This window comes from Colias philodice, chromosome 8 (assembly GCF_061535455.1).
Source record: "Colias philodice isolate Cphi_HAF_F1 chromosome 8, ilColPhil1 Martin Lab GWU primary, whole genome shotgun sequence".
Lineage (NCBI taxonomy): Eukaryota > Metazoa > Arthropoda > Insecta > Lepidoptera > Pieridae > Colias > Colias philodice.
This window is the reverse complement of record NC_143093.1, coordinates 2707431-2995788: the sequence shown is the minus strand read 5'-3', so window position 1 is coordinate 2995788 and position 288358 is coordinate 2707431. Positions and strand designations below refer to the sequence as shown.

Genomic DNA, 288358 nt, shown 5'->3' with positions numbered 1-288358 from the left:
ATAATTTATGAGAGACAGTAAGTTTAATGTTTAACATTAAATATAAAATAAAAATGCCTTTCATTTAAACTTTATTAGATAATGTAGGTATATTCAATTCTTAATGTAACTACAAAACTCTTGGTATCTAAAAATAAATGGAATTCATTATTCAAAGGTACCTAGGATTATTTCGTGTCTAGTGCGATATGTGTTAAATAAAATTGAGTTGTACACCAGTAGTCTGCGCCATCGTTAGATTTAAAGTGCAAAGCTGTTATCTCGGGCACATCGCACTGCTTCCTGTCTTTGTGTGATGGCAACAGTCCAAATCGAGCTCATTTCCGGCTACCACCTTCGCAGACATGCCGACAATATATTTACCTGTCGTATTTATTGTCTATTTTGAAATGTTTTTTGGCCACGACTATATTTAAAGAACTTACTAATACATACCTTAATATATAACTACTAATATAACTGTGACGCCGCTATTAAAAATAATTATTGGCGATCTAAATATAATTATCTCAGGGGTTTACAGTTTATAGATACTTAAAAGATAGTGTTTTGATTAGGATTTTTTTTTACTGAATTCATAAAATTTTAAAGTAGAAGGTATTGATACCTGGATAAGGTATAAATTTAAACGTCAATTCAATTTGTACAAAATACATAAGAAGTAGGTGCTGAATAATAATAAATAAATGCAATAAAAAAATTCAAAATTTTATTTCAAAAAATTCATTAAGTACAATTAACATAATATTTTGCACAAGATTCGGATATCTTTAAACACTTTTTAGGGCGCGTAACGATAGCTATAGGTTCCAAAGGGCTTCCCGCAGGGCCCGATGCATACAGCGTCGCAGGGCCCGCAGAAAGGTCCGGAGTACGACAGACCTGCGACTTGACCGCAACAGGGTACACCACACGTCGGCTGCATATTGTTGAAAAAGTAATCAACGTTCAGTTTTAATTTGAATGTATATAGTATACACGTATAAAAGTTTAATTTTGATGTAATATTTTCTTTCTTATACTGATTTTACATGAATTTTACATAGACTTTTTAATTTCATTAAATTGACAATCTTATATTATGTCATTTGTCGATGCCAGTGTCGATGCTCCGCAATGTTTTTTTCGGATTTGCATGAAAAAGTATCTTACGGTGCATTTACATTAAACGAACATAGAGGTAGAGCTAGAGCAAGAGCATTCTTTCAGTGTAAACGAAAACTCGTATTCAGTGTTATTCAGTATTAGAACATTGCATAGAATCTTTTCGAACGCACTAAGAACAAAGAAAGAATGCTCTAACCCTTTGGCTCTACCCCTGTTCATACTAACAGAGTTTTACACAGTGGGGTGTGCCTAGAATGAGCATTCGTTCGATTGATTTAAAAAGTGATTGAAATGTACCGTTCGGCCAGTTACATTATTTCCTTCTTTTAAGAAATAAATTGCTAATGACACACGTCTAGTTCTATCATTCTATCAAAAAATAATATAAGAAAAAAATAGCAATCTAAAAAAACTTTCCTTAAAATTCTTGTAAAGTTATTGGTACGTATAAATTACTTTAATTGTAGTTTTTCGCTAGGTTAGACTGCCATTATTTTTATTAATAGTATAACTGGATACGCGATCTTTTTATAATTTCCAGCATAATGCCGGTACTTCCCTGTTGTCTCGGCTGTCAGGGCCCCATGGCGGGCCCCTGTGGCCCCGTGGCCTATCGCAAGGAGTGCCGCAACGTAGGGCCATGCTGTCCTCACGCTTTCGGAGCGAATTGCCAAGCGCCTTGTGGTGAAATCGGGTGTATACATGGGTAATGTTTCGAATGTAATTGCTTTGAATGTAGATAATAGATTTGTTTACATTTAATTTCCTAAAAAGCTTAGTGATTGTAGAGTCAAATGTACATTTATTTCTCGTCTTCTGATATTAATCGAATGTGGCTAGATAGTTAAAAATCGTGAAACTCGGAGCAAAATAAGACATTTTCTACTGCAAAGGCTTTCAGCAAGTATGATATTTATGAAAAAATAAGTAAAAATAAGTATACTTGGGTAAATTATATGACTGGTATCGAATGGCCAATGCAGCTTGGTTTGAACCGATAACTTAATACAAATACATTTTATATTCATCAGTTCAATTTTATAGGAACCCGTTTATAGATTATAAAAATTCAACATAACGTTAACTATGTGTTACAGAGCTCGTGGGGGAGTAGCTGGCTCGTACTACAGTTGCGGCCATGGCTGCATCGGAGGCTGCACGAGCGGCCTCTGCGCCAGCTGCTGCGGCCCCTCTTGTGGATAGAACTAGCAAACTTGCGTGAAAAAGTAGTTTTGATCAGTTTTGAAATAAACCATTTGCTTATTTATTTTGTATTTTATTTAATACTAGCTGCACTGGCTTTGTCTGTGGTACACTGAAGATTGGTCATACCAATTTATAAACCTTGGAGGGCTAATGCTTTGAGGCTGTTTTCACAGCAGTTCGGAAGACCCGTACGGGCTGATATACGGCCGTATACGGACCGCTTCAAGCAGTTGACCGACGGCTTGAAGCCGCGACCGCGCGGTGAACATTCAATTCAATGTCGTAAATAGTTGGATCGTGAAAATGTGCTGCACTGCGCTCCGCCATATCTGTGCCGGCCCTATAACTATACCTCTCGTGACCATCCTCATCACATCCACAGCACGCATCCTTCTCACATCTGTGGTGGAAAAGCATCCTAGGCTGCCGTTTCCGAGATGTTCGAGGATGTGTAGCGATGTGATGTCATTATGTAGCGCCTAATTTCTATCAAAACGGTTGAGGTACAGGCCCTTTATAAAATCCTAGGGGTACATCAAAGGTGCCAAAGCATTGCTACCTACTATTTTATGTCTAGCTCTTACCTACTTGAACAGAACACATAGGTTCGAATATGGCTAATTTGATTATGCATAGTTTCGATATAATATGATGTTTCAAGCCTATACCTACAAGAGAGAATTGCATCCTCTGGTAACCATTTGATTTTGATGATTGGAAATTGCAGTTTGCATAGCTAGTAAATTGTTCCTGTATCTTAATACATACGGCATAGCTATATAATTTAACTAATTTAGGGCCGATTTTTCAATGCTTGGATAAAACTTATCCGTCCAATAAAATATTACACGATAATATTAAAATGTCACGTAAACTGTCAAATACGGGCAATTAGAATTCGTTTTTAAAATGGTAGTTTTATACATTATTCGACGAATAAGTTTTAACCAAGGATTTAAAAATCAGCCGTTAAATAAATTAAAAAACAAAAGGACACTTAAAATGACGTTTATTTTCAAAATATGACAAAGGCATGGTAAACTGAACAGTACACTTCGCTGACCATACTATGAGGCCTCGCACTCCCATACCACTCATCAGCAGACAAGCGAGCAACAATCCCTCCGAGCTCTAGAGGGTCCCAGCTTTGCGGCGGAACCACTCACGCCACGTCGCTGCTACGTTCCTACTCTTCTGAGGAGCTGGGCTCTGAACGGAGCGACCAAAGCTTGCGCTGCTCACGTCTGCTTCATATCCTTACAACATTCCCTTAAGTGACCGACGATAACAGTTATAGCTGCTCTTCTCTAGCAGCAGTAGTAGCCACAGCAACCGCCATAGCAAGGAGAACAGCAAGGGGAACAATACGAGTAGCACGGCCCACAGCAAGGAGTGCAGCACGGGTAGCAAGGCATGGTTATTTTAGGTTCAGCGAGCGTAATTCACAGAAGAATGTAATATTTAGTTGAGAGGTTGAGCTTTTTTTTTACTTTTTTTGTTCCAATTATTTTGCGGATTGTTGGAGGTTTGAGTTATGTTTGTTGACTGAAGAAACAGCAGATTGAAGCATTTACATTACGTCGTAGAACAAATTTTTAAATTTAAATTCTCATTTCTTTCCGAATATTTTTCTGTCACTTCATAAAGAGGTAACATATAGGTAATAATTAGTTTGAATAAGGTTTGTAGGCTGAAAAACAGCGGTGAAAGCAGGTGAAAGCATAGAAGTGATAGATGGCCTCTTGGTCGTTGTTTTTGTCAAATTTTTAGTGCATACGCCTCTTCCACGGTAAAAAGATACGAAAATATCTGTATTTTCTGGTGAAAAACTGATATCCGCAAAAAACTTAATAGTGAGTATCTAGCAACAGGTAGCAACGAAGTCAAAGTTGTACTTGAAACTAAAATATTTTAACTTCAATATTGTTTACCTTGAATAAATATTTTCTTTCTTTATTTATTTTTACTTACGTACTAAAATTGCTCTCGGCTATATTTTTCTATTTTTTTTGTCTTATAACTAAGTAATGAGAATGCGATAGCTTGGCGATGGTAAATAAACTGATTTTTCTCATAAAAAATGGGATTATAGTAATACATTATAGATAAAAAAACTTATTAATCTTGTTCAAGTTGAAAATTTACCCTTGATCGAACGACCTATGTCATTACCGTGTAATATCTGCTGATTGAGTGAAACAGTTTCTTAGAAGCATTCCCGCTGAAACCTTCCAGCTCTATTTTCCTAGTATAGAAATAATGGATTCTCAGAAAATCATATTATTAAAAATATAATACGGAGGCTCGGAGCGTTGCGTGAAGCACAATCTTACACATGAAAATCTTTATAAAATAATAGGTATGATGTATTAAAATATTTTAAAAACGTATGTAACGTTTCTAAGAATGAATCTGATCACATTTCCCCAGTTGAAATTTTGAGCAGCACTATAGGAGATATCAATTTCAAATGTGATATTATCTAGGTATCATATTAATTAAGGCGATACTTGCGGATAGACAAAAAAGCGCATATCGCATATCTCCTCATGTAAAACAATAATTTGAACGGTAAAACTGTTTTTATGAAACCAAAATGAATGTATCATGATCATAACGGTTCTAGTCAGAAGAGGTCAAGAAGGTTCGAGGCACCCATCATTTTTTTTCCTCTTAGTTTTTCCTTTTCTATCTATTTTGGTATAATTCAATAATTTACAAATTAATAATACTCTTCATAAATAAATGAGAAATAAAAAAAATATAAATAATCGTTATGCATAGCTGTAAATAACAAACATTACAAGGCGCAAAAAATATTACAAAATGAAATAGCTCCTGCAAAGAGCTATGCGTATAAAAACTAATTAATTACCAAGATAAAATTCGTATGCAAATATAGTGTACAAAAACTAGACAAACTAATTACGTTGTCGGGTGCAACATTCGATTTCATGGAAACTACCTACAATTTAGCATACCTCTGTGCGCGCGTGTTGGGTTCAGGCAAAAAATATACGTTGGCAAAAAATATTTTATATATTATTGCTAGTGTTGTCTTGCAGCTTTACGTACAATTTACTTGTGCTGTACTCAGATTGGAATTGAAAAAGCCCATCACTCTTGTATATAAAATTGTTCAGAGCGTTCGTTGCAATACTTCTCGGAAACGGCTTGACCGATTTTTATGATTTTTTTTATGGAATGATGAGATAGAAAACCATTTTTACCCCATATTTTATTTACATATCATATAGGTAAGTAACCTATATTTTTTACCTATATTATTCAAATGTAAAGCTACTGTGCTACCTAAGATGTGCTACATAGAAGTCGCGTGCGCTTTTCACTCGGAGTCGGCCTGCAAAAAATCCCGTACGCCTCAATGTAACTACATATAATGTTTTATTAGCCACCTTAAATGTCACATTTTAGCAACAAGTTTCGTAACTGCACATTATATGGGGATACTTTTTAACATGGACATGTGCTGACATATCCTGGATTACGACATTGGTACAGTTTGCATACATGCCCTCATTTTATCGGCAAAAAGCAATCTTTAAATATTGAAATAAAAAAGTTCTAATTAAATGACTCTTCTGATCACTATAAGACGTAATAACGGAAAAATAAAACCTGCACGTTTTCATAAAAAGCTGATGCTCAAATTGAATTTATCATATAATTGGATTTATTGACATAGCAGATTGTTATTGTGAATTATTTGAATATATTTTGAACTTATTGCCCTGTGAATATAGATAATATTATTATGTACATTGATGTACATATTACATTATGTATATTGATGTCTTTTTAGCTTAAATTTCAATCAATATTTTCAATAGTTTTATTTCATCCTCTCACTCAGTTCTGCTAATAGCTATCATCATAATCGGTTCAACCGTTTTTGATATACAAATTGAAGATATAAAAATGTGGAATATTAGTTAGATAATCGTGTCGAACAATATAATGAAAATATTTTCTATATTTTCAAAAAAGCATACTGGCGCGAACTTCTCTATGATGCTCAAAAGTACAAAACTATTTAGTTTTTATTTTATTAGCTGTGTAACTTTTCAATGTTTTGTGTTTTCTCGTTTCTTCATCGAAATATAATCCACAAATAATTATTAAATATTCTTATATTTTTATAACATTTACCTGGATATATATTCTTACTTTAATAATTCAACTTCTCATAACAGCCCACTTATACGCCCACCCACTGCTAAAGACTAATCACAGTTCTCTAAGGTACCTACATAAGGCTGCTTAATTACTTCTTCCCCGTATCAGCTACTTTCCATTGAATATTTCGTAGAAATTCAAACGGCAAATCAGTTTCAGTTAATTATAAAATTAACCGTTATAGAGAACGTTGCTTTATTAATAAATAGCGAGAAGCGATTTCGATTTCGAATTCTGCGAATGTGCATCACGCGCGAGCTCCCCTGCTTCCTCGAATTCTAGAACGTACACGTTCCAAATATGAATTGTAATATTAATGGCGGGAATACGACCCATCTGTCAAACGTACCGCACTTACATGTTTTGTCTGTGCGTCTATTTTCCCTATTAAAATAGGGTTTCAAACAGAAATAAAAAAACAATTTAATAAAAATATTTACTATCAATATAAAATATTATATTCAAGAGACTCTTCTTCGCTTATTTCTAGTATTATCTTCATTTTCATCACTTTGTTGTTCATTTTCGCTCGCTGACAATATTTCTGTTGCCGCATCATTTATATCTTCACCTGCAAATTGCAATAACATAAATGACCATTTTAAGGAACTCTCGCAAAGATTTAACGTGAAGCTGTATTTAAAAATTCAGCTAATTTGGATGAATGAAGTCAAGATAGCAAGATTGCTTCATTCCTGGATTTACATTCAGCCATTGAAGTGAAACTTCTTTATCGGGGTTGGAAAAAAATTAAGTGTAACATTTTTTCGTTACGCGTGACATTTTCCCCTTACGCGCCATCTTTTTCTTATCCCTACCACGCGTGATTCGACGTATTTCTGTAAAGTTGCATATAGTAAATTATTTTTAAGTTTCACTTCTTACGTGTGTACACTAGTACAAGCACACATTTTTTTTCTGTTAGTTACATTAATTTAAAATTCGAGCTTTCGGTTCCCTACGCAAAGTATGTACATAGTTATACAGAATCATAATAAAAAAAGTTCCCGATCCACCAAACTACTATAAAAATAAGAATCAGGCTGAATCCACAATTATTATACTTCATAATAATATTTACATATTATAAACATACCATCAGGCCTGTCTTGCTCCGCGTTGAGAACTTCCATGAGGAGCGGCGCCTTGATGCGGAAGTCGCGAGCCGTGCCCAACGAGAGGTATTGTTGGAAATTCAGCTGTGGAATAAATTTGTTTTAAATATAAATCCTACCTTCTAATATTATAAATGCGAAAGTTTGTAAGGATGTGTGTGTGTTTGTTACTCTTTCACGCAAATACTACTGAACCAATTACAATAAAATTTAGCACTCAGATAGAGGGTAACTTGGATTAACACATAGGATAGGTTTTATCCCGGAAATCCACGGGATCGGGAACTATGCCGGTTTTCCTTTGAAAACGCGGGCGAAGCTGCGGGCGGAAATCTAGTTTATTTATTGACAACAAATAAATAAATATAATCTTCTAATGTGTGTTGTAATGGTTCACAGAAAAACTTGAATAAGTTTGACTTGATTGCATCATTAATGTAAATTATATATTATGTAAGAAATATGTTAAATAAATAAATAAATGTTTGATTTAGGATAGATTGTATTATTTCGTGGACAAGGGGGTTAAAGGACAATTTAGTGTATATTTATTTTTTTGGATTTGCCCATCAATTGATTATTTATTTTATATTACATATAACATTCATTAATTCTACATTCAGCAAATAAAGGCAATTTGAATTTGAATTTCATTTGTATAAACATCAATAACTAATTTGATTTGAAAAAAAAAATAAGTTAAGTGTCTGTCTTTTGTAATATTATATATGTATATCTACTAATAAAAAATGGTGTTTGCGAAATATTATCAAGTAAATATGCACAATACAAAAAACTTACCTTAGCCTTATCCCCCAGTAATATAGCGTGTTTGCTAAACTGTTCCGCTTCCAGCACGAGCCGCGGTATGAGCTTAGTGTCTCGCAGCACTTTGCTAGCTTTTTGGTGTTCTTGTGATGCTTCGAGATATGTGATAAGGTTGTCCGTTACTGCTGATAGCTTTTTACCGCTTAGTTTGAAGAGACGATCTAACCTATAATACATAATAGGAATACTTAAAATAAAGTTAAAAGACTCAAGGTATTGATTTTATGAGTATTAGGTTTACATTTGTGAGTGGTGATCGATAAGATCTGTAACTGCATGTGATATACAGCAGAACATTATAACTACAAAAGCAATAGGGATATCAACTGCGAGTACGGCTCTATAAAATTTGCATAGCTGTGTGTAAATATTTTGGAGCGGCCGCGGCATTTAGAGTCTGACGGTGACAAATACAGTTTCATTCCAGCTTGTAGAACCCGATGCGCACAGCTCTCTTTAATGTTGAAAAGTGACGACTCTACATTATGATACAAACCTGTCTCTATGATATGAAGCAGCGGACAATCTAAATAGGCCAGCGAACGCAGCTCTAGAATCTGTTGTAAATCAATGTAGAGTTGAATAGTGATGATGTACGCGGCTCTATATTGTAGAGCCACGTATGCAGCGCTTAAATGGAAAAATCGGCTCTTTATATATGTAGATCCAGACGACGCGACGTTGTGTTTTTGACTCTCCATGGTCCTGTAGAGCAGCATGTACGGCTCTACGTATGTGCGTGTAGAGCACCTTAGTATTTCGACTCTAGATGATGTTGTTGAGCTTGTCTACAATATGTTGCACAGCAGCGTGGCTGGCTCTACATATTTCGACTCTACGATGTTGTTGTAGCGCGTAGAGCACACAGGACTGTATATGATGTAGAGCGGCAGGGCGCACCTGAGCTGCGGCAGGTCGGGCGCGCGCGCGGGCAGCTGGCGGCAGAGCGCGGCGAGCAGCGCGTACAGGCGCGCGGCGGCGGCCAGCACGCGCTCGCTGGCGCCGCCCACGCAGCAGCGCAGCGCGCACAGCCGCGCCGCCCACCCGCTCGCCTGGCACAGCTGCACGCACCTGAGCTGCGGCAGGTCGGGCGCGCGCGCGGGCAGCTGGCGGCAGAGCGCGGCGAGCAGCGCGTACAGGCGCGCGGCGGCGGCCAGCACGCGCTCGCTGGCGCCGCCCACGCAGCAGCGCAGCGCGCACAGCCGCGCCGCCCACCCGCTCGCCTGGCACAGCTGCACGCACCTGAGCTGCGGCAGGTCGGGCGCGCGCGCGGGCAGCTGGCGGCAGAGCGCGGCGAGCAGCGCGTACAGGCGCGCGGCGGCGGCCAGCACGCGCTCGCTGGCGCCGCCCACGCAGCAGCGCAGCGCGCACAGCCGCGCCGCCCACCCGCTCGCCTGGCACAGCTGCACGCACCTGAGCTGCGGCAGGTCGGGCGCGCGCGCGGGCAGCTGGCGGCAGAGCGCGGCGAGCAGCGCGTACAGGCGCGCGGCGGCGGCTAGCACGCGCTCGCTGGCGCCGCCCACGCAGCAGCGCAGCGCGCACAGCCGCGCCGCCCACCCGCTCGCCTGGCACAGCTGCACGCTCACCCAGCGCCACGCCGACCACACCTCTGCACATACATTCGGGACATTACTAGGTACCCAGCGCCACGCCGACCACACCTCTGCACATACATTCGGGACATTACTAGGTACCCAGCGCCACGCCGACCACACCTCTGCACATACATTCGGGACATTACTAGGTACCCAGCGCCACGCCGACCACACCTCTGCACATACATTCGGGACATTACTAGGTACCCAGCGCCACGCCGACCACACCTCTGCACATACATTCGGGACATTACTAGGTACCCAGCGCCACGCCGACCACACCTCTGCACATACATTCGGGACATTACTAGGTACCCAGCGCCACGCCGACCACACCTCTGCACATACATTCGGGACATTACTAGGTACCCAGCGCCACGCCGACCACACCTCTGCACATACATTCGGGACATTACTAGGTACCCAGCGCCACGCCGACCACACCTCTGCACATACATTTGGGACATTACTAGGTACCCAGCGCCACGCCGACCACACCTCTGCACATACATTTGGGACATTACTAGCTTTCCAAGGCTTTGCTCGCGTTTTCAAAGAAAAACCTGCGTATCTCCCTTTCCCGTAGGATTTCCGGGATAAAACCTATCCTATGTGTTAATCCAAATTGCCCTCTATATGTGTGCTAAATTTCATTGAAATCGGTCTAGTAGTTTATGCGTGAAAACCATACATACATAATACCTTTCCTCTTTATAATATTAGTATAGATAACATTTTCGTAACGAATATCCTACAATATTATCTAGGTAATTCAATAAATAAAACGAACAAAGCTTCATATAACCGAACTAGCTGAGCCGCACGGTTTTACCCGCAGTGCTCCGCTCTTGTGGATCTTAACGTAATGATATAGCCTATAGCCTTCCACAAAAAATGAGCTATCTAGCACTGAAAGAATTTTTCAAACCGGACCAGTAGTTCCTGAGATTAGCGTGTTCAAACAAAGAAACTCTTCAGCTTTATAATATTAAGTATAGAAGTATAGATTTATCGCATTTAACTACATCAAGCGTGAATCAAGCGCAACAGCGCATGCGTGCGTGTCCACCTATGTCGCTGTGTAGCGTACGCGCCTCTACCGGTTAAAACATTGAGGTATTACTATAGAAAGTATACCACGAACAAAATATTATGTGTAACAAGCGCGGCGGCGCCGGCCGGCTAGTGAGTAGACACTTTGTAGATATTCTGCCTTTTATTACTTATAAATTAAAACCAATCAATGTAACAAATAAATATTGTTTATCTTATTAAAAAAATATGAATAAAATTATCAATTAAAACCAATCAATGTAACAAAAAAAAATGGCTTGAGACGATTGACTCTAACTCGTATTAGAAATAGTTTAGTAGAGATGCCCTCTCTAGTACGTAGTACATGGTAACTCAATGGGTTAAAAGTTTTTAACTTAAAACCGGTTTACGGTCGCTCAGCCTGTTGACACAGGGCTCGCACAACAAACATTTACGAAATTGTTTGAAGAAAAATAAACTATGTATAATAATTATTCATAGAAGTGTAAACATAACATAATAGATATATAGATTTAAATTTTTTAAAACGAGTAAAAATTTGTAAATTTACTATGCCACTGAAATAACTTTTTGTCAAATTTAGAATTCATTACTGTATCAAAAACTAGATGGATCAGACGTTTTACCTTTCTCAATCCTCTGCTGATTTGAATGTGTAGCATTATTCAGTGCGTTAGAGAGATCTTTACTCCTATTCAGTAAATGCTCTATACATTTATACCGATTGTTCAAATGTACACAAATCGTTGTGAGCACAGTATGGCCGGAGCGGGAATCGATTGACGGAAAATCTTCGGTTTCTTGCGTTGCTGCTGACGATTCTTCTTCCTTTTATATGAAAGAAACAAGTTATAAAAAATGTGCCTATGTGAAAGACTGATTGTTTTACTGTGGAATTGATTAATACGATATATTTCTTAGTTTAATGGAAATTAGCTCGGAAAGCATAATTGACAACATTTCAAAATTTTAAGTGACTTCTTTTTTTTTTAATCTCAACTATATCAAAATTCACAGTACCCATGTTTTCGCTTTCAAAAAAAAATTACTAGGTGTCTACTTACATCAATCTTGCCAAGCACTATAGATAACTTGTCAAAGAGCTGATCCAACAACACAGCTTCCCTTTGCTCACGGTAACATGCACTTAGAAGTGGCCCTATTAGTGGAAGACATTCCTGCTTGCTGGTACGAACGTAGTCTTCTAGTTTTGATGTTACCTGATATGGAAAGAGTTGTTTATTTTATCTAATAACTTAAATACATAACATTTTTAATTATTATCTTGTTAAACAATTTTTAAAATAAACAAATTTTTCCGGAAAGTTCATCAATACACAGTAATGTCCAAAGTCAACACTTTTTTTTTCTTCTGAAATCAGCGCCAAATATAACATATTCCCATATTTTTTAATAATAAACACGACTTTTAAGTCGTAATTATATCAAATATGTTTCGCAAGAATATAAATTAGACAGAAATAAATGACACCATAAAAAAACATCATTTTTTAGAACATTAACCCATTGAGCCCCGAACGGCCCGATCGGTCCACACCACAATAGATTTTCTATTATGTCTGTGATTCCGGGACCTGAGTTATTAAAATGTAAAAACTCACAGTATTCAATCCCGCGCACGCACTGACATGCGTCTCTAGGAACACACTTGCAATTTGCACCAACAGAGCCGTGTGTTTCTTCAACATAAGGTCTCTCTCCACTGCGCCGTCCGCGTCGAGTTCGGACAGCGCAGTGTGCACGTGCCCTAATATCTTGGACATGTTCGCTGACGGTGTAGCTTCGGTTTCACCTGCTGTATTTATGATATTAAAAGATTAGAAGAAAAAATTCAATATTGAAACAGGAAAAAAATAGTATCACTACATAGTATAAAACAAAGTCGCTTTCCCTGTCCCTATGTCCCTATGTCCCTTTGTACGCTTAAATCTTTGAAACTACGCAACGGATTTAGATGCGGTTTTTTTTAATAGATAGAGTGATTCAAGAGGAAGGTTTATATGTATAATAACATCCATTAAATAGTGGAGAAATACTGTTATTTTTGAGGTTTCTAATGTGATGTCGTAAAAAATTACATTTTTTCCGCTTAAATTGCAAACGCAGGCTGAACCCTACGAGTTTTATCAAAATAATGTACTAAGTATTATACACATTGAAAAGGTCTACAGAAAAGTCCGCGATGGTATATGTCTATCTCTTATGGATAACCCACAATAACTTTTTTTTGTCATTTACTTTTTACGACAAATAATGGCTAATTTTCGATGCGATTTTAACCAATACAGCATTAATCCTTAACCAATTAAATACCTTGAATACATTGTTCATTTAATATAGATCTATATGGCCCTTTACACCGTATGATTTAAGTGAATATCTTCGAAGATATTACAGATTTAAAAATTGCGGGACGTAGCGTTTGTAGCGCTACAGGCCGGCCGCCCGGCTATCTATTTTATACCCGTGCGAAGCCGGAGCGGGCGACGCTGTTTTTATATACAACGTTCACAGTTTTTCTGTAGTGTATTTAGTATCAGCATTGCACCCGTGCGAAGCCGGGGCGGGTCGCTAGTATCTTTATGTATGTGTTTGATTTATTGATGTAAATTCATAAGGATGTGATTAAAAAAATATAAGCGATATAAAAGAAACACGACTAATCATAATTTTACTTTACACATGTTAAATGATTATTTTGAATAAGGTTCTTGTTAAATTTGATATTTGAAGTTTAAAATCTGTTCCACTTATCTCTAATTCTAATCTCTACTCTAAATTTGAAAGTAACTTACTTATTCCAGATAAAACACTCTCCACTTTGAATGAGTAATGTGACGTCAAAAGCAAGTTGAGACACGTTTTGAATACTTCGAGACAACCGAGCGCCGTGGCGTCATCAAAATCACATAAATCTTGAAACCTGTAAATATGTATTTGAATATAAGAAATATTATAGAACAAAACACGGTCTGAATTTGGATTGACAACATTTTAGATTGGTCCTTCGAGAATTTTAAAAACTTATTTTGAGTTCTAACCAAAAAAAAATACTGTAACGAAAACTCAATTAAGTAATCGTTTGATAAGATAATCTTGATTAAGGAACACTTTTAATCAATATATATTATGAATTTTTATAAGAAACTAGCTGTGCCGCGCGGTTTCACCCGCATTGCTCCGCTCCTGTTGGCCTTAGCGTGATGATATAATATAGCCTATATCCTTCCTTCCTAACTCTTCAGCTTTATAATATTAGTATAGATTTCATATTGTGTTTAATCAGCATTAATATATTTTATGCACAATTTTAATTTGGGAATTACTACGAATTTGAACTATTCTACCACAATATATTATCTCAGGCACAAATATGTTCTCACCTACAAACAGCCCGCTCATACACCAAAGCAGCTATCTTCAAACCGTGTGAACCAATGCTATTCTTATCTTTAGTTTCTTGTAATGCGGTTATAACGCTTCTTAGTACAAACTGATGGAAATCGCGCTTGCCACGGATTTGGTTGCGTTGTTCTAACGATGACCAGGTTACTTCCTCGCTGAGGGTTTAAAGTATTGCATTAAAAAGGATTACTTTGTCAAAATAAAATACTTAGCGGTTAGTGGTGAGGACCACCTTAAATAAAATTTTAGATGTAAGCATTAATTTTCACATGATAATTTTAACAGTAAAACAATATTTTTGTACTATAATAATCATTTATAAGTAAAAAAATAGATACTTTAACTTTTTTAGACCATATATATAATTTACATTTTTTGTAATTTTTCCTCACAAACTTATCTACTTCAAAGTGAATTTAAACAAATATTTATTTGAACGTGTTACTACTGTATTTGACAAAAAATGTGGACTATTACCGAATAAAATAAATACGAAATAAGATTTTACTGTCGATGGTTTAAATATCTTTTAACGAACCTGTAAAGTAGTTCCAACACGCGATAACAAAGTCCCAAGTCCCACACACAGGGCAAAGGCTTAAAAGGTCCAGCCCTATCCTTCACCATGTTAGAAAATTTAGTTTTGCCTTTCTCTTTCTGAGATTTCTGACTCTTCTGTGACTTTATAGTGTCACGTGTCTCGTTCAATTTACCCTTTTTACCGCCTTTTGGAGTCGCCTACAAAAATAATTAATGGAGCATAATAGAAAAAGAAAACATTCTTCTTGATTCTTTGGTATTTAAATAAAAACTGGCGTTTTGTGTGTGGTCAGGGAGTGAACCTTCTGTACTTGGTACTATTATAATATAATAGTACTGCGTACAGAATATATGTATTATATTCTTAAAGACTTGGGTAAAAATTTTTTGTCGTATTTTTTTAAGTTTCATAAAAAAATCATAACATATCATGAGTAGAAAAAAACAGAACAAACGAATAATAGGCAAGAAAATCACAAAAATTTACCTTAGTATTATCCAACAACTGGCTGTAAGTTTTATACAAGTTATAAACTGAAGCCGCCTGTGACGTATGCGGAGTCCACTGCATTATCTTATGCGCCATTAAGGTTTCATAGCACTGTAGTTTTTGTTGTACTTTTAGCTTTTTAGCTTTTGATTCGGGAGTGAGATCAGATATTCCTAGATCTTGCTGGAAATTTAAAATTTTAGTCCAATATAAAAAAATAATAATTATTTTTCTTTTTTCAAAAACAGATCCATTGGCGAAACTTGACAAATTTCGTGACTAAAGTTGGAGAGTCCGAAAGAGACATAATAGAAAAAGTCCATTCACAACAACTCTGTGAACATACACTTTACTATTCTTAATAAAATATTTCTTAATAATATGTAATTAAATAAATAAAAATTCTTAATAACAAGCAGATAATACAGGAGGTAGCATAATATGTTTGAAGAAAAATATGGTTTTATAAATGGATCTCAAGAATTACATTTTAAATGAAACATAAGATCATATAATATTACAACAGTTAGGAAAATTAAGAAGCATAGAATATATCAAGCTTTGGTATATATGCTACATGGGCAAGTAATTCGCTATTGTTTTACTTGCCCATTACAGAAAGATTTAAGTGTTAAATCTATTCAAACCTATATTGACTGAATGTCTGCTCTTTAAATCAGTTAATAAGGTTATTAACTAAGGGTGCCGGTCAATATCCTTACTAAATTATATTATCAGATAAAATCAGTCAATAAGGATATTAACCGACGCCCTTAGTCAATAACCTTAATAACCGTCAATAAGGATATTGACTGGTTCAGGGTTTTGACTGTACATATTCAAATAAACTAACCATATCAATCTGCAGCAAGTTCTCACAAACACAAAGCCTGTCCAAAACGGCCATTAGTTTATTTCTCAAGTGAGCACTGTTGCTATCGCTCTGACTGGACAGAATATCATCCGACTCCTCTTCTATTGGCTGCACGAATTGTGCGATCACGTATAGCAGGCTTCCTATTGGTTCCTGGGAAAAACGTAAATCTAAAATAAAATCATTTTTTTAAGACAACAAAAAAAAGTCTTTACAGTATACGCAAATTGAAGAGTTTGTTTGTTTCGAAATGCTAATTTCAGGAACCATCAGTTCCAATTGCAAAAAAGTGTAGAATCCGTATATTATCGAGAATATCTGTTTAAGGATAAAATGCTACGCTACAGAAGAGCTTATTATGTGCTATCTTAGAGTATATATTACAGTAGGTAGTATATATACTCTAATGTGTGCTATATAGTTTTATTCTTTCATTACACAAGTTTTAGAGTAATTACGCGAATCTTTTTGATTTCTTAATTCTAAAATCATTCATCAGATTAGTAAATAAATACATATTACATATTTTGTACTCGTAATAGAGTTTGTATTAACTTACAGTCAATAAAGCAGTAATAGGTGTAACTTGGACACACTTATCCCACATTAGAGGCGTGGTCTCTCCGTCATCAGCTAGAAACTTGCTGACGTGTTCGTAGAGTAGCTCTAGAATTGATTCGTGTAACGCCTGCTTTTCCTTCGCACATTCGTACATTTCTAAAATAATGTTTATTTGTATCAATACTTCAAATTAATAAATTTTTAAATATCAGAAGACAATTTTCCAATCAAATAAAACGAATTCCGACCACACAACACTTCTAGAAAAAATGAACACGGAAAATCCTGGGGAAATACTTTTCTAAGGACATTTTAGTTCTATTTTGTAAATAAACTCTGATCTTTGTAAATATATATTTGCAGCAAGGTATAAACTACTCACGAGAATATAATAACTGCTTCACTAAGGCGTCTTGTACGAGGCATCTTCGTAAAATTGAGATCACTTCCAAACATATGGCTTCGTTGCGTACTCGTGACGTTACCCTGAATAAACAAAGAATTTTAAAAATCTATAAATATAAAAAACGCAAATGAGAAATAAATTTTGCTAATAGAAAAGTAGGATGTATTTTTATTTTTATACCAAAAAAAAATACGCTGAAAGAAGTTTGTTACTGTGTGTGTAAATAATTATTAAATGAAAGAGTTAAATATTTCAGGTTAAGAATTAAAGTACACTAGGTTTCGACCCGCGGCTCGCCCGCTCACAACTCAATAAGGTGCCGTTGTTATTGCAACAGACAATTCTGGGGAGGATTTTATGCTTAAGGAGATTTTAAAGTGTCTCTCTCCATAATACACGGGTACCACCAAAAGGAAGATACCCGGTCCTTTGGAAGGTTTACGTGGGAACACAGGTCCAACACGCAGAGGCCCTTTAGAGAATTTAATGTGTTGTGGGACACCAGCCGCAGCCTGTCCATGACTGCACTATAGAGATACAGCCTTGGGCAGTCCGCGGCCAATGTAGGACTATTGCAGAAAAAATAATAAATCTGGGTTATGGAAGGGGGTGTTAGATGGACTGGTATATTGGGTCTATGGGGACTATGGACGTCTGCCTTTTCAATATTAAAAATTGAAAATTATGGCACACGGTGACTCGCCAGTTCGGTCGATGGGCTCCCAAAAAGGTTACCGATAATTGCAACAAGGGGGCAACATCAGCTGAACGGCTAGGGGTGTAGAGAGGTGCGGCACCGGTTTCACCATCGCGGGCCCGCGGGCCCGGAGCGGGTTTCCCCGCTATTACGCCATTAGACATTATTATTATTTTAGATTTTGTGTAATGTTGTGATACCTAGCGCCCTGCTGCGTGGCGTGCAGGTCCACGGCGACCTGCGTGAGGTACGAGTGCGCGCTGTACTGCGAGCCGCACCCGCTCTCACTGGAACCCTTGGCCAGCGACAGCTTCATGTGCTTCAGTAGTGTGAGGAACCCGTGCAGCGAGAGACAGCGGTGCTGCGAGTCTCTATATACCAATATAGATTAGTCAGATAGAGCAAGAAGAAATTTCACAGAAATCTCTACGTAAAATATACGGGCACACGTATGGCCATATTCTTGTGTGTGCGAGGTTGTTTCCTTGCATGTGTGCGAACGGGCGTGTACGCACGCGTCGTTCACGTTTGCGGACGAGCGCAATGTGTGCAATAGGCATGACGACAGTATCCATAAATGATCGTATTAGTGTTTTTAAGGGAAAATGTATAATAGATAAATTACATATAGTGACTTAGAAATCTTAAAAACATTAAGATTAATGAGATTATCAATAAAATAAAACATTGAAATACTGCAGTTGGCCATTTTGACTAAAACACGCGTGACGTCACGCTTAAGTAAACAACTCACGTCAGATGTTTTTTGTTGTTATGAATATGTTGAGAATACGCATTTTTTATTTATTTTCTATTGTTTCACGTATGCTTTATCGACTCAGAACAGAAATATAATTGCGAATTCACGAATACATGGTTCGGGGTTCTCCGCGCCAACTTTATACAATCATTTCTTATTATTTTCTCGCTTAAAATAATTACTAACACATTTTTGAGCATTATTTTTATGTGGATTCACACTGCAATACTGCACCACACCCCGGACACTCCATACAAAATAATCGTTTTGACAGTCACACTGTAGAGACTGCAAATGTGTGTGTTAACGCTTTATGGTTGGCACATTTGTGACTAGCGTAAAAAAAATTCGCGTTTTTCTGATGAAATACATCCGTAAACAGCACAAATACTGCAGAATATCTTACCATTTTCTACGAAAAAAGATAATCACAAATCCAAAATAATAAAATTATTTTAAGTCAATTTGATTAATGTTGTCAATCTTCGTTGTATATCGTCCTTGCAGAAAAATATGGCCCATTTTATGTCTGATCGCGCGGGGGTGAGGTAAGTTTAATTTTGGCGGGAGGCGGAGAGTGTCCGTTCTGTAGCGTTTAGCTACTATTGTGTATTCTGTGACTGCACACCACTTATAAACTTTGAAATTCGTTTCTATAACACATATTAAATAAATATTTTTTTAATTTTCTTCGCAATTACGTATTTACAAAAGTGTGACGTCACGCCTACGCCATGACACCTGCGAGCTGTTTTGGCACAGTTAATAAATATTTTTGGATAATGGCTTTTATCTTCGTTAAATTTAAGTATATTACCGAAATATAGGGTTTTTCTTGTATAGTAAACGTATACACACATTATGGAAGAGGATTTCAAAATCTTTCGTTATGCCTATTACGTGAATATCTCACCTCGTAACCTTACGACACAGGGCGTACTAGCATGCATTAATGAGAGTGTATATAAAAAAATAAAACTTTATTGATATAATAAATAGGTACAACTTGTATATGAATCCATAGGTTCCCGAATTAGCGCATCATGGCCGCGTGCGTGTATGTAATTTACGATTGGTTGGCAGCTCTCAAGTGTTGTGCGTGCTTAGTTATGTGTATACTTGTGTGTATATGTATATGTATGTATATACTACCTCGAATATAACCCCTTGCGGCAGACCATAACCAGCGTGTCTCTAACCCTCGCACTGAACGATATGAGCGGTCGCACGGCCGCGTATATCGCGCCCGCGTGCGTGTAGTCTGCACTTGGTTGGCAACTCTCTAGTATTGTGCTCAATTGTGTACAACTCTCTATCGACACGGGCGTTAGCTTGCACAGGATGTATAGACAATCTGGAATAAATATGGATTAATTATATATTATTCATTATGTGAATGAAAGGCATGCAGTAAGACATGTCTACATAGTTCTTTTAGTAGTACACTGTACAGTAACAAGTTATTTTATGATAATCGACTTTACAGATTACATTCTTCTCAGAGATCACTCTGAAGTGATAAGGCCGCCCCGTTACACATATTAAAGCTGTAACTTTGTGATTTATTATTTACTTTTATATTTTATAAAATAATGTGTGTAATGAAGTGTCAAATAAATAAATAAATAAATTCTTTTCTAATAAGTAATAAGTAATATCAAAATGAAATTACAATTCCCTTTTTTTTTACATTAGTCTTACCTGAATACTGTCTCTGGCTAGCATCTCCACACAGTCTATCAGCCAGCTGTCCCAATATATGCTGTGCAGTATTAGGTTGAGATTTGCACAGTCTCACCAGAATTAACTTCCCGTGGGACCAGCAAGCAGGTGCTACTGCCTTTATACGAGATACCGATAGTAACGAGAAAGCGAGGTTGATTAGACCTCGAACTGTTAGTTCTCTATGGTTAGCACTGCAAAAAAGTATATGGTTTTAGCTAAATGTTACAATAATCCCTTACCAGTTATTGCAATAGTAATGAAATAATTAAATATGCAAAAACATTTCTAACAACTTTAATTAATGCTTAATGACGACAATGAACGCATGCCTTTTCGTTTCGCGAAATCTGCCTATGTTTTATTGTATGGTATGGAGTTTCAGGAGCTTTTCATTTTACAAAGTGTCAATTTGCACACAATATTTTTTTTCTCTTTTTGGAAAATACTGTAATTAACCTTTGATTTAAAATGCACTTAAATGTATATGGTTAATTAATATTTTAGTTTTTTGTTACCTTTCAGTTGTTAGTACTTTTAGCACATTAGCAACGTTAACATCAGGCGGGAGAACAGACCGAACCCACGCCGATTCCTTACTTCTCAATTCATCCAATGTTCTTTGTTCTATGGCTGATTTGATAACCTGTGACAAATTGTAATAATAAAAAACAATATTTTTGAATTAAATGTTGAAGAGAAATCATTTATTGCTATAATCATAGAGCACTTTTTGAACCATCTTTATATTGAATGAATTAAAAATCATAAACATAAAAAATATCAATTTATAACATTCTACTAGACCTTTTGATATGCTATGCTTAATGTACTAAAAAAATTTGTAGAAAATAAATACATTTTTTTCGAACTTACATCCAAGCAAACAGATCTAAACTCTGTCCCCTTATCAGACACAGCAAGTGCGAGATCAAGAAGGAACGGTGCTCTTAACAGCTGAGTTTTTGGCCACTGCTTTATATGTCTACGTATGAGCTCTGGATCTGCTGCACCTTGAGAGATGTGATACAAGCAGGTTGATAGACATCTGCTAAGTTCTGCGTGACTGTGTTGTACTGAAAAAATAATAAAGTGATGATTGAAGGTGCAAGGCATCCTAAACATGCAGTCCTTCGCCACACGCGGAACGAACGATCTTTCGCGTAGTGTGACCGCTATTTGTAATTTGTATGAAATAACATGTATTAGCGTTCCGTCGCGGAAGATCAATAACGGAATTTCCATCTCATGTTGCGAAGGCCTTAATATTAAAATATCAGAAAACTTTCTGGATACTTAAGACATGGTACAAAATATACCCAAAATTAATCTTCACTATTACATATAATAATTTCGAATTTTGCAATCATATGACACCCAGAAAGAAAGTTTGGAAAAAGGTGGATACAGGAGAAGAAACTGACACTTTTGACACTGTTATGGCACAAGGAATAGAAATAAAATTGAAATGCCATTTTATAGGTTAGCTAAAGTTAAAAATTCATTTATGGGCCAAGGTATACGTTTTTACAATAGAATTCCTCATAGTATTAAAGAGTTTAGTAGTGTTAAATTTAAAACTTATTTAAAAAATGTATTAGTTCAGAGAGCCTACTACAGCATTAAGGAATATATGGAAGATGAAAATCCATGGAGGGTTGTCGCGTAAGAATAACAGGACAGTTCTTTGGCATATTATGATAATATATAATATTATGTAGTTAGATGTAAGTAACATGTAATGTAAAATTATATTGTATATGGACATGACTTTAAAAGAGCAACTATGGAGTTTCTTGCCGGTTCTTCTCCATAGATACTGCTTTCCGAATCGGTGGTAAATTTAAAGAATGTAATGACGATTCAAAAGTGCTTCTGGAAGAAGTCTAATTGAATAAATAAATGTTTGAGTTTGAGTTTTGAGTTTGAAAGAAAGAAAGAAGAAAGAAAAAACGTTTATTTAATGGCACATAGCCTCACACGTACATAATTCAAAGCAATTTATACAATACTTATATGCTACAATACTACTACAATACTTACTTACTACAATACTTAAAAATACACATTGAAGTGTGTAGTCTGTGAAGCATGATGCCATTAAAAGGGGAAATCACTCGGTGAACATCTGTGACGTAAACAAAAAAAAACGTCACAGCACCGATTTTCAGTGAGCCCCGAGAGCAATAATTCGTCATAATATATTTTAATTAAAGAAAAGAAAATAAATACAATATTAATAGTATAATGTAAAATATAGACATAATAATATACTATAATATATATACACACATACACGTATTATAATATATTACATATAAAAGAATTTAATGCATAATACATTAAGTAGAACCACTAAATTGGTAAATAAATATATAAATAAAACAAAGCAATGAAAGTTAAAAAGGATTCTGCTACAATAGGTATATAAACTGACAACCATGGACGTGAACCCAAGGAAAGCATGTTTCGACGAGTGAAGGGCACCATCCTAGCTTAAAAGTGATTAGTTGGTAGAAGAGGTTACAATGCAACTAATGCTGATCTAACTGCGTCTGAATAAGATAGTTTTTGTACTTTAATCTAAACGTTGATAACGATTGAATATTGCGAAACGGAGGCGGCAAGTTAAGGAGGAACATAATAACATTACATTTATTGAATATTATTTTCTTTCTGGATAGTTCATGGATTATAAGAATTGGTAATATCTGCAATTTAATATATTGATATTTTTTAAGTTTTAGGACATTACCAATATCATCAAAATCCATAGTTGTTGATTCAGAATCCTGTGGTGGGGGTTCCAATTTGCTGTACAGGTGTAAATTAAAGTAGTTACTCAAATGGGCAAGAACTACCTCCAAATTGTACAATTTACATAATCTGAAACAGACAAAAATCCAATATTTAAGAGAAAAATAGTCCGTCTGTTTCATTTTTTGGAAGTAACAACAATAAGTTGACAATTAATGGCTATTTTCAGCATAAAATCTATACTTTCTTCTTCTTTAAGAATGGACAACTATGGAGTTTCTTGTCGGTTCTTCTCCATAGATACTGCTTTCTTACTTTGGTAATTGTTAAAAATATGTAATGACGATTCGAAAGGGCAATTTTCAGAAGATTCAATTGCAGAAATCTAATTGAATAAATAAATGTTCGAGTTTGAGTTTCATTATAATTGAAGAAAAATGCTATGTTTTCTGTACTTTTAGAAAGAAACTCTAAAAACTATTTACTAAGTAAATGTTATTTATCTGGGAGAGCACTAACAGAGAAGACATGAAAAAAATACATTTTCAGTTGATATACTTACTTTAACAGTTGATGTACAAGTGGTGGCAGTGCCTCTGGAGGTATGTCAGCGATGTGAGTACACATCTTGTTCACAACTTGCCTGTGATCTGTGCGTGATAGATGCATGTCTCTGTAAAGGAGAACCATTAATTATGATTAGGATATTTCAAAGTTTATTGACAATGTTTATTGCATATTATTATGTAAAAAACAGGAACATGAGGAAGTGAATTTGCAAATATTACAGCATACAGCAACTAAATCTATTTTGGAAAATCTACCTTAACTTTCAGTAATAAAACAGATGTATAATGCATCTGCGGCAGATGCATTATACCATTATTCCCCATACTAAAGGGGCAGATGATCTGCCCCTTTAGTATGGGGACATGGGACTTCACTTTTTTTTTTTCAGTTATAAAAAAAATGCATTTAAGAAACAAAGATCTTCTATAATAAAATAAGACAGAGACAAATTAGGTAGCCATTTATAATAAATAACTCACTTGAACATAGTAGCCAGTTGTACCAACTGCCTCTCACGCCATCTACTCATGCACAGTAAGTGAATGCACTGCGCCTTATACTCACTGCCTGACATATCAGTACCGCAGTGTTTTACATTGCTTTGAGCTGATATCACATTAAGGCATTCTGGTAATACATCCCGCCAGCTGTGAAAAAGTCGTTGTTTTGCTATATTCAGTCCGAATAATTTTCCACTTAGAATATACTAACTAAAGGCTAAGTGACTAAAATAATATTTAACAAGACATTTATGAATGATACAATAATGTAATAATGAGTGAATGTAAACATAGTAACATATTATATATTAATAACACAAGAAAAGCAGGGTTAAAACATACATCATATTAACGTCACTATCATCTACAATAGACTCAACACTGTCATTGTTCCAACGAAGCAGATCTTCAACAGGCATCCGAGGCAACTCCAAACAAAGGCGGCTAATAACATCTCCACAGTGAGTGAGTGATGTTGCCTCTTTTCTCATTGTTTGTAATACTATATCAATGATCTGCAAATCAGTATGATGTATTTTTATTATCAACAAATACAATTTAAAAAACATGTGTATAAAATACTTGATAGTTAGTTAGTTTTTGTTACCTTTACTTTACTTTTAGTGGAAGTATTATCCGCTAAACCATTAAAAATACAGTCTATAAGATCTCCTGCATCATTTTTCAGTATTTGTTGATTCAAGTTCTTCGTCAACTACAAATAAAAGTAATTTTTATTTATTTATGTAATAAATTTAATTGATTTATTATCAATAGCCTGGGCCCTAGGGCCTAGGGCTTTTTTATTTTAAATATTTTTTTTAATGTTAGGGTCGGATTCGGTACCTCATTAAATTTAAGTTTGCAGTATTGGCGTAGTTCATCACGTTTGCTATTTAAATGACCCAACTCCTTTATTCTTAAAAACACATTTTTCTCCTCCATTTCCAAGGATAACAAATTTTTTTTTCTTTTTTTTGTTAATTCAACAAAAAAGCCGCCAAACAGCTGTAATTTTTCAAAATTTATACTTCAAAACGTCATGTCAACGTGATGTCCACAGTCATGTTTCTTTTTTTTTAATAATTTATTCATAACCATGGATACAAGTCCTTCAGTCGCAATCTTAAAGTTACAGTCATATGTTTCTCCTGAACAGTGTGGCCACCTCGATTTTCTAAAAAGGGCAAGTTGGCACTCCGAAAATGGCTAGAAAGAGCTGAAAAATAATCAAAGTGAAAAAATCACGACAGAACGCTTAAAAGTGTCATCCGAACATTTTGATTGGTTGACTAACCTTTATTAGCCAATCATCCAATCAGAACGCTCAGCGAGTAAACAAAACCCTCGACAAAACCTTTTGAGATAATTTGGCATAGTGAGGGCATAGTATTGTGCGTTTCACGAGAGAGTTCCCCTGCCGTTATGTTGGCATACCTGACTGTCAAAAACGTCAAAGAGCTAAGAAGCGTTACAGAGTTGTCGAGGTTTTCCGAAATTTATAAATGTTTTAGAGATTGGCATCATGCCGCATACGCTTAGAAGTGGTGAAAGAGAAATGGATCTGTAACGCTTCTAAGCTCTTTGACGTTTTTGACAGTCAGGGCATACCTGCCAACATAACGGCAGGGGAACTCTCTCGTGAAACGCACTATAGAGTTGAGTTAATTTTAAGCCATTCGAAATAGGGCTAGATGATTCTTTTGGGGTTAAAAAGTAAAAAAAAACGACTTTAATTCCTGAATTCCTGACATTGAAGAAGGCGGCCTGCCTGTGGTCAGGCCAAAGTCGTGTTTCTGAAAAATAAGAAGAAAAGCTTTGGGTACCTATAGTTCGAGATTATATAATATTTTATTTCATTAATTATTCAATATGAGAATCGAAGCAATGTTTGAATTTGGTTTGAATAATACAAAATATTTTTTGTGTTTATTATTTTAACATTTTATTCATTAATATTATTAAAAAATGTGTGCGTGTACTAGTGTACACACGTAAGAAGTGAAACTTCTTTATGACTTTATTTTTCAAAAAAAATAATTTACTATATGCAACTTCACGCGTGGTAGGGATAAGAAATAGATGGCGAGTAACGGAAAAATGTCACGCGTAACGAAAAAATGTAAATTTTTTTCCAATCCCGATAAAGAAGTTTCACTTCAATAAAAATGATCTAAGAATAAAACAGATCTGAGAATTTAAACATTAGTAGAAAACTTAATGATCTTTATGTAGAAATAGATTTTATAATGCTGTTTTATATTGGCAACACAAATGGTAACGTCTTTTTATCTTAGTGACGTCATCACCATCACTCAGCGCAGTTTACGTTAGTGAATGAGAAGTTACGAAATTCACAAATTCCGTCTTACCACGCCAGTTTTAATGTACAAAATTTGTACAAGAGACGTATATTTTATTTTATCATAATAACGATCTACAGTTTCAACATAAACAGTGGTTTAACTAATTATTTTTAATGTATTAGAGACAAGCGTTGTATTACGTTTTGGCGGCATTACTTAAAGCTACAGAAATAGATCTCCTTGTGCAATATTTATAATAGGGCAAGTGCATAAATAATAGATTGCTCCAGTAAAACTTTTCAAGGTCTACAATTGGGAATCATGATGATGTAGTACATTTCTTTTAACCGTGGTGCTCGTAGCGGTTGCAATTTGTGTTGTAAATCATGGAGAATCTAACAGTCGCTGGATTGCGATCAAGGTCCCGATCAAAAACACCCTTTTTAAGATCAAGCTGTGATCGTGAAAATTGCCCAGAAGGTGAAGAACATGTTCACCAAAAATCAGGACGAAAAACACCAATAAAACGAAGCACACCTATCAAGTGAGTACTATAATTTATTATAAGTAAATTATAACATTGATTCTTGGGCATGTCTAAATAATCTTGATAATTATTGTTATCAGGCTTAGTGCAATCTTTAAAAAACAAATGCATTGAACATTATCATAAGTAAAAAACATACACCTTTTTTATTACATTATATTTATTATTTATCATATTGTATTGTTCTTGTTTATGAGATAAATAAAGTTCTTTAAACCGGGTTTAAAGTAACCCCTACTTAACAATTTTTCATGGTATGTTTAATCCATCAGTCCTCGGAATCACAGACACAATAGAAAATCTATTGTGTCGCGCCCCGATCGGGGCTTACGGTGGTCAATGGGTTAAAAAATACATGATTTCATTTATCTATAGATCTCAAAATACAGCATGTGTCAAGAATTTTAAGGTTGTTTACACACAATGAGGTCATAAACATGAAGGCCAGTGTAAGGCCAGTCATGGTGTAACAGATTTACCCATAAAGAAGACATAGTGGGCTTTATTATTGCGAAATGTATAGTGTAAACATGTTTCAATGAGAATCCTAGTGTACTCCAATATAAGTACCTATAGGAAATGAAGTTATAATATTTACTTTCTATATGTTAACCCAAATATACAGTTGTTAATAAATAACAAATAGTTTTTGATTTAAATAATTACTTTTAAAGTAAAACTTTTATTACAGCGTCTCAAACTTTTTGGTCTGTGTAACGCATGTCGCGTGTATCGCGGCTGCCGAGTAGGTAGGTATACCTACTCGGCAGCCGACCGACACGCGACATGCGCTACACAAAGCAGTGTTCGGAACCGTTCGAACAGTTTCACTTTTACCGTGGTTTCATAAAACCACACAACACTTTTATTTTTATAATTAAACTGAATTCTATGATGTATTCAATTAACAATTGATAACATTATATCTATTATCTGGATAAATATGTTTTCCTTTTTTGAATGATAAGAGTCGTTTAATATAAATTGCAGCAATAATAAAATACGAGTAATCGCAAAAAATTTATGAGAGATTTTAAACATTTTTTATGTATTGATTTGTATTCAAAAACCATTTTGTGTATTGTGGAGGTTTAAAGCTAATTAATGAAAAGAAAATAAAAAAACATATTGCTTCTAACAAAAATTTCTCAATATTATCATATAATTAATTTGCCTTGATTGATTTTGTTTAAATGAATAAGCAAGTTTGGTTTTACCTTAAAAATAAGGTACATTTCACAAGGGTGTTTGTGAATCAGCAGGTTCATTTATTGCAAGCTGATAACATGTTATCAGAGCTAATTATACTTTCATTGCCATTTGCACTAACTATATATTTACTTATTCAACATCAAGTTAAACAGTATTTAATCGTCAAAAGATATTTAAATTAAATTTTATATGAACTTTGGATGAATATTTAGAATAAATGAATTCTTGAAAATTAGAATTAATCGAGACTTGTTTTTGAAATTTGTTGAATTAATCATAAGTTTATTCAAGAGTATTATATAATTGTATAGAATACAGCTTTTTCATAAAATTGTTAATTATGCTTCGAGCAATTGCACATGGAATGTCATAAACATTAATCTTTTTTTCTTTTCTTAAATTCAAATAATACTTGATAATATGATTTTTAACTCTTATTATATGCAACTGATCAAATAAATATTAATTTTGTTATTAATGCCATTTGTTCAATGGACTCTTTTTCAGCCTTTTTAATATTCCAGCATATAAAATGTATGTAAAAGACCTACAAAATTATGTCATTGTAGGTATTTAAATTTTTTATCTATGCAAGTCATTAAGCATTTTCTTTTTTCTTATATTTTAAATAAGGAAATATTTTTTATAAAATACTAGCTGTGCCCCATGCATTTACCCGCATTGCTTCGCTCCTGTTGGTCTTAGCATGATAATATATAGCCTATAGCCCTCCTCGATTAATGGGCTTTCTAACATCAAAAGAATTTTTAAAATCAGACCAGTAGTTCCTGAGATTAGCGTGTTCAAACAAGCAATTTCTGTAGCTTTATAATATTAGTATATAGATCATTTATTGTTCTTAAAAGAGGTAAATCTAAGTTAACATAGAAGAAGACATAATTAAAATACCTATATTCTTTGTTTTTTTAATGTATTTGTAAAAGCAATGACTTCTCTTACAGGCAGCTCCAACCCCCTTCAAAGAAAGGCAGCATAGACACAGTACCTGAAAATGATGAATCCTCACCAGCATACAGAACGAGGCAGTCCACAAAAACGGACAAACTTATTAAAACCTCAGACTATTCATCTGAAGAGAGTTTAGATAGATTGAAAGAGCATAGGAAAGAAATTTATCAGGTTAATATGTTTTTCAATTTTCTTTATAGTATTTAATGCAATTGTGAAATGCACCTTTAAATTGAATTTTAAGAATATCATTTGATTAAGTTTGATAAAAGATAACTATGAAATCTATTCATTACCTGTCTTAGCGCCGATTTTTCAATCCGTCCAATAAAGTATTACACGAACATTTTAAAATGTCATCTGTACACTGACAAATACGGACAATTAGTATATATTTTTGAAATGGTAGTCTTATGGCTGGCGTCCACTAGGCGGATCGGGCTGGGCCGCATCGCAACGCAAAAATACGCCGGCCTATGTTTTGTATGAAACATCGTCCATTAGCGACGGATCGGGCCGGGGCGGGCCGCAACGCATTGGCGGATATCGCTTCGCAGGCGGATTTCTGCCGGTGGTGCGCTGCGGCCCGGCCCGGCCCGATCCGCCTGGTGGACGCAGGCAGGCGGATGTGAGCGGCGAGCGTCTGTTAGATAAAATCCGCCTAGGCGGTCCGCCGCGCCCCGTACAGGTGGACGCAGGAGCAAACAGTGCGTCCATTAGAGACGGCCCGTTGCGATGCGGCCCGGCCCGATCCGCCTCTAATGGACGCCTAGCATAATACGTTATTCGATGAATAAGTTTTAACTTTTAACCAAGGATTGAAAAATCAGCCCTAATAGACATACTTACATATTAACATTTTCAACCAAGCATCCTTACTTTACTGTTTGTTCCTTTTAGCTGAATGAATGACCTTCATTTTACTGATAATTAAAACTAAGATGTAGTATACACATACATATTTACATTAATTTTAGAAGTAATATTTATATACAAGAATTAAAAAATAATATGAAAATAACACTATTATTTTTATAAACATGGTTCTTACATTGTGCATCTATAGTAGGGGAGCCCAAGAGGGGATTTTGGGATTTACTCGAGCGCGTCAGATTACTATAAGGGACGGTACCTTAGCTATTCATTAGTACCTCTAGTCAATATGAGCAGTTATGGTTGGTGGGTGCGCTCAGGGGCCCCGCTGGAAAATTTGAATAATCCATAATTTCCTAAGGTTGAGCTCGAATCGTCAGATTAGCGAAATGGGGACTTCTTATATTGTAATTAACCCCCCCATATATTAATCTGACGCGCTCGAATAATATTACTTAAATTTTTTACCCTTTCTTCATAGCGATTAAATCGCCACTTAAATCGTCAGATTAACGTATACTTTTTTTCAGTGACGTCCTGGAGCATGCAAAATATCAATATCTAACGCGCTTGAGTATTTCCAAGCCAATTTTTTTCTTTTTTAAATTAAAAAAAATCAAAAAACCCTTCCCCACCGCTAAAAGTGAAAACATTATAGGACCTTTTTTTCTCGCTATGGTCTAATCTACCAATTCTAATAGGTTCCCGTGACGCTCGAGTAAATCCACATTTAGCATCCTGGGCTCCCCTACTACTACTTTTATCATCAATGTTCTTTCGTAATCTTATTATAGCTTGGTACAGAATTATTACATAATATAAAACATATTATCATACAAGCTCTTTAGCCGCAGCATTTTATGTTATCGCATGATAATTTGCCACCACCACCACCCACCAACCTCCTTTCCACCCTCTTTTAGGCCAAGTATATCAGCTATCCCCTTGCTAAAATTCATCAAATACATCCAGCCGCTCTAGCGATTAATTTATTATTTACAGGGTAACTTCGTTGATATTTTTTTTCAATTCACTCATCAAGTGGAAATCGAAGTTTCTATTAGAAACACTTGACATTTAAACTTACTGTTAATTTACGTTTATAATCGATTTATCACAATAGTTTAGAACTTTCTATTAAATTTAAACGAATTGAAACACGTAAATTTTATGAAAGACATTCGCGAATTTTAAATTTCCTGCTCGGTTTATCAATTCGTCATTATCTCTATGTAAATTTAAATACATGCCTTCATTATTACCTCCGAGTACAGACTTGACATCGCATTCAAAATTCAAGGTTAAATAATAAATAGCACACATTGCATCTGCGGCATAACCATAGAAGGCATATTTATTGTGACCGTTAAATATTTCAAACTAGTTTTTTTCTCTTAGCACCTACTATAAAGGTACAAAAAATATTTACATATTCATCTTCATAGTTGATTGTCCACTTCCACACATTTGATAAGTCAATATTGACCAACTTCTAATTGTATTCGTAGTAATAACCTGTTGAATTTGTGTAGGCTCTACGTACAAAGGTTTTGAATATCATCTCATCATTGAAGCATTAAGTTAGTACGAAATACTATTACGTATTCTTTGCTTTTAGTGAAAATTACACTTATGAATAAGTGTCCTTGGGTCACGGGATAGGATTGGGGACCGAATCGGTCGTAAATAATTATTTCGTTATTATTCCTATGAAATACTTTTATGCTTGAACTCTATGGTTAGTTAAGCCAAGTCGTTCAACTCGTATCACCTATCTTCAGCTTGGTAATCCAACGCACGTTAATAGAATATCAATTATAATGCACCATAAATATCAATCCAGATACTTATTGAATCTAACAGACGCCCACTATATATTAACTGTTTTACTTCCTATGGCCACTTAAGTTACCGAAGGAAAACCAAAAATAATCTTTGTGTATATGTTGTTTAAGGGCGCAAATGTTATTGTTTATTGTTGTACGCCGGGTGTGTTACGTCCTAATAGGATTAAATATACCACATGTGCTTGATAATAATTTGGATAGTATGCATAATTTCAAAGAGTGATCTCAGAATGCTTCATTCTTGAAAATGGCACGGCGAACGTGTTATATATTTGTAATAATGTACATAGACATTATTTAAAAAAAAAAAAAATTATCTGTGCTACATTGCGAGTGATGCAGAAACTGTGTGCAGAATGTGGTGCAGAAACATGTTTTTCATAATGTAAACTTCACCTTCTTTTGTACACATTCTTGGAATATGCTTATTATTAAATTTTTAATAACAGTCCGGGGATCGTGCATCTCTATTCAAAAAAAAAATTCTTTTTACCTAGCAAAACTTTGGTGTTGATATTTTACTTTTTCATAGAGTGTATACCCCTTAATTTTTAATACAATCTTTTATAAACACTACGATGACTCCGGAGAGAGTTTTAAATCCTATTACTGACTTTACCTATTTGACGCACACCGTGTCTCCCTCGTGTTGCTGGTGTGGTCCCTTTAAAGAAAATGTTGTTTATTTAAAAGCTTTATTATCATTGTATTTTTGGATATTATATATACTTAGTTTTAACGGATTAGAACAAATAACTACCCAATACTTAACAAAATTAAGTGATACAACGTACCTAATAATAATTATCATATGTAAATTCAGTTTTTAGGTTTAATTTTAATTAAAGCGGGCGGATATTTGAACTGAGTTCATCGTTCACACTTTCAATATTACGTATTACTTTGAAACTTTTAAATAATTTAAAATGTTTAGTTCAATAGAATATGAGAATTAAAATTCATGTGCGTAGTTCATACTTCATACCTACCTACCTACGCTGCATTTATGCTGCTGCATCCACCGCAGCAATTAAAAAGCAATATGTACCTATATTTAAAAAATATTCATACATAATTATTACCTATAACATTATTAATAATAATTTTACAATAATCACAAAGCTTGACAGGAAATATTGCAGGAAAATAACCAAATATAACTGGGATCGATCTCCCGCGTCGGTTTATTTTTAAATCACTCGACCACATATGGACATTATTTCTACACTACACGCCGGTGAAGTCGTTGTTTCATAGTGATTTTTCAATTATTTACGAATCTTTACGTTCTTGACCCAGTTTATTAAGTTTATTCTTATTCGAAGGAATCAAAGGTACGTTGCTATTTAGTCACTATGGTGATGAGTGGAAGAAGCGCTTGTATTCGTAATGAGACGATTGAAGGTCGGTCTTGTGTTAACATTTAATTAGTGTGTGTTATTGAAGACTTTGTGTGTAACTTTCTTGATAATTTCAAGTTCCTTATCATGCTCATTTTAAAGTATTTTGCGACTAACATTGTTTTATTTTATCGGTTTTAAATTGAGGATTTCATTGCATCTAGTGCTATCTTTTATTTGTCTCCGTTCGCGAGAGAAATTTGTTTATACTAAAACTTACTTTGTTGTCTTACTATTTTCTGCCTTCTAATAGAACATTTTATTTAAAAAAAATCACTTTTAAAATTCCAATATTTTTATAACGGCTGTAGATAGACTCGGAGCAGACGGACAAACGGCATGCACGACGAGGACAGCTAATTCTAACTAACAGCATTCCTAATGAAACATTTATAAATCATGATTACAATGAGTCACTGATAAAGTTGACTTGGATACTATAACAATACTAAAGAGTATGGACGATAGTGCATTCTTGCTGCTCAAGTATATTTTGCTTGCGTTAGTAGATGAAATAGTACCAATATTGTTGCACGATCCGCCTCGTTTAGAAAGGTACCCGGATAGTTTACCACGGTTCTTGTAAGAATAGATCACGCTGTATGACTACATAAATGTCGCCCGCTATGGCTTGCGGTCAAGATATCAAATGGATACAGGATAACGTATTGTAAATGCGAATGGCTGTATTTAATACAAGTATTGTTTATAATCTATGCAAGTAAAGATAATAAAGTATCGCAAATTGTGTCATAAGAATTAATGATGAAGCACATAGGTACTCAGATTTCTCTAGATTTGATTTGATTTGATTAAATTTGTGTTGATCCTAGTGGGACAGTGGTATAGGTTTTTAAAATAAAACAACTAAATAATACCGTAAGCGATACTGCAAATTGTTATGTTTAGAAACTTATAGCAAGCTGATTTCCTCAATATAATCATTAATCAATTCTATGTTTATGTAAATATTCACTGCAGCTATCGCACTGTGTACGTTACTACGATAGGTGAATTTTCTCACGTTCCAATTAGTTTTATACATAATCAGTTTAAATTAAATTCAATATATTGAATGAATTCTATAGTTGAAGGTTAATTTTAAAGACAAGTTCTATTTTTGTTTTAATTTTTGGTATGGAAACATTGCAATTGCACTAATCAACTAAGATGCAGTATAACCAATTAAACTTCCACTTCCAGTCTATTATTATAGGTCTTTAATCAGTAACTAGGGTTACCAATTAAGTTTGATAAATCATTACATGCGTCTCCCCTCTTATAACATTGGAAAAGAAAACTGTTACGTGCGTCAAAACGTTGAGGGAATATCAATAGAAAAATGTTATGTGAATAAATTTTCAAACCAGTTGACTAATAATTAAATATAAGATTCCATAGTTACTTGGGTTTCTGCTATTAGCAGTTCTTAAATATTATTTGCTTAAATATACATATTTGAACGTTTCACTGCGTTCGTAAAACAGCGAGTTCAATTAACGTTATAAGAAATTCTTACTCAGTAGTCACTAGTCAGTGCCCAGTGGCCGTTATAAATGACATCATCGAAGCTGCGCTGACGTTTTTGTCGGTACGTTTGAATTGTTACGGTTTTTTTACGCGGGAATTTGCAATACGCTGACTAATATAACAAGTAATAATCAATTTGTAAAGATGTTTCAAAGAAATGTTTGATCGGCAAGTAGTAATCATAAAAATATAGTTATTAGCGTGTACTTATCTACTAGCTAATTTAATGAAATTCTAAGAATTTTCATACATGTGCAAATTACGAAAAATATACAGTCCAATCCGGAACCAGAACAAAGAAATATTTTTTAATTTCTGATTTATAACAATCCTTCTTAACCCAAATCCATATCTTCATAAACGTACAAACATATTTTTACTATCGGTCTAATACTCTTATCGTTTGGCAGAACGAGATCAACAGCCAGTATGAGAGCGTGTCGAGTTCACGGCACTACAGCACGCTCGCTGACGTCACGCTCAGCCCCATACACACGCATAATGTGACGCGAGACAGGTGAGTCGCTTTTGCACCAACAGGTGCCAAAATGTCTAGGGATACGTCCGCATATGCCTCTGAAAAACATAAACTATGTAGCCATTCCAATACCCAGCGACCTTCAAAAACGGGTGCTTAAAAACATAAGAATGTCCCAATACGAAATGAAGACTAAACTGCTTCAATTAACACCCAGCATCTGCTGTCTTGATCTCCAGCTGCCACAAATTTAAGGGTGTCCAGAAACTGGTTCCAAAACAATGAGACAGCTCACAAAGAAGTTGTAACCTATGAAGGGAGCTAGTCATGGTTGTAATTTTAAAAGTAAAACGTCTGAAAGTTTGCCAAAAGCTGATAGTAATTAAATATTAAATCATTTGGCAACATTTCAAAATTGTATCGTACAATGTGAGTATCGTTTAGTTTTGTGTAGTAAACACAAAATCTCATCTTAATTTATTATTACCTTATCTTTTTTAACAGGCAGGTTGTTCCTGAAACGATATTATTGTAAAGGAAACGTTTATCAAAAAGCGATGGTATAAATTATAATGTAGTTTTCTTGTACAATTATAATTTAAAAAATTAAGGAAAAAGTTAAACTTCTCCGAAACAGCTGGACCGATTCTCATGAAATTTTATGCGCATATCGGGTAGGTCTAAGAATCGGACAACATCTATCTTTCGTACCCCTAAGAGTAAGGCAGAACAACATTTGCCAGAACAGCTAGTATAAATATATTATTGTGGTCAGGTCGACCCGCTACAGCAGCCCCGCGTACAGCGCGTGCTCCACAGACAGCTCGTTCGCGGAGCAGGCGCTGGCGGACGCGAGCGCGCTGCTCGACCGCAACCCCGACTGTGAGCACCTGCCATACAAACTGTATAAGATGGCGGGAGAGTATTGGAAGTGAGTATTTTTACACGCTTTATATTAGCTTCACCTGTATGTTTGTTTGTTTGTAACCGACTTCTTTGGGCGCGATTTTGACCCACTTTAAACGGCCAGATTTCGTTCAAACTTTGTAGATTTATTGAGGACCGATGACAATACACTAATTTGATAAAATTATTCCATTTTTTAGTTCGGTTTCTATAAAAAGCGTGTTTTTTTAGTTTTTTTTTAACTATTATTATTGAGGTGAAAACTTCTTTATCGGCGTTGAGCACTTTTTCTGTAATGGGTATAAAATCTTTAACTCGCGTCAGGACACGTGACCTGATCGAAAAAGCGTAAGACGGATAGCATTCCAAAATATCAAACATGCTCAACGTTAATAAACAAGTTTTCACTTCTGCCGGCACTCCCGGAGTGCAACCCGTCTTTTGTTTTTGTTAGTGTAATTATGAGCAGTAGTATTGCAACAAGACATATGATATTTTTTGGCAATTTTTTTTTTGGAAATATAAGTACAATAGAAATTACTCCTACAGGCATGACAAAATTTGAACCCTGGTTGAAAATATATTGCATTAATTTGTAGGAATTGGCCGGTGGTCTGAACCAGAAATCATTTTGTGGCATTATCTTTTTAGCAAATAGTAATAAGGCCTAATATTTCAAGATGTCTAATTGAATACAAAAATATACATGTTATCTAGGCGGGGTAAAAATGGATTGAATCTGACGTAAATTATAATTTGGTAACTACTACCACGTTTTTTCATATTATTATCGCATTTATCCCGAAAACAAGATCCAACCATCAAATAAATGTCCTTGATTTCCTTCTGAGACATTATTCTAAAAATTGAGACAAAAAAGTAATCTTCACAAATTATAGAACGTCATCTCCTCATTCATATTTTCATATATCAGTATTTCCTCTACGTATCCCAAGAATGCATAAATCGTATGTATCCATAATTTAATGTTGGGGTGTAATGGCCGTATACCATCCAACGGCCAAAGCCAACCTCACCTGCTCGTGGTGCACCCTGCCGATCAACGGACGAGGCTCTGGCGACATTTTAGAGTGGTAGGACTACAGCTGCGTAAGATATTCTCTCGAAAATCGTATGCAGCATGAACTGGGCTGTAGTCCAACCGGGGCGGTACCACTAACCCACGGGAAACCGGCGTAAAGCTATCTTAGCGTTTCGCATAGGTGAGTGGGTCACACCGGATGCCCAATCCCCCCCCCTTCCCCTTTAAAACTATGGCAGCGGAATTTAAAGAACTATTACCCCAGGAGGGTACCAACACTGTCGGTGCTGGAGAATCCCTCCCTGAGCATCTTTGTTCAGGCTGCCCTGCGTATTCTGGGGTGGGCAAAATCCCGCTCGTTTCTCAAATCCGAGGCAACAAGAGCAAAAAGCTCAGCACATCCCCTTCCACGCACTGCGTGAATTTCTGCAACATTAGGGGCTTACACTCGAACATCAATGCCGTCCATTACCACCTTGAGACGGCGAAGCCGGCCTTGCTCTTCTTAACCGAAACGCAGATATCTTCCCCCTCCGACACATCCTATCTGAATTACCCAGGATTTACCCTGGAGCACAATTTTATTCCTCGCGCTGGTGTCTGCGCCTTCATTCGGAATGATATCTGCTTTCGACGCCTCGCTTGTCTTGAAGGTAGGGATCTATCCATCCTTTGGTTACGTGTGGACTGCGACGACCACCCTCGCGTCTATGCGTGCCTATACAGATCCCATAGCGGTAACGACGAAACCGACCGACTCATCGATCACATACAATTGACGGCTGACAATATGCTCAATCAGATTCCTTCAGCGGAAATCGTGGTCCTTGGTGACTTCAATGCGCACCATGTAGAATGGCTCAAGTCTCGCACAACAGACCACGCAGGGAAATCTGTTTACGACCTTGCTCTTGCCTATGGTCTTACCCAACTGGTAGCATCGCCCACGCGAATTCCCGATGTTGGGGACCATATGCCTTCCCTGTTGGAATTTCTGCTGACTTCCCATCCGGATGGCTATCAGGTCAATGTTGATGCCCCTTTAGGCTCCTCTGACCACTGCCTCGTACGGAGTGAAGTGCCAATCTTGCGCCTTTCACGGCTACTGAATAGTGGCCGCCGTCGCGTTTGGCACTACAAGTCAGCAGACTGGGACGAGATGCGCACCTTCTTTTCATCTTATCCCTGGGGCCGTGTTTGTTTCTCGGCAGAAGATCCTAGCATCTGTGCTGACTCTGTTGCTGATGTGATACTTCAGGGAATGGAATTGTTTATTCCAAACTCCGTTGTTCCCATCGGTGGCAAGTCCCAGCCCTGGTTTGGTCACTCTTGTAAAACGGCATCACGCCGAAAACAGGATTGTTACCAAGCCTGGGCCAATGCGCTTGTGTCTAGTGATCCAGACGCCCGTACTCTTAAGAGAGAACAAAACTCGGCCTCTAGGTCCTTCAAAAGAGCTATTGCAAGAGCTAAGTCTGAGCATATTGCAAAGCTTGGCGAGAAACTCGCCCGACTTCCTTCGGGAACACGAGCCTTTTGGGCACTCGCCAAAGCTGTGCAAGGAAACTTTTGTCGGCCGTCATTGCCATCTCTACGCATGGAGAATGACTTGTTGGCCCACACGGCGAAAGAGAAAGCTGATCTTCTTAGCTCCCTTTTCGCCGCTAACTCGACTTTGGATGACATGGGAAAATCACCACCTACCATCCCACGGTTTGAGGGCTCTATGCCGGACATCCGTTTCACCCAGAGCGCTGTGCGTAAAGCACTTTTCGCTCTAGACATCCACAAGTCGAGTGGACCCGACGGTATTCCTCCTGTTGTGTTGAAGATGTGTGCACCTGAGTTGGCGCCGGTTCTCACGCGACTTTTCCAGCACTCCTATTCCACAGGCGTCGTCCCGAACACATGGAAGACAGCTTTAGTACATCCCATCCCGAAAAAAGGCGATCGCTCGGATCCGTCCAACTATCGACCCATAGCCATCACTTCCTTGCTCTCCAAGATAATGGAAACCATTATCAATCGCCAGGTGCTCAAATATCTGGAAGAGCGCCAGCTGATTAGTGACCGACAGTACGGTTTCCGTCGTGGCCGGTCAGCTGGCGATCTTCTTGTATATTTGACTCACCGCTGGGCGTCAGCGATTGAGAGCAAGGGGGAAGGCTTAGCCGTCAGCTTGGACATAGCGAAAGCTTTCGATCGGGTATGGCACAAAGCGCTTCTTGCGAAGCTTCCTTCCTATGGGCTTCCTGAGAAATTTTGCCAGTGGGTTGCCAGTTTTCTCACAGAGCGTAGCATGAGTGTCGTAGTCGACGGTTCATGCTCCGATCCTAAGCCTGTGAATGCTGGTGTCCCACAAGGCTGCGTTCTGTCTCCCACACTGTTTCTTCTGCATATCAATGATATGCTGCTAGACGGCAGCATTCATTGCTATGCAGACGACAGTACTGGTGATACAATATACACCGGCCACAGCAATATTTCTCAGGACCGCGTCATTGAGTGCCGGAACAACCTCGTGTCTTCAATAGAAACCTCCTTAGAAGAGGTATCTAACTGGGGCCGACGTAACTTAGTCCAATTCAACCCCAAGAAGACACAGGTCTGCGCGTTCACCGCAAAAAAGCTTCCCTTTGTCGTAACTCCTCGTTTTCAGGGTATTCCTCTCTCTGCCACAGCCAGCATCGGTATTCTTGGTCTCGAAATCTCGAGTAGCGTACAGTTCTCCTGTCATTTGGAAGGAAAGGCCAAATTGGCTTCACAGAAACTTGGTGTGCTCTGTCGAGCGGGGCAGTATTTCACGTCGCACCACCGCCTTATTAGTCCATTGAATGAGTCCCTCCAAGGGGGGTCTAGAGTGCGTGAGTTAGTAACGTAAGATGTTTCTTCGGAAACATGTCAAGAGTCCCTAGGTAATAAACATACTAAAACCCCGGGCCACTAGGAGGAGCCCCGGAGTGGGGGGAGGGGGGAAATGGGTCCATTTTTTCATTTTTCGCTTAAATCTCAAAAACGGTACATGTTATAGAAAAACTTTCAAGGAAAAGTTGAAAGGCCATAAAATTATCTACAAGTTGTACCTGAATCATTTTTTCCTATATCCTACCGTTTCTGAGTTATACGCAGTAAAACATGATTTTGGCTCAAACAATTTCCACATCAATCGATCAAAAAATATTTCTTTCTTCCAAAAAACTCAAATGTGCAACTTGTGACCAGTACTGATAGATTGCTCTTAATTAGGTCTATAATTGGTAAAATAAACACATTCCTCCATGGAAGCCTTTAGGAGGAATCGATTGTCAAAATATTATATTAGGGCAGTTTGAGTTACTGAACTTGATCTTTTTATTTTTTTCTTCCAAAAAACTCAAAAGTGCAACTTGTGACCGGTATAGATAGAATGCTCATAATTAGGTCTATCATTGCTAAAAATACCACATTCCACCACGGAGGCGTTTACGGGGAATTGAATTTTATCAGGGTAGTTACGATACATGAACTTTTTATTTTTTTTCTTCCAAAAAGCTCAAAAGTGCAACTTGTGACCGGTACAGATAGATTGCTCATAATTAGGTCTATCATTTATAAAAATACCAGATTCCACCATGGAGGCGTTTACGGGGAATTGAATTTTATTAGGGTAGTTAGTTAAAAAGTTCATGTATCGTAACTACCCTAATAAAATTCAATACCTCCTAAACGCCTCCATGGTGGAATCTGGTTTTTTTATCAATGATAGACCTAATTATGAGCAATCTATCGGTACCGGTCACAAGTTGCACTTTTGAGTTTTTTTGGAAGAAAAAAATAAAAAGTTCAAGTATCGTATCTACCCTAATAAAATTCAATTCCCCGTAAACGCCTCCGTGGTGGAATCTAGTATTTTTATCAATGATAGACCTTATTATGAGCAATCTATCTGTACCGGTCACAAGTTGCACTTTTGAGTTTTTTGGAAGAAAAAAATAAAAAGATCAAGTTCAGTAACTCAAACTACCCTAATATATTATTTTGACAATCGATTCCTCCTAAAGGCTTCCATGGAGGAATGTGTTTATTTTACCAATAATAGACCTAATTAAGAGCAATCTAACAGTACCGGTTACAAGTTGCACTTTTGAGTTTTTTGGAAGAAAAAAATAAAAAGATCAAGTTCAGTAACTCAAACTACCCTAATATAGTATTTTGACAATCGATTCCTCCTAAAGGCTTCCATGGAGGAATGTGTTTATTTTACCAATTATAGACCTAATTAAGAGCAATCTATCAGTATCGGTCACAAGTTGCACTTTTGAGTTTTTTTGGAGAAAAAAAATAAAAAGTTCAAGTATCGTAACTACCCTAATAAAATTCAATTCCCCGTAAACGCCTCCGTGGTGGAATCTGGTATTTTTATCAATGATAGACCCAATTATGAGCAATCTATCTGTACCGGTCACAAGTTGCACTTTTGAGTTTTTTGGAAGAAAAAAATAAAAAGATCAAGTTCAGTAACTAAAACTACCATAATATAATATTTTGACAATCGATTCCTCCTAAAGGCTTCCATGGAGGAATTTGTTTATTTTACCAATTATAGACCTAATTAAGAGCAATCTATCAGTACCGGTCACAAGTTGCACATTTGAGTTTTTTGGAAGAAAGAAATATTTTTTGATCGATTGATGTGGAAATTGTTTGAGCCAAAATCATGTTTTACCGCGTATAACTCAGAAACGGTAGGGTATAGGAAAAAATGATTCAGGTACAACTTGTAGATAATTTTATGGCCTTTCAACTTTTCCTTGAAAGTTTTTCTCTAACAAGTACCGTTTTTGAGATTTAAGCGAAAAATGAAAAAATGGACCCATTTCCCCCCTCCCCCCACTCCGGGGCTCCACCTAGTGGCCCGGGGTTTTAGTATGTTTATTACCTAGGGACTCTTGACATGTTTCCGAAGAAACATCTTACGTTACTAACTCACGCACTCTAGAACTTTTTATTCAATGGACTATATGCTTTATAAGGCGCAAGTTAGGCCGCACATGGAATACTGCTCCCACATCTGGGCCGGGGCACCTCAACAACACCTCCTTCCATTTGACCGTATTCAAAGGAGAGCAGTACGACTCGTTAACGAGCCAAGTCTTACTGATCGGCTTGATACTTTAGCGCTGCGAAGAGACGTCGCTTCACTGTGTGTTTTCTATCGCATCTACAATGGGGAGTGCTCTGAGGAGCTGTTTGGAACAATACCTGCCGCTGAGTTCCATCACCGTACTGCACGCCACAAACTCAGATACCACCCACACCACCTTGACTCCTGGCGATCGACAACTGCGCGCTTCAAAAGAAGCTTCTTTCCGCGCACAACGAGTTTATGGAACGAACTTCCTCATGCGGTGTTTCCAAACGGTTACGACTTAGGGACCTTCAAGAAAAGAGCGTACTCCTACCTTAAAGGTCGGCAACGCACTAACAATGTCCCCGGCATTGCTGGTGCCTATGGGCGACGCGGTGCACTTAACATCAGGTGACGCGTCTGCTCTGTTGCCTCCTCTTATATAAAAAAAAAAAAAAAAAATTTAATGTAGAATTGCTGAATGCTCGGAACCGTTAAATTTCTAATTTCGAGCACCTGGCGATGCTAGTATGAAGTTAAAACTTAAAATACATTACGAGTCGCATTTCTGGTAGGGTGTGGTGCTGTAACCGTGACCTAATTCGTGCGGAAGCGTGCTCGATTTTCAATAATAACTTTTTACGAAATGCGCACAATAATGAAGTTTTTCTACATGAGAATTGAGACCACTAAATACATTGGAATGTTTGTACGAATAACGTTTAGTGGATCTGTGGATAAATAGAAATAACTCAATAATATTATAGCATTGTCCTTTTTAGGGATGCTTTTGTCTCTAATTTATCAAACTTTGACTCTAATGAGTCATATCTTTTACTATTAAATTGAAGACGCTTAAGTTCTCAGAAAAGTAACGCAACAATTTAATTCAATGTAACTAACCCAGAAACTATTTAAAGTAATTCTTGTTAAACCCTTTTCGCACTTCTCGGTAAAATAAATATTTACCATTATTATTTATTTATTGATACCATGAAATAATAAAACAAATAAAAAACTTAGGATCAATATTATTTCTACAAAAATTTATTGTAATCAAAAACAGACACCACCACCAGCACCTTACAAGTTCTTTCTCTTAATTAATTATTTTTTAATCTGTATCTTTAATCCGTAACATTTTCTCATCAAATATGAGGGTAGAATGAAAAAAAAAATTAGACCGTTATTGACAATCAATGACCAGTGAATAAATATGTAAGAAGTGTTCGAAATTTAAATTAATTTGATAAATATTTTAATGTTTTAACAATGGAAGGCGTAATACGAATGGTTGACGTTGAGACTGTAGAAGAAGTTGTAACAGTAAGGTTTGTTTATATTTTCATTTTAGTAATTCTAACCGACATTCTATTGAATTGTTATTCGTGAATCTAAGGATTTGTTATCAACCTCTATACTCTTTATATCTTTGAGGATATGTGTTTATTCCTTACATTTTAATATCAAATACAAGGTCTCATGACATCGTAAAATATGATTTTACGTACTTGTAAAATATATAGCTGCTCACCTTGGTGTACACATCATCTATACCAAATTCGATGTTTTTCTTGGGAGTTTAATTTATTATACCTTCAAATACAAATCTTTGATAGAAGAAAATTTATCAAAAATTTCAACGATCAACACGGAAAGTCTGCATGTACAATGTACACCCTAGTTTACCATTAAAGTGTAATTAACTAATGAAAGTGAGAGGATTCTATTGTTTACAAGTGAGCTGATAATAAACACGGTGCTATATTTGTTAGCTTTGCAAATGTCAAACGGTGTGAGTGTACCGAAATATTTTTACAACTAAATAGTGTTCGTCTAACTTCAGCTCAAATGCAGTATCTAGAATACTTGATTTTAGTTGCACTCTTAGCGCTTTGCGTAATATCTAAACTGGTTATTTTATAAGCACTATCTAAGAATGAAAGCTTCGTAATAAGTTCTTAAAGTTCACCATAAAGTGATTGAATGTTACATTTTCTTTTGGACAGTTGTGTTTGTTTATGTCCTGTAAGTAATCAAGTGAAAACGTGAAGTTAATTTATAAAATGAACTTGAATCTTTCTTAGGCTGTTTAATGTTTTATGTGGTTAAACTGTACTTTATAGTGTGTGTGACTCTCAACTCCACGCCCAATGTATAATGTACAGTTTAGCCCTTTATGTTAATGATGGTATAACTAATCTATGTTATGTTCATATTCTGAGGTATGATAGTATTGATTACTCTTTTACATATAATTTCTAAGCTGTTTACCTGTAATATTTTTGTACCATAAGAAACCGATATAAATGTTCCGTAGAAAAAATGTTACGATCGAAACCAAGTATGAGTTGTAAATCATGTTGCACCTACTTAAACACTGAGTTATTACTGTCGTAATTTTATAGCGGAAGGAACGCTTCCATAGAAAATGACACGCTTCTTTCGTAACCAAAACTTTCTCATGTATCGTGAGTGAGTCGTGACATAACGAGTCATCAGGGAAAAAAACCAATGAATCCGACTACCTATTTCGATCTGACAGAATATAGAAGGCTGATCATCTACATGTCCGTAATGAAAATCGATCAATGAAACTGATGCATTTTGCTTTGTCCTATACCCAAAGGCAAACAGACTTCACTTTTGAGAAACGGAACGAATCCCCACACTCCTATCATTTCAGATGGGTTATAAGAAAACAAAATATATTCCCATCTATGTATTATTTAAAATATCAATTCTTTGCACAAAACACAATATCATTATCATTACATAGTATAAAACAATATCGCTTTCTCTCTATATAATATGCTTTAATCTTTAAAACTACGCAAAGATATTGATGTGGTTTTTTTAATAGATAGAGTGATTCAAGCGTAAGGATTTAGTATATAACTAGCGGTCCGCCCCGGCTTCGCCCATGGTACCCACAATCTACATGTTTAAACTATCCTATCTCTCAAGTTGGATCGAACTGCACATGGTGTGCGAATTTTATTATAATCGGTTAAGTGGTTTAGAAGTCCATTGAGGACAAACATTGTGACACGAGATTTATATATATTAAGATTTATTTTATACTAAAACCTTCCTAATAATTTTTAATTTCCTTACCTAATTTAGTATATTATAATAATAACAAAACACGCAAACTTCCAGCAAATATCCGAAAACCGACTACACATACTCGCCGCTGTCCCGCGACCGCGTGGAGCTCGCGCCCGGGCAGGTGGCGGTGCCGAACATGTCGCGCCGCTCGCTGTCGCAGTTCCGCGCGCACGGGCCCAGCGCGCGCGACGAGCCCGACCAGTACAGCGCCGCACACTGGACCAGCACCACCACTAGGAAGCGGTTCACGGTTAGTGGAGGGAAATTTTAAATTATGAACTTCTTGGTCTACCGTTTCTATTAAGTAATGACTTGAAATGAGTTCTCAGCAATAATTTAACAAGTCCCTGTATCATTTAGTAATAATAAAGTCAAGTCTGACGGTCACCATTATTAGGAAACAGTTTGGAAGGCATAACGGTGGATTAGACCCAAATGTAGCTGTGACATGCGATTAATGCAAATATACTTATACCTCACATACATAAAACAAAAATTATGGTGGCAGCCAAAATTTTATTATACTTAGTCATGAAATTTTTAATAAAATTTGTGACCGTATCAGCAATATTGTTTGAAACCGATATTGAAATAGTTTTAAGCTATTGCATAGCTTCTATCGCGGGCCTTGAGCGCGGGGACCGAATCCAGAAATTCCGTAACGAAAAAACCTCACGCTCCCCACTCCGACGGGCACGGAGGTGTGGCTTGAAGGCATAGCATACAAATAGCTTTACCGCGGCAGTCCCCGAGTGCCACACGTCTTTTTTTTTATAAAATATCCTGACTACTTTGGGATTAGCATTTCACCAACAGAATTTCTAATTTTTGTGTTATTATTTCCAGTCAATAGAAAGTTCAGACGACGAGGGCACATACGCACGCAACGGTGCATACAAACAGACGGACGAGCGGTGGTGGATCACACAGCTGCTGGCCAGCTTCATAACCGCTGTGACCACCAGCACTCGGAATGCGTACAGGAAGGTGGTGGGGCCATCGCACAGATACCCGTACACTGAGAGACGGCCCGCTAAAGGTGAGATTTTGTGTAAATAAGTATTATGGTAATATACCCGAGACTTTAGAAATTGTTAGGGCAAACAATAGTTAGTTAATTGTTAATTGATTTTAGGTACATTTGTATACAATGGGTATAAAGTGTATCATTTTATCCCTTGGCCAATTAGGTTTTTTATACTTATTTATGCTGACTAATATTTAATTCTTTTGGATTCCATATCCAAAAAAAAACGTGTTGAAACTTGAAATTATATAATAAACAATGAAAAAAAAGGTTTAAAAGCTTTCCCCACTTACAAAGTTAAAAACAATTGTGATTTTTGCACCACATATATTTTTCCCTTATTTTTAATATGTCACTATATTTCCAGCGAGTATCCTGTCTCGTTCAGCGAGCGCGATGGCTGCTCCGTTCTACTGGATTTACTCTATCATACAAACTGTCATCACCACTACTGTGACCACCGTTACTGAAACTGTAAGTGGACATTATTTATTGCTAAGAAAAACGAATTGAATTATCGTTTGTATCATGTATGTGACAATATTTTCATAGAACATTCATATATCATTTTTATACGTAACGCAACATAGTATCTACAATTTTCGTTTGCACTTAAAGGGTTAAGAGAGATTAGTCTCTTTCATCATAACTGCACAGTGAACGTGTTAATTTTGCTTGGTTATGGTTTGCTTTCACACAGTTTAATTCCTTATAAAAATAGTGGATAAAGTTCAAGAAAATAGTTTGTTATTATCATATACATAAAAAACGTTTTTATACATCAAAATAAAATTTGCTATTAATATTTATATTATTAGGATTTGTAACATTTTTTTTTCCTATAGAAGATAGCTTTTTTATACATATGAGTAAGTATGTATTGAAAGTCTTATTTGTATTTGAACAGATATCACCCAGTAAAGAAATCGTATCTGAGAAGTACTCTGTAGGGAGTTATCAAAAGGCAGCAGTGGGTGCTAAACGAAACTGGTGGCCGCTCGCATTATTGCTGCTTCTACCCGCCTTCGGATATGGATGTAAGTTTATTATTATCACGTTTTTATTAATTAAAGTTTATTTTCTGTAGCCTAAGTATGTAAAATTATATAGACTCATTTTTTTAAATACATAAGATATGATGCACCATACCTATGTGCAAAATTTCTTTTCAATTCATTTAATCAAAATGGAATTTTGAGAAAGTTACATTTGATGATTAAATTATAACTTATTGAACCTTAATAAATTTAGCCCTGTAATTATAGAAAGTGTAATGTTTTTTTCTATGTTTAAATATTGATACGAACTCACAATTTATTTTTTATTTATAAAGCTATTGTATTTGTCCAATATGTATATATCAAAGCATTACCATTCATACCAATTCCTTTCAGTGCACTACACATACGAAAACTTGGATCATCTGGCTATGCCAAACTTTACAAATTTCTATCTAGATTTGTCCGAGTTTACCGCGACCAAACTGCAGAACATCAGCCTTCCTTCGCTTCCGAATATCACATTGCCAACCATCAATCTGACGATGCCAGACATCAATATAACGATGCCAGTAGCTAATTTGGCCGAAGTATCGAAGCGGTATACAGTGTACAAGGAAGTGGTACAGAATAGAATGGCAGATGCGTCTGATTATATAGAAATTGTCGCTCAGAGCTGTTGGGAGGAGATACGACGGTTTTGGAGCGGTGTTTTTTGATGATTGCGTATATTGCCAGTAATGCCAGTGTCGTGATGTGATTGTTGTAGTGAATTGAGTTGTGATAAGCAAATAGACGTGTTCATTAATTAGGGGTTGTGTATCATGTAGAATTTAGTTTCGTATATGAAACAGATTGATTTTAAATAATCATAGATTATATGTACTGTATTTTTCTTTTGATTAGAAAAGTACACATTAGATATATTTTAAATAATAATGTTATTATTTATTCGTTGGAAAAACACTTCAAAAGCGATAATAATTGTATTACACTTAACTAACGTGAAAATATTAACTATCAACTTCACAATCGGTTTGTAAATATTCGTCTTCTTTTATGAGGGAAGTATTTGCGACATTATACTCAGTTTACTACAACAATAAGTTTAAGTATAGTTTTCGCTTAAAAATAGTATTTAAAGTGATTAATATTATTGTATTTTTTTAACAAATAATTTGTTTATTATGTTCGATATTTACATTGTGGTAAATAATTTTAACAAGTACCTATATAAAACTATTTTTTAAACGATAATTTTAATCTCTTGTGTACTTAGTAAGTTAATAGTTATTCCCGTTAATAATTCTCCATATCAAAATAATATGTAAAGTAAATTTTACATCTTGTATTTATAGATATGGGATGAGATGTTGGATGCTATCATTTGAGATTATATTTTCAGACATACATACATGCATCTATTTACACTACTTAATGCTTGCTATTGCTTACTTTTTTAATTAACATGCAATAGACAGTTTTAATAAATATGTAAACAATAATCATGTACCAGTGGTTGCTTTTGCCCTAAGAGGATCGAGTTTATTTTATTTTAACATAAAATACAAGAATAATCTTGGTGAAATTTCACCTTTTGGTCTTTTATATAGTTTTTTAGTGCTTTATATAGTTAACAAAACTATATGTTACATATTATAATATTTTAATAGTGGTTCAGATGTTACAAAGTTCATTATTTACAATGTATTACCCTCCGAAGAAACATAATTACTATTTTTAATTAATATTGAATTATTTATTTTACGTTATGCCTTTAATGCTTTAAATAACTTTTATATTTTTATCTACGCTGTTTTGAATTTGGTTGAGGCTTTTAATTAAGATTTGATTAAGGGAATGGGTATTATTAGAAGAACGTAAATAAAAATATGAAAGTGAACTCTATGTACCTAATCTAAAACATGACGTGGCCATATTTTGAATTGTTTTTAATCGGTTTACTAATCGGAAACTAATTTACTAGTCGTATTATTGAAACTGTTTATTTAAGGTTAACTTTTCATCGGAAAAATTTTAATTAAAAAATGGAAAAATAATTATAAATTTATATAATTATACAGTTTTCTTGGCAATTCTAAGATGTATATTGTAAAACGGTTCGTGTTGTAACGTGTACGGAATGGTTATTACAACATCTTGCTTTTTTTCATCAGTACCTGTTATTGATAAGTGAAATTATTTATGAAAATGTCACAAAGTATCTTTATTTTTATTTCTATTTAATTATTTATTATTTGTTGTCGTTGATTTAATTTCAATTATTTTACTTGGGATTTATCGCAATGATCATAACTTCGATGTTTAATTCAGTTTCGCTTTAGTGATTAAGTAATAATTTATTTAAAATATATTTGATTATAATTTAATTGTACTAATGCTGGGTTAAAATTGATTGAATTATATATTTTCTTTCATGTAACATGTGTTTTCATCCCTCCCCCTTCCCACATAATTCTTCCCTGAACACACCTTACCGCCAGGGAAGGATAGAGGTATAAACGTCACCTATACAAAGTGCTCGTTCGACGCTCTTTTAGGTGAGTTTTAAACATTTTATTTATATAAAATCTCAATCTCTGTCCTTCCCTGAACGAAACTCGCTATAACTTCTTGTATCACATGTGGGGAAGGACAGAGCGCGTACAGATTATTAAACGTTTGCTTTATTTTACAGATTACAACTACGCGGACCAAAAAGAGTCATTACCGAAAAGAGAAATAATCGATACATACAAGCCACCGGTGATCCTTCAAGATTCGGATTTGACTAAACGAGTGGAAGCCTTAGAAAACTGGGCCATAAAAGTCGACAACCGATTGACACTGTTCGATAACAAATTATCGAAATTGGACAACTTAGAGGCGCAAATCGAGCAGTACTCGTTCAAGCATCTGCAACAAAACTTGATTCAGATTTTAAGCGTTAACGATAATAGTGAAGCTATTGCCAGCAAACTGAAGGAACATTTCGACAGGAATTACATTTCGAAGGACGAGATGCAACTGCTGAGTCAGGAGATACACGAAAGATTGATAAATTCGTGGAAACCGGAGTTGAGCGAGGACGATATACGGCGGATGATCCAGGAATACTTATTATCTGTAGAGAAGAAACAGATGGAATTAATAGTAGAGAAGGTGAAGGAATATGTGGCCAGGGTAGAGGTATCTGCTCCGGGGGGCGCGGGAGACCCGGGGTCAGTGGACATGGAAGAGATACGCCGGCTCGTGTCCAGCATGCTGCAGATATATGACGCTGATAAGACGGGATTGGTGGATTACGCTTTGGAATCTGCGGGTAAGTGGACATTTGATAGAATAAATAAATATGAATTATTGTGCTTTTAAATAACCAATAGTATCGCTTTAAACTAAATTAAGCGATATGATTGGTTATTTACAAATACATTCCTCACACATTATTATTTATATTATTAGTGGAAAAGCACCCTTATTCTGATTCGTACAATACGTTCGTCAATTGTATTGACATGTTAATCAAAAAAAAAAAAGGGGGGGCACTCGGGGACTGCCGCAGTAAAGCTATTGCACGCTATGCCTTCAAGCCACACCTCCGTGCCCGTCGGAGTGGGGAGCGTGAGGTTTTTCGTTACTAAATTTATGGATTCGGTCCCCGCGCTCAAGGCCCGCGATAGAAGCTATGCAATAGCTTAAAACACAGATATTGTTGTATCGCTGACCAATTTGGTTTTTTTCTTATAGAAAGTATCTATTATCATAATATAATGTAATATTTTTATCTAATTGACGTTAACTTGTAACCAAGTCTTATTAAAAAATAATTAATTCGATGTTTATATGCAGGTGGTCAAGTGATATCGACACGCTGCACGGAGCTGTACCAGATCAAGACGAAGCAGTACTCAGTGCTGGGGCTGCCGGTGTGGTGGGTGTACACGTCGCCGCGGTACGCGCTCACGCCGGGCGCCATGCCCGCCGAGTGCTGGGCCTTCCAGGGCTTCCCGGGGTATCTGGGTGAGTGCTAACAGATCACATTAGAAAATAATGGAAAAAAAGTTTGGTTTGTGTTGTTTCCAAACGGTAAATACTTAGACCTTCAAGAAAAGAGCGTACTCCTACCTTAAGGGCTTGTACACAAAACTGCGATGCGAATTCGCAACGCAGAAAATTACGACACGAATTACTGCGATGCGATTTGGTGCGGCAAGGCGTCTCCCAGGGTGACCATTCCTTCGACGACCGATAACCGTTATCAGTTTAGTTTTTTCATTGTTTTCTTTTTCCTCGAAATTTGGAAATAAACTTTTACACACGTCCTTCCAAGCATCTTGTTTGATGAATTTGTTTTTATAGTCTTCATTACTAGTGTCCCAAAGAACAGGGCGCTCCTCAATCTGTGATATTAAAAATCAACGTCGTATTCTGTCATTTTTAAAGTACACGTCTTGCCCACACGCTGTCCCTGAGCGAACTAAAATTGCGTCAACAAGTGTGACGCAACATCGCAGGAATGCGCAATGTGAATCAATTCGCAAGTTCTTGCGATGCGTAGAGGGAGCTCGCAGATTTTTGCGATGCGACGTCGCATCGCAGTTTTGTGTACAAGCCCTTAACTAAGGCCGACAACGCATTGACAATGTCCCCGGCATTGCTGATGCGTATGGGCGACGCAGTACACTTAAAATCAGGTGACGTGACTAAAACAATCATCGTAGTGATAGTATTTTAAAATATTTGTCTTAGTAAATTTTTAAACTGTTCGATTTTAATCTATCCTGCGAAATTGTAATTTAAATGTAAATTGTACTCGCGAGTTTACAAAATGTTGAAAAATGTTTATATTTGTAACATACTGAAACAAAACGAGGTGAAGGAAGCAAAATATGTGACGCATCACAATTTTTCGACATTTTTTTAATCTCGCGAGTTAGATTATAATGTAACGGTTTTCAAAAGCTTACGGCGACATATCTGTACGTTAAAACTTCCCTTCTTTTCTTACAACAGCACTGAAGTTGTTTTCTTCAATTTGTATGCATATAAAATTTTGAATAATGTAACAACTTGTTTATATTTTACAGTAATACGCACGTACGCTATAATAGAAGTGACTGGATTCTCACTGGAGCACATGTCACGTTTGCTCGCGGCGGAAGGAAAGATAGAATCTGCGCCTAAAAACTTCTCTGTATATGTAAGTATTTAATATCATTTTCTAGATTCGATTTACCTACATTAAGTATTATTATTAATTGAAATCTCTATTTAATTTAAGAAACTCATGTTATCGATCGCAATTAAAAAGTGAATCAGATATTGGTTTTTGCTGCAGTACTTTGCTGAAGATATTTTTTTGTACTTTTTAAGTTTGTTAAGAATCACGATAATCGTTAACCTTGATGGCAGACAAAAATTTTATGCAACAAATTAAAATAATTACAAAAACTTTTGCACTTACATATGTTTCTTATACATTATAATATAAGAAAACTTTTTTCGTCATGATACCTTCTACGCACTAAACGATCATCAAGTATACCAATTGTTTATATATTTTTTTCTATCATGCATGAATTCCATATTTTACCAAACGTAGTTTAGAAATATGTTACATTTTGCCTGTAGTAGACAGTCCATATAAGTAGAACCTCGATAACTTAAACCTCGGTAACATAAAAACCTCTGTAACTTCAAAAAATATTATGTTCCCTTCCCATCAGAGCCCAAAACCTCTTTAACTTAAAATACGCAACCTCTATAACTTAAATAAATAATCTCTGTATTGGCCCTCAGTAACTCAAAGAAATGTTTCCACAACCTCTATAACATAAAATTGTTTTTCAATGAGTCATTTTGAAAGAGTGTCAAAACAAAAGGTTACGGTATTTATTGCTTGCATGTGTTTACTATGTATTGTTAAACCTATTGTTTGCTTTATCGAAATTCTTCAAAGCTTTGCGGCGGTTAGCATCATAAGTTTTTGATTGTTGTCCTGGAAACATCGCTTTACTTACTGTGTGATAAAACTGGCTTAAAATGAGTCCAAAAAGAAAACTAACAACCCTCACCTACGCTGATAAATTAAAAGCTATAGAAGCAGTGGAACATGGATAGACCCTTGATAACTTAAAACCTCTATAACTTAAAATATTTTGTGTTTGCCTTGGACTTTAACTTATCGAGGTTCTACTTTGAGAATTAGAAAGTCTTGTAACACAGCTAAATCAAACCATACTAGTAGTTGAAAAGATTTAAAAATACATATACAGCTAATTCCCGAGTGAAAATTTCAGGGGCTTCACAATGAATTGGACACAGCGCCGCATCTATTTGGGAACTACATATACGACGCCAACAGCACATCCATACAATACTTCCCGGTGCAATATCCGAAAACGACCAACATTGACGGAGTCGAGTACCCCGTCGCTTTCGACATTGTGGAGCTGCGAGTGGAGAGTAACCATGGCAACCCCACATACACTTGTGTGTACAGATTCAGAGTGCACGGAAACCCGCTGAACGACATACGGCAAGCCACCGAAGATAGCATACGAGACAGTGAAACGTAACAACAACTTTTGCCTAGCCCACAATGTGCGATAGGGCGAGCAACCATTGCATGTGGCATTCAAGTGTTCTATTGAGATAATGAAATATAACAAAGCAAAAGTACCATACTGAACTTAGCACTATTATGTGATTTAAAAATGACTCGTCCACGGTGCGAAATGGTCTATGAATTCTTAACAATCCACAGTGATTCAAAGTGAATAGTGGTAATGTGGCCTTCTAGAACTGTGTAGGTTTAAAGTACAAACTGTGACCATAAACTGAGCCTAATTTACTATATATTGAATAAGAAAGGACCTTTACAAACACTAACAACTAGTTTATATTTAGATGTAGAAACTCCGGATAGATGTAGGTTTTTCTTTGCAGCGTAGTGACGCGATTTATTATTTTAACAGTGATTGTTTAAATCTCAATAAAATACCGCACAAGGCAGATACGCTTAGCTCTGATAAAATTTTATACCAATATTTATATGTTTTTTATTTTAAGATTTGATTATGTTATAAGGTTTTCTAGATTATAGTTATTACTTATTATACTTTATATTTTTAGGGATCTTACGGTTTTGTGTGATTTCAAATTGCTGTGCGTTTTAGGTTTTATAGAAAAAGTTAAAAGTACAAATTCTTTGTTAAAATAAAAAAATACTAGGTATTTGTAATTATCATAAAATGGTATTATCACAAGTAGTTACTTTTAAAAACAATGATTTTTTTGGGTAAATCCTGTAATATACTTGTAAATTAGTAATTACTATAATTCTAATTCTTGTGTAAAGACAGTCAAGTAATGATGAAAAAAAGAAAACAAAATCTATTAACACATGTTTACATAACATTTACCATTTGTCACACTTAACTAGGTCAAGGTCCAAAAATAATTTTTAATTTAGGTTTAGTGAAGGAGCTAGTCCCGCTTAGTTAGTAAATTTTATGCCAATTGTAATTAAGTTGTTTTAATCTCTCTTGTTCTAAATATTTATAATCACGATTGCTATACATGCAAGCAATTTTAATCGTGTACTTTTTATATACATATTAAGTGTGACTTCTTCCTGGAGTTGACCTTATTCCGCAACATATTCTTTAAATGCAACAAGCAAAACCAACAAAATAAATGAAACCCTTTTTTCCTTCCAACAACATTAAAATTAAAATAAAATCATCAAATATATAGATACGAAATTGCACAAGTAAAGCAACTTGAAAATTATTTTTAGCACTTTATTTATGTAAATAGTTGTTTTGATGCTGAAACTAATATATGATGCACAAAGAAAAATTATTTTTCATACAATAAATCTCTATGTTCACAGACATTCAAAGAGTCTCTAAAAGATTTTAATATCTCCAATGATATATAAAGATCAAATAAATATAATAAACACATTAAGTAACTTTGATACGTCCATTCTATAAAGTAATTACTAATTACCTCTGAATATCGCAGGTTGATGTTTACACGTGTAACATTTATTTAAGCTGAACTAACAAAGAGGATTATAATAAATTGTATGTTACGAAATTATCATAGAGTATGTTATCAAATTGTTAAAGGAAATGTAATTCTGATATATTGTACATGTTTTAATACTAAAATGATATATCCCTCAATAATAATTGTTATTGTTAGTTAACATTCTTCTGTTTAAACAGTTCCTCTAATGACTCCGTATATTTTAACATAAACATTATATATCAAGGCTCATAATAGGATAAATGTTATATTTTGAATGTAAATGAGATCACAAGACCCATATAGATTTGTTTGTATGTTGAATTTACAGAATTTTCCTGCTTGAAATCCTAATAAGGAAATTACGAATAATAATATGACATGAACTTTAAAATAGCACTAAAGGTAAAATATGTAAACGACTTGTAAGTTTAACGTTTCGAATTCTTTATCCAGATTACTCACATGAGTCTAAACTACTAGTAAAATATCATAATATTGTAAACAATCACCTTAAATTTACACCATAACTTTTGCATTGTATAATTATTTTATGTTTATTTTATACATTATCAATTTGTTTTTAATAAAATGAGGTTTCTCTTTTCATTGCCAAACAATCATGTTTTAACGTGTGTATTTTAACTTATTTATTTAGTTTTTCGATATTATGTCAGACATTCGTATTTCTTGTACCTAGTATTAAGATTTTAATCATAATGTGAAATTTTCGAAATATTTGTGTTGTTCGAAATAAAAGATTTTAAAATTTACATCGCGTGTTTTTACTTTACTTACGTACCGGCCAATTGCAAGCGTGTTTCTCGATGTTCGTACATACACATATTATCCATACTCCGTGGTCCATACTCGCTTGTCGGCGATCTGAATTCTGAAATTACTAAACAGAGCCACTGAACATGAATTGGACATTACTTGGCCTTAATTATGCCGCGGCCACACATTGGAGATATTTGCACCAACGTAACGTTTTGCGCCCAATGCACCAATGTATGTATCAGTACTTTGGCACAATGTAGACATTGCGTCCAATCACTGTCCAATGCCCAATACTAACGCGTTCAGTGTCGGTTTTCGATACACGTTCAAAGGAGAGGGGAATGAAAGGGGAGTGCGCGGGGGCATCTTGGACACAACGCCGCGCTCGCGCCACACATATCGTCTCTATCAGTCGTCTGAAGTGTGCATTTTTATCATCCACCATCGCCTTTTCTTTCGTTGATTACTTGTCTGATGCAAGTAATAAGCATATGTATATGTAACTAGTCCGTACGCGTAAGCCGCTAGTGCAAATAAATTATCGTCCATCGTCTTCGCTTCTCTGCTACTACCACAGTTGGGACTGGCCCAATGAGCTAGTGTGTTTCCATTGATTGGTTACAAAGTTGACATTGAAGCCAATGTATAGTGCAGTAAGTAGTTTGATCATTTCAAATTATAGCCAATACTGGACGCAAAGTTGAATCCAATGTGAGGCCGTGGCTTTAACGCATGCACGATTAGAATTGAGACGTTAAAGTAAGATGGCATGATTCAACTTGAGTCAGCAAAAAAGAGACAACTGAAATAAAAAATAAACTAAAATATGAGATATTCCCTCCCTGAGCGCTAATAATCCGTCTACACATTTTTGCTTATAATATATATTGGTCTAAGATCCGAATATAGGTCAACCTGTAGCGGCGTGATAATAGAATGAGACCAATTTTATAATAAACTAGCGGTCCGCCCCGGCTTCGCCCGTGGTACATATTTACGTTTTCTCTACATAAGAACCATCCTCGTACTTCAAGGAATATAATAAAAAAAGAATTATCGAAATCGGTTCAGCCGTTCTCGAGTTATGCGCTTTACATTTTGCGATTCATTTTTGTATATAAGATGTAGTCTATTAAAAAATCTATTAAAGATGGGTTGACTGAAAAAATCCTGGACAGGACATTTTAATTACCTGGACAAACTGCTAGGTTGGCAGGTATAAACAGGCATATCCGTACCAGTTACTTTCACTTGATGGGATGATAGAAAAAAAATATATATCAGCATGAGCGCTGTTTTATAACAAAATTGTTTATTGTCTCAACACTGCATAATTAAAAAAAAATTAAAGATTTTTTTAATAATTAACTAAAAATATCCTGTCCAGGATTTTTCAGTCAACCCATCTTTAATCGATTTTTTAATAGACTACAATATTTATTATAAAATTAAGGTCTCATTCTATTATCACGCCGCTACAGGTCGATCTATATTCGGATCTTAGACCATATCATAATAATATATTGGATGGCTCTCGTCTCCAGTAGGCCAGTAAACCTTTATTAACCAAATTAATAAGAGAGGATTTGTTACTACTGTAAGTAACAAATCAGGATCCTAGGCTGTGGCCTGTGACTAGGTACCTATTATGTTGTACATATTATTAAATGTCTTTCAAAAATCCGCAAAACAAACCCAGCAAGTGCCCCGAAAATTGAGATGTCATGTTTTACATAAATTTATAAAATATACACTTGTCTGTGTTTTATGTTTACGTAACTATATTTTTTAGTAATCTGTAATTTAGTAATCATACCTTTTGAGTACCTACAAATTCATTTATTACTACTGAAACGAACTGATAATACGACATGAGTAATTTTAAAGATACGAAAAGCGAAATACAAATTGAGAATATTCACTTGAGAGTAGTTATAATAATTAGCTTGCTGATACATACCTAATCTAAGTTTATTCAGCTGTTTATACTAGAATTTCTAGCTTTTTAACCGACTTCAAAAAAAAGGAGGAGGTTATCAATTCGGCGGGTAAGATTTTTTTTATGTATGTACACCGATTACTCCGAGGTTTCTGAATCGATTTACGTGATTCTTTTTTTGTTTCATGCGGAATGGTGTCGAATTGGTCCCATAAAAATTTTATTCAGATGGGCCCAGTAGTTTTTATTTTATGAGCATTTTTGTCTGATCTCGATGACTTAATTGAAATGTAGCAAGTAACTTTGATTCACTTCCCGGTAACCAATTGGGCTGAAATTTTGTATTACGTATACAAAATTTCAGGTACCTATACAGGGTGTCCCACTTTCGGTATACTAAGCGCAAAGCGCACGCTTTTATTAGTGATAGCCATGGTAGTAAGAGATGGCTAGACCATTGCTTGGTGACACAAGCAACTAAGCTTACAATAAGACATTGTTATATACAGTATGATAGTTTCTGGTCTGATCACTTTCCTTTGATTCTTGAATGTGACTTGGGGTCTGTAAATGTGAAGATATCAAGGACATTTCTTCCTTTTAATAAAATTGTATGGGGGGAACGGAATACTGAACAAATAAAAATGTATAACAAAAATTGTAATGATAAATTGAAATTGTTATCTTTTCCTGATGTATTAAATTTGTGTTGTAATAAGCATTGTAATGACATGGAACATAGAAAATTATTAGATAATATGTATAACAAAATTATATCAATATTATGTGACTCCGCTATTAGTAGTAGTGATGACCATAGGCATACCTGTAGGAGAAAAAGAGTTGTGGGGTGGAACCGACATGTGGCTCCAGCATATAGGAAGGCTAGGTCTGCCTTGCAAATCTGGTTAGACATGGGTCAACCACAATTTGGTAGAATATATGATGAAATGCGTGAAACCAAACGCATATTTAAATCACGTTTAAGATGGTGTCAAAATAATGAAGAAAAAATCAAAATGGATATTTTAGCAACACATAATACTAACAAAGATTTTCATAGTTTTTGGAAGGCAACAAATAAGTTAAGTGCAAAGCCAAGCCTTCCTGCTTCTATTGAAGGTTGTAGTGATCCACATGAAATTGCCCATATCTTTAAATGTCATTTTTCTGTAAAACCTTTGCAAGTGGCTTCATGTGAAGAGGTGCCGGATGCTGAGACCTCCGATGATATTACTATTCGGTTCACTGATAAAGATATTCAAAATAGAATAAACTGCGTAACTCGAGGGAAATCACCTGGTCATGATGGTCTCAGCATCGAGCATCTGCGCTATGCTGGACCCCACATGTCGCGTGTACTTGCTTTACTGTTCAATTTATGTATCAGTCATTCTTACCTGCCTTATGACATGATGAAGACAGTAGTTGTACCAATTGTAAAAAATAAAACCGGCGATCTCACAGACAAGGGCAATTACCGACCCATTTCACTGGCTACGGTGATTGCCAAGGTCTTTGATGGGATGCTTGAACCGCTTTTAAAAACCTCTATAAATCTACATGATAACCAGTTCGGTTTTCGAGCCGGACTAGGCACTGAAAATGCTGTCCTGTGCCATGGACTAATAGAATACACGTAATTTTGTTATTTGAGTATTTTTTACGTGATCAGTGTATGCAAAACTACAAGTCCCTTCGCGCTTAGTATACCGAAAGTGTGACACCCTGTATAAATTGGATAGCGATGAAATATTATCATGACATGGAGCTGATTATTGATGATGGAATCGGAAGGTGGCCATAGGAACTCAGTAATATATTTACTCATGGGCGTAGCTAGCCATAGGCTTAGGGTGGGGCAAAAATATATAAATTCAAAAATATGTAAAAAAAATATAATATAATAATATGTAACAAGCAACTATACCATGACTATACCCGAGGTTTTTTCCGGTTAATTTTGAGGATTTTGAACCTCAAAAGGAAAAAACCGGTCAAGTGCGAGTCGGACTCGCGCACCGAGCCGTAAATTGTGAAAATTTTTGGCAAATTTCGACATTCGCAAGTTAATCCTAATTCAAAAGTTAATCCTAATTCAAAACCTACAGGGTACTTCCCGTGAACTCATAATCATGAAAATATGGTACGAACTCAACGAAGCAACATATAGCACAGATACCTAGAGGAATAATTGCAAAAAAAAATAATTACATAATTTAAAATTATCCTACTAGGTATATAGTAATATTATGGCTGGCGTCCACTAGGCGGATCGGGCCGGGCCGCATCGCAACGCAAAAATACGCCGGCCTATGTTTTGTATGAAACATCGTCCATTAGCGACGGATCGGGCCGGGGCGGGCCGCAACGCATTGGCGGATATCGCTTCGCAGGCGGATTTCTGCCGGCGGTGCGCTGCGGCCCGGCCCGCCCCGACCCGTCTAGTGGACGCAGGCAGGCGGATGTGAGCGGCGAGCGTCTGTTAAGGTGCGTATAAATTAAGCGCGGCAGCCGCGCGAGCCAATGTTCGACCAGAGTTGACGTTCATTTGCTGCGCGAGCCAATATGTAGATATATTTTAAGTTGAAAATAGTTGCCGCGCGCGGCAGGCGATCCATCACGAACATATCTTCTATAGGTCGCCAAAAGTGTAGTCATTTTCTTTTTCAAGTCAGGAATAGGTATATCCATTTTCTTACTGATTTCTACCCACGCATCATACCTCAGCGATTTATTGTGGCATTGGGAGGATTTGCTGTTCCACAAAAATTCATTAGCGCCATACAATTGTATTATTAAACGGCACTTTTCGTTGTCCATTTTTACATATACGCCGCGCGAGCCAAATCACCAAAACTACAAACCGTCCACACGGCGCGCGAGCGAACGACTGAAGCTCCTTTGATGCGGTCTCAAAAACCGACAGCGAGCGGATCGCCCCGCGGCACGTTCGAGCGCGGCAATGTTCGCGTCGCCGCGCGCGGCGATCCCGTCTACATAGTGCGCGGCCGCAACGCGCGCCAATGTTCGATGGTTTGCCGCGCTTAATTTATACGCGGCTTTAGATAAAATCCGCCTAGGCGGTCCGCCGCGCCCCGTACAGGTGGACGCAGGAGCAAACAGCGCGTCCATTAGAGACGGCCCGTTGCGATGCGGCCCGGCCCGATCCGCCTCTAATGGACGCCTAGCATTATAAATGCGAAAGTTTTTGAGGATGTGTGTGTGTGTTTACTCTTTCAGTCAATCGCATAAACACGGACGTGTCGAATTTATGCCCTCCATATTCATACCAAAACAGCTGCCCTGATGTCATACTCTTATGAATCATTCTATTTCTTTGGAATCTTTACAAAAATGGAAATCAGCGCTGGTACTTTGTTTGATCGCGCTGATATTAGGTACCTACCTACCTATAAAAATTCTTTGACCGTTTGGTACCTATAATATTATGTAAGATATTAATTAGAATTGCAATTTCCTAGGTATCTAACATTGCAATTCTAAATATCTGATGAACTAGTCATAGAATACCTACTTAATTATGAAATTGATTCATATTTTGATATTTTGTAAAATGTGAAAACTAAATTGTATGCAGACATGAATGGATATGCAAGAGCACGCAAGTTTATTTATATCAGCGTTGCTCCCGCATCGGTTCTATTTCTGTCCCTGGGTCAATGTCGAGCATCGATCTTGCATAGAAGTGCAACTATGTACCGTTTTGATTATTTTAGTGTCAAGGGTAGGTGAAAAGAAAGACAGGTTAAATTTTACGAATTTTTTTTCATGTATTTTCTTTCTTTTATAATTTATAAATGACCTAGTAAGAAAGTAGTCTTATCCGTTTCAGCACATACAATCATCATTCATGAGATTACAAAAAGATCCTTTGGCGAGTGCAGTACCGAGGCCGGCGGTCGAGGCGCGCCCGCGGCGCCGCGCTCCGTCCTGCCGTCACTATTACGATTTAATTACATATAATATCTTACGTACAATTAAATTAACGGAGATTACAAGCCTGAGTTGAGCAGCCGGCCGCGGGACCGGCCGAGCCGCGGGCTGCTGCTGGGGGCAGCTCTGCGCGAACACTGCGCGCTTAGAAGCACTTCCTGTGTACGATCGAGGGGCCGGACTCGTCGTACTCCTGTTTCGAGATCCACATCTGTTGGAAGGTCGACAGGGAAGCCAGGATGGATCCTCCGATCCATACGGAGTACTTCCTCTCTGGGGGAGCGATGATCTTGATCTTCATCGTCGATGGTGCCAGTGCTGTGATTTCCTTTTGCATACGGTCGGCGATTCCTGGGTACATCGTGGTACCTCCGGATAATACTGTGTTGGCGTACAAGTCCTTACGGATGTCGACGTCGCACTTCATGATCGAGTTGTAAGTGGTTTCGTGGATGCCGCAAGCTTCCATACCCAAGAATGAAGGTTGGAAGAGAGCCTCTGGGCAACGGAACCTTTCGTTTCCGATGGTGATGACTTGACCGTCGGGAAGCTCGTAGGACTTCTCGAGCGAGCTGCTGGAGGCGGCGGTGGCCATCTCTTGCTCGAAGTCGAGCGCGACGTAGCAAAGCTTCTCCTTGATGTCACGCACGATTTCTCTCTCGGCGGTGGTGGTGAAGGAGTAACCGCGCTCGGTGAGGATCTTCATGAGGTAGTCTGTGAGGTCGCGACCGGCCAAGTCCAGACGCAGGATGGCGTGCGGGAGCGCATACCCTTCGTAGATGGGCACGGTGTGGGAGACACCGTCACCGGAGTCGAGCACGATACCGGTGGTACGACCGGACGCGTACAGCGAGAGCACGGCCTGGATGGCCACGTACATGGCGGGTGTGTTGAAGGTCTCGAACATGATTTGGGTCATCTTCTCCCTGAAACAGAAGCGCGCGGTTAGTAGTGCGGGCGGGCCCTGGACGCGGCCAGGCATCTGACATGGCATGCGGAGCAAAGGCGACACCTACCTGTTGGCCTTAGGGTTGAGGGGAGCCTCTGTGAGCAGCACGGGGTGCTCTTCGGGGGCAACTCGCAGCTCGTTGTAGAAGGTGTGGTGCCAGATTTTCTCCATGTCGTCCCAGTTGGTGACGATGCCGTGCTCGATGGGGTACTTGAGCGTGAGGATGCCTCTCTTGCTCTGGGCCTCGTCTCCTACGTACGAGTCCTTCTGCCCCATGCCCACCATGACGCCCTGGTGGCGAGGTCTGCCCACAATCGATGGGAACACGGCACGGGGAGCGTCGTCTCCCGCGAAGCCGGCCTTGCACATACCGGATCCATTGTCCACTACCAGCGCGGCAACTTCTTCGTCGCACATTGTGAATTAGTCTGAAAAATAAGTAAATAAATTTAATTTGTGACTTAACAACGGTACAAATTTAAATCAGTTACAGCATAATTTAAACATTTTTATACTTTAATCGATAATCATTAAAGATAATCAGTACTAAAACATTTTACAAATCTGGATTACAACCTCATTTAGCCCTATCATTGTAAAACCTACATATCGCCAACGCTTTCGAGTAAAGTGGGCGATGGAAACGCGATGACCAAATAAGGTTCTATCTAATAAGACGCGTCTCAAAGTAGACGTGGCGTCACGCGGTGACACGGAGAAGGGGATCGATAGTCGAGCACAAGCTATACTTTGAACTTTCCAATTTGTTTTAATCCAATCACAATTAAAAAGGACCAAGTGTTTCGACCACGCCCTACCGCAACCGGCATTCCCGGAGTCCCGGCAACATGAGGCCGGCTTTACTCCGTGTCACTGACCGCACGCACTAATTACACTTAAAAACTACCACAACACTCAAATGCACGAATTCTACACTTTTGGATCAACTTACTTTTATTAAATAGTCCTATTAAAATAAATAAATTACTATTGCTATTGCACAGCCTCGGATATGCTGCACAACACCTCTACTCGAGTACACTTCGTGGAATGTTGGCGACCGAGGTACGCGGACTATATAAATGAGGCTGGTTATCGGGGCGCCCCTACCCGCGAGCCCGCGACCGCGGACACCTCTCCACCAATCACAACAATTCTGAGTTTTCGTTACCATATATGGTATTGCGCTGCAGGGAGCCTGCGCACCCCCCTGCCCCGCTGCCGCAGCATCGCCGTTGATAGCGTGCTCTTGATAACGAGGTCTCTCAGCCTCACTACTTACAATAATAATTCATACAAATCGCATTGTGATTTTAGTTTAAATTTCTAGCAGGATACATGTATGACGAGGAATGTTATCATGAATATTTACAGGAATGATGTAGCAGGCCATAATAATTAGTGCCTACGCACTACCTATAGTATGGTAAAATTAATAACAATACCTATTTAATTATTTATTAATATTATTTAAAAAAAATTCGACCCTTAGATGGCCTATGATCTAATAAACAATTGCGACACAACACATTAGTATTTATAGACTTAATCGATAACGGCTTTTTCGCATATTTTGTGTTGTCGTTAATTCATTTCTTACTGATTCAGGTAGGTATGGGCTATGGCACGTAAACTCACCACAGTACTGAGTACAATTGAATTAAAACAATAGCAGTTTGCAAGCCGTGAAAATCGCCGGCCGGTCTCAGGCACGCTCACGGGTTTGCTACAGCTGATTTGTTTCCCACAGTCTGCTCCGTCCAGCTACAACTCGCGAAACGGCAAATTATGTGTCACCTTTTCCTCAAAATAATAAATTAAAAGGATATTTTTTAATTTTTCAATTCATTTGGAACTAAATTTCCTACAAAATAATCCAGTTGCCAAATGTGACATGCCGTGGCATGCATTTCAACAAATTAAAAATCGAATATAAATTATAAATTGTTTCTACCAAGTATTTATTGATTTCTGACTAGCAATCATTTCCCATCAGTCCCGCACCGCTATACAACCAACGGTTTTACCATATATGGAAAAAGGATTGTGATTGGTGCACGCCATCAACGGTCACTGTACGTATACGACTCACACCAACAAAATTTGAGTGAATTTAAATGTGTAGTTGTGTCTAGTCAAACAATTCATTCAAAAGACTGAACCTTTAGCATTGAATTAATTTGCAGTGTCGTCTTGACGATTAATGGCATCATTATAATCTATGCCAGTTTATTTTTCTTATTTATTGGATACCTAATAAATAATAATATCTGCTCATTGTATCATGACGTATGCTGCTTTGCCTCGTACCCCCCATATCAAAGTTTAATGAACCTAATTACCTAATAGCTTAATTTTGAAGAAAATGAGACTTACTAGTTACTACTTAGACTTAGGTAAGTATATGCTTATGAGATACTAGCGGTCCGTCCGTACATATTTCGAAATAAAAGGTAGACTATGTTCTTTCTCAGGGTCTAAAGATTATCTGTGCCAAATTTCATCAAAATCGGTCCAGTAGTTTATGCGTGAAAACCTTACATACATACATACATACATAATTTGAATAATATTTTATAAATATACATAAAGAACCAATGAAAGTACCTCCATGATTCACATTTAATAAATTTATGAAATTCATCTTGCCTAAATCTAAGATTAATTTGCATAACTTTCACGATATAAATAAATTTAAGAAATTAAAAATATATTATGTAGGTATAAGGTACCACACTAAATTTATACCACTTTATACCGAAAGCGTCACAGTATAATATCACAGTATTACAATATTATTGTAATACTGTGATAATATTCTATACCTAGTTAAAGTTAAAGAAAAAGAAAAAACTTCTTTATAGTCATTTTATAGTGACCCAGATGAACGGACTTTATAGTGATCACACTTACTCATTACTTATTTATTTATAACATTTATTTTTATTATTCATACATTTGTACAACCTTACTTTCCTATTGAAGAAATTATAAGTAGGTATTTACTATTTAGTAGACGTAGTAACTATTTAGTAATCGTGTATGAGTCAGATAACGCGTGCGTATACTATGCATTGCTGACTCAACTCTCGGAAACATTGGAGTCTCAGTCAGAAGACCTCCACCTCCACTTCCGTCACTACGGGTCATTACAAAAGGGTCAAGGCCGTGATTAGACCAATCTATATTTTTATATTTGTTTTTAACTTTTTATCTACCTATAACTAATCCAAACATTACACATATACCCACTTACTAGATATTATGTATTAATTTTTAACGCCGTATCTACTGGAGAGATCGGATCATTATGTAAATTTGCATAGCTGACTTTAACAAATTAACCGTCACGTTAGTTATTCAAGAATTGATTTTATTTAATGCGCAGCGTTTGATGAATTTTGAATAATTTGTAAAACTCGCATTCTACATCATATTTTATTTATAACTTTCTTTAAGAAAGCGATATGAATATGAGCCACGATCAAGGCCATATTATGTACCTATATGAATTAAATTCCTATTAAATATTATTAAGAATTTTATTAAGCTAACTATGCCTACTATAACCATTTTGTTACTTTTATGCATATATAGTACCTACCTACACAAGATTTATTTACATTATACATATAGGTACCTAATATTCATTCATATCATATACATATTACATACTTCATTGATTTGAGATGTATCATGCAGTATAAAAGAGTCTACTCAGTACGTAGGCTAAACTACCTCCGTTATATTCACAGGTTATATTGTATACTATAGTATAAATAATTATAGTTAGTGTTTTACTACTTTAGTGTAATTCCTATGACTCATTCGATCACAGTGTGTATATGTTTTTACACAGTATCACATATTTTGAATGATGAGTCATCGCTGATCACGAGTCAATACGTCAAATTGAACATAGGTAATACTCGTATAGGGTGATAGCACAGGTGATAGGGTGCTAAGGAAAGCAGGGTGCAAAATTAGCACGCGCAGAAGTTCTATAGGTAGGTCTCAATTAAAAATATTCTTCAATAAATATACATATTATAGTTCCTTACTATACACCTACAGTATCAAACTACCTAGGTCCTAGACCCTAGTTGACAGTTGTAAATTATTCAGTTAGTAAACATTCCTAATTAATTCATCTATACTAATATTATAAAGCTGAAAAGTTTATTTGTTTGAACGCGCTAATCTCAGGAACTAATGGTCCGATTTGAAAAATTCTTTCGGTGTTAGATAGCCCATTTATCGAGGAAGGCTATAGGCTATATATCATCACGAATACCAACAGGAGTGGAGCACGGGCACAGCTAATTAGTCATATTATGAAAATGAATCGTTTCCATTGATCACGTTTATAAGTCGACAATGTCGTTTTCCATAATATAAAGTATATAAACAGTAAAAATATAGGTATAACAATGCAAGCTAGATCCCATAAATCTAACAGAATCCAATAAATTACGTCCCTCCGTTTCCGTTTTCAAGAGGATCGATAAAACAATGAGTCAACGAAGGAAACTCATAGACCACGTAGAATTATAAACGCTATTGTCTTGTGAATATTATTCGGACACAGAATATAAATATTGTGTCGTTCTTATGAGTCACGCTTTGCCTTGAGTGGGGACAATGTAAATTATCACCAACTGCCAATATGTGAACTTCTATTTGAAACTAAAAACATAGTTAAAACCGCTCATTTATAGACTGACGAATAGAGCAAGATTGAAGTGAAACTTCTATAGGCGCGTTGAGTCGCGACATGGCAATACCGTCACGTCATAGAGTACCCAACAAACAATTATGCGTTGGTTGCAGGCTATTTTAATGTTTAAGGTACTACTATTGATTTATAATGGATTCAGTTATCACTAAAGGTGGTTCAGTACACTTATTAAATAAGTTCAGCTCTTCAAGTTGCATTACAACTGTAAATAACGAATCACAATTTCCTTAGTAGTTAGTGTAGTATCAGTGGCTGCGTATATACTTAAGACGTTAAAGCTTGTTTCTGCTTACAACGTTAAAACCTGTTGAAAGATCTTCATTAACTCTCTTTAACTCTTATTGCTACAAATCTGCTATAACGGAGTTGCTTTTAGATCATAAGACTTTATTTCAACTTCAGTAACGTTAGCGGTTCTGCAAGGGAGTTTATTAAGAGTGTAGTAACACCAAACTCTACATACGTTGTATAACCCTTATATACAGTTTACGCCTGTTATACTAAAGGCAATCATAGGTTAAATAGTTACAGTGGTTTTGTACGATCCTTATATAAAAGGTTTTGGTGTAAGATGAATTACTTGTAACTCTGTAAAAACACCATTAAATGTTTCGAACGCTTAAAGAGTTTATGCATAACCTAACCTCAAATTCTGAAAACATTTATCGAACTGAGCTCGTGACAATATTTTTGTGTATCTTTTGTGTTTGTGAATGTATGAACTGTAAGCTGTGCATTTTCTTTAAAATGAAACCTGCGCCTGGGGTGACTTGAAGATTAGGGGTTTCATTACTTTGTAAGGAACCCTAATCCAAACATGTATAAATAAAGCTAAAATCAGTATTTTAGTCTCCACAGCAAGTAAATGTCTTCGATAAGTGTATAATTCCTCTCTTATATCAACCCAAGACCGTATAATACTCTTTACCACCGGCGTTGTAGTTCATCAAGTGTCATAATTGATTTAAGGGAAGACTGTAACTTTAAGAAAAAATCGCCATTTTGATTACTTTCTGTAAACATAACCTAAAAATTTATTGGTACAAAATCACTTTCTAATAACGATATATTTACATTTTTCTAATTATTTTACTTAGTTTTATGTATATAATCACTAATAAAACCTAGCAACACTTGAAAATGACGTTTAAAACTATTTTAGGTTATTTGCATTTTCAAATGTTATCCTTTTATTCCTCTAATTCATAATTTTTTGAGGGCGCGTTAAAATTGAGATGAGAAACACGATACACTATCACAGTAAACTGGCAAGCGCACTAATAATTAACTCAAAAATACTTTAAATCCACAATACATTCTGTGATGGGAATATTGCAATGTCGGTATACTGTCGGCAGATAAACGAAGCACTCATTTGGACAAATAATAACTTAATAAATTAATAGAATTCTTTTTACTTTAAAGCTTTTACAATCTGATTTTGACACAGAAAACTTTTCAAATGACTTATAAGGTATCAACGTACCGGTCTTAGTTCTAACTAACACCACTATAGATATGTTATATAACTCTAGGTTTCAACTTAACTCCATTCTAAAGGCGCTATAAAGTTTCAAACTAAAATTGACGTTCTTGTAACACCTCTTACACACTTCAACTAAAGGCTTTGTAGAACCACTATATAGGGCTTCATACAGGCTTAGCCTGCAAAATTTTGTGCCAAAATCGAGGGTATAAAGGTGTTATTACACTCTATAACTCTCTTATAAGAAATACGCTACCTCTTAAATATCTAAGTAGAACCGAAATACATGTCTAATAAAGCTTGTCTTAACGCATAATTGTTTGTTGGGTAAGGGGACGATTTTGGTATCTTTGAATCTTGCAAAAGAATGTACACTTCTGTCACGTGTGCTCGGCACACATGCTCTTTTTTATATCATATTATGGACTACAAATTATACATCGATAGATTTCATAAAGTCTTGTAGAAATTTGTGCAACTTTATCAATAATTATTGATAAAGTTGCACAAATTTCTACTATATTATAATGACACGATTAGATGTATTATGGTTACCTAGCAAAGAACATCACACTCCATCACCTAGCACACGTGAATGCATCACTTCACTTTGATGTGGAACAAGTTGGCCTACTTAATATATACACACTATACACATACATCAACTGCAAAACCATAAAGTGCGTTTTATTCCTGTAATGTTTGCTGGCTAAAGGCTGGCTAGTATTGAAAGAAACAAAATTCCTATGTTGTTTTAATAATAAAAGAACCAGCCTGCCGAAGGGTCCGTTTTTTGTCAACCTGCAGCCGGTTTCCACAGAAATAAACACGAATAACATACAAAAGCTCGTCTTTCTGCAAATGTTAAAAGATTTTACAATTTTAATATTTCAAATGATTTTTAATCGTATGTAATATCATCCTATGAATTATGATCTTATGTCAGAGTTAAAAATCTTATGATAAAATTATGTACCTATAGTAGGTATAGCCGTATAGTACGTATATTGAAGCGCGAAGCAGACGGGCGACGGGCGAACTCATCGATCGGGCTCCGCCCTTGACATTCGCCGGGGTGGTCCGCCCGCACAAGGGTACTCGCATGCAAGGGCTAAAATGCAGATGTGACTATTGAGTCAGATACTAAAATTGTATGTTTTATGTCATGTACAATCAAAACAAAAAGAAAAGCAAGCATTGTTATTAACAGTCCTGTCCTATATTATAAAAGGTGTACTAGATAGAAAAAAAAAAAGAATTGGTCTGCGATGGAGGACAGGTCGCTGATAAAACATTTGGTGATCGTGACGATAGGAGCAATTCCATAATACTTAGACAGACCTAGCTGCCACCTTAGGCGCGGCGTCGAGACATCGAGACGGTGCCGTCTCTGTACTTGTCTCATGTCTGGCTTCTTCCCCCGTGTCCGAAAAATTTGCATTTATTGAAGTGAAATTCAGCATGATAATACTTTCATTAAATAATATAACACGGTACTCATTTTAAATGTCTTTAAATTTTAATACCTACTCATCATAGATATTTTTTTGTCCCCACTAATTATTGCAAGAAATCTTCCAAAGATATGTATTTGGTACTTGATCCTTTTTTCCAATACAATATCCATTTGAGTTTATTGATTGCGTACCTAAGTATTACCATAGAATATATATACTCTAAACACGACTGGTAATTGTAACTAGGTACACGCAAACAACATTTCTTAGAACTCTCCGAGTTAAGAATCTTTGTAAGAGCGCACATTGTCTAGCATCGATCGCTGACAAAGGTACCTATTTCCAGTCGGTTTGTATGTACAAAATGTTGCACCAGAAATAGCAGCATACTGACGTCATCCAGTAGACGAAGCACAGACGAAACGCACGGGTGTGTTGAGTATACACTAATTATAAACTATCTGTTTACTACGTGTGTAGGTCAGGTAAAAATAACTTGCCCGAATTTATTTTTAAATTCAGGAATATGGAGCATAGTAACGAATGTATCGGTCATTGACTTCAATCAATTGAGCTGTTAAATCAATATTACATATAATATTACATATATTACATATACACAGGGATATTAATAGTGGGGCCTTATGAATTAGCTTTCACATGTTATCAATATCAGTTAGAACTAAAGTTATATTCCAATGTGAATTTATATTTACTTTTTACAATTCGACATAATATATACATATATATTATTTAATCCAACGCAAATACATATAACAGATATAAGTATATATTATGTACAAAAAATCTGAATTGGAATGTAGGTATTTATTTGCATGAAAAACAATTATGTACGTAACTCGTAAATAGTAATGAGGTATCTTACATAGGTCGACCTTATAGGATTTTATGTATAATTATATTCCTTTACCTAGGCTTATAAAGCAGCCTACCCTGCCTCATACTGAGTATGTATTACCAAGAATAAAATTCCATTATCACGATTGACTAGTTACTAGACTACAGGACACGGCGCACCCATCTATTACTAAAATTGAATATGAAATCTATAACTAAAAAAATGTTGGATTCTTGTTACTGTTAAACATAGCCTTTTAAATATGTATATTCCTATAATATATTTTAAAATATCTAAGTACATACCTACTGTTACACATAACCGTAAACAGGCCTAGAAAATGAAAGAAATTATGAAAAAAAAAAACAACAGTTTTATACCGGTATATAAATTAATTTTTTATTAAAAATGTTCAGGTTAGTGACTTTCAATAAATAAATTAAAAATCTTTGTCAAAAAACGTTTTACGTAATATGCATATTACGATACCTTACAGCCTAGTTAAATACTGTACTTAAATAATAAATCACAAGCGTAATTTGAGCCGCCCATTCGGGGTCTCGGTGTAGGGCATCATATGTTACAATAATTATTAGTCTCATTAGGCATTTAGAAGCACTTCCTGTGTACGATCGAGGGGCCGGACTCGTCGTACTCCTGTTTCGAGATCCACATCTGTTGGAAGGTCGACAGGGAAGCCAGGATGGATCCTCCGATCCATACGGAGTACTTCCTCTCTGGGGGAGCGATGATCTTGATCTTCATCGTCGATGGTGCCAGTGCTGTGATTTCCTTTTGCATACGGTCGGCGATTCCTGGGTACATCGTGGTACCTCCGGATAATACTGTGTTGGCGTACAAGTCCTTACGGATGTCGACATCGCACTTCATGATGGAATTGTAAGTGGTTTCATGGATACCGTTTGCTTCCATTCCCAAGAATGAAGGTTGGAAGAGAGCCTCTGGGCAACGGAACCTTTCGTTTCCGATGGTGATGACTTGACCGTCGGGAAGCTCGTAGGACTTCTCGAGCGAGCTGCTGGAGGCGGCGGTGGCCATCTCTTGCTCGAAGTCGAGCGCGACGTAGCAAAGCTTCTCCTTGATGTCACGCACGATTTCTCTCTCGGCGGTGGTGGTGAAGGAGTAACCGCGCTCGGTGAGGATCTTCATGAGGTAGTCTGTGAGGTCGCGACCGGCCAAGTCCAGACGCAGGATGGCGTGCGGGAGCGCATACCCTTCGTAGATGGGCACGGTGTGGGAGACACCGTCACCGGAGTCGAGCACGATACCGGTGGTACGACCGGACGCGTACAGCGAGAGCACGGCCTGGATGGCCACGTACATGGCGGGTGTGTTGAAGGTCTCGAACATGATTTGGGTCATCTTCTCCCTGAAACAGAAGCGCGCGGTTAGTACTGCGGGCGGGCCCTGGACGCGGCCAGGCATCTGACATGTCATGTGGAGCAAAGGCGACACCTACCTGTTGGCCTTAGGGTTGAGGGGAGCCTCTGTGAGCAGCACGGGGTGCTCTTCGGGGGCAACTCGCAGCTCGTTGTAGAAGGTGTGGTGCCAGATTTTCTCCATGTCGTCCCAGTTGGTGACGATGCCGTGCTCGATGGGGTACTTGAGCGTGAGGATGCCTCTCTTGCTCTGGGCCTCGTCTCCTACGTACGAGTCCTTCTGCCCCATGCCCACCATGACGCCCTGGTGGCGAGGTCTGCCCACAATCGATGGGAACACGGCACGGGGAGCGTCGTCTCCCGCGAAGCCGGCCTTGCACATACCGGATCCATTGTCCACTACCAGCGCGGCAACTTCTTCGTCGCACATTGTGAATTAGTCTGAAAAAATTATTCATCAAATTTAAAATTTATCTCATTTTTTATTTATAACAACGCTTTAAAAATCATAGTAATAGTAGGTATTCGATAATTCAATGCAATCGCTTCTTATCGCTTGATCATAATCTAGACGTGCCTACGTGTTGATAAGATGAATCAAGAGCCTATGTTTCACAAGTAATGATATGAGATATGAACAGAAAATATATTTGCTTCATATATCATTTATAAAATAAATATTATTTATGAATTGCTTTTAAAGAGTGAAGAGTGTGTTGTGAGATACCAACTGTTGCACTACAGAATCCAACAAGTGAACCAACATGAAATTTCAGTAAAATAGATTATTATGTATCTAATTTAAAAACCCATATCGCGGTAAATTTTTTAATAATTTAAACCACAGTTTAATTTTTTTTTTCTGTAAATTTCTTCACTTCACTTTGGTTGATAAAAAAATTACATAACTTTCACGGATTGCATAAGTTTTCAATAAACACGATGTTTCGCACCGATTATTAAATATAGTAATAACACATAGAACTTAACAAGTAAACGGAAGTAAAAATCTAAAATTGCAATATTAATATTTAAAATAAACTTACATTTAAAATATAAAAAGTTAAATGTATAAATAGGTACGACTGCCGCACTGTCCAGCACTACACAAAATGAGAGTGGAGTGCAGAGGATAATGTATATAAAACGCACCTTATCACAGCCTGTGCTATCGGCCTCTTGTCCCACCAATCACAATTTTCGTTACCATATTTGGTAAAGCAGTCGTGTAACCATATGTGATAATGCGATGCCTTGATAAGCGGTGGTAATAACACTTTATCAATGATAAATTCAAGCGCGTTACCTTCCAACGTATGTAACGTTCAATTGGTAACAGACATTGAAACTGTTCGAGCGATTTACTGACGTAACACATAACGTGTACCAATACAATTATTTACGAGCTATTTGTACATATTTGTGGGATTTAGTATATGTGAATAATAAATTCTAAGAATATACCAATTTTCCTCCTTAGTTTATTTAATTGGTGTCAGTTTCTATAATAATTGTTACAGTTTACAAATTAAGACAAATTATGGTGCGAATTCCCAAAACAATTGATTAATTATTGCAAAGAAAATTATTATTACTTGCTTTTATCATGGGTTTATTATGGTTCATATGGGTTCTTTGAACAATGAACTTAATTTATCAATTTAGTTTGATATTTTATAACTTCAAATGAAAAATAATTCAATATTTGTGGGATAGGATTATAGGTTCTTACTTATTTCCTAAATTGCATTTTGTTGTATGATTAATATTTAGGGAAAATATGTATTTTTAGCTGGATGATAATTTTTATGGAATTTGTATAATCTACTTCAAAGAATTTTCATGCTTCTGTTATCTATAAATTATCGTATTAATCATAAATATTATTGATAAGAGAGTTAAGGGCATTTATTAAGTCAATCAAAAGAATATTAAAATTTTGTTCTTTACTTGAAATCGTAGTTAGCATGATAAATTGATAACGAAATATAAAAAATAAATCATATTTAATATTCCTGGTATACGGAGTCATGTTTAGACTATTTATGTCGATGATTAAAAAAATACCAAAAGCATTGAGAAAGATCACTTTCTCTTCAGGAAATGGATTAGATGGTTAGGAATATAATGAAGATTTAAGATATTATTATATTGAACAAACTCCTTACAAAAAACAAGTGATAACCTAAATTATTATGATTGCAACTTGTCTGAAAACTTATAATGTACAATAAGTGTTATTGTTATAATACGTAATCAATTAGCGAGCTTCCACGCCTAAGCAATGAGCAAACCAAAGATCGCGTGTGCATTGAACATTTGCAAATCGCGGGTCAGAAGTGAATGACCGCACCGAATTTATCTGTGGGTTCTTGATCTTAAAGATGATCTCAATTTTACAACTTGCACATAAAGCTAGTTCAATTTGCTTTTACTGCCCAAATAACTTTCTATGTTAATAAGAGTTTTGAAAGTACCACTCGACTTGCTTCTTTTTAATGAACGAACATTTAGCACTAGAGATATTCAGAAAATAGAATTAAAAATTTCCAGATGCATTTAATTACGTTTAAATTAAGACAAAAGATTTGGCGTGAAGTAATTATGGCTTAAGCTACCGTTACGATTTTTTTACATCCGCTTACATGACTTAATTTATGAATAATAAACCCATTTTATATTTTTTATTAAAAAAATTAAAATAAAGATGAATTTAATAAAAGTTATAAACTATCTAATAGATAAGTACAACATAGGTACATAATATAATAAAGGGTCGATATATAGTACGTTGAGCAGCCACAGCTAAGTGAGTAGTAAATAGTAATGCATGTAAGATGAAACGAATTAACTATGTTTATCAATTTTAAATATGACTAGAGATTTCTCGTTCCACGTGTCTTCACACCTAACTCTAATTGGTGTTACATTTCACCGCATCTCATACGGTGCCCACTTTCTCCCTGATTCAGCACTTCGTGTCTTACTGTATTTTATTGCAAATTTGGAACATACATACCTACATGTAGCGACTGCAGTATGCACCGAAAAACCTTTTATATATTTAGGTAATAAATCCATACTAATATTATAAATGCGAAAGTAACTCTGTCTGTCTGTCTGTTACTCAATCACGCCTTAACTACTGAATCAATTTGCATGAAATTTGGTATAGAGATATTTTGATACCCGAGAAAGGACATAGGATAGGTTTTATCCCGGAAATCCTACGGGAACAGGTTTTTCTTTGTAAACGCGGGCGAAGCCGCGGGCGGAAAGCTAGTAAATAATAATTTTAAAATATAGGTACGTTGTACTGACTGACTTTTCCGTTACCTATTTCTATTAATTTTTTCTTCCTTGCGTTAAGTAAAAATGTACCCAAGTAAGTATGTACAATTTTTTAAATATACTTAAGTATATTTCATTTAAAGAAAACTTTATATTATAATTTTATCACATAAGCTTTAAGGTCGCCACCGAACCTGCCGAAGCGGTAATTAATTTGTATTTTGTCAGTAATTTGATGATTCTTTTGATTTCAAGAAAATCGTATTTCGCTGTCTATAACAACTGTTTACTTAATACCCTCACAGTGCAAAACGGGGAGAAGAGGAACCCCAAAATAAATCAATAACGCACCCTCGAGCTTACGCTATGACTAATGTTTTAAAGTTTGCTCTCCAGTATTTTCGGTCGCGATAAAAACGGTAATTTATTGCCATTGTGTGGACTGTTTTGCAAATTCAAAGTGTTCACAAAATCATAACAACATACAATAATATAAAGAACTTTAACTTCTAGAATCTAGATGCCTTCAAGTTTGAGACTTTACAGATGATACGGTAAGTGAATGTATGAAATAGGAATTTTCTTTTTAATAAATAATAAATTTGGGATATTTAACAATTTGACATTATTGGGTAGAAAAACTTAAAACATTAGTTACTTAAGCCTATCATACATGCACAATATGCACGATTGTAGGGATGACAATCGATATTCCTGTCCTTGTTTAAAATTAATAGCTCATTCTCCTCTCCAACATGGTTTCAAACATTATGGAGTGGAGCCCTAACTGCGCTCCAACTATGGGGATATATAAATGTGAATGAAGCACTTGTCTGCGCGTATCGATCGCGCCCGGGACCCTGCAGCTGGCGGTCACCGCCTCAGCTGAGCTACATGAATCATCTTTTCGCTTTTTAAACTCCATATTTAACTTCTACAACCAATGTCTGAACTTCTACACTAAAAATAGAATTGTGTGTTTTATACAACAGCGTCCATGGTATGTTTTGAATTGGTCGTAAACTGTGTGATTTGTTATTAATTACCAGTGTTAATTAATCGCACTATACCATTATTATAAATTAATATATCGAATTTCTATTCAATTCAATTTTTTCACCTGACTAATGCTTAATTTTTCGACAAATTAGATAAGCTTAATTAAAAAAAAAGAAAAAGAACCCTCAGTCCGAGTCTATATGTAAAAAATAGAAATGCTTTAAAAACAACAATAATTTGCAAACAAGATTAATAAATTAAAAATAATACATAAATAACATCATCACAATAGTTAGATGGAAAAATGAATATTATTATCCTCATAATATTTCAGAAATTCAATTAAAGGAAATGTCATAATTAATAATTTCGAAGAATTCTTGGTGTAAATATAAAACATGATGCAAACTATACAGTAAGCATTGTTGTCCAGTGTTTCATTATTTCTGGAATCGGCTGATAGCAGAGCAAATTGAGTTGTTTATAATGAGTTTATATTTATGATAATATTGGAATCTAAGAATTACCTAAATAATTTTTTTGATTGAAACAGATGCAAAACCTGTAAAATAAACTACTTTTTTACACAAGGAAACTGAGTATCAATATAATTATCATTATCGGTTATTAAAATTTGGTATCGAAGGAATAAATTACAATTAGATAAAGTATCTATTATTAGCAAAGTCGGGCCGGCCGCTAGTATAGTTAGCGAAATATGAACGTTTTATGTATTTTTTGAATAAAATAGTTTTACGAATCACGGTAAAATGTCCTTACAAACAAACAAACCATAAATATTACAAATACGATGGGTTATGTAATCTTTGATTTTACGGATATTATGAGTCATGTGCTGCTAAATGATTTTACGTATTAGTCATCCTATGACGATGATAAGTATTTGTCAAACTTATTAATCAATTTAAGTAGAAATCGATGGTAATTGGTAATAGCATTAAATCCTAAGAGGGATCCAATTTATTTTTCTTAGGTACCTAGTATAATACGTCATCTAATATCGTACAAGATTGCTGTGAAGCAAAATGGTATGAACTTGGTAGTAGCACAGACTAATAATAATATACTACGTATGTAGTACCTAGTAACTTTCGTGCAGTGAATATCCTCAGAATTATTAACATAGCCCGATGGCGTTACATAATTCGATGTTTTCATTACAAAGAGAATTATTGTTACATTTCTAAAGGAAGAACCTAGAAGAATCATAATTGGTATATTTAAATACTCTGATGATGACACAAGTAAATTTAATTATGTATTATCTTATTTTGAATCCCCAAATTATAAGCGTCTGTTTAGTTTTGTTACGATCATGTATCATTTTCGAAATACTTATAAATTTATATTTCTTAACAATAGTTAAGAAAGACTATACCTTATAGAAGAAGCACTTGGACTAATATACCTGGACTTGGTCACTTGGATAAATATAGAAATTACAAACAGTTTTTGCTAATATGACATGTTTCATAATTGAATATTAAACAATTCTTATAAATAATTACATTAATCATCATGACTTTAGATCTGTCGTGTTATCCAAATTATAACAATATTTTATCAGCGCCTGATATGAGATATCTGAGTACAATGAAACAATGTGTATGAATCTAATCGTTATATGTAAGTACTTATTTACAGCGAAAAACTATTCACTTGCCTGCAAACTAAGGTTAGGCACAATTTCTGTGAATTTATAAGGGTAATTATGTACTCAATTATTATAAAGATAAATTTTTTATCTAAATTGCGTAAAAATAATCTCAATTTTTATATAATTATCGTTATATGTTATACTACAGTATCATACGACAGGTAAGTGGGGCTGTTTATTGTGGTGGACAATAGTGGGTACACTCAGTGTATAAGACTAAGAACAATGACAAAATTCAAATACAGACAGTCCATTGTAACAAATGGCCAAAACAGATTTTTACCACAAGTGACTACAATGAGAGCTTTTAAAATATTGAAAACTGAAAAGGGATACAAACATGGACACAGCTTTTACATCCTATGACAATAATACAAATACCAAATATTAAAATTTAAAAGTTATGCGCAGACAGTGCAGCTCATTTTGTTATGGTAGTAACATCCATGCAAAAACCAAGTAGTTACCTATAGGTAATAAATTAATACGGAGTACATAATGAATATTGAATACTAATAAGTTGATAACCATCTCTAATTGACGCCTAATATTCAGTTAATTCCTTCGAGCAATGCCCTTAGTTTTACCAATATAAAGGCGTGTCTCACATAATTTTGACATTCAGTTGAAGTAAAAGTTTATAATTACTATATAAAACTTTATTTTCACTTAAGTGAATGGTTAAAAATGTAGTAAGTATTTCTTTTTAAAATGCATGATGCATCATCATTACAGTATTGATTTTTTCCCGGTATTGCGCCGTCACAGCTGTGCGTCACAACTCACAACTCACAACCGACAGGTCTTATTGGAAATCAGCGCCTAGAATATCTTGATTTTTATGCCAAATCAATATAAAGTGGTGTAGTTATAAAAAAGTTCTGATATTATTAAAATAATTATGTTGCAATTTTCTTTTAATTAAATAAAATCATCGACATATTTCTTAGGTAGGTATATCTTCGATAATAATTCGTATCAGATCATAAATAAATAAATAACTTCACAAGTGACATTAAATTCCGGTTGGGATGTCAATACAATAAATAAAATAAACAGATATTGTTCATTAAAATTTATAACTGTAATTAATGTTTGTACGTTAAATGTTTACAGGAAAACAGAGATATGGACATATAAATACAGGAGTGAATCACTGATACTTCGACTTTGTTGACGAAGCCACATGTCAACTCGGTCAAAAAATTTAGTATTTATTTAATAGGAATAAGCTTAATTAAGTCTTTTAAATATTCAATACTTATAAAAAAAAGACGGGTTGCACTCCGGGAGTGCCGGCAGAAGTGAAAACTTGATTATTAACGTTCAGCATGTTTGATATTTTGGAATGGTATCCGTCTTACGCATGGAATATAAGGGCTAAAAAAAAAAAACATCCGTCTTACGCTTTTTCGATCAGGCCACGTGTACTGACGCGAGTTTAAGATTTTATACCCAACGCCGCTAAAGAAGTTTTCACTTCAATAATATTTAATCAATATATATGTATATATCTATCATGTAGAATTAAGTTACATAAGCAAGCAAGATGCAATTTCATAGACAGATTGACTTAGAGTTTAGACTGGTCTGAAGTTCTATATTACCTACTGTATAATGTTTAGTGACTATGTTTTAATTTAGATTTCAGCTACAAACTGAATGTTTATAATGGTAAGCCTAGAACAATTTAAATTTTAAACCCCGCACCATTCAGGACAATAACGACTTGGATAAATATAATATAGCGTAACGTCAATAGTCATACTTAAATAAATGCTCGAATTAATTTTTATTTCGTTAGTCGCAAAATATGATTGTTGATGGAGCGTAGTATAGAATATGTAGGTATATTATTAATTATTATACAATAAATTTGAGGGGTGTAAGCAGGGGTGACCCGCATGTCGTCATTCGCCATATCGTCCAAATAATATTATTATTATTAACTCATCACCCCGAACGCGCAAGTGAAACGTACTTTGTGAACTGGGACGATACAACAAATAACAATCCGAAGTGAATTCACACAACTCGTTCAATGCATCAAGAAGGCACGGCGCTTTCATCTCCAGTTTTGTTTCAGTGCAACAAACGCTGACATCCGTATCGGCCCGCTGACTTGTAGGAAACTGGCATAAGAATTCCATATTTTTAAAGGGCCACAGGCCACAGCCCACAAGGTTTTATTGGGCTTACGTAAGGATATGCGATGTATGCGATAGTCCAGGTTTATACATAGACTAAGAGGGAACTGTGTCTGAGAAAATAGATACAGGGGAGTTAGTTATTCATTACATTTATTTTTAATAGGTTTAGGAAGCACTTTTTTCAAAATAACAAATATCAAATATATTATTTCCCAGTAGGTTAGGTACATAGATTTATCAATATCCATAATTTATTCAGGAATAAGTACCAATTATGTAGTTTTCTACAATATATGTAACATAATAAACAATATAAAATGGGTGTCCAGTCTAGACTATACAATGTACATACTTACATTTCTGCACATTATTCATATTATTATCTACAACGCGTTCATGATGTACATATTGTACAGCTAGGTCAATGACACTGAATGTATATGTAGTAGCTTCAAGTGACACTCATATCTATCAGCAAAATATGTCACTTATTCAATATTATAATGCATAAATAATATCTAAGTGTGTCTTCACTTGCAGGTTATTTATTTTATAGTTTTCATTATAAAAAAAATGAAACGATTACTGGAATCCAAGGTATTTTTAATTTAACCGTTGGAAAAACATCTTATTCATACTTCGGTTATCGGTACCGAGTCATATATTATTTTAATGATTGGGATGCAATGTAAATTATACGTAGGTACATAGACGCCACAAATCAGCCATCAATCATGTTATACTTCGAATTAAGCTTCGAATTTCGAAAATTCGAAATACCCAGTTCCATCGAAACTATAAAATTCTAAGTGAGTACCTACCTACTATCTTTAAATGTAAAATATATGTAATATGTATATATATTATATTTAACCATATTCACTTGAACTCTTTAATAAATTATTTCAATTAGCTTCTGTATACCCATTAGTGAATTAACAGGATTTGGGTGTAACGAGTTCTTTCGCCTTTATCACCACGTGGCTCTGAAACCCTAGTCAGTCCATTGCAAAGCGATGCCGTGTCAATAACCCCGAGCTGAAACGTGTTTTTTGCAGTCTAGGATTTTTCATTACTTCTGAAATTGCAGAATTTTTTGATAGAGGCATAAAGCGAGATATTGCAATGGAACGAAATTCCAACAAATCAATTAATTATTTTCTTTCCATAAAACTAACTAATATCATTTACTTCATCAGTGAAAGTACAGAACGTTAATTCTCTCATATTTTTTTTTTTAATATTTGGTATAATCAAAATTGATTATTTAAAGCATAAATCCTGTAAATGTAATACTTTTACTTTCGTCCCACATGTATCTATCTAGTACTATCTACCTACTTACAAAGCGGGCAAAAAATGACCTACAATGTTGTTGTTTTTCATACGATCGAATATACCAACGCAATAGCAAATTTACCAAATATAAGTGAATACAATTATTATTAAATAAAAATTATTTAAATTGAAATAAATAGAACGTAACGAATCGCTACTCTTAATTTAGCATTCCATTAAGCAATTGTATTTACTTATTACATATATGTATATGTATTATGTATTTTATGTAAGGTGTAATATTATGAAGTAAGGCTACATCGAAATAAGACAACGCAACGGAAAATACCCAAAAGCCAAAACGTACTTCGGCAAGTTGACTTCAATGGCAACATTGTCTCATTACTGCAGTTAATATTACCCTATATATCGAGTGAGCCTTCGCTATTGGCCCGAAGTAGTTAGCCCTCTAAAAGGCACGAGAAGCCGTAAAAGGCCTATCCGCCGCGCGTGCGTCGTATCGCCTCACTGCCATTTTTGGACGCTGCGCTGCTATAACCTCGACATGGCGACTGACTTATCATCTAGGTCTCCTTAACAATAACATCTTTATGCCTATGCTTCTCATATTAGGAGTGCGAGTGTGCTTCATCAATCATCATTTTTTGAATCGAATACCTATCTTTCATCAGGCGTGTAAACAGTTCTTTAACTAACAATTGAAAAACATGTTTAAATAAGTACCTACTTTATATTATGATCATCATGGAATCATGTAAGAAGCAAATTAATTTATAATTGTATTGTATTTATTGCATATTAATACGTATACCTATGTGAAAAATACGAAACTATTAAACTATAATTATTTTATAACTACAAGTTAGCCACGGTTCCGCCGCGCCGCGGCCGCCCCGCCGCGCCGAGAAGTTTAGCTATAAGATCTAGATCCCAATGCAAATTTTAAGTACCTATGCTAGTTTCGATATAAGTTAAATTACCAAAACCTTTTTAGTTTTTTTTTTTACATTAAATTTATCAATAATTATAAACAAATAATATAAATGAACGCTACATTTTCTAGGTACGAAGTTGTATAATATTTAACTTTCGTAAATTGGTAACCCTCAAATATATTCCTAATCCATGTTGCCGGAAAAACTTAACTTCGTAAGTTGGTAAATACTAAACATACAATCAGTAGTCTGGCGGAAGGAAGGAAATAGGTGTATCGCCAGTTGGCACATTTATGTCAAGGCAATATTATAATTTATTAGGCGTATTGGCAACATTTTAAATATTCCTTATATGTTCATGGTTTAATGTACACCTTGAAATAAAGGCTATATTCATACAATAACCAGAATAATTAAAATAAACACAACGAAAATAGTAGGTACTTAAATAAATAAATATAATAGTTAATAAATCAGAAATATTATTATCTACCTATCATTATAAACTATTTTTTTTTCTAATTTAACATGATGAAGGTAAATTTTATATACCTGATATAAAAGATAACTTAGCTATTCAAAATTAAATATGAATAGAGTAAAGAGTCTCATCCATAATTGTCATTCCACACAGGTAATTTATAATTGACCAATTAGACTACAGGCCCATGTTGAAAAAATTATGGGTCATTTGAACCACCAGGTGACCTATCTAGAACGATATAAGGCATAAAATAATAAGATTCAGCGCTATGCCGTCACTTGTAAGCTGTCCACCTGAGTGCAGATGAGGATTCGAAAGTACAGTACACAGTACGGTACAACTACGTACTCTCTTATATTATTCACGTCCAGAAATTCAAGAAGATGGCTTGTAACCGTGTTCTATTATCTGATCTACCTCGGTGCCTTCAATGCGCTATGCATATATTCAGGAAATTGAATCTATTAGGTAAACATCGTGATTTCCTCATGGACGGCTTGGATGAAACCCCTGGCACACCTAATGGCGCATCACATGTCTGTGTGGCGCATCCTCATATGCCCATGCAAGTGCCAGGCAAATTCCATGATATTATTACGACTGAAAAAGAGGTATTTTTTGTTGGAGTTGTTTTTTCTAATCATAAAAGATTTGGTTGTATGTTTTGTTGATTATTTTAAATAGAAAATATATAGTAATGAAGATTTATAAATAAATAAAAAGACTTTTTAATTTATTAGTGTACTTTAAAAAAAAAATGGTATACTCGTGTAGACCACGCGACCTCACACGTCACCTTTAGATACGCGACTACTATAGGGTTAAAAATATTGTGTTGAACACAAACCCATCGAGATCACATTGTAATTTGTATCAAGTAACAAGTTATATGCGTTACAAATAATTAATTAAAAACTATACCCCTACTTTCCTACGCAAATTACCATAGATAATTAATCTTTAAGTTTATTTCGTAATTAAAAATGTAGACGGTTTAAATTAAAACATTTAGATAGACTTCCGATTAAATGTGGCGCGGAGTCTTTGGCCTCTACGCAGTTCGTTCCATCCGTTACAATTTAAATTCATAGCACATTCGAATTTTATTTGGCTAACGGAAATTGTTATGCACTCGCGCCATAAATTCTTATATTTGCGGAAATTTTCACATTTTAGATTTAGATATTTGATCAGTAGCAGTGCGCTAAGCTAAGCAGTACGAGGACCTATTGGTAAAACTTAAGTTAAGTTTATGTCATATTTTGCAACTACCTAATTTATTATTAAAATATGATTTTTCAAAAGTAATCATTGATTAAGAAGAACAACCTTAATTATTTATAAGTGTAAATGAAAATAATTATCATTAATTATAAAAACATAAAATTCCGAACGCATTGGATCGCGTTGTTATTATAGATGGAACGTGTTTTCAAACTGGCAGTTAGTAGTTACTGGTTATCACCTGGTTATAGATCAAGCCGATGACGTGATGCTGGATGGCGCGGCTCAATATCACGTCTCAGAATTTAGTCACGACCTTGGGCTGAAGACGCGGTGTTTGAATTTTAACGTTACATTATCAGTTTGCACGTCACTGTTACATCACCACCTTCCCATCATAAACACGTGCAAACTCCAGTGAACTGACGAGTGACGACAGAAGCCTACTAGCTACGTTTTATATACTTTGTTTAAGTTAACACTCTAAGCTAACAGCAAAATTAAACCAATTCGTTCACAAAATTACTTGGTTTTAAATACCAATTAGGTACATACTTAGTAGGTACTTACGTATATTTTGTTGATACAATACCATTAGCAAAATAATTAAATAAAATACTTTATTTGTAACAGGTTTACTATTTTTAAATGCATTATGATATGCCACCTGGAGGGTGAAACATTATGATTACTTATATCTTGATTATGATCTATTAAGCTATTGCATAACTTCTATCGCGGGCCTTGAGCGCGGGGACCGAATCCAGAAATTTAGTAACGAAAAACCTCACGCTCCCCACTCCGACGGGCGCGGAGGTGTGGCTTTTATATTTTGTGCACTTCTGAAATCTGATAAATTAATTTAGAAGCACCCAGAAAATGTAACCTCGAGTACCTAGTTATTTAAACTTTTTAAACTCGTTTAAACTCTTTTTAAACCACCACTAAAACTCTACTTCAGTAGGTATATGAATTTATTTCCATTTCCGGTCGCGTTAAGCTTCACACCCTCACGTTATAAAACTTCAAAGGCAAACCTTACAATAATATTAATATCTAGGTTCTGACGTTTGACTGCCTCTAATTTGACGGAGAGAAAAAGGGTTAGGCATGGGTTAGGGCTTTTACCCTTTTAAATTTTAAAGACTGCTTAAGCAATTATAAAATTGCACTTTATAATATGTACATAATGTACCTACAGTTAAAATTGTGGTTAAAATGCTATTTTAATTGAAATTCAAATAAATCTAGATGCTGAAATAAATATTATTAATTTACAGGAATTTAAGTGCAGTTAATTCTACAGTTACCAACTAAAATTTATTACTTAATATAGCTGTGCATTAATTTTCACGTCGGCGAAACATCCCCATAGGCCCATACTAGGTATTGTCATGTTTTCATTCGAACCATTCTAATGCATGTCAACACTTTTTGCCCACATCGTCTTTCAATGAAACAGTCAAGATCATCCGTATTGCCAACCATCTCGATTCTCATTACGAGAAAGTAACAAGAATATGTATGAATAGAGAAAGTATAGTTCGTTGGGAAACATTCGAAGACGTATCCATTATTCTGGGGAAGCTGTTTGTAACCTCCGATCGAGTAGTGTGGAAATTTTCGACTATAGTGTGGAAATTTTCGTTAGGCCCTGGAAGGAAAGTACTTGAAATACTGAAGATAGCAAATTTTGGTGAAAGGAAAATTCTTTTATTTTTAAAAAGAATAGAAATGAATTCAAATAATTTCGAAAATTCACTTGCGAGAATAGAACTAACAAAAAATTTAAAAAAGAAATTGTTATTTCATGCTTCAAATCAACAAAAATAATATTAAAGATAATTAATTATTAATTTCTCGTAAAAATATTTGCGAATAGAAATAGAAATATCATATAATCAAAATTTTTTATTGTATCTTTAATCCTAATCGTGGCCGTGACGCGACGTATCGATAATAATAAGTAGTAAACGTTACTTTTGAAATGAAAATAGTTGAAGTAGAATAGACGTAGGTAGTTGAGTAAAAGTAGTAACCTGGAAAAACTAAAGTTCACACTATCATTGTGATTCTCATTCTCAATTACGCCACTTGATTCATTTAAACGGAATTGTTTTCACGATTTTTAAATTTAAGTTATCAGTATCAGCGAATAATTCTCAGGCATATTATGACTCAGCTGAAAGATATGTGAATACATATCTACCTATATCATTATACATATCGACGATGAAGTATCAATACCTCCTAACTAACATTTTAGCGATTTTCGTTTTATTGCATTTTCGTACTTAAAATAGAGTAATACATAGGCCCATAAAGGTCATTTCTCTGTAAACAGTCAATTTGAGCAAATATTAAAGTGTAGCAATACCTTATAACAAAAGTTGCGTCATTTTTGCTGGCAATATATTCTAAGTACACCCTGACGCGTCCGCTCTATGTTTTCAAGCACGCTTTCCTTGGGCTCATTTACAGTTTATTCCTGGGTTAAAAGTGGTGAGTTTGGCATGCTTTCAAACCAAGAAGAAAGTATCCTAACACGTGCTTCTCCATCAAACTCAACAAACCATCGAAAAGTTGCCATTCTTGATGAGTTTTTTGATGCTTTTCCAAAACTACCATCGCATTATGCGCGTAAAGATACCAACAAATTGTTCGTAGAGTCAATTAAATTACTAAGCATTGTACATGTTACTGGTTTGACGAAACAGCTGCTGACCTGACGTCTAGCACTTTTGTTTCGTTTGTAATTAATTACCTGGTAAAGCATTGTGTTAGCCAACAGCTGCCTATTATTATATTTTCTGACGGATGCACTTACCAAAATCGCAACGCAGTTATGTCGAACGCACTATTATATTATTTTAGTTAAAAGTATAATATTACCATAACTCAAAAGTTTTTAGAACCCGGTCACACACAAATGGAATGCGATTCAGCTCATAGCACCATTGAACGCCAACTTATAATAATATACGGGCATTTCTCCGCAACTCGAGCCTCGAGGTCAAGCGCCTATTTTGCGTGAGAGAGGGAGGTGGGGGAAACCAGCTAAAACTGAAACCACCCGAGCACATGAAGCCAAGCAGCTTGGAAGGGCTGCCGAAGGCTTCAGGGAGGGACCCGGGAGACCCCAGGTGTCTTGCCCTGTACTCCGCAACCCCCGTACATTCCATGATGACGTGGGCTGCCTTTTCCTCGGACGCCATGCATGCTCTGCATAGCGGACTGTCTGTGATCCCTAAATTAAAGAGATGTTTGTCGAAGGGGCCGTGCCCTGTGAGGGTCCCTGTTATTACACGTAGTTGCACTCTGCGTAGGTTGAGAATCTGACGTGCAAGTCTAGAGTCAATGTTTGTTAGGGCTTCTCTGGCATGCTTGCAATCAGATCTGCTTGAACATTCTGCTTTTTGTGCAGTGCTAGTGAGCTGGGTAATCATCCGCCGGATCCAGCTTGCAGGTAGCGGTATAATGGGAAAAGGTCCCATGACCGGTGTTTCAGATGCCCTTCTGGCTAATATGTCAGCACTCAGCAGCATCGTTTCCTCGTGAGTTACTGTGTCCTTTTATTTATTGTAGTACTAGGGAATTTCCCAGATCACATACCCTAGTTAGGGCTAGGTGACACTCTAGAATTAACCCTGCAGTGATTTCATGGGTTTTGATTGTCATGAGTGCTGCTTTGCTATCCGATAGGATCCGAATCGAAAAATTGTTACATTCCTTTTGATTATGGCTGAAGCTGCAAGTAGAAGTCCTAGGCATTCAGCCTGAAAGACTGTATTATGGGGTCAGACACCGTATTACTCAGAGAAGACCCCAGCACCCGTGCCATTTTCAGTCTTGGACCCGTCCGTGAAGATGAGTAAATTTTCGACGCTGTTGTGCTCTGACGTGTGTTCATCTAGCTGTATCTTATATTTCTTGACTTGAACGCCAACTTAAGAACAAAGAAATTTACGTTCCAAGTGATTATGCTACTATAACCAAAGCAGCAAGAACATCTCGTCCATAATATGAAGTTGAACAAATTGAAATAATGTTTTATATTAAAACCACTATCTTCGAGCATAATCACGTGTAGTGACAGGATTTTAAATCAACATTTTACTATAGTATTGATACAAAAACTTAATATTGAAATAAAAAAATGTTGTAATCTTTAGAACAATTTCTTCTAAGTATATTGGCAATAAATTGTATCTAAAAAATACGGCTTCAAGCGCGGATCCAGGGGGGGGGTCACGGGGTCATGACCCCCCCCTGGGCTAGGTCCACGACCTAAGTGGACCACTAATTTAATATTAACTTTTTTAAATTAACAAATAAATACTGTTCAATATGGTGTTTTTATTGAATTTTGAGACATAATAGTACCTAATATAGAACAATGAAATCAATTACAAACGGTAACGGTCAACGGAAGAGTAATATAACAAAAATTATAGAAAAAGTTTATTAGGGTCGACCTGTGGTCGTAATTTAAGGATAAATAACAGGTTTTTTGATTTAAAAAAAAAAAACTATAACTGCGGAATAAAGTGTAATGGTAAAGTTGTATGTAATTAATTTTTTTTCTACAACTTTTACTATTACACTTTTCACACAAAACCTCAAATATCGAAATATCCCAGTTCGTGGATAAGACATAAAATAGCAAAATTTTTTTTCAAATGAACACTATAAAATACAGTCAAAATACAACAAAAAATCGGCCAAGTGCGCGTCGGACTCGCGCACCGAGGACTCCGATATTTTTTTCATTATGTTGTATCTTACAATTTTGTTTAAAGGATTTTTTTCTTTATCTGTGCTTGTAAGTACTTAAGTCGTTGCTTTTAACCAAATTTCAAGACTGTGTTCACGGGAAGTACCTTGTAAGTTTTGATTGATGATTCCCTTGCAAGTAGTTGCGAATTACAGAATATGCGGCTCTAATTGCTTTTTCTTCAGATTGCGTTGACATAGAATTTGAATTAAATAACAGATTTAAGTTATTATAGACCTGAGTTCTGATGTGAATATCAATTAAATACATGTAGACGTTCATGAGTAAAGGGATTGTAAGTTTAAAATTATTTAAAAATATATTTTTATTTAATTTAATTAAATAATTAGGGGTTTTCGCAGTTATTACTACATCTGTGCTATAACACGATACTTTTTACTCAATTTCAAGACTGTGTTTACGGGACAGGGCAGTATTGCAGGTATTGATTCCCTTGCTAATGTGGAAATCCTACGGACTACGGTCCCTTGATGCTGTGAAAAATTCCAAACGTTTTAGCCAACGCAATCAAAAGATGCAGCTGTAATTGCTGAAATTTTTCGACACTCCCTAAGAAATCAAAACCTACAGGGTAGTTCCCGAGTACACAGAGTCATGAAATTTAGTACAATCAAACGTCTTATAACGCAGACTAGCTTACCGCCTTCGGCTTCGCCCGCTTTCTCTAAAACCTTATAAATTATATACTATTCCTCTTGAATCACATCTTTAAAAAAACTGCATCGAAATTCGTTGCGTAGTTTTAAAGATTTAATCATACATAGGGACATAGGCACAGAGACAACGACTTTGTTTACTAATTGCGAAAAGCATGAATTTTTCCTTAGATTATAATATAAAAAATATTAAAAAAAAAATTTTAACTTACAACCCTGTTACTCATGAACGCTGACATGTATTAACTTGATATTCATACCAAAAACTCAAGTCTAAAATACCTTTACGCTATAATAAAATCAAACTTCTATGTCAACGAATCAGAAGATACAGCCGTAAATGCCGAAAAATTTCGCAAATTTCGACATTCACAAGGGAATCAAAACTCAAAACCTACAGGGTACTTTCCGTAAACTCAGAATCTTGAAATTCGGTACAAAGCAACATCTTATAGTACAGATACAGAAATAATTGCAAAAAATATATATTTTTAAAGTTTGTCTGCCTGTGAAGACCCTTTTTCTCAGAAACGCGTGGAGGTATCAATCTGAAATTCATACCGAATACTCAAATCTACAGTTCCTTATAGCTGTGAAAAAATCAAACTTATAAGCCAACGCAAACAAAAGATACAGCCATTTATGCCGTAAATTATCGCAAATTTCGACATTATCGCAAGGGAATCAAAATCTATAGGTATTGTACTACTTCCTGTGAACACAGAGTTCTGAAATTTGGTTAAAAGCAATGTCAGCACAGATGGAGGAAAAATTGCTAAAACATACATTTCATGCTTATCAATATTCGCAAGTGTTACCAGGAATCAAAACCTACAGGGTACTTCCCGTGAACACAGAATCTTGATACATATTTAATCTTTATTTAATAGAAACTTCATGTAGGAAAAATCGCAAAAAGCATAAATTTAATATTATAACCCAAACATATAAAAATGTTTGTACGGAACTCTTGGTTCGCCAATCCGACTCGCACTTGACCATTTTTTTTTAATCTACGTATCAATTAAATTATCAAAATATAGCTTTTGAAAATTTACCACGTCTATGTGACCCCCCCCTGGCACTAAAGCTGGATCCGCCCTTGTACGGCTTCCTGTTTAAATACAATTACAAGCAATATCTAATATCTCCATGTTTTTTTAAAAAGCTGTGAAGTTACATTTAATAAATGATTCCATGATATCTAATATCCTTTTATAATGAACGTTTTACGTTAGCTAAAATAAGAATTAAAAACAGTAACGAAAAAGAAATAAAACGTTTTTTTCGTCTACTGAAAAATGTAGTTTTTGTAGTTAGCATAATATATTGACACTTCATCGTCGATATATAGAACTTGTGTTGTCCGTTTTACACCGATTGTGAGTCAGCTGACTGTAGTTCGAGTCGACGTAAATATTTTTATAGGTGCGTCAGTAAACGCATTATAACTTATGTCCCCAAATCCACTTTTTAAGAGAACATAATATAAATGGGTCACGCCTGAACGATTCCCACGCCCTTTTCGTTTACAATGGAGAACAGCCTTGATATGGATGTAGCAGAATCTTACTATATATGGTGATCATCGCAAATTCCTCTACAGCTGGCTAATCGGATAAACTTCATTCACGCATCGATACGCTCCAAAACGCAACATTTTATTACAGGGCTGTTCTTATTTAAAAAGTTTAATTACCTCCTTAAGTATTTATTTTTCAAATTATCCTACTAGGTACTATTATAAAGGCGAAAGTTTGTAAGTATGAATGTATGGATGTTTGTTACTCTTTCACGTAAAAACTACTGAACCGATTACAATGAAATTTAGCACAAATATAGAGGGTAACTTGGATTAACACGTAGGATAGGTTTTATCCAGAAAGTCCCACGGGAACGGGAACTACGCGGGCGAAGCCGCGGGTGGAAAGCTAGTAGATAATATAATTAATTTGTCCTTTAATTTCTTTAGTTTACGTAAATCGTTGGTAAACGTACGCAAACTTAGCTACTATTAACTATTCTGTGGTATTGCGGTAATCTATACTAAGTAGGTAAAAATAATAGTACTTAAATGATATTGGTGGTAATGGATACTCTATAATATACCGATCGATAATCTATACTCGATAATCGTTAATTGCATATTTATAAGCACATAATATAAGTAAGAATAACTGTTCTTAATGTCTGTTTCACATAAAATTATTTTTTTGAGAATTTAGCGACAGTTAAAATATGCGGCTTATGCTGGCCATACACCATACTTCCTATCGTCCATTCGGCATGACGCTACCGATTGGATCAGTTAGAACTGACCATGTGTGGGAGTGGATTGGCATTATTTGGCATGATAGTTATACTTGACGGAACAATCTAATTTCGATTCTTTTGGCTTGATCATGGCGATTGGATCATGTCTATTGGACCGTGTATGGCCGTATGCGATCGTCACTTCAGTCTGGTCAATTTTCTGGTCATTTTTCGTCCAAGCTGAAGCATAGGCGCTTCGCTCGCTTGGTCGATAAATATGAAAGTATATGGATGTTTAGATGTCAACGGTTACGGATTTGAATAAGATTTGTTTGGGAGATAGATGAAGTACCAGATTACTTAACACATTGGGTACTTCTCATTAAATAGGTACATATATATAACAATAATCTTCCCGGCATATAATCCTTTTTTTGTTTCATTTTTACGAATAAAACGCCCAAAACGGCTAAAACATCGTCGTCTGTCACCGGTGATGCCATGGCTTCAACTGAACGTTGCTGCCGATTGGACAATTCAAACGTTGTGTGTGTGGTCTCTATGGACAAACTGCAGATTGGATCAAGCTGCAGCGTCATGCCGATTGGACGATAGAAAGTATGGTGTATGGCCAGCATTATGCTGGCCATACACCATACTTCCTATCGTCCATTCGGCATGACGCTACCGATTGGATCAGTTAGAAATGACCATGTGTGGGAGTGGATTGGCATTATTTGGCATGATAGTTATACTTGACGGAACAATCGAATTTCGATTCTTTTGGCTTGATCATGGCGATTGGATCATGTCGATTGGACCGTGTATGGCGGTATGCGATCGTCACTTCAGTCTGGTCAATTTTCTGGTCATTTTTCGTCCAAGCTGAATCATAGGCGCTTCGCTCGCTTGGTCGATAAATATGAAAGTATATGGATGTTTAGATATCAACGGTTACGGATTTGAATAAGATTTGTTTGGGAGATAGATGAAGTACCAGATTACTTAACACATTGGGTACTTCTCATTAAATAGGTACATATATATAACAACAATCTTCCCGGCATATAATCCTTTTTTTGTTTCATTTTTACGAATAAAACGCCCAAAACGGCAAAACATCGTCGTCTGTCACCGGTGACGCCATGGCTTCAACTGAACGTTGCTGCCGATTGGACAATTCAAACGTTGTGTGTGTGGTCTCTATGGACAAACTGCAGATTGGATCAAGCTGCAGCGTCATGCCGATTGGACGATAGAAAGTATGGTGTATGGCCAGCATTAATAAAATGTGGCTTTCAAAGTTTAAATGTTATTTCAACAGCCCTGCAATTCCACTCATCAGTCTAACTAGAAGCGAGGTAGTCTAACGGAATAATGTTAATTTGATATAATTTTTAATAGCCACTCTCTCTCGCGTCCATTTGAAAAAGATATTCGAGTCTCCGGACTCTGTGCATTTAATTACGACGAAAATCATAGTCGGTAACACAGTTTCTCACAAACCACTTAGGTACACTTTACTACTTTAGTAGATATCTTCGAATACCTACTGTATAACTAAGTATCTACTTATATACTTATCAAGTTATCACTAGGTATGTTATCACTACATAATACATACATATTTAATATTATCTACTTATTTAAAATAAAGTCCCTAGATAGTAGATACTCCATTGCCATTAATCTAAAATCATAAATGTGATTGAAAACTTCAAGAAAATAGAAAAAATCCTATGCAGCAATATAAAGTCAACCAGACCATGTGGCCATTGAGCAGCCAACCTTATGGCTGTTCTCGTTACCCATAACAGCCTAGTTAGCGGACTGCCTCCTTGCGAGCCTTGTTTGGTTAGTCTTCACTTATTATTGCACATTTTACCATACGTGTTCTCACAAACGAACGCGCCATAATATCTAGCAGTTGACATTGTACCTAGCTATTTTTATATCTAAGAATGTTTGTATCCTATTATCTAAATCAATAAAGGTACAGATTAGGGACTTAGGTGTTTGAAAATAAGGAATGTCTGAATAAATATACTTAACATACCTCGACAAGAAGGAACTACTTCATATTTTAATTTTTGAATTCCCACATATTTAATATTTATTAAAATAATCATTATGTTCACTGTACCGACGCGGACGTAATAACAACATTATTTTTGTAGTGTAGTTCCAATTTCCAAATATAAATTATATTTTAGTCGTTAGGATTTGAAACTCAGATCCTCTACACTGCAACAGATTCACAAGACACACTAGCGAACTCTAGTGGAAATTTTGGAATATAGAGTAACGTAATATTTAGAATACTTAACTTAATGATCTAAGATATTTAAGCACCTACCTATGAGAGATGTGAAGCATTCCGAAATGTTTACGTAAATTTAATAGAATTAAAAAGGAAGAAATTGTATCTACCTGAAAGTTTTTGATCCGTTTGCATTTGACGTTAGTCACCCCAGTTTGATAATACCTAACTCTAACATATTATTAGTATAACAAATTACAGTGCGACACAAAAGAGATGAAAATAAATGAGGGCGCCACCGTCGCTCATATAGCAACACTGATACTGCGACGCAAGCGATCTTGATACTATAGAATAAAAATCCAAAAATCTATATATATAATCTAAAATAAATACCGCGATTTAAACCGTTATAATTGTTTCATTGTAGCAATAGTGTAAATTTAAGACAAAAATACATTAGTATTTTAATTGACCTACCTAGGTCAAATTTTACTTAAATGTATTTGGAATTAGTTATTTTATAAAAATCGGTCAAGTGCTTAGACTGCAGAGAATCAAACATACAAACAAACAAGCATACATGCAGCTCAAACACATTACCCTCTTTCTGGGTCCGTCGGGTAGAAAAAACAAGGCGATTTGAAAACCACATATTTTTATTTTTTTTGTAGATAAATTTTGTACATTAATATAATTCATCAAAATCTAAATATTCTACTCCTTCAAAGGACTGATCATCACTCTGTTTCGAAGTACTGGCAATAGGGTACGGGGCATCTTCAGTATCTGTAAATATGATACAGTAAATATGATTTTTTTTCTTATGGTTTGATTGATTAATAGATAGATAGCTGTATGAAAACAGTTATCACTATACTATGTAGTAAAATCTAAACTAGGTACTTTATTTGAGGCTGGTTGGATTGGATATAACTTCTTGACTCAAATTGTGCTGGTCGCACTATAAAAACTAGTTTTTGTTTACATACAAATAACCTCAAATTAAATTGCGAAAACGTAATAATCGCCATACATACATACATTAAACACTCGTCACTAATGGAATATTCTATTTTACGTAGTACTGAGCAAAAATAAATGGAATCTCACCGGTATATTCTGCTGTACGTTTGTAAACGTTTTCCAAATCAGTCAATAAATTTCCAGCTTGAAATTCGGACAAACACCGAATAAAAACTTTATACACCACATCACGGACACCGCTACGTTTAACCTTTTTCATGATGTCTCCTTTTTTATTTAAATTTCTTGTTCTAAATAACAATTTTATCTCAATAATTCTCCACTTCACGAAAAAAACAACAAATTTTTATTCAACTTGACAGCTACATTGCCAATTCAGGGTTGCCAGGTAATGAAAAACGAATTAGTTCCAAAATAATTAATTTCATCTCTTTTATGTCGTACTATATGTTTAGTAAATTTATAAATTTAATTTACAACAGCAACCATCATCACTGTTGAACATCACAGAAGCATATACAATTTGAACTTTGGAGATTTTGCTATAGATGAATATTATTTATTTTAAGCAGCGACATCTTGCGAAATTTTCAAAGGCGCAACTTAAAGTTAGTCAAAAAATTGTTTATTGTAATTATTATTACGTTATCGACTTAACAACTTATAAAAAACAAAATATAAATGATTAAATAAGAAGAGGTTGAATGTGTTTTATTTCGTTTAAAATATCGTGCCATTAGCAAAAACTAAAAATAAAAACAGCTGTCTCCTATTCATAAAATATACATGTCATGTGTTTCATCTGTCAACTGTCATGTTGTGATCTGTCAAATATTAATATACAAAGCAGTGCACGCTACAAATTTCATTTCTATTCTATTTATATCAAAACAGATTTCTTTACTCTTCAGCTTACAGCTATCTATAGAGAAATATTGTATAAGGAACAGATGACCTTTGAAAAGGAATCCACATTATATTGGAATACGTATTTAACAAGTAATGGAAACTTTATGACCAGAAGTATGACAGAAAATAGGTACAAAATGTTTTTAAAATATATAAACAAACTGTATAAATCTTTAGAAATGGCTTAAATTTAAAATTAATGTTCAATTCTTACAGGAAAAGATCGCGTGAGGATGAAGCCTGCGAATTTATGCCTTTGTCTAAAAGAATTAATAATTTGCATATAAACAACAATCTGGCAAATTCAAACCTTCTATCTCAAACCTCCCTTGAATCTAGTCATACAATTCATGGTGATAATTGCATTCCTTCTCCAGGCTCATCAACTGATTCAGACAGACGGCCAAGTTATGATCCTGGACTCAATTCTTCTGAAAGCAATTATTATCATGAGAACAAATTATTGTTTGAATTGCATTTAGAAAGAATACAAAGAACAGGGCAACAATTTCCATTTTAATACTAAATTATTATACTAATTATTTGTAAGTTTGGTACCTGTATTTGTTATTTCTAGTATGTATTATTAATTGTAACATTAAATTATGTTAGAACTATGTTGTTGAGTGTTTTATTTGACATATGTACCTATTTACATAACTTTAACTATAGTCAACTAGCTACTAGTTATTATTCAGTGCTCTATTTCATAAAATGAACTTGTTAATTTTTATAACATAGGTCATATCAAAGAGTATAATGTTATTATGCTTGGAAGGAAGAGAATAAACTGATTTTTGTTACTAGGTATTTATCTGGGTCTATAGGTCTATATCACGCAATATCTACTAACACAAATATTGAAAAATAATAAGACTACTGATACATAGCTACAAGAATAACCTATTCATTAATCTAAGGTGAAAATCTAAGCATAAATACAGTTATAATTAAGATAATAGTATGTACGAGTATATATAAACTTAAATGTTATTAATAATTATGTAGATCTTTTGGTAATAATCGTTAATTTTGGTTCATTCAACAATGACATTTCGCGTACAAAATGCTGCAAACGCCATCTGGTGATAAGTTTGTGTAAATAAAACAGTATGGCGAGTCTAGGGTTGCCAACACTTTATCATCAAAGTATAGTATTTTCCAAAATAAGGTGTAAAAAATATAGTACATTTAAAAAAAATATAGTATTTTATGGGAAAAACAAAAAAAAAAAAACAAATACCTATATATTTATTTTTATAAAAACTATATTTTTTGCACTTCTTGCACTGTGTAACAGCTTTTTGTTTAAAATAAAAGTGTCAAGCTTTGTCACATTCAATTTTTTAAAATAATATAAATCAAAAGCTCATTTTTTATTAATGATTAGCGACCCGCCCCGGCTTCGCACGGGTGCAATGGCGGCCGGCCGGTACCGCCGCAAACGCTACGTCCCGCAATTTTTAAATCTGTAATATCTTCGAAAATATTCACATAAATCATACGGTGTAAAGGGCCATATAGATCTATATTAAAAGAACAATGTATTCAAGGTATTTAATTGGTTAAGGATTAATGCTGTATTGGTTAAAATCGCTTCGAAAATTAGCCATTATTTGTCGAAAAAAGTAAATGTAAAAATAATTTGGAAAATCCAAAAGTGCACGCCTCATAATTTTTTTTTAATAAATATTTATTAATTATTATTTTTGTTTATTTAATAACAATTAAACCACATCGAATCAGACCCTGAAAAATGAAAGGGTTCTATTCCTGAGCCTTTCCTGAGCATACTCAAGCGAGCATACTCTCTTAAGAAAAGAAAAGACTCGATTAGTAAAGTATTTCGGTCGCTATCGTGTTAACAAGAAAAAGGATCCGCACATACAGACACACGGACGTCCAAGACAGAACTTTTTTAAACTGTTTTTTAACTAGTTTAAATAACAAAAATGACATCAAAAATATCATGAACGTTAAAAAAGTGTTTTTTCTTAATATGTGTGTGTATGTATTATCTTACAAGTGCAATGTATGATACATAAAGACATTTTAAGTTTGAAAAATCTGATGTTTTTGCGCGAAGTGACAGTAGTACCCACCTCAACGCTTCGCTTATGAGGCGTGCAAAAAGTTACTGTGGGTTATCCATAAGAGATAGACATATACCATCACGGACTTTTCTGTAGACCTTTTCAATGTGTACAATACTTTAGTACATTATTTTGATAAAACTCGTAGGGTTCAGCCTGCGTTTGCAATGTTAGCGGAAAAAATGTAATTATTTACGACATCACATTAGAAACCTCAAAAATAACAGTACTTCTCCACTATTTAATGGATGTTATTAAACATATAAACCTTCCTCTTGAATTACTCTATCTATTAAAAAAAACCGCATTAAATTCCGTTGCGTAGTTTCAAAGATTTAAGCATACAAAGGGACATAGGGACAGATAAAGCGACTTTGTTTTATACTATGTAGTGATGATACACTATGTACTTCTGTTTCTTTCTTCTCGCCACTGGTATATGCGCAATAGGTTATATGACTTAGCCATCTTAACAATTAAAAGGCGCGTTCTTATTTTTTTTTAATGAAGGATTTGTTTGTAACATTGTCGGTGTTGAAAATATAGTATTTTTGCGTACTATATATGTTTTCAACAGTATATAGTACGCAGACCCGAAATATAGTACAATACTATATATTATAGTACGGTTGGCAACCCTAATGGCGACGTACATTTGTTGTAAAGAGAGGGAATGATGTTTACGTGAATTTTAGTGATACTTTGATGCACAGTGGTATTAAAATTTATGGATATTAAACGATTTTGAGATCTCGATTTTTGTAGTACAAGGTATGTAGTTTGATAATGTTATATGTTTATCGTGTGAATATCCGTGACCTTATTTCGAAAGCGGTACATTGTTATACCGTTAGACGGGGCGCGTGGCCGTCCCTGAATGTTACCGCGAGAGTGCCGCGCGAGACCGAGAGGGCCGCACAACCCCTCCTCTCGCGATTTCCCTGGCGGTGGTGGAAGGAGTCGGGAGCGGGAGTGCGATTTGGTTTATCGTAGGCATATGGAGGGGATCCCGCATCTTGGTGGGGATGCGTGTCGTGATGGATACTCAATCGGGCCAAAGGAATTGGTAGGTTGGTAGGGGTGAATGACCTTGTATCAAAATGATCCGCCCACCACCATGTGAACCAAAACAAAACTTCTGAATTAAAAATTTATATTGAGAGTTTTAACATGTCAATGTAATTGCGTAACTTATTGCCCATTCACACTTTTTCTTTGTCTATATCGGTAAAACTGTACATTATAGGGCGTGGAATTTGGGGGTAGTGGGGGGTGGAGAGAGGGGGGGTGGGTACTAGGAACTTCCCCTGTAAAGGGGGGGGCGCGAAAATTAATAGTTTTCGAGATATTTACAAATTAAGTTTTGGTCCGCCTAAAGCAAAGGGGGCGCAAAGTAAGGACTTAGAAAATTTTTGATCTAAAGTGAAAATTGTATAGGAATCATAAAATACATAATTTTTATTCAAAACGCTAAAATAAGCATGTTTTATAAAAAAAACTTTTTCTCTAAAATAAAAAATGGCCGAGATATTCACCCTCAAAGATTGATGATAAAACCTAACCTAACCCTTTCCCTATCTCCTCATGTCTTTTTTATATTGTCTCAGACACTGCCTTAGCTCCGGCGCTACGGGAAGTGCAGCCCTTCCGCCCTTGCGTGACAAAGCACGGTCGCCCGTACTCCACTTCGCAGCTTCAGCTTATTGGTCGCCTTCGGCGACCAGCCTCAGCCGCTCCGCTCCGCACGGCTCCCGAGCTTTGTCACGGCGGGCGAAGGCTGCTCTCCCTCCGCGCCTCCGGCTTTTTACATACACTCTAGGGGTAGGGCAGACAAGACCACGTGGAATTCGGGGTTGACAGCTTCGGTTCTGTGGCAAGTCTTATGATAATGCAATGCTTATTTTAGCGTAACGTTTTTTAGCTAGATTCGGACTTTCGCAGCTTAATATTGAATACATAATATTCCATCATTGAAAAAATTTACATTTTACAATCCGTCATGTATCTTGGTAATTATCAAGTTTAGAGAAAAGTTGCCCCAACAAAACATGCTTTTATTAGCGTAATCTTTACGATAAAACAATAATAAATAGGTGTTATAATGATACCAACTCCATAAAAAATTTTCTAAGTCCTGCGCCCCCTTTGCTTTAGGTATTTTTTTCCAGTTCCACATTGATCTGAAGCAATTAATATTAATTATTACTTTACAATAATAGTTTTCAATACTAGTAATATTGCATTAGCTCTTTGATTTGAAATATGACAGATTTAATGTAATAGACATGTAATAGACATGGGAGGAGGGCACACGTAGGTATTTGATTTTTTTTTGCGCGTCGACGGAGCCCCGCTTTGCGGGGCTCCTATTTCTGTGTAGTTTTTTTTTTAAAGAAACCTAACCTAACCTAACCTAACGGCTAACCTAACCTAAACTAGATTTTTTTTTGCGCGTCGACGGAGCCCCGCGAAGCGGGGCTCCTATTTCTGTGTAGTTTTTTTTTTTAAGAAACCTAACCTAACCTAACCTAACTTGATTTTTTTTTGCGTGTCGACGGAGCCCCGCTTCGCGGGGCTCCTATTTCTGTGTAGTTTTTTTTTTAAAGAAACCTAACCTAACCTAACCTAACGGCTAACCTAACCTAAACTAGATTTTTTTTTGCGCGTCGACGGAGCCCCGCTTCGCGGGTGTTCCTATAAAACATGCTTATATTAGCGTTATCTTTACGATAAAACAATAATAAATAAGTAGGTGTTAAAATGACACCAACTCCATCAAAAGTCCTGCGCCCCCTTTGCTTTAGTCCAACCCAACTAGCTTTAGTGTTAAAAGGTTATCTAGTAATCCGAATAATCGGACGATTAAATTATTTTATTCATCCGGTAATCGGACGACTAATTTATTTTATTCATCCGTTTAGCGGACGACTAGACACTTCGATTAATATTTTTGTTAAATTATAAATTGCGAATATTAATAATTTTATTTTATTTAATCTATTTTACAAAAACTATACTTAATAATAATTATTTTTAATGTTGTTGTTAAAAAATATACAAATTTCATAAATAAAATTTAAATTATAATATTTTTTTTGTTAGATAGAAATGTTTTACCTGAAATGAAACGCGTTTGACAATCGCTGTAGGTCAATTTGACACTGTCATAACAGTAAGTTCGCGTTTCAAAGATAAAATGGAGTAAAATTTTCCGATTTTCAAAAATTCGTGACTCAAAAACAAAAAGTTTTCGCGCTGTGAAATTTCAGATTTAGGTTCCATAGGACAATAGCTAACCACAAAAAAAATTACGACTCTCAACTCCACGCCCTATAATGTACAGTTTAGCCTCTATATCCACTTTAGTATTGTGTTTTGCACATATTTCCTGTGCTTTCCTTATATTTAAAACCCTGTACCTATATAAAAATTTGTAGTGAAACCTTGAATTTAAACATTGATATTATGTTTGATAATACATACCTATTAATATTTTATAAAGTTCTCAATATTTTAATACAAGGTCAAAACACATTCTAGTCAAACCTAAGTTTACAATGTAACAATATTGGTTGATCCTTTCACTTTGCAGAATAAAATATGAATACATATTTAATATCATTCTACTATTTATAGATAAATAATATTTTGACAAATTCATCTACATGAACATATTTTTTATACTGATATGAAAACAATACAAATTGAATGTATGCGAAAAATTAGCTTAATAAACACGTATACATGTAACAAGATTACTCAACTCCACGCTTCCTACATTTATTGAACCACAACCACACCTCACTACGTCTTGTGAAAGTACAGCAAAGAGAAAGTGAGGATCATGTTAGCTTGAACATATACAGTCCAACTGTGTGCGTATAACTAACTAGCCAACCGGTTGAGTATTGAGCTCGTACAAAAACTTTCTTTAACCCACTTTCGTATTCTCGCGATGATCTTTCGCCATTCACCGTCGTTTCGGCTCCAGTGTGTATAGTTTGGTAGTCAGCAGTGGTGTGTGCCCTACCATGGATCCCAGTGTGATCCCTGTGTGCTAGTGGTGGGATATTCTCGTGGGGGTACACTTTGTGAAGCAGACAAGTGGGACACAGCTTATTATTTTTCTCCTCCCGCTACGGCGGCTCATAATTGGATGCATTATGTGTGATATGCAGAAAATGCCTACACAAGATGATGCCTCTTGGTATGCAAATATTCTTTGTAGCATTTATACAACTTTTTGAATATGATGTTAATTATTTTGTTATTAGGGTCGATGGAAATTGTTTGTAGAAATAAGTGAATTTACTTTGTTAGTATTATGTATTATAATAGAAAACTAGTGTATTTTTTTATATCAATGCATCATCTATTTCAAAGTTAATACTTGAATATATATTATATGTTTAGATATGACTATTATTAATCTGGTTACTACAATAATGCAATATGTAACTTGTATTCAATAGGTCTTATCCATTTCTTGAATACTGTAAATTTTTATTTCTCAATCCACCAGTGAGGAAGACTCGGAGATGAATTTTGCAGCATTCTCAGCCATGGGGGCTGGTACACACTTTGTGACCACAAACGGACAGTTGCCCGTCACAAAGTTACAACAAAATACTAATAATGGATCACAGCTATCTCAGGTATTAGCCAATTACCTTGTTACTAAAATGGTTGATATTACAGAGTAGTTTATCAGGTATATTTTGAATTGCAGAATCTATAAAATGAGAGTATTAAAAAAAAATCTGCATACCAATAAGTTAGTGTGTATACATCACAAATAGATTATATTAAAACGCCAATTTTTTTTTGTGCTTTGTCTATGCATGAAAAAATTACTTATGCAGAACTTATATTTAACAATTACTTATTAATATAATTATACATTTGTATTTTGTATATTGAGCCAGACATATAAATATATCTAGTGGAAAATCACCTAAACATGAATGTAATGAACTTTCACTAGACAAACAATGGCAAGAGTTATCCAACCTCTAGGAATATACACACTACTTGTACATAAATACATAAATACTTTTCGTGTACAAAGCATGCATTTTATTATATGACTAGCTTCCGCCCACGACTTTGTACGTGCATCCCAGTTTTTCCCCGTTCCCGCAAGAATTTCGGGAAATCCTTTCTTAGCGGATGCCTACATCCTAACTTTGGCATGCAATGCAATTTGCAATTTGGCATGCAGGTAGGTACCTGCATGCCAAATTTCAACCCGATTCGTCCATCGGTTTGGGCTGTGCGTTGATAGATCACTATATCAGTCACCTTTGAGTTTTATATATATAGATATTTTCAATATTTCCAGGTAGTTGGTATGGTAGGTGGAGGGAACATGGGCGAGGGTGTGCAGTACCTCCGCACACTGGACGGCTCGGCGCTGCAGGCCACACCACAGATCATATCCGTGCCCATAGCCCTGCCTGGTGCTAAACCAGGTATATCTTTTTGTCATTAAAAACCTATAATGCAACAATTCAGATTCAAATTCATGTATTTGCTAAGTGAACTAACTATTTAATAATTTGAGACTCAGATTTCAGAATCAATAATATTTACTACTTCACTACTTAATATGTATTACTACTTTTAGAAGTATTTCCACCATCTTTGAACATCTTCACAGATGTCAAAGGTCAATGACCTTTGTGCTTCCTCCAGTTATTTAACTGTGTTTGAAAGAACCTTATTAGTTAAGCTCTTCAGATCTGTTTGCAATTTTAAAAAAATGTTCATGTAGTTACATGCTCCTAACCTTTATATATTGGTTTTTATGTATAAAGTGTATATTATATGTATAAATTTTAATTTTTGTTTTTAGGTGACCCTCAACCAACAGTGCAGATACAGGTGTTAAGTCCAAACTTAATACAGCAACAACAACCTAAATATCAGATGCAAATCCCTATACAAGGTTTTCAGCAAGGTGAGCCATTAGAGCTGATTTAATTATTTAAAATCATACCAATTCCTTGGTGAATAGATTCATTTTCTTGTGAAAATTTTAATTTAAATATAAATTTCAATTTAATGTAAATTGAAGAATCTTAGTAAGATTGCTTAGTGAACTTTTTTGTGTATAAAGTGGTGCTCGTAAATATTCCTTATTGATTAAAGACATAGGTAAGATAAATATAAGGAAAAAATCTAAACATGATGTAGGTATTGAATCAAAATGAACAAGACTTAAATTCTTAATTTGAAAGTATGTATTTATTATTTTATATTAACTAAATATATTTATGTAATTGTCTCCAGGTGGCACAGTACTTACAGTAGCATATTCGCCTGAAGCAAATGATGGCATCCAACTACTGGGAAATTCACTACCTGAAGGTTTGTTGTTATGTTTTATCATTAACAACTAATCTTTTATGTCAAATAATTAGGTCTTTCATTACATTTTATTATTGCAAAATATATTTATATTACTGTAATTACTGTATATTTTATATGAATTGTAAAATTTATGTATATTATATAATGATAAATGCTTCACTTTGCGGTGCTAATATTGAAATGGCTGGAATGTATATAAATAACAAAGTACTTTAAGCTTTATAATATTATGTATAAATAATATTGTGTTATGTAGACTGAGATGTATATCATGCTTGACTAAACTGTTATTTAATCTATACCTTAACTATATTAATTGTTTATACTTTTTAAAAGTAACAAGTAGTAGTTAATACATAAAATGGTACTAGGTATTAAAAATAAAAATGTAACCCCTTTATTCCATTGTTCAGGTACATTCAGGATAAGACCAGGTGAATAAATTAACTTCATGTTAATTATTGTGTATGTGTTGTTTATAACTGTGTATGTTATTTGTTTGTAGTGAAATGCTAACTGCATGTATTTCACTGTCATACATGTTAAATATGCATTTTGCTTGATTATGTTTTATATATATCACTACTACATTATCAATTATTTAAATTTAAAAGTATATGAGTAAATATTATCAACTAAACCCACTGACAAATATGCAAATATTTCCTCGTCTTCAAAAATGCTATTTTAATTCTTGCTACCAGTACTTGTTCCATGTAGTGGAAACAAATATGATGATGAATGTAGTCACAATTATTAATAGCACTTAACGAAACCATACCATTTAGCAATGTTGTGTTGTGTTTTGTATTGATGTGTTTTAACTAAAACATTGTCTAGATTCTCCAATAGTGTATCCTCCTATTGTACTTTTTAATTTACCATGCTCATATTTCACTTGAATTCATTCAATGTTTATCCGTACTGTTTTGTATCCTAGCATTAACCTAATAAAATTAAAAGTAGAAAATAGGTACTCCTATATAACCTGATAAAAAAAATTGGTTGTTTGTAAAGTAGGTTTACGATCGAGATGTTTACGTGATAACGTCTTATAACGTCGGCAGCGCTCGAGATGAGACGGGAGATCGGTCCGTCTCTCTCTCGTTATACCTGCGATCGCGCTCGTGAGGTTTTGGTGTGACACAAGTTTCTGAACATGTCACCCGACTAAAACGATTTTAAAAACGTTATCACGTTAAAAGATCGATTGTGTTGCTAATAATCTGGTGTTCCGCCAGGCTTGCAGATGGTAACCGCCATTCCGCAAGACATGCAGCAGCTGATGCAGAGCCAGGACAATAAGGAACAGGCGCAGCAGCCTATGCAGCATCAGGTATAGCTTTTATACATTTATTTCACTGAACGATTAAATTACCTTCACTGTTTGAGCATTTTTTTTATATTCAGTTTTGTAGTCTGTAGATTTTTGCTAAATATTGTGACTTATAATCTTAACTTAACAGGTTTGCAAGCTGATAATATTTTATACCTACTAATAGAATGTTGAAATCGCTACGATTAAATTACCTTCACTGTTTGAGCATTTTTTTATATTCAGTTTTGTAGTCTTTAGATTTTTGTAAAACATTGTGACTTATAATCTTAAATAAACAGGTTTGCAAGCAGATAATATTTTATACTAATAGAATGTTAAAAGCACAGCTATCGCTAATAAACTTTGCAAGAGGTCAAACATTTTTTGCACTTGTAAAAATAAGACATACTAAATAAAATCTTATTCTCATCAAATAGTTTTTTATAAACTTTAATTATGTTTTTATTACAGGTGTTCATAACTCAAAACCAACAAATAGTGATAAGCAACGGTGAGGACGTGAAGCAGGTGATGAACAACAACACGACGAATAATAACAACAATAATGATGTAGCCGATATCATCATCAAGGAGGAGGAGTGTGAGGACAATGATGATGTGAGTTTGTGTCCCGATGATTGATTTATCAAATTTTTGTTCTTTGTTTTGCTAATTTATTACAGTTTATACACACCCAGGGGACATAAAAATTACATTTAAATTTGAATAGAGAAGTAATAGTTTATGCAAAGAAATGTAGTGCAATTTAAATTATTGTGCAAAATTGTAAACTTGTGTGAAAAAGAATATTTATAATGTTCTAATTATCCCATTCGTTCATGTATGTGAAGTCCCATGTCCCCTAGTGGGGTAAGGGGCAGATGCATTATACATCTGTTTCACTGATCGATTTTCTTTAGGGACAAGTAGGTGATCAGCCTTCTGTGTCCCGCCAGACCGAGAAGTTTTTTTTCTTCGTCTCCACCGGGAATCGAACCCAGGACCTCTCGGTGTTACGCTCACGCGTCAACCATTGTACCAAGGAGGCGGTCAATCCCATTCGTTCATGACTAATTAAAACTATTATGTTTGTGAGCAGGAGGACTCGCAAGGCACAGAGAACAGCGACGGCATGCCGTGGCAGCTGTCCAGCTCGCAGCAGGACCTCGTCAAGTATCTCAACACGCTGCCTCCACAGGTAACCATATATCTTAATACTATTATAAAGGCGAAAGTTTGTAAGTATGGATGTATGGATGTTTGTTACTCTTTCACGTAAAAACTACTGAACCGATTACAATGAAATTTAGCACACATATAGAGGGTAACTTGGATTAACACATAAGGTTTTATCCCGGAAATCCCACGGGAACGCGAACTATGCGGGTTTTCCTTTGAAAACGCGGGCGAAGCCGCGGGCGGAAATCTAGTAACACTATAAAATAATATGAACTTATTTTTATTTTATCACTACTTCATGCCGGTTTAATGACACTATTTATTTATTTATTTATTTATAGCCTTTATTGCCAATACAGGTTACATTTTTACTTATTAACTAAAATTAAATTGCTTTGTGTGTGTTGGCGTGTCCTTGTGACACAAAGGCCTCTTCCAACTTCTTCCACTCGCCACGTTCTTTCGCCTTCCGTAGCCAGAGCGGCCCTGCCACTCTCCTTATCTCATCCGACCACCTTTTTCTTTGTCTTCCTCTTTTTCTTTTAGCATCCACCCTGGGAGTCCATTCGGTTATCACCCTTGTCCATCGGTTTCCCTTTTCTCTGAGCATATGCCCTACCCACCTCCATTTAAGAATCCTTGTCTTTTTCACAACATCTTCTAGTTTTGTTATATTTCTTATATCTAAAGCTCTTTTTCTATGTTTTTTTGTATAACCTAGTATACTCCTCTCCATAGCTCGTTGGCATGTTACCAATTTTGTGTCATGCTTTTTTGTTTTAGCCCAAGTTTGACAACCATAAGTTAGTATTGGCAAAATGCAGGTGTTAAATAGTTTTCTTTTAATTGTGATGTTGTACTGTGTATTTTTAAATATTTCTTTCAGCGACCAGAATCTTTTCCAAGAATGGGCAACGCGTCTCTCAACTTCATGTTCCATCTGGTCGCTGAAAGCTATTAGTTGGCCTAAATAGATATAGGAATTGACATATTCAATTAACTTATCTTCTATTGTAATTGGGGTTCGCACTCTATTTGCTATAATTTTGGTTTTTCCATAGTTGATCGATAGTCCCACTTTTTTGCTTTCTTGTGCCAGTTGAAGAAGCATGGTTTGAAGGTTTTCAGGGTTATCAGATATGAGTATGATATCATCAGCAAATCTGAGATGATTTAAATTTGTTCCGTTAATGTTTATGCCGAAGTTATCCCAGTCTAATTTTCTAAAGATTCCCTCTAATACTGAGGAGAAAAGTTTTGGTGAGAGTGGGTCTCCCTGTCTCACGCCTCGCTTTATAGGGAATACTTCACCTTCGGTTTCCAGTTTTACTCTGCCTGTGCTGTTTTTGTATATATTCTGTATGATCCTTATATATTTATTGTTTATTCCTTGATTCTTCAAAGCTTCCCATATAGATTGGTGTTCCAGTGAATCAAATGCCTTGTTGTAGTCCACAAATGCCATGTATAGTCGATAGTTGTATTCATGACTTTTCTCGATCAACTGTTTCACCACATGAATATGATCCGCTGTAGAGTATCCTGCTCTAAACCCTGCTTGTTCCCTCGGTTGTTCTTCGTCGAGCTTTTTGGTAATACGGCTAAGCAGTATCTTCGAGAACACTTTATATACGTTCGACATCAGGCTAATTGGGCGATAGTTACCTATTTCAGATCTGTCTCCTTTTTTGTGAATGAGAGTAATGGTAGTTGATGTCCACTGTATGGGGATGTATTCAGTGTTCAGGATGTTATTGAAAAGCTTAGTTAGTCTTTTTGATGTTTCCGGTAGTGTAGCTTTCATCATTTCGTTAGTGATGTTGTCTAATCCTGGTGCTTTATCATTCTTCTGGGATTTTACTGCATGTTGAACTTCGCTTTCAAGAATTTGTGGGATGTCTTCTGTACAGTCTTCGAGGCTTAAGTTGCTATTTAGTTGAATGTCTTCGGTAGAGTATAGAGTCCGATAATAGTCTGTAGCAATCTTGAGGACTGGTTGTCTCCTTGTGATTTGTTTGTTAAATTTGTTTTTCATTTTTGGGATCCAAATCTTTTCCTCTTTTAGTTCTCGTAATGCCTTGTTTATGCCTCCTGTTTTCGATATGTGGTGTTTTATACGTTCAAATCTTCTATCAGCTTTGTCTTGTTTAATTTTACGGAATTATCTTGGTTAATGACACTAACAGTATGTTAAATTTGAGTTAACTGTTGAAATTAGGTAACATACAAATTTAATTAAATGAGATATTCAATAATAAGGTGTGATGATTTCTATCCGATATTATCATCTTAATCTTATAGCCGCAATAATAAAAAAATACGTATTTAAAATGCACTTAAACATGGCTTAATATCCGAAAATATAACATAATGTAAACTTACAATAGAAACCACATTTTATGTTTATTACAAGTAATAAATGATATTGCAGCAAACCCAAGCGCTGCCCGTATCACTACAACAGTTCTTACGGCTTAATCCTGCGGACGCTAAAAAGATGGAGAGCATCGAGGTGGAACTCACTCCCATCAACATTCAGGCGGAAGATAAGAAGGATAATACTGATGTTTCCATGGAAGAAGGTATTTTTTTTGTTATAAAAGCGATGGTTCAATTGTTAGTTGAGGAAAAGGAATTAATTAATACAGTAAATAACAGATGGTATTTTGTATATGAAACATTTGTTAAGTGGCTAAAATTAGTGTTGACTATGTTGACATTAGTGTGGCATTTGCAATACTTACTTTTACGTGTGCCAACCTATACAAATCTGCCACTGCTTAACATATTATAAACAAGACAAGCTAGTTATATCAATCTCTCTATCTCTATTTTTCATTCTAGTTACATCTCTATATATAAAAATGAATCCCTATTTCCCTTGGTCACGGCATTACGCATGAACTGGTGGACCGATTTCGATAATTCTTTTTTTATTATATCCCTTGAAGTACGAGAATGGTTCTTATGGAGAGAAAAAGTAAATATGTACCACGGGTGAAGCCGGGTCGGACCGCTAGTAAAGTATAAATATCAGTAAAATATTTGCCATGCCTAATATGAATATATGTGTTCAGTCGGCGGCGCGGGGTCGGGCGGCGCGAAGAAGAAGAAGAAGTACAAGAAGAAGTCGAGTGGCGCGGCGCGGCCCAAGCCCGGGCAGGTGATCATCGCCACGGCCGCCGACGGCTCGCCCATCTTCTGCTGCCCCGAGTGCCAGCTGGCCTACCCCGACAAGGAGCAGCTCGAGAGCCACCTCGCCGTGCACAAGATCGAGCGCCGCTTCATCTGCGGCATCTGCGGCGCCGGCCTCAAGCGCAAGGAGCACCTCGAGCGGCACAAGCTGGGCCACAACCCCGAGCGGCCCTACGTGTGCGGCGTGTGCGGCAAGGGCTTCAAGCGGCGCGAGCACCTCAACCTGCACGTGGTCATCCACTCGGGCGTCAAGAGCGAGCTGTGCGGCGAGTGCGGCAAGGGCTTCTACCGCAAGGACCACTTGCGCAAGCACACGCGCTCGCACGAGACCAAGCGCGCCCGGGACGAGGCTAGCGGCGAGCCCTTCGACATCAAGCCCGCAACCCAGCCGCCCGCCAACCACACGCTCTTGCCGGAGATCACTATACACGTTAGTACATATAACATTATTATGAAATTGTCAGTTATTTAAGTTTTTCAATAGATTATCATCTTCTTTAACGAGAGTAATTTGAAATATGCATAAATAATCACCACCTTCACAATCTATATTGTTGAAAAAGAGTGACCAGTGAAGATGATGATTTTGTAGATATACTAATAATTATTATCTTACTTTTTTCACAAATTAGTAAAATAATACTAATACTTTATTATAACATAACTAATGAAATGACGTTCTCCAGGTGCCCACCAGCTCGAACATGCAAGTGCCAGTACAAATAAACATCCCGCAGCACGTGATGTCGTCGCTGGCGGCGGCGCAGGCCCGCGGGGCCCCGAGCCCCAGCGCCGGGGGCTCCGGGGGCGCCGGGGGCTCCGGGGCCTCCAGCAGCGAGTCGCAGCTCGACGCGCTGCTCGCGCAACACACGTGACACTTGGATGCCACTGGTTAGTAAATACTAAAAATAGTAGTGATTCGTTGTTATGGAAATGTGCTGCAATAATATTAGGCACTATAGAGAGATTGACATAAACGATCAAAACGCGAAAAAAACTGGTTGACGTTTTTTTGTGGCGCGTTATGAATTCATGTACAGATCTTTTTGACGCTATGAAAGCGTTGCAAAGCAAATAATTTATTAATTATTGTAAACAGTACCAATTATTAGCTAAATGTTCTAAACTATATTTTCCTTTGCAGATATAATAGACAGCGAAGATGACAACGTCGGCGCGAGCGGCACCCGCAACACCGCTTGCACCTAACGGGATACACACGCACTACTCGTCGGAATACCCACTACCTATCATTCAAATTACTTGCTTTCCTAGAAAAGAGTCTGCACAAATCCTCCGAAATTCCCAAACGGGGAAACAAATCTAAATCAACAACCACCGATGAAATGTCACGGTAATACAAGTTGAAATGAAATCGCTTTAAGGACAAAATAAATACTCCAATTAGTATAGGTCTCTTTATAAAATTAATTAATTGTTAAGCCTTCGTAACCATGAACACTTGTGTAAAATTGATAAGTTATTTGTACATACTTAGAGATAAGTTATCGGATTTGAATCACTTAGATTGAGAGCACATGTCGGAACTTGTAAAAGTGTTTGTCATGTGCCCTCTACACAATGGGCAGCGTTGGGCGAGTAGAGTCAATCACGATAGTGTAGAGGACCTATGTCTATGATCGGCCGTCATTGTAGATGCTTCACCATCGCCGTAATGGCGGCAATTATCGACAATCATTTGTTGGGCCAACGCTGTCCATTGTGAAGAGGGACCATCATGTTCGTTTCTATGGCTCTACTTGACCGTGTAGTCGTAAGAATGTAGATTGTTTGCCATCGCACAAGTTCATATTAGACATATCACACAGATTTTTATTGTAATCGATTCCAATTTTATCGTACGAATACATTTCAATTTGGTCAAGAATTGCTTAGGGTAAAAGCTTATCTAATCGATTATAAGTCATTAAATTAATTGTTAATGGATAGTCTTTTCGGATCGTCAATTCTGACAGTAAAAAAAACAATCGAATTAATTAGATAAATCAATCGATAATATTATATAATACCAGTGATTTTTATAGTCTGAATGCTATTTTACTTTAGTCCTTATAACGGAGCAAGTATTTCTGTATTCGCGTAAGTCGTATCGAAAGCAATAAATATAGTTAATAGTATAATAATCATAGTGTTTATATAATTGTGTAATTGCTAGAACATGCACAATTATCCAATAATTACCTGAACCTTATTGCTTAATAAATTAACCATAATAGTACTAATAGTTATCCGTCCACTTAGATCCAAACAGTTTTTTGTTGTAGAATTTGCTTTTCTTCGGCAAATTATTATTTTAAACGATTCAGCCCATCTAATATGCATCATAATGCATAGCCCATAGGCTACAAAGAAAAGAAATCAAATGAAAACAGCAATAAAATAAATAAAATTACCCGAATAATTACATTATTATACTTTCAATTTAAGCAAATCATTGTTGAAGTGCTAATTTTTTTTAATTTCTTAAAAACGTAGTTCTGTGGCGAAATTCTAAAAGGGTAAAATACCTGAAATTTGCTCTTACCATTGAAGTACAGCAGGATAACATAACACATGCGTCGTTCATTTATTCCATTTTAGTGTTTTGCCACAAGATTGCTTTTGGATATGGATTTTTATTTTATTTTATACCTATTCGGTGCCCTTCGTCACTGTTTAAGTAATAACTGAAAGAATTTTTAAATATAATAAGATATTAAATCAAGTTCGGTTATTAAGCGTCTGGCTGAATGTATTGATTATAAAATATTTTGCAAATTATGTTACAAGTTTTTTTACAAAGTACATGTTTGTTGTATATTGTACATGTCTTGCATGTACTCTTTAGTTAAAAATATCGTTTGATCCACAAACACCTCATATGTATTCTCCATTTTATGTAAAGTGTACATATTAGGATATTACTGTGATATCACTTCAAGTTGCTAATGTTGACGATTGCGTTTGTATATAATAATAATTATCATAAATATAACAATTTTACAACACCTAATTTTTAAATGTTATCATCACAATAAATTGTTTTATAAATAGTGGTAGGAAGTTCAGCGCACACAAACGGTTTATTTCTACAAGGAACATTATTTGAGAGAACGTCATACAAAATCATGAATCTAATGCTTCTTGCCTACATGCTAAATGCAACTTTCTTTTAATAAGCCAATATTGAGTTGCTTGGCTTCCCAAATGTTGCGAACTAGCGCCGGGAGTGCCGCGGGTCACTCGTGCGCCGATGCAACACAAATCATCACAAACAGCTTTAACACGGTGTATATTCATTTTGAATTATATTTTTGTACTTAGCATAAGTTAGGATGACAATTCGTTGTAAGGTAACCGCTTCTTACTAACGACCGGAGGTGCTCTAACGTACTGAAATATCTCGTTACTCTAATATAAGTTGTACATTTTAGTATTATTCTGTAGTTACTAGTTGTACTTGAATAGATCAGAATTTGTTAATTATTTTAGCGAAATTCCATTAGAACTAATTTTAAAGTGTCGAATTGATTTTACAAAATTTGCCGAAATCGAATATTTTAGTACCTTTATATGTTTACCAGTTAAGATTATTTTTTTACTTCATTTTAAAATTACGTAGTTTCAAGTATTATAATATTAAGGCGCGTCGAACTTGACTTAACTGAGTTCACTTTGTACTTTTTGTATGAAAACTTATTTATTAATGATGAGATTAAAGAATAAAGTTACTGATTTTTTAACATGTCTTTCATATTTTCTATACCCCGTAAGCTTAGCCCGTAATATGATATTTTTTTAAGTCTCATATTTGAAGTACATATTATATTAATTATTACTTGCGAAAAAGTATTCGTATCCTAACCGCTATTAAAATTTATGCTTTAATGAAAATTAAAAACAAAACTTTACGTTTTTTGTAATTGTAGATATAAACTTTCAGTATGCCAAAATTCACCCAAAATAGTAAATTTGTTTTTTATTTATAATTTTTTTTATTGTAGAATTGAAAAAAAAACTACAAAATATAACTAGGTAGATTTTTTGAATCATAAAAAATTTTACATCTACAGGAAGACCGTTACCGCGTTATATGCCGTATCAACCCGCGGGGCTCCGAAGTAAGAGGACCCCTTACGTAGTTTATCATGAAAAGTAGGTTTAAAAATGTAAACTGATGTCTAAAAAATATTTCTTTATAACTTAACCCATTGAGCCCCGAACGGCCCGATCGGTCCACGACACAATAGATTTTCTATTGTGTCTGTGATTCCGGGGCCTGAGTTATTAATAACTAGAGGTCCACCCCGGCTTCGCCCGTGGTACATATTTCGCAATAAAATATGTCTATGCCTATGTCCTTTCTCGGGTATCAAAATATCTCCATACCAAATTTCATGCAAATTGGTTCAGTAGTTTAGGCGTGATTGAGTAACAGACAGACAGACAGAGTTACTTTCGCATTTATAATATTAGTATGGATATGTCAGGCCCCGAACAAATTATTATGCATAAGGCACATGAATGAATAAAGCGGCATTATTAGGTATAAATCGCTGACTAGTAATTTCTATTAAAAGCACAAAAACGTTCATTAAAACAGAGAACGTTAAAGTATATCCCAAAACAAGTGTAAATGCACTGTAAATTTATTAGAGTTAGCGCAAAATAAAAGTCATTTGCTGCGAACGTTAGTGCTAGCTTACATAAAGTAACTTTATAAGTACAAATTCGCACTTCGCAGCTTTTAGATAGATATAAGTTTCGATTTGGTTCACGCATTGTTTACGAAAGCTAAGTTACAAGTATAGGTCAGGCACGGGGTTGCAGCCACCTCATGCATGACAGCAAGGGGTGGACATTATTTCCCATCCCCTCACCGTCCATTGAGTTCTCGTCTCGAGCCGCAGACCCCTCGCACACGTTGGTGTCGGGAGGCAGTCCCTCGCCTAGTGAGGGCGGCCGAGCCCTTCGCGCGCCTGCGCCCTGCTCTGCGCATCGCGGCCGCGCACCCCGCCATCCCTGTTCTACGATATTACAACTATGAACAAGTATTAAAACGATGTTTAAATTCACCACCGGGGACCCAGTAAGGTAAGCATGCCACCTTATTTCGCAACCGACCCGCCACGAGCTCGCGAACGCCTGGGGCGTCGTGGGGACGAACGATGGTGTGGGAGCGCGTAAAAATAAAGCGTTTAGAAATGCGATTGGGGTGAGGCAGAATGGCGGGGGTTGATCGCCCTATGGGGCAACACCCTTCTTGTGTTATTTCGCGAGTGCACGCTGCGTTCACGATGCTCGCGTTTTCAGAGTGCCACAATGAATTTCGCTCCATTCACGGGACACATCCCGTCGGGAGCCGCGCTGCCCACCATCCAGCAGTTCGCGGCCAAGTTCGGCTACGAGAGCAGCGGGTCGGCAGGCGGCGTGGCGCAGGAGCCTCGCTACCAGGCACAGGCCGGCGGAGTGCAGTTCGCCGTGGCGCCGGCCGCCGGCCTGCCCGTCGACGCCATGAAGTTCCGCCAGGGCGACAGCGTCGTGGTCATGAGCGCGCCGCAGCAGGGCGCCGTCACCCTCACCGGCATCGGCACCATGCCCGCTGGTGAGCTCTATCTCTCTCTCTCTCTCATATATTATTATTTTATATTTTACAAGTATTCACTTTAAAGTACCTAGTCTATGTTATAAGTACCTATAAAATAATACCTATAAGTACCTACGTGTGTCACATATATATGCTTTCAATGGAATTTATCGAAGTATACATGAATGAATTTGATCAATATCGGTTTCGTGGTTTAGACATTAAAGCGGCATAGATAATCAAACCGTAACTTTTGCCGTTATCAGATCTCGTCATTAACAAAAAAAAAAAACAATCAAATTAGATTCATCCTCACGTTCACAGACACAAAACATAATATAACCCTATTGTTTTTGCGGGGTGCCATAGGAGTGAAGTACCAGACGATCACGTCGTCGTCCACAGTGAACGTGGGCAACATCGCGTACGGCGCGCAGTACGTGCCGGCCGAAGAGCCGCTAAAGGGCGAGCGCGACAAGCGGGACTACCGCGACGACCTGCAGCACGACATCATGGCCACCATGATGCAGCAACAGGGTAACATATTATTTTCATTACATTTATGCCGCTAACAGTCATAATTATGGCGATGTGTAGTTTATTTTACAAGATACTGTTAATTTTCTCTACTCATAAACGTATTCATTGCGTACCTAAATTACATTAATTTAGTGCACAAAACTATAATTTCTTATATATTTTCCTTTTCAAATAATTTTATTCAAATTAAATTTATTATGTGTTCACTAGTAGTCATAATAATAGAGTGGTGTTTAATAGTTGACTGTAGTGCGATGTCGGCAGTGACGCAGGCGCCGCTGCAGCAGGGCACGCAGCAGCTGCTGGTTGTGCTGCACGAGCCCAAGGAGGCCGCGGCGCTCGCCCGCGCGCTCAAGCAGGATGGCCGGCAGGATCGCACTGTTACTGCGCCCGCTGAGTTCATAAGTACGTTGCTTTCTTCGTTATATGCTTTTAAAGACAAAAAGTTCAGCTCAAATGTAGCGAAGTTTCGCGTTCTTGTGAGCAAAAGCAAGAAAACACTTCAGAGAAATTTAACTAATAATTATCACCTATCATAAGTTCTTCCAATTGATTTATCAGTATCACGGATAGTTGTCATCATTTTCGTTTAATAATAGAATTTACTTAAATCTACAGCCGAAAGAAATAAGTAAAAATCACAATTCAGATTCCAATTTCTAATTTTTAAACTGTCTAAGCTTGGATAATTTCCATAAGTGCAACGCTATAGACATGAATACTGTCTGTATTTTTGCAATATTTCATGTTTTTATATCGTCCAGGTATAGGAGACGTGGGCGACGGCACCACGTGGCAGACGATCGGCAGCGGCGTGGCGGACTACCTCGCCGCGCTGCCGCTGCCGCTGCACCACCTGCTCAAGTACTCCACCGGCGACAAGCGGGACGACCAGCCGACTATCGTTGCGACTACCGCACCAGCTATCGCTACTTTGGCACAAGTAGTTTGTGTTGTAGCGATAATCGACGGAAAAAAGAAAATTATTACGTTTTCTATAGTTAAAATTTAGATTTCTTATTAAAAACTTAAACTGTTTGTATTTGTAATTTCGGAGAAGACGGATTGTTACTAAAGCCAAGTCATACGAAGCTATTTTTGATACAAAATAGTGTAATAAGTATATATTTTTTTTAGCATTCTATAGGTAATGATATTTTTATCAAGTTTCAAGCTTATACAATATACATACACCAAGTTAATGTTTAATCAAATCAAAATAAGTTATGTCTATATAACTGTGTTACAGATTTCGCCGAATAACGAAAATAGCGTCGTTGTACAGAACACGACGATAGCTATAAACGCATCCGTAAGCACGCACACGCAAGGCACGAACACCAACGAGGCACCAATCATAACAAATACATTGTACTACAGTAATGGCAGAAAGAAGAAAAAAAAGAAAGAAGTAACAACGAAAAAACCACGACCCAAGCCAGGGGAAATACGGATTACAACTGCTTTAGGTACTATTAAAAATAGTATTTAACTATTTAAATATGTATGTAATAATTCTATTATTAAATTTTAAAGTGTGAGTGAGAGGAACTCTATGAGCGAGATAAATATGTACTAGTCAGTACAGTTCTTAATGTGCGAGTGAGACAACCTGCGAGAGCGAGACGCCTATATTTCAATAAGTACATTTTCTAAAGTGTGAGTGAGAGGCACTGTGTGAGAGAGACATGTGTATGTTTATTAGTACAGTTTCTGATGTGTGAGCGAGAAGTATCGTGAGAGCGAGACGTGTATATGTCACTCAGTACATTTTCTAAAGTGCGAGTGAGAGGTACTGTGTGAGAGAGATATGCATATGTTTCTTAGTACATTTTCTAACGTGCGAGCGAGAAGTATGGTGTGAGCGAGATGCATATATTTCACTTACTACAGTTGTTAATGTGCGAGTGAGAGGTACTGTGTGAGAGAGATATGCATATGTTTCTTAGTACAGTTTCTAACGTGCGAGCGAGAAGTATGGTGTGAGCGAGATGCATATATTTCACTTACTACAGTTTTAATGTGCGAGTGAGAGGTTCTGGGTGAGGGAGATATATATATATTGCAATGTACAGCTTCTAGTGTGCGAGCGAGAAGTATTCTGTGAAGGAGACGCATATATTTTCGTTAATGCAGTTGTTAATGTGCGAGCGTGAGGACCCGCAAAGTGAAACGTATATAATATTTTATTTCGTGTCTTTTCAAAATTTGAACGATTTGAATTGTTAAAAGCGGCCTGCAGTTCGTAAAATTATTTTGAAACACAGCAATTAAATTTAATATGTGCGGATTGTAACAATTCTCTTCATAAAAAAATACTTAAATTTAAACATAAATTATTATATTTCGTAGCTATTAAATTATTTACCTACTTGAAATGTTGTTGTTTTGAAATATTATTTATTATGTATTGTTTGGTCGTTCATGATTTGAATTTGTGTTTAGTTATGTCTTATATCAATGTAATTCACGATTTTTTCAGATGGTAGTACGCTATACTGCTGTCCTGAATGTCACATGGCCTATCCAGAGAGAGATCTGGTTGACCAGCATCTTGTGGGACATACTATGGAAAGAAAGTATGTTATTCATATCTCATTACATAATTTATTTATATAGCTTTGAATTAAAAATGAGCCAAAACATTGAAATAGTATATTACCTATATATTCATGTGTTCTGAATATTAATTAATCTCGGATTAAATGTTTACACTGAGGTAAAACACTCGAAAGAAATTCTATAAAAAATATTACAGCAAGTTTCTGGAACTTAGGTATTCACTTTATTCATTCGCCTTAACCTATATAATATGTGCATGGTGTTATAATCAATATATGCCTTGCAGGTCTATGATTATAGGCAGACTTTTTAAGTATATTGTGTTCCTCCAGGTTTATCTGCGACATCTGTAACGCCGCGCTGAAGCGCAAGGACCACCTGACGCGACACAAGCAGTCGCACAACGCGGAGCGGCCGCACGTGTGCTCCGTGTGCCTCAAGGCGTTCAAGCGCAAGGAGCAACTCACGCTGCACTTCATCATCCACTCGGGCGAGAAGCGGCACGTGTGCAACGAGTGCGGCAAGGGCTTCTACCGCAAGGACCACTTGCGCAAGCACACGCGCTCGCACATCGCGCGCCGCGTCAAGGCCGAGCTCTCGCAGGAGACCACCACACCGCCGCTCTCGCAGGTCCATATTTTATAACTCGTCCAAAACACGAGTTATATTGTCACACCATTTTATTTTTAATTCAAATAGAATATTTTCATAAAAATACTTTTAATTATAAACAAGCTTCGGACAATTTGGATTAATTTCTATCAAACCAAAAGCACTTTTTATGACGCAAAAGCTTACTGAATCTATTAAATATTCGTATGGAAGCTACTTTCCACTTGTAATATTTTTATTTTTATTAAATACTAGCGGTCCGCCCTGGCTTCGCCCGTGGTACATATTTCGCAATAAAAGGTAGCCCATGTTCTTTCTCAGGGTGTAAAGATTGTCTGTGCCAAATTTCATGAAAATCAGTCCAGTAGTTTATGCGTGAAAACCATACATACATACATACATACAAACCTTTCCTCTTTATATTATTTTTCTATACAAATATTATAAAGAGGAAAGGTTTGATTTTTTGTTTGTTTGTTTGTTTGTATGAATTGAATAGGCTCCGAAACTACTTGGCAGATTTGAAAAATTCTTTCACTGTTGGAAAGCTACATCATTCTGAGTGACATAGGCTAGGTTTTATCCCGGAAATCCCACGGGAACGGGAACTATGCGGGTTTTTTTTGAAAACGCGGGCGAAGCCGCAGGCGGAAAGCTAGTATTAAATAAAAAGGTAAAAAGCTAACTAATTATAAATTAAACTAACTACAGGTAGCCCCCGCCCCACCGTTGGAGCCCTCCTGACAAGTTGCCATTGAAGACTTCTGAACGGAGTAAATGATAATGCCAAGAGGATATTATGTTATTTAATTTTATTTGTTTGCACGGATGGCGGGAATAATGTTTTTATCTCGTTAGTTGTGTAACAGTTGATTTAATTTGAATTTATTGTCTGTCGGACAAATTAAAAATGTTTTAAAAGGTGTACAAAATTTTATTAAGAGGAAATTGTTTTTGGAAATTTGATAGTTAAAATTGTTGAAAATCTTCAAAATTATAATGTTATATCTAAAATGTTTTTATTTTTTGTTATTGTTTTAAATAAATTGGTGTCATTATAAAAATTGGAATATCAGATTGTTGGAAAATTGATTTCTGTGATATCACTAATTTTGTTTAGGTACAATTTTAACTAAGTATAACTAAATTTAGACAGTTTTGTAGAGAGTTTATTAATATAATCTGTATATTAGGTCATTTATTTGAAAGTTAAGGGTGCTATAACAGATTTTTAACAAAAACCGCTATTTTACGGTACAATTTTAACTCAAAGCACTTACACGTGAGAACAAAGTAATATCTTAATTTAAAGATAATATATTCAGTTCTACGATCATCTTATAAAAATTGTACGACGTCATACAAAATTGTCACTGAAATACGATTTTCCCAGCACAATGATCGCATAAAATGCAAAAAAATGGGGTCTAAAACGGTACACTTTTAAGAAAATTAAAAGCCTAATCTATCTTCTTACCTATAAATTATTGAGGGATATATAGTCCTTTATAGATTGTGATAATTTTTTTGTATCTAAATCAAAATTTTATTTCAATTATAAGCTAAATTAAAAATACTTGTCGATTTCTTCATACATTTTGCTCTCGCGGGTCGTCAGACCGCGCTCAGAAGCGCTCTTGGAAGGACGGGTGTATCGCTCCTCGTCCCAAAAATAAAAACGAATTAGAAAAAGATTATTGTGCGTATACTGTCGTTTTCGTGATTTGAAATATTTGATACTTTATAAGAGTAAACTGTATAAGTTTCATATTCCAGTTATTTGTAATTTAAAATTATGTTTTAAAAATTATGTTGACTGAGATTCTCTTTTTTTATGTGTTGTTGAACGGATTGGTGGGGTAAAGCAATTTGACAAAACTTAAATCCAAAATGGCGCCAACGAAAATTTGCCATCTTTTCGTCATGGGTGTCATTTTCATGGTTTTTGGGGTAGCTATTAACCAATATGAGGTCAAAAATAAAATCCAAGATGGCGCCGACGAAAATTTTACATCTTTTCATCATGGGTGTCATTTTCATGGTTTTTGGGGTAGCTATTAACGAATATGAGGTCAAAACTAAAATCCAATATGGCGCCAACGAAAATTTTACATCTTTTCGTCATGGGTGTCATTTTCATGGTTTTTGGGGTAGCTATTAACGAATATGAGGTCAAAATTATAATCCAAGATGGCGCTGACGAAAATTTTACATCTTTTCGTCATGGGTGTCATTTTCATGGTTTTTGGGGTAGCTATTAACGAATATGAGGTCAAAACTAAAATCCAATATGGCGCCAACGAAAATTTTACATCTTTTCGTCATGGGTGTTATTTTCATGGTTTTTGGGGTAGCTATTAACGAATATGAGGTCAAAACTATAATCCAAGATGGCGCCGACAAAAATTTTACAACTTTTCGTCATGGGTGTCATTTTCATAGTTTTTGGGGTAGCTATTAACGAATATGAGGTCAAAATTATAATCCAAGATGGCGCCGACGAAAATTTTACATCTTTTCGTCATGGGTGTCATTTTCATGGTTTTTGGGGTAGCTGTTAACGAATATGAGGTCAAAACTATAATCCAAGATGGCGCTGACGAAAATTTTACTTTTTTCGTTATGGGTGTCATTTTCATGGTTTTTGGGGTAGCTATTAACGAATATGAGGTCAAAACTAAAATCCAATATGGCGCCAACGAAAATTTTACATCTTTTCGTCATGGGTGTTATTTTCATGGTTTTTGGGGTAGCTATTAACGAATATGAGGTCAAAACTATAATCCAAGATGGCGCCGACAAAAATTTTACAACCTTTCGTCATGGGTGTCATTTTCATAGTTTTTGGGGTAGCTATTAACGAATATGAGGTCAAAATTATAATCCAAGATGGCGCCGACGAAAATTTTACATCTTTTCGTCATGGGTGTCATTTTCATGGTTTTTGGGGTAGCTCTTAACGAATATGAGGTCAAAATTATAATCCAAGATGGCGCCGACGAAAATTTTACATCTTTTCGTTATGGGTGTCATTTTCATGGTTTATTAACCAATTTGAGGTCAAAAATAAAATTCAAGATGGCGCCGACGAAAAATTTGAAATCTTTTCATCATGGGTGTCATTTTCATGGTTTTTGGGGTAGCTGTTAACGAATATGAGGTCAAAACTATAATCCAAGATGGCGCTGACGAAAATTTTACTTTTTTCGTTATGGGTGTCATTTTCATGGTTTTTGGGGTAGATATTAACGAATATGAGGTTAAAAATAAAATCCAAGATGGCGCCGACGAAAATCTTTGTTATTTTATTTTAGTTTACTTCTTTATTATTAAGAAAATTACACCTATGACGAAAAGATGTCAAATTTTCGTCGGCGCCATCTTGGATTTTGGTTTTAACCTCATATTCGTTAATAGCTACCCCAAAAACCATGAAAATGACACCCATCACGAAAAAAGTCAAATTTTCGTCGGCGCCATCTTGGATTTTAGTTTTAACCTCATATTCGTTAATAGCTACCCCAAAAACCATGAAAATGACACCCATCACGAAAAAAGTCAAATTTTCATCGGCGCCATCTTGGATTTTAGTTTTGACCTCATATTTGTTAAGAGCTACTCCAAAACCTTGAAAATGACACCCATGACGAAAAGATGTAAAATTTTCGTCGGCGCCATCTTGGATTTTAGTTTTGACCTCATATTGGTTAATAGCTACCCCAAAAACTACCCACACTTGCAAATGTGTTTGCTACGTAGGAAAAGTTCAGATTTAAGAGTATCCTAGGTAATGTGTTATGTGACGAATACCTATAATTTATTTCATTCCGACTATTTTTCGGAATAACATACATTTACTAAGAATTGTATACAATGCCGGATTTAATACAGTGCCGGTAACATCATATGTATGATAATAATTCTACATTTCTTAAAAAGCTTTGATATTGTATACAATTCATAGATTATTATTCAATGAAATAATGATGTAAAATAGTCACACTTTTTTAAGTTGTTTGAATATAGATATACTAACATACTTATTAGGATCGTACCTACTAATAAAAGTAACAAAATGAATTTTTAAAGTTCCTAGTAATCTTCTGGAATCAATTTCAATAAAAATACATAATATCAAAAATTAAAAATAATATCAAGTATGAAGATGGTCTATAAAATGGAATGCGCTATGTTTACGTGAGCGTGATATTGCCGCGAACAAAGTTACGTCGTTAGATACCTAAATTTGAGTAACGCAGATTTGTGACAGCGTCCTTAATAGCCAAGCAATAATGGATTTAATTGATGGGTGATAATGTATCTGTAAGAGACGAAAGAGAAAATAGTACAAAGCCTTATAAACATACTCGCATAGGTGTGTACGCAGTAAGTCAAGTACAATATTCAAATAAGCTTGTGAAATACATTTTCAATGCCAAAAGTTTATTAGAAACTGAATTTAGAAGCTAGATTTTTCTTCAACTCCTTTTACTAGGTACCTGTAAATTGTATTGTATAGACGTTTAGGAAAAATAAGAGGTCATTGAACTTAGAAACAGGACTACTTCAGCTTTCGGAAAACATTTGAAACTATATTGTAGTCGGAAAACAGTTGAAACTATATTAGGTGTTGTTATAAAAAATCGATGATCACTATCACATTTTTCACAGTTCCATTGTTTACTTATGTAGTCCTGAAGTAATAAGGATTCAGAAATATGACTTCGTTAGATAAAAAAATCTATTATGCTAATAAATTATTAAAAAATGTATTGTTTTTTATTTAATCCAAATTCCTAATAAATTAATGTTCATTCTTTATGTTATTGTTAAATAATTTATCAATTTATCTAAGTTTAAACTGAAATCTTAATATTTGATCAATTATTGCTGTTCATTTGTCTTGCTAAAAACTCGAGAACGGCTAGGTTAAGTTCGTTGATTTTGATCTTGCAAGATTTTTCTTAGTCCAGGTAAGGTTTCAATGAGAAACATGAAATACAAAACGGGTGATACGAAGTTCACCATCTTATCTATACTAATAATATTATAAAGTTTTGAAAAGAAGAGTTTGTTTGTTTGAACGCGCTAATATCAGGAACAGTAGTCCGATTTGAAAAATTATTTCAGTGTTAGATAGCCCATTTATCGAGGTAGGCCATAGGCTATTAGACCGGGATCCCTCGCCCTTTTTCGTAAGTGATTACTAACAAGCTAAATTTTCGTCAGTAGCTTCATTTTGACGAGACGCCCAACATTATCTAGTACAAAAATTTCGTAAGTGGTAGCTAACAGGGGTAATGAGAACATAATTTGTTGATTTAGTGGTTATCAAAAATTCATTACTAACTGGTTTTTTTATTTATAATTCTTATAATAATAATCTAAATTAGCCGAAAAAATATTTGTCCTACAAAATGCTAGGTTTGATCAACGAGGTCCCATTTTTGCAACATGTACTATTTACGAGGTCATGAAAAATTATTACTAACCAGCTGATTTTTTTTTGTTGGTTAGTTAATAATTATATAATTTAACGCCCACATTGTCCTACACATTACGTGGAACGTTTTTCTAGTCCTAGACTCCTAAGTTGTCCATACCACAGGACCATTTTTTTTATTAGTAACTGTAGGACAAAAGTATCACGTGATACATTAGTGTGTTTTTTATCCGAATAAAACAATGTCCTACAAAAAAACTGGTATGCATCCGTAGTCCTACAATAATCGTAATTTTCCTTTTTCCTATGTGCAACATGAGGTAAAGTGAAAATATATTTATTGAAATAAATCAACTTTATTATGTAACATACATGAAAAAGTAGATATTTTTATATAAAAAGTAATTAATTTTCATCTGACTCATCAGAAAAACATTCATCCTCACTACTGGCATCACTCTCCTCATCTTCATCAGTATCTTCTTCATTCTGATCTTCCGTGGTATCTAAATCTGTAATAATATGAAAAAATTAATTAATGTCGCCGAAAAATTAAAAACCAAATTTCAATAATATTAATAGGGTACCTTGCAATTGAGAAGATAATTCTTCAAAGGATGGGCTTTGAGGACCATCAAACCAATAATACTCGTATTTACCATCAATTATTGTCCATCCATAATTTTCAGGTACTTTATCTGTGGGGCACCGCATGTGTGCATTACACCATACATTGCTGATGAATACCGTTCTTTTAATTTGTTGCAACAATTCTTGTTTTGTTGGTGGCAAACTGGAAGGATCATAGGTATCCTATAATATTTTTTTTTAATACTTTTTCACTTCCACCTTTTGATCTATAGCCTTTTTCAAATAGTTCATACCGTCCTCTGTTGATATCATTTTTGGTTTTTAATGAGTACACTCTACATACATACTCTTCAATAATTCGAACTATTTCATTTGACAATGATAAAGTATGTGTATACAAAATACCTATATCGATAAAGTATGTGAATACAAAATATATCGATAAAGATATCGATATACAAATTTACTATGTCTCATCTCTAGGACATTTGGTGACCTTGAATTAGCCAATGAGAATGCAGCGCCCCGCTTCACCATACCTCAAGTTGTTGACAGATTGAACTTAGTACATACAAGCTAACATTAGGCGTCTAGTGGTTGTGTGGTCGATGTTTCAGAGCGTCCAACACGTGGTCAACAGAAAAAAACAGCACGGTTATAGTCGGCTTCAGCATGGAGTAACTAAACACAGTACGCAGCATCGCGCGCATGCGTACTAATATAACTAAACTCCAATAGAAAAATGTACAGAATGAATAGATTTTTATTGTTATGAATTTCAAATTCCATTGGAGGATCAGCAAAATATACCATGCAATTTGTAGGACAATGTGGGCGTTAAATTATATAATTATTAACTAACCAACAAAAAAAAAAATCAGCTGGTTAGTAATAATTTTTCATGACCTCGTAAATAGTACATGTTGCAAAAATGGGACCTCGTTGATCAAACCTAGCATTTTGTAGGACAAATATTTTTTCGGCTACTTTAGATTATTATTATAAGAATTATAAATTAAAAAACCAGTTAGTAATAAATTTTTGATAACCACTAAATCAACAAATTATGTCCTCATTACCCCTGTTAGCTACCACAATCGAGCATTTTCGTAAAGGAAATTCTTGGGCGTCTCATTGAAACGAAGCTACTCACGAAGTTTCAACTTGATACTAATTATTTTTACATCTAGTATTTGTACTACAACCTAAGAGTGTCGGACTAGAAAAACGTTCCACGTAATGTGTAGGACAATGTGGGCGTTAAATTATATAATTATTAACTAACCAACAAAAAAAAAATCAGCTGGTTAGTAATAATTTTTCATGACCTCGTAAATAGTACATGTTGCAAAAATGGGACCTCGTTGATCAAACCTAGCATTTTGTAGGACAAATATTTTTTCGGCTAATTTAGATTATTATTATAAGAATTATAAATAAAAAAACCAGTTAGTAATGAATTTTTGATAACCACTAAATCAACAAATTATGTTCTCATTACCCCTGTTAGCTACCACTTACGAAATTTTTGTACTAGCTAATGTTGGGCGTCTCGTCAAAATGAAGCTACTGACGAAAATTTAGCTTGTTAGTAATCACTTACGAAAAAGGGCGAGGGATCCCGGTCTATATATATTATTACCTCGCTAAGACTAACAGGAGCGGAGCAATGCGGGTGAAACCGCGCGGCACAGCATGAGGGTCAATAATAACAAAACTATTCAATACAAAATATTTTATTTGTACTTCGCGTTACATTATTTGAACTTACACAATAGGATCACAACAATTTGTGTCGCCTCAGGAACTTAGTACATGAAACAATTTTTGGTACATGTCATGGCACCATACATGATTATTATTATATATTAAACCTAGAAATAAGAATTTACTACTATATATATAAATTTTTTGAAGTGAAACTTCTTTTGGCGCGTTGAAGGTAAAATTTCAAGGTCGCGTGATGGCAATACTGTCACGTCATGGAGTAAGGCGACGATTTGGTATCTTTGAATTTTCACTTCTGACATCCAAAGAAGTTTCACTTCTGACACGTGTGCTGGGCAGGCACGCTCTCTTTTGTGATATATACCTATTGAAGAAAATGATTCAAGTTTTTAAAAGTATGAACATTAGCATAAAGTTTGAAGAGAAGTAGATTCAAGGCGGTGGTCAATAAAATACTTTTGCTGACATTTAACTATAGAAAAATAAATAAATACCAGTTGTAACATCATAATTTTTTTGTTTGGGTACTTTAATAAAACACCCTCCCCATCTATACTATCTATACTAATATTATAAAGAGGAAAGGTTTGTGTGTATGTATGTATGTATGGTTTTCACGCATAAACTACTGGACCGATTGTGATGAAATTTGGCACAGATAATCTTTAGACCCTGAGAAAGAACATAGGCTACCTTTTATTGCGAAATATGTACCACGGGCGAAGCCGGGGCGGACCAACGCTAGTCTATACTAATATTATAAAGAGGAAAGGTTTGTTTGTATGTATGTATGGTTTTCACGCATAAACTACTGGAGCGATTTTGATGAAATTTGGCACAGATAACCTTTAGACCCTGAGGGCTGAGAAAGAACATAGGCTACCTTTTATTGCGAAACATGTACCACGGGCGAAGCCGGGGCGGAATGCTAGTAATAAATATAGCTAGAGAGCTAATTCATTTTTGCATACTGTATCATTTTTCAGAAATTACATGGATCATCTAAATATTCATCTATATGTATAATAATATATCAGTTTGGACCCATATCACGGATTTTCTCATGTCGTGCAAGACGGACTTCATAAATACTTAGTAAAATCGTGTGTGTATCCATAACTGCACTTATAACATCACTTTATTGACAAACTATTAACTATTTGTAAAATATTAAAATTTATTTAAATCGCGGTTTTTATCAAATAAAATTTATAATCTGTTTGGTATTTTTTGTGTCACTATTTGTAACAATCACATGAATAGGAGAAAAAAAAAACTGCGATTTAAATGTCTTTAAAAAATTTATTTCATATAATACAAGGGAGTGCGCTTAAAAACTACGTATAACATTAAAATTACTTTATTTTTACATATTAACACTGCTGAGTAAAATCTTCTAACATAATTTAAAGATTTAAATTTAAAACATGATGTGCTAAAAGAGCATATGTTCACTTACCCTATAACATGTTTCATAAATTATTTAATCTATTATTTACTTTACACACAAGCACAATCGATGTGAAGTCTGACTGATAATATCAACGCGAGTATTAACATTTTAAAATCTTGATTCAATTCATCCAATAAAAAATTCAAGTCCATCACTTGCATTCCAACATGCATTCCAACCATGACCAAATACTTTACATTTTATTTCAATCTATGCTATAAATTACAAACTTGTGCGATATACACAACTTTTCATTCGCACACAATATGTACTCAAAACCCCTCTTTGGTACGGTGGCTTAGCCGTGCTCTATGGTCACTGTCACTTTTTAAAACAATCCTCTTTATCACTGCTCTATGGTCACTGGTACAAACTTTTTCACTTTTTGAAGCGAAAACTTCTTTAGCGGCGTTGAGCACTTTTTCTGTAATGGGTATAAAATCTTAAACTCGCGTCAGGACACGTGACCTGATCGAAAAAGCGTAAGACGGATACCATTCCAAAACATCAAACATGCTCAACGTTAATAATCAAGTTTTCACTTCTGCCGGCACTCCCGGAGTGCAACCCGTCTTTTTTTTAATAAAACCTCGTTGTTTATGGTTGTATAATGTATAGTCTATGGCAAGCCGAGCACTTGCGCGGACGGGTCGACAGTGACGGCGCGGGTCTCACCGTTGTCCATCGACATCACCATTTGGTAGGGCACCTTCATTTGTAGCGGGACTCGGATTTTAGAGTTGCTTGGCGCCTGGAATAGATTATAATAATCAATACATATAATAAAATTCTAGAAAAGTGGTGTCTGTACAATGAAAATATGTAAAAAAAAATTAGCAGGGGTTATTACTAAATCGATCCCAAACCCAAAACTGTTGTTAAAAAAATTTTTGTCTGTTTGTCTGTTTGTCGGTTTGTCTGTTTGTCTGTATGTTTGAACACGCTAATCTCAGAAACGGCTTATCCGATTTAGATGCGGTTTTCACTAATATATTGTGGTAAGCTTCATTTAACATTTAGTGTTTATTTCATGTCAATCGGTTCATAAATAAAAAAGTTATGACCATTTAAGTAATCACAGCGAACATTTGCTAAGGCAATCTATACATGAATTACTTTATTACGTAAATTATACGCTAAAGTTATTCCTTGACATGTCCAGATGATCATATCGAAAGTCCCCAAGCGTGGGGGGGGGGTGGTTATGCTAAGGGGGGGGTCAAAGGACCTTTATTTATATTTTTGCTCATAAGTCTAAAACCTGCACAAATAGCATTATGGTTACTTCTAGGTAAATTTTCTATATAAAAGGTCTTTGAAATAATGTCGTAGGTATTATATTCTTAACCCCCGACGCAAAAAGAGGGGTGTTATGTCCGCTATGTGTGTTTACATGTCTGTCTGTGCCACCGTAGCTCGCTAACGAGTAATACGAATTAGATGCGTTTTTTTGTTACATTAGTTGTTTATTATATTATATAGGGGTAAGTGGGAATGAAAAAAACGAATGTTAGTTGTTAATGTAGGTTGTTAATGTAGGTTATACCCAAGTGATATATCAAATGAAAATAGACGACATGTCAGAAACAATTAGTCAAATTTTATCAAAATCGGTTCATCCATTTATTTGATATAGGGGTAAAAGTGGGAATAAATAAATGAATTTTATCAAATATACTCAAGTGACGTATCTAATGAAAGACATGACGTGTAAAGTACAATAAGACATTATATTTTATCAAAATTCGTTCATCCATTTATTGGATATAATATGTAGCTATAAAAGTGGGAATAAAAGTTGTCGAATATACCCAAGTGGCATATCAAATGAAAGGGCATGACCTGACGTGAGAAGTATAATGAGGCATATTTAATCAAAATCGGTTCATCCAATAATTATATGTAGGGCAAAAGTGGGAATGAGAAAAACGAATGCTGTCTGTTATACCCAAGTGATATATCAAATGAAAAAAGACGACCTGTCAGAAACAATTAAGTAGTCCAATGTTATCAAAATCGGTTCATCCATTTATTTGATATAGGGGTAAAAGTGGGAATAAATAAATAAATCTTATCAAATTTACTCAAGTGACTTATCTAATGAAAGACATGACGTGTAAAGTACAATAAGACATATTTTATCAAAATTGGTTCATCCATTTATTGGATATAGGTATAAAAGTGGGAATAAAAGTTGTCAAATAATATACCCAAGTGGCATATCAAATGAAAGGGCATGACCTGACGTGAGAAGTATGATGAGGCATATTTAATAAAAATCGGTTCATCCATTTATTGATTTATAGCGGTAAAAGTATATACCTATAGTAAAAGTACAATTAGTCATGTTTTATCAAAATTGGTTAATCTGTTTATTACATATAGGGCACCTTAGGGGTGATAGTGGAGATAAATAATCCAAATAGAGTACCAAACGAAAGGATATGACATGTACATAATATATAGGTATGATTAGACATGGTTTAGATCAAAATCGGTTCTGCCATTTATTAGGGGTGAAAGGGAAAAGTTGAAAGTCTGTGAAAGTAGAAGGAATATCGAATATGGGAGCCGGAGAATAACCACATCCTGGAAATTTTGAACTCTTCTGTACCTAAGTTTTATAGCTCAGTTTAGTAATAAATTTTACTAACAGTTCTTTTGTGTTATTATTTATTTTATTTCTTAACTTTATAATAATGTGTAAGTACTTATAATTTAGTTGTATATGATAGTACGTGTTTCAAGACGTGTTTACTCAATAATTGTGTGTTAAGTAGTAACTACTATGCAGTCACTATTCCACGCGGACGAAGTCGCGGGCACAGCTAGTCATTAATAATTGGCATAATGGCAGTTATGGATTTTGGTATTTACATACAAATAAGAAAAGTTTGTAGTCTGTAATTATCATACACGCACGCATGCGTACACGCTTTGCGAACATAACATTATGAGATATATTATAAAGCTGAAGTGTGTTTGATTGAATGCGCTTATGTCGGGAACTACTGGTCCGATTTGAAAAATTCTTACGGTATTAGCTAGCCCATTCATCGAGGAAGGCTATAGGCTATATATCATCTCGCTAAGATCAACAGGAGCGGATCACTGCGGGTAAAACCGCGGAGCACAGCTAGTATGAGATATGAGAACAATAACACTCACATGTATGGTGATTTCTGGCTTCACCTCCTTCCTGCTGATTGGCGCAGCGGCCAGCGGCAGCAGCGCGGGGAGCTGGCGGCGCGGGGCGGGGGAGGGGAATGGGGCAAGGGAGGCGGAGGGGGGCACCAGAGGGGTGGGGGGAGTGCGGGGCGCAGGGGGAGGGAGGGATTCGGGCGCGGTGCGGCCCTTAGACTTCTTTATGTGGCTGCGCGCGTGCACTATCATGTGCTTCTGCAGGTGGTCCTTGCGGTAGAAACCTGCAACACGAAATTGCTTTATGTGACAACGGTTTTGGTAATAGCGATGTTACGCAAAAGGTAATAAATTCCTTTTTTTCCATCCAGTTTACTAAGGCATTTATTATCATCCAAAGTTCTGCTATGAAGTAAACCTAACCACTGATCAGGTAAACAGAAAAAAAATATACAGCCAACACATCTATAATATCTAGCCCACTTTTTATAATATTCGAAATTCGTTATGCAGTTTTTGAGTTCACCAAGCAATCAAAAGTACAAAAAATATTTTTATTTTAACCGTAAGAATTAAGTGCACACATAAATAATAAAAATAATATTGTCAATTAATTCGATAATTGAATTGATTTTGTAATTAAAGGTTATTAATTGTATAATTATAATACTAACATAGCTTTAAGGTTATACCTAATAAAAGTCTATTTGGATGAAAATCTGAATTAAAATAAATAAAAAAATGTGTGCGTGTACTAGTGTACACACGTAAGAAGTGAAACTTCTTTATGACCTTATTTAAAAAATAATAATTTACTATATGCAACTTTACAGAAATACGTCAATCACGCGTGGTAGGGATAAAAACAAGATGGCGCGTAACGAAAAAATGTTACACTAAATTTTTTTCCAACCCCGATAAAGAAGTTTCACTTCAAAAATGTACAGCACTTTTTATAATATTTGAAATTCGTAGCAGTTTTTGAGTTCATCCAAACAAACAAAAATACAAAAAAAAGACGGGTTGCACTCCGGGAGTGCCGACAGAAGTGAAAACTTGATTATTAACGTTGAGCATGTTTGATATTACGTCTTACGCTTTTTCGATCAGGTCACGTGTCCTGACGCGAGTTTAAGATTTTATACCCATTACAGAAAAAGTGCTCAACGCCGCTAAAGAAGTTTTCACTTCAAAAATATTTAAACTGAAAGACAAACGCGTTACCTTTCCCGCAGGTGGGGCAGAAGAAGGACTTGAGGCCGGTGTGTATGTGCAGGTGTATCTTGTAGTGGTCCTTGCGGCGGAACGGCTTGCCGCAGAACTTGCACACGAACACGCGCTGCGGCGTCGGCAGCGAGGCCTCCTCTACCACTATCTGCACACAACATTACGGTTTACGGTTTAAGACATTTATTTCTCAAAAAGATTACATTTGAATCACTTACAGAGAAATAATTATATAAATTATAAACATTTTTGCTCGCTTAACGTTGTACGTATAGTAAGTAGTTTGTTAACACAAATAGAATACATCCAACAAGAATAACAAAAAATGGGCGGTAATTTTTATAAACATAATTTCAGACTACCCCAAAAACATTACATTGTATACCGAACTATATACCATTTACAGTTATTAACTTATTATGATGCCGTCTAGAAATATGTACATGTATTTCGTTAGGAAATTACGTAATTTTTTAAAGAAAATCCTTTTCTAAAGGAAAAATAAAATTAATAAACACAATAGAAACAATATGCCCATTGTCCATACATTTCCTGTCTACACAATCAATATTATGTTGGCTCAAAACAATTCAACATTTAACATTTGTTAAATGGTTAAGGAAAATAAATTTTTTAATTGTATTTTACTTCGAAAACAACTTGGATGATAAAAACCTATATACTAAATAACGTTTAAAAAATATGTACCGTTCCCATGCAAAACAATATTATTATTAAAAATTACCAAAATGAAAACGAATAATCAATACGCATACGCACCTCCAACAAATCCTGCGGGTAGTTCTCCTTCCTTGCGTCCCCGTTGGGCGAGGTCCCGTGGTCTGGCTCATAGTCCCCGTCGTTCTGGTACTCGTCGTTCTGCTCGACCTCACCGTTCTGTTCGTACTCGCCGTTCTGTTCGTACTCGCCGTTCTGCTCATAATCGCCGTTCTGCTCGTACTGGTTGTCTTCTTTGTCATGCTCGGGGTTGATGAATAAGTCGTTCGGCCGACACTTGTGATTCTCGAACTGGCTGTTGTCGTTGAAGCCTGTGGAGTGGTCCATTTTTTTGTTAAATAACCAACAGATGGCACAACTACAACACAACATATAAATGTCGTATAATATTATTTTATTATAAATATAACATAATTGTACAAAATTACGATGGGCATATTCATTTAACTATCATATTTTTTTATGTACAATTACAAAAATGGTCTGCGCACTTTAAAAAATGTTTGATATGATACCAATCCTATCCAATCACATAAAAACGTACATATAAGAACTAAGAAGTACCCTATTTTGTGTGCAAAAACCTTCAAGTTTTAACTCAAAAATCACCAAGAAACAAAAGACTAATTCCATACCCTCGTGGCAGATGCCGCAGTAGAAGGTGCGCTTCTTGTTGAGGTGCACCTTGGCGTGCACCTTGAGGTGCTGCTTGCGCTTGAACCTGCGGCGGCAGATCGGGCACTCGTGCTTGCGCCCGTCGGGAGCGCGCTTCGACGTCGCTGTGCGGGGCGTGCTCTGCGAATCATTGCATTTTTCAATATAATAGTATCACTTTTTGCAATAAGTATATCGAAAAAATTTGTGATTTTCTTGTACAGTACTCCATAATTAATAATGCGTATGCAGATCTTCGCTAATTATCGTATTTCCAGAAACACCCGAATCACCCCGAATCATTGAATCGTAAGTGCCCTAAACAATGCACTTGCATCTTGCAACTTGTTCAAAAGAAATAGAAGTCAATTCAGAGTCATACACAATCGAAAACAATTCGGGCGGTAGGTGACGGTAGCCTGTCAGTCAAAAAATTCAAAAATCCGTCAGTTGTCTTTATATATTGGTGGTGACCGCACGTATTCTGTCTGTGTGGAATTATATAGAGCTGCTGTTACGTAACCTTCTTAGTTTTGTTTCAAAGTTGAATTTTACGATAAAATGATTATTTACACAGGTAGCAGATAGCAGTGGGGAAAGTGAAAATTAATAAGAGCATAATGAAAGTTCTGATCATTCTACGATATCAGAAATAGAGATAATCCCTGATTCTGTAAATACTTTTGGACTGAGATTTTAATGAGTAGATTTCTACAATTTAAATGTAAACCAGTGTTTGAAAACCATTTTTTTAAATATAAACTTTGTCTTATAACCTTCCATACATCCATCATTACGCCAGCTTCAGTAAGACACTTTAATAGTTCTAAGTATAGAATTTTCTAAGTAAATCAATACTACAAATATATATTCGCAATCGTGTGGCTTATCCTCGCTATTGAGTGCTATTAACTTACATTGAATTATCAAAAAAAACAAACACCTATTGTTACTTATTTCTTTTACCATAAAACCACAATAAAACTCGTAATTCTAATAAACTATGCATTTAGAAAATATATTTAACCACTCTATATACATATCGTCTTCGGAGGCTCAGGGAATATGACAGTTGCCGAACAGTGACGAATTTTTCTATGCGCATTATCAGTTTGGGAGTACTGTAAATTTGGAACAACTTTTCAATTTGATTATACCTGACTAACCGAGGCTATATTTTTTTGTAGTAAAGCCTGTAAAAAGTAAATAGCATAAACTAATACCTATAGATAGAGAAGAGTCAAACGAACTCTTAATTACTAAACTACTATTAGGTATACAAAATAAACATCGACATTCAATTGTTCATTATTGCCGCGCACAGCATCACAATATTAAATCGAATTTCATTAAATTTCCTTCCTTATTTTAGACCCTTATATTGAATACATTAGAAGCATATAAAGCAAAACACGAAAGTTTTTAAACACGAAACTTACCAAAACTTCCACCTCGATGTCTTCTCCTAACAGCGACTTGAGCTGCGATAACCCGTTGTTAACTATCGCGCCATTTTCGTGTATCTTGAGATGCACCAGATTGACGTGGACCAACATCTGGTCCTCCGTGTGGAACTCTGCAATTAGATTTAAATATGAATAAATATATAACATAAGGTTATAATATATTGATCAACCATCATGAACTGAATCGGCAAGCAAATTATAAGAAATCTCAGTAGTTAATAAAATTTTAAAATAATTTGACAAATCCAAAAAATGCGCGCCTCACACGTTCTATACTACAAACAGGAAACCTGGCAGGAAACCATAAGTAAATAACCATAAAAACGTAGAAGAAATTTAATTCAATTATTAAGCGATGAGTATGAAATATACAGAATGAACTAATATTGTGAGCATTTCTTTTGAAGAGCCGGTAATGGAAGCAATATTAAAACGTTTACGTAGCAATAAAAATCAGTAAAGTAATCGTATGAGGTAATTTTACTATTGATTGGCTTAGACAGATGTTGCCAACCAGTTTTGTGGTCCCCCTCCCCCCACCCCGGTAATTAAATATGGTATACAAAGAAAAAAATAAAAATTTTCAAAACACACCGTATGGGGTATCAAATGAAAGAGCTTATTGAGTAGATCACGAATATATAGCATACTATATATAACATTTCTTACACTTTCTCTAAGATTTTTTAGAAAATTTACGAAAATGCTCCATTTTTGAGTTAACTTTAAACCACTATAGATTGAAAACTCATGAATATATTTTTTAAATTATTATTTTAAATAATTAACAATAGTCCATTGTTTTTTGTTTTTTCTGGCATAAACTTGAAAATATACTCGCCATCTTTGGATGCTCCCCCCACTCCCTCATGCAACTATTTCACTGTACGAACTATTGAATCGTAAACAATGGACTATTGTTAATTATTTAAAATAATAATTAAAAAATATATTCATGAGTATTCAATCTATAGTGGTTTAAAGTTAACTCAAAAATGGAGCATTTTGGTAAATTTTCTAAAAAATCTTAGAGAAAGGGTCAGAAATGTTATAGTATGCTATATATTCGTGATCTACTCAATAAGCTCTTTCATTTGATACCCCACACGGCATGTTTTGGAAATTTTTATTTTTTTCTTTGTATGCCATATTTAATAACCGGGGTGGGGGGAGGGGGACCACAAAACTGGTTGGCAACATCTGTCTATAGGATGTCAGGGATCTATACAATATATGTATATCAGAAGTCAGATTTAGGTCCGCTATTTTTGCAAACGAACATTTCCTTGGAGCCTGCTCTCCTATGTAAATTGATGTATGAATTGAATAAGAAACTGAAGTATTCTTTATTCAATACATATATTTAATTTACAAAAAAATTTTTGACAACGCAAAATATTTTTGTAAATAACGAAAATGTCAGTAAAACATTTCAATTTGTGGAACACGATAACGTTTCGATCCACTCAGGGTTAACACAATAAGTTTTTTAAGTTTAATATAATATTATTATTTCCGAACAAGCTAGCTAATGAAGATTTCGTTATTAACATTTATAACACTATTGAATCGACTAATACCTATCAATCATGTTAAGAAAACGTTATTTCGTTGTCAGTATCGTGATCTTCGTTAATTAATCAGTAGATATTAGAATGTGTAAGTTTCTATAAAAGTAAAAACAAAACAGACAAAAATATTTGGCTGCCCAATATTAAATTGTACAACATTGGCGACCCTAGCCCCTCCTCTACTTTAGGGCCGATCCCTGCGGGCCAGGGACGAAGGGGGAATGTGGTGGGTAATGGAGGGTTGAACGTCGCTAGGGGGAGCTAGATTATAGAGGGTTTTGAGATTAAATTATTTTTAGGTTGAGACGTGTGGGAGGGTCTCGGATCTGGCGTCACTTGTTACGAGCCCAGCCTTGTACCGAGCTCGTTATGCTCTCCAAACACGACACGTCGGATGTAATGTAACCTCCGTGTAAGCAGCGAAATAATCCCTTCACTTTCTGAACACGGTTTAAAGAAAGCGAAGGAACACTTTCTGGTTGCAAAAATGCTAATGAAAACCTTGCTATAGGTGTGATTAAATATAAGAACAGTTATGGTTAATTATTTGCCTTTCTACTAATTTATACAACCTCTCTTATAAAACTATTGCAGTAATTGATTCATTATGATAATAATCTGATAATGCGATACGGGAAAACTTTTATTCGTCCTATCTCTTGTACACGTTATACATTAGTAGGTATTAGTCATTTTTTACAGCAAGAAAAAACTATTATACTTATTTTGCAGAGACATTACAAGGATTTCCACTTGATAGACTGAAAGCTTATCTTAGTTTGTTCTCACAAGACTTCTCATGTAAAGTCGCAGTTAACGGCAAGATTATATCATAAGTAAGTTGTAAAACGGCCTTATAGTTATGCATGGGTATTGGGTACATTAGAGACAAGGGTATCGTTCCTTTGACCGCTATTTCATATCTTGTCGGGCTCGGCCAAGTGGCAGGCAGCAAGTTCAGCTGCAAACAGGTATCCCATCCCCTTGACCCCCCTCTTCACTCCCCCCCACTTAGTCTGACCTAGATATCGACCTACGCTAAATACGCATATGCCGCCAGTGTATAATATAGCTGTAGGTTTATTAATGTGCGTATAAATTACTTGCCTATTGAACAATTAACATAATTTATATTTGTGTTAAAAGTTAGATGTGAACTTGACATGAATAATAAATCAAATAAGCTCTAGTATCATGTAGGTACTATCAAAAGAACTTGCGAAGTTTGAAGAAAGTTAACTCTTTGAAAATTCATAACCTATTCAATAAAGTTGAGAAGAATAAGGATTGAAAATAAAAGATGATATTTATTGATTACATACAAGCAGGCATAGGCTAATATCAAAATCATGCCAAATATGTGCTACCCAATATGAACGATGCAACGAATGAAATATACGTTGCGCATATTGCGAATTGCGATCGAGGACTATACGGTCTCATTTACACTAGGCGCCGGGCTCGGCTTCGTCCGACAACGTCATTCAGAAAAGGTCAAAAGAATATGCCGTGCGTGAATCCAGTATCTATTCGCGCGGTAAATTTAATCCGAATCTCTCCAACACTTTTTGGAATGCTTGAGTAGCGAAAATTTATTACAAACATACAATTTACAAACTACATATTATATATTTAACAATCACAAGATACCTTAATGTTCAATATAAATTTTGTATTCTTGTCCTAAAGTAATAAGGTTGACACAAAATAAGTTTATATGTCTTCCTATGTCCAATTACTATAACTGAGAATTTCTTAAAACTTAAACTGTGTAAAAATTTAACGTAAAAAACTGGTTACTTTCCCTCCATAAAAGGTCTTTTACCTGCATCAGAGGTTGTCTTTTCAAGGGAATCGTACAAAAGGGGGTGACCGCGAGGTAACAGCTTTGGTAAACTAATTGATCACAATTCACATTTATGTATATCGCAACGCGTAAAAAATACAATAGTATTATAAGCATGTATTACCATAATGAAAGATACCAGGAATTGTCAAGCTCATCGAAAATAATAACAATCACCTGTTGCTCCCGTAAGAAAATAAGGCAAAGTGCACCTTAGTGCGTTCGTATACAGGACATTGAACAATCGCTCGTTCTTTGCGTTTGTATGGGAATTGTATAGAGTTGCTACTAATTACGTAAATAATATTAAATTATTATTACCTATTACTGATTAAAACAAAGGTATGGAAATAAATTATTTATGTAGGTACTAGCCTTTACATGTTCACAAATTGACCATATTAATTATTTTATTTTTTTACTTTACTTGTATTCATATGAAGAACAAAAATACCGTATCATTTGTTTCTTCTCAATGACATCTCCGTTAAAATAATTTCTCAACATAAATCATGCATGTAAGAAACCAATGAATGAGTTTTAGATCGTAGCACAAAAAAAATAAAAATAATATTAAAAGGCATGTGGCCGCTGCGCCGTGTTTGGGAACGGTTCCGGCCTAAATTGAGCCGAGCCCGCCACGGTGGAGGGATCAAGGGGCCCGCTCCCCCTCGGAATTCTTGGAATAGACGCGGCCGAGCCCGCCCCTCTTATCCTCTAGAAACTTGCCATTTCGACCCATACTACAGCTACCCAACATTTATAAGTCTATGCGAGCCGCCGCTGAATAACGCAACTAACCCCTTTATATTATTTATAGTTTGGCTAAACTAGAGAAACGATGGTACTTATAGACTTTTTCAAAGTATACTATACTACACTTCATAAAAATCTCGTAAGCCATTCATTAAATCCGCTGTAATAAATTGTAATACGGTAATAAATTATTTTGGATACCTAGTCTATTCCTACATATTCAATTGTGCACAATGTCGGAATAAATATTCATAAAGGTGTACAATTTAGTATAATTCAATAATTCACTGAATCGATCGTCCCCCACCTTGTCACGTGACGCGTAACGTGTTCTCTTCCCCCATTTTATTGATCGTAATGAAAGTCCCTTGACTCATATTATCATGTGTAGGTATGGAAAAAATATAACATTGTAATTTATAACAGACTACAGAACTATATTATTATTATTAACATAGAAGCACTATATCAGCACATAAAAGCAGCTACTGACTTAACAATATGAAGTAAAATTTGATCTCTATATTTTAAGATAACATTATTACCTACACTATGGTATTATTTAACAGGATTTACCCAATCTTACAACTCTGAAATCTACAATAAACCATTAACACTCTCATCTCACATAAAAGCATTAAATGTGAGCAATATACGAAAATAATGAATTGCTATTTAAAGTGTTATAAGTTGCTTATTATAAATTGTTACCCTAAAAGAATCAAAATAAGTACACTGGCCAATGACGTAATCGCAACGTGTACAAACAAATAAAACGTGTCACAGCGTCGCACAATGAATATGATAAGTCTTTATATTATAAAATCCGCACCAATTTAATCTATAATAAACACTACTCATTACTAAGTACAGTTGTTCTAGGATTCTAATTAGGCTTTGCCGCGTAAAGCCATCATCGGTTAGAGACAATATTTTCGAATTTTGCGAATCAGAACAAAATTAGCCAAGGTGAGTCAAAATCATTAAAAAAAATGTGTTCCACCACTGGGCCAACGCCAACACTCGTTGGCAAACCGTCAAGCTACTTTCCAAATTCGACGTTAAGTAACGCCAGTGGGGGGCGACCTTGTACCCAAGTTCGGATACCGGTTTGTACATTGGCCAACGTGACAGATGTTTATAATGAAGCAATTCTATAGAGAAAGCTTCACAAGGGTGGGAAAAGGGGACACAGCGCCGCGTTTTTATCGAAAGGGAAGTTTGAAGGGTTTCGTCGAAGCCCAAGTGACTCGGAGCCATCGCGCATCTGTATTTACCGGCTTATTTTTACGACATAACGGTTTTCTCGCACCAAGCTTTTTTCAGAACACTTACTTATAGATAGTTTTTAGACTTTTTGATACGTAGATGTACTATAAGTTTTACACGAATATGTAAAAGTACAAACTTTGATGAAAGTTTTTGTAAAGTAATCCATACTAATATTATAAATGCGAAAGTAACTCTGTCTGTCTGTCTGTTACTCAATCACGCCTAAACTACTGAACCAATTTGCATGAAATTTGGTATGAAGATATTTTGATACCCGAGAAAGGACATAGGCTACCTTTTATTGCGAAATAATATGTACCACGGGCGAAGCCGGGGCGGACCTCTAGTAAGAAATATAATTAAAATCATTTTAGAAATTTTTAAAATTTCCTTTTCTTCAAAATAAATGCATAATTTGTGATGATATGAAAATGATTCAATTTTCGTCACTAGAACGCGCTATCTACTGAATCGATATTTTTAAATTCTGAGTGGGAGTTGCCGTAAGGAAGGAGAGCTAAGCTAAACGGATCTCTTCGCGGAACATAATAAAACATTATATTTTCAAACATATCCGCAAAAACTTACCTGCAGTAGTTTATTTTTATTTGTATGTACATAAATTAATTTTATTTTAAGATTTTTTTATTGATATCATATATAAAAGATAATTTTATATATTATTCAACAATTCAGTAAACTTTAACATTAATAATTTAAGAAATTAAAGTAAATGCCTAATGGTTTTAAATTCTCATAAAAATATTTGCATATTGTAGAATTGAAATTCCGTGGCATTTCTCGTTTGTTTCCCGAAATAAGCTGAAAACTCAATCATTTTTAGCATTTCCCTGGAGGTGGAATTTAAAATAAGGGAGGGCTTTAAATAACCAAACACGTACCTATACATAGAGAAATGTGAACATATATTTCGAAACGTATTTGTATCAAAATTTCCTTGTTTTGAACCTACAGCCTACTTATATGTTGAAAAAATGACTATCACTAAACATAATATAAATATCCATAGCTCACCCTTCCCGCACTGCGCGCATTGCACCTCCTTCTTCATGTGCGTCCAGCTGTGTATCTTGAGATGGTCCTTCCGCTTGTAGCTCTTGCCGCAGATCACGCACACGAAGGGGCGAGCGCTCTTCGCGTGGTCCAGCGTCGGCTGGTGGTCCAGCGGCAGGCCCAGGATCTCCGTGCTCGAGTAGCCTTCGGACTGTAGGTGTAACGTACATGATTGATGTTCTAGCTATATTATAATACTGAGGTAGATTTTCATTTATTGTATAGATATTTATGTCTGTATGAGGAAAACACGTCGGTTGTTCACGCGTATCTATTTGTTTAAGAGTATTTTCTGGAGACGTATCACGATACTAAACATACCATTGTTTTCTTGATTGTCATATCACAGTTTTTAGAAGAAAAAATAAACTAAAATAATTGAATAAATACATCACCACGTTAAGATACATAAAATAACATAAGACATGTATAAAAATTTGGGAGTTGTATTTGACCTTCTAGATTACAAAAATGCTAAAACCGTAGTTGTTGTTGTTTTGCCTTTACCGTTTTATTCGGATGGGTGTGCGATGTCATGTCTATATATTTTCTAGGTAGTAGTTAGAATGAGAAGTTTGTATTTCGACCAATTATTGATATATCAACAGGCTACAGCGCAACTACAGCGCCTACAAATATAAAAGTTGTACTGTCATTGAAGCGATCGTTGAATGGATTTGGCACACAAACTTATAAAGTATTTAAAACCAACCTATAATAATAACTAATATTAGATTCGGTATCTACGGAAAACATTGAATTCATAGCATAGAAATTTGAACTTTTAAAATTTCTACGTCCTATTATATTATTATCTTTGGATTGAAACAGGTATCGAACAGGACAATCTAAACATTTCGGTAGACACACCCCTTTTTTTTTTTTTTGTGTGGTGTCTCTCAATGTTAGCCAGAAGGGCTTCTACATTTTAACGCGGACGCGGGGGTGAACTGAAGGTTCACCCTGGTAGCGACATGCACAAGGGCGTCCCCCCTTGACGGGGACCACGAACCTCGGCTTGAGCTGTCGCTTGAGTGGAGGAGGCCAGAAGGGCCCTAATCGGACGGGGACACACCCCTGCAGCGCCTGTATTATATACATTAATAACAATAAGCTGCTGTTTTGAGGTATAGTAAGGTTAAAAGGTTAAATTATAAGAACAAAATGGAAATGGTAAATACGGGAGTAATTAATGTTCAAGAATGTACAGCTGTGTGACAAAAATATACCTAACCTTTTAACTGATAAGATAAGATTCTTGTATTGAAATAAATTATGTATTAGAAAAAACACGATGTTATAAAGAAGTTTTTACTTCAGCGGAGCGCTGCCGGGAAGTCATGCGCTTAAAGGGGGGTACCAAATGGAGGGAGGGCGCCACCCTCCCCCATTTTAGTCTCTAACGGTATATAACGGGAGGGGCTGCTTCACATGACGTTCACTACGCCACTATACTTTATCAGGGAATTTCAAAATACAAAACTGCAGATTTCGCAGTACGATATATTGGGTATAAAAATTAAAAATTTATGACTTCTATCGATTTGAGAAAGAAATAAAGGGCTAGGAGTTTTAATTCACATTTCTTGTTTAAATTAATTTTTAAATGTTAATAATTTTCTTATTTGACTGAATTAACATAATTTTCCAATTACATATAAGTTTTTTGTTCAATGTGTATCAAGTGGTTTATTCAGCATTACGCCTACACAAACCTATATTGCCTAGTTGACCACAAGTGATTATGGAGACCACTTGTAATCAGCCGGTTGACCGCCTCGTTTTATAGAGGGGTAGGAAGGGGAGTCGCCCCCCATAAACCCTTTGGGTTCGACCCTTGTAACACTGCTCAGCGTGCTCAGTACATAGAGTTTATGTTCTAAGTATATAATATACGAAGGGAGGTATAAAAAGCCGTACAAAGGAGGTATATGTTATAGTGGTTAGCTTCAGTTCATTTAGCCTTGTTACGAGTTGGATCGTGAATACAGTCGTATTTGTATTTTGTAGGAGTTGTACAATGACCTACGAAGGAACGGAAGAAAAGATTTTGATTTCTCGACCACAAGGCATCGGTCGTGGTCATTAAACATTGACAACAAGTCCTGCGGAAAAGAAAATTATGGCAAAGTTGTGGTAATTTTTAAATCACCATCACTTTGCCATAAGCTGCTGTTTTGAGGTATAGTAAGTACCTTTAGGTCTCTAACCTCATTTATCGAATAGACACTGTAATTTTCAATCGATAAATTTTCTCGAATACTCGCATAGAAATGTACATTTTCTTCCTTCTGTTATTGTTTTCGTTATTTCAAAAATTAATTATGTTTCAAAACCTAAATACACTAAGTAACTATGTGAATATGAAATTAATGTAATTATTATCGATTGGAAAGTAAGAAACGTTTTTTTCTTCTCTTCGTTTTCTTGCACTCTTCGTATTTATGTATCGTGACTCAAAATCGCTCAATGTGTAATCACTTCGCTCCATTAATGCCTTGGCCCGGTTACAGGCAGAAGGTCGTATCCTTACGACAGATACCTTTAAATGCCGTGCCTCATACACTTATCTGACATCACTGTAACCTAACTTGCCACGGTACATTCCCGATCAGCATTTGTTAAAACATTTTTTTGACATATTTAGCAAGATTGAAATGAACTCGTATCTCTAAAGTATGTCTCGCATCAAAGGGGTTATAAAAGTGTGATTACGATACGCGATCTACCAAAGCTACGAAATGGCGACTACCACGGGAATTATAGGACATAAATAGTAAGGATATGTGCCTTTTCGGTAGCCCCTCGCCCTGCAGGCGAAACGCGATAGCATGCTATTAATATGCTACCACTTAACACCGATCTTCAGCGAGGGTGTGGTAGCTTCCCTGGTGCGAGCTTGACCCAATTCACTATGAAGCATTGCATGACTTCCACTTTATCAAATTAACATCTAATCTTCAATAAGTAATGCGAACCTTTTTAAACTTGTTTTTATAAAACTTTAGGCCAAAGGTTTACTACGGTATGGCAATGACGAGTACCTATATGAAACAGTATTCTATAGCTGAAACGCTTCATCGTAAACTAAAAGCACAACTGCCTAATTAGTGTATCAAACACTGTAACGCCTAGGGTCGTGAATACAGTGCTTGGGTCGAACACCTCGTTTTGGAATACAAACCAGAATATAGGTTTAAACGACCGGAGTTTGAAATTATACCCAAATTCTTATAGCATTAGATACACACCCCCATTATAGTTCGAGTTGACGCTATGAAACATGAAATCTATTTGCAATAGAATAAAGCCTATATTTGAAGTTTCAACAAGATCCAATGTGAGCAGGAGACAGTAATTTACTTTCTATTAATTAGGCTTTATCAGATAATGCCCATTGCCTGTTTATACAAATATTGCGTAAGATACTTTTTGCAAATATTATCTACTTCTTAGAACTTAAATCCCAATACTATTATCTTTCGTTATATGTTAATTTTTAAACATGATTACCTTATTTATAATAAATTAATACAGATAAAAGATTATAAATATCAGTTATAGTGAACCATTCGTGCCTTCCATTTTAGGTCAAAATATACGCCTCGCATCGATCCATAGAAGGGACATGAAGATAATGTTAAAGCAAAAAATTTCTACCTGCCCCAGGCCCACGCAGGGTGGGGTTTTTCCACCCTCCAGAAGCGTTAATAAAAATACCACATGTTTTTTCTTTTGCCTTTTTTATAAGATCCTTTAAATGTGCCGTGATTTTTTTATGTTCAGTTCCACATAATATGGTACCTAGGTATGAATGTTTTTTTGTTTAATTACTTACCATCTTACATATTTAAATTTTACGTAATTTTAAAAATTACATCGATACTTGAGAGTGTACAAAGTTGGAATTTGGGACATTTTATGGTTCTATCTTTAGTTCAGGCAGTGACGTTAAATAAGTAAATCTTCTGTTTGATTTTTTACACTTTTTTGAAAAACCCAAATATTTTCGAAATCCCATTTTTCCAAAATAAAATATAGCTTATGTTACTCGTGGACAATGAAGCTCTAGAATAGTGCAATAATTTATAAAATCGATACGGAAGTTTTTGAGCCTATTCATTACAAATAAAAAAATAAACAAACATACAAACAAAGATTTCCTCACAAGACCACTCAAAACCTCCTCGAAGGCATTTCTGTAAATCCTAATACAAAATAACTACGATTTTCATAGTAAGCGATCACATTTGCTGTTGACTTCGTTTGCGCGATACCCTCACACTGAATTTATCTCTAACAAAATCAGTTACCTCTTTGCATGACAAATAAAAGCACTTTCGCATAAATAATATTACTTAGTATGGATAGCGCGCTTCATTTTACAGAGATTGCACCATCTAGTTCAACATGTCGTTTGTACAACAATATGTTCGCAAACCGGCGAAAATAGTGATAATATAAAAACTTTTTATTGTTGCGTTTCTGTTGAGTGTGTACGAAATTCTATATTATTTTATAATTTCTCAGTTGTTTTAATTTGGACATGGACTTTTTTCGTGAAGAGCGTAATTTTTTACGAAATGCGGCGCGAATTTTTGTAAAAATAAACGTGTTTCTAGACAATATTTATAAACATTTATAGAAAATAAAAATAATGTAATTTTAATTTTACTCACCTCCATAGAGACATCATTGTCTGTGACATTCCCACTGACATTGGTGATGATGGGCATACTGTCCTCATCTACTTCTTGCTTGATGCTGAGCTCCTGGTCACTCATTGGTATAATGTTTTGTTCCACAAAATATTTGTTGTGTGTCTGTATGTGTTTTTGTAGGTGATCCTTGCGATAGAAACCTAAACAGTATTTTTTTATAATTTAAAAACAAAAGCAACAGCACAATTTTTTTAGAATTTGTTATAAAAATTATATTAAAATCAATATGCAAACATTAATTTAACAATATTTTTATTTTATTTATCTGCAAGGATTTAGTTACTTAGAGAAAATTAATTAATGAAAATAGAGATAAAAATTAGATAAATGTTCTCAAATTCCACAAATCCTAATAATAATTGTTTAAAAATATAATTTGGAAAATCCAAAAGTGCACGCCTCATAATTTTTTTTTAATAAATATTTATTAATTATTATTTTTGTTTATTTAATAACAATTAAACCACATCGAATCAGACCCTGAAAAATGAAAGGGTTCTATTCCTGAGCATACTCAAGCGTAAGAGAAAAAAAAAGACTCGATTAGTAAAGTATTTCGGTCGCTATCGTGTTAACAAGAAAAAGGATCCGCACATACAGACACACGGACGTCCAAGACAGAACTTTTTTAAACTGTTTTTTAACTAGTTTAAATAACAAAAATGACATCAAAAATATCATGAACGTTAAAAATAGTGTTTTTTCTTAATATGTGTGTGTATGTATTATCTTACAAGTGCAATGTATGATACATAAAGACATTTTAAGTTTGAAAAATCAGATGTTTTGCGCGAAGTGACAGTAGTACCCACCTCAACGCTTCGCTTATGAGGCGTGCAAAAGTAATAATAAAAAGTTAAGAATAATATGAGGAAAGAAAGTGAAACTTACGTTTACTACATATAGAACACTGAAGTGATTTTTCACCTTTGTGAATTGATTTGTGAATATTGAGGTGCTCTTTCCTCTTGAAACCCTTTCCGCAATCATCACAGACATGCGGCCTGAGCTCCATGTGACCTTGCATGTGCCTATCTAGATGTTCTTTACGCTTCAGTCTAAAAATGTTTCCAAAATTAAAATGTTCATTCCAATTCTAAATTTAAATTGAGGGCTTTACCACATAATATTATATAAAAGTGATTCTACATAGAACAATAATTTTTTACTTTATACTTCTTTTTAAACCAGATATAAAAATATATTTGTTGTTACATATGTAACATAATTTTTTAAATATTTATTTTTATTATTATATTGTTTGTGCTCACCCAGTTCCACAGATGCCACACAAAAATCTGTATTCCTTGAAATGTGTACAGAGATGCACTTCTAGTTCTTCCTTATCTTCATACTGAGCATGACACTCTATGCAAATATAGTGGGTTACTCCATCTAAGTCTTTGCTGATTGTTGCTAATTTACTTCTTGATAATAGACTTCTCTTTAGCATAATTTCCATGTTTTGAATTTCTTCTTCTTAAAATAATATTTAATCTATTAATCTTCCTTATAAATAAATATATTTTTTTAGTAGTACATATTACTATTTTTATAAACATTTACCTTCTCCACTCATTTTTAATTTGTTAGAAGTTTTATAAGCACTTGCAAACTTCAGTATTTTGTGTATATCACGAGCTAAAGTTATATCACACACGAGTCACGACGCGACGCTAAAAAGTTGCGGCGAAAACACTGAACTCGAAATAGTAATCCCTTCCCCTACCAACGACCGTCGCCCAAGGCCCGAGCTCCCCTCCGGATAAGGGAGACCACCCTTTGTCTGCCACACTTGCCCGTACCGAAGGCGGGGGACCCCACTTAGTCGAATAAGGAGGGTTGACTATATTTTACCCCAACATTATTTGTTTATTTCAGTTTTATTTTTTAATTTATTTCAAAACACAAAAAAGTATCGAAGGACACTTTCATAGTTTATAAAACTTGTTAAAAGTGAAAAAAAAATTTTTTATATAAACGTTTTAAAAAAATTGATTAAAACAACACTAAAACTTGTGACATAAACGTATTTGTTACGGGGTAGTAAAAATAAACACAAAACGAAAGTCAACCACCACAAACACGTCTGAAGTCTGACGACACGACACCGGACACAAGCACTTCTTTAATGACACTGTCAAGCACAGATAACTATATAATAGTCAGAGACAGATTGAGGATAGGACAGTACTACGGGTGACGTTTAGTTCTAAAAATATGCGCCAAGCGCTAGTGTCGTAACGTCACCTACTAGTGATGACAGCGAGCTATAAAAGCCACGATGACGCATAGAATATCGATAGCATAGTGATGTACCACGGAAATTTTTTGTAGGGATAATTCTATAAATTGCAAGGTTCAAAGTATCTTTCGTACGTTCAATGGATACGAATATAACGAAAGAAATATGAAAATAAAACAAAATTTAAGATTTTAGTTTTTTATTTAGTTTTCCTCAGCCCATGGGCTTTATATTTGTCAAAGGCAATTTGTTGAGGTGCACACATCTGTTTAACAAGTTTTTCTTGTACACCTCCTTTTAAAATTTTATTTATTATGTTGCACCAATTATGCACATGCATCATTAAATTGAGCAACCACTCCTTTACTTCTGTTTTGTGATGTGTACACCCCAACCAATTTATATCAAATTGTTTTAATATTTGTATTTTTAAATGTTTTTTTAAACATCTTTTGTATTCAAATAATCATGTATAAGGCCCGAGATATCCCTATATAGCATTAAAAATTTCTTTGATGGATAGGTTAAATTGTGATTCAAAAGGGTGTATTCTCTTTGTTCGATCCATTTGTGAAATAAATCTCTGTTTTTTTGGGTATAAGTCTCAGAGCATCTCCTACACTAAAATTTTTGTGTCACTCTCCTGCACATATACCCCGCTGTATATGCAGAAGAATGCACGCGCAATCTTTCATTGACTGGGTTTAGAGATTGGTTGCAATTGTTGCTGCTAATGTTATTTGTTATTGATATTATGGGTCTAGTACACATGGCATTTTCTTTATCCTCATCAAATGTTGATGAGGAACTCTCATCAACATTGGATGAGGGTATGAGTTTTAAAAAATCAACTACTGTGTCTCCTACATCATCCTCACAGTTTGCGTATTGTAACGGACAGTAATATGTATTATGTGTTCTGTGGTAACGGACGTGACGTCGCCTGTCACCCCCGTCAAGCCAAGCCGCCATGTTGACATCCCCTCCTGCCAGCCGCCATGCCACCGCCATGCCTACCAGCCAGCCACGCGGAGGGGATAAGCCTATATATTAGCTGGCCATTGTTAAACGTGGATTATTCTTGTTAAAACTTTCAAAATAAATAAGTGTGTCGTTACGCTGCAATTTTATTTTCTCCATTGCTTCACAAATCAGAAGCGGGATGAAACGACATCGGCCACAAGTTTATCGACTTCCTGACGAATCAATGTCGGAGGAAGATGAGGGTACTTCTTCACCGCCTGCACGGAAGCTGCTCAAGAATCTGCTGAAAAAAGAAGTAGTAAAGGCTTTACGCAACCTGGAAGATGACCCCCAAGCTCCAAATAAGTCAAAAGTCCATCGTGCTGCATCTTTAATCCCAGAATTTGACCCTGATAGTGAGGAATGCACGGTACAAGCATGGATTCGCAAAATTGACCAAATTGGGGAAATAAATGGATGGGACGATACAACTAAATCATTTTACCTACAAGATAAGCTGCGAGGTCAAGCAAAGAAGTGGTATAATCGTCTAGAGAACTACGATTACACATGGGAACAATGGAAGGATATGCTATTGCGAGCATTTCCTCGATATCGCGATTATGGAAATATGCTTGAAGAATTACTACAAAGGAAGAAGCAACCTACAGAGACGATGACAAAATACTATCAAGATAAAATCGCCATGTGCTTCCGATGCAAGTTATCCGATAGCGCCAGCGTTTCCTGTATCATTCGTGGTCTGCCACTATCGCTACAACCTAACGCTCGAGCCTTCCAATGCCACACGCCATTGATACCGGCAGTCAAGTCAACGTTTTAAACGATCAAGTATCAAACGCATTGTCATTGGATGTCAAACCGACGAGTGTCATTTTAAAAGGATTCTCCGGTGGACTCTCAACGAGTCGTGGAGAAGTCGAATTTCAATTACAAATTGACGGTATAACCATGAAATGCCACGCCTACTTGTCTAACATCAAAATGGCCGATGTTAATCTTATAATCGGCCAGCCTGTCATCAACAGCGAAGGTATGACATTGACAGTTAACAAAGGCCTTGTCGAATTTAATCGTACTCAAGATCCCATTTGCGATATTGAGGCTATCGAAGACCATGATCGCTTTAAAGTCGTCACAGTCAACGAAGAGAGACTTCCACCTGGCTCTTCCATCATTCAAGTGCGGGTTCTCGGAATAAGGTCGGCAACGGTGTGGTTACACCGCCTCGGCATCATGAGCTGCAGGGAGTGGCCTACTCTCTTCCATCCACCCTGCTCACTGGTGAAGACGGGTACATCAAAGTCATCAACATGGGCTGCGAGGTTATCGTGTGGCCGCCGGGAGAGGTCCTAACCAGGGCTGAAAGCTGCCAGGAGCCTCCACTACAGCCAAATAGCCAGGTACTTACCCTTGCTTGCCATAGATTTGCCGATTATAATGCTAATAATATAGGTCAACCCTCAACTACTGACTTATGTATAGGAGGTGTAAAATTAAACGACAAAAATAGGTCCGTTAAATAATAAGCAACATTCAGATCTTATCAATTTATTAAGTACAATATAAACATTGTTTTGCTAATGGTACAAAAGATCTAGGGTGCACAGGTTTAGTGCAAATGAAAGTAAAGCTTACTAGTAATCAGCCTATTTACCGCCAGCCTTATCGATTATCGCATAGCGAACAAGCAGTAGTTCAGTCTAAAGTGATTTATTAGATGCCGAGATTATCAAAGAGTCTGAATCTAGTTATGCATCTCCGGTCATTTTAGTCAAAAAGAAAAACGGTGACAGTAGGATGTGTGTTGATAACCGTGCCTTAAATGCTATTACCGTAAAAGATAGATTTCCATTGCCAAACATAGACGATCAGGTTTCGAAATCAGCGGGCCACAAATATTCTACGAGTTTAGATATGGTTCAAGGCCATCATCAATAATTACGTGTTAGTAATGAAGATACACGCAAAACTGCATTCATAACACCTCAGGGTCATTTCGAGTACACTCGTATTCCATTCGGTTTAGCGAACGCGCCATCCGTTTTTATGCGGTTGATAAATAAAATAGTTGAATCTGTAGGTAGAACTAAAAATAATAATGTTAAAAACAAACATGGTAAACGTGAGATTTTGGCATTTCTGGACGATTTACTCTTACCCTCGAATGACGTTATGTCAGGCTTAGATATTTTGCAAGCGGTACTTGTCAAACTTGAAGTAGAAAATTGAAAATTAAACATGAGTAAGTGTTCGTTCTTGCAAAATGAAATAACGTATTTAGGTCATAAAATATCGGCTAAGGGTATTCAACCGGGCGATTCAAAGTTATTAGCGGTGTCTCGTTTTCCAACACCGACCAATGTTCATAGTGTGCGTCAATTTATCGAGTTGTGTAGTTACTTTCGTAAGTTTATTTACAATTTTGCTATCATTGCCCGCCCTTTAACCGATTTAACTAAAAAGAAAGCTTCGTGGATATGGAGTAGTGATCAAAACAATAGTTTCGAACAATTAAAAAAGTGTTTGTGTTCCGAGCCTGTGTTAGCTTTGTACGATCCTGTGCTTTGTGTGTAAATTAGGAATAGCAGATTGATGGTACGTTGCGACCCGTTTTATATTTTAGTAGGGTGACAAGTAAAGAGGAAAGCATGTATCATGGTTATAAACTGGAAACTCTTGCCGTTGTAGAATCCTTGCGTCGTTTTCGCGTATATGTGTAGTAGAAAAAAAGGTTAAGATTGTTACTGATTGTACAGCAGTCCGCGCTACGCTTACAAAACGTGACATTATACCACGTATCGCAAGGTGGTGGCTTTCTATACAAGATAATGATATAAGCGTAGAGTATAGGCCGGGGGAACGAATGAAACATGTAGATGCGTTAAGTAGACATCCAGTAGACACTATGAACGTGAATCGTCTCGAAGTAGCGGGTTGGTTTTATATGGTGCAATGTCAGGATACTAAAAGCGAGCGCTAGAATGAAACGTAACTTCGATAGGAAACGAAAATCCGCTCACATATATAAGAAGGGTGATTTATTGCTAACGCGTCAAGCACCTACTTGTTCAGCATCCAAAGTTAATACTAAACTTGACGACTTGCATTCCGGTCCTTATGTCGTAACGAAAGTATTGGGCAATGATAGGTACCAAATTAGAAGTATATAGGGTTTACGTGGGTATAAGAGTTTTAGTAGGTTAGTAGCTGCAGATTCGTTGAGGCCCTATAAAAGTATTGTTACAGTTTCTGATAGTGCTAGCAGTTCGGATGAGCAAATGGAAACCGAAGATCTTATTGATTTATTAGAGAGCTAATTATTTTTGTTGTTCCTGTGGGAACAACTGTTTCAGGATGGCCGAGTGTAACGGACAGTAATATGTATTATGTGTTCTGTGGTAACGGACGTGACGTCGCCTGTCACCCCCGTCAAGCCAAGCCGCCATGTTGACATCCCCTCCTGCCAGCCGCCATGCCACCGCCATGCCTACCAGCCAGCCACGCGGAGGGGATAAGCCTATATATTAGCTGGCCATTGTTAAACGTGGATTATTCTTGTTAAAACTTTCAAAATAAATAAGTGTGTCGTTACGCTGCAATTTTATTTTCTCCATTGCTTCACAGTATATCGAATGTGGACCCATAACATTGGACATCAGTAAGGATTTAAACGCATTCATAAATGTATTTGCAGCAGGATTGACATTCCTATAATTGATGGCTCTGATCCTACTGTCCAAAAACTGAAAATTTGATATGTTTTCGGCTTTATAGGTCCACGCAGTTTGCCCCGGACAGTGCTTCCTCGAGAACCGTTCACGCTATCAAATAGCTTGTCAATGAACTCCACAGCTTCGCCTGTTGTGGCCATTGTCTCACTGACATTTTGACCTGAGGCTGTAGTTTCTGAAATATTACATAATTAAATACTTATCACATGATAAGTATCACTACATAGGTAGTAAACAAAGTTGCTTCCCGTTGTCTGTCCCTGTGTGCTTAGAACCTTAGACCATTAAAATTATGCAACAGATTTTGATGCGGTTTTTGTTAATAGATAGGTACAAGTGATTCAAGAGGCAGGTATATATGTAGAATAAACGCAGGCAAAAACTAGTAACACATAAAAAATATAAACAAAAATAACAACTACTGTTTCTATTCTATAAGACTCTTAAGAAAGCATACATTAGTTTGAATTGAATGTCTTATTGACTCAAAAAGACTAAATTGTAAAATATGATTAAGAACCTAATTCTTTAATAAGTATTTACATAGTGTGAATTCATGGTGTTTATTAAGTTGGAGACCGTAAATAAATAAATAAAAGTAAAGCGAGTGAGTGATTAAGAGGATAATTTTAGTATTTTTAGATACTTAATGCATATTGATAACCGAGTAAATACTTACTGAACAATGCAGTGTATTTAAGCATTCCACTGGTTGTTGCACTCAGAGTTTGGGCAGCTACACTAACTTTCATCTTCTTCATTTTTGCTGCATAAACATGGTGCTCTGTCAGCTTTTTATGCATTCTAGTGTGACCTAGTTGGCAATCAGCATCAAATACTGTTTGTATATCCTTCCATGTGGCAACTTGGCCTTTGAAGAGCATGTCTTTCGTGAGCAGGTTGTTCCTTAGGCCCTTAAGTAGGTGTGGGGGATCAAACAATACACTTAACTATTGTCCTGACACCTCAATAGTTCCATCTGCAAACAAAAAAAGTATATTGAGTTCAACAAGTTAATTTGATGCAAGTATTACAGGTCAGATTACAGATGAAAATAAGCACACAGGTGACATATGACATGTACTAACATACAGATGGATATTAAGATATAATGTTGATGGGTACTTTTTATCCCAGGTGTTTTCCAACTTCTAAGCAGACAATGTGCATGCAAGGGCTATTCATTCATAAAGAGATTTTATCTACTCACCATTGCATTCATCATTTAATCCGTCAGTCCTCGGATCACAGACACAATAGAAAATCTATTGTGTCTCGGCCCGATCGGGCCGCTCGGTGGTCAATGGGTTAAAATCCTTTTGCGTGCAGTCTCCAATTTCAACATATTTATGGCTGTTCTAAAAGTCGAGCCCTGGTCACATACAAGAGCTAAAGGTATCAGTCCTGACTCTGACACTTTAGTGACCACTTCCTTTAAAATTCTAACTACTGTAGCACCTGCAGTTGTTCCCTCACAAAAGAAGAATAATGTAGGTTGTCTCCAGTTTGAACACACTCCTTTTAGCATGAATACCAAGGCATGATCGCAAAATCTTAGTACTCTTCCATACCCAAAGTCTTTAAATCCTCTTATCTCATCTTGGGACTCAACATAAGTGAGATGAGGTGTAAAAGCAACCTCATCAAACAAAATAGAACACAGTTTCTTCTTTGTGTCCCATTTCTGTGTTTTGTGCTTTATTACTCGAAAAATATTGTCATTTAGCCCCACATTGAAAATGATATTTTCAGCCAAACGATTTAAAGTTCGTTTACTGGGCAAATTAAATATTTTTTGGAGCAACCGATATCCTTTCGGGCTTTCCTTCATTAAGGTCAACGCCAAATTCTTTTCAGTTTTCACTGGTTGTGTATAATATTATATCTCATTGCCTTCTTCTTTCTGTTAGGTACTGTGGATAAGTAACACAATAAGTATTTATAAATAAATAAATAAATAAATAAATAAATAGGTAACTGTTTGCCATTTTGAAATTTGACACATTTGAGTTTGACAAATAGCGATACAAAATGGCTGCCAACAAGGCTCGCGAAACTAGCGCTTGGCGAATTTTTTTGGAACTAAGCTGTCGCAGGCCTGCTGTCAAGTGTCAGTCAAAGAGGATATAATCACTACGTTTGTGTCAGTCGGATAAAATTGTCTATGGTGGTCGTGCTGTTAAAATGTTTTAGGCCCTGCGCAGACGACAGACTATCCGTGACGCACTTTTTAGTCTGTGAAAATAGAACCTATGAAATTATATGCAGTAACGCACACGACGCGCAAAAAGTCCGGCGCACAAAAAATCCGTGTAATTCGGGCAGATCGCACCGCGCCGCGGCGCGCCGCTCCGCATAAAAAGTGTGTGAAAAGAATTGAACGTTTGCTTCAACGCGCGCTAACGCAGACGGCGCACACTTTAGTCGGCAATCTGCATTTGCTAGGGGTGGACGTAACGCACGCGATCTATTATCATGGCTTTCCGAAAGTATAGGATGTACCCAAAATTCTCTATTTCTTTTTCTTTTTCTGTACTTCATGTACAAAATAATACTTCGCGATCTCTGCACGATTTCCATAGCGTCTACGTCCCTACAGCTCTGCCGACAAAATGATCGAAGATGTGCGTCGTGTGCGTTGAGTCTGTGAAAAATCCGCGACCGACTTTTTGCGCGCCATGCAGACTTTTTGTGCGCCGCAGACTCGATCGCACAAAAAGTGTGCCGTCTGCGCAGGGCCTTAAGACTAGTGTCCACCCCTCGTACAGCATTCAGGTATCAAGTAATATAAAGTAGTTCATCGTAGATTATCGCTATCAAAAAAACTCTTCAGCTTTATTAATAAGAATAGAAATGTCACACTTGGAGCTTAGTTAAAAATAATTGATAGATAGGAATAGACTGGAATACAATTTTTCGTATAATATTCTTGGAATTATATAAATTACTAGCTTACCACCCGTGGCTTCGCCTGCTTTGTCTAAAACCTAATAATAAAATTATATACTTACTCCTTCCTCTTGAATCACTCTGTCTATTAAAAAAACCGCATCAAAATTCGTTGCATAGTTTTAAAGATTTAAGCATACAAATGGATATAAGTATTGAAATTTAAATTGTTAAATTCATTCCATCAATATTAACATGCAAGTCCATGATAAGAAATGAAGGATGTCTTATTAAATGTTTTACTTGTCTTGAGCACCGATGTCGACTTAACTTATTTGCATATAGTTTTATTGTATGTCCCTTTGATACTAAGCAACACAAAGCTACTTTTTTCACATTTGTAATTTGACTTATTTGAGGATATTCAGTAATGCGAATATCTTTCGGCACTTAGATGAGACTGTCAGGGGAGCGTGAATGTAAAATAAAGTGGAAATACTGATTGCAAAAATCTCAGGAAATGTCCAAAGAAGCTGTTAATATGATGATCTTCAATATATTAACTTTACTTTATTTTATTCAAATATGTGCAAACGCGATAAAGTTATGATTGCAATAAGTAAAATTGTTGCAAATATAGAAAAATTCAGGGAACAAATATTTAAACCGTATTAAACAACACACTCAGCGTTAAGCCATCCAAAATTATGGAATTAGTTCCGTATTTTGCCAAGTGCCGAATGTTCCTTATAATAGTGTAATCTATTATCTATTTTTTTAATGTGAATTGTCAGTTGTCAGTTGTCAGAAATGTCAATTGTCAGAATGGTCTTTTTGAACATATGACCCGTACCTACATGCTTTAAAGTTTCATTATTTTTGTATAAAAACTTGATTTTTTTTAAGTGTAGTATATACACGCGTGTAGTAAATCATGGAATACGAAAGGAAATTAACTAATTTGGCCCTGAGCCTCTTTAAAATCGATGCAGTAAAGTTTGGCGAATTTATGACGAAAAGTGGTATTAAAACACCGGTATACTTTGATTTGCGAGTTATTGTAAGCTACCCTGAGGTTATGGTAAGCAGTACCTTTAGTTAGTTTCGTGTTTATGGAAAAAAAATTGTGAACAGGGTTGATTATAAACAAGATTTTTTTTTGAAATTCCTTTAATCAGTCAGATGAATTTCCAAACGTTAAAAAAACCGGAATTGGATCTAAAATGAAATATTATTTACAGTTGTAAAAGAGATTTTTAGAATAGGTAAGTATTCAAAGTGTAAGTGAAGCTGTTTCCAAACACCCCTGTTCACAATTACCCGGATTGACCCTATATCATTAAATCAAAGAAAATAAATTGTCATCTCTTTTTTTTAGGAATTAATAACTGGCCTTCTGAATGATTATGCGATTGTTGATAGCAAGTATGATCATGTATGTGGGGTGCCTTATACAGCTTTACCAATTGCAACTTTACTAAGTGTAAAAGTTAAAAAATCTATGTTAATGAGAAGAAAAGAAGCTAAAGCCTATGGTACAAAGAAAGTTATTGAAGGACATTACAAAGTAGGAGATAAATGTTTAATAATTGAAGACGTTGTAACATCTGGCTCGAGTGTTATGGAAACTGTAAATGATTTACGAAAAGAAGGCCTCAAGGCAGAGGAAGCTGTTATAATATTAGACAGAGAACAAGGTGGAAGACAAAACTTGGAGAATAATAATGTTCAAATGAAAGCACTGCTAACTATGTCCAAGTTGATAAGCATCCTTGTTGATAATAAAAAGATAACTGAACAGGTGGCTTCTGATGTGAAAAACTATCTACAAAATGTTAAAGCTCCTGCAGTAGGTTTGTACTGAACTGCCTTAGTCACCAGAATTTATACATATTTGTCTTGTATTTATATTTTTCTTAACACAATTTATAATTTATTTTTCAGCACCACCTCTTGATAGAATCCTGATACCTTTTGAGAAACGAGCAGAGTTGGCATCAAATGCTATAGCCAAACAGCTTTTCAATATTATGGCTATAAAAAAGACAAATCTTTGTCTATCTGTTGACCTCACTTCAAGTACTCAAATATTAGACTTGTTGGAAAAAGTTGGGGAACATATTTGTCTTGTTAAAACCCACATAGACATCATACAAGATTTCTCACAAAATTTTGTGTCCTCATTGAAGCAATTAGCAATGAGATTTAACTTTTTAATATTAGAAGACAGAAAGTATGCAGATATTGGACATACTGTTTCTTTGCAATACACCCAAGGAATATATAATGTAAAAGATTGGGCTGACTGTGTAACTTCTCATTCATTGCCTGGGGAAGGAATATTGAAAGCACTCAATAATTCATCTAATGGTGAGAAAGGAGTTTTCTTGTTAGCAGAAATGAGTTGTGAGGTATAATATACTTATTCATTGATTAATTTTTTTTCTTAACTTCAAAATTCACTTATTGAGCTTTAAGCTGGAATTAATATTAGTTTCATGTAGGTTTACCTTTTATTGCATTTCAAGATCTACTGAAGTCAAATTGTATATATATTTTTTTTACATCTAAGTTGTGTGTATATAATATGTATTTCATTCTATTTATTAATACTTAGTTATATTGAAAGTAGAGTTTACGTTATATTTTCATCCTTTTCCAGGGAAATCTTATCACACCAGAATATACAAAAGCTACAGTTGAGATGGCCGAAAAGTATCCTGAATTGATCACAGGATTTGTTTGTCAAAACAAAAACACATTTAAGAATCCTGGTCTCATCCAATTGACTCCTGGAGTTAAACTGGAGAGTTCAAAGGATGATTTAGGACAAGTCTACAATACCCCAGAGAAGGTCATTTTGGAAAATGGTGCAGATATCATTGTTGTGGGAAGGGGCATTGTAGCTGCAAAGAATGCGGAGGCGCAGGCTGTTATTTACAAAGATACTCTGTGGAGGTGCTATACAAAGAGAATTTCTGGAAAATTAGAGTGAGAATCGTTAATTATTTTTGCAGTGTTAGTTGTAGAGGATTGATCCTCTACAACCTATTACCTCGCCTTATGGTTTTGAATTTAGATTAAGATAACAAAGCATAAAGAGTTCATAGTTATTTCAACATAGTTACATAGTTTAAATATTACATGTTATCATACCTATTACATAATATTACTTTGTTAATTGTTGTTGTAAAATGGAAGTGATTGTTGTTTAGAAGAATGATTGAGTGCAAAATATTATCAAATTGTATTCACTATTTTATGTGTGTATTAAGATTTCAATTGAATGCATTGTTTATGTATTTTTTATAGGATATATTAAATAAACATACAAAACTAGTTTTTCCAAAAAAACTAAGATATTTGTTGGTTTAGCAAATACATTCCTCAAGTGATTCCACATATTTACACTACACTTTCTATATTTTTATATGAATATATTTTTATATATGTATTGCAAATTGTAATTTGCAAGTAGAACCCAAAAGTAAATACTGCTGGAAATATTTGATATTTTGGTAATAAATTAGTACAAATGTGTTTTGTCTTTTCTTTAACTCCACTCATATGTACCTCCTACAGTTACATACTACAGTTGGTATGGTCCGGGAGCCAGCAGCAGATTTTATGACCAAGTTCCTCTCAAGCGGTAATTAGTAAAATGCATCAAAGTATAGTATTATGAAGCCTCGTGAACGTCAGCTGGAGCTCGGTTGGGGGGAAGAGCGGTTGTAGCCTCCCGTATCAGCTGACGGTTTTTCCACCAAGATACAGCCAGCTGACATATATATTTATCCACAGTTACATAATATAAGCTATCATCAGGTAAATTTTTGTTTGAGAGGAAATAACGGAAAATAAATTTTTCTTTAAATTTAACTTTCATGTTCGAGACACCAGCTGACGTATAATACACCATGTTGTAACCAGCTGACTATTTTTTTTCGTTGAGATATTGGGTTAGCTACAATTTGACAAATTTTTAGCTGAGAGGAAATGAATGAATGAATGTATTTTTTTTCCTATGTGCGTGGGAGGCTACAACCGCTCACCACCCCAACCGAGCGCCAGCTGACGTTCACGAGGCTTTATAATACTATACTCTCATGCGTCTGACGAATTATCTCTTGAGAGGAAATAGTTAACCAAATTTGCACCTGGCTCCCTAACCAGTATGTATTGGACAAAATATAAGCTTAATTTTATATCAATTTACAAAATGTTTGGAACAAACGTGATAAATCCTTGCTAGTATGATAGTATAAAATGCATAAGTTTGTTGGTTTTAACGTTGAAACAGAGCGATTTCATAGCATGATTTATGTGGTTAGAGATGGCGAACTTTTTACCGCAGTGAAATATTTCATTCCAATGGAAATTTGATTTCACGAGATTTATATCGTCATAGATAATAAAAGGGATTACTATTGTGCACTCTGACCCCGTTTTCCAATTACAGCACTAGAGCGCATTATGCGGCATAATGCTTAACGTTGAATGTTCCAACTACAGCAACGCTTCGCACAATCGAGCACTAGAAAAAGTAATGCGCGTGAATTGATGCGTGCAATCGATTTATCGTTATTAATTATTAATTGTTGGAAAAAATTTTAAAGCTTTCGTTTCATTGTAGTTTTTTCGAAATAATCAAAGTTAATTCAAATTGTGTTAAAAAAATAAATATAAGTATGGATGAAGGTACAAACATTGAAAAAAATGTTAATGAAAAAATCAAAATCCAAATTACTTAAAATAACCGTAAATATTTTTCAACCAATTATTATGTATACCACTTTATTTACACATAACACATTAATGAGGTTATTGCTAACTCTATGAATTTTTTTTTTCAATACTGAACTTGGCGCAACCTGCTGGTGCGTTTCACGTTTCAATTAGGCATCAGCATAATTCGGCATTGTGCGGCACTGAGTCGCATTATGCTCTGTAATTGGAAAACGGGGTGAGATTGTGCATATAAACTTTTATCGATCTGTCAGTTGTCAATTTCAAATTTCAATTGTCAAATAAATTGTCAGAATTCAGATTCACTATCAATCTGTAACCTAGCTGAACGAAAACAAAACAAAGAATATTTATTAAAAACTATGTAGAAATGGAATGTATAATTAAAGAATTAAAATTAAACCGTAAAAACATCCAACATACTTCTTCACAAACGCTGTTTGCAGTTGTTGTCCATAATACATGGTTGAAAAAGTGGCTCAAGAATTTAGATGTGGATAATTGTGTAAATAATATAGATTTTACTCTTCAACCAGGTGAAAGTGTTCCTTATCCGTGGAAAAAAGTTTTTATAAAGGTAGGATTAAGGATTTAATCAATACAGTTTCTGATTTCAATATCGTTTTATTCTTATAAATATTATAAAATTTTCATTTCTTGTAGGTATTAAGCAAAAATACATCAAAAGTTTTGCCTTTGCCACGGTATAAACTAACAGAAAGTAATGTTGATTCTCCTCTAACATTTTCCCAATTACTTCAATATGTGTCACAAAACAATCAAAGAAATCTTTGGAAGGAATCCTATAAGAAATACTCACAAAATGTTGAAGAAAATAAAGAAAGTGCAATTGTTAATTTATTGGAACACGATCAATTGCTCTCTGAAATAATTATAAGATTGTATGGGTGTAATATAATTAAAATTAGATCAGATGGCGGTGGAAAGTTTGAGTACAAAGAATTGAATAAACACACTTCCAAGTCTTATGACACTCATAATAATTTATTGGCTGCTATGTTTGCTTTAGAAACTGACAATAACTTTTTTATTGTATATAGAACATATTATGAAAATAATTTATTAGACTGCCTAAACTTCAGTCCAAACCTAATAGATAAGACATATGCAAGGAGCTTGTTTGTTATTTATCAATTGTTGAGTGCATCCAAGGCTATGAGTGACAGGGGCCTATGTTTAGGTGCTTTGGATTTACGAGATATATATTTAGCAGAAGATTTATGGATACAAGTAGTGCCACCTATCACAAACAATATACATTGTCTAAATCCGTCATTGATCTGCGAACAGAACAGAAGTAAGCAAGGTACAGCACAGAGCCAAGTGGTGAAAAGTCAGAGCTCTCAGAAAAGTAGTGAGGAATGGTGCTGGCGTAATGACGCCATGCAGTTGGAGAAGCTTTGCATGTTGTGGGTGAGAGGACGGATATCCAATTTAGATTATTTGTTACATTTGAATGTTTTGGCTGGTAGATCGGCAAATGACCCACAAGCCCATTTCATGGTTCCATGGGTTACAGATTTTTCTTCAAGATGTGGTGAGTATCAAAACCCCTTGTTTAAAATACATTAGCATGCGTTTTGTGATACATATTATGCTTTGTGTAGTAAACCAAGGAACTAAACAAGATTTTAAAATTCAGGTCGCAATTGGAGGGATTTAAGTAAATCTAAATACAGATTGAACAAAGGAGACCGACAGTTGGATATGACATATGATGTGACAAGTGCCAATGGTCAGATACCACACCATGTCACTGATGCCTTGTCAGATATCACCTGTTATGTATACCTTGCTAGAAGGTCAGTATACACAGCTTCTTATAATTAAAATTATAGAAAAATTTCATTGTAGAATATAAATTTAATTCAATTATAATTCTTCACTATATCTTGTCTTAGTTAATATCAATACTTTCACATTTTAGAACACCAAAGGAAACCCTCTGTAAATATGTCCGCAACAAATGGGTTCCGGCAGAATATCCTGCTTCCATTCAGAGAATGCAGGAATGGACCCCTGATGAGTGCATACCAGAATTTTATACTGATCCCACTGTGTTTAAGAGTACACATGAAGATTTACCAGTAAGATATTATATACTAATTTAACTAGCTTTCCGCCTGCGGCTTCGCCCGCGTTTTCAAAGAAAAACCCGCATAGTTCCCGTTCCCGTGGGATTTCCGGGATAAAACCTAGCCTATGTTACTCGTGGATAATGTAGCTTTCGAATGGTGAAAGAATTTTTAAAATCGGTCCAGTAGTTTATGAGCCTATTCATTACAATCAAACAAACAAACAAACAAACAAACAAAGTTTTCCTCTTTATAATATTAGTGTAGATGACTAACAATCAAAACTTTCCTCTTTATAATATTACTGTAGATATTTAAAAATATGAATTAATAATAATGTACAACATAATTATTATCATAATTTAAAGTGATTCATTAAAGTGAAGGAAGGCTATACTTTTTATAATCAAATTTTTTGTTCAAATCAGCAAAAAGCATACTGCTTTGAGATGTCAATGAACCTAGTTTTTGTCAGTAACAGTGTTTGTAAAGGTTAACAAATGCTATGTTACTGTAAATGTCTTAAAAAAAGTAGAAAAAAAAAACATTGTAGCATTTTGGAGTGGAATAAAAGTACTTGGTATATAATCATGCTAATATGAACTTAAAAAAATATCATTTAAATGCCAAAGCTAAACCTAACTAACTAAACTTATTTGTTGCATAAAAAAGTGAGTTAAAATGTAACGCTATTATCAATTTAATTAAGGTCAAGTTTTATGTAGAAGTTACAGTATAAAGTATTCATAAAAATTAATTAATACAGGTCATTGAAGATAATATTGTTGATCAATATATTGTATAAGTAACTGGGTTAATTTAACTAGTAGTGCTTAAAGATATTTAGGTGGGAAATTGATACAGAGATCTGACTTCAAATTTTTCTTTAACAGTACATTTTTTATGGTTCTGGGTCAGTTTATCAAATAGGAGTCAGAATTGAAAACAGAAAATTTTAAGAGTTATCTTCTGTCGTTTATTTTTTATGTAATTTGAATATTCTGTAGGATCTAGGAATACCATCGTGGGCGACATGTGTGGAAGATTTTATTACGAAGCACCGTGAGGCTTTGGAAAGCACTCATGTATCAGAAAATCTACATCATTGGATTGACATCACTTTCGGTTACAAGTAAGGCAATTTAAATCGTAAATTTATATAAATTCGTAATTACGAATTTAAAGACCGTAAATGAAAATGAATTGGACATTTTTATTAAATATGAATATAAAAAATATAATTGTACTAAAACTTTAATAATTTACAGGCTTTCCGGACAGGCGGCGGTTAAATCAAAGAACGTATGTCTGTCCCTAGTGGACGGGCACATGCGTACTCGGCGCGGCACCACGGTGCAGCTGCTGACGGCGCCGCATCCGCCGAGAAAGCTTAGGGCTCCGCCCCCCGCCCCGCCCAGGTTGAGGTGGACTGCTCCCAGAGATACCAGTGAGTTTACTGAAATCAAAATCATCAAAAAATCTTTATATTAAAATTTGATGTTATTATTTGATTGATATAATGATATTCATTGCAGAGAAATCCGTCCGAGATAGTTCAGATGACGTATCAGACGAAGACGACGAATCTAGCAGTTTACCACAGCATATATCCCGGCTGTCGGTGCCAACGCATCGAATGCGGCGCCAGAAAAGTAGTTCTAGAGCTCGATCGCTTACCAAAGGCCAAGAAGACGATGCCCCTTTTAACGAAACTCGAGCGTCTTCTCACTCGCGACACTATAAAGTGCAGCGTTCTGAATACGGTCAAGGGGTCATATATCTTCCTAAGGAATTTAATCCAGCAGCATCAATACAGGCCCTCGAGTCACTGGACAATTTTCGAACAAAATGTTTCTTCAGTAAATCTGAAAACAAACAAAAAAATAAAGATAATGTTGCTGCATTAAACCTGTGTCAAGTTAATAAAGAAAATGCGCATTTCCAATCCAACGATGGTACAGATGATACGGCTTTTACTAATCACATGTTTTTAGCATCTTATGACCAAGGATTCCTAAAAAGGGTCACTCAGGACACTCAAATAGATAGTGTACTCAAGGAAAGAAAGAACAGAATGTTCAACACAAGATACACTACCGATGCGATGGTGTATAAGCAATTTGTTACAGAGAGTCGAAAGCAAGATATGCTCGTCATAGGGTGCCTTATAGTTGAAATATTTCTTCACAACCACATTCGTCCATTGAGATTAAATAATGACAATTTTATTGAAAGATATAATAGTTGTAGGACAGTTTTAAAATACAATTTTAATTCCATACCTAAATGTGTCAGTTATATAGCTTCTCTATTGTTAAATGTTCAATCACCGCACCTTTCCTTTAAACAAGAATTGTTACCAAGACCGGACGAGTCTTTTAAAAAAGCTGTTGTGACCGATAAAGGTCTACCTCCGCCAACGGCGTCCCAGTTACTGCAACCCTTACTTATGCAACACCTTATACCTTTCCCCCAGAGTTTTATCACCTTATACAGCCTTTTGAACACCTTACATGAATATGAACTAACGAGTAATGAATTAAATATATTATACACATATGAATGTGATGGTATTCACTGTGAAAGCTATCAGAACATTGATAAAACGAAACTATATTTTGCTCAGAAAGTAGCAGAAGGAAAAATTCAAGCTTGTATTACACATCTAGGTACACTTCTGAATCAATTCACTGGTTATAATCAGTTTGACGCTTTAGATATATTTTTACAATATTATATACAGTTATTGGAAAATAAAGACACGTCTGTTTTAGCTGCTTGGCATTTATTCGATACGGTTAGCAAAGCTCTAGGTCCCGCTGAAACTAGAAATAAACTTCTAAAATACATATTGAATTTATATGAAGACGACGATTTCGTATTTGATAAACCAGAAAAGTACTCTGAAAACGATTCTACATCTTCAGCTATTTTGGCAAGCAAGCAGAAATTTATTAAACTTTATCACAACATATTCCTTCTTCAACTAATGGTCAGATTGGGCCTTCAGTGCTTCTTGGATAATTTCACTCAGCATTTGGTCGAAGCTGTTGGCGGTTATAAAGACATATCATACCAAAGTGGATCTGGTGGCCACTCATGTCACAGTCGCTCAATGGCAAACAAAAAACCGAGATATTCTGATGATAACGTTAAAAATTTTCTCACCACTAATGCTGATATATTTTCTCCTGATACATCTTGCGGTTCAGAACAAATTGTTACACCAAATATTGAAAAAGCTATGTCTGAAGTAAGCGAGGCTTTGAAAGAAAAAGAAGTCGATAATAGAAGTGAAAACGAGTTATTCCATTTTGAGAATGATAAAGAGAGGAATCACAGTTGTAGCAGTAGAAGTAAATCTCCTACTGGTTCAGTTGACTCTAATGCTGCAGTGAAAGAAAATGTTTTAGAAACACCTTCACCATCTTCGGACTACATGCTGACAGGAAATTCTCGGTTTATTTCTTCTAATATTACTATCACAAAGAACGGCAATCACTATGTAGATGAAGCGAGGGATAATTCTTCTGAAATGCATAAGGTATTATCTCCAAATATAACTAAACCAAAATCGATGTTTACTAGTTATTTGAATTTAGGACAAAATGAAATTAGTTCCGAGAAGCCTGATAATGGCCTGATAACGCCTACATCGGAATATCAAGAAGAGCAAGAAGATCATTTTATTCCAGTTGTGAGAACTGTTAGCGATGATGAAAAGGATTACAAGGATTCGTATAAAATATCCGATATGAGTTCAGATAGTCTCATTTGGTTAGCACATAGACTTGGGCCGGTACTTACTTGTAGATATATAACTAGGAATCTTTTAAAAATGCTAACTTTGTGCTATATTGGAAAAGAAAATTTGGTGTCATGTGACATAGATGAAAAAGATGAATTTGATGAAATATCAATAGTTAATAGTAGAGTTGTTGGTGACAAAAATGCTATGAAAGTGATAAAGTGCCTCACTTCGATAGTCGGTAAGTAAAATAAAATTGGCGACTATTCTGTACATTTTAGCCCTTATATACAGATATGTCTTATAAGCACTAAAATGAATATAAACGTGTATTTCCAGCAATGTACGGTGAACAGCTGATCATATTTCAATACTTGCCGCATATGGGCGAACTGATCGCGTCATGTAGGCGTCGTTTATCAACGCCACTCGAGGGTGGTGTGGTCGCCTGTCTGCAGCTTATAAAGTATCTGCTGCCTTTTATGTCTGATGTCAAAGTTATGGAGCAATTACAGGTCTGGTACTTATTTAAGAAAAAATGGATTTTGAGGCAATGAATTGTTCCGGTTATAAATAATTACAGATTTTATTTTTAACCTTTGAAACCTTTAAACTGACAGGATGAATATGTTTTAGGACACATTCCTTAAATCAATTTTACAACCGGCGTTAAGGCTTGCGTCTACGAGTCGCTGCTCGTACCCTAGTGGTGCGGCCGCTAGGGGTGCCCTCACAAGGAAGTTACTAGATGCTCTTTACGCTTTGGCTATTAGGATCGGCCCGGAGATGACTAGAAAGCATCTGTGCGTACCAGCTTTGCAAAGGTAAATATAATATAATGATAACAAGTACTTAATACAATTATTATTGTTTTAAATTTAAATTTCAAATTCACCTTCGGTAAACTATAATAATATTTTTTCCAGATTTTTCCTCGCATTTGATAAAGCATCCGGTAAAACGGATAACTGGCCCAAACAAGATGACGCTAGCCTAGAAAAGGTAGATATCATAAAGAAAATACTACTTCTCGATATGTAATTAACCTATACCTATTCAGTTAAAATGACAATTAATGTATGAAAATATAATTAAAATAAATAAGTACCCTGGTCAGCACTGATTTATCAGCCGCCGCCGTGAGGTGCCGCGTAGCCTTAGGTGCTGCCTTTAGTGAGCGTTCGAGTGTCGAGTCGAGCGGACTTCTACATAAGTTGTCAAATGTAGACAAGTCGAGTGTGATATTGACCTGTGAGCTCTATTGGTCTACTTGGCCTTGGCCTAGTTTTCAAACTGGCTCTTAATTTGAATACAATCAGTAACATTTTTTAAGTGAAAACTTCTTTAGCGGCGTTGAGCACTTTTTCTGTAATGGGTATAAAATCTTAAACTCGCGTCAGGACACGTGACCTGATCGAAAAAGCGTAAGACGGATGGATATCAAACATGCTCAACGTTAATAATCAAGTTTTCACTTCTGCCGGCACTCCCGGAGTGCAACCCGTCTTTTTTTTATCAACAATCTTTATCTAAATACAATCTAATTTCCAATATTGTAGTCGTCCGAACAAGAGTCGTTGGACCCGAAGCTGGAGGGTTTCCTGGAGATCTGCCGCGACGGCAGCACGGCGGAGTGGGCGGTGCGCGACGGGCGGGTGGTGCGCGCCGACCTGCCCGAGCTCGCCTGCACGCCGCCCGAGCCCCACGCGCACGACGCTCACACGGTCACTGTGAGTCATCAATTATATACAATGAACTCACAAACTAACAAACAACTATACAACACATTTTATAAAGCGGTGTGTCCCTTAGACACATAAAACTGAAAGAATAAAATAAATTCGATCTTCGGGTCACGAGTGGCTGAGTTGGTCAGGCATCCGCCTCGGAATGGCGCGAAAGGATGCGGGTTCGAGTCCCGCCTCGTGATCGAATTTTTTCTATTCTTTATAAATTTATACAACACAATTTAAAAAATAATTTATTCGCACAAAACAACTACACTTACAATCAAGCCCAAAAATTGTACGAACCAAAACTCTGTTTTGTTGCAAAACTCTGCCTGAAGTTGCTCTGCCTAAGGCATTAATTGACCTCGCCTAATAGTCCGGGATACATCGCCCATTTTTGCAAGTGATTACTATCAAGCTAATTTTTCGTGAGTAGCTTTATTTTGATGAGATGCCCAATAATTTCATGTACGAAACTCTCGATTGTGGTAGCTTACAGAGGTAACAAGGATATAAATTTTTGATTTGACGGTTCACAAATATTTATTACGCAATTTGTAGGACAATATGTCTGTTGAATTATATAAGTATTAAATAAGTGAAAATAAAAAAATCAGCTGGTTAGTAATCATTTATGATGACTTCGTTATCGATACACATTGGAAAGGGGGACTCTTTGATCAAACCATAGATTTTGTAGGACAAATATTTTTTCGAATAATTTAGATAATTATCTTGAGATTGAACAAAAAAAAAACATTCAGTTAGTAATTAATATTTGAGAACCATCAAATCAAAATATTTTATCCTTGTTTCCTTTGGTAGCTACCACAATCGAGAGTTTTGTACATGAAATTATTGGGCATCTCATCAAAATAAAGCTACTCAAGAAAAATTACCTTGATAGTAATCACTTGCAAAAATGGGCGATGTATCCCGGACTATAATGTATAAACATGGAAGATAAAATTTAATACTTGCTAGATGCATATACAAACTTTAAATGTTTCAGGCTCAGGAGGAACTGTTAATAGTATTCGAAGCAGAACTCGCATATTATGCCTATACCAGGTTTACAAAACTTGTCGGCACGGACGCTATCGAACGTAGTCTGAAGAATAGTGATACAATACGTGTCCTTTGCCAGGAATATCGACAAAAACATTGCATCAGGTTAGTTTGTAATGCAATTCTTAATTAGTAAGTTTGTTTTAATTGTTACTTGGCAAAATTATGCAACATAACAATGTATCTTCAAGGTTGTTTTTTAATAAGATTTTTTTTCTTAATAGCTCCCCTTTACATATATCTCGGCAAGACAAGCGCGTGCAGCCTTCCCTCAGCGACGAGCCGCTCAACAAGCGAAACATCGATATAATTCAGAAGCCAGAACTTTCGGACCACATCTCCAGCTCGAATAGCTTCGGGTCCAATGTCACTTTAGTGGGAAATAGGATAGATGTTAGTGACACTTGTGAGAGTACTGCGCAAGTGGATGGGTTCGATGTCGTGGCGTGTAAGATGGATAGTGGCGTGCGGAGTGATCGGTATGTACTGTGTAAAAAAAGACGGGTTGCACTCCGGGAGTGCCGGCAGAAGTGAAAACTTGATTATTAACGTTCAGCATGTTTGATATTTTGGAAATGTATCCGTCTTACGCATGGAATATAAGGGCTAAAAAAAATCCGTCTTACGCTTTTTCGATCAGGCCACGTGTCCTGACGCGAGTTTAAGATTTTATACCCAACGCCGCTAAAGAAGTTTTCACTTCAATAATATTTTGTGTGTTTTAATTAGAGCAACAATAATGGAAATTTTCATTTGTATCTTTTGTTACTTTGGTACTTTTTACCTGTAGGAATTGTTGCTTCTGGAGTATGTGCTTAGCCAATTTGCGCTTTAAATTTCTACTGTTTCGGTTGTTTCTAATATAAAGCTAGTTATTTTAAAGTTAATGGCTATGATTTGCAATTTATTATTTATTGGTAGGCATCTTCGTGGCGATTGGTTAATCTACTGGGAGCATGAAATCGGTCGCGCGGATAAGGAAGCTCGGTTCAATCTTAAACAGATCAAGTTGCAGACGTTCGTGGGACACTCGCATTCAGTTAAATCCATACACTGTCTTGATAACGAGAACAGTTTTATGAGTGGTTCCAAGGATAAGACTGTGCGGTTGTGGTCGTTGAGAAATCAGGTGTGTATTTGTAACTATGGACCTTATGTATATTGTGATTAATGCGGTTATTGCATAAAATATGAAGTGTTTATTTAACTCAATTATTCTTCTTTCAACAGGGTGATGGCAATGCAACAACGCAATGCAACTGGACGTACACAGGCCATAAAAAGGGCGTGCTATCGTTAGCTTTCTTGGAGTCTCTGCGCTTAGCTGTATCTACAGACTCAGTCGTGCATATATGGGATCCTTTCATGGAAAGTGTGGTTTGTCAGGTAAATCATAGAAAAAAAAGTGATTATTGTCATATTTAGTAACTCAAGCCCCGGAACCACAGACACAATAGAAAATCTATTGGAGAGACCGATCGGGCCGCTTGGGGCTCAATGGGTTAGAAGATATATTTTATTTCACTCAACTTAATTGGTAGAGAGTAGGAAAAATTATTATCATGATTTTTTATATATTTTTAATTTAGGTAAATTTTAATTTTATTTCCTAGCAAAAAAGTATTGACACTGAGCTTTTTTTTTAGCTGGACAACTTAAAGTCCCCAGTGAGCATAGTGCGCACTCTATCAGAGGCGAGCAGCGTGGTGGTAGCGGCCACTACGGACGCTACTCTGCGGCTTATAGATGCACGAGCGCCTGTGCATAATCATGAGCTTAAGGTAAACTTTGTATATATAGATACACATTTATGTATAAAGAATGACTTGGAACTGATATGTTTGAAAAAAAAAACTTCTATTCCAAACGACTCGCAATCTACGCCCTTTATTTTTTAATTTGGACAACCTATTGTCTGGTGTCTATAAATATCGCGTAATTATCAGGAAAGAATAAAAAAAATTCATTTTATAGATATGTACTGCATACACCAGATAAAGTTTTTTTTGCAGTTCCAAGAGATCCAAACATACGTAAACAATGGTGTAAGGTTATGCAAGGTTATACAAAACTGTTGTCTTAGTATATACTTAGTATTTATTGACATTGAAATATTAGGAAACTAAACTAGAATAACAATGCAACCAATTTTTCTTACTAACACAACCCGAATGAATGAAAATAAATCACAGTCGACTGACAGGACATGCCCTATGACGTCACGTTGCATTTCGACCATTTTACAAGTTTGAATTTCGCTCGTAAATTTTTTAGTTTTTGATTTATGTTTTAAATAATTAAATACATATTAAATGAGAAAATAACGAATTGTCAATTGAGTGTAATACTAGGACTAGAAAAGAAAGTCTGGCCATTTTATTTTTTATGCATATTCACTATTCTATGTGTACGTATGCGGGTCATTTACAAGTCAGTCGTAATGAATGCACAATAAATATTAGCTGGTAATAAATTATTTTTATTATTTAAATAAAAATAATTCCGTCCTGATTAGATTGGCACCATATAATATATTATGTAGTCTATCGTTACACTTAAGCATGTGTGCTCGTACAATCGCTTGCGGTTATGTGTGCGTGTCTGGAGAGCCGCGGGGGCCGCACGCGGGGCGGGGAGTGCGCGAGCGTACACACGCCGTGTCCTTTGACGCTTAATGATCGAGGAAATTATCAATGTCCTGACTGGATTGGCACTCTTTGTAACTGTATCGAACCCTTTGCAGCTGGCAGCGACGGCGACGACGTTCATCCGCTGCATGTGCGTGGGCGGCGGCGGCGCGTGGGTCGCGGCGGGGCTGGCGGGCGGACACGTGGCCGTGCTCGAGCCGCGCACCGGCCGCACGCGCGCCACCTGGCGGGCGCACGACGGGGAGGTAACCGGGGAGGGGGGAGTTAACACATGCGCAAACACAAACATTTATTGACGTGATAACGTTTTTAAATCGTTTTAGTCGGGTGACATGTTCAGAAACTTGTGTCACACCAAAACCTCACGAGCGCGATCGCAAGTATAACGAGAGAGAGACGGACCGATCTCCCGTCTCATCTCGAGCACTGCCACTGCATTATGTTATCACGTAAACATCTCGATCGTAAACCTACTTTACAAACAACCAATTTTTTTATTCAATTAGACTTCTTATAGAAGCACTTTTGAAACGTCATTAACTACATATTTTAACATTTAATACCGATTCGGAAAGCAGTATCTACGGAGAGGAACCGGAAAGAAACTCCATAGTTGCTCTTTTAAATCATGTCAGTTTTACAATTGAATTATACAATATACATAATATGTAACATCATAATATATTATAATAATAATATGCCAAAAACTGTCCTGTGGTTTTTACGCGACCAACCCTCCATGGGACAACCCACAATCTGGGACTGGGATACAAATGGGGACAGTTCGCACCTGGCGGACATCGGCGTAATACAGTAGTCTGAAAATGCTACTGTGTAAGCGATAAGTTACAGAGCCGGTTTTTATTAATTTATTCGCCCTTTCCAATCTTTTCCTTGATTCCCTTATCCCACTGAAAGCAGAAAATGGCAAAATGCATTTGCAACCTCTGAAAATTTATCCTCACATACACCTCTCTGACATAAATAAAGCAGATGTGTGCATTATCTCAGTAACTACTAAATGAATAGTAATATCAATGATGGATTTTTAATATTTCTAATCTTATATATAAAAACTAGCTGGTGCGTTGTGCGCGGGCTGCAAGCAGCCCGCGAGCCTCTTTTGCCCCTGGGTTGAAGCAATAGGGCAGTCATTTGAAAATGCATCAAAATCCCCCGTCAATTTGTTATTATTTGCCAACAGCGATTCCACAGTCAATCGGAAGAGCTTATAAATTCCCAATTCAAATATTTTCTATTCTAAAATGCTGTCGACCTTCGAGGGTGCGTGGTGCGCGGGCTGCAAGCAGTCCGCGAGCCTCTTTTGCCCCTGGGTTGAAGCAATAGGGCAGTCATTTGAAAATGCATTCGAATTTCCTATCCATTTGTTACATCTGCTAACAGCGATTCTACAGTCAGTCGGTAATGCTTATAATTTCCCCATTCAAGTATTTTCCACTTCGGGAGGCTGCCCACCTTCAAGGGTGCGTGGTGCGCGGGCTGCAAGCAGTCCGCGAAGCATCCCAGGGCAGAAATCTTCAGTCAGTTGAAAATGCATAAAAATTCCCCATCAATTTGTTAATATCTGCTAACAGCGATTCCACAGTCAATCGGAAGTGCTTATAAATTCCATGCCATTCAAATATTTTCTATTCCGGGGGGCTGTCTACCTTCGAGGGTGCGTGGTGCGCGAGCTGCAAGCAGCTCGCGGCTCATCCCAGGGCAGAAATCTTCAGTCATTTGAAAATGCATTTGAATTTGTTACATCTGCTAACAGCGATTCTACAGTCAGTCGAAACTGTTTATAAATTACTTATTCAAATATTGGTTAAATTCTTGAAACGTGATCCCCGAATTTGAGGTGTCTAATCGATAGCGGGCAGTGACTTTTAAACATATAGATAAACTGTTCAAGTGTTTACTTAACACGCTCGTCGCTTCGCTCCTCGCTACCTATTTGAATATTTACGCCGGCCGCTGACGTGACTTGCTCGCTTCGCTCGCTTGGCTAGTGCGGTAGTTCAAAAGTTAACCTAACTCGCTCGTCGCTTCGCTCCTCGCTACTTCTTTGAATATTTACGCCGGCCGTTGACGTGACTTGCTCGCTTCGCTCGCTTGGCTAGTGCGGTAGTTCAAAAGTTAACCGAACTCGCTCGTCGCTTCGCTCCTCGCTACTTCTTTAAATATTTACGCCGGCCGCTGCCGCGACTCGCTCGCTTCGCTCGCTTGGCTCGTGCGGTAGTTCAAAAGTTAACCTTACACGCTCGTCGCTTCGCTCCTCGCTACCTATTTGAATATTTAAGCCGGCCGCTGCCGTGACTCGCTCGCTTCGCTCGCTTGGCTCGTGCGGTAGTTCAAAAGTTAACCTTACACGCTCGTCGCTTCGCTCCTCGCTACCTATTTGAATATTTAAGCCGGCCGCTGCCGTGACTCGCTCGCTTCGCTCGCTTGGCTCGTGCGGTAGTTCAAAAGTTTATAAATATTTTCTACTCTCGGAGGCTGTCGACCTTCGAGGTTGCGCGGTGCGCGGGCAGCAAGCATCCCGCGGTGCCGTCTTTTGCCGTTGCTATTCCTATTACCCTTCCTACTATGGAAATTTCCATACAAAATTTTCGAAAAAAAAAATTCCGCTTTTTAACAAAAAAATTTATATGCCTGGAAGCGGACCAGGTTTTGAAGCATTTTTTACTTTGGCGACCCCGACCTAACTGCCACCGGTTCAGAGAGCCGTTGAATTACGTGATGTATGGAAAATGGAAACCGGGGGGCGGGGAGAGAAATTCTGAGTATGCAGTTTTGTAAATCTGGCCGATCAGAGCACAAAAGTCAATTTTCAGTCCGATCGTAAAGTAACCGGCGCCACCATCTTGCTTTGAAAAATTGGCCATTTTTGAAAAAAAAATGGCGTCCAATTTGAAATTTCTCCATTGCCCTGGTAGCGCCCCATGTTTCTGATCATTTTTTAGTTCTACACCCCCCACCTATCTAGCGCCGTTTCGGAGAGCCGTCAAATTTCGCGTTGTATGAAAGTCGGAAACCAGCGGTGGAAACTCGATTATGAGTATGCCACCTTAATGTGCGACTTAATTAAAGCCCCTGTGCCAAGTTTCAGCGCGATCGGACCAGCGATGGCCGTTTTAGCATTTGTATGGCGGCGGCCATTTTTTCCGCCATTTTGAATTTTTTTCACTATCTGTGGTAATTGCTCGAGGTCTACTACACATTTAGTTTGAGCACCCCAGATGTAGCTGCTACCGTTTGTGCGGGCCGTTGACCGTCTCCGCGGGCTGTGAGAAAGTTCAAAATTTCGGATTTTTCTGGATATCCTGGGAGCTGGGCGAGTATGAATGCATCATTGGTGTGTTTCTCCGTTGCGCCACCTCGTCTAAATTTACGTTTTTAAGTTTGCGCCAAAAATGGAAAAATTCCAAAATCGAGCGACCCACTATGGCTCCCTGGTAGCGTCCCAGGGTGGTGATCATTTTTAGTTCCGGGACCCCCCACCCAACTCGCACCGTTTCCCCGGGCCGTTGGATTTTCCAATGTATGAAAGTCGGAAACCAGGGCCCGGAGCCACTCGTACGGGGCACCGATCGATTCGCCGGCTCGAACAGAGCACGTGTGCCAAATTTGAGACGTAAGGATTCATAAACGCCGATTTTGGCAAAGTACGGCGGCCATCTTGTTTTCGCGAAAATCGCCATTTTTCCACCACCCCTGGTAATCGCCACCAGTTCCGAGCATTTTTTGTTCAGACACCCCCCCTCCAGGTATCACCGTTTTTGCGCACCTCCAGGGTTCCACTTGGTTTTCCTCTGGTCACTCGGCGCACCTCTACACGATCACGTCGTTATCCCCTCCACTTTCCACGTAGTTTCCGAGAAAAGCGATGTCAGTCAGTCAGTGGTAGTGTAGCTTTATATCTTCTTACTAGCTGGTGCGTTGTGCGCGGGCTGCAAGCAGCCCGCGAGCCCTTTTGCCCCTGGGTTGAAGCAATAGGGCAGTCATTTGAAAATGCATTCGAATTTTCTGTCCATTTGTTACATCTGCTAACAGCGAATCTACAGTCAGTCGGTAATGCTTATAAATTCCCCATTCAAGTATTTTCCACTCCGGGAGGCTGTCCACCTTCGAGGGAGCGTGGTGCGGAAGCATCCCAGGGCAGAAATCTTCAGTCATTTGAAAATGCATTAAAATTCCCCGTTAATTTGTTATTATCTGCTAACAGCGATTCCACAGTCAATAGGAAGTGCTTATAAATTTCCTATTCAAATATTTTCTATTCCGGGGGGCTGTCCACCTTCAAGGGTGCGTGGTGCGCGAGCTGCAAGCAGCTCGCGGCTCATCCAAGGGCAGAAATCTTCAGTCATTTGAAAATGCATTCGAATTTCCTGTCCATTTGTTACATCTGCTAACAGCGATTCTACAGTCAGTCGAAACTGCTTATAAATTACTTATTCAAATATTGGTTAAATTTTTGAAAAGTGATCCCGAATTTCATTTATTTGAGGTGTCTTATCAATAGCGGTGACTTTACATAATAAACTGTTCAAGACAATAAATGTGTGAAGATGTATAAAACATATTGAAAACTTCAAGTCTTTTTAGTAGCGTCGTTTAAAATCAAATTCATTATGCTTTCAGCACTAAAAATATCTAAGTGGAAGCCATAGGACTACAGTCAAAGGGTGTATCGAATAAAATATCGTTACACTATAAAAATAACTACTTTAAAAAAACCGACTTCAAAAACGGAAAAGTAAAAAATAATTAATTACTACATATTATTTAGTTGTGTTATTCACTATATAGGTTTGAAGTCGGTGCCAAGCACTAAGCACTTATACTACGCTATTTTTTGATACAAGAACTACCTACTTGAAATTCAATTTCATTATTCGCAATACAAAACATTGGCTATTTTCGATATAAAAACTAAACTACTCTTGGTGTAAGTCCTACGCTTATAAATCATCTCATTCACTCAATAAATGTGTGAAGATGTGTATATTATTACGTATTGAAAACTTCATTAGTAGCTTCGTTTAAAATCAAATTCAGTATGCTTTCGGCACTAAAAATAAGATCCTACTTTTCCGTTTTTTGAAGTCGGTTTTTTTAATGTAGTTTTAATAGTTTTTAACCTACGTAGTTTTTTTGTTTGATTGGGAATCGCTCTTTATAGTCGCTTCTGTTCAAGAGTTTACTTAACACGCTCGTCGCTTCGCTCCTCGCTATTTGAATATTTACGCCGGCCGCTGACGTGAATTGCTCGCTTCGCTCGCTTGGCTAGTGCGGTAGTTCAAAAGTTAACCTAACTCGCTCGTCGCTTCGCTCCTCGCTACTTCTTTGAATATTTACGCCGGCCGCTGACGTGACTGGCTCGCTTCGCTCGCTTGGCTAGTGCGGTAGTTCAAAAGTTAACCTAACTCGCTCGTCGCTTCGCTCCTCGCTACTTCTTTGAATATTTACGCCGGCCGCTGACGTGACTTGCTCGCTTCGCTCGCTTGGCTAGTGCGGTAGTTCAAAAGTTAACCTAACTCGCTCGTCGCTTCGCTCCTCGCTACTTGTTTGAATATTTACGCCGGCCGCTGACGTGACTTGCTCGCTTCGCTCGCTTGGCTAGTGCGGTAGTTCAAAAGTTAACCTAACTCGCTCGTCGCTTCGCTCCTCGCTACTTCTTTAATATTTACGCCAGCCGCTGCCGTGATTCGCTCGCTTCGCTCGCTTGGCTCGTGCGGTAGTTCAAAAGTTAATAAATATTTTCTACTCCGGGAGGCTGTTGACCTTCGAGGTTGCGCGGTGCGCGGGCAGCAAGCAGCCCGCGGCGCCGTCTTTTGCCGTTGCTATTTAATTACCCTTCCTACTATGGAAATTTCCATACAAAATTTTCGAAAAAAAAAAATTCGCTTTTTACCAAAAATTTTTATATGCCTGGAAGCGGACCAAGTTTTGAAGCATTTTTTACTTCGGCGACCCCGACCTACCTGCCACCGGTTCAGAGAGCCGTTGAATTTCGTGATGTATGGAAAATGGAAACCGAGGGTCGGAGAGAAATTCTGAGTATGCAGTTTTGTAAATCTGACCGATTAGAGCACAGAAATCAATTTTCAGACCGATCGTAAAGTAACCGGCGCCACCATCTTGCTTTGAAAAATTGGCCATTTTTGAAAAAAAAATTGCGTCCAATTTGAAATTTCTCGATTGCCCTGGTAGCGCCCCATGTTTCTGATCATTTTTTAGTTCTACACCCCCCACCTATCTAGCGCCGTTTCGGAGAGCCGTCGAATTTCGCGTTGTATGAAACTCGGAAACCAGCGATGGAAACTCGATGATGAGTATGCCAACGTAATGTGAGGCTCGATTAAAGCCCCTGTGCCAAGTTTCAGCGCGATCGGACCAGCGATGGCCGTTTTAGCATTTGTATGGCGGCGGCCATTTTTTCGGCCATTTTGAATTTTTTTCACTATTTGTGGTAATTGCTCGAGGTCTACTACAAGTTTAGTTTGAGCACCCCAGATGTAGCTGATACCGTTTGCGCGGGCCGTTGAACGTCTTCGCGAGATGAGGGAAAGTTTAAGATTTCGTATTTTTCTGGATATCCTGGGAGCTGGGCGAGTACGAATGCATCATTGGTGTATTTCTCCGTTGCGCCACCTCGTCTAAATTTACGTTTTTATGTTTGCGCCAAAAATGGGAAAATTCCAAAATCGAGCGACCCACTATGGCTCCCTGGTAGCGTCCCAGGGTGGTGATCATTTTTAGTTCCGGGACCCCCCACCCAACTCGTACCGTTTCCGCGGGCCGTTGGATTTTCTAATGTATGAAAGTCTGAAACTGGGGCCCGGAGCCACTCGAACGGGGCACCGATCGATTTGCCGGCTCGCACAGAGCACGTGTGCCAAATTTGAGACGTAAGGATTCATAAACGGCGATTTTGGCAAAGTACGGCGGCCATCTTGTTTTCGCGAAAATCCCCATTTTTCCACCACCCCTGGTAATCGCCACCAGTTCCGAGCATTTTTTGTTCAGACACCCCCCCTCCAGGTATCACCGTTTTTGCGCACCTCCAGGGGTCCACTCGGTTTTCGAAGATGATCGAGATCGCTATATTTTTCCTCTGGTCGCTTGGCGCACCTCTACACGATCACGTCGTTATCCCCCCCACTTTCCGCATAGTTTCCGAGAAAAGCGATGTCAGTGAGTCAGTGAGTGGTAGTGTAGCTTTATATATATATGATATATAAAAATGAATCGCAAAATGTGTTGGTAAGCGCATAACTCGAGAACGGCTGAACCGATTTCGATAATTCTTTTTTTATTATATTCCTTGAAGTACGAGGATGGTTCTTATGTAGAGAAAACGTAAACATGTACCACGGGCGAAGCCGGGGCGGACCGCTAGTCTTATATATAAAAATGAATCGCAAAATGTGTTGGTAAGCGCATAACTCGAGAACGGCTGAACCGATTTCGATAATTCTTTTTTTATTATATTCCTTGAAGTACGAGGATGGTTCTTATGTAGAGAAAACGTAAACATGTACCACGAGCGAAGCCGGGGCGGACCGCTAGTTTTAAATATTTGTAAGTGCTTTAAAAGTTCATCAAATAATGACAGTAATATTGATGATAGGTCCTCCGGCTAGCGGCTGTGGATGAGCACAGGTTGCTAACATCGGGACTGGACCAGGTCACCGCGCTGTGGAGAATCGACGATGGGGAACTTATTGCGCATCTCAAGTGAGTTTTGTGTGTTATATTAGTCTAAAATCTTTAAAAAAGGTGTTAATTTTTTACACTATCATTTTCTGGTAGCGATAGAATAGAACATTATTGGTAAAATTTTAGGCTGTTGGCCGTAATATGGCTCCTGGTTTTAAATTCGGATCAATATTTATATGTAGTAGCCAATACTAATGCATTTGATTTGAAGCGCTGATTTATTATTCTATTTAATTAAAATTTTTGATTGAACTTAATGAGAAATGTACCAAAGAGGTAAAAGTCTTGTACATCTATGCTAAGTCGTTGATCTATTATAGAAATAAAATTACAGTGTCTAATGTTTAAAGTGTTCTCCTATTCCAGGGGTAGTACAGAGCCAGTGCACTGTTTATCGGTATATTACAACGAGCTAATATCGGGCACGACAAACAATCGTATCGGAGTCCACACGTCGTTGGACCAAGAGGCGTCTTTCTCCAGCACTAAGCTACGATCCGATACATTCAAAGGAGTGCTAACTTGTATGTCAGTGTTGCCACTTAACAGATTGCTGTTGTTGGGAAGCGATAATGGCACCATTAGTTTGCTTTGCTGATTTTGTTGGTTTAAACATTCCGATTTGTCTGATGCTGATCGTGTCGTAAATCATAAATGTAAATGTTTTCATTTTCCAGTTGGTACTGCTTGTTTCGGAAATTTATTGAACTTTTTAATAATACATGCACGTTATACTTAAAAAATTCGCTATTTAAGTCCTCATTTTTTTGGTCATCAATTTTTCCATTTTGAATAGTTTGCAAGTCAAAGAGAACTAAACGAAACGTATTGTATTTCCTAATATTTTATAGTATGTAAAATTTGCTTAAACGGATTATGATTGAGTTTGCATAAATGAATAAGTCAATTTAGGTTAAGTAGAAGACATTATTTTTAAGAGAAATTTCAATTGATTTGCATCGATCTGACTAGATTCAAAGTACGCGATTGAGTTAAGACTTTTAGGACATTTTTTTCTTCACATTTTCTTCCTTATTAGCTGTAAATAATGTAATGCGTGTCTTGCCTTTTCTTTAAACGATCGAGGCAGCTATATCTATCGAAACTTTTGTGGTCCCTTTAAAATTATGTGTGTGTTATGTGGCCACTACAATTTGAGGTTTTTTGATTCGTCTCAAATTAAAAGAAATATTTTTTTTTTATCAATATGTCATAAAATTTTGTTATAACATTAAATTGATTCCTTTTTTTATTCCGTAATTTTTAATCGATTACTTCTAAAATTATCTTAATGCTACGGTACAACACATTTTAAACATTCCACTTTTTACAAATTTCAAAGTTCATTCCGTCACAATGTTTAGTGTAAAAAGAATCAATAAAAAAATTAATATTGTATAAACATTTACAAATTATTTATTTATTTTTTGTTGAATATTAACATCGTGTGACTTAAAAACTTTTTTCTTATTTTACTAATACATATTTTTTTCAAGAAATGGTTTATCATGACGATTGCAATTTGCAATCCTATTACATATACAGTGGTGGACGTTTAATTAGAAACACGTAACACAATGAAGTAGTCTACAAATTTTTTACACTTGTGTATTAACGTATTAGAGATTAAGCATTATTTAATATGTAATAGAACACCCGTTTATCTAGTTTTATGAGAAATTGCTTCATTTTAATCAAACGTTAGCTTAAATTAATAAAATTAAAAAACTTTAAGTGAAGTCTGATTTTCGAGTATTTTCAGTCTGGACAACAAATTAGAAACGGCATGGTTAGAATGTTCCAAAGTCAAAACCTGTTGAAATGCCGCCAATATTTTTTTCTTCTACAAATATTTGCACCATTTTTTAAACATTCCATCTAAAAGTTTCTGAAAATTAATTTGCTTTGCAGTATAAATGGGCAAAAGTAAGATTTGTTACCCATCAACAAGAAAAATAATTTTAAGTTTACATTTTGACAAAAACTGGAGTTACAGTAAAATTGCAAATCATTTAGAGTGTTCGATAAAAAGATAATCTAAGCATGGTACTACTGATTTAGTGCCTAAAAAAGCTCGACCGTGGAAAAACCACTGCTCGCGAGCATAGGCAAATAATTCTTTTCGCAAAGATGGATCCATTTAAAGGTTCCAATTCTATTAGGAAATTTTGCAAACATGTTAAAATCTCATACAATCTAAGCCACGACGTTGTAAAGCCGTTGTTGTCTATAAAGATTATAACAATCTAAAAACAACCCCATACGTGCCCATACTATAATGTTTCCTCCGCCATGCTGAACTGTTTATTTATTATCTAAGGCCTGGTTAACTTAACGACGCGCGTATCCTTTGCCATTAGAATTGATTAAATTAATTTTAGTTTCGTCCCAAAATAAAACTTTTTCACTGGCGGACTGTCCACGATCAATATTTCTTAGTAAATGAAAATCGTTGTTGTCGCTGTACTACCTAGTAACAAGCTGTACTTTCCTGGCGTCTCTCCCAAAAAAATTTGCCTCGACTTACCGCCTGCGAACCAATCTCATCGACTCATTGCGAGGTTCATCTTCGGAAAAAAACTAATTTTATAATAGAATTTAAACTTTTAAATGGATCCATCTTTGCCAAAAGAATCATTTGCCTATCCTCGCGAGCAGTGGTTTTTCGTGGTCGAGCTTTTCTAGGCACTTGATCGGAAGTACCATGCTCTTTTAAATAAACTATAGCATTGAATATATTTTTATCGAACACTCTAAATGATTTGCAATTTTCATGTAACTCCAGTTTTTGTCAAAATGTAAACTTAAAATTATTTTTCTTGTTGATAGGTCACAAATCTTACTTTTACCCATTTATACTGCAAAGCAAATTAATTTTCAGAAACTTTTAGATGGAATGTTTAAAAAACGGTGCAAATATTTGTAGAAGAAAAAAATATTGGCGGCATTTCAACAGGTTTTGAATTTGGAACACTCGAACCATGCTGTTTCTAATTTGTTGTCCATACTGAAAATACTCGGAAATCTGACTTCACTTAAAGTTGTTTAATTTGATTAATTTAAGCTAACGTTTGATTAAAATTAAGCAATTTCTCATAAAACTAAATAAACGGGTGTTTTATTACATATGAAATAATACTTAATCTCTAATACGTTAATTCATAAATGTTAAATTAATTTGATGACTACTTCATCGAGTTACATGTTTCTAATTAAACGTCCACCACTGTATATATTTTGAAAGTAGATTGTCGCTGTTCATACCTTGTTTCAAACACAGTATTTTTATAACATAAGTACAAAATGTTGGTTACCAAAGACATTTTTGTAACATATATAAAGTCACGAATAGCTTTGTCATTGTGTGAAAAATTATGTTTCTGACTGATATTATTTTAAATTAAGTTTTTGCATTGAGATCTTTGGCAATATTGCCTGTTTAAATGTGGTGGCTTAAGGGCGTTTGTCCACTACAAGGAATTTTACGGTCCGGCATTCCGATTTTTTACGGTCCGGTATGGCACACCATTAATCTATATACTATGCTTGTGCACTATACGTAATTTTACTGTCCGACATTTTACTTTTCCCTATTCCGGATGGTTTTTTTGTGTCTACAAGTCGCTGTAGGTATAATTGTTTTCGAATGCCCACTTGCTTGGATTTTACTGTTTTTACTGCATATGCCAATTGAAAGCAAGCTCTTGTTTTACTTTCTTTTAGTTGGCAATGAGATTTGAGAAGTCGGTATTGTTATTTTATATACATTGACCAAGCATTGACCTATAATTATTTTCTAAGTAAGTGTTGGTAAGTTAAAGTTCAAGTGGGAATAGCTTTAGCTCCTCGTCACCGATTAAAATAAATAAGTGAAACACGCATTTTAAATCTCTTACGGAACTTTACTTTTTATTATAACGAAGTAATATAATATTTCACCTTCTATATTTTTTAATCGTTTCTTGTAAAATGCAAAATCAATCATTTATGATAGCATTATACCGCCAAACTTCCTTGAACTGTACCGCACTGATCCGAGTAAAGACGGACAGGTGCACAAGCAATTCATCGGTTTTTTCATGCCACACCGGACCGTAAAAAATCGGAATGCCGGACAGTAAAATTCCTTGTAGTGCACAAGCGCCCTAAGTCATTTGTCCTAGGATATAATGAAGCTCAATGCAGTGTAATTTTTAAGTTATTTATTTACATTTTTTTTCCACAAATTTATATATTTATTTACTGTCTTAAATAAACACTTGTTATATATATGAATTTAATTTAACTATTTTAATATATATTCTTATAGAATCTTATGAGATTAATAATATATACCCATCTATTTTAATAATAAATCATATATAACTTAATACGGTCACAATATTTTTTGTGATATTACGAACAAATTTATTTAATTTATTGAATCGATTCTTTACTTTCCATTTCTTTTTCAAGATAGGAGTGTTCTTCTTTGAAACGGTCGTAGTGCCAAAATAAAGTTTGGATAACTGATCGATAATATTCATGTCAACACCTTAGTAATTGTAATGCAGTTGTTGATTGTAGGTGTGCTTTAGACTTTGAAGCGGTATTATGTTTAATCAGTATGAGGTTGCTTGTAATAAAAGTTTTCGTAAATAAAATATATAATTGAGTATAAAATGAAATTGTGTGTACTGTGTAGGCTTCGACGTTGTGTGCAATATGAGTTTGTTCGATTTTTTAAAGAGTGTACTAGTGTCCATTGGTCCACGGATAATTAATGTAAAGCTTTATTACGCCCTTGTTTGACTATACATCAAATAACACTAAATACTGTTGTAATTATGCACTGTCTATGTATTACACAGAACAGTAAAGTAGATAGAAGTGTGATGTGGGCGTGGCCCACGTGTCAATGATAAGTTTAGATCACCTAACTTGCTCTCAGTTGTGCGCAGAAAAATATTCGAGTCGGTTATCAGCTGTCAAACCTTTTTTCCATATTTATTCATTAATTAGGACGTGTTGTTCGGTATAAAGAGTGCAAAAATGATAGCAGACGAAATAATATCAGCAATGAAGGCATTTCATACCGTCGGTAAGTCTTATTTTAATTTATTTTAATTATATTTTATGTTATAACTTCGCTTGTCGTAATTTGTCAAAATTGTATACAAATATCTAGTCCAAATGAACCTTAATCCATAAGAAATTAGTACTATTATAGATTGAACAGCAAACAATACTTTCTGGAATATTATTGCAATAAACAAACGAATGTCGCTTTAGTGATGCTTGTGGTGCATATCGACAGTATCGATACTTTAGAAAAGACAAACATTATAAATATTAAATTTTATTTTATTTTTCCTTAGCTTTCATTTGTCTAATTTATTTATAGATTTCCCAAAGAGGCTAATTTAAAAGAGAAATGGATAAATGCAACGTGACGAGTTAACTGGATGCCGAACAGTACTAAGCGGTCTAACAAAGGCCACCGATACATCAAACCTACAGCAGTTCCAAGATTTAAAATAATGCATATTTTCTGTTTGTATTTTGTAAATATAGATTTATACTATTCTATTCCGTTTTTTATTTAATAATAATAATATAAAAAGACGTACTTAGTAGTAATAAACATACTCCAAAATGTGACGCATTATACTATACTCATATAAAAGAAAGAAAAAAAAATACACAAAAAATATTTATTTGTGAATTATCGATAACAAGGCTGACATCCCTCAGAGCATAGCATCAGATAAATATCAAGTTAATGTCATTAATGTTGAGTGACACAAATTTCAACCTTATCTCTATGTGTTGCGTTTCAAATTTATATCTATCGAAAACTAACGCCCTCTGTTGTGGAGTAGCTGAATGTTTTCGAATTTGGAATTTCTGTGCAATGAGAAACAAAACAGCTAATATACCTAGGGATGTTATACTAAAATAAACCGTAACATGGTGCGTTAGGGTACATATTGAAATGCTGAATTTATAACCTAAGTCAGTTTTTACTCAAATTAAGCTGTCCAATCAAAGGCATAGTTTACTTGTAGTATACTGTATAATTATCGGTTTAAATGTGTGGGTTTGGCGACACTGGTTTTCATACTAATTAGACATTACAGCACTTCTATATGTTTTTACTGTTCTGTGATGTATTATATTGGAGGTATTTTTATGAATAAATATTTTTAGATTTTATTTGTGTTTTCTTATTTTTAAACTTAACGAAATCATTATTTATGAATTTTAAGATGAATTTATTAGAATTATTATTCTATTAGAACTTTTTTAAACTTTATGCTGCCTTCAAATAAGCATTTAAGTTGACTGACAGAATTATTTAAGTCACTCAAATATCTGTTATTCTTTAATTTTAAGATAAAACGAAATTTAATATTTCTTTGAAGAGCTGTGTTAGGTTATTACAATGCCACATCAGTCTCATCGTCGATCAAGTACTTCTTTGGTAGGAGGCAGGCGACCGAGTCTTCAGCACGCGGGACCTGATGTCTCGGAACTCACGCTTCTTAAGGAGGAAACACATACCGGTGATCACTTCCTTACGCCAACCCAACTAGAAGTTGTTTACCGGACCAACGTCACAAATGGCCTCACCGAGAACTTCGCAAAGGAAATGCTAGAAACCTACGGACCAAACCAATTGAAAGAACTAAAAGGAAACAGTTATTGGAAAATATTTCGACACAACCTTTTCGGATGGTTCCAATGCGTTCTCTGGTGTGGTGCAATTTTAAATTTTATCGGCTATTTCTTTTCAGGTTCTCTCGACTCCGGTGGTGAAGGTGGTCACACCGGTAAAGATTATTTGTATTTGGGATGTGTGATCACTGCCACTATAGTTGGTACTGGCCTTTTCGGGTTTTATCAAGAAGCTAAGAACATGGCAGTAATGAGTGGCTTTGAAAAATTGGTTCCACCGAACGCAGCCGTTATCAGAGAAGGTCAAAAGAGGATTATTCCAAATTGCGATGTCGTTATTGGTGATATCGTTGAAATGACAGGCGGCGAAGTGGTCCCGGCTGACGTCAGAATACTTACGTGCACCAATTTTAAAACTGATATGTCTTCACTGACTGGCGAATCTGAACCTATTAAACATCGACCGGAGTGTACAAACGCTAACCCGTTGGAATCTAAGAATATGGCATACTTTGGATGTCCCATTACTGAAGGATCTGCAAAAGGGGTTGTTATTGCAACTGGTGAAATGACTCAAATTGGAAAAATTGCTGGTTTGGTTACTGGTTTAGAAAAAGAAGAAACACCAATAGCTAAAGAAATAACACATTTTATTAAGCTTATATGTTGCGTAGCATTTACTTTCGGATTTTTATTCTTTGTTATGGTGTATTTAATTCAAAAGAGCTGGTTGTCAGCACTTCAATATATGTTAGGTATTATCCTAGCCAATGTCCCGGAAGGACTTATTGTAACGCTTACTGTTTGTATGACCCTGTCAGCTAAAAATTTAAAGAAGAAAAATTGCTTAGCGAAAACTCTTCAAGCCGTAGAGACTTTAGGATCAACATCGTGCATTTGTTCAGATAAAACTGGAACACTGACGGAAAATCAGATGAATGTGTCACATTTGTTCTGTAATTATACAATATTTGACAAAAACGATCATGAACATGTTTCGGATCATTCATATGCTACTTTAACTCTTGCTGCGTCATTAAACCTTAAGGCTACTTTTGCAGTCGACACTATGAATCTTCCAATTGAAAAAAGAAAAATAATAGGCGATGCTTCTGAATCAGCGATATTAAGATACATGGAACTGAATCGATCTGCAACACAAATAAGAGAAAATAATCCTAGAGAAGCAGAAATTCCATTTAGTTCGGCGTACAAGTACCAAGTAACAATACACCGGATGCAAGCTACTCATAGTTATTATTTAATAATGAAAGGAGCTCCTGAAATCGTCGTAGAATTTTGTACCAAAGTTATAACTGATGAAGACGACCAGCCTTTGACTCCACAAGCAAAGAAAGAATTAAAAGCTAGTTTTATTAAACTTGCAAATATGGGCGAACGTGTCATAGGATACTGTGATTATAATTTACCATTAAGTGAATATCCGTTGGGGTACAAATTCGATACGCAACAGCGAAATTTTCCAGTTGAAAATTTAAGATTCATTGGGGCCATATCAATGATAGATCCGCCTCGAAGAGATATAGATAAATCTATTGGCTTGTGTCGACAGGCTGGCATTCGAGTGATAATGGTAACGGGAGACCACCCAGTAACTGCTTTAGCAATATCTAGACAATGTGGGACTATCACACAACCTACGGCCTATGATTATGCTTTTGAACATCATATTGATTTGTCCGACGTACCATCGCATATAAAAAATCAGTTCAAAGCGGCTGTAATTACGGGCGATGAATTGCGAAAAATGAGTGTTAATGATTTAAAAGCTGCACAAAAGAAATATGAAGAAATTACTTTTGCGAGAACAAGTCCTCAGCAGAAACTATTTATTGTAGAAACATATCAAGCGCTGGAGCATGTAGTCGCTGTTACTGGTGATGGAGTGAACGATTCGCCCGCTTTAAAAAGGGCCGATATTGGTATTGCCATGGGTATAACAGGGACAGAAGTTTCTAAACAAGCAGCCGATATGATCCTATTAGACGACAACTTCGCTTCCATTGTGCTTGGTATTCAGGAAGGTAGAAGAATTTTTGACAATTTAAAGAAAACAATAGCGTATACATTAACGTCGAATACTCCTGAAATGCTGCCATTTGTTTTGTATGCTTGTGTAGGAATGCCCTTACCGATGACTTTGATATTAATATTAGTCGTGAACGTTGGGACTGATCTTTTACCTGCAATGAGTCTAGCATATGAGACATCAGAACACGATATAATGTCTTTGCCTCCTAGGAAACCAACAGACCATCTCGTAAATCGCATGCTCATTTTCATGGCATATTTTCAAATAGGCATGATACAATTTTTTGCAGGAATGTATGCATATTTTATTGTATTTGCCCAAAGTGGTTTTTTTCCATCAAGTATATTATTTGTACGCCACGATTGGGAGTCACCTTCTACCATCGTTAAAGATACGTTGGGTCGACAATGGTTTTATATTGATCGAAAGCGTGTCGAACGGCGGGCACAAACTGCTTACTTTGTTGCTATTTGTTGGACTCAGATATCAGATGTTATTATATGCAAAACGAGAAGAATTTCTTTGCTTGAAAAGGGAATGAAAAATCATGTACTGAATATAAGTATTATTGTTAATTTGATCGCAGCCATTGTTGTGACGTATCTTCCGCTCTGTCACGAAATTTTTGGTACTGAACCTATTTCATGGCATGATTTTTTCCTAGCCACGCCCTTTTTTGTACTTATGATTCTCGGGGATGAGCTTAGGCGATTTATAATTAGGCGTAATATATCAAAATGGGTTGAGGAAGAAACCTATTATTAAATTCAATTTATTAAAGTATAATGTTTTGCATAAGAATTCATTTCATAAAAATAGAATGCATTAATTTAAGTTCTTAAGTAAAAAAGCCTATAAGTTTTCGTTGATAATAAATATTTAATACAATTATTGAACATTATCATTTTCTACATTGATTGCAATTGCTTTGGTAGATACTTATCTATGAAGAAACACTATATTTTATAAAGTTTATTTGACTCATTTTGTAACATAAAATAGCACTTTGTATGAAATAGATATGTGGATATTTTGTGTTCATGCAATTAAAGTCCTATTTAATAAGAAAGGCAGTTCGCACTCAAATTGCAATCACAAAACTTGTCGTTGCAACACGGATGTTAGGCGTGGTATCGACTTTACGATTTCAATTAACACGCTTCCAATGATATATGAATATCAGATAAAAAGAAATGCATTTCTCAATTAAATATTGGTAATTAAGTATAAAAAGTATTTAAACTTTTAAAGGTAGTTTTGGCAACAAAAATATGTAGTGTAGGCTCGTATTATTTCTTAAGTGTTTATAATTTAAAAGATACTCCTAAATTGTATTTTGTCATAATTCTACTCAGCAACGTTTAAAATAACTTGACTCTAGGAATATCTAAAAAAAACAGCACGACTACATAGGTGGTCGGTCGGGCAATCGAGTAGTGAGTGCACAGCCTTAATTCGTTTATCTTAGTGAGTTATATGCGATATGTCTAACATACGATCGGGCGCGGCCCAACGATATGAATTTTAATCTAGATCGAACATGGGCACAGCGGCGTTCTACCTAAATAGTCTTAAGTCGCTATGTGACCTACAATGTGCCCTAATGTGTATCAGGGCTTATATTTTCTCTTGTTTTGTTGTAATGATAGGATATGATTCGGACAGAGAAGAAATTGCTTTAGTTTATTTTCTAAATAATGTGACCCAACTGCTTTCGTCTCTACTATATAAATGGTACCTAATATCATCCTACAGTAATATATTTAATAAATAAAATTTTGATTATCTATAAGGTTCCAACCTAAAACACATGCATTACATATGTGAAATTTAATTCATAAAATATATAGATATCAAAAATATTAAGAAAAGCAAAAAATTTATCTTGAGGCGTCCCATTTATAAATTGAATTTATTAGTTCTGAAAAGCAAAGACATAAGCAGAGCGGCACCTAATTATCATAATTTTGCCCAGATTTTCCATGATGTCTGAGTTGTGTCTGAGCAATGTATGCTGGTGTTATTTTAACTCTTGAATACATTGATTGTCTTTTATTTAACATACAATGACAGCATGTGAGAGCACTAATAATGATTTGCGAACGGTTGCTGAATTTAAACAGTCTTCGTATTTGACTTGACCACATTATTCATAGTATTCATTGACTTGTTCAAAAAGGAAATTGAGGATAACAAATTGTATCCTTATAAAAAACTGTTTTTTGAATGTTATTTATCCAGTGGATAATCGCGTATACGATTTCATTTTCATTGAAAAGACAAAGGTTTAAATGAGATTCTCAGTAGACACCTACCTACCTAGGTACCTACTTTACTAAAAACTTAAAAATGTAATCGGTGTACCTGCTTGGCTACTCATAGGTACAACTAAAATTAGTTCCTACCTAAGACATAATAATTATAATAATAGGACATGACTTTAGAATTTAGACGCATAGGTATATTCGAAGGTATTATGTTATCAATATGCAGGTTTAACCTGCATGCAACGGCTGCATGTCTAATAGACAATTGATTGTTTAAGTATGCCACTTTATCAAAAAAGAAGTAAGTACTTAAATAAACTTTTGCATTATATTTATAACTAGATATAAATTGATAATTTATAGACTGCATTTCAGAATTTCCTTCACTAGCCTTAGAAAGATAACTTAATAATATTATAATTACTAAAAATGTCCTAAGTAAGCTATGCCTAAATCTGTGTATGGCAATCTAACGCAGTTAAACGCAAATTACATATATGTAATTGCAATACATTAAAAAAGGCCCTTTTTCGGCAGCAACAATTTAAAATTACATAATTTATAGGTAGGTATTAATTTCTAATATTATTTATATCGATTTAAGTTAGTATAGTTAGAACTTGTTTAAAAAGCAAACTGAATAATTCAAATGAAATTGATCGGTGTGAAGATTTAGACTTAAAATTGATGCTGTGCCAATCATGATATCGCGATCGATATCAAAATATAGCACTGCTAGTTAAGCTGCTAGTATAGCACTGCTAGCGGTATAAATTCCATGTTTTAACGGTAACTTCATGCAGATATTTACTCGTGTTATTTAAAATTTTATACATGTTTTATACATGCATTTCATATATAGATAATAGATATTTAATTCTAACAAAACCTACACACAATATAGAGACACATTTCCACGAAGGTGTTCATAGATAGAATTATAGAAAGACAAGTAGGTACCTACTAAGACTAATTACTACGTTTTATCGTAATAGTCCCATAACTTCATAATATAATATTATAATGATGATGCAATATATAAACATTTCAGTTAATATATGATAAAGGATAAAAGCGAAATAATAACTCGTTAGTGCGTATTCGTTTCCTTCTGTCCATAATCTTGACGCTTGACGTGTTCGCTTTCCAAGATATAGCTCACACCATTTATTCACGTCTAGATTTAAATTGGCATGATCTAGATAAAAGCAATTTAAATCAGATTTGGAATCGAAATATTAGTCCAATAATGTTAGCATATGAATTCAGTAAAAACACGCGTCAGATAGCAAGCAAAAACTATCTCGATTACTAAACATACCCCTAAATCCATACATTATACTCGTATCTAAGGTCCACGCGTTCGGCGGGACAAGTATCCTTGGTTTCGAAATTGTATCAAGTGTCTACACCGTGCCTTTATAAGCAATGCGTGTGCGTACAGCCACACATGTGCTCCTGTACACGCAACGACCGCACGCAATAGTCATGTACGCTAAGGTACGTTGTCTTATTTGTACCTATTTTTATTTTATATTAAAAATATAATAAATAATATTTAAGATACGAAATTCAAACATATATTTTTGTGTTAAAATTTTTGCAACGGCTATTTTCAAAATCAGTATTTGAATTCAAAAATCAAGCAATTGTTTAAAACAAAAAAATCAGTTCTCGTTTTACAATATTTGTGTTGCAGTTCTTCATTGTTTGCTGCGTGTGCGCCGTGGCGTCGGCGGCTCCTGGTTACCTCGACACCATCGGCTACGCGGCGCCCGCCATCCATGCAGCACCCATCGCCCACACGATAGCAGCTCCTGCTGTTGCTCACGTATACATTTTATTTTAATAAATTGATTTCAGACTAATTGTCTTCACAAGGACGCGTTTTTAGAAAAGTATTATAGGTACACGAACAATTCAATTGTCAAAGAGGAAAAGCAATACTGTCACCAAATTTTGCTTCTACTTTCTTGTTAGAAAGTAATCGGTGCTGTTATCTAAATGTCCATGATGCTCACAAGTTACATTGTTACTAATTTGTGTCTCCCGCAGGTCGTTCGTGCAGAGCCTGTCGACCCCAACCCCGCCTACACGTACTCGTACGGCGTGAACGACCCCCACACCGGCGACCACAAGGACGCCCAGGAGACGCTGCAGAACGGCGTCGTCCACGGCTCCTACAGCCTGGTGGAACCCGACGGCCACTTGAGGAAGGTCACCTACACCGCTGACCACGTCAACGGCTTCAACGCGGTCGTTGAGAGGACAGGCAACGCACATCCTGTACGTAGTATAAATTAAAAAGCTAAATAGAGTAAAAAGTACGTGCTAAATAATAATAAAGCGTTGATCATTTGTATTAGAAGCATAGATAACCGGTTTTTTATAGGTGGCGTACATACCTAATACATTGATACTTATAACTTATCGCTTCTATTTTATTTAGTGAAAAAATGCAAATAATTTGTTGATTTGCGTATTTCCTTTTGTTAATTCACGAAAAATCTTTTTGCAGGCTCCCGCAGTAGCGGTGGCGCACGCGCCCGTGGCGGTCGCCCACGCGCCCATCGCAGTGGCCCACGCGCCCGTCGCGGTCTCGGCGCCCATCGGCCACCCCTGGCGCTAGTCACACACGAGCTAGCTCGCTGTATCGTTGATTGGAGGAACGACTGACCAAAGCTTCTCTTCTCCCTACGGATTTGGTATCGAAGGCAATGTAAGGCCCGCCCGCGGCACTCCCTCGCCCGAGGGATACCAGCGGCCAACGGAAGCAAGCGACGATGGAAGCTTTGTTCTTTTTCAATAGCTTGAATTCTCGCATGGAATGGATTGTTACAGTATTATAAGAAATCAGTGTAATTTTCTGTAATGCAGAATAGGCGCGTCTTATGTATGACTTATTTTTATTTATTTTTTGTTAACGTTTGTTTAGTTTGTTAGAGTTCCTCCAGTCACCAATAGAGTAGGGTCGATGACCTCGCGAGTGCGCCACATGGAACCGTCCTATGTTAATTTATTTCGTACTACTTCTTGACTGTTGCCACGGACTTGATCTTGACGCGCTGTATCACTTACATGTAAATATAATGTATAGTTGATAAATAAAATGCAATTATTTGCGCCAATTAAATACCTTATTTTATTTATCCCACAAAGGCTTTAAACCTCTCTCTCCTAAAAAGGATTTTGCAAACACCTCGATAAATGAAAATAAACATATTCTTTAATCTTGTAGGTCTTTATTATTTGAAATCCAATATACAATCAAAAGAATGTATGCAAGAACCTAGGTACTCAAAAATTGCATCACCTTATTTTTAGGACCAATTAAAATAAATAAACTATTAAAAAGATTTATCCTTATCCAGATTGAAATGGAATGCAAATAATGTTATTTAAAGTTGGATAGTGATAAAAAGTCCGATGATATGGATATGTGGATGAAAAAAGCGGTATTAATTTAGTTCTGTAGCCGTATTTGCTAACGCTATTTATATGTAGCAAGTTCGCGAACACCCTCATAAATTGTAAATGAACGCAACCCAATTTCATATTTGGTATGAACAAGCTAATTTGATCTAATCTAAAACGTTTACTCACACGTAGTGCAATTATCCACTGCGCGCTATGCTATGTTCACGCTGAAAATATTAATAAATTAAGCACCTATAAAATTGCACATAATATGAAGCATGTAATCTTCTTAATTCCATATCGATACGATATTTTAACTATCGTTTACAAGTGTTTTGCGTTTCATTTCAATGTTATAAAAAGGAAGGTTCTTGTATGAATGAACTACTCAAACTTAAGTGTATACATAAATTTTGTTGTTTTCAACCACCTTTGTAAAAAAATATCTTCCTTGATATTTGTCTCCTGTTAGAACAAAAGTATTCCATCAAAAGCAGCATTGCAAATTATAATCTAAAGCTTGTCACGCAGTGTAGAGAGAGAATGAGCAATGCACGCCAAGAAAACATGTATCAATCGGAACCCGGCGTTGGAATTCAATCATTTAGGAGAAACATGTCACAAGTTTTTCCCGCTACCGATGTAAGGACGTGTGGTGTCCGGCCCAAGGCGCTAAATACGTGAACGGTACTGTGGACAGGTTCATTTCCCTTTTACTTCCACAACAACATAGCTAGCTATATTATATAAAAATATATAATTATACATACAAATAGGAATTCTTTACCATTCCACGTAAAATCACAGAAGTAATATAAAATTAAGATTTTATTTTATTTATTTATTTCTTTATTTGTATCAGGCAGCATTGCCCATATATTTATTTATAACACTTTATTGCACAAACAAAATTAGGACAAAAATAACATTAAAATACAAAAGGAAGGCATAGTTTGTACAAGAGGCGGCCTTATTGCTAAGCAGCAATCTCTAATCATATATTGTTAGTAGTACTTATTCTAGTGTTAGTGAAACTACATATACTTATTTTTAGATTTAAGAGTTACAAGCCATTTTTTGTTGATAAAATTATGTACATTATTGAGAACTTTTGCTGGTTTGCGTGTCGCAAAAGTTTACAATACATACATACATAATTACTATAACGAGATAATATATGAAACAACGACTGGCTTTTTTGTTGCTTTAAAATTTTATATTTTTAGAATAATTGTTAATAGATATCATATAGATATTTAATCAAACAGTCAGTGGTTGTATTTATTTCGCAAACGCAGGTAAATTAGTTGCGGATATGTCGCCAATCTTAAACTGGTAATTTAATAGGGTTCTGGGTTGATAAGATAAACACAAAAAAATAATTTATTTCTAAAGGAATATAAATAAATAAAACACCGTAGGTATGTTTTTAAATATTTATATTTCACGTAATCTTTAAATTACATACATAACATGACACTCCAAACTGAGCTTTTATACATTATACATTTAGATAGTTTTTAAGCCCACTATATCCCACAATTACATTAACACAACACACTACTACTTTCTTCCTTCTCTACTCTTTTTTAAAGTGAAACTTTTATTACATCGTCTCAAATTTTTTGGTCTGTGTAGCGCATGTCGCGTGACGGTCGGCTGCCGAGTAGGTATAAAGCAGTGTTCGGAAAGTTTCACTTTTACCGTGGTTTCATAAAACCACACAACATTTTTCCTTCTCTTTAATTTTTACACCCTATAACCTATTTTTATTGGTCGTAAGTCGTTACCAATTTGCACAGCTCCTTAAAAGCCTTTTACTTCATTTTCTCTTTTAGGAAATTTTTCTCGATCTCACATCTTCCATCTCCCTTCACTTCTCTTTGCATCCAATTATCTTTGGTTACACATTAAACAGCGATCCGATTCATCTGCGCCCACTTAGCAATAGGTCTCACAATGTGGTCAGCGCGCGGGTGAGCTCGCGGTCCGCGCAACAACGCGAGCGCGTCACGCAGGTCCGAGGCCGCGTTGGTGCGGTCGGCGGCCGCGGCCTGCGCGCACCCGCACACCGCGCCGCGTAAACCCTCCCACATTTCGGGACCACCGTCCAATCTGAAAAGCAGTATTTATTAATACTGAAGAAAGTCACAGACGAAAATAAAATAGGAAGCATAATACATATTATGTTATTTTGGTATCAAATAATGAAAATTGGACACTCCAGATACAATCTATAGATGTGAAGAAATGTAAAAAAAAATATGTAAGTTACCGTTACTTTACCTATGTAAGAAAAATGATCACCAGAATTCGAAGTTTACAGATCTAAAGAATATTAATTTGGTTTGAACAAAACTCTTGATATTAACTAAAAGCCAGGTGTTAGTTTTGCAAAAGGTGTAAAATTTATGATGTAACATAGAAATTCTAGATATAAGTACATGGCAAAGTGATGCGAATTGCGATACCTGTCGAGCATGTGGAACGCTTTAGCAGCAACGAGAAACTGCCCCATTCTATAGCTGTCATTCGCTACCAGTTGTAACAAAGCGAAACTGTCCGGTGTTCCTGCCGACTGAAACACAATATCATTATATTAAAAAAAAACAGTTAAAAATATTGAAATTAAATTGGTTTATATTTTCAATTTATAATAATTTGAAATACCTTTACACAAATTTCCCAAGCCAGGTGTGCCTCCTTATTCATAACGTGACACCGACAAAGGCAGGCGAGGTACGTGAACGAGCTGCGAATGTTCTCGTCCTGAATTTGGAGCAAACATTCTTCTGCTTCGCGATAAAATCCCGTTCCAACTTTTGCCTAAGCAATTTATACATTTCGTTAATTAATTATTTAACTATGCATACAGTCAAAAAGTTTCTAATGTTCAGAAATGTTTTACAACTTAATAATGTACAACAAAATAAATTTTTGAAAGGTTTGTTACTTTTTACCGTAGTTATAAATAGTAAAATCTTACCTGAGCATAGTTAAAGTTGAAAGTATCATCATTGACGAAGAAGCTCTTGATGGAGTTGAGATACACCAGCACCTCCTCAAACTGTCCCGCAAGGAAGTAGGAGGAGGCCATGCACTGCCGGCCCGGGATCGTGTCGCACTCAGACACCGAGCTGCCTACTATGTGGAAACTTTGTTGAGCTAACTTCATTTGTTCCTCCTGGATTATTAATTGAAATTAATAAAAAAAGTGCGTGTGTGCCGAGCACACGTGTCAGAAGTGAAACTTCTTTGGCCAGATGCAAAGATGCCTAAATCGTTGTCTCTCTCCACGACGTGACGGTATTGCCATGACGGGACCTTGAAATTTTACTCTCAACGCGCCTAAAGAAGTTTCACTTAAAAATGTTGCTTAGCAGTATGAATTTCTCAATAGAGATGACTAGGTATAAGTACCTTTAAATATGGTTTAGATCAGCTGCAGCAGTACCATTATGGTGCCACTTATAGATTATATTTTTATGGATGATATAACAAAGCATCTGCTTTGCACTGCCTGCACCTGTAAATTTACAGGTAATATAACTCACATCGCCAGTCTCATTGTACAGCCGCACGGCAACCACGCCGCGCAGTATGTAGTGCAGCGGCGAGGAGGGCTGCAGCGGCTCGAGCAGCGCGCGCGCCTCCAGCGGCTCGCGGTGCCGCAGCCGGTAGCCCGCCAGGTTCAGCCGCGCTTCGGGCACCACGTCCACCAGCTCGGGGAGTGTCTGACAATGTTTTAGGGGGTTATCTTTAATTTTATTTTGAGAATTAAAATAAAGCAAATGCTCAAAAATATAAGCTACGTTTTCACGTTACTTTTTTCATTTAGGTACATTTTTTTTCAAGTAGATCACAATTTGATTTACTTGCATGCGACATGAGGGAGAGCGAAGAGGACGACGGAACTGCGAAACCTGCTCGTGTGAATACCTAGACTGCATTCACGAGCGTTCCAGTATGGTCTCGGAAATAAAAGTACACAAGAACGCAAATTGCACGCAAGCTACTGATCTGTTTTACTGGCTGTATATTCCGGCATATAAAGTCCATAGGTACCTTAAGCGCTCCTTCACCGTTCCTAAATACAACTAAATTGTGTTTGACAAGATCTTGCCCAAACGTGTGCTGATCGGATGATATTTGTTTCAGCTCTGCTTCAGCGGACTTTCCATTGTATAATCTGAAAATTTTCATTTAATTTTACAACATTTACCATCTATCTTATTTACGCGTTGTATGAGATTATACTTTTGAATCAAGAAATTAGCAACTGAAATGAGAAGCCACAAGCTTATTATTAATCAAAATATGTGCTAAATCGGATAACCTGAACAAGTTGCACGCTTTGAGGTTAGATGCGATAGTGGAAGTTGGATGCTGCGTTAGATACACTCCTAGAACCTCTTGAGAGACGTCGTAGTAGTCCAACTTGTAATAGCATAACGCCACGTAAACATTTAACGCCATGTAATTACTGTAGAGTCAAACAACATTATTTATAGTCATTCGCACTTGATATATATTATGAAACTAATATCTTAGTGGCAAATACGGAGTACCTACTTGGCAAAAAATAGTTGATAGCTACAGGTTAAATTTATTTGGAATCTATTTCGGAACTCTATACTGTAATGATAAAAATATTGAGGTATTTTCAATAATAAAATGATAAGCTATGTACATTATATGAATCTGCTCTACATGGCAAAATACTTTTTTATCTTTACTCTAAGCCACAATTACCAAGAAATTTGTGGAAGAATCTTGACCCATTCCATATTGCCTTTTTCGTATCTTTTATAACTGAAAAAACGCAAAATAATAAACCCAATTTTAATTTCACTATTAAAAAAATTAAAATTCCTAATTAATTATACCGTCGATCCAAAAGTAGTTTTTTATAAACATCGATAGCCTCCTGGTAGTGTGCTCTTAGGTAGTGAACAGAGGCCAAGCTAAGCTGGTCTTCAGGAACATCACGTAGCGTGGCGTGTGCGCGCATGAGAGCTTCCTCGTCCCCTAGTTTGTGAGCCAAGTGGAATTCAAGACGGTTCTGAAATCGTTCCCAATATTTTGTTTAGCGTTAGTATTGCGTGTTAATGTAATGTTAGAACAATTTGTGACAAATAGATATTTACCTTCAAAGCACATTTCGGCGCTTCTTTTACAGTTTCTTGTGACTCTTTATACATACCTGTAAAAAAATTTTTTAACTTTTCTCATGCCATTTCCATGATTAAATTTTGATGTCGTAATTTGGGACCTATGTCATACACATTCGCATGCATTAGGTATTCATTGCTCTACATTCTACTATACTATCTCGAACGTTGCCTTTCAAATCATTATTATTATTTATATTGTAAATACCCAAGTAAAAGTAGCAAACAGCGATGTCCAATGCAATATTATCAGCTACGCGCGAGTCCAGATTCTCTCTATCCCGTATCTCCAAGTACTTGTTCAACGCGCGCCGGTACTCGCCCAGGTGGAACCGGCACCACGCGATCCACACTGGCACCCACACTTCTGTGTTGCCTTCATGCGCTAGAAACTGTGGGATACGTAGGTATTAATTTTAGAAAAATGGTTTAAAGTAGGTTAATATACCTATACATTAAATAAAAAAAAATATATATTAAATAAAAATATACACATTTCGAAGGTTTACGTTGCAAACGTATTGATACTAAAATTATAACTTGAGTTATGAAAGTTGAAAAGCAAGTTGCGATATATCACTTAAACCTAACATAACATGTGATTTTGATTCATCCGAAAATTTTCTTTTCTTAACCGATTACGTAATACGGTAATAGGATGTTCTAAATGAATCACACCTCGAGCATTGTGATAGCTCCACTGTAGTCTCTCTTCATGAGAAAGTCTTCCAGTTCGGGAAACTGTTTTTTCGCAGAATCGCTTCTTCCCATTTTACCATCACTGGCAGGCTTTGCTCGGGATAAAATCTGTGGATTATTGGAATACTTGCCGTAGTTTACATAAATTAAATTACTACATATTTCAAAATATTGTAAATACAATTTACCATAATATTTTAGACGAAGAGTACACTGGAGTAAATAGGAATAAGTTATTGCCATTAATTGTTTGTTTACGCGTTGCTGTTGCTATGGCAACTGCACAATTATCACAGAGTAGGTTAATGCTACGGCGGGAAAAAAAAGTTTGAAATGATGTTGAAATGTAGGAATTTTTTATATAATTCAAGTTTATACCACTAATTTACATGATGCTATATGTATTTTTTTTAATTTAATAACAATTGATCTATAATTGAATAATTTTAATCCAAACATTTTTGGAACGATTTTCTGACTGATTTCCCATCATTTCCCATCCTCTTAGCAACATAACAATTGCATAGAAACCTTTGATTTTGTATCCATATTCTTCATACAAAGTGTACTAAATAGTAAAAAATATTTTAATACTTCGCCAATAATGTCAGGTGAGGAGGAAAAGAAATGCCCTTGCACAGAGAGTCCTACTGAGAGCCAGGCATCTCTTCCCTTGTGTTTCTGCCCAAAGGATGAACACGATCTCGTCAAACATAATGAGCAATGCATATACTATAGAAATGAAACGCTTATATTTCCGCAGGTATGATGTATGTAGCTTTAGTGTATTTAACTATATTTTTTTGATTGAGTTTGTTAAATTGCATTTCAATGTAGAGCCATAGCCACAGCTCATTACTTATTTCTCTCTGTGTTTTTGTGTACTATGTGTTATTGCAACTTTTATATCTTTATTTTTTGATACTTGACAACGATCTACTCAAAATTTGATTTAACTAACCGTACTCTGAAATTCAAGCTCAAATCACTGGTCTTCATTTTCTCTCATTAATAAATAGCTCTAAATAACCATACGGCGAAAATATTTTTAGAACCCAATTTAAATAAACATTAACACTATCAATCAATTTGCATTCAACAGGAGACTGAAGGATGCCAGTGTGATTCCCCACCGGCCGAAGACGGTGAGTGCCGCTGCTGCCGCTGTCCCATCAATGAGTGCAAATGCAATAAAGCTGGCAGAGAAGTTTTTGACGAGTACGTGTATTAACTATACCTACTATATGCTGAGTGTAAATGGTTTAGTAAAGATCCTTTGGGCTTGTTAGGTTTAAAAAAAATAGAGTCTCTGTCTATTCTGTCCTAATTACATATTTCTAATGCACGATTTAACATTGTATTAAATCACAGGATCACAGAGACATTTTTTGGCAGTTTATTGATTCGTTGTTCAGAGAAAATATAAAAGTATTTTACTCTGATTTATATCGTTAACAGATGGCGCAGCAAACGTCCAATGGGTGCGATGCCAGCGGTACTCGAGTCTACTCATCCGTTGATGCAGCGCTTCCAACAAACCCTCAAGCAATTCTTGGAGAAAGAAAATGCTCTCGCCGAGGAGGAAATCTTAAATTTGGTATAACTTTCTAGAAAAGCAGATTTCTGTTTGTTAATTAAGATACTAGTACTAAAACATACTATGTATTATTAATTCATTTTCATATAATTTATTTGTAGCGCGATGAGCTGAGACTGAGCAAACAAGGATATGAAAGGGATTTGGAAGCTATTTATCGAAGTGACCATGATACCAATGCGCAGAGAGTATGTATTTGTTTATTAGCTTGTTTTGTTGGTAATCTTTATGATGATTGTATATAAACGGTTGATAATAAAGCTTGAAAATAAATATTCAGAACACAATAATTATTGCCTCTATTATACCTACAGGTATTGATAGAAGAATATGAAACGACATTAGCCAAGAGCACGTCGGAGAGACAAGCCGCGGAGCAGCGCGCGCGGGACGCAAACGAGCAGTACCAGAAGGCTAAGGAGAAACTTGACCAAATGATTATGACTGGTAATTCATTTTGCTGGTAAAATGGATTATTTAAACTTGATTGAAATGTTGACTTTTATAGAGAAACAATTAATTAGATACCTTTTTTATTCGTGTTTTTTAATGTTTCTCTTACAAAAATCTTTAATAACTATCAGAGCGTGAAGCAACAGAAGAATTGGAGGCGCTAACGAGCTTGTGCCGGCAGCTTGAAGCATGGCGCGAGGAGACCGAGTCCGATCTGACCGTTAGCCAGCGCATGTCGGACAAGATGCGCGCCGAAAAGCAGGCGCTCGCTGATGAGAAGCGGCAACTGGTATTGTATTGTAGAATCTTTGTATGTTAAACATTAGAAGCGTTTACAAGACTGTGCCGTCAGCTGGAAATGTGGTGCGAGGAGACCGAGTCGCACGCTTGAAGTTCTTGACGACAACATCTTGCTATATCGCAAAAAAATAGGATAGAAATGAAATTACTAACTCTAGACTGATTATGTTTTGATGCACTGAAATATTTTAAGTCAAAGAAATTATTTTAATTCACAGGACATGATTATATACGGCTTAAGTAATGAAGTTTGGAAATTAGAATCGAAACTGGAAATGTTCCAAAAGCAACTGGAGGTGAAAAATAATGAAATGGAGAAAGTTAATGATAAGGTACGTCTTCACAATTTGTATAGATCGTGTGCATCTTCCCGTTTTAGAAAATTATCACTATTCAAAGAACATAATATTATCTTTATGCTATGGTTGTATAATAAGAAGCAGCAGAAGATATACAATATGTAAAGAAAATACCTATAAAAATTAAAAGAGTGTCGATAAGATCTATTACACATTTAATTGTGATTTATATTATTATGATTCTAAATTAGTTGTGAATTTAAATTGTTATATCTATATACGAAAAGGTGACGGCATACGCAGCAGAGCTGGAAGATTTGGAATTGGACAAGAAGCGCCTCGTGAGCTTGTGGAATTCAGTGCTGATCAACATTCAGCAGAGAGACAAGGTTTACGATTCCGTAAGAGACGATTACAGGTACGGGGCATACAGCATATTTATAAATAAAAAAAGAGAAGTTTATGTATTTATTATTTATATCCTGAACCAAATTTAATATATTATAATCATCACCTAAAATAACAGTGGCAAACATTTATAGGGTCCTCCAAGAAAATTACCGCACGCTTTTAAACAATTTAGAGATTACTAAGAAAGTCACCATGGAAGAAATGAACAAAGGGAAGGAGCTTGCAATGAATAAAGATAAACTTGAATATGATATAATGGGCGCCAAAAAACTTTGTAAGCATTTTAGTATCATTATGAGACCATCTTTATAATTGTGGCATATATGAATTATCGTATATATTTCATGAATTTTTTTCAGATGAAACAGAAGAAACTAGGAGGGCTAATCTAGAAGCGCAAATTGCACAGCTTACTGAATCAATTGAGATGACGCAACGAGATCAGGATATGATTAATTCGGTATGAATATTTCTTGTTTAGTCTACTTTCAAGATAGAATATAATTTTAATTGCAAACTTTCTTTCATTCTTTCAGGAAAACCAAACAATGAGAAACATTTTGAAAAGCACAGAGAAAGAGTACGATCATCGTATAGAACAAAAATTGAGATTAGAAAACGAAATACTGACAAACCTTCAAGAGTGTCTCTTAAACGACAAAGCTGTAGAGTCCATGGCCAATGGTATCAAGAAGATGAGGGAAATGTCTCGTAAACAGGTTACTTATCAATATATTAAATTATAATAGGAAAATGTAAAAAATTTCTAACTTTTTTGTATTCTTTCGCCAAGCTTATTTTTGCCATTGTTTTTTAGGAGATAAACTTAATGGCAATGGAAAATAATCACGCAAAGATGATGCTCGACATTGAAGTGAATAGAAATAAGCAAGCCAAGAACAAGATAATTCTCGATGAAACGTTAGGTAAAGTGAGAGAGAGGGAGAAAGAAATCGAGCGTCTCCAAGAAAAGTACGATCAGAAATCGTTGGTCATTCTGAGGAAACAGCGAGAACTTGATATCATTGTGAAGAAGTATAATGCGCTTAAGGAAGTTTTTGATGTCAGTAACTCAGTAGTTATTATTACAAATTTTTGTGATGAATAAATAATATTATGTAGTAATAATTTGATGTTCACTTTTTGTTTTGGTTTCCACTTAATTCGTGTCATCTAATTTATAAACATGCTTGCAATTTAGTTGAAATCCCCGCAAGAGCGTCGCATCGAAGAGCTGGAGCAGCAGATCAAGACACTACGGGAGCGCACCGAGAGCATGCAGCACGAGTGGCTGCGGCTGCAGGGTCATGTGGTCAAACTCACCTCGCAGCATCACAAGATTATATCGGATGTTAATCTTATTAATAAACGTTAGTGTAGCTACATGTGACGTGTTTATGGTGTGGTTTTAGCACATAAAAACTATGAAAAAAAAAAACTACTTATAAGTAAGTAATGATAAAAAATGTGAGCATTCATACATACCTTTTTTATTTAAGTATCTATTCAGAACCTTTGTGTACGGCAACGTAAATTTTTGGCGAAATTAGAAAATTACTGCAGATATTAACCCAAATTATTTATAAAAATTGGGAGTCATTCCCATTATTCTCTACTCATCTTTAAATAAATCTACATCCACAATACAACTGACGAGAAATCTTCTTTTTATACGAAGAGCTGTTCTATTTCTTGTTCTTCTCCTATCTTATTATAAACATTCCGAGCAGAGATCCAAATCTGCGAGCAGAAAACAATGCGCATACAAGCGGAGTGCGAGCGCGTAGACGAGGAGCGGTCGCGCGTGGAGCGCACGCTGCGTGAGCTGCGCGGCCGGCTCGAGGTGCTCGAGCGCACGAGGAAGGACTCCACTGAGCGGAACGAGTACGCGCACAAGACGAACCTCGCTATTACACATGAGTACGCGGCTAGCTTGAAGGTGGGTGGGAGGAAGATGTTTCTGTCTCCAAGTATATTTAATTTGAATGTGAAATGTCACGTTAAAATAGCTGCAGTTACAATTGTTATTGGCAAGCGACTATGTGCATTTCGCTTACCTATTCGATACATTTAATTTTCTAGTAGACCGTACGTAAAAAAGAGTTTGGTTTGGAAATAAGTAATTTTAATTAAATATTATTTCGTCTTTTCTTTTGTTCTTCTGATTTTCAAGAAAATCCTATTTAGAAAAATTGAACTTCTGAATATTGTTGACTATGAAAGTCACGTTTAATACTTTCATAAATTTAAACCTCTTCAATAATATTTTTCTTAAGGATGCTGAAACGGAGATCATTCAACTGGAGGAGGATATTGAAGCAATGGAAAAAGAGAAGATCAATTTGACCCAAGATCTTGATCGGGTTCAAAGAGAGGCTCTAATATGGCAAAGAAAGGTATTGGTTTTAAAACGTGATCAAAATACTACATGTTAAAATTAGTAAGCTCGATTTAACGCAATATCTATTCTTTCAGGGTATTCTAGCCGTTGATCTTAAACGGAACATTCAGAACGCTAAATCAGCAGCCGGTGAAATTGGACAGATGAGAGCTGAGATACACCGTATGGAAGTGAGTGATGTAAAATAAATCTTTAAAAGAATTTGTTTTCAGATGTTACGTATAGTTTATTATAAGTATACTTGAATTATTTACGATTGTCATACTTCTTATACTAATAAATTACTTCCTAGAACAAAAGTTAAATTCCGACTCCTAAAAGTTTTGAATTTCTGTAATTGCGATGCTTTGCAATATTATGTGTCAGGTGCGTCGCGAGCAGCTGCGCAAGACGAGCGAGAAGCTGGCAGAGGACCTGGCGCTGTACGTGACGCGGCGCGAGACGGTGATGGAAAAGAGCCGCGCGGCCGCTGCCGTGGAGCGCGCGCACGGAGCGGGGCACACCTCGCAGGCGGCCTACCACCACCGGCTGCGGCTCGTGCGTGCGGACGTGGCAAGGGTCACTAAGGTGAGCTTGAGATTGAGTAAATCCTGAATTAATATACCCCTGTAGGTATTACTAATGCCTTTAAATCCCGTACGTATGGAAACATTTAAGTCAAATTAAACTTTCCGTTGGTGGAAACATTCACTGGATGGGATATCTCTGTAATTTCAAAATATATTTTTTTTCTCATTTTTACTAATTTCTATTGATCGTAGCGAGTGAGTGTAAGATTGCCACGATTAAATTTAGCAGATTAGCTATCTAAACAAAACCTCATTTGGCAAATCTATCGGCAACCCTATAGTTTCTATTTTAGGTAGTTTAAACAATCAGTATAGTCAGCGTATTTTAGTTAAGCTAAATAACTTACAAAATCAATATCAAGACCTCTAACCACGTTTTGAATTATAATCCTATTACCAGGATTTATCAGAAACAAAGCTGCGCTACGAATCGCTGCAGAACGAGCAGCTGCGGCTCGAGCGCGAGACGGCGGACACGAGCGCGCTCAACGCGCAGCTCGAGGAGCGCGTCGCCTCGCTCATGCGGGACATACAGGAGGCGGAGCAGAATAAACAATGGGTGCGATATTGCAATTTAGTATACAAATTCTAAAACTATTCGTTTGCGTGCAATTTAGTTCATTTTTTTTACTAATTTAAAAATTGCACTGCACAGACCGCATGCGTCGTCGCAAGTCGCTATAATTCGGTGATGAAAGCTAAAAAACACTTCAATTCAACAGTTTTTTTGTTTACACAAATTATTATTATTATTTTTTAAATAAAAAACTATCCATTTAATTCCATCTGTTGTTTTAATCTAACATTTTGTTCATATTTGATTGATCTACTATTGCAATAAAGCAATTTTTGCATATTCAGCTTCTAGAACGAGTGGTCCGCAGCCAGCGCTTGGGTTCCGAACTAGCTACGGCTATAAAGCGGCAATCGGTCCGTGTGAGAAAGCCCAGAGCAGTTGTCATCACAGAGTTCAACCAGGGACAAGCCCTGAACGATAAACTAAAACACATTGTTCGCACTATGACTAACGAATATCCCTATTTGCAAGATAAACTCGATATGATTGCGAATACTTTGAATATACATTCTCCAAACGAGTCCCCGAGGTTGGTCGAGGATTGCACTTGTGAAGTAAAGGAGGAGGAGGGCTTTGAAAATATAGCCGAAAAACCAGATGAAGAGTGATTTTAGATTATTTATTTCTTGTGTAATGTATGAAGTGCGTCATGTTTGCTTATATTTATATGTATACTGCCAGAGCAGTGCGACCGTACTCCGTAGAGGGAGAATGATTGCAATTTGCAACTGAGTACTGTCTATGATCTTTTGGATTGAGTAATTTGTCTATGTTATTATTTATTGAAAAATATATTACTTGGATAAAAATATCTCGTTTTATTTTAGTGTTGGTTGGAGTGCTCTTTCATTTGAGTTTATGCAATTTTAGGTGAATAAAATAAAACACTCTGTACCATAACAAATATAATTTATTTTCAACATTTCTCAACATAATTCCTTACGTACTTATGTATAATTTTCAACCATGGTTCCCGTTTCATTTAGTTAAAAACAAGTTGTATGGACCGACTTAACTATCATTTCAGTTTCTTGGAAATAATAAAAAAAACTATGTTTATTAGAATCACGCGTCAGAAGTAAAATGTTTTTCATGTGCAGTCTTTTCGTGTCTCGCGCGATGGTCAGATCTGCCGAACCTCACTCCGCAATACTTGCACGGGTATTTCTTCTCTTTCGTGTGAACCACCATGTGCTTGTAGATGTATCTGAAATTAAGATAACATATTTTAGAACCATTTTTTTGAAACACTGAATAAGTAATGACTAGTTTAAAAAGTCTATAATTTTTTTGTTCTGTTATATTATTTTTGATCTCCATAATATCGTAAATGCAAAAGTATCGTCAACCGAGGCAAGTGTGACAGTGGGGCTAGTGTAACAAATTCAAATTACGCGCCCTAAACACGTTTATTTGTTTTAACGCCATCTAACGTACGTTAGAAGAACTTATTCATCATTAATTTTTGTATCGACACACAGCAAATACTCAACTGTTTTACCGACATACGCCATTTTGAAAAACAAAGCGAATTATGATTGAAGTCCGTGATATCTGGGACGTCGCGTTTAGTGATTTTTGGTGTTTTGGAGTGTTGTTTTAAGGAGTTAAAGGTAAGCGACAAAGTATTACGATTTGTATTTGAAGTTTTATATGTTTCTGTGCCCAAATTTCTGATATTCTTTGACATATGTGCAATGTCACACTTACCTCACCCGCTAACCTAACATGGGAAAGTGTGACACAGTCACACTTACCCCAGCCCTTTTGTATGAGGATACCATGATAGTGATGGGACAGCATATATTTATACAACGATTTTTTTTAAAGTAAAATTGAAGCATTTTTTTTGTTTTAGATGGTACGATACTATAAAAGAAAAGCTACTGATAAATACTCTCAAGAAACTCTACGCGAAGCAGTCAAAGCAGTACGGGAGCAGCATATGACAGCTTTGAAAGCATCCAGAGTTTACAATGTTCCTAGAGCAACTATAATTTCACACGTAAATGGTGTTCGTGGTGTAAAATCGAAATCTCATGGGAGACCAACAGTTTTTTCAGAGGATTTTGAGAAGAAAATGGCTTCAATTGTAATAGTTACTTTTTTTAATTAAATGTAATATTTAACTAATAAGTACATATTTACGTTTTATTATGCTTAAACCTTCCCGGGGGAAGTGTAACATACTGTCACATCACTAGTCCTCGAAAAATCTGTCACACTTACCCCTTCTAGAATATAAATCTGTTGCAAGCAAGAATAGACTATCGTGTTATTGAATTAGATTATAAATTAAGTTGACATATTTAATATCTCATTATTTCAGTAAGAGACCAGCAACAATAACCAGAGGAACAAATAAAAATGCTATCTGTTACACTTGCCCCATTCCTGGGGTAAGTGTGTCAATCTCCAACCTTCCTTTCTTTTTGCTTACGTATGTCACACAAAACTTCTAGGAACATTACAAATCATTGTTAAAATATTGAACAAATGAATAATTAATGTATTAAAATTAAAATATCGGCATAGGACTATTACGGTAACGAAATATTTAAAAAAATAATTTGTACCATTTAAATTTATGTCACACTTGCCTCGGCTGACCTTATGTGGGTTGGGATTTAAAATTATTGACTATGAGTAAACGGTTCACTTATTCAGGGAAAAACACGAGTGGCAGACTTAAATTTTTTATCTTAACTGCAATGAACAAAACTAAAACAGCTTTTTACATGAATTTAAGCCATGACAAGAAGAAAATGAGAAGGGATTAAAATTAAATGTAAATACATATATGATATTGACAAAATACTCACTTCGCATTAGCGAATGTCATATCACAGTACTTGCAGCTAAACTTCTTTTCATTCTCATGTAAAAGCAGATGGTTCTTGAGCACAGTACTACAGGAGTACCATTTGCCGCATTTCTTGCATTCGTACGGCTTCTCTTTGGAGTGACTCCTATTTGATAAGAATTCAGTTTGATGATAGTAACCAATGATCAATGATATAGAGACACATAGAACGTGCAGATTAGTATTGATAAATAAATTAAAAAAATCATATTAGTAGGGGATTATAGCGCAACGGAATTGGCACGTAGAAATGTGGGCTAATTGGCTAAATTTACTTCAATTGTCTCTTTTTCGCTCACGACAGTTGCATCACACCCTCACACTTTGATGTCTAATCGTGTGTACGTCAGTGCCGTTTACAAAGATCGAATATTGTGTTGGTAATCTATGTACACCTTTTTTCTTATAATATAATTGGTAGGGACAAAATATTACAATTGGTAAAATTTCTATAGGCACTTTAATCTAGGTTTAGTTGATTTTTTTGGAGAAACAATGGAAATTAAACCTAATATAACAAGGTTAAGATTAATTGAAAACATATATTGATAATTAGAAATAGAAATTATATACCATACCTTAAATGTCTTTGTAATGCATACTTCTTGAAAAAGCTCTTAGAGCAGAACTGACACAGATGATGTTTTTCCTTATCATGAACTTGTCGCCTGTAAAAATGATTTCATGATTAGTCCAAAACTAATAAATGGCATGTAAGCTTTCCTTATTGTAGTGGTTAGTTGAAACTACAGACTTGCTGACAAGATCAGATTTTGTTAGTTTATCAGTTAAGTAGTTAAATGTATCAGTTATTGTGATTAAAAAAAAATCTCTACAATCTATGAATATTAACATCAATACATCATGTGCTATACTTATAACAAGCCTTTCGGCTCAGCTAAGCTCCAAGACAATGTAACAACAACTTACGTATGAATCATCAAAAGGGGTTTATTCTGGAATCTCTTATTGCACACATCACACTTGAAGGGTTTCTCCTTGGTGTGTGTGAGCATGTGTTCCTTCAGCCTGGACGGCGATATGAAGCGGCGACTACAAACATTACACTCAAATGGCAAGCTGCTTGTGTCATGCGTGTTAAGTATATGGGTCTTTAGACTTACTACTTCTGGAAGTTTCAATAGTTTTTATTGTGTGAATTTGATATTTCTACATGAAAGAAATAAATGTAAATTTGGTATTAGTAATAAAAAAAAAATTTGCTTAATGTAAATAATATTATAGGCATATTTATGACAAGAAGAGAGAATAACACAATTTAAGAACAGCTCTAAAGATATTAATGATGTTTGGTATCAAAGATTTTTTTGGATTTCTTGAATTAAATAAGATCAATTTGTTAATGTGCTTTGTCTATGCCAGGTTGTCTATTTTCGAATAAAATTATTAATTTCTCGTTTGAATTAAATCACCTACTCTTATTACATAAATAACAGTGGTCCTTGACACCAAAATGTTTTATTTTAATATGTTTGTAGCGTGCGCCATAACTTCTAAATTCTTTATCACAGTATTCACATTGGTACTTCTTTTGTGCACTCTTTGGTTGATGCAGAGCCATATGAGCCTTGATATTTCTAACACTTTTCCCACACTCTTCACATATTTGAGTCTCTCTGATTTTCTTCTTTATTATTTTCTTGCGTCCTGTTTTCTTTTTATCTTGTGTTGTTGGTACTGTTGAAGTATGAATTAATTTGTTAAGATTTAAATGTTACAATATTGGATGTTTGTTATGTTTAATGTTTATGGGAGCCAGTAAATCTACAGTTAAACAAATTATGTAAATGGCTCAATATGTTTGTCAGATTGTTTTCATAAATGACTAACTTCAATATGCTACCGTCAGCAATAGTTATATTACATCTATAAATGCCAAATACTTACAATTTTCCTTAACATCTTCAGTCACATAAGCATATTTGATATTCTTAATAGTACTAAGAAGTTCATCATCAGATTCGAAATCTCTAGATTCAGTTTCTTCTTTTACATCTACTTCGTTTTTTACCTCAATTTGTGGGCCTTCGTATATAAAATTATCATCATTATCTTTAAAATCGTCATCACATTGTTTGAAAGAGTTATCGCCTTCAAATGGGCATTTTTTTATGTCAATACTAATAACAGACTGTGTTTGTAAATATTCATTATTCTTAATTGCCTGCTCTTTGAACTTGTATATGTCAACAATCTTTTGAAAACATGTTTCACAAAGGTTTGTACTAACCTTTTGGTCCGGTACTATCTAGAAAAGTGTAATAATTAACAAGTTATTTTATGTAATTCATAACTAATCGTTGATGTATAATTTAACTGCGTTTACTTGCCTCAATGTCTACACAAAACTGCATTATTTCAGTATGAGATTTTGATTCTTCTTGAATCCCTTTTGGCAAGTCATGGATATTTTTTGTAGATTCAGGAGCTAGACAAGTTCTACAAATATTCATATTGTTTAAGCTCAATGAATTACAAACAGTTCATGAGGTATTTTAGCTAAAAAATTAAATATTGTTGATGTTTATAAAATTGACGTCAAAGCAAAACTTATGAAGTGACGTTGACATTTGAATTTTGATTTAGGTTCGTTCAATAATGTTTGTTCAAAGTAACAATAAAGCGCGTCACACACGGTGAAGATACTATAATATTTTATCCTTAAGGCATCCGGTATCAGCGTTCTGACCATCATTTTTCTTTTTGTCATTGCGTACTAAGACCCCTGTAGAACCGCCATCCTGTTACAAATGACCCGAAATTTTGTGATACCGGATGCCTTAAGATACTGTAATATAAAATATTACAGTATCTTATGGTAAAATATTATAGTATCTTCACCGTGTGTGACGCGCTTTACATTATTTCTTTCTATCTATACCACAATCTATACATACATAAATAAAAAACCTACTGTAAAAATCTAAGGTAAAAATAATAATATCCCTACGAGTACGGGTTACGTAGTAACTAATACATAATCTGTGAGTACGAGTACTTAGTACATGTAAAAGAAGCCAAAAAAAATATTGTTTTACTTGTTCGGTTTTAATACAAAAACTACTGGACGGATTTTGATGAAACTTTTACAGCTTACTTAGTCTTTCGTAACGTATAGGCTTAGCTGCTTAGATCATTAAGTCGTATAGGCCTACAACATAATTATTTTGAATAATTTTAATTTGAATTAATGCATGCGCATACCCTACTATAATATTATAAATGCGAAAGCTTGTGAGGATGGATGTATGTTTGTTACACTTTCACGCAAATACTACTAAACCGATTACAATGAAATTTAGCACACATATGGGTGGTAACTTGGATAAACAAATAGGATAGGTTTTATCCCGAAAATCCCACGGGAACGGGAACTAAACCTGGTTTTTCTTAAAAAACGCAGGCGAAGCCGCGGGCAAGCGAAATTTGGGAACGACACTAAAGCCTAAATGATAAAGCCTATATTGTATCACGTATATTTAATTACTATTAAATATACGTGATACAATATAGCAATATAAAAAAGTGTTTTGGCGGTTTAATTACATAGTTAATTAAACCGCCAAAACACTTTTTTATAATGGGCCTATGTTAATGACAGTAAGCAGAACGTAGCATTGTAGGGCTGCAGACAGAAAATTTTACTCAAAGAAAAAATAACTGAAAAGTGCATTAAATGCACATAAATGAATTCCTGTACATATATGAAACTGAAGGTTTTATAATATTTATTGAGAAGTAATTTACAGAAAGTGATTTATTTAGCTCGGGTTCTCAAATTATTCCTGTGATAAAGTTAATTAAAGTGGCTCAATTTTTAAGGAATCATAAATAAAACAGATATTCTTTTTCTCAGCGTTTATTCTTGTGTTGGATACAAATAGCAAGGTTCGTATCAAATTTAAAAATAATATATAATAGCACAAAGATAATTGTACAATAATAAAAACAGAAGCAATCTGGACGTGAGACGCCCTTGTATTTTAAAGGCGTCATAGAAATAGGCAGGCACATACAACTTACATCTAAAATAAAATATAAAACCTAAAAACAAAATTCAATCCCATCTATCACAACATTGTGATGTTAAAATGCAAATATTAATTGTTGCCATAATTATTAAATACTGTTAAAATTATATACAACTGTCATTTTGAAAAGTGGCGCGCTTAAATGTAACAGCTGCCATGTTGCTAATACTATTTAAAATTAGAATAAAATAAAAGTGTGGATAAACGGCATCACACCTCAGCAATGAAAAACAATTGCGTTACTTGTAAAAACGTGTCATAGTTTGTCAGTGTTTATATTTATTAACTTACAGGGAAAAAATAAAAATCTATAGTCAGGTTGCTTGACAACTATTCGCTTAATTTAATTAATCGTATCAAATTATACACCCAACGTACAAGTGCTATGGCCATTTCGTTTTGTACTAATATTAATTACTTAATGGTAAAAACAATATTAAAAAATTAAAATTTCGTACACCTTAAGTACTTACTCAAGCAAAAAATAGTTTTATATAACTTAAAAATGCTAGCCAATAGATTTTATAATGCTAAGTAATTGACAGGGCAAAAGATAAATCTATCGTTTATATAAAATGCAATAATTACTTACAAATTACGCTTACAATAAAGATAAAATTTACAAAATACAATAAATTATTCCTATTCGATACATTAAATTAGTACAAATTGGAAAAAATCGCGGCTAACGTGTAAAAATGTTTAAAATGTAAGTATAAGTAATAATATAATAATATCATATGTAATACTCTATATAGTTTTTGTCATATTTAATACAACGTTCTTGTACTATGACAGCACTTTTATAAAAAAATTACTCTAGCATACAAGAAAGTTCTTAAATGATTTTATTATTTACTTTTGTTCTATGTAATTGTACTGACATTCGTATTGAAAGAACAAATATTATACATTTCTCACGTACGGTAAGCTCAAAGTGTTCTACATTTCCTGGCAGTATAAAAAGTCGTGTGCCACCCTCTTTACACTAAACATTACATATCCCAGAGCAAGTTGGACAGAAGAACGAAACATTGTATCCATTTATTCAAGTCCGCATATCTTACAGTATTCGTTTGACACATTCGGTATTTGACAAGCAAATCTAGTTGGTCGGCTTTGACGTTGAAGGCGACATCTAGCGGCGGGTTGGCGTGGTGTATGTATATTAGGAGTCTGCGGCGGGCGGCACGGGCACGGCGAGCGGCGAGCGTTGCCGGTCAAACATTTCGAGGATCAGCTTCGGGTCGGTGCCGGCCGGGACCGTCACGGTGCCCGTCTGTCACACGCGCATCATGAGTACCACGTCACGCTCTTCTCGACGCGTGGCGCCCGCGAGTGCTCGCTATGCACTGACAAAACATTCCCATTTCGAACATTGAGATATACATATGGAGACGACACCGCCTACATCACTTATGTTCCGCTCGACATACGCCATATGGCGTAACTGCACGCTCATTTTTTATTTGTTTTAAAGTGAAACGCATCAAATACGCCTTCGTGTGTGTTACGGTATTGCACAAATAATACGGAAAAGTGCAAAGGAATAACTTTCATCGGTAAGTACCTAACTAGATAATAATTTTTAAAACTTAGTTAGAGCAAAAAAATGGCGCACAGATTTTGTTCGTGGTGTCTCCTCCATACTAGTATATTATCTCAATGATTTCGAACTAGATTCCATTTATATGGAATTATTTGTGGTGGAATGGTACATGAGTCGACGTTGGACACTAGCGGACGCCACATTACGGATAGAGCACATGAGTTAGTTGTAAATTGAATATTATTGTTATATAGTCGGTTAAGATAGGGAACTAAATAAAACTCCATGCGAGGGCTTCTAGCTTACGGTGACAGAGTATACTAGTGTCCGACCGAACTTTCGGTTTCGGTTTCGGTTTCGGCCGAGTTTCGGCCAAAAATCAAGTTTCGGCCGCAGTTTCGGTTTCGGCCAAAATCGGCCGAAACTTTTGCCGAAACCGAAACTTACCTATTTCGCAAGTTCAGTGAACTTAGTTCACACACGTTCACGCTCGCCTAACTTCGTTTTCCTCGGCAACGCTTTGACGGACGCTGTCAAAGCGTTGGTTGACCCACGCTGGTGGAAACAATTTTTGATTATCTATGTTGAGATTGGAACTGGGTGTAAATGTAATTAATAATTATTATTTTTATATAAGAGGTACCTAAAAGAGACTTATTATTCTTCTAAGTACAAATACCAATCCAAAGTATTAAAGACTCTTTAATAAAGAGAAAGATCTCAAAATACCAAAACTTAGTATTTAAAGTAACAGTAACAATTACTGATTTGATTTAGATGACTGATTTTACCGAGAACTTAATTTGAAAAAATAATAAAAATTAAATTTGTTATCATTAATATTTTAAAAATATTATTTTTTTATTTTATATTAGGTAAATAAATGATTACAACAATATACTGTGTTTTCCTTTCATGCCCTAATTAAGGCAAAATAATAGGTAAAATGCACCAAAGTTCAGTATTTTTAGAAATTTCATACTAGACCACGTGAGTTTCGGTTTCGGTTTCGGTTTCGGCCGAAACTGAAGCCACGGCCGAACATTCGGTTTCGGTTTCGGTTTCGGCCTGGAAACCAGTTTCGGTCGGACACTAGAGTATACCCAAAATAGTAAGTCATAAAAAGTACATTTATTACTAAAATAAATTTTGATGCATTAAATAAGAATTAAAAAAGAATAGTTTGCATACTCAATATTAAAAAGTTAGTCGAATATAGTTTGCATAAATTAAAGCTTAAGTCAGGTTAATACACAAAGCGAAGGGTATACAATGACGCCAGTGTTAAGTCTAATATAATATAGCATATTAAAGCAAAAGGTGGGATACCTCAATGCGGGTGATGACTCCTTCCTCACGACTGTGCTCTAGGACTACAAACAAAAACACAAAGCGCCCGTCAGACTTACAAACAGACGGCTTAACATAAACATATAATAATGGTATATGAAGCGATAAAAATATAGTAAAATACAATTTATATCATATAGGTTTCAAATTGGGCACAAATATTACCAAAGAATAATCCATACAACATATAAAATGGCGTTTTTACTTTCGTAAAATTAATTTATCTACACTAATGTTAAAATATATTCGTAAGTACAACCCGCGCGAGTCAACTTGAGACCTGCTACCTATACCCGTCTCTTTCACTCTCACGTGATAATAGAATGGAGTGAAAGGGACAGGACCATTTTTCAGGTGTCAAGTTAACTCGCACGAGTTATATGAGAAGTTTCGCGTTACTTTATCGATGCATTATTCTTTGCAATATTAGCCTATGTGACTTAGTGTTTCCGAATAATAATAATCTAGCGGAATATTTCTTTGAATATAAAGCTAATTCAAGGCTATCATGCAATGGGAATTGCTCAATTTAATTCAAACTAAAATATGGATGAAATACTTGAAATACTAGCTTTACAGGTACAAACATATTTTAGACTGGGGACTTATACATTTGTCATTAAAATAGAGGAATGGGGAATAAAAAGATATTCGTGAAAATATGAAGTTAAACATTATTTCTAAAATTTAATTAAGTTTTGCTGTTCAATTTATTACGATTTTCAATTTTAGTAATTCAAGTAAAACATTATTACTAAAATTCAATTAAGATTTGCTGTTGAATTAAAATTTATAACGATTTTTAATTTTTGTAATTCATTTCTTTAATATAAGGTGCATAAATCAATTAATATATAATAAATTCAATAAGTAATATAATAAGTATAAGCTAAGCATATTAAAAACATAAAATAAATAAATAGAATATTTCATTATTTGGATTGAAACCTATTTACTATTCATCTGTGGTTTAAATGGAATATTTTTTTAGAATTTCTTAGTTTTAGAGTTATTATTTAACCATATTGTTAAAACTATTTTCACGACTCTATGAATTAAAAAAAATATATTATAGTACTGGCCAGTAAAATCTCCAAAACTCATTCGATGACAAATCAACTAATATTTTTAATTTGTGCAAAACAAAAAAAAAACTATTTTTGAACTGGCCAGTGTCATTCTCCATGACAAAAAAAACATTATTTTAAATTCCATTTTTAAAACCGCGTCACTCACTGTTCTCGCTGGTCGAGTTGCTGGTGGTCGTCGTCGTCGTGGTGGTGGCGGCTCCGTCCGCGTTGTTCTCGTTCACCGTCGTGCGTGTCGTCGTCTTCACCACCATCGAGCTGGTGTTCACTTGCGAGTTCTGGTTATTTAGATTGTATGTACATTAATTAGTGCATTTATTTTGGTATGTGTAATTTTTTCGATGTCCTCGATAAATAATACTAGATAGTTTATATTCTATTGAAATTATGTGAGTAAAATATTTAAAGTTTGAAAATTGTGATTTGCAAGACGGAAGTTGGATTATAAAATATTATATTCAATCAAAAAATAAGAGACAATTATAATAGCAATTATACATGGCTGATGATTTATTAGAATTAGTGTATGTTTCAATTCGCCCGATATGTATAATTGGAAAATTCACATTAGTATTTTACTACGATTACACTAACTTTTATGTTTAAACCAATACAATTATCCAAGTTACATACAGCTTTTTTCACTCATACAAATCCCTTTTATTTATTAAACCATACCTGCAAATTAATATTAAGTTCGTTGGGCACTTCCGAGGTGGGCTGTTGCGTGTGATCCCGCACCGAGTCGACCGTGATGTCCGCTGACGCGGCGGTCACGTCGTGCACTGTATCTGCGCTTTCTTCCTGTAAATCGAGTTATTTTGTATGAAAAATTTTGTAAAACTAATAGTTGTAATATTTTTACACGAATTTTTCGAAATAATGAAATATCATGCCATGTAAAATATTAAATAATTATTTTTTGTTACATAGTTTTTCGATTAAAGTGTACATATTTGACGCAACTGCGTATGCCGTAACGTGTACATTACATGCGTTTAGAATCGTTTGAAAATGAGGGTAGTTTTAAATACTGTTAAATTTTTCCTCTGGTGATCATGTGCTGAACTAACTCGACAAGATTAAGATAATATTATTATCCAACTAGATTATTATCCTCGGTTATTATCAAACTAGAGAGAGCTCACCGTTCCATTTTAAAAGTGATGCTGCGAAAGCCCCCATTCTATCCTACAGTGTCTCTCTACAGGGATGCTAATGTTTTAAATGTTAGAGGACTTTATATTTTACATGCAATCATCTCAATGCACAAAAAACTCTTAAAATCTAATTTTTACACAAATAACTCGAAACGGCTATTAAGGCTGCAGTCTAGCAAAATTGCGTTTTCAACAAGTTATTTGACAATTTTTTCCCGGTTAATGAAATGATAAACTGAATTTTTTTTTCTTGTTTATCAATTAGTGTTATATACGCAATGCGCGTGAATTTTTTCACATTTATAAAGTTACTTTATGTTACCTTAATCAGGCCTTCAAGATAAGTCTCTTTCCCCCAAAGACATTTCGAGCTAAGTTTGTGCACTCACTACGTTGCAACCGATTACAATTTATACAATCTGATCAGCGCATTATTATCCTTATATAGTCGTAATTAAAATCTGCTGAATACAATTGCCGAAAAACTTATGATTTTCCTAATTAGAACGTTATAAATTCATTTAATTTCCCATTTTTTGCCTTACAAAATCTATTGATAAATACTGCTAAAAGTTATTTTTTCCATTAATTTATTCGAGTTGGTTGAAGACCAATGAGTATTAATCCTTTTAAAAATTTTTTTTTTTAATTTTGATAATTCTTTAAATATTAAAAAAATATTTAAAATAATTAGGAAAAATCCTAGCGAATTTCTTTAGTCGCGCTCCTTGGGCCGGAGCGTTCTGACGTGTGCTCTACGCTCGATTTTCCTTCATACCGAAGTGAAAGTTGCTCTACTTCATTAAATTTAATATTTTTGTTAATTGATTATTTTTATCTTAGTTTTGTGCAAATATTCGTATTTTTAAACATTTGACTTCGATATGGAAAATAAACGAAAAAAATACGCGTGTAACTACTAGAAAAAAAATTATCTTCGAACATAAAGTTAATGAAACCAAATAGATTGCAAAGGTGATTGGCAACAATTTCTTTATTTTACGGGGTGTCAGTAAAGGGATGTATATTTCTTTAAAACTAAAGTAAGCTCATAAATTTTCTTATAAGTAATATATTTTTTTTTGAAGTTCCAAAAATGTTTATTTTTCGTTTGAGAAATACGAAATATAATATAAACTTGTATTGAGAACTTGAACTTCCCAAGTTCATCCGGGGAAATCCCCATACGGGGAAAATGATTTGTTTACTCCAAAATTATAGGCCGAGGTGTTTTAATTTTTTCTTCTAGTCATTTTCAACGTAGTGGCATGTTGTTTGATTATTAACTTTGTAACTTAAATACAGGATGTTGGTTTTATATTCTGATCTTACAGACGCGCTGACAAATTTAGTCCGCCATTTCTAGTTTAGTCCAACTCTAAGTACCAATATTAAAACGAATGGATTATCATCACATCATCAAGACTCAGATGTAATGGAAGATCACAATAACATAGAAAATTCAGTGGGTGTTGAGAACTAAACAAACACAAGTAACAGAGACGCGAAGAATAAAAAAAGAGGACGAAAACGATAATTCGTTGATGCTTTCCCTTTTCGACGTATTGTTAGGGTACATCACCAATCTGCAAAAAACAAAACTGATGATTCCCAATTGCTGATTAAAAATGAAAAACAAATAATCGACAACAGTGGTGAAAATTTGCTGATCACAATGAAACATCCTTCAGTGGTAGCAGATTTACTCATTTAAAATGTATCGGTGAACAGCGTAAAGGAGAGGAGGACAGGAAAACATTATGAATGTGGATGGTGGATTGTATACAGGGTGTAATCGTTAAGTACATATGTGCAGGCGATTATGACGTTATTATTGCAGGTATCAAAAAACTTAAAACTGATATCGAAATTACTTTACCTAATGAGCAAAATGACAATAATAACTTTTTAAAAGTATAACGAGAAATATCTAAATAATTACTTTATACACTCCCATATCAAAAAGGGAAAATGGGACTAGTAGAAGTTAAATGTCTAATTCCGGCAAAAGACATGAATGCGGAAGATGCGGTTAAAAATAAAAAAATTAATATTTGAAATACAAAGCAAAAAATAACACTTTTGAAATACAAATAAGCAGACTTCTGCTTCTAAACTAAACGTTGCAGAAGCAGAAGTCTGCTTATTTGCTGTTTGGACTGGAGTGAATCATTCGTTAAAAATAGAATATATAAAAAATTATGTAACGTTTAGGCAAAATAAAATGATGGACCATTATCAAGATTTTACATAAATTGCCTACTGTCAGAATTGATTGATTCGAGACTTCAGCATTCGATGCCCATCAAGGACCCATCCTATATCATTCAAGCGATTGAAAAAAAAAGAGATAAATCCAGTGCAACCGATAAAGCATCAGAATGCTAGCAAAAGATTTATTAGGTTTATCAATATAAATCTATATATTATACATAATATAATAAATCTGTAGAAGACGCGAAGACCGACATCCGCGCGGACGGAGTCGCGGGCGGAAGCTAGTCAGAAATAAATATCTTTTGTTTTCATTTGCGTATTTTTCTATTTTATAATTTTTTAACACAAACATTACATTTTTTTTATTATATACAAAATTTGTTTATCCGTTTTATTAGTTAAACTGAACAACTTTCACTAAGAAACTTAGGTCGAAAAAAATGTGTAGAGTTATGCATTTTGTATGGAAAGCTTATTTTTTTTTATATTTCGTCCAAATTTCTTTGTAAAAGTTGATCAGTTATATAAACATGAAGTTGAAGATATCAATAGAAAGTATTCGCAAATTTTGTGTACTGATAAAAAAAAATCACCCGGTGTAATTTTCACGAAAATTGTTTCAAATTGTCATTTTTGGTACTTATTACGAATATTAAATTATGCATACGAATGATTTAATTTTTAAAAATTAAGTGGAGCAACTTTCCCTTAGTACATTTGTATTATTTACATATAGGATGACAGGATGCATTTGTTTGCACTACTAGACCAAGCCCTTAAGAGCTCCAACCCCATTGACCAAATGTTTCTTTTCCAAACGTTTTCAAAATTTTATGTTCCCATTCTTGTATAACAAATTCAGTAAACTTGTTAACTTCCGGCAATACACATTACTCAATATTAAATCTAAATTGATAAGCATTCTAGTGTCCAAAGACTATAAGCAGACAGAACAGATCCTAAGAATACTTTAACTGTACAATTGTATAAATAAGCATATAACTTTTATTATTATTACTATGTATTACTTTAAGTGCCCATACCGTACTGATGTTCAAAGTTGCATTGTACTATACGTGTTGGACCCTATGTGAACCTCCATTTTTATTGTATAATCGTTTTATGGCCCCGCGAGACAGGCTTTGCCTAGTGCGGGGTCCGCTGTCATAATCTGTATATACTTTAATAACCTTCTTTTGGCAAATAAATATATTTTATTTATTTATTTTATTTATATTTACGGTTTATACCTTATGTTCTCCATTTGTTAGCGGCGCTTCTTCTGCAGCGCTTTTTAGTGCGACTGCCCACGGAGATAACAGAACATGACACTGCGCTCTCGTTACCTAAATAATAAAAACAATTAATTGAATACAAATAATTGAGAAAAACAAATATACAAATAATAACAGATAAGAATTTAATTACCTTTGTTGCTGATAACGTTATTCTTTGTAATTCTGATGATGAATGTAAGTAGAGAGCTTCACCCCGTTTCGAGAAGCATAAGCTGGATATGCCACTGTAAACAAATTATTTTAGTTTATTTCATGTTTTGGAATAACACGTTATTTAGGATGTTAACAGACTTTTCAGTGTTGCACGCTATACGTCTCTTAAATGATTTCGTATGCAAATTTAAAGACTTGGAACGGGGACACTCTTTTTACCTATATGTACGGCTTCAAGCAGTTGAGACCGATTGCTTGAAGCCGCGACCGCGCGGTGAACTATAGACATGCATTCACTGCCGTACACATGACTGCTCGAGCAGTCACGACCGCTTCAAGCCGTCAACTGGGCGGTTGGTAGCGACAGCTCGACAGTCCGTGTTCGGCTGCCTTTAGGCCTCGTTGTATGACTTGAAAAGCTGGTAATTTTATATTATTATAGGAGACGGTGGAAGGGGGGAAGGGGGGGAAGGCACATATGGTTTATGGGAATCTATTGATGATAACAATCACTAACTTGATGTCCTCCTTGCGCACGGCGGCCGCGTTGAGCTGGCGGCGCAGGTCGGCGGCGAGCAGCAGGCAGTCGCCGAGGTTGGTGAGGCACAGCAGGCACCACTCGCGGTGCCGCGACCCCGACCCGCACTCGAACCACGCGAACGCCGTGCGACGCACCTGAACACCACCATTGAGATATATGTACATAATATGGAGACCACATCGCCTACATCACTTATGTTCCGCTCAACATACGCCATATGGCGTAACTGCACGCTCATTTTTTCTTTGTTTTAAAGTGAAACGCATCAAATATGCCTTCGTGTGTGTTACGATATTGCACAAATAATACGGAAAAGTGCAAAGGAATAACTTTCATCGGTAAGTACCTAACCAGATAATAATTTTTAAAACTTAGAGCAAAAAAATGGCACACAGATTTTGTTCGTGGTGTCTCCTCCATACGTAGTAATATTATCTCAATGAACACCACACATAATATCGTTTTAGAAGTTACACGGAGGCCGGGTTAAGTATTAGTTTGAAGGTAATAAAAATTTAATGCGATTCTACACAACTGCCTAATTGATGTAGACAATTGATAAAAAATCACAGCAAGTCAACGACTATTGAGAAGGTGAGGGTAGTTGGGTCAAACGTCGTATAAACAACGTCTGAGGCACGATTCGTACGAATGCACCACGATTCAAAGGAAGGCGGCATTTTATAGTATTCGACAGCTAAGCATGTTCTGATAGGAAATAGTGACGAGCTGTATTGACATTAACTATTCATCCACAATAATATTAAAACAAAAGTTACGTCTAACAATAGTTTAATTGGCGCGGATTACAAGGGTAGAAAAAAACAAAGTCGTCAAAAATTTCACACATGTGCATATTCATTAATGCGTACCGAAAGTGGCGTATGTGTGTCACACATGCGTACGAGCATGTTTGTAGGTAATTCATCCCTCCACCCGCCGCCCAATATTATCAAGGCAAAGGTGCAAAGGTATTTATTTATTTATTTTTATTAAGAATTTCCAACAAAGAAAACATAATTTAAAAACTCTTAATACTAAAATTGCTTATCGTATAATAACAATATATGTTTCTTTACTTATAGGAAATTACAACAATCGTATATTTAAACGGATAACAATAGTTAGTTTAATGAAAAAATGAAAAAAATGAATTACAATTTCTGATGCAGGAATGTTTGCAATTATACACCAAAAAAAGTTAAATAATAATTTAAATGCTGCATCCAAAGTAGATCCAAAACAAAATTTGCAATAATATCGTTTTTACTAATATTGCTTATTAAAAAACTAATGCTGACTACTATTATTATTATTACATATTTACACTTTATTTATTGTGCTGACATGTTTCATTGAAATTATTATTAAGAATACGCTTGAATACCGCAAGTGAATTGTGAAATATATCAATTTCACGCGACTTTGCTGCAACAACGTTGTACTCATGGGTAAGTCTAACTATTGGGGAATGCTTCCCTAAGTTTGTTCGAAATGGAGGAGTTCTGAGTATAGCGCAGGGATATCGAGGGATCCTGGCGGGGACATTAATACATATTCTACCCAATAATTCAGGAGAATCAATACTGTTATTAATTATTTTATATAAGAAAACTATATCTAACATTGTACGTCGAGTTTTTAAGCTCAACATCTTGAAGTTATTGAGCCTGTCCAAATAACTTGTGCAAGTTTTACCAATTCCAGTTCTGAATGCTAGACAACGGACCAGTAATTTTTGTAAGCGCTCGATCCGATTTATATGCGTTTGATAAGTTGGGTTCCAGACTGTACAACAATACTCCAGACGACTACGAACGAAGCTGTTGTAAAGTACAAGCGCTGTTTTAGGATCCTTGAATTCTTTGGAGCACCGTAGGATGAAGCCAAGCGATCGATATGCTGCAGCCAATATGTTGTCGTAGTGAGATGTAAAACGTAATTGTGCATCAAGGTAAACTCCAAGATCGCGGACTACCTTAACCTCTTGCAACAATGAACCGTGAATATTGTATGAAGACTCTATGATCTTGCGGTTGCGCGTGAATTTTATGTGGTAGCATTTATCACAATTAAGGAGCATCATATTACAAACACACCACTCATTTAATTTTTCCAGATCTAATTGAAGTAAATTTGGATCTGTTTCTGAATGAATTACGCGAATTAATTTGAGATCATCTGCAAAAAGGTATGGAATAGAGTGTTTGAACACATCTGGCATATCATTAATGAAAACATTGAAAAATAAGGGCCCTAAATTCGAGCCCTGAGGAATACCTGAAGTTGAAATATAACTTTCTGATTGACAACCATTGAGAACAACAGATGATGGCCTGGTATCTAAGTATGATTTGCACCAATTCAAGACGGTGGAAGACACTCCAAGCAGTTCCAATTTCTGTGCTAAAATTGAATGGTTTACCTTGTCAAAAGCCTTTGAGAAATCGGTATAAATTGCGTCGACTTGGTAACCCTGATCAACTGCCTCAATAAGGTAACTTACATATGAGACAAGATTTGTATTTGTGGACTTTTTAGCCATGAAACCATGTTGGGAATCAGAGAGAAGACTATGAAGATGCTTGTAGAGTACATCATAAACCATTGACTCAAAAACCTTTGACAAGGTAGAAAGAATGGAGATTGGGCGATAATTTGAAATGAGGTCACGATTGCCACTCTTAAAAATGGGAACAATTCGAGCTTGTTTCCAAACTGATGGAAACAAACCATTGTTTAGCGAGGTATTGAAAATCAGTGACAGGGGAACGGACAGCCCGTCTGCACAACGCGAAAGAAATATGGGCGGGATATTGTCCGGACCTGGTCCTTTGCTCGGGTCCAGGGCCAGTAGTGCTTTTTTAATTGTATGACCTGGTATTGAAAATGTACTGAGCACAGAAGCTACGATGGATGCATTAGGTGAAGACATAGATTTGTAGTCCATGTGTTGTGTAGGATTGAAGACAGAGGAGAAATACTTGGCAAATAGATCACATATATCTTTTGGGTTATTACTAGACTCATTACCAAGTGACATGGTGGAAGGATAAGAAAGACTTCCCTTCCTCAGGTTTTTGACATGTGTCCAGAAATATTTGGGATGGATCTTTATAGAGTTTTCAATATTTTTTAAGTAATTAGTGTAGCATTCTTTTGTTAACAACATTGATTCTTTTCGCAAATATTTAAATTCAATTATATCTAAAGGGTTATTGTATTTTTTTATTCTTTTATGTAAGTTATGCTTTTTATTCAGTAATTTTATAAGTCTAAATGAATACCAAGGGGGATATTTACTTCCACAACTCTTAACTTCAGGGACACATTTTTTAATTATGCTATGAATTATACCATAAAATTTATCCACCATGACATCTACGTCTTCCGTAGGACAAAGCTCCATATTCCAGTTTATATTCTTAAGCATTTCATTAATTTCGTCGTAATTTGCCTTATGGAATTGGAACTTTTTCCTCGGCATGGTCTTATTAATTTTTGGCCTCATAATTGGTATTATATCCAACGGCGGATGAAACCTGTCTACTTCACGAACAGGGTTAGAACTATGAGTAACGCGTATTTCAGCAATATCAGAAAGTATAAGATCAAGAATTTTGTTTTGAAAATTTCGTATATTGTTGTATTGTTGAAGATTATGCAATGCACTAAAATCGGCCAAGCGGTCTTTGAGATAGCCCGTACTTGTGTCAGAGGTAATTAAGTATGGAACCCTATCTTGCGCTACCCAGTTAATACCGGACAAGTTGAAGTCGCCCACAATCAATGTGGGATTATCACAAGATCTCTCCAACACAGCATGGCAATTATCAATGAAATGATCAAACATATCACTCCGAATTGGAGGGGCTAAGTAGACAGCGCAAAGCCTGAGCAAACTGTGCCCATTTGATTTTGTCGAATGCAACTCAATTGTGACCCACAAATCTTCACAGTTGCTCTCCCAGGTATGCATACGCGATGAAACGAGTTTACTAGATACCGCTACCAGAACTCCTCCACCTATACTTTTATGTCGAAAAAGAGGAGACGTTTCCCTATCTCTACGATAAACCGTGAACTTACCATCAAAAATTTCAGAGTCAAAGATGCCGCTACAAAGCCACGTTTCCGTAAATATGTATACATCGTAATCCTCAGACTGTACATGTTGACGCACCTTAGCAAGACTTCCACGAAGGCCTCTAGTATTTTGGTAGTAAAGCTTAATCGAGTTGAATGTTATACAATTTAAAGCACAAGAATATGTCCAGATTGCAACAATTTTACAAAAACTATACTACGACGACAATGAGGAAAGTTTTTCTAAGCTATCTATAAAAATGGTGTTTGACGTTTCATCCTTCTTCATGAAAACTTTTCCATTACGCACCCAAACAAATTTATAATGCTGTTCCTTAGATTTAAGTCTGGCAGCCGCGTAAATGGTTTTATTGGTCGGTGAAAGATGCTCAGTGACATATATAGGTGAAGGGGGATTAGCTGCAATTCCTAAATGGCTGGTATTTAACTTCTCTGTGATATCCTTTTTCTTATTAAATGTGGATGACGCAGCTAAAAACGTGTCGCGTAATCTTGGGCTACTGAATTTCGCAATGATAGAACGTGGCCTAGAACTCTGTGTATTCAGTTTAGCAACCCTTGTACATAAAATAATATCTGTATCCTTAATTTCACATTTAATAACTTTACTAAGTTGAAGGACTGTGTTTATTAGATTTTCGTTACGGTATTCCGGTACGCATTGCAATTCAATGTTACTCGATCGGGCGTGTTGTTCGATCATATTAAGACTTTTCTTCATATCATTTACCGACTGGACTAATTTAATATTGTCCATTTCAAGCTTATGTATCGTGCGACATTTTTCTTCCAAAGTTGATTTCATTTGCTCATAACGCTCGTTGAAGAATGATAAAGAATCTTGAAAAGTAGATATTAATTCGTTTATTTTGCCAAAGTGTTCGTTAATAATATTTTTTATTGAATCCCGAAATGCTTGATCAATTTCTTGTCTAATGATGTCCCTCAGCTTACCTCCCGTGATATCTTTTAGTAATGTATTATGTTCTACTTGTGTTTCGGAGCGCTGTGCGTCGCTTGGTACAATGGGCGAATTAATTAAATTTGTTTGAGCTGTAGTTGTTGGGCTCAAGTCCCGAGTCGATCTGGCAGGGGTGTTCGTATTATCTTTTTTAGGTAGTCTGTTAATACATACTGGACATTTCCACAAATTCCTATTTTCCATAGACATTAATTTATATCGTTTATCAGATATATTCGCGCATAATAAATCATACCATTCGTTACAAGCAAAGCACTGCAAGCCCTCTCTGCTTTTTATAACTTTCATGCAACCAGAACAATTTTTTGCAGGCATTTTAATTCGGTTACTATTCCTTTTATAATATTATAATAGATGTTTGAATCCAGCGTTTGATAGTATTTTGCCAATACAAAACAGGGTAAAATGTAAAATGGTATTGCGAACGTTAATACGAAGCAGGGGTCGGTGGCGAGAAAAAGGTCTTAAGCGCCGTGAAAAACGCGTCGCTTACGCGTTTTAATGGTTAACACTTCAACTGTTCGAATGTTGTTAATTCCTTGATGTAAATTTTATATTAACAATCTAAAACTGCATAAAACATGTGATATTATTGCACAAAAACTGCTCACTGATGCCGCACTGAGTCTATATTATAATATTAAACTGATTATATACTTTATAATTCCACTTTAACACCGTATATGAATTATAATTCGCACAGCGATTTATCCGTGCACTCGCGAACTTACTCTCGGAACGTTCGAAGTATCAACTGACTTTTAATTGTGGGGATATTACGAAAAAAAAAAGTACTGAATGTATCTGTTCAAAATAAAATTATTTTCATTTTTGAACTTTTATAATTGCAAGCGGCTACACACCGCCAAAAATAGGGCGTTTTTAAGCTATTGCATAGCTTCTATCGCGGGCCTTGAGCGCGGGGACCGAATCGAGAAATTCCGTAGCGAAAAAACCTCACGCTCCCCACTCCGACGGGCGGAGGTGTGGCTTGAAGGCATAGCATGCAATAGCTTTACCGCGGCAGTCCCCGAGTGCCACACGTATTTTTTTAATTAATAATTTCAACTCACCCTAGCACCCTCATGGGCTGTTAACTTGTACTTATTGTGTGGCTTCAGCGAGGGCAGAGTGAACACCTTGAATTGTTCCTCTGATACGATCAATACGCGGTGGGTGCCGCTCTCCGGTAAGGGGGCTACGCCTCGTTCCACCTAGGAATTAATCAATTATTATTTTCTGCTATTATAAATACTAAAAATTTACAAGTTAATAGCAATGATTGCACATAAATTTTTTAACGAATACCTATTGGAATTTAAAAACTTTTTTGAAGATATACCCAGCGTTTAGCCAGAAAAAAAGACTTGAAAAAAGTAATTTTCTTCTCCGTAGAAGCGATATAAAGAATCGGTAAAGTTTAAATACATTTTTTTTTAATCAATTTCGCTCTGCAGGTCTGAAATTCAACAAATTCTATTCTTGGAGTTTTCAGTATAAAACATTAACAAAAAATATTGCATAGAAATATTATAAAATAGTACCTCTAAAGGATCCGGCAATGGTACTGACGCTCCGTCGAGTACTGTGATACTTATTACAGGCGCCCTGTGCTTCAACTGTATTTCTTTCGCTAGTTGGCAGGTGAGCTGTAAAAAATATATAATTTTAATTAGCGGAAGACTGCAATAATATTGCTTTTAAATCATTAAACGCCAGAGAACATTGCGAGTTTAAAACTGCTTCAAAAGAGTAAGGAAATAGAAATTTAAAAAAAATTGTTTGGTTTTATTTGAAGTTTTACTTTTACATTAAATCTATCTTGGATAAATAAGGCTCCTGAAAATGACCTTACATTGTCTAAGCCTGAAAGGCAAGATAATCTAAATATGATTGATTTTATTGGTATTATTTAAAGATACTCACGGGTTCGTCTTTCCGTTTGTTAGCGCTGGGAACGTTGATTGTGAACGCGTACACTGTACCGTTATTCGTGCCCGCCCACAGCGTCGGAACGGAATGTTGTGCTGAAAATAATTATTCTATTTAAAAAATGTTTATTCGCCCGATAACATACCAGAGGTATTTAAAAAATCACTCACACAAAACAATTCAACATAATCAATTTCAATTTAATAATTATATTTTTTATTCACTTTGAGTACAAAGTACACAGATTACAATCTTCAGTACTTACAGTTCTCTTATTCTTACACATTTTTTGTCAAACATATGAATTTAGGTTAATTTAGTTCTTAGATCAGCTCATCACAATGGCTTTAAAATTATTCATAACAATTGGAACATCAACAAAGTTTTAATATAAAAATTTATCACCAATTTAGAATAGCAGAATCGATGTAAACTGACCCTTATTTTCTCAAAAACAAAAAAAAAAATACTCACTGCTAATAAGGAAGGTCCTAGCGAAGTACAGACAGCGCACCATAGAGCCGAACGCGTCGTCGTTGGAGCGAGCCTCCACCGCGCGCTCTATCGGTTTCACTACTTCGGCGTCGTTTTCCGCTATCTTTTCCGCTACTTTCTTGGCGGGCTGTTGAAGATTTTACAGATTAAATTTCGTTCGAAATGTAGCATACGTCGTGTAGAAATAATAGAAGCGACAAAATGATGGACAAAAAATTAAAATACAAAAAAAAGTACCTAATTTAGTTCTCTAATCAAAGAAATCATTAAATGATAAGGTAGTACAAAATAAACTTTAAAAAAATAAGTCAAATTTTAGAACACCGGTCAAAAACCGCTCAAAACATAATTTATGATTAAGTAGTACTCTTTCTAAAATACAAAGCTTTATTTTTTAATCAAATATTTATGCTATGCATTTACTAAGCAACCATTATACCTGTGTGGGTGAGGTGGGACTGGCGGCCGTGGTCTGTCTTCTTTGTGAGCGACCTTTCCTGAGCCGCCTGAAGGATTCCCTCAGTGACTTCTTGAACGATTTCCTCCTCGAAATCGGCGTGTCACCAGCTCCAGAGTGATCTAGAGAACATAAAAAGAGATTATTATCTTCTTATATATAAAAATGAATCGCAAAATGTGTTGGTAAGCGCATAACTCGAGAACGGCTGAACCGATTTCGATAATTCTTTTTTTTTATTATATTCCTTGAAGTACGAGGATGGTTCTTATGTAGAGAAAACGTAAACATGTACCACGGGCGAAGCCGGGGCGGACCGCTAGTTTATCATAAATGTGACTTTAAATCTAACAAAACGCAACTACGCACGCAAATGCGTAAAAACACGCAGAACTGTACGCAAGTGCGCGCGTGGGTGCGTCGACACGCAACATGCACGATGCGTGGCAGTGTAAAATAGGTACGATTAAAAAAAATATTACGTTACTTGCCTGTTCTTCTGTGTAAAAACTGCGTTCAAAATAGGCGGATATGGATTTTGATGATACTCCTAAAGGTGCCATTGAAATGTCGATTTTTTTATTTTACTTTATTGTGCGATAGGGAAGCTTTTGAGCACGATCTCGTCTGATTTTTATCCGAGATGTGGCCTAAAATGGAGCGAACTAACTACCCTAAGAGGTACCTGTTCACCTTTCCTGGTGTGTTGTTGTTTGAGTTGACTGGCCGGTCGGCTGTGATTTACGGGCAGTGACCCTGCCTTCCAAGGTCATCGAAACCTTCGAAGGTCGTGAGTTCGATTCCCACTCGGGGCAAATATTTGTGTGATGAACATAGACGTTTGCTCTGTGTCTGGGTGTTAATAACCTATATAAGTATTTATTTAAAATTATATATGTATGTTTATCAGCCATCCGGTTTCCATAACACAAGCGAAAACTTAGTATTGGATCAGATCGTGCCGTGTGTGAAAATTGTTCCGAAATAAGTAATAATAATTTATAGTTATATTTTGTCTCGGTGCACGTGCACTGACCGTGCGGGTTGAGCGTGCACTTGTGCAGCAAAAAGTATTTATTTATATTTTGTCGAGGTGTGCACTGACCGTGCGGGTTGAGCGTGCACTTGTGCAGCAAAAAGTATTTATTTATCTTGTCGAGGTGTGCACTGACCGTGCGGGTTGAGCGTGCACTTGTGCAGCAAAAAGTATTTATTTATCTTGTCGAGGTGTGCACTGACCGTGCGGGTTGAGCGTGCACTTGTGCAGCAAAAAGTATTTATTTATCTTGTCGAGGTGTGCACTGACCGTGCGGGTTGAGCGTGCACTTGTGCAGCAGCGCGGTGTGCGCGAGCGCGTCGAGCAGCGCCAGCCCGTGCGCCGTGCCCGCGCACACCACGCCCCACTCCCAGTGCGCGGCCAGCGCGGTGATCGCGGCCGGCGGGGACACTTGCGCTACTGCACTCGCCTGACAACAACAAATAAATAAATATTATTTGGTCAAATCGACAATTACAGCTGTCTGGGAGCAATTAACAATTAAAAACCTTATAAAAAAAAAACAGTTATAAAGTGACAGAGAAAAAACAGTCGTTAATCATGCACAAACATAATAAAATCACGATCATTTTTGTGGTTGAAAAACAAATGGATAAAGAATAAAAATAAAAATAACATAGGTCAGAAAAAAGGGCATAAAATATATAACTATAGGAATTTAGGATCTAAAATAAGAAATCATGTTTACAACACATATTATGTCATGATAAAAAAATTACATCTCACCTGATAACCTTGTGGGAAAGATAGTGCTCCAGAGCGGAGAGTCAACTGGTCATGACCCTTCCACACGAAGCCGTCGCGATCTGACACTATGTTCACTGATATTGACTGTGAAATAAGAAATACTCACTTATAATACCACAAGAGCTTCAAAATTATCGGGTATTTTCCGATAGGTTCGTTGCAAACAAATGAAGGAGTCAAGTTTTTCAGGTTAAAATTTTTCCTGAAAAACTTGACGATTTTATTTGTTTGCAGGAAACCTTGAGGGAAATGCCAGATAATTTTGAAGCTCGTGTGGTATTCGGGGGATTATTTTTCCGTCCCAAATGTCGGCCAATAATTTCACAATTGAATTCAACCTGTCAGTTTGACGAAGACGACGAAGACGACCAGAGAAAATTTTCAAAAAATTATCAGTATAATACCATGTAGGTTGTACCACGTGACGTCGAATGGTGCAATTCTATTGGTCGATATTTGGGTCGGAAAAATAATCAATATTATTTCATGATTATACACATAAAAATTAAATTTAAACTTCGTTTAATTGATTACTATTAAAATCACTTAAATTTCTATTTGGGTGTTAGCGTTGCCCTGTAACACAAAGGGCTCAGAAAAAAAGGTATTTTGAGAAAATAAAAATATTAGGGTATTTTACCTTAACTTCAGCAGTAGTGGGGGAGTTTTTCAAGCTAGCAATAACGATGTGTCCAGCCGCGCCTCCGATAGTCAGCATACCGGATAGCGGACAAAGAATTACCTGGAAACGAAAATAATATATCCGATTTCTCAAAAAGGAAGATAAATAAATTGTAACAATGATGGAGCTTTTACACAAATAATGTGCGAGGATGTGTAGCCAGGAATGTGTTTGTAAATAACCAATAATATCGCTTCAAACGTTAAACGCTTCAAAATTCAAACTAAATGAAGCGATATGATTGGTTCAAAAACACATTCCTCGCACATTATTGGCGGAAATGCACCCTAAAGGAGGATTCTTAAATCATGTATAAATAAAAATATATCTTACTCGTTTAACAGCTAGTCGCGGGTCGTCACTGTATGGATCGAATGTGCCAACTCTTCTAAAGGGCGGCCATTCTTCTTCTTCATTCTGACTATCGTTGTTCTCACCAATTTCTTCGCCACTATACATTACATATTAAATTAAACACAATTATATAAGGTGTTTTAATTTATTTATTACTATAATTCGATATTCTTTGTGCGGGTTAGACTGTGAATACAGTTAGAGTTATTATTTAATCCAAGGCATTATTTCACTACTAAAATGTAGTAACAAATAAAACCAAGCATTGTGAAAAGCGAATTATAAGCTGGTGACATTTTAGGAACGATTATAATCAATTTAGTATAAATTATTGCAGCTAAACACATTTTTTTACCTTGCAGTCGATCTTTTCAGTCCACTTGAAGCAAGCGATAAAAAGCATAATAATGTTAGCTGATATTAGTATAAGAATTCAACAAGCAATATCAATATGTATATGTAATGAGTGCAAATAATTGTGCCTAGCGAGTAAATAATAATGTTTTATGATGGCTACATTAATGTTGTAGGCGGCAAGACACATGTTACCGAATAAAAATCGACCAAATACAGATTGAAGTTGAACAAAGTGTTGTATTAATTGAAATCAGTTCAGTCTAATGAAATTTGAATATATTTAATTAATATATGTATATCATTAGCACCAAATATACGTATACCATGCACCTAAATGATATGACCTATCCGATTACTAAATTAAATAAAAAAAGGTAGTTTTTATTGTACAGTACGTTATTATGTTGTTACAGAATGATATCAGTCATTGTTGAACTGGACTTATTTTAATGTAAGGAATGTAACTTATCAAAGTCAAAATACGGCACAAGTTATTTGAAATTCGCTTAACCCATTGAGCCCCAAGCGGCCCGATCGGTCTCAGACACAATAGATTTTCTATTGTGTCTGTGGTTCCGGGGCCTGAGTTACTACCATTTATAGTGTCTACTTATACAATCATAAATGAAATAAAGAAGCTTGTTCTAAACACCAAAATGTATTCAAGCTTATTAAAAACGAACCTAAAAAGATGTGAAGTGGTGTACTTATACAGCGGTGTCATCACCACGCCGCTCACATCCCAGAACCGTATGGATCCGTCCTCGTGCCCCGTAAGTAGTATCTGCCGCTCGGCTGCGTCTGTTGATTCTATTTCACCGCCCGATATCGGCCACGGACTGTCTGAATAGACATCCTCTATTTGTTTTTCACCTGAAATTTATTGGTATTTGTGAATATTTTGGATCAATAAAACAATGCGATGTAAGTACATAATTATGACGCGGCATAATTAATTGTTTGTTTTATATGTAAGTATAATTTAGTGAATTTCACAAAAAATCAATAAGAAGCAAATTGTAATTAAAAAAAAAACATTGTCATAAATCTAAAAACTAAAAATAATCTATATATTAATTTCAAAATTCTACGATTTATGACTTATTTGCAACGAAATTGTGTATTCGATTGATCGATAAAATATCAACCGATGTAATGCAACACAAAATTTAGTACCTTAAGTGTTACTTTCCTAATAATAGAGATCTTATATAGAAATAAAAAAAAAACGTTAAAAATCTCACCAGCAGCAACAATATTATCATAAACTGTGTCAGCGACATTATCCACTAGATACGCAGTGGTGATTGCGCTCGCGTGTATCGACACCAAGTAGGGCAGTTTGAGCGGCCGCCATTTTGCGTCGCACAGGTCTATCACTACTAACTCTTCTTCTACTAGGACCACCTGGAAAATATCATGTGAATTATTTAAATGTTCATATTTAATTATGTAAGGTTATTGAGTAATTTTCATTTGATATTTTGTATATAAATTTTAAAACCTGATCTCACATTAATATTATATGCGTACTTGTAATCTCAACTACGGGTTCTATTGACCTCAGTGTTTGTAAAATACACCCAATAAAGTGAACACACAATACAGTGTAGAATTTTTCGATGGGACCTGGAGGAAAAGAACTTGAAATACTGGAGATAGCAAATCTTGCTGAAAGGAAACATTCCTTTATTTTTAAAAAGAAATAAAACTGCATTCAAAGATTTTCGAAATTTCACTTCCTTCGACCGGGAATCGAACTAACTAAAAATTAAAATAAATTTGTTATTTTCTTCTTCAAATCGACACAAATAATGTTAAAGGTAATAATTAATTATTAATTTTTAGTAAAAGTATTTGCTTAAAGTGAGTTTTAACTCACAAGTGCGGCGGCAACTTGATTGACGCTCTGTAACTGCAGCGCGGCGGGCGTGGGCGGTCGCTCCTCTTGCAGTGGCGCGCCGTCCGGCGGCACTGGTGTTGTTGTGAAGAAATCTATCACCTGGGTAAGAGAAATATATGAATTAAATTAAAATTATGTTCTTGTTAAAAATATGTTATTACGATTCAAAAATGCTTATAGAACAAGTCTAATTGAATAAATAAATGTTTGACTTTGAGTAATGTTCATGGAAAAAAAAAGACGGGTTGCACTCCGGGAGTGCCGGCAGAAGTGAAAACTTGATTATTAACGTTCAGCATGTTTGATATTTTGGAATGGTATCCGTCTTACCATAGACTAATACACTCAAGAAGACTTACAATCGCCATAGTAAAAAACGTAACTCGTTTCTCAGTTCCCAATTTTGTCGATAGATGTCACTCACAGTAGCATTTGGCATTTTTATAAGCTTTTTTATACGTTTAAGAACTAGATGTCGCCTTAGAGCATTAAGTCGGTTTAATGAAGCTAAGAGATGTCGCTACAAAAAAAATCAATGTGCCAAATAGTATCTTGACGTAAAATATAATACGCAAAAAACGTAAACTATAACGTAAAATATAATACGCAAAAAAATATTTTTATTTAAATGTTATTTTTTGCTCTGAATCGCGCAAGCGAAATGTTTTCGTTACAGAGCATATATACAACTTTCCGCCATTAATAATCGGGGCCTTTACGGCCGGCCGGTCGAGTAGACTAGTCTCTCCCTTTTTCGATTGAGGAAATCCACCTCCCTACCTCCACATCATTTTGTTTTAGTTTTAAAGATTTAATAAGCGTAAAATAATACTTTCTTCATTTTTGTATTTTGAGTAAACGTAACACTAATAACGGTTAGTTTGACCAGAGGCGACTCGTGACAAAATTGTATGGGTGTTTAATTAAGTATTGAACTAAAGTCTAAAACAAAGAAAATACAGTAGCGTAAGTAGTAAATTCATTACAAAAAAAAAGCACCACAATAAGGGTGCTATTACAGATTTTTAACAAAAAACGCTATTTTACGGTACAATTTTAACTCAAAGCATGAGAACAAAGTAATATCTTAAATCTTTATATATAAAAATGAATCGCAAAATGTGTTGGTAAGCGCATAACTCGAGAACGGCTGAACCGATTTCGATAATTCTTTTTTTATTATATTCCTTGAAGTACGAGGATAGTTTTTATGTAGAGAAAACGTAAATATGTACCACGGGCGAAGCCGGGGCGGACCGCTAGTTACAAATAATTGGAATATTTCGATTTGCAACAAATAATGTTAACGATATTTTTTATCAGTTAAATAGTTTAAGAGATATATCGTAAATACCATTTCAACCGCTATTTTCAAGATGGCGGCCGTGGGACAAGGGTGGCGACCCCACAAACTTGGTTTTAGCTTCACACTGACCCCCCCTACACATCAAAAAAACAAAATTGCGTCCTCTAAAAAATGCAAGGTTAGGGCTAAAAAATGTAACATTTCAATGGATCACTAATAAAAGTAACAAAATGAATTTTTAAAGTTATCTTCTGGAATCAATTTCAATAAAAATATAAAAAAATAATACTATCAAGTATGAAGATGATCTATAAAATGGATTGCGCTATATTTACGTGATCTTTTGTTTCGCGAAGGACTGAAAATTTCTCTTAACCTCTTATTGGATTCCGTATTTAGGCATTTGATATTCGTATTGGAGTTTAGGTATACGATAAATTTAATTTAAATTAAAGATATATTAATTGTTAAATGAATGAGCACAACTTTATTATTATTATTTATGGGAGTTCACTGCACCAGCGCTCCTTAGGATGGACCGCCTATTTTTGTCACTTCGTTCATCGCTGTTCGAGAGTGACTTCGTGACCACCATGGACTTAGATCATTAAGTAATCGATAACACTCGCAGGTGTTTCCCCTTTTGTCGAGGTATAAGATTATTCGAATCGAAAAATCTTATGCTTTCATAAAAACTACTTGCGTAATCGATTACAAACACTCTGCGTTTTCCTAGGCTAAAACATCGAAAGGACGTCTGCGAGTGCTCCGCTAAAAATGCCGTTTTGCACTGTCAAGCCTTGCAGAAGCAATTCAAACATGTCGAATATTAAAAAAGATGGAATAACCTTTCATTTGTGTATATTTTTTTAACGTACATTTCTAATTAAATGCAATTTCTAATAATCGTCGATGTATCGTTTAGCGATATGATCAAGACAAATAATCGAGTCGTTTACTCGATCATTGATGCGGCCCCACGAGACTATCATGGAAAGAAAATATACAAATTTAATCTTTATGAACTAAGAGATAAAGTTGAATTTAAAACCCGATAATGAACCGCATTCCTTACGAGTCTATCTTTTAGCCCCTTGACCACCGAGCGGCCCGATCGGACCACGGCCCACGGGCCACGACACAATAGATTTTCTATTGTGTCTGTGATTCCGGGGGCTGAGGCATTAAAGAAATACAAATTTAATCTTTATGATCTAAGTTATAAAGTTGAATTTAGAACGCGATATTGAACCGCACTCCCCACGAGACAACTTGGAATGAAATACAAATTTAATCTTTATGAACTTAGGGATAGAGTTGAATTTAAAAACTCGTCGCTTAAAAGGTCATAAATTTTTACGACTTTCGTGACACAAATTATTTTTGTGAATGTGTGATTGTGTTTCAATAGTGTGAGTTACCTTCCCCGCACCAAAATCAGCAGAAAGTTTAGTTAGAACATTTGCCAGCGTACTCCATCCATTACTTAATGATCTAAGACCATGGACCACGTTGCTATGAACTGTTTTTGTCAAAGAATTACTCGAACAATTATAGTCCGTTCGCGTTAAGAAAATAGTGAGTCATCGTTGTCCGCCGGCCTGGCCACGCCCCAAATTAGAAAGTCGAGTTCACAGTGACCAGTTGAAATCTGACCTTCGAACAAAACGGTTGTGTATTTTGCGTGACTCGTTCAACAATAAATTTTGAAAATGAATACTTCACCAATTCGAAGGAATAAAAGTGGATCAATAATCCATAGCGGAGAGAGACGCATAATTTACAATGTTTATAAGTACTTTAAATTGTGTGATTTTAATGCAACTAAAAAACGAAAAAGAACAAAATTATTTCATAATAAATGTAACTGAAGAATCTAGCGATACTGAATAGTGATTTAAGTAATTTTAAGACATTTTTTTTTTCCATTAATAATAATTTAATGTTTAAAAAAATGTTTGTACTTTTTCTCCACTGTGAATAGACCCTCATCCTGTAGTTGCACTGATGACTCACTATTTTCTTAACGCGAACGGACTATAGAGCATAAATTTCTACGTAAGATGTATAGGTGCCCGTAGCTGTATTGATGAGTCTCGTACTTAAAAACCGATAGATGCTGGTTCAAATCATTGCCGTACATCTTTTTTTTTTCCTTTCCCGTATTTTATGGTCATATAAATAATACTGTTTACAAGGGAATAATTAAGAAGAAAAAAGATATAGACATTTTTTTTAACAGAAAATAAAGAATTTAAATAATATATATTACTAGCGGTCCGCCCCGGCTTCGCCCGTGGTACATATTTACGTTTTCTCTGCATAAAAACCATCCTCGTACTTCAAGGAATATAATAAAAAAAGAATTATCGAAATCGGTTCAGCCGTTCTCGAGTTATGCGCTTACCAACACATTTTGCGATTCATTTTTATATATAAGACTAGCAGTCCGCCCCGGCTTCGCCCGTGGTACATATTCACGTTTTCTCTACATAAGAACCATCCTCGAACTTCAAGGAATATTATAAAAAAAGAATTAACGAAATCGGTTAATCCGTTCTCAAGTTATGCGCTTACCAACACATTTTGGGATTCATTTTTATATTATAACTAGCGGTCCGCCCCGGCTTCGCCCGTGGTACATGTTTACGTTTTCTCTACATAAGAACCATCCTCGAACTTCAAGGAATATTATAAAAAAAGAATTAACGAAATCGGTTAATCCGTTCTCAAGTTATGCGCTTACCAACACATTTTGGGATTCATTTTTATATTATAAAGATATACACTACTCTGATCACTATGTCGAATGTTTGTAGTGGGTGTCGAAATCTTATTAAAGGTACTCTCTTCCTTAAGATGCTCCACAATCCTATATAAGTTACTCTATGATGCTCCACCACCGCGTTGCTATGAACTGTATTTATCAAAGAAATACTCGAACAATTAGAGCATAAAGGAGAATGACCACGGGTGGTATCGGTAAAATTTTAGTTGTGCCACGTATTCGTGATATTGTTAATTCCTATTTGTATTTATAATGATCATATGTATCAATATTAAGTCTTAATTATACCGGATAAATTGAAATAATAGTAAAAGTTATTCTTTTGAAACATGTATGACCACGTATGGAATCGGTAAAATACTAGTTGTGTCACGTGTTCGTGATATTGTTAATTCCTATTTGTATTTATAATGATCATATTTATCACTATTAAGTCGTAATTATACCGAATAAATAGAAATAAAAGTAAAAGTTTCTGTTTTGACACATTATATCTATCTCTCTTGCAAGCGTCCTGCGTCATATGTCATAGTTGAATGAATGTGTTCGACACATTGTTCGACGTTATTTATTTTGAATTATAATGTTTATTACGATTTACTTTTCACATTTGTCTTGTAAATTAAAATATTACCTATGTAATAAATGTAAAACTTAACGTTCATCGTTAGTATAAACTCGATAAAGTATTTTTTTGAAGCGTTGAATAAAACTATTGTTTTATTTTTATTGTCGTGAACTGCGGCTTATTTACATAAAAACTTTAATCGTTTCTAAAAGTACTAACATCAAGCTTTAAATTGAGCTATATTTCATCTTGACACAATAAGTTTGATTGCGATACCAAGTGCCATAGTCACTTGGGCAATCTCCTTTCAATATAAGACGTATAAGTGCCGGTAGCTGTGTTGACTGAGTCTCGTACTTTAAAATCGATAGATGCTGGTTCAAATCATCGCTGTTCATCCACATTTTTTTTTCTTTTCCCGTATTTTAAGGGTCATATAAATAATACTGTTTACAAGAGAATACTTAAGAAGAAAAAAGAAAAGACATATTTTTTTTAACAGAAAATAAAGAATATAATTATATAATATACACTACTCTGATCACTATGTTGAATGTTTGTAGTGGGTGTCGAAATCTTATTAAAGGTACTCACTTCCTTAAGATGCTCCACCACCGCGTTGCTATGAACTGTATTTATCAAAGAAATACTCGAACAATTAGAGCATAAATTTCAATGTAAGACGTATAAGTGCCTGTAGCTGTGTTGACTGAGTCTCGTACTTTAAAATCGATAGATGCTGGTTCAAATCATCGCTGTACATCCACATTTTTTTTTCTTTTCCCGTATTTTATGGTCATATAAATAATACTGTTTACAAGGGAATACTTAAGAAGAAAAAAGATATAGACATTTTTTTAACAGAAAATATAGAATATATATAATATAATTATATTATATACACTACTCTGATCACTATGTCGAATGTTTGTAGTGGGTGTCGAAATCGTAATAGAGGTACTCACTTCCTTAGATGCTCCCTAAAAACTAAAATAATAATTCAAAAACACCGGAGTTTTTAAAACAACGCCCTCTAGATGTAATAATTGAAAATCGATAGTTTGCTGTTTCCTTAGTTCTAAAATTGGTCACTAGGTGGCGCTTTTAAAACTGCAAATTAAATAATAAGCTCAAATGAGAGCGCCATCTAGCAATAAGCTGAAATTACGGGGTACGATCTCTAGTATGACAATCATCAGTCCTCTTTAGATTCTATTAGTCCATGGTCTTACGCATGGAATATAAGGGCTAAAAGAAAAAAAAACATCCGTCTTACGCTTTTTCGATCAGGCCACGTGTCCTGACGCGAGTTTAAGATTTTATACCCAACGCCGCTAAAGAAGTTTTCACTTAAAAATACATATGTAACTTAAGAATATTGAAGAGTAGAATAAATGGTTAGTTAATTAATAATTTTGTAGATATATAAAATAAACTTACTCGACTTGTAAAATCGAAGGCAACATGCTTTTCACCCTGTTGTACTGTGACGGTGTATTTGTCGGAATACGACGCTCGCGGCATGCCACCTGTAAAAGAAATAAGATACATAATTATTATAAACATTAAAAAAATATCAAATTCTTCTAAACTTACTGAATCAAAATAACATTTAAATCTAATCTAATTCAGTGTACTTGGTTCTAAATTAGGTGAACATCAAAAACAATTTTTATGCTTTCATTCCTTCTTTGCATTGAGCATTGGAACCGCCGTTGTGAGAGGAAGTTTTATCTCTATTAAAAACTTAAAATAGCTAAGCCAATAATAAAGCTTACCTGCATATATAGTGACCTCCTCGCCGTCCACACTAGTCCTGTTCAGTATCTTAGTGATCGCTTTACACGGGTACGGCCCGTATGGAGTGACGGGTTCTTTTAGAGGTCTGTCTGACGATGCACCGGCCACTTCCCATGTTACGAAGGAACCGTCGTTGTGAGATGAGGTGAAGTGTTCGCCTGCAATGTGAAGATGTGTTTTATATAAAAGGTGTAAGGCACATAGTGTTTATTAAAATGTCCTCTTTTACAAAGATAACTTTGCACGGTAATAATTGGTAATTTATTCAATTATATTTACGGCGTCAGGTATCTGAATATCCCGATGAATTTGATCCAGAGGTAGTTTATAATTTCAATTTACTATTTTTATTAAATAATTGGTTCAGTTTACTTATTTGTTTGCTTTATCATCCGAAAAATAAGTCGAAATCTAACCAAATCAACAAGAAGCTGCTCCTACTTTTCCAATTTTATTTACTTCACAACGCTAGTGCGTTGCACTACATAAAATAGGACCGATAACAATACCTTCATCGTTCCAACAAAGGCTCTCCAGTTGCTGATTGGACACAAACGTGTGCGTGGGCGTGGTCGTCTGTCTGTCCCATAGAACTACGAGCCCACGGTTATATCCTATCAGGATCCGAGTGGGGACTTTTGGGTGTTCGCATATCGATTCCACCGCACCGGGATTCACTTTGAAATCTTCTGGGCAGCTGGAAATTTGATGTATGAAATTAGAGAAATGGAACAATTAAGTTGAAATTATTAGTTTCGTCTATAGTGGATAGTTAAATTGCAATTGTCATAATTATCATTGAACTACTTTAGTTAATTTCAAAGGGACAAGTCAATCTTTGCCATCCATTTATTGGTGCTTTTTGCAACAGTTTTACCATCTCTAAAAAAACTATTTACATATTATTATAATAATTAAAAACTCACTTTTGCATAACAACATCCTGATATATGACATCCTCGCTCATTGTGAATGTGTTGGCGTCCAATGTGTAAATGTTTCCCCCCTCTGTACCGAGCAGGAGGTTCTTTCCAGATGATTCCATACATAGTGCTGAAATCTTTTTGTTCTTGCCTTCGAACGCGTGGTTCTTGAGTTCTACCAGTGATTTTTCCGTGATCTCCCATAAATGGAGACTATTGTCGTCACATAGTGATATTAAACGGCCAGTGCCTGTAAATATGTTGAATTTAGCTTAAACTATTGCTACTAAAAATAAACTTATGACAAGTCAACATTTTAGCATTAAATCGTGCCAAAAATTTACATAGAATTTACACATTTACCATAAATTATTTTGTTCTTTTTCTGGGAGTTTGTGTACTGACCGTACGGCCTGATCAACTCTTCATTTTATTATGAATTTTGTAGATCTTACCGGGTATAAAATGTATCTGCGTGACCGCCGCATCTGGGTTTGTGTGCTGACCGTACAGCTCGACACCTGGCCGGCCGTACACTTTGATCGCGCCCGTTGCCGTACCGATAGCGGATAGCCTGAGGAGAGGGTCCCAGGCGAGCGCTGACGCTCTGTGTGGAAAGCCGTGTTGTACTGTCTGCAAAGAAAATTAAATAATACATAAAATATTATAAAATATATTTCATAATAATATGATATCGCTTGGGTGGAAAATTATATAAAGCTTATCAGAGCCAGTACAGGAATTACTGTAGAAGATAACTTTAACGTACTATATAACTACATCGTTTAGGTTATTTAGAGCAGTACCTACTTATTAACATATTTTTTGTATACCTATAATTGAACAAGTAATATCTATGGAAAAAATACATTCCGAATTTAGATAAACAAAATAAGAATTCCCAATACATGAATCATAAAAAACCACACCTTAAAATATCTGATAACATTGGCTCATACTACGATTCGCAACTAGAAAATTAATATAACACAAATAAATAAAGTACTTATAGTACAATACTAACTGATAATGAATAGTAATATTGGCGTAATTGAATGATAAATGTTGAGGATTGTTGCTAATTTGATACTTGTAAAGCAATACACGATGCATATAACCACCTATAGTAGGTATATACCTATGACTCAAGCATATCTTACGCTGTACCACATGAGAATAATAATCAAATCCTGTATATGGGTATAACACTTTTTGACCATTGTTGTCTGCAGTATATTCACGTAATTACGGCTTGTGAATAATATCGTGCTTTTTTGTGAGCTGTACGTAACTGATCCCAATACCTAAATTGTAAAGTAGTATCTACTGCTATCACTGGGGCAATAACAAAGTTTTAAAACAAGAAGGTTAGGATATTCATATGGTAGGTATTTGTGCATTGACAATCAAAGCATTGTTTAGTTTATATTTGCTTAAATTATATCAAGTGTTTGTAGCGTTCAAGGATTTAGAAGCTTCTAATTTAATTTGATGTATGGCATTATATAGCTACAAACAGGTTCCTACAACTTATCACTAAATGATTGAATGAGTTACTATGAAAGCGATAATTTGTCTGACAGTTACAAATGAGTAATAAAACAAAACGTCATCGTTTCAAGACATCCATTAGCACACACAATGTAAATAGAGTGTTAACAAAGTCAGCGGCGGAAGAGTTTTTGTAAACATTCACCGCTATTCATTATTACTGTTATTGTTTTAATAATAAGCATTTCTGTGTGTGAAGAGTGTGCTGCGGATGTAGGTTAAGCCTTTATCCTTCGGACAAGAGAATTCTTATAATTTCTTGACAGTATTTTTTTTAACTTCATTTTATTTATGCCTTACAAAAGTTACAACTTTGACAGTTTTATGCAGACAACAACGATTTCATTAAACATGGTTTAAAATTAGAACTATAATAGAGAAATAGGATTAAAAACAAACACATTAAAATGTAATCTAGACACCTAATTGTCGCGGCGCGGGCGTCGAGCGCGAGTTATTCTGCAGACAGATTCAATTACCAACATTACTAACTACTTGGACAATCGCCAGGGATTACGGATTTTCGTAATAAATGCACTTTCGCTTTCGCCCGTGAATGCAGTCTTAAACCGACCGTTTAAATTCCAGTTTCCTGGAAGCCTTACAATATTTATTTTGGCCAAAATATTAGTTGGCACTTTTAGATAATAAAATTTAAATTTATCAGAGTCGTAGCAAATAAATCAACATTTCTCGAGAACAACTGTCTGCAGTACCTACGTAATTCAGTTTAGTCAGTATCAACTGAATCAGTGCTTTGCTTGTAAATACATTCGTACCTACTTCGAGCATAATTAGTCTATCTATGTCGAGCATAACAACAAAACGTCCTTCGCAACATCAGCAAAAACAGCTCGTCAATACTACAATACAATGAAAGTGTTATGTCATCCCATAGCTAAGTGGAACGAACACAACCTCCGTGGGAATGCATGTATGTGCTCTTTTGTGTGACGTTACGTGTCGTCTCCGAGGCATTCCGGGAATCTGATGTACTCGCTTGCATGTAATATGTACACGGTTGAGTTTGGCGGTTTTTGTACGAAGAATAGTTAAAATAGGAGACGAGACAAGACGCGATCTTTTCTGCTTAAGTTTCAATATACATATTTTATTGATTCTTCATCCACAGGACGTAAAGCGATGTACTGGCTAAACTATAGTTCTTTAAAAGTGGTATTTAACATTAATTGGAGACCGCAGTTCCTGAGATTAACACGTTGAACCAGGTGGACAAATATTTCATGTTTTAGACTGTAGATAATAGTTTCAAATGAATGTTAAACGGAAGCACAAACTTGCAACAAAGACGCCCAGTCTCAACAGACAACAATGGCATATTTAACGGCCCCTAAGATAATATTTATGGAAGAAAAGCAAAACAAAAACGATCTTCGAATATAATTCAATAACAACTAATACCGATAGGTTTATCTTAATTCTAAATTCCCGCAATACTAGGCCGCACGTTAAACCCATGTGTAACAATAAATGAATGTTAACGAGCTTTCTTTATCATAATTTGAGATGACCGCACTGAACCTTTCCAACTTAATTACCTCATTCGGTACCATTTATTTCTTCAAAGCATACCTATTACGAAATAATTCTATATTTAATCATTTTATTTGATCTATCTGTTAAACTAAAACACGGAGTCCGAAAGATAAATTAACATACCTACTGCTTTTTATTTCCAAATTATGCACAAAACAATTGTCTAAGTATACATTACAGTATGATCTTCCTTAAATCAGAGAAAATCTTGATCCATACAACGATTTAAGTGTATTTTGATTGCGATCAACCTTAATAACATATGTTTAGCTGGTTCTATCGTGAAAGTAGTTTTGGTATGTAACAATGGATTACAAAAGAATAAATTAGAAGCTAATAGCGGCCCACTGTGCCGATGTATGTCATGTAACCATACAACTACCATATAGGTAGGTATCAATTTCTTGGTCGCGGAAGAATTCCAACAAATACCCGCGGCCCCATCATTAAAGCGGCTCGACGGAACACAGTGGGGTTTTAGTCGGTAAGAATCCGACATAACCCACGGCTCCTTCCCCGGGGGCCGTGGGTATCTTTGGAAGATTTCCCCACTATAAAAAAAAAAAAAAAAAAAAAAAAAAGGTATCAATTTCTTATTTCTAACTGTACTTGAAACAATAGAGTCGATTTATCAGCTGTCAAAAGCGCAGGAAACCAAAAGTAAGAAAAAGTATGTCACAAATTGTTACCTATTTAAGTTATTCTAAAGGCTATACATTAGTCGCTAAATTGCTATGCTTATCACAATTCACCGTGTATATCAATTTAATCATGCATACGGAACTGAAACGAATTCCACGAGATAAATAAAAACAATTCACAAGAAAGAAATACCTTATAAAGGTGATAATTAGATATTTGAATTCACTATTTTTAATTGGATTTAATTCACTTTTTCACAAATTCTTTAAAATATACCAGCTATAATAAATTAATAATTCAAGTACATATGTATGTATTATAAGAAACGTACAACTTATTCAACAACAACTATCACCAATTCCATAAACATTCTGTAAAGAAAGATCTCCACAAAACGTACCGGTTAAACCGTTATTTCATCCAAAGAAACGTGCAAACGATTTCGATACCAATACAAACAATGAGTTCATGAACTCAGGGGTCAAATTCGCTTGCACTTGCATAAACTATTTTAGATGAATGAAGAATACAAAACTACCGCTCTACTCAGTGTTGATCGTAAAATCGACTGTTAAAATAATTAATTACCTTACCAAACAACTTAAACAGCAGCATACAGTTAATCAAAAAGTTCTGTGCAAAACGCAAACATACAAATCTCATTCCTTTAATACGAACCTAACGAACCTATTTTACATGCTGGGAATAATTATCGCATACAGTAAATGTCATTTAATTGTTATAACAGTAAGAAAATACAAAAATCACACTTAAAAATAAACACTTTGCCACACATCGTCACTAAGATCACAGTCACATCCAATGAAACAGTTCCAATTCCCTATAACGGTACACAAAAAAACTTCTTACCATATTATTGAAACTTCTAAAAACGACCATAATATTGAAATACAGAAATTTCTACAAAACTGAGTTACATCTTAGTGGTCTAGTAACAAACGAGGTCTATAAAGAACTGGCTCGGTAACTTTTTTCGGTCTACTTCGGACACCTTTATTATGATGGACTTATAATTAAAAATTTAAAACATATACTTTGATGATTTAGATTAGCGTGCGAGTTTCACCTGGTTATTAACGTAAAACATTTTTGTGACCGGAAAAGCTGACTCTAAACATAGATAAAAAAACACGAAACAGCGAATTTAGTATGTTGAATCGTTTTTATGAATTGTAGAGAACCTATATTAATTTTATTGAGGTGACTGTTTTATGAATACATATTGGAAAGTTTTTTTAGGTTTCTATAAATTTTGCTTGTCTAAAACTAGAAATAATGAGGCTACTTAATCACCTCTTGTCACATTCAATTAATAACCTACCCCAACAAATAAGTTTTAGTGTTTCCAGCCAGGATTTACAACCCACAATTTTACGGTTGGTTGAGCAAATAAAATACGCTATATAATCTGTCATTTACTTCCATCACGTAAACAAATTCACACGAGCCCCGCTAACATATAACATAATGAGATAAATGCAAATAATCACGTTCATTCATATTCATATAGAATTTAATCAATGTTGCTGTCTGCTGACCGTCAATTATATTTACGAAGTATTTACGCGTCATCCGGGCACTATTAGCATTAGCCAGTGATTTAATTATAAACAATGTGTCATGTTTAGCGTGAATAAGTGCAATAACCGTGGCAGTGGTTATTTTGTTGTGTGCAAATGTTAATCCCGAATGCAGAATAAATTCGCATCAATTCATTATTGTGTCATTATGATAATGAAGTGTGAGTGCATGCAGTGCGTACTGCGTGCGAACTAGGTGTGATTTAAATTATGTTAGATGTTTTTTCATATTTTATTTGAAAACATTTATTTTTACTCTATCTGAATGAGTTTAACATTGGTTTGGATTTTGTATTATTTTTATGAAAATTCTCATCAATATCAAAATTTTTAAATAACATCATTGCCATCTATTTTCGCATTAACACCATAACTATTAACTATTCTTAAAAATAACAGTCATTCCTGAACTATCCACATTACAAACGCGTGTAACATTTCCCTAAGGGCGAACAAAATTCGATAGCATCGCTGTGACGTCACTAGCCACAAATACGCCCAGCGACGGACAGCAGAAGCAGTTCACCTATCACGATTACATCATTTAATAGTGCCCATTATAATAGCGAATTCTCGTAAATTGCACCGCTCCGTCGCCCACGGCGCGTGATGTCACTGCTACAAGCAGCTATATAACAAGTCACAACTATACTTTCCTTGCCAGATGACATCACTATATTATGCTAACAATTGTCCGGTTATTGCGAGGAATTACTCTTGTTTAATTTGTTTATTGCTCGATGTGTAGGCTATTCAAGGTCTCGCGGAGGCTACGTGTGTTTGACGTTCCGAATATCGTTTGCCTTCATTTAGATTTCTTATGAAACTGGACATGTTATGCGACATGCTAAAGTGATGAATCAATACGTAATATTTACTTTAAAGCAAAATAAAATACCTTCTATAAAAGGGATATCAAACCAAATTTTGTAACATCATAACATTAAAAGGGGATGTTAAGAAAAACGACGTGAAAAATAAAAGTAAACAAGGATTGCTTTTATTTTGTCGGCTCGTTTTCCTCCCTACATTTTATACGAAATACGAGCCCAATTAGGGGACTTATGAGGCTTCAGAGGGAACACTCGTTACATTTTTTGTTTGGCATTTGGTACTTACTAAAAATTTAATAAAAGTACTGAATATTGAGAATTTTTTGTGACATGGCGAATCTTTAAAGTACAAATTGTCTGCTTGTAATTTTTAAAATTCTTGAAGACTCGTACTCTTCTGTTCGAGTTCTGCCCAGGCCAAACTAGCTAAAAAGCAAAGAATCTACCAGCTAAAAATCTACCATTCCATATAATTTTACGTATAACCCACTCATATGGCCATTCGCAGTCATCACGCGCGAGGTGTGACAGGGCTTCCTGCGCGACTTCCGGCCACCAGCCTATTGTGATGGCTGCGCACAGCGCATCGGACGTGATATACCGTCAATGCTATGCTGATTCGAGATTAGACGTATTATTTGAGTGTACAAACTGCGAATGTATTGCTAATCTCTCGTGTGCGATGTGTGATTAAAAAAATCGTCTTTTAAAGTCCTTTTTGTTCAGTTCATTTGAAACTTTGGGAACATAAAACTTAACTGCATTTTATTCAGAACAATTAAAATTTTCCTGCTTTTTACTATCTTGAACAAAAAACTAAAATATTACACAGATTGGTGCCTTTATTAATAAGTTATTATATTATGTAGTTACACTTGAGTACACTTGGTTAGCACATGCAAAGTAAATGCTTTTTGATATGATTTTGGTTGCATGTTTGGTTAAATAGCAATCACGTCCGCAATGTTCTCATCGTGTTTCTTATTAGATAAATATACATTTTTATTCTAACACTTCTTTAAATAATCCCACGGTAACTATCATTGGCGCCAGCACTTATCCTCTAATGTCAGATAAACCAGCACATACACAATCCGAGCCATATACGGGGACCAATCACAGCAATTTCCATGGGCGTAGCTAGCCATGGGCACAGGGTGGGGCCAAAAAAAATCAGCCAAGTGCGAGTCGGGGTCGCGCACCGAGGGCTCCGAACGAACCTACTTTTTATTATGTTGTAACTCTAAAATGTATGTTTTAGCAATTTGTCCTTAACTGTGCTATAAGACATTGCTTTTAACCAAATTTCAAGACTCTGTGTTCACGGGAAGTACAATGTAGGTTTTGATTCCCTTGCGAATGTCGAAATTTGCGATAATTTGCAGCATAAAATGGCTGTATCTTTTGATTGCGTTGGCTTATAAGTTTGATTTTTTCACAGCTTTAAGAGACCGTAGACATATAAATTTCAGCTTGATAACTCTACGCGTTCCTGAGAAAAAGAGTGTTTACACCGACAGACAGACTTTTTTGTGCGTCTGTCTGTCTGTCTAAAAATACCTTTTTTTTCAAGAACGCGTGGCAAGCTGAAATAATAATGAATAAATCAAAACAAACAAAAGATAACTACAGCCGTTTATGTTGCAAATTTCATCCCTGGACCCTATATTATATAGTTTATCTGTCTAATACAATAATATGATTCCTTTTTACCATAAAATATAGGTCTATGTAAATAGAAAAATAAACCATTTTAAATAACTCAGTAAATAAAGCAAAACCTTGCACTTCCGATTTCATGTTTGTTTTAGGTTAATGGTCACTTATTGACCATAAAAACACAAAATGCAGACAGATCCAGGTGGAGCTTTGCTCGCAATCTTATAGTTTTTGACCGATATCTCGAAAACTATCCACTTTAGGGCAAAAGTTGCTTAGACTTTATTGTAGAAAGTAAAATTTCGCATATTTTATACCATGTAAATTTTTTTGTAAAAACTTACTATTTACGGTTTATGGCCTATTTGATGAACCGGTTGATCGTTAAAATATTGGATTAATGAATAAAATGCATGTATGTACATAGTTTTTAGGTCACTTTATTCTCTACAAGTTTTGTTTGAAATTTTTTTTCTAGTGCCCATATTTTTTAGTTGTTCCACGTATAATGTAGAAATGCCACCGCTCGGCGGGTGACGTGGCAGGCCAAGTTTTTTTACGGATGTAATAAAAACGAAGAAGAAATTTCCAATGCAAGTGGATTTTCACCGTTTCCGAAACGGCAAAATTTTTGATTTTTTTTTACTTATAGAAAATTTTTAATACATTTTTTAAAATATTTTCCTTAATTTTATTCTTGCATCCGAATATAAAATAACTACTCAGTATTATTTAGTTGTACGAAATATATACGAAACATACTGTATATAGGTAACTTGAAATTTACTATTTATCGCCAAACGTTAAATAACTCAAAAAGCATTAGAAAAAAAAGTTTCAAATAAAGTAATCTTAATAAATGGATAATGCATAATATGTATAATATATTAATGCCTATGCATTTCATTGTTTAATCCAATATTTAAAGAGTTACTTGCCAAAGATGATTAACCGACTCATTAAATCCATACTAATATTATAAATGCGAAAGTAACTCTGTCTGTCTGTCTGTTACTCAATCACGCCTTAACTACTGAACCAATTTGCATGAAATTTGGTATAGAAATATTTTGATACCCGAGAAAGGACATAGGATAGGTTTTATCCCGGAAACCTACGGGAACGGGTTTTTTTTTGAAAACGCGGGCGAAGCCTCGGGCGGAAAGCTATAGTAGGCCATAAATCGTAAACGGAAAGTTTTACAAAAAGTTTACAAGGTATAAAAGATGTAAAATTTTACTACCTAAAAAAAATTCCCAATATTTTTTGCCTTAAAATGGATAGTTTCCGAGATATCGGCCAAAAACTTTTATGTCAGATTGCGAGCGTAGCTCCACCTGGATCTGTCAGCATTTTGTGCTTTTATGGTCAGTAACTTATCCTAAAACAAAAGTGAAATTGGATGGGTTTAGTGCGAATTTGGCTAAATAAAAACAGCTTTGAATGGGGTAACAGTACTACACTACTTTTTCTGGCACCAAAAGTGGTTTAAATCATGTAACATAGAAGCGCAAGCTTTTTGTTTAGATCGCATTTTTTTTTGTGTCGCCTGACAACTTTCGAGTGAGAATTTTTTAACGGATATTAAGTTTTGTAGTCAGTACCTAGATAATTACGTTTTTTAGATTTGGTTAGGTACCTTCCAGGTCAGAGCCAGGGTGGGGCAAGTGCCCCACCCTGCCCCACCGTGGCTACGCCCATGGCAATTTCCTCTTGGTTATTGACACAACGATTGTACGCACTATTCATAGTACATTGCGGGCGCTGAGTCACTCATAACTGGCCATTACATAAAAACGGCAATGTAAGCAATAAATCAAACTAGGTAGAAAATTACACTGCATTTGCATTAGGTATAGCCAATCTGGCGCCAGTTAGGTATTCGTGATTGTGTGAAGGCATTGATTGAGATATTCTTTTGCTGCGGAAAAATCAAGATGAAATATAATCACGGGGAAATCGTTGTGAAACGTAAATAATACTGGAAAATAATAGTTGAATATAAAATAATAAAATATTGCATTTTTTACAGTCATCTTTTTTGTTATTTAATCAATTGAATTAGATATGCTAGGAAGTCATTTACTTATCGAATACCTAGTTAAAAAAGTTTAGATAGAAAATTTTTTTATTCTCCAGCACTAAAATAAAACGAGAAAGCAATTTTTAAATTGTTTCATATAAGAACATTTTTCTAAGGATGCATTTTTATATAAGTAAGTCAGAAAAGATGTCCCTTACGTATACTATGAATGTTTATAAATGTTGATGTTGTCTAACGACCTAGCACCAATTAAGTAAACGATTTAACGTTGTATAAAAACTAATAAACCGGTAATATCACCGTGAGAACATTGCTGAGGGACACTATTATGGTTACGATGTTGGATATCAACACTATTTATATAATAAAACTAGCTTTCAGCCCGCGACTTGGCCGCGCGTAATTCCGCCATAAAAAGTTGCATCTGTCAATCATCTACTTATAGTAAGCAGCGTGGCGCAGCTACTTTTGAGAAAATCACATTAATCTGATCATCGTAGTTACGTGGTTAAAGAAAATGTCACTGACAACACACATTAGCTTTCATAGTAAAGTTTACAAAGCTATAGAGGAAAGTTTATTTGTCAGAGCATTTTGTGTAATTACTTTTAGTTTTGGTTTTATCTGCGATAAACCACTTTTATCGTGACAAAACCAAACGTTTATCTCGAGAAAAAAAGAGCGCCAAAAGTGGTTTATCGCAGATAAAACCAAAACTAAAAGTAATTACACAAAATGCTCTGACAAATATCTTGCAAATGTTTTAATATAATTGTTTATGAAAAAAAAATCATAATAAGTCAAGTAGAAAACGTAAAAGTGTGAAAATTAGAGCTAACTTGGTGATTTTTTTTTATCGAGTAAATTTTAATATTTTATGTTTTTGATTAAACAGAATCGTTGAACATATCATCTAGTTTGATATATATTTTATTTTTTAGATTTGGTCTTGAATATTACACGTATCATCTAATAGAAGATTGGTAATTTTGCTTTATACGCACCCTTAATAATAAATCAGGTTCGTGATTCATCCACTTGAATTAATTAGCATTATTTACACCATGTGTTTTAATATGATATCAACATTAAATATAATACATTGACGGGTTGACAGGGCAAATATACGAGTAAATACTGGTTTGTTTATTTAAAATTGTCAATGTAAGGCTTAGTAATAAACGTCATAGATATTATGTTCGTAAATAGTGCGAGGCACGCGCCCGATTGTGAAGGCATGCGCATGAGTCACCATGCCTGTTAAATACCAATTTGGCATGTTCTTTTCGTATAATGAACTTGACAGACAATTTCTCTTAATTGCAAGAAAATTACTATAGCTATCAGACAGTATATTGTCGTTGCTTTGAATATGCATTAAAATGTGATTTGGTTTGTTGTGACTTATAAGGGCATTTCTAAACCGGGAAAATAATTTTAGAAGTATTCCTTCCAAAAATCCTTTCATATAATATAATGAGGTGGAATTTAAGGTTGATAATTGCATATTTATAACTACCTACTAATAAAAATCTATGCTTGATAAATAATATCCAAAAACATCATTATTATCAAAATTAAACAATAACAAGCAAACACAAAAACTGTAAACACGCTCAAAGCCAAGCATTCATTGAAGCGTCGAAACAATGGAATGTTTGAGGCCGTCGCCAGCAGCCGGAGTACCGTTGGATCAAACCTCCATCTCATTATACCGAACGCATCGTGAACCTTAATCCCTTTGACGAGACTCGAGACAACCTTTACTTTTAGACCGCGTTTCGCATCTCACGTACCTACGATGTGAAGTGCCGTTCACATTCCTGTGCGGATAAAAATCTATATGTACACATTTGTTAATGTATTAGTAGTAGACTGGGGTAGAAGCCTTTAAAAATAATGAAAAGATAAAAAAAATCGCAGTCGGATGAAACCCATTAAAGGGTTAAGCTAAAAGGAGGGGAATATGATGAAAATAAAAGGAAAAATAAATTACGGTCAATCCGAGTTCGGGAAGTGGGAGGGGGGAGCTTTTAAGAGAAAGAAATGGTTTCTCTCGATTTCCGACAACACTACAAGTCCTACAGAAAAAAGTTCAATGGCAAAGTTGTAGGTAATTAAAAGTTCTACAACTTTTGTATTCACAATTTTTTCACATAACTTCAAAATTTAGGTGAAAAATTCAAAAAACCAAGTTTTTGGTATTTTATTTTTATCTACTTCAAAATTTATTGTTTTTCTACGAAATTTGGTGGAAACTTACTTTATTATGTCCCAAATACACTGTAATTTATTTGATTGAAAATATTTATTTTTTCGCCTTATTTTGAATTAATACCAAAAAAACAACCTAATTTTCAATCGAAAAGTCACCCGTCAAAATATCAGCTTTTTTCAAAAACTGGGGGTGCCTTTTATTCATTGAAATCTCTACTTTCATATGGTATAAAAAAAAATAAACACCACTATAGTAAATGTTCTCAGGAAATGCATACAAACAGTGTGATAATGAGCTTTTACTAAATCAGGCACACTTCTCGAACTCTATATCTTCTCTTGTATCGGCTTTTCGGTAATATTTCAAAAGAAAAATAATTATCTGTTCTAAGTTTAATATTTTACAGCATATTCAAAAGCAAAATGATGTCGATAAAAACATTTCAGGTAGTTCGAGAAGTGTGCCTGATTTAGTAAAAGCTAATTTTCACACTGTTTGTATGCATTTCCTGAGAACATTTACTATGGTGGTGTTTATTTTTTTTACACCATATGAAAGTAGAGATTTTAATGAATAAAAGGCACTCCAAGTTTTTGAAAAAAACTGATATTTTTACGGGTGACTTTTCGATTAAAAATTAGGTTGTTTTTTTGGTATTAATTCAAAATAAGGCGAAAAAATAAATATTTTCAATCAAATAAATTACAGTGTATTTGGGACATAATAAAGTAAGTTTTCACCAAATTTCGTAGAAAAACAATAAATTTTGAAGTAGATAAAAATAAAAAACCAAAAACTTAGTTTTTTGAATTTTTCACCTAAATTTTGAGGTTATGTGATAAAATTGTTAATACAACAGTTGTAGATCCTTTTATTACCTACAACTTTGCCATTGAACTTTTTTCCGTAGGACTTGAAGTTTTGTCGGAAATCGAGAGAGACCATTTTTTTCTCTTAAAAGCTCCCCCCTCCCACTTCCCGAACTCGGATTGACCGTAATTTATTTTTCCTTACATTTTTATCATATTCCCCTCCTTTTCTAATGGGTTTCATCCGACTGCGATTTTTTTTGTTTCAATAATTATCTACTCTAGTCTATAGATTGTAAAAGGTTTACATAATTTAATGTTTTATGCATCTGTTGGTGATTCGTGTTTTGTTATAAAGCTTTATTCATTGTGTTAAAACCTAAATCCAACAAAGCAGTTGCTATCAACCTTATTTGATCGTCTCGTTCACTGGTCGGTGTTAACATAACCAACCAGTAATTCAGTGTTCATTCCTCACTTTAGACCATTTTCAATTGTGTTAGAAACAAATATCAAAGGCATTCATATAATTCGAGGTATGAAACATGTAGACGATATAATGTTTTCTTTAAATATAGCTTAGACAATCGATGAGAGGCTATCGCCTGACCTGGCGCTTTGCATGTTTGCTGTAATGACGATATACGATAGTCAAACCAGTTTTAAACTGTACTTAAATTCAGCTTTGATTATGCATTCGACATACGTGTATTGTATAGCTTTACAGATATTCATTGTTGAGAAGTAAGAAGTCTTGAGCCATCTCTTTTCTTTCTCATTATCAAATTAATTAGGAATATCAATTAAATGTACAACACGATCTCGTATAATGCACCACGAAAGATTAGACAGCTGAAATAAACCTATATATTTATAGTACCTAATACTAATAGTAAAATTTATCTAATAGAAATACTACATCTATATAATTCACGACATGAGTATATTTACAGCGCTATCCCAAGATTTGCATTATCAATTATGTCGAATTAATAATGCGACGGAATAATGTCGATTCTGTCTTCACGGACATACCTAAGTATATTGGTACTATAATTTCGATTCGAATCGAATGAAAATCGATTGATACGAAAATAACTTTCCTTTAGAACTGATTTATATTAAGTGTATGATTGAAGTCCAATACTTCCACACGCTATAAAAGTGAAAATCGATTGTGCATAATCAAGTGATTTATGTAACTCACATTACTCTTATTAAAAGACACCAGAGTAATAATGATGTCTCATATTTCCACATCACTCGATACAAAAGAGAAAATCGATTTTGAATAAGCAATCGATTTATGTAATGTAGGAAACGGAGCACAGCGAGCGGCGTATTCTCGACACCGGGCGGCGGAACGACACGCGGTTGTCATTGAGAATCCGTAGCTTGGCTTGTGGTTTCTGTTACCGCAAGTATGTATTGTGTTTTAGATAAAAAACCAAGTCGCAATTCATAATGAACGGACTATGCATGCGGAGTAGATGGCGAACGCGTTACGACGCGCTTGGCTAGAAGTCGTACAAACATTTCTGCGCGTTTCAAATTATGCAATGCTTGTAATTTCGAAAGGGAACATTCTGTTAATATTTTAAGGAAATGTGCATCGACAGTATCTGGTAAATGCGAAAAGTTAAAGATTTCAGAATTATAATTATAACTCTGAGTCATAAATGCCAATAATATTAAAGATACCGGGGAATATGGTTGAAATTCCAAAGTTTATGTAAGTACATAGGTAGATACATACTTACTTCGTACTCGTTAATTTAAAAATGTAAATGAGTCATTCATTCATATTTAATGATTCCTACGTCATCTACAATTTATCAATTGTAGTGAATATGGAAAGAATTTTTGTACAGTAGCTTCTACGACCAAAAATATAGACTCATGCCTCAATCTATTGAGGCATCTTAAAAATCTACAAGACCACGGAATACTACTAGCCTAGTAGCTCTTTACCAAATACAAGTATACATACTTGGCTCAAGCGTAATCAACCAATGAATAGTCTACAGTTCTGCCGTCCTTTAACTAAAAAGCCGTTAACCAACAAATGGTCAATTTTCAGTTTTAAATGTAGGGTGACAGAGTTCAAAATTCTCTATCTTTCTGTCTAAGAATCATTTCTCTAGCATTAATAGTTATAGAGATATAAAAATATTGTAAGCCGTTAAATAACACAATTTTCAGCGATTCCATAACTTGAAAGCGTCTAACCAACACTACTTCGTTAAATTTCCTTTAAAGTACCTTAACCGCCAGATTTAATAATTATTTTTTAGCTTTTTACTTGACTAAAAGTACGTTATCAGATTATACTTGACTATAGAGACGCAAAAGGACTATAACTGCTTTATGATAAGCTTTCATATAACTATTCCAATGGAAATCCTTACCTTATTTGCAGTTACTCGCCCTTAACGCTTTTTTAGTTAAGTAATTTTATTTAGGACAAATTCTAATAACACTTTTTTGCTTAGCTACAAAGCAGCTAACCCTCATTTTTTAGCTAAAAGGCAGTTATCCGATTCTGGTGATGCATCAGTTTTGGGGATGAGAGTGATGATGAAATAATGTCGCCCCCAAGCAGAGTACCGATTGCTTTTGATTTTCTTTTACAAGACGTATTATTTCTGATCAAGTTTACTAAGTTTTAAACAATCTAGCAGCTAAATTACGGAAAATATAACAAGTCAAAGTTACGAAAATTTTGGTATATAATGGTTACGACATTGCGAACTTTCAATCGTACTTTTTTGTTTAGACTCTGATTTGTATCTGTAACCGAGAAAGAGGACATAGGCAGTCTATACTATTTAATTTTTAAAACTATTTATTAATTATGTAATTTACCCCTTGGGTGGAATTAGTAATCGACTGTCAAGCAATGTACTAGAGATGGTGATACAAAAATTGTTATGAGTACACTACCTTTGACCCACTGACGGGGAGACCATTTTGCCACTATTGCTATTTTTTCTTTTCTTTATATTAGATTTTTAAGATTTGTATTTTTTTACATGGTAGCAAATAAAAAGTTTTCTACCTCCTGCTATTTTCCACATATTATTCTGGTATATTATATTTTCTAAATGTGGATGAAAGAGTCTTCTAATCATTTGATAAGCGGTTCTACATTATTTATTAAGAGCATCCCACATGTAAGAGCTTGAAGCCCTATTGAAACCAGGGTGTTTTTTTCAAAAACCTCATGCACATGTCTTAATTTTTTTTCAGGAAACGATTTATTTTTACATTGTTTGTGGTTCTATATGTACCTACTCACATATCCGTGACTCGTATGATGGCTTCGCAGAAGAGTATTTATAAAATAATGTTATAATTGCAATTCTAAATGAAAATACGGTTCCAAAAAGAAAAGCGAGAAGATTTATCTATAATCTTAACCCCTTAATGAGCCTCTGTAATGAAATAAACGTGAACATGACAAGAAATAAAGGTTAATTTTATCAACAACTTAAAAGAGTCATTTAGTAAAAGAGTTACAATACTTGTTACTCACAAACAGACGCAAGAACCATTAATTTAGATAGTGTTTAAGTCCTTAATACTTAAACCTAAAAGCTTTTGATCCTTTTCCTTTCCATTGGTTGACCTAGAGGATGTAATTCCCGAGAGCAAAGCCTAAGACAGCAGCAAATTTTTAACATTAGTAAGATTAAAATTTAGTACAACTATATAGAATCATAGTACAAACGCATCTAAAAGCCCTTAACCGTTGATTATAAAGTTTTTGAAATTTAAATTAAAGCGAAAGTCATAGCTTAAAAGTAGTTATAGTAGCTTAACGACGTTTTAGGTAAGCATTTTATTACTAAATAAAAAAAAATCCCAAAATGAAAATAAAAATACTAAATTACTTAGCTAAAAAGTCGCTATGGTATGTTAACGGCCGTCTTGTCCAGTAAATAGTTAAAATTTTCAGATTATATGCTGAACTAAACGAGAAAAATTGAATTTAAAAATAAATTATAACAGTTTCTGGGTAAAAACTATTATTTATATATAATATAATTAAATTTCGATCGATGTATCTTACAATAATTATTATAAGTGTCATAATTTTTAAGAAATAACGATTTCCGTGTTTTTTGCCATTTACTCGAAACTCACTTCGTGGGCTTAACGGCTTTCTAGTTAAAGGACGGCAGAGTTCCCCAGACAAGCGGCCACTAACATAATGAGTTCAGGATACAGGCGGCCGTATACAAGATACCTGCTTGTCCTGTACGACCTTTGGAATCGGGACGAGCCTCAGACATTCCTGCTCAGGTGAAATACCTCACAATTTATGAATAAATAATACTTTATACAATATGCAACGCTTTTGAAGCTGATCACGAAGTGATCCCATCTTGCGAAGAAACTTTTAGCGATTTGCAACTTTTTTCAAACAAAAACTTTTGCAAGCAGAAATTTGATTAAAAGTATAAATTGAACCCAAATTCTTCGAAAACTTCTAGTAAATTACATTCCCTTTTCTTTTCAAATATAAAATTTACATATACAGAAAGGTGGAGTTTGATCGTATCATATCTTAAAATAACCATGACTTATTTTATAAAAATCCGTGAATAGTTTTTCCAAGTATGTGTACCCTAAAAACGATTTGAGGGCCGATAACGGTATCGCTATCGGAAAATTTATCATGAGTAAACAAGTGTGATAAGGGCTGCCATCGTATAATATAAAATTAATATTGTAAGTACCTTTTTAATAATAAATTTTTTCGTGTTTAGATTACTGATTGGGTGGCTTTTGTTATAATATGAAACTCAATCCGATAGTGGCAATTGGCTTTACTTTTCAATACCTACACAGTTTGCGATGGTAGTTTAAAAACATGGGTATTTGTTTCATGTACAGTACATTGCATTTCCTTCTTAAAACCTAAGATGAAAGATTTAGAATAACATCAGGTGCGAGATATTGAAAATTCCCTTGCAATTTGAGAATCTCAACGAATCTTTATATTTACCAAAAGAAGCAAGAGCAATAGCAATTTACCTCACCTCATAGAACTTTATGGGCACAATTTGGATGATTGATTCGCTAACATCGTAAACATTGGATTTACACCGTCGTAGCTCCTCACCTAGTGTCCATAAACGATTTAACGAGCCTTGTACGACCTTAGACAGTATACACCTTCCGTAAATCAACAGAAAATGTACAATACTTTACCAATAGATACCGAAATCTGATATTACTTCATCATTGTATTAAGTCACTTGTAATTTGGTAAGACTTTTATTATTTCAATACAATTATGTTTAATTAGTCAACAGTTATTTAAACTCAAGAAACATTAATTACAGTTAGTGTTAGTTATAGTGACGAAATCTCAAAGTAGTTTTATATTTCAGGTGTTTTGCTCAAGCTCTATAATTTTAATTTAAGCACAGGGCTTGGTCTGTTAATCACAAGTAATAAATTAGTGACTATGGAATCATATTTATGCATAATTACAGCAATAGTAAACTCAACGCATGAGGTTTCTAAGCCGTGAATGACAGTTGGATTCCATTATAACATAGGCTTCTTGGATTAAAACTGCAGCGACGATTCATCCATACATAACAATTATGTACAAAGCATGAAATAATAATAAGCGAAATGTGAATTATAATTTAAGTAGAGGTACTTAAGTTATAATTCACATTTCGCTTTGTTGATGCAACTTGCACTATCTATTAAAAGGTTTATTAAAAGGTTTATTTAATTTTCTTCAATGTAATACTATTATATGGGATTATGGGAACGTATATTAGGATGAATCATGAAACAGTTTCGTCTATTTTTATAGAACACGATGACATCAGGGTACTATGAAATTCGACCTGCCATAAAATTATTGTTTTCTTTTTTTATCTTCTATAGTCAGTCAGGTACATTTATACGGTATACCACATCCAAATGAGTGAACTCTTAAATTAATTAATTTATGTAACTAATCCGCTAACTTCGTGTGTTAATTATTGTAAAAATATATTTTTTTTTTTCATTTAAGTCATACATTTCGAAACAAGACTCAAGTGTGAACATTTAAAATGTAGCTACGTCCTGTAAGCTCTACAAAAGCGACCTTGGTAAGGTTATCGGCCGCACACAAAAGCCCAGCTATCTATCGATTATGGCCATGTACGTCCACTTCGATTCCTACTATAATATACATACAGCGTAAAAAAGGCAATTACGATTAAAATTGGTAGCGGTAAAAAATTGTTATAAATAAATGTTTGAGAATTTTTACGCCTTCACACGGGTTATGTAATCGAAGGGTTATGTAATTGATATACAACGAGCTACCAAATGACCAATGAACCAAACATTTTTTCAATTTGGTTTCAAGTTTATTCCCTAGTAGACCGGGAGATACTGACACAAAATTTCGAGTCATTTGTAACAGGATGGCGGTTCTACAGGGGTCTTAGTACGCAATGACAAAAAGAAAAATGATGGTATGAACGCTGGTACCGGTGGGTTAGTCGCGTGGGCGTTAGTCGAACTCGTCGGAAAAATAGCGAAAGTCAAACGATTTGTAACACAAAAATTTTAGAATTTACCGATAGCCCATAAAAAAGAAGTAGGCGGTAGTGTCATGCAATACTTTTCCGGTATGACTTACAGCCCGCCATACCGAGGCGAATGTGTTGATTTAAAAAAAACAATTATTCAACCATTTGTACCAAGCTAACTTTTGCACAGGTAACCATCGTCGTGCAGCCATTTACGAAAATCGCCATGCCATACTTTTCGGACGATTCCAAATGGTCGCCATACCGCCGAAAATCTGCAAAATTTTTTTATTTCGCCTATCTTTTTGTACCAGTATTGCATTTGGCTTTTTGGAGAGTATTTGATAAAATGTGACCATTATTATATTTGCCATACTTCTAGTAGGGGGAAAAAGTGCTGTCATACTTGAAAAATAAATTTATTATTAATTTATATAAGTGAAGATTTCCAACACCTAGATCTTTGAAATTTTGTATTTATATTCGTTGATCCTCAAACTTACAGGAAAAATAAGTGCCATACTGTTACAAATCGTTTGACTTTCGCTATTTTCCGACGAGTTCGACTAACGCCCACGCGACTAAGCCGCCGGTACCAGCGTTCACACCATCATTTTTCTTTTTGTCATTGCGTACTAAGAACCCTGTAGAACCGCCATCCTGTTACAAATGACTCGAAATTTTGTGTCAGTATCTCCCGGTCTATAGGCTTTTGTTTTCGTAGAAATATAAATAATGTTTATAAATAAGTAATGATTCGAGGATAAAATCCTATGAATGCTTAAATAGCAAAAAACTGATGAGTGATATTCAAATAAGCAAACGAAACCCACTGGTATTCCTATCACGCCTCGTTATATCGTCCTTGTCGGTTCTTTCAAAGGGTTCAGTCAATTATATTACAAAGTATTCACCAAAACACAGATTATACAGATGGTTCTGTGAAATGATAAACAACAGGAACGTGATCGCGCATTCATCCCTGGCATTAGTGATAAATGACCACGTTAACAAGGGTGCAGTTGTAATTGAAATCGTCATATTATTTTGTATGGCCCTTGTCTAAATAGAGGAATGACTTGGCCGAATTGTGCTAGGTTCTATTGTTTAAAGCACGATTTCACCATCCTTTAGAGCTGAGATTTCCGAGGATAAGATGACAGTCATTAAGTATACCTAGATATGAAATAAAGAAACCAAGTTTACTGTAATTTTTAGGTCACGTAATATACGAGTTTAATTTTTACACCGCTAAACAGTTACAACATAAAATACGTTAATATATTTTAAAATCTGCCAAGCGTCATAAATTTCAGCGAATCACGTCCACAATCCACATACCAATAAACGTAAATATTTTTTACAATTTCCTGTTTTCGAATATGATAATACGCGACCGTTAAAAATCGTCACAACACGAGCTTGCCCTAAGCAAATATTGTCTGAGATATCTCGCCAAAGCAAGGTACGGAGTACGGAGCCGGCAGGTCAGAGTGAATGAACCTTAAACCGGTGCTTATCGCGCCGTCTGTCTAGAACATCGCGGAAATATAATTTAGATTAATGCAATTTATCGAAATAGATATAGCCGTATGGAATGAGGTGCCCGTTTATTATCAATAGATTAAAACTATTCAGATAAATAAAGCGGTGCTTGGCCGCTATGGGAATGTGTTTAGATCACGTTTGGACTCAGCGTTTGTAATAGGTATAGAATTGTCGATCTAGTTTTTCATTGATATGAAAAGGAAGCAATATTTGATTGCTAATAGGTATATTAAATTATTTCTAATGGACAATCACAACATTGGATTACCCGATTTTTAACATCTGACATCTCTACAGCCTACGCTGTACTTTGAACTTAGTGGGTAGTGGGTACATTAAGTACAGCACAATCTTAAAGCATTAAATAGGGAAGTCGTGGGCGTAATGTAGTTCGCAGTGATGATGAAATGAAACCGCGCAATAGCTGTAACATCTGCGAACAGCGCTGAAACAGAGCAGGCATCTATGTTTGATTGCTTACGCCGCGGCCGGTTGAATTGGTGGTAATAAAATGTGAACACGTGGTAACGCCGGCTGAATCGATTAACGAGCTTTTAATAGAACAGAAATTTACAATTTTATTGTGGATAGTTTTGACTGATAGTTTTACGATATTGCAACATCCGAATGGAAATCAGGAGGAGCTTTCGTTTCACCACAGCGTTTAACAACAATTTGTAGCAAGTTGTTCTATAATTACAGTTCCCTATAGTAAACTGTGTCGATAATAAACAATCAATGAATAGGCAATGAGGCACCAGGGAGTGTACCTACATTTAAAAATTTATTACTCCATGAAACGTGACCAATTACCGCCCATGATTTTCGATCAACACTTTAATATTCTACAAACTCATCCAATTTGTATGGCATAGTTGCGTCAAACAAGGCGCGAGCTTCATTACTTGAGGGCAAACATCTTAACCTCCATTAGATCTCATTGCCTGAACGAAGTATCTCCCACGGTTTCCTTCTCCGCGCAATTTAGGCACTGTTATGAGTGAAACATTTGGAGCGAATTCATGAGGGTGTTATTTCCTATTGTCCGTCCTATTTTCTCCTAAATGACCACCCACGCGTTATGTTTTGATCTACATATGAATCTACGCATCTTAATAGCGTACGCGTTCAATTGAGAAACACTGTTATGGCAGCTCCTAATAGAGACAATAGAACAAAATATGTACAATTTGATACAATGTTAATTGACCAAAACGAATGACCAGTATGAAATAGCTCAAATTCTTTACTGCCACTGAACTTAGACGAAAAAAAAAACGTAACCTCGAACTTTTACACAACATTCTAATGCGTGGATATTTTAAGCATATTTTTTAAACCATAGCCGTTACAAAAAGTAGTACAATTAATACACAGACATGTTCATTACAACAAAACGTTGATCAAGTTACAATTACGAACCAATTTATATTATGATGATGCATGTATCAGTAATAAGCCTCAATTCATCATACAGACACACAAAAAGAGCAAGAGTCGTGGAGCGTGTTGTATTGGTGAGGAATGTGGTCGCGTCAGTATAATAAGCATAGGCCAGGGTTTTAGATCTGTCATTGTTGGCCTGCCGTTTAGAACAGTTGGTCGTGACGAGGTTCCTTTATGATCTTGTCCTTTGAACCGTGGTCTGGTCGTAGGATTCAAAATTAGAATGTCATAATTTATTACGATACATTGTTTGAAAACAAAATATACTATTTTAGATAGTAGGCTATCCTAGTTTCGATCTGAATTCAAGTCTGTCTTATTTCTCAAATTACGCGTGTAAAAGCGAGAGAAAATATGTATGTAAAATTTAAGTTCAAAGGGACTGCGAGGTCGTATTATTCGAGAGTTATATGCCCGTTGGCAGAACTTGTCCGAAGGTATACTTTCTCAATAGTTAGGTAAATTGCTTCACTTTAGCACTATGTTAAGCACTATGTAAAGTGACACCAAATTGCGTCACCCATAAAACAAATAGCACTGCACCCTTGTTGCCAGGCGGGTGTGGCTGAACGTGACGGATTTATACAACCTGCACCCAAACAGAATTACCGTGACATAGATTGATAGGGAATCATCATATCATGTGAATGTAGCTTAAATTGAGCTTAAGAAAAACTGATACACACGTACACTCTACAGGCGAGAATCAACTAGTTTATAATAGCCCTAGAATTAACAAATTAGAGCCTTGCGTGATAAACACAACAGGAAAAGTAAATAATGGTTATAAATCCTAATCATAGTGCAATTTGATACGAACCCTAAGAACGTTACCCTACACCGCGAGCTAACCACAATAAGAAAGTAGAAAGGTGCAAAACAAGATCACGAGCGCTGGGTATTGTATTCAAATACTTATTCAAGAAGGAAAAATTAGCTGGATGTTATATATAAACACTACGTTTAAGGAATAAATACTCTCAATTTTTCTTAACATTTAGTTCTAATCTGAAGAATATTACCTATATAGACTACAAGCCCGCATATGAAAAAAATATGGGTCAAATGAACCACCACGGGACATATCTAGTACGAAAGAAGAGCAAAAAATAATAAGATTCATCACTATGCCGTCACTTGTAAGCTGTCCAACTGAGTGCAGATGAGAATTCAAAAGTACAGGTAGACTCGGTAAATTTTGGTCATATATTTTTGTACGGCATTCTTAACCATCGATAGATCCATTAAAAATAATAAGAAACCGCTCAGTGCCGTACAAAAATGTGGGTCCACCAAGTCGGAATTTTTATTTAATTTCCGAGAGTTACCGGGGGTAAATTTGGTCATTTGACCATGTACGGCATCTGTGTCATACTATTGCTATACTGCTTTTAATCCATTATTCCGCAACGCCGTACAAAAATCATGGGGACAAGGGGAAAAAATCGAGAGTTGTAATCCCCTCTCTTTCCCCACTCCAGGGGGTCATTTGACACAACACGAAATAAATTTATTTTTAAAGTATTTTATGCATAGATAATATTTTTTCATGTGCCGTACATTTTCGTTGGTTCAAAGGGGAAAAATCTGAAAAAGAAAAAATCCATATAACGAAATGTTTGCTTTATATTTTTCTAATAAAATATAAATATACATTAATATTAAGAAGCTCGAGGTGGTTAATTATCACCTTGGAAAGTCGGAGTCAAGTGGAATGGACTCCGTTAAATTGATGAACTAATAAAAAAGCTATGAACGAAAAGATGTGAATTATATTCAATCAGCCCATGAATACAGGTAAAGTCACAAGCAAATGCTAGTAATATATACATATTCAAAATGTACAAGTAAAGCGCTTTCAAATGATACCAAACACGGCATATTTATCTTAACTTTATTTTTTTACTCTGTATGTTTTGTCCGCTAGAGGGCGCCACATTAGATTTTGTGAAACCCCATATAGCCTTTAGCTAGCTGGTCACTGATTATCCAGTGAACAATTCAGACGCTTCTAATGATATGTCATTTGTCGAATTCTGATAAGTAGTTTAGAAGTTACGAGGGAATAGATGAACATACATACATGACCTGTCAAAACCATAACCCTCCTTTTGCTTTGCCGTAGTTGGGTAAAAATATGTTAATGCCGTAGTCCGTACTGTATCAAATGGCCATAAAGCACCCTTAAAATTGTAGCTTTCGTCGCTTTCATCAGCCTAAAAGATGTGGTCTGCACAAAAATGTACGGCATCGTTTTTTCCTAATTTATCTATGTTAATACTATTTAAAACAACGAATAAAGTGTAGAAAACTATTATATTTCATTAATCTACGATGTTTAAACTTTAACAAAATTTCTGGGTTTGCATTTCTCTAAAACTTTTTTTAGAACGGTTTCTTTTGAACGGCAATACTATACAACAATTGAATTTTACAATATCATGTTAAAAAAAAAATTCCCGTACAGGGTCAAATGACCTTACAGCTCTTTATATCAAGAATTCGATGAAATTAAGATGATTATTGGTATACATTTAAAAGAACAATTATTTTTTGACGGCATTGCTTTTAATAGTACTTTTGAGTGCTAGATAATGTTTTGGAACCGAAGCCGTACTTAGTCAAATGACCCCCTGGAGTGGGGAAAGAGAGGGAATTGCAACTCTCGATTTTTTCCCCTTGTCCCCATGATTTTTGTACGGCGTTGCGGAATAATGGATTAAAAGCAGTATAGCAATAGTATGACACAGATGCCGTACATGGTCAAATGACCAAATTTACCCCCGGTAACTCTCGGAAATTAAATAAAAATTCCGACTTGGTGGACCCACATTTTTGTACGGCACTGAGCGGTTTCTTATTATTTTTAATGGATCTATCGATGGTTAAGAATGCCGTACAAAAATATATGACCAAAATTTACCGAGTCTACCTGTACTTTTGAATTCTCATCTGCACTCAGTTGGACAGCTTACAAGTGACGGCATAGTGATGAATCTTATTATTTTTTGCTCTTCTTTCGTTCTAGATATGACCCCTGGTGGTTCATTTGACCCATATTTTTTTCATATGCGGGCTTGTAGTCTAATACAATATATTTGCAAGATAGCTAAATATGTGGCACCCCTTCAACACGAACTAAGTTGTGATAACAACTATTCATTGTGTTTAATCAGGCTATCTGTCTGTCGTTACCAATGTTCCATACAAAATTCGATTAGTCGAGTTTTTATGTATTTTCATATTTACAATTTAAGTGAAACAGTCTTATACCGATAGAAGTGAAAGCGCAACTTCGAAGACCGTAATAAACGTTACGTTAGTTTACAATATTATTAGTAAACGTTACTATGCGATTAAAATTTGAGAAGCAATTTAGAAGACTGCTGAAAAGATACATCAGTGCCTCTGTACTGACATAAGATGATGTTTAAATCTTGTTTTATAATGACCATAGTTTATACTTTATACATGCGATTGAGTGACATAAGTAGTAGGCAGTACCTATGTCATTATTGAAACAGGTTCTGTTCAATGGATTGCTCTGCGTGATTACATTTTAACGAGTATATCATGTTTACGAGATACACAATAAAATAGCTGATTTGTATGTTTGCAGAGGTATTATTGGGGCACGGTGAGACTTCGCGATTATTGCAAAAAAGTTAATAATGAATTTAAACAACAGCGTGAAAACGAACATCATGTATGAAATACTGCACATTTGTATTATAGACTACAAGCCCGCATATGAAAAAAATATGGGTCAAATGAACCACCAGGGGTCATATCTAGAACGAAAGAAGAGCAAAAAATAATAAGATTCATCACTATGCCGTCACTTGTAAGCTGTCCAACTGAGTGCAGATGAGAATTGAAAAGTACAGGTAGACTCGGTAAATTTTGGTCATATATTTTTGTACGGCATTCTTAACCATCGATAGATCCATTAAAAATAATAAGAAACCGCTCAGTGCCGTACAAAAATGTTGGTCCACCAAGTCGGAATTTTTATTTAATTTCCGAGAGTTACCGGGGGTAAATTTGGTCATTTGACCATGTACGGCATCTGTGTCATACTATTGCTATACTGCTTTTAATCCATTATTCCGCAACGCCGTACAAAAATCCTGGGGACAAGGGGAAAAAATCGAGAGTTGCAATCCCCTCTCTTTCGCCACTCCAGGGGGTCATTTGACTAAGTACGGCTTCGGTTCCAAAACATTATCTAGCACTCAAAAGTACTATTAAAAGCAATGCCGTCAAAAAATAATTGTTCTTTTAAATGTATACCAATAATCATCTTAATTTCATCGAATTCTTGATATAAAGAGCTGTAAGGTCATTTGACCCTGTACGGGAACTTTTTTTTTAACATGATATTGTAAAATTCAATTGTTGTATAGTATTGCCGTTCAAAAGAAACCGTTCTAAAAAAAGTTATAGAGAAATGCAAAACCAGAAATTTTGTTAAAGTTTAAACATCATAGATTAATGAAATATAATAGTTTTCTACACTTTATTCGTTGTTTTAAATAGTATAAACATAGATAAATTAGGAAAAAACGATGCCGTACATTTTTGTGCAGACCACATCTTTTAGGCTGATGAAAGCGACGAAAGCTACAATTTTAAGGGTGCTTTATGGCCATTTGATACAGTACGGCATTAACATATTTTTACCCAATTACGGCAAAGCAAAAGGAGGGTTATGGTTTTGACAGGTCATGTATGTATGTTCATCTAAAGTACCCGTCACGAGAAGCTATAAATTATGTAAACAAACATCTTTTACTAAGTAAACATTTTATACTGCGAGATAATAATAAATTGACCATATTCAATCGACATGAAATATAGACGGGTTATATGAAAGTAACAACCTATTTAATTTAGTCGGATCATATTTTAACGACGCAAAGCGCTATCGTTTGTGTTTCTTGGTACCGGAACGCGTCCGTCGCAGGGATTGTGAACTATCGGGACGCCATTTTGAAATAAACGCATCATTCGAGTTTCGAATGCGTACGAGTTTGTTTCATTGCTTTGCATATATCGCGGATCTGGTTGTTATTGTTAATTTTGTTATTGTTTCGTTATCACTTTTTTATTGTTGTTACTTTAATTGTTGCGTTAATTTTATTTGTTATTACGTATAATGGAGCCAGTAGCCAGTACATCTAAGGAAATAAATTCGCCACGAAAAAAACGTCAAAAGGTGCGTAATACAATTTATCTAAATTATATAATAAGTAAAAAGAAAGAGTTGTTTGTTCAAACGCGCTAATCTTTGGAAACTTAAGGTTAATATTAGAAGTAGGTTTTAAATTGTGAAGTAATTGGTTAGGTTAATTGGTATACCTGGAGATATAGCTTGAGCTTCGTGTGACAAGTGACTACCGGTGATTTTTACAGGTGATTTTTTTACTTAAGGGCTTGGTCTAGTAGTGCAAACAAATGCATCCTGTCATCCTATATGTAAATAATACAAATGTACTAAGGGAAAGTTGCTCCACTTAATTTTTAAAAATTAAATCATTCGTATGTATAATTTAATATTCGTAATAAGTACCAAAAATGACAATTTGAAACAATTTTCGTGAAAATTACACCGGGTGATTTTTTTTTATCAGTACACAAAATTTGCGAATACTTTCTATTGATATCTTCAACTTCATGTTTATGTAACTGATCAACTTTTACAAAGAAATTTGGACGAAATATAAAAAAAATAAGCTTTCCATACAAAATGCATAACTCTATACATTTTTTTCGACTTAAGTTTCTTAATGAAAGTTGTTCAGTTTAACTAATAAAAAGGATAAACAAATTTTGTATACTTATAATAAAAAAAATGTAATGTTTGTGTTAAAAAATTATAAAATAGAAAAATACGCAAATGAAAACAAAAGATATTTATTTCTGACTAGCTTCCGCCCGCGACTCCGTCCGCGCGGATGTCAGTCTTCGCGTCTTCTACAGATTTATTATATTATGTGTAATATATAGATTTATATTGATAAACCTAATAAATCTTTTGCTAGCATTCTGATGCTTTATCGGTTGCACTGGATTTATCTCTTTTTTTTCAATCGCTTGAATGATATAGGATGGGTCCTTGATGGGCATCGAATGCTGAAGTCTCGAATCAATCAATTCTGACAGTAGGCAATTTATGTAAAATCTTGATAATGGTCCATCATTTTATTTTGCCTAAACGTTACATACTTTTTTATATATTCTATTTTTAACGAATTATTCACTCCAGTCCAAACAGCAAATAAGCAGACTTCTGCTTCTGCAACGTTTAGTTGTCCCTGAATTTAGAAAAAATAGTCATGATTCTTATCTATGACAAAAGTGTTATTTTTTGCATTGTATTTCAAATATTACATTTTTTTTAACCGCATCTTCCGCATTCATGTCTTTTGCCGGAATTAGACATTTAACTTCTACTAGTCCCATTTTCCCTCTTTGATATGGGAGTGTATAAAAATTTTTTTAAGATATTTCTCGTTATACTTTTAAAAAGTTATTATTGTCATTTTGCTCATTAGGTAAAGTAATTTCGATATCAGTTTTAAGTTTTTTGATACCTGCAATAATAACGTCATAATCGCCTGCACATACTTATCGATTACACCCTGTATACAATCCACCATCCACATTCATAATGTTTTCCTGTCCTCCTCTCCTTTACGCTGTTCACCGATACATTTGAAATGAGTAAATCTGCTACCACTGAAGGATGATTCATTGTGATCAGCAAATTTTCACCACTGTTGTCGATTATTTGTTTTTCATTTTTAATCAGCAATTGGGAATCATCAGTTTTGTTTTTTGCAGATTGGTGATGTACCCTAACAATACGTCGAAAAAGGAAAGCATCAACGAATTATCGTTTTCCTCCTCTTTTTTTATTCTTCGCGTCTCTGTTACTTCTGTTTGTTTAGTTCTCAACACCCACTGAATTTTCTATGTTATTGTGATCTTCCATTACATCTGAGTTTTGATGATGTGATGATAATCCATTCGTTTTAATATTGGTACTTAGAGTTGGTAGACTAAACTAGAAATGGCGGACTAAATTTGTCAGCGCGTCTGTAAGATCAGAATATAAAACCAACATCCTGTATTTAAGTTACAAAATTAATAATCAAACAACATGCCGCTACGTTGAAAATGACTAGAAGAAAAAATTAAAACACCTCGGATCAATTTTGGAGTAAACAAATCATTTTCCCCGTATGGGGATTTCCCCGGATGAACTTGGGAAGTTCAAGTTCTCAATACAAGTTTATATTATATTTCGTATTTCTCAAACGAAAAATAAACATTTTTGGAACTTAAAAAAAATTATATTTTAAGAAAATTTATGAGCTTACTTTAGTTTTAAAGAAATATACATCCCTTTACTGACACCCCGTAAAATAAAGAAATTGTTGCCAATCACCTTTGCAATCTATTTGGTTTCATTAACTTTATGTTCGAAGATAATTTTTTGACGTGACAACGTCTTAAATTAGGTTGCGACTGGGAGTCACTTATGAAAAAGTGTAACGCTCGGTAACGTTACGATGAGTCACCGAACGAGAGAGAGGCCCGCCGAATGCCTTGCGTCTCTCTCCCACTCAACTATGATCGAGAAAAAGACGTTGTCACGTAAAATCTTCGCCCGTAAAACCGACTTTACAGGCAACCATTTTTTTTTCTAGTAGTTACACGCGTATTTTTTTCGTTTATTTTCCATATCGAAATCAAATGTTTAAAAATACGAATATTTGCACAAAACTAAGATAAAAATAATCAATTAACAAAAATATTAAATTTAATGAAGTAGAGCAACTTTCACTTCGGTATGAAGGAAAATCGAGCGTAGAGCACACGTCAGAACGCTCCGGCACAAGGAGCGCGACTAAAGAAATTCGCTAGGATTTTTCCTAATTATTTTAAATATTTTTTTAATATTTAAAGAATTATCAAAATTCAAAAAAAAAAATTTTTAAAGGATTAATACTCATTGGTCTTCAACCAACTCGAATAAATTAATGGAAAAAATAACTTTTAGCAGTATTTATCAATAGATTTTGTAAAGCAAAAAATGGGAAATTTAATGAATTTATAACGTTTTAATTAAGAAAATCATAAGTTTTTCGGCAATTGTATTCAGCAGTTTTTAATAACGACTATATAAGGATAATAATGCGCTGATCAGATTGTGTAAATTGTAATCGGTTGCAACGTAGTGAGTGCACAAACTTAGCTCGAAATGTCTTTGGGGGAAAGAGACTTATCTTGAAGGCCTGATTAAGGTAAAATAATGTTACTTTATAAATGTGAAAAAATTCACGCGCATTGCGTATATAACACTAATTGATAAACAAGAAAAAAAAATTCAGTTTATCATTTCATTAGCCGGAAAAAAATTGTCAAATAACTTGTTGAAAACGCAATTTTGCTAGACTGCAGCCTTAATAATTTATTAAATCTTAAACAAATTCATTTTTTTTGTTGGTCCAAATGTTGTGAACTCCTGAACACTTGTTTACAAAATTTATAGCTTCTCATGACGGTTACTTTATTCCCTCGTAACTTCTAAACTACTTATCAGAATTCGACAAATGACATATCATTAGAAGCGTCTGAATTGTTCACTGGATAACCAGCGACCAGCTAGCTAAAGGCTATATGGGGTTTCACAAAATCTAATGTGGCGCCCTCTAGCGGACAAAACATACAGAGTAAAAAAATAAAGTTAAGATAAATATGCCGTGTTTGGTATCATTTGAAAGCGCTTTACTTGTACATTTTGAATATGTATATATTACTAGCATTTGCTTGTGACTTTACCTGTATTCATGGGCTGATTGCATATAATTCACATCTTTTCGTTCATAGCCTTTTTATTAGTTCATCAATTTAACGGAGTCCATTCCACTTGACTCCGACTTTCCAAGGTGATAATTAACCACCTCGAGCTTCTTAATATTAATGTATATTTATATTTTATTATCAAAATATAAAGCAAACATTTCGTTATATGGATTTTTTCTTTTTCAGATTTTTCCCCTTTGAACCAACGAAAATGTACGGCACATGAAAAAATATTATCTATGCATAAAATACTTTAAAAATAAATTTATTTCGTGTTGTGTCAAATGACCCCCTGGAGTGGGGAAAGAGAGGGGATTACAACTCTCGATTTTTTCCCCTTGTCCCCATGATTTTTGTACGGCGTTGCGGAATAATGGATTAAAAGCAGTATAGCAATAGTATGACACAGATGCCGTACATGGTCAAATGACCAAATTTACCCCTGGTAACTCTCGGAAATTAAATAAAAATTCCGACTTGGTGGACCAACATTTTTGTACGGCACTGAGCGGTTTCTTATTATTTTTAATGGATCTATCGATGGTTAAGAATGCCGTACAAAAATATATGACCAAAATTTACCGAGTCTACCTGTACTTTTCAATTCTCATCTGCACTCAGTTGGACAGCTTACAAGTGACGGCATAGTGATGAATCTTATTATTTTTTGCTCTTCTTTCGTACTAGATAAGTCCCGTGGTGGTTCATTTGACCCATATTTTTTTCATATGCGGGCTTGTAGTCTATTAGGATCTTTTACAAGCATCACGTGAACAGTAAATTATCTAGACACCTAATGGCATTATTTAAAACTGTATTACTCAAATGTTGACATAACAATACCTCCATTGAAGCGAACCGTGTGAAATTTTTGTGGATAATAGTAATTAACTCTTGTTTGAGACTTGGCGAGACAAGTGGATTATCTATAAGCTCCGTTTTTGTAACGGAGTTTAATCTTGAGTTCATAAGTCCATTAAAAATATCAATATCCTCTTTATGTTTTGTGATTAAACTGTAATCACAAATTTAAATACAATTTGAACAATGATTAACGTTAAAACGTTTCATAAATAACCTTGGAAGTGGGGCATACAGGTTTAATAAACAACAAATTAATTATTATTAGATACATAGTTTTATTTGGAGAAGTTTATATATCAGTAATCAGATACAATTAAAATTTGTACTGCATTTTAATAATCGATTATTTTAATAGATCTAGAAGGTAGAATTTTCTTTGTAATACCTAACTTTACAAGGAAATAAAACGGATCAGATTGCCAAAAATAAGATATGTAATAGTAATTTACCTAATGCTAAAGGTTTGTTTTTTCAACTCTAGGTGTAACTAAATTCTACAAACGTGATGATTCACACCATTTCTCGGTACTTGTGTGACAATATAAACGATAAGATATATTTTTCCTTGAAGCCCGTTAAGTGCAGGTCGGATAAACACAGGCCGAGACAGCCGATGTGACTATTCTTTTAATACATTTCTTCGTATATTTACGTAATTGTCATAATCTGCTGTCGGTGTCCTACAAAACTAGAAGATATGCACTTAATTAAAATAATGAATGAAAGCAGAAACGACAGCGACTTAAAATTTGTAGTAAAAATAAAAAGGAGTGCAATAGAGTTATCAAACACGTACAAAGGTTGCCACAAAATTTTAGTTCTGTGAATATACTAATACTTTTGATATAGTCAAATGTTTGTTTTCTTATGAAAGTATTAGATGGTACGATAAATACATTTTCATTCAAGTTTTCCAATAAGGAGAGTAAGGGTCTCATAGTAATTAAGTACCTAGTTGCAAATAGGTTCGCAAGATAACCACTATAGTCAAACTCATCTCGAACTTAACAATGAATACAGGCAAAGTTTAGCTACACTGAGTTCTGAGGGAACATGTAGTTGTTATCAGTCAGATATTATATGGGATTCGAATGGCGGAAAACTTTCTTATGATAAGATTTATCTTACTTTTTATGTATTGTGATTATTTGCAAATTCTTGGAACCCAATTCGAAGTTACTGAGGCATTTGATGGCTGACATTTGATTCGCCTAAAAAAATGGACTTTTCTGATACTATATGCAGGAAAATTACGTTGAAATTACATATCAGTACAATTTACATGTTAGGGACGGTACACAAGGGTCTCATATTTTGTAGAATTACCAGCTTTATTTAATCATCTGTTTAAACAAATTACAAAAACACCATTTGGACCTCAATTTAAATAGTGTAGGTAGTACGGGTATTTACACACATACACATACAACATACTACAAGCACAGTTCTTTAACATTATTTAAGTACATTACGAACATAATACTCTTATTGCTTATCAATGTTTTATTATATCGATTTATAGATATTAATTACGGCACGGGCGAGGTTAGGTGCGCCGGTTTACGACTACATACTTATAGATAACTTGGATAACAGGTCTAATTATTTTAAGAAAACAAGCATAGACTATAAGCACTAGCTGCGGGACCTGGCTCCGCTCGGGATGAACCGCGATAAGAAAGAAATAATGTCGGTTTCTATAGTTAACATTTCTCTTTTAGAGTTTTTAAAGATAGTTTTTCAAAATTTTATTTTTAAAGAAACAGCAAATAAGGTTGTAACCTTATTTAGCTAGACTAAATTTATTGTAATGTAAATTAAAGGTATAATGAATGAAAATAATTTGCTTTTACCGGTTACGATGCTTGAATATAAATACATATTATGCTGTAGGTCCATTTATATTTTACCGCGTTTTAACCCAATTGAGTCCACGACACAATAGATTTTCTATTGTGTCTGTGATTCCGGGGCCTAAGTTATTAAAGGCACTAAACTTTCCTGGTTTGTTTGCCATAATCGCTGATAAAGTATTAACATTAAAAGTTTTGCCAATTTAAAATTTAGAGCTAGTTAGTTACATTGTTTTTTTTCACATAAATTATTATTAACAATTAAAACAACACAGTATTAATTACTATTTAACAAAATGTAAATTGACGCAACAATATTTCATTCGTTACCCAAAAAAAAGACCATTACTGTCATATCTACAAAAAAGGCGGGGTTAAAAATGTTCGTTCAACCACAGATAGCACAAAAAGGTATCGATTATGTATCGTTATCATTGCTTATCGGATGGCGTCCGATAACCGGCGTCCTAAATGTTTGCACTCGGCTCTACGGTTAATCAGAGACAATATTTGTTGTTGCTACAAAATATTTCATGTAAAGTCGTGTTATTCATGTTCCAAGTTTGTCAATCGATCATTTGAAACTCGGTTAAAAAAAAAAACAAATTGTTTTGCTATTACATATTTTTGAGAAGATAATTTTTTTTTAATAAATAGATGTTTCTAGTTTAATATATTTTAATAATAACTAAAAAATCTTTAGCATCCTAGTTATAATTCTGGATTCATTTTATTTTAAAAACAACTGCCAACATCCAGCTCCCAGCATAACTACAAAAACAGTCTTTAAAAATGTTCCTTTGCAAGAATATACCTACATATTTTGTAAAATTACTACAGTAGTGGTGAGAAAGGCTAATAATTTTCTTATATTAAGATCGCTATAAAATTTATCGATTTTTAATATTTAAATGTATTCATAGTATAAATACTAGGGATGTAACGATACCGATACCGATATATCGGCCGATATAATCGGCAAGCCGATATATCGGTATCGCCGATAATAAATCAACCGATACCGATATTTTTTTATTAAATTCTTTCTTTTCTTTTATGTTTTTGCATTGTATTCATTCATATTGTTTTATTTCTGTTTCTGTAATAGTGTTAAGGAAGAGCGGAACCTCCTGACACAAGCATTTTATTTGCTTACTAGGAGTGTTCCAATCACAAATTTGTTTATGTAAAGGAAAGAAATATATAATTTTGATTTTTTAAAATCGTTTTAGTCGGGTGACATGTTCATAAACTTGTGTCACACCAAAACCTCACGAGCGCGATCGCAGGTATAACGAGAGAGAGACGGACCGATCTCCCGTTTCATCTCGAGCGCTGCCACTGCATTATGTTATCACGTAAACATCTCGATCGTAAACCTACTTTACAAACAACCAATTTTTTTGATATAAAAACAATTCAAAAACCCGCGCCCAATGAACGATGCGGGAGGCCGCCCGCGCGTGCGCACTTTGTTTTCTGAAAAAACTCTACCAATAGTAAACTTTTATTAGGTACTGATTGTATGTGTATTACTTAAAGTTTAACTGACTTTGTAAAATAATAATACTAAAATAAATAGTTTTGTTGTTTTTTGATTTGGCATTTTTATTTAAAAGAATACGATTAACAGTTGTCTCTGTTAAATGTTGGAAACTTTTTATGCATAATTCACTATTTATTTTTCTACCAAGCCATCGATATCGGTATCGGTATCGGTATCGCCGATACATTACTACAAATATCGGTATCGGTATCGTATCGGCAAAATCATGTATCGTTACATCCCTAATAAATACATTTTAATATTAAAAATCGATTGTTGATATGAGCTGATTCGCTCTAATAAATAATAGACAAATTGATACAATTACAGCCTTGATTCCAATCTAATGTGATGAGTCTCAAGGTCAGCATGATTTCACAGTTTCAGATGGACAATTGCGATGGAGTCATACTTTTGATTTAATAATAGTCCATTAAATAATTGGGCAATATGAAAAGAAGAATAGTCATGCATATAATATATGTCACTTGACAAATATTTATTATAGTCAAATAATATTTGGAGCAAGTTTTACAGTGCGTGACAACATAACAATTAAATTTAAGCAGGTGAATTTAATATTTAAAATAAGTAATTTGCAGTAATGGTGTCCTGACGATGAACTGTAGGTTACACTGCAATTTTCACATTATTATCGAAACACGGAATAAACTTAAAATCATAAAATTTCAGCCGAACCTTGGAAGACCTAAACATATATTTAAACTATAAAACAGTAATCAGTCATAAAATCCACACTAGATAAAACATTGCACAAGCCCTACGTCTGGCCATGGCCTGATTTGCCGACAAAAAATACATCTTATCTTGATTCAAACACCATAACGTCTCTGATAAGAGTTAAACAGAAATTGTAATAAGGTTAATTTATATGACTTATTTACAGTACTTATTTTGCAACTAAGTTCTTCTTTAATTTTATGCAAGCAATAAGTCACCTTGATATATTAATACTGGTAGATCTAACTTATACTGGTTGATCTATGAAACATTATACTGGAAAGTAAATCATAAAAATAGTTCTCTTATCTGTTGTCAGATTTACCGAATATGCATTAAAATAATTGTTCAAGCTGTTTCAAGAGCTTAGTTATAAATAGTCAGACATGAGCATATTATAAATATAGACTTTATAATGATTGAATGCTGGTGCTGTGCCTTTTATATTTTTGTGGATAAAAGCCTACTGTTAATCTGAGTTGTGTTGTGTTGTTAAAGCAAATGTTAGTTTTCTTTGATAATGTAACAAAGGAATAGTTGTTGGATATTTTTAGAGATTGTAGCAATAAATGAATTTAAAATTACTACAAATGATAATGGTAAAGATTAATTATAGTGAGTCTATGATATAAGTTCAAAAAAATATTTATATAACTTGGTTTATTGTATTAATTTCAACTAAAATAATATTGATAATTTTTACCGAGTTATAATAAATCTATAAGATTCCATTTTTAATTTTGTACTATTTTTAAGCACTTTACATTATTGTATGTACAAGTCAATGAAAAAATCCAATAAGTTCTTGTGTTTTTTCGTAAAAACTAGTAAGTAGTATACAATAGAATGCTCTTATATTTTGTATATTATTTTACTTGTGAATATGTACCTAATAATGGGTACATAAATATGATGAAGTCTCAGTATGCACTTAAGATATAAAATAATAAAATGTGTCACTGAAGCCTTACACAAATATAAACAATTATCGTTCATCATCTCTATTTGTAAATAGTAAGTACTCACCTTGCGGAAAGCGAACAGTTCATTTTGAAGCTTCTGTCTTTCAGCAGAGGGCTGCTGCCCCTTGCCGCGTATAAACTTTAGCATCCTGCCAGCCTGCAACAAGACAATCACTTAGCGCACTTCACAAACACTGCTAAACATACATACAAACACGACCCTACCATTTTTCATACTAAACTCACGACCACAAACACGAGTAAACCGACCGGCAGCGAAAAGCCGACTGAGTTCAGTACGCTCAAATAGCAATGACTTCGCGTTGCCACCGCCTAGCCCCGCAACCAGATAACATTCTTTAAATCACCAGATAACCGACACAAAGATAACTTATAAAGTAATGTATTAACATCGTTTATAAAGTAAACTAAATTATTATATTAAAATCACTATCCCGATTCCAGATCTTGGCCAACGCCTGTCAAACAGGTTACACGTCTAGTATACGGATTTTTGTTAAAATGATAACAGAACTACGTTTGTTATTAGCAGGATATCATACTTTACATACCTAATTGCGACTGTTTGCTGAGTTTTAGTTATAAAATCCAATTTTAAGGAAATGTCAGACAACTCACAACGGCGTTAGAAATACATACAAACACCACAAAGCAACGCACGCACGCATAAGTTCCACACCCACACTATAACAAAATGTGACGTGACTGGTTTCACAGATTGCAAGTTTATAACATTATTTCTCCCACTTGAAAATATGATGCATTGCCCCGATAACAATTAAACTTGAAAATTGTTAAACATATTAAAATCTAATCAAAATAGACGAATTTTAAAATAAAGACAAGGTAAAATATTATGCGAGTTTAGTTCAACAATTAATTTTCTCTTTTGGATTATATGATGTCAAAATAAGGGTATTTTTATAAAATGGCAACTCTAATTCTCGTTCAGTAATTTCACAAAATTGTTCAGAAATTTAAAAAGTGAATAAATTTATATTTTATGAAAAGTAATAACTTAGTTAGTTTTAAAAGATTTGTAATTTTGATTCATGTTCTATTAGATTTTATAACAGTAACCAAGTGCGAGACACAGAATACATAAAATGAAAGAGTAGGTTTCCCGCCGGTAGCGCTGCACACGGTAGCTATGGGAACTAATTGGACATATTTTATTGCAGTTGGAATAATTTTTTAAATTTCAAAACGTGTTGAGACTTGAGCTTGGTGTTGAGTTCTCACCATGGAACTATATATACTACGTATGGAACCCACACTCCCTAAGAAAAAGTAAAGTCAAAAAATTTGACCTTGAATCTTATCGTTTCCCCTCCGTCTCTTTCTAGTTACGGTGAGTCATAATATATATAGTATGTCTATATTTCCGTGGGGTGAGTATAAATGTAAAAAATTCAGGATATTAAGGAAAAAAATAACGGATACATCAATTTTATTCGTATTAAAATTTTACTATAATACTAGATTTTGCCCGCGACTTCGTCCTCGTTGAAGTCATAAAACATAAAATCCCATTTATCCCGTGGGGATTTCGGAATAGCCTTTCTAAGTGCACCTTTAGGATACTCTAGATATACAGAGTGTGCCAAATTTCATGTCTTTAGGTCCAGTGATTTTAGGCTGTGCGTTGTCTGTCAGTCACTAAGTAACGGGAGAGTTTTATATTTATTGATTGATTGATGGTTGATGATTTACGGCGGAAATAAATTACGTAATTGCATTTATTATTCTAATATAGTTACTGTAGAATTTTTGCAAATAGATAAAAAATAGATGTTCAAGTATTTAACATTGGAAAATTGTAATGTTCCTTTCAGCGTTTTTTCATGTTTGCGTCTTCCGTCTTGCATCTTCAGAACACAGGACCGCTATAAATTATGACAACATTTTGCTGTATAATTTGGCGTTACGTCCAGTCATTTGAGGAATTAATGAAGTAAAATATCAATGTGTTTTTATAATATTTATTTATCATTACAATGCCAACTGCCTTTACAAATTTGCAAATTATAAGATAATAACAATAAAAAGTAACGAAATCGGTTCACTGAAAATATTTTTATCATTCCATACCCTTAAGTATTTAAATAGTTTTAAGAGTACTTGAAATATGAGATCGTGGTCTAGCGCTTCCCTATCATACAATAAAAAACAAAATATAATATATTCAGGGTGTAATCGTTAAGTGTGCACAGGTGATTATTCCGTAACTATTGCAGGTATCAAAAAACTTTAAACTGATATCGATATGATACTGATATGATACTTTACCTAATGAGTAAAATAACAATAATAACTTTTTTTAAATATAACAAGAAATATCTAAAAATGTAACTTTAAACCCTCCCATACATTTTATTTCCCGTAACGTATATATTACGTTCCCACTGCTGGGACATGGCCTCCTATGAGGTTACAGCCACATCCACCACACTGGCCAAGTGCGGGTTTAAAATGAATGTTGCATAATATCTTCACTTTTTCAAAACAGGATATTTTTAATTCTACTATATTTAGCCATGTATTACGTTCCGCTAGATTGGACGGAAACCTGTAAAGAGAAAAGAAGATTATTTGCAAAATATAAAAAAAAAATGTCATTTAGATACAGATAACACAAAATTTGTGCTGTTGTCTTGTGCTTCTATTTCAGTAGGTACCATATATGTATGTACTTTGAGTTTTTGATTTTACAATATATCATTATATAAAAGTAGTAAACAACGTTTTTATACCATTAACTTTCACGCCAATTGAACTAACTCAAGTGGAGAAAGACTTCTCCTCATATAAAATACCATACCGAAATATATGTACACAATTTTATAAAGTATGGACACCCTAGTCTAATATTTATTACAATCATGAAACATTTAATAATAAGCAAATAACGATGTTAAATGGAAAAAACCTAATCAAAATTAACATTATAATCACAACTTCGATCTATTATTCCAGATTTAACAACAATTAAAGTAGAAATATTACTAAACTACAATTTTACATGAAGCGTAGTTTATGCATGGTTTTTTGTACTTACGAATGAAATATAATATCACATCCTGGATGCCATTCACTTTTGCAACCGCGCACAATATATTTACAACCATTTCTATTAATTTTGGCTCAGAATAATTCCAAAATACAAGAACAAACTCACGAAATGAACATAAACATCCGCCATTTTGCAGTAAACATTATTTGACACCTAGAATTGGGGCTGCCGCGCAACGATTTTCATAACATAATTCAAAATATGGGAAAAAAATTATGAGCGTGTTCGATAAGCAGTCCATTTTAAAAGTTGTAAACCTTTGTTATTTCAATGGAAAAGCAAACCTGCATGAATCTCGTTTAAATTTCATTTTTTTAGCGGATTTTATTAATGATTTATGTCATATAGACTATTATTACTGACAGTCGATTTTTTAATGCACGTCAATAGGGGAAAAATTTACAATCACGCTGGCTACCCTATGGGGTAAACAGGGGTTACTTGCGGTCATTCTATCAGTTTTTTATTTATTCGGAGTTTGGGTTCCAGTATGACTATAGTTCCATGGTTCTCACCATAGGTTCTCACATCATCACCATGGTTCTCACATATTGACTATTCTTTTGTTTTCGTAATTTATTAGTTATTTGTAGGCAAGATGATTTTTTCGTCCCTGTTGTGAGCTGTTGTAAGTTATCCTTAATTCATCATAATAATAGTTACAAATGTGAAAGTAACTTTTTCACGCCTAAACCAATGAACCCATTTGGAGGAGATTTGGTACAGATATAATTTGAAATCTTAATTTTTTTTAATAGTTTGTAAAGAAGTAAAATAATCTGACTGTTTTTTTGACCGGAAGGAAGTTAGCGCGGAAAGTTTATTTTTTTTAATTATTAATATCTCAAAAAATTGCTCCTTAAATGCTCCATCAGAATCTGTAATTGCTCCACTTCTACAATTATTAGTTTATTTATAATCAATTTTTAAAAAAAACCAAATACTGAAAACTTGATTTCCCTATAGAATGAAAAATATTCACTTTTCATAAAAAATTTTTTTGCAAAAAAATTGCTCCCGATTTGCTCTATCAATTACAAAAAAATTTATTTAATTTTGATAATTTTTACAATAGTTGACTGAAAAACTATGTTTACATAGTAAACTACTGCGCTGTGACGTCATCAATTATTGCTGTTGCGACGCATAAGGGCCATATTTACATGTATCAGCACTGCAGCGATATCTGTAGACCTTAATGTTTATGTTTTCTTATTTATATTATTTACTAGATTTCTGCCCGCCGCTTCGCCCGCGTTTTCAAAGGAAAACCCGCATAGTTCCCGCAAACGATAGCAACTTGACACCGAAAGATGAAACAAGCGACTGAAACACAAATTAATTAAAAATTACTTGAAGTTTTAATAATACGAATAAACGTAATATGCGAGTTTAGGGATGGGTAGGGAAATGTTTATAAACATACCTATGATAAGAATGATTTTAAATACATAATAATATCTGTTTCTTTCAACTTTTGCTAGATGAAACTCAATAATTAATTTATGTAATAAGTAAAATTTTTATGTAAAACCTATTGTCAAAAATAATTCTTTATATAATTATAAAGAATTATTTATTATACTCTAGTGAAAAATTTTCAGGTGAGTATATAAAAGTAGGGCTCAATTTTTTTCGCGAACCCTACTTCTAAATAATTACCACTCTTCAATAATTTAAAACTCCTTGACTGAATCCCTTCACACCCTGAAATAAAAAGTGCATATTAATTTTTCTTATAGTAAACAGAAATTCAAATTCAATTATTAATACCAATTCAATACTTTGATGATGATTTACAGTAGAAATATTTATTAATTGTTCATTATTATTGAATAAAATAGTACTTACACTTGTTATTCAATTGTTGACTCAATCACTATCCATACTTATATTATAAATGCGAAAGTAACTCTGTCTGTCTGTCTGTTACTCAATCACGCCTAAACTACTGAACCAATTTTCATGAAATTTGGTATGGAGATATTTTGATACCCGAGAAAGGACATAGGCTATCTCGAGAAAATGACGCAATCCCGGAAATCCCACGGGAACGGGAACTATGAGGGCTTTTCTTTGACTGCGCGGGCGAAGCCGCGGGCGGAAATCTAGTAAATAATATAAATAAGAAAACATAAACATTAGATATCGCTGCAGTGCTGATACGTGTAAATACCTATGACCCTTATGCGTCGCAACGACAATAATTGATGACGTCACAGCGCAGTAGTTTACTATGCAAACATAGTTTTTCAGTTAATTATTGTAAAAATTATCAAAATTAAATAATTTTTTTTGTAATTGATAGAGCAAATCGGGAGCAATTTTTTT

General features: G+C 35.2%; 18 protein-coding genes, 2 long non-coding RNA genes and 1 other non-coding gene across 27 annotated transcripts; 11 read left to right on the top strand and 10 right to left on the bottom strand.

The window, feature by feature from the left end:
• Window positions 1-1652: 1652 nt before the first annotated feature.
• Window positions 1653-2358, top strand: LOC149486393 (uncharacterized). The gene is made up of 2 exons (XM_089697798.1): window positions 1653-1813; window positions 2205-2358. The coding sequence occupies exons 1-2, from the start codon at window positions 1653-1655 to the stop codon at window positions 2308-2310; spliced, it is 267 nt and encodes an 88-aa protein (XP_089553924.1). The 3' UTR covers window positions 2311-2358.
• A 4586-nt stretch (window positions 2359-6944) lies between these two features.
• FANCI (Fanconi anemia complementation group I) lies at window positions 6945-25405 on the bottom strand. The gene is made up of 25 exons (XM_089697996.1): window positions 25254-25405; window positions 25015-25122; window positions 24750-24922; window positions 24387-24554; window positions 23900-24010; window positions 23336-23466; window positions 21457-21656; window positions 21099-21226; window positions 20560-20774; window positions 20011-20212; window positions 18299-18469; window positions 17378-17481; window positions 16994-17151; window positions 16414-16587; window positions 15558-15743; window positions 15069-15268; window positions 14509-14685; window positions 13921-14048; window positions 12727-12920; window positions 12169-12324; window positions 11731-11932; window positions 9867-10062; window positions 8427-8619; window positions 7607-7709; window positions 6945-7081 (listed from the first exon to the last, which is right to left on the bottom strand). The coding sequence occupies exons 1-25, from the start codon at window positions 25350-25352 to the stop codon at window positions 6972-6974; spliced, it is 3987 nt and encodes a 1328-aa protein (XP_089554122.1). The 5' UTR covers window positions 25353-25405; the 3' UTR covers window positions 6945-6971.
• A 1304-nt stretch (window positions 25406-26709) lies between these two features.
• Window positions 26710-56570, top strand: LOC149486391 (klaroid protein-like). Its single transcript, XM_089697995.1, has 12 exons — window positions 26710-27257; window positions 29435-29612; window positions 35502-35608; window positions 36345-36500; window positions 45787-45985; window positions 46582-46774; window positions 47130-47236; window positions 47670-47799; window positions 50459-51082; window positions 51610-51780; window positions 52848-52960; window positions 54060-56570. The coding sequence occupies exons 1-12, from the start codon at window positions 27100-27102 to the stop codon at window positions 54336-54338; spliced, it is 2415 nt and encodes an 804-aa protein (XP_089554121.1). The 5' UTR covers window positions 26710-27099; the 3' UTR covers window positions 54339-56570.
• Window positions 56571-62285: 5715 nt separating this feature from the next.
• Window positions 62286-64530, bottom strand: LOC149486390 (actin-5C). Its single transcript, XM_089697994.1, has 3 exons — window positions 64375-64530; window positions 63490-63850; window positions 62286-63399 (listed from the first exon to the last, which is right to left on the bottom strand). The coding sequence occupies exons 2-3, from the start codon at window positions 63837-63839 to the stop codon at window positions 62619-62621; spliced, it is 1131 nt and encodes a 376-aa protein (XP_089554120.1). The 5' UTR covers window positions 63840-63850; window positions 64375-64530; the 3' UTR covers window positions 62286-62618.
• A 7804-nt stretch (window positions 64531-72334) lies between these two features.
• Window positions 72335-74551, bottom strand: LOC149486389 (actin, cytoplasmic A3a). The gene is made up of 3 exons (XM_089697993.1): window positions 74409-74551; window positions 73443-73803; window positions 72335-73352 (listed from the first exon to the last, which is right to left on the bottom strand). Exons 2-3 carry the CDS (start codon window positions 73790-73792, stop codon window positions 72572-72574), a joined length of 1131 nt encoding a protein of 376 aa, XP_089554119.1. The 5' UTR covers window positions 73793-73803; window positions 74409-74551; the 3' UTR covers window positions 72335-72571.
• A 22631-nt stretch (window positions 74552-97182) lies between these two features.
• On the top strand, window positions 97183-97899 carry LOC149486388 (uncharacterized). Its single transcript, XM_089697797.1, has 2 exons — window positions 97183-97412; window positions 97499-97899. Exons 1-2 carry the CDS (start codon window positions 97324-97326, stop codon window positions 97800-97802), a joined length of 393 nt encoding a protein of 130 aa, XP_089553923.1. The 5' UTR covers window positions 97183-97323; the 3' UTR covers window positions 97803-97899.
• Window positions 97900-100000: 2101 nt separating this feature from the next.
• On the top strand, window positions 100001-115182 carry LOC149486387 (uncharacterized). 3 transcript variants are annotated; one of them, XM_089698036.1, is made up of 13 exons: window positions 100001-100146; window positions 103898-104030; window positions 104717-104846; window positions 105230-105334; window positions 105667-105744; window positions 106161-106181; window positions 106989-107083; window positions 107537-107683; window positions 108165-108263; window positions 110676-110826; window positions 111322-111869; window positions 112126-112330; window positions 112584-115182. In XM_089698036.1, the coding sequence occupies exons 2-12, from the start codon at window positions 103914-103916 to the stop codon at window positions 112312-112314; spliced, it is 1680 nt and encodes a 559-aa protein (XP_089554162.1). In that variant the 5' UTR covers window positions 100001-100146; window positions 103898-103913; the 3' UTR covers window positions 112315-112330; window positions 112584-115182. The 3 variants fall into 3 exon arrangements, with proteins under 3 accessions (XP_089554162.1, XP_089554160.1, XP_089554161.1); XM_089698034.1 differs by lacking the exon at window positions 100001-100146 and adding an exon at window positions 102978-103582; XM_089698035.1 differs by lacking the exons at window positions 100001-100146; window positions 106161-106181 and adding an exon at window positions 102983-103582.
• Window positions 115183-116756: 1574 nt separating this feature from the next.
• Window positions 116757-121947, top strand: LOC149486386 (uncharacterized). The gene is made up of 8 exons (XM_089697992.1): window positions 116757-117044; window positions 117396-117563; window positions 117807-117971; window positions 118331-118509; window positions 118816-119035; window positions 120049-120145; window positions 120461-120758; window positions 121452-121947. The coding sequence occupies exons 1-8, from the start codon at window positions 116762-116764 to the stop codon at window positions 121482-121484; spliced, it is 1443 nt and encodes a 480-aa protein (XP_089554118.1). The 5' UTR covers window positions 116757-116761; the 3' UTR covers window positions 121485-121947.
• Window positions 121948-128494: 6547 nt separating this feature from the next.
• LOC149486385 (uncharacterized) lies at window positions 128495-150538 on the bottom strand. Of its 2 annotated transcripts, none has more exons than XM_089698031.1 (11): window positions 149988-150538; window positions 149693-149900; window positions 149313-149479; window positions 148380-148561; window positions 143662-143851; window positions 137155-137291; window positions 135697-135856; window positions 135104-135372; window positions 134321-134471; window positions 133124-133380; window positions 128495-130706 (listed from the first exon to the last, which is right to left on the bottom strand). In XM_089698031.1, exons 1-11 carry the CDS (start codon window positions 149998-150000, stop codon window positions 130575-130577), a joined length of 1866 nt encoding a protein of 621 aa, XP_089554157.1. In that variant the 5' UTR covers window positions 150001-150538; the 3' UTR covers window positions 128495-130574. The 2 variants fall into 2 exon arrangements, with proteins under 2 accessions (XP_089554157.1, XP_089554158.1); XM_089698032.1 differs by having other exon boundaries at window positions 149693-149897.
• Window positions 128495-186987, bottom strand: LOC149486381 (uncharacterized). The gene is made up of 2 exons (XR_016315954.1): window positions 186881-186987; window positions 128495-130304 (listed from the first exon to the last, which is right to left on the bottom strand). It is a non-coding gene; the product is annotated as an uncharacterized LOC149486381 (long non-coding RNA).
• Window positions 155330-157467, bottom strand: LOC149486384 (uncharacterized). Its single transcript, XM_089697873.1, has 3 exons — window positions 156595-157467; window positions 156064-156363; window positions 155330-155559 (listed from the first exon to the last, which is right to left on the bottom strand). The coding sequence occupies exons 2-3, from the start codon at window positions 156266-156268 to the stop codon at window positions 155330-155332; spliced, it is 435 nt and encodes a 144-aa protein (XP_089553999.1). The 5' UTR covers window positions 156269-156363; window positions 156595-157467.
• Window positions 159098-161813, top strand: r-l (rudimentary-like). Its single transcript, XM_089697991.1, has 4 exons — window positions 159098-159354; window positions 159652-160126; window positions 160218-160684; window positions 160936-161813. The coding sequence occupies exons 1-4, from the start codon at window positions 159208-159210 to the stop codon at window positions 161266-161268; spliced, it is 1422 nt and encodes a 473-aa protein (XP_089554117.1). The 5' UTR covers window positions 159098-159207; the 3' UTR covers window positions 161269-161813.
• Window positions 163322-187602, top strand: Wdr81 (WD repeat domain 81). Its single transcript, XM_089698021.1, has 21 exons — window positions 163322-163596; window positions 163683-164577; window positions 164683-164842; window positions 164968-165127; window positions 166123-166247; window positions 166384-166562; window positions 166651-169104; window positions 169203-169378; window positions 169500-169687; window positions 169790-169865; window positions 170423-170593; window positions 171606-171766; window positions 171886-172140; window positions 172583-172790; window positions 172892-173047; window positions 173308-173442; window positions 174405-174554; window positions 181946-182052; window positions 182401-183587; window positions 185279-187114; window positions 187418-187602. Exons 1-19 carry the CDS (start codon window positions 163390-163392, stop codon window positions 182630-182632), a joined length of 6195 nt encoding a protein of 2064 aa, XP_089554147.1. The 5' UTR covers window positions 163322-163389; the 3' UTR covers window positions 182633-183587; window positions 185279-187114; window positions 187418-187602.
• TRNAP-CGG (transfer RNA proline (anticodon CGG)) lies at window positions 170717-170793 on the top strand. The gene is given in 2 exon segments: window positions 170717-170753; window positions 170758-170793. It is a non-coding gene; the product is annotated as a tRNA-Pro (tRNA).
• Window positions 187603-188348: 746 nt separating the features above from the next.
• On the top strand, window positions 188349-191986 carry LOC149486379 (sodium/potassium-transporting ATPase subunit alpha-4-like). The gene has a single exon (XM_089697796.1). The coding sequence runs from the start codon at window positions 188459-188461 to the stop codon at window positions 191507-191509; it is 3051 nt and encodes a 1016-aa protein (XP_089553922.1). The 5' UTR covers window positions 188349-188458; the 3' UTR covers window positions 191510-191986.
• Window positions 191987-194353: 2367 nt separating this feature from the next.
• LOC149486378 (larval cuticle protein A2B-like) lies at window positions 194354-196144 on the top strand. Its single transcript, XM_089697990.1, has 4 exons — window positions 194354-194511; window positions 194711-194842; window positions 195067-195297; window positions 195530-196144. Exons 1-4 carry the CDS (start codon window positions 194440-194442, stop codon window positions 195638-195640), a joined length of 546 nt encoding a protein of 181 aa, XP_089554116.1. The 5' UTR covers window positions 194354-194439; the 3' UTR covers window positions 195641-196144.
• Window positions 196145-197852: 1708 nt separating this feature from the next.
• Window positions 197853-202586, bottom strand: Ttc26 (tetratricopeptide repeat domain 26). Of its 2 annotated transcripts, XR_016315949.1 has the most exons (13): window positions 202487-202586; window positions 202278-202406; window positions 201808-201991; window positions 201576-201631; window positions 201315-201490; window positions 200765-200911; window positions 200494-200617; window positions 199983-200162; window positions 199415-199612; window positions 199099-199254; window positions 198900-199006; window positions 198154-198543; window positions 197853-198012 (listed from the first exon to the last, which is right to left on the bottom strand). XR_016315949.1 is itself a non-coding variant. In XM_089697989.1 (12 exons), exons 1-12 carry the CDS (start codon window positions 202487-202489, stop codon window positions 198339-198341), a joined length of 1665 nt encoding a protein of 554 aa, XP_089554115.1. In that variant the 5' UTR covers window positions 202490-202586; the 3' UTR covers window positions 197853-198338. The 2 variants fall into 2 exon arrangements, 1 of the variants encoding a protein (XP_089554115.1); XM_089697989.1 differs by having other exon boundaries at window positions 197853-198543.
• Window positions 202587-202684: 98 nt separating this feature from the next.
• Window positions 202685-209708, top strand: l(2)41Ab (lethal (2) 41Ab). The gene is made up of 19 exons (XM_089697988.1): window positions 202685-203061; window positions 203401-203516; window positions 203757-203895; window positions 203997-204083; window positions 204210-204342; window positions 204480-204637; window positions 204867-204980; window positions 205235-205365; window positions 205490-205632; window positions 205718-205818; window positions 205895-206077; window positions 206176-206421; window positions 206560-206728; window positions 207089-207297; window positions 207635-207754; window positions 207834-207929; window positions 208126-208326; window positions 208729-208887; window positions 209190-209708. Exons 1-19 carry the CDS (start codon window positions 202903-202905, stop codon window positions 209511-209513), a joined length of 2988 nt encoding a protein of 995 aa, XP_089554114.1. The 5' UTR covers window positions 202685-202902; the 3' UTR covers window positions 209514-209708.
• An 89-nt stretch (window positions 209709-209797) lies between these two features.
• Window positions 209798-214331, bottom strand: LOC149486375 (uncharacterized). Its single transcript, XM_089698049.1, has 7 exons — window positions 214116-214331; window positions 213677-214033; window positions 213206-213466; window positions 212699-212897; window positions 212347-212436; window positions 211728-211874; window positions 209798-210112 (listed from the first exon to the last, which is right to left on the bottom strand). The coding sequence occupies exons 1-7, from the start codon at window positions 214240-214242 to the stop codon at window positions 209971-209973; spliced, it is 1323 nt and encodes a 440-aa protein (XP_089554175.1). The 5' UTR covers window positions 214243-214331; the 3' UTR covers window positions 209798-209970.
• Window positions 214332-215632: 1301 nt separating this feature from the next.
• Window positions 215633-283655, bottom strand: l(2)gl (LLGL domain-containing protein l(2)gl). Of its 3 annotated transcripts, none has more exons than XM_089697985.1 (26): window positions 283506-283655; window positions 282998-283090; window positions 246090-246267; window positions 245638-245884; window positions 245221-245408; window positions 244690-244869; window positions 244352-244440; window positions 238229-238348; window positions 237591-237753; window positions 237030-237219; window positions 235969-236086; window positions 235594-235695; window positions 234933-235037; window positions 234456-234615; window positions 233132-233271; window positions 232672-232819; window positions 232192-232292; window positions 231810-231914; window positions 231339-231479; window positions 225153-225310; window positions 224613-224706; window positions 224435-224530; window positions 220486-220611; window positions 219956-220085; window positions 218699-218742; window positions 215633-217099 (listed from the first exon to the last, which is right to left on the bottom strand). In XM_089697985.1, the coding sequence occupies exons 2-26, from the start codon at window positions 283079-283081 to the stop codon at window positions 216989-216991; spliced, it is 3318 nt and encodes a 1105-aa protein (XP_089554111.1). In that variant the 5' UTR covers window positions 283082-283090; window positions 283506-283655; the 3' UTR covers window positions 215633-216988. The 3 variants fall into 3 exon arrangements, with proteins under 3 accessions (XP_089554111.1, XP_089554110.1, XP_089554112.1); XM_089697984.1 differs by lacking the exon at window positions 283506-283655 and adding an exon at window positions 283159-283315; XM_089697986.1 differs by lacking the exons at window positions 218699-218742; window positions 283506-283655 and adding an exon at window positions 283159-283316 and having other exon boundaries at window positions 217081-217172.
• A 1267-nt stretch (window positions 283656-284922) lies between these two features.
• Window positions 284923-286494, bottom strand: LOC149486373 (uncharacterized). The gene is made up of 2 exons (XR_016315948.1): window positions 286013-286494; window positions 284923-285523 (listed from the first exon to the last, which is right to left on the bottom strand). It is a non-coding gene; the product is annotated as an uncharacterized LOC149486373 (long non-coding RNA).
• Between the last annotated feature and the right edge of the window lie 1864 nt (window positions 286495-288358).

What these genes read in the sequence shown, in the direction of transcription:
- Wdr81 (XM_089698021.1), top strand. Translation starts at nt 163,390, where the DNA reads ATGGAATGTATAATTAAAGAATTAAAATTAAACCGTAAAAACATCCAA. An exon ending in GGAAAAAAGTTTTTATAAAG is followed by an intron (nt 163,597 to 163,682) that starts GTAGGATTAAGG and finishes CATTTCTTGTAG; the next exon opens with GTATTAAGCAAAAATACATC. An exon ending in TGCGTACCAGCTTTGCAAAG is followed by an intron (nt 169,688 to 169,789) that starts GTAAATATAATA and finishes TATTTTTTCCAG; the next exon opens with ATTTTTCCTCGCATTTGATA.
- LOC149486388 (XM_089697797.1), top strand. Translation starts at nt 97,324, where the DNA reads ATGACCTTTGAAAAGGAATCCACATTATATTGGAATACGTATTTAACA. An exon ending in AGAAGTATGACAGAAAATAG is followed by an intron (nt 97,413 to 97,498) that starts GTACAAAATGTT and finishes CAATTCTTACAG; the next exon opens with GAAAAGATCGCGTGAGGATG.
- LOC149486385 (XM_089698031.1), bottom strand. An exon ending in TGTGGCATCTGTGGAACTGG is followed by an intron (nt 149,480 to 149,692) that starts GTGAGCACAAAC and finishes AAACATTTTTAG; the next exon opens with ACTGAAGCGTAAAGAACATC. An exon ending in CTGCGGCATCTGCCACGAGG is followed by an intron (nt 135,373 to 135,696) that starts GTATGGAATTAG and finishes ACCACTCCACAG; the next exon opens with GCTTCAACGACAACAGCCAG.
- LOC149486386 (XM_089697992.1), top strand. Translation starts at nt 116,762, where the DNA reads ATGAATTTCGCTCCATTCACGGGACACATCCCGTCGGGAGCCGCGCTG. An exon ending in CATCGGCACCATGCCCGCTG is followed by an intron (nt 117,045 to 117,395) that starts GTGAGCTCTATC and finishes GGGGTGCCATAG; the next exon opens with GAGTGAAGTACCAGACGATC. An exon ending in CCACACCGCCGCTCTCGCAG is followed by an intron (nt 120,759 to 121,451) that starts GTCCATATTTTA and finishes AACTAACTACAG; the next exon opens with GTAGCCCCCGCCCCACCGTT.
- FANCI (XM_089697996.1), bottom strand. Translation starts at nt 25,352, where the DNA reads ATGGAGGAGAAAAATGTGTTTTTAAGAATAAAGGAGTTGGGTCATTTA. An exon ending in GAAGCAGTTATTATATTCTC is followed by an intron (nt 17,152 to 17,377) that starts GTGAGTAGTTTA and finishes ACATTATTTTAG; the next exon opens with AAATGTACGAATGTGCGAAG. An exon ending in CCCGACCTGCCGCAGCTCAG is followed by an intron (nt 8,620 to 9,866) that starts GTGCGTGCAGCT and finishes TATGTATTATAG; the next exon opens with GTTAGATCGTCTCTTCAAAC.
- Ttc26 (XM_089697989.1), bottom strand. An exon ending in CGCCGAAATGTGCTTTGAAG is followed by an intron (nt 201,491 to 201,575) that starts GTAAATATCTAT and finishes GAACGATTTCAG; the next exon opens with AACCGTCTTGAATTCCACTT. An exon ending in AAACTACTTTTGGATCGACG is followed by an intron (nt 200,912 to 201,314) that starts GTATAATTAATT and finishes TTGACTCTACAG; the next exon opens with TAATTACATGGCGTTAAATG.
- LOC149486391 (XM_089697995.1), top strand. Translation starts at nt 27,100, where the DNA reads ATGGAGAATCTAACAGTCGCTGGATTGCGATCAAGGTCCCGATCAAAA. An exon ending in TGAGAGACGGCCCGCTAAAG is followed by an intron (nt 46,775 to 47,129) that starts GTGAGATTTTGT and finishes CTATATTTCCAG; the next exon opens with CGAGTATCCTGTCTCGTTCA. An exon ending in TGACCACCGTTACTGAAACT is followed by an intron (nt 47,237 to 47,669) that starts GTAAGTGGACAT and finishes GTATTTGAACAG; the next exon opens with ATATCACCCAGTAAAGAAAT.
- r-l (XM_089697991.1), top strand. Translation starts at nt 159,208, where the DNA reads ATGGAATACGAAAGGAAATTAACTAATTTGGCCCTGAGCCTCTTTAAA. An exon ending in TAAGCTACCCTGAGGTTATG is followed by an intron (nt 159,355 to 159,651) that starts GTAAGCAGTACC and finishes TCTTTTTTTTAG; the next exon opens with GAATTAATAACTGGCCTTCT. An exon ending in TAGCAGAAATGAGTTGTGAG is followed by an intron (nt 160,685 to 160,935) that starts GTATAATATACT and finishes ATCCTTTTCCAG; the next exon opens with GGAAATCTTATCACACCAGA.
- LOC149486384 (XM_089697873.1), bottom strand. Translation starts at nt 156,268, where the DNA reads ATGCTCTTCAAAGGCCAAGTTGCCACATGGAAGGATATACAAACAGTA. An exon ending in TAAATACACTGCATTGTTCA is followed by an intron (nt 155,560 to 156,063) that starts GTAAGTATTTAC and finishes GTAATATTTCAG; the next exon opens with AAACTACAGCCTCAGGTCAA.
- LOC149486375 (XM_089698049.1), bottom strand. Translation starts at nt 214,242, where the DNA reads ATGAATATTTGTAGAACTTGTCTAGCTCCTGAATCTACAAAAAATATC. An exon ending in TGAAGATGTTAAGGAAAATT is followed by an intron (nt 213,467 to 213,676) that starts GTAAGTATTTGG and finishes ATACTTCAACAG; the next exon opens with TACCAACAACACAAGATAAA. An exon ending in ATGACATTCGCTAATGCGAA is followed by an intron (nt 210,113 to 211,727) that starts GTGAGTATTTTG and finishes TCTTAATTTCAG; the next exon opens with ATACATCTACAAGCACATGG.
- LOC149486378 (XM_089697990.1), top strand. Translation starts at nt 194,440, where the DNA reads ATGCGTGTGCGTACAGCCACACATGTGCTCCTGTACACGCAACGACCG. An exon ending in CAATAGTCATGTACGCTAAG is followed by an intron (nt 194,512 to 194,710) that starts GTACGTTGTCTT and finishes TTTGTGTTGCAG; the next exon opens with TTCTTCATTGTTTGCTGCGT. An exon ending in CAGCTCCTGCTGTTGCTCAC is followed by an intron (nt 194,843 to 195,066) that starts GTATACATTTTA and finishes TGTCTCCCGCAG; the next exon opens with GTCGTTCGTGCAGAGCCTGT.
- LOC149486390 (XM_089697994.1), bottom strand. Translation starts at nt 63,839, where the DNA reads ATGTGCGACGAAGAAGTTGCCGCGCTGGTAGTGGACAATGGATCCGGT. An exon ending in CTCAACCCTAAGGCCAACAG is followed by an intron (nt 63,400 to 63,489) that starts GTAGGTGTCGCC and finishes CTTCTGTTTCAG; the next exon opens with GGAGAAGATGACCCAAATCA.
- LOC149486387 (XM_089698034.1), top strand. Translation starts at nt 103,539, where the DNA reads ATGTGTGATATGCAGAAAATGCCTACACAAGATGATGCCTCTTG. An exon ending in AGTGTGAGGACAATGATGAT is followed by an intron (nt 107,684 to 108,164) that starts GTGAGTTTGTGT and finishes GTTTGTGAGCAG; the next exon opens with GAGGACTCGCAAGGCACAGA. An exon ending in TCAACACGCTGCCTCCACAG is followed by an intron (nt 108,264 to 110,675) that starts GTAACCATATAT and finishes ATGATATTGCAG; the next exon opens with CAAACCCAAGCGCTGCCCGT.
- LOC149486393 (XM_089697798.1), top strand. Translation starts at nt 1,653, where the DNA reads ATGCCGGTACTTCCCTGTTGTCTCGGCTGTCAGGGCCCCATGGCGGGC. An exon ending in GAAATCGGGTGTATACATGG is followed by an intron (nt 1,814 to 2,204) that starts GTAATGTTTCGA and finishes TATGTGTTACAG; the next exon opens with AGCTCGTGGGGGAGTAGCTG.
- LOC149486379 (XM_089697796.1), top strand. Translation starts at nt 188,459, where the DNA reads ATGCCACATCAGTCTCATCGTCGATCAAGTACTTCTTTGGTAGGAGGC.
- LOC149486389 (XM_089697993.1), bottom strand. Translation starts at nt 73,792, where the DNA reads ATGTGCGACGAAGAAGTTGCCGCGCTGGTAGTGGACAATGGATCCGGT. An exon ending in CTCAACCCTAAGGCCAACAG is followed by an intron (nt 73,353 to 73,442) that starts GTAGGTGTCGCC and finishes CTTCTGTTTCAG; the next exon opens with GGAGAAGATGACCCAAATCA.